Source organism: Ochotona princeps, chromosome 16, assembly GCF_030435755.1.
Source record: "Ochotona princeps isolate mOchPri1 chromosome 16, mOchPri1.hap1, whole genome shotgun sequence".
Taxonomy (NCBI): domain Eukaryota; kingdom Metazoa; phylum Chordata; class Mammalia; order Lagomorpha; family Ochotonidae; genus Ochotona; species Ochotona princeps.
This window is the reverse complement of record NC_080847.1, coordinates 51,983,081-52,255,119: the sequence shown is the minus strand read 5'-3', so window position 1 is coordinate 52,255,119 and position 272,039 is coordinate 51,983,081. Positions and strand designations below refer to the sequence as shown.

General features: G+C 56.5%; 19 protein-coding genes across 28 annotated transcripts; 12 read left to right on the top strand and 7 right to left on the bottom strand.

Moving 5' to 3' along the window:
• Positions 1-2,439: 2,439 nt before the first annotated feature.
• LYPD5 (LY6/PLAUR domain containing 5) lies at positions 2,440-5,409 on the top strand. The gene is made up of 5 exons (XM_004598048.2): positions 2,440-2,497; positions 3,844-3,972; positions 4,118-4,294; positions 4,410-4,556; positions 5,150-5,409. Exons 1-5 carry the CDS (start codon positions 2,440-2,442, stop codon positions 5,407-5,409), a joined length of 771 nt encoding a protein of 256 aa, XP_004598105.2.
• A 6,602-nt stretch (positions 5,410-12,011) lies between these two features.
• Positions 12,012-22,635, top strand: KCNN4 (potassium calcium-activated channel subfamily N member 4). Of its 2 annotated transcripts, XM_004597961.3 has the most exons (9): positions 12,025-12,424; positions 15,017-15,112; positions 16,192-16,619; positions 17,662-17,797; positions 20,259-20,369; positions 20,454-20,572; positions 20,833-20,902; positions 21,943-22,110; positions 22,276-22,635. In XM_004597961.3, exons 1-8 carry the CDS (start codon positions 12,266-12,268, stop codon positions 22,105-22,107), a joined length of 1,284 nt encoding a protein of 427 aa, XP_004598018.2. In that variant the 5' UTR covers positions 12,025-12,265; the 3' UTR covers positions 22,108-22,110; positions 22,276-22,635. The 2 variants fall into 2 exon arrangements, 1 of the variants encoding a protein (XP_004598018.2); XR_009246822.1 differs by lacking the exon at positions 22,276-22,635 and having other exon boundaries at positions 12,012-12,424; positions 20,454-20,607; positions 21,943-21,973.
• A 7,867-nt stretch (positions 22,636-30,502) lies between these two features.
• On the top strand, positions 30,503-42,988 carry SMG9 (SMG9 nonsense mediated mRNA decay factor). Of its 2 annotated transcripts, none has more exons than XM_058674523.1 (14): positions 30,503-30,746; positions 33,781-33,936; positions 35,444-35,518; positions 35,624-35,879; positions 35,969-36,066; positions 37,278-37,390; positions 38,641-38,752; positions 39,886-39,981; positions 40,091-40,176; positions 40,949-41,055; positions 41,408-41,515; positions 41,605-41,733; positions 41,899-42,043; positions 42,607-42,988. In XM_058674523.1, exons 2-14 carry the CDS (start codon positions 33,787-33,789, stop codon positions 42,683-42,685), a joined length of 1,554 nt encoding a protein of 517 aa, XP_058530506.1. In that variant the 5' UTR covers positions 30,503-30,746; positions 33,781-33,786; the 3' UTR covers positions 42,686-42,988. The 2 variants fall into 2 exon arrangements, with proteins under 2 accessions (XP_058530506.1, XP_004598019.2); XM_004597962.2 differs by having other exon boundaries at positions 35,615-35,879.
• Positions 42,989-47,988: 5,000 nt separating this feature from the next.
• Positions 47,989-51,627, bottom strand: IRGC (immunity related GTPase cinema). The gene is made up of 2 exons (XM_004597963.2): positions 51,489-51,627; positions 47,989-49,604 (listed from the first exon to the last, which is right to left on the bottom strand). The coding sequence occupies exon 2, from the start codon at positions 49,476-49,478 to the stop codon at positions 48,078-48,080; it is 1,401 nt and encodes a 466-aa protein (XP_004598020.1). The 5' UTR covers positions 49,479-49,604; positions 51,489-51,627; the 3' UTR covers positions 47,989-48,077.
• Positions 51,628-70,169: 18,542 nt separating this feature from the next.
• PLAUR (plasminogen activator, urokinase receptor) lies at positions 70,170-82,298 on the top strand. Its single transcript, XM_004598049.2, has 7 exons — positions 70,170-70,341; positions 71,309-71,419; positions 72,220-72,363; positions 78,907-79,059; positions 79,441-79,575; positions 80,565-80,711; positions 81,761-82,298. Exons 1-7 carry the CDS (start codon positions 70,284-70,286, stop codon positions 82,018-82,020), a joined length of 1,008 nt encoding a protein of 335 aa, XP_004598106.2. The 5' UTR covers positions 70,170-70,283; the 3' UTR covers positions 82,021-82,298.
• A 4,705-nt stretch (positions 82,299-87,003) lies between these two features.
• CADM4 (cell adhesion molecule 4) lies at positions 87,004-99,829 on the top strand. Its single transcript, XM_058675142.1, has 9 exons — positions 87,004-87,138; positions 95,623-95,769; positions 96,063-96,215; positions 96,383-96,517; positions 97,020-97,184; positions 97,282-97,372; positions 97,639-97,811; positions 98,188-98,316; positions 98,833-99,829. Exons 1-9 carry the CDS (start codon positions 87,075-87,077, stop codon positions 98,940-98,942), a joined length of 1,167 nt encoding a protein of 388 aa, XP_058531125.1. The 5' UTR covers positions 87,004-87,074; the 3' UTR covers positions 98,943-99,829.
• Positions 99,830-105,125: 5,296 nt separating this feature from the next.
• Positions 105,126-107,306, bottom strand: SRRM5 (serine/arginine repetitive matrix 5). Its single transcript, XM_058675140.1, has one exon. It carries the CDS (start codon positions 107,051-107,053, stop codon positions 105,347-105,349), a length of 1,707 nt encoding a protein of 568 aa, XP_058531123.1. The 5' UTR covers positions 107,054-107,306; the 3' UTR covers positions 105,126-105,346.
• ZNF428 (zinc finger protein 428) lies at positions 105,256-110,263 on the top strand. The gene is made up of 2 exons (XM_004597964.2): positions 105,256-105,387; positions 109,720-110,263. Exons 1-2 carry the CDS (start codon positions 105,312-105,314, stop codon positions 110,238-110,240), a joined length of 597 nt encoding a protein of 198 aa, XP_004598021.1. The 5' UTR covers positions 105,256-105,311; the 3' UTR covers positions 110,241-110,263.
• Positions 110,264-114,271: 4,008 nt separating this feature from the next.
• Positions 114,272-115,802, bottom strand: ZNF576 (zinc finger protein 576). Of its 2 annotated transcripts, XM_058675149.1 has the most exons (3): positions 115,580-115,802; positions 115,420-115,490; positions 114,272-114,903 (listed from the first exon to the last, which is right to left on the bottom strand). In XM_058675149.1, exons 2-3 carry the CDS (start codon positions 115,472-115,474, stop codon positions 114,491-114,493), a joined length of 468 nt encoding a protein of 155 aa, XP_058531132.1. In that variant the 5' UTR covers positions 115,475-115,490; positions 115,580-115,802; the 3' UTR covers positions 114,272-114,490. The 2 variants fall into 2 exon arrangements, with proteins under 2 accessions (XP_058531132.1, XP_058531131.1); XM_058675148.1 differs by having other exon boundaries at positions 115,420-115,801.
• Positions 115,803-116,047: 245 nt separating this feature from the next.
• On the top strand, positions 116,048-119,822 carry IRGQ (immunity related GTPase Q). The gene is made up of 3 exons (XM_004598052.2): positions 116,048-116,407; positions 116,537-117,080; positions 118,128-119,822. Exons 1-3 carry the CDS (start codon positions 116,116-116,118, stop codon positions 119,437-119,439), a joined length of 2,148 nt encoding a protein of 715 aa, XP_004598109.2. The 5' UTR covers positions 116,048-116,115; the 3' UTR covers positions 119,440-119,822.
• A 4,741-nt stretch (positions 119,823-124,563) lies between these two features.
• Positions 124,564-128,126, bottom strand: PINLYP (phospholipase A2 inhibitor and LY6/PLAUR domain containing). 3 transcript variants are annotated; one of them, XM_058675145.1, is made up of 6 exons: positions 127,723-128,126; positions 127,401-127,595; positions 126,371-126,487; positions 125,186-125,338; positions 124,917-125,060; positions 124,564-124,759 (listed from the first exon to the last, which is right to left on the bottom strand). In XM_058675145.1, the coding sequence occupies exons 2-6, from the start codon at positions 127,468-127,470 to the stop codon at positions 124,605-124,607; spliced, it is 639 nt and encodes a 212-aa protein (XP_058531128.1). In that variant the 5' UTR covers positions 127,471-127,595; positions 127,723-128,126; the 3' UTR covers positions 124,564-124,604. The 3 variants fall into 3 exon arrangements, with proteins under 3 accessions (XP_058531128.1, XP_058531129.1, XP_058531130.1); XM_058675146.1 differs by having other exon boundaries at positions 127,401-127,547; XM_058675147.1 differs by having other exon boundaries at positions 127,401-127,481.
• A 385-nt stretch (positions 128,127-128,511) lies between these two features.
• XRCC1 (X-ray repair cross complementing 1) lies at positions 128,512-144,082 on the top strand. Of its 2 annotated transcripts, none has more exons than XM_058675137.1 (17): positions 128,512-128,691; positions 129,102-129,194; positions 134,770-134,880; positions 136,509-136,667; positions 137,407-137,481; positions 137,559-137,670; positions 137,757-137,866; positions 137,937-138,048; positions 138,206-138,416; positions 138,674-138,790; positions 140,223-140,313; positions 140,409-140,541; positions 140,814-140,868; positions 140,959-141,098; positions 143,478-143,568; positions 143,792-143,867; positions 143,949-144,082. In XM_058675137.1, exons 1-17 carry the CDS (start codon positions 128,536-128,538, stop codon positions 144,060-144,062), a joined length of 1,956 nt encoding a protein of 651 aa, XP_058531120.1. In that variant the 5' UTR covers positions 128,512-128,535; the 3' UTR covers positions 144,063-144,082. The 2 variants fall into 2 exon arrangements, with proteins under 2 accessions (XP_058531120.1, XP_058531121.1); XM_058675138.1 differs by having other exon boundaries at positions 128,513-128,691; positions 140,817-140,868.
• A 3,225-nt stretch (positions 144,083-147,307) lies between these two features.
• Positions 147,308-148,337, bottom strand: ZNF575 (zinc finger protein 575). Its single transcript, XM_058673934.1, is given in 3 exon segments — positions 147,308-147,687; positions 147,690-147,896; positions 148,256-148,337. Coding segments are annotated over 3 exon segments (669 nt in total).
• A 6,340-nt stretch (positions 148,338-154,677) lies between these two features.
• ETHE1 (ETHE1 persulfide dioxygenase) lies at positions 154,678-168,527 on the top strand. Its single transcript, XM_058675144.1, has 7 exons — positions 154,678-154,836; positions 155,120-155,264; positions 156,025-156,173; positions 165,211-165,340; positions 166,469-166,558; positions 166,933-167,049; positions 168,318-168,527. The coding sequence occupies exons 1-7, from the start codon at positions 154,756-154,758 to the stop codon at positions 168,368-168,370; spliced, it is 765 nt and encodes a 254-aa protein (XP_058531127.1). The 5' UTR covers positions 154,678-154,755; the 3' UTR covers positions 168,371-168,527.
• Positions 168,528-169,489: 962 nt separating this feature from the next.
• On the top strand, positions 169,490-186,899 carry PHLDB3 (pleckstrin homology like domain family B member 3). The gene is made up of 16 exons (XM_058675139.1): positions 169,490-169,600; positions 169,789-170,141; positions 170,692-170,856; positions 170,991-171,137; positions 175,011-175,139; positions 175,221-175,382; positions 175,879-175,989; positions 176,190-176,273; positions 176,600-176,704; positions 179,136-179,235; positions 179,328-179,397; positions 179,481-179,568; positions 180,241-180,297; positions 185,217-185,436; positions 185,721-185,806; positions 186,731-186,899. The coding sequence occupies exons 2-16, from the start codon at positions 169,902-169,904 to the stop codon at positions 186,863-186,865; spliced, it is 1,899 nt and encodes a 632-aa protein (XP_058531122.1). The 5' UTR covers positions 169,490-169,600; positions 169,789-169,901; the 3' UTR covers positions 186,866-186,899.
• Positions 186,900-192,115: 5,216 nt separating this feature from the next.
• Positions 192,116-195,358, top strand: LYPD3 (LY6/PLAUR domain containing 3). Its single transcript, XM_058675143.1, has 5 exons — positions 192,116-192,670; positions 193,028-193,159; positions 193,781-193,951; positions 194,379-194,540; positions 194,795-195,358. The coding sequence occupies exons 1-5, from the start codon at positions 192,598-192,600 to the stop codon at positions 195,298-195,300; spliced, it is 1,044 nt and encodes a 347-aa protein (XP_058531126.1). The 5' UTR covers positions 192,116-192,597; the 3' UTR covers positions 195,301-195,358.
• A 17,091-nt stretch (positions 195,359-212,449) lies between these two features.
• On the top strand, positions 212,450-222,935 carry LOC131482160 (seminal plasma protein HSP-1-like). The gene is made up of 4 exons (XM_058673933.1): positions 212,450-212,530; positions 221,211-221,342; positions 221,527-221,673; positions 222,856-222,935. The coding sequence occupies exons 1-4, from the start codon at positions 212,452-212,454 to the stop codon at positions 222,933-222,935; spliced, it is 438 nt and encodes a 145-aa protein (XP_058529916.1). The 5' UTR covers positions 212,450-212,451.
• A 4,312-nt stretch (positions 222,936-227,247) lies between these two features.
• Positions 227,248-228,327, bottom strand: LOC131482159 (cell adhesion molecule 1-like). The gene has a single exon (XM_058673932.1). It carries the CDS (start codon positions 228,310-228,312, stop codon positions 227,248-227,250), a length of 1,065 nt encoding a protein of 354 aa, XP_058529915.1. The 5' UTR covers positions 228,313-228,327.
• Positions 228,328-229,794: 1,467 nt separating this feature from the next.
• Positions 229,795-265,106, bottom strand: LOC131482294 (seminal plasma protein HSP-1-like). 4 transcript variants are annotated; one of them, XR_009246872.1, is made up of 3 exons: positions 254,079-254,169; positions 230,116-230,247; positions 229,795-229,937 (listed from the first exon to the last, which is right to left on the bottom strand). XR_009246872.1 is itself a non-coding variant. In XM_058675152.1 (3 exons), exons 1-3 carry the CDS (start codon positions 265,102-265,104, stop codon positions 237,866-237,868), a joined length of 351 nt encoding a protein of 116 aa, XP_058531135.1. In that variant the 5' UTR covers positions 265,105-265,106; the 3' UTR covers positions 237,820-237,865. The 4 variants fall into 4 exon arrangements, 3 of the variants coding, with proteins under 3 accessions (XP_058531135.1, XP_058531133.1, XP_058531134.1); XM_058675152.1 differs by lacking the exons at positions 229,795-229,937; positions 230,116-230,247; positions 254,079-254,169 and adding exons at positions 237,820-238,005; positions 263,457-263,588; positions 265,026-265,106; XM_058675150.1 differs by lacking the exons at positions 229,795-229,937; positions 230,116-230,247 and adding exons at positions 237,820-238,005; positions 238,194-238,325 and having other exon boundaries at positions 254,079-254,162.
• Positions 265,107-272,039: the final 6,933 nt, after the last annotated feature.

Sequence of the window (272,039 nt, the reverse complement as noted above, 5' to 3'; positions counted from 1 at the left end):
CTCTCTGTAAATCTACCTTTCACATAAAGATAACTCTTCTTCATTCTAATCCCAATTATTCCACTTCCAGCATAGTCTCCCACGAAGGCACCTGGGAAAGCTATATATGATGGCCCAAGTGTTTGGGTCCCTGCCACTCAGGTGGGAGACCAGAGGGGGCTTGTCCCTGCCACTCAGGTGGGGACCCAGGTAGGGCTCTTGGCTCCTGCTTTTAGCGTGGCCTAGCACGGGCTGTTTGTAGACTTTTGGGCAATCAGTGGATGAAAGATATTTCTCTTTCTCCCTTTCTCTCTCTGTCACTCTGCCTTTCAAATAAATAAATCATTTTTATTCAATTTATTTTACTTATAATTTTTTTTTATTTTGGCTCATGATCTGGGGGTTCGCACCTGCCTCCCAGTTTGGCCTCTGGTGGTGGCTTTCTTCCTGGCAGAGCCCCGTGAGCAGACACAGGAGGTCCACGTGTCTACGAGTGTCCCCTATCTGTGTGTGTCACTTGGCACCACCAGGATTCCCACACAGGGTGCCACCATCATGACGCAATCCAACCTCATGGCTTCCCAAAAGCCCCACCCACCCCCCACCCCGAGCTCCCCGCACCAGAACCGGATCAGGTCTCCGCCCTCTGATTAGTATAGCTTTCAGGACTAAAGCATATGTCGTCAAGGTTTGGGCCAGGGGAACCGTCCAGTGCACGGAGTTATTCCGGAGTCAGAGCGCTTTTCTCGCTCTGACAATGAGCTTGTGTTTGCTTATTGTCCCTTATTGAAGTCAGGCTCCTGCCCTCCCCCAGGACCTGGAAAGAAGGTCCTCCCCTCTTCCCGCTCCTGCCACCCCAAGATTGCAGTTCTCAGAGAAGGCTCCAGCTCCTGGAGGCATTAGAGGGGAGTTGGATGGAGGGAGGCTGGGAGAAGGTTTAGCTACAGCTCAAAGCAGATGGAGAAATGAATTTGCAATGCTGAAATTCCTAAGGAAAGCGTTTGTCTCGGCTGGTGTCTGTAAGGGATACCACAGGGGGAGGGTCGGAAGAGGGGCGTGGTCATTTATAGAGACTGAGGTTTGTTGGTCTTGCGGGTCTGGGGGCTGGCAAGTTCCAGACCGGGGGACTCACCTCTGAGGGTCCCGACTGAGCTGCCCCATGACACAGACAGCACAGGGTGGGACAGAGTCCCGGGCCAGCTCAGGTCTCCCTTCCTCCTACAAAAGCCACTTAAGCCTCTGCTGAGGTGGGGGTCCCCACTGGCCCTCATCACCTCCCAAAGGGCCCCCAGCCTCCGAACGCCACTAGCACATGGGTTTGGGACCACGTTTCCTACAGGTAGGCTTTGGTGTGGAGCTAGGGCGGTGCCCGGTGGAGGGAGGAGGATGTCACTTTGAATCCACACCAGCAGTGCTCTGAGAAAACACGAGGAACCTGGTCACGTGCAGGCAAGTGGAGGGGACCGTGAAGACCCACCGCCACCACCGGGCCGGCTCAGCCCTGGCCTGCACGGGACCAGGAGCCCGGCTCTCTGCCTGGACCCGGCGCCCACCTGTATGCTGCAGGGGAGGGGAGCTGAACCCAGAATGCAGGAGGCAACTCATGCTGGGAACTGCAGCACTATCTGAGCAGCCTCGTGTGCTTGGTGTCTGTGTCCACATGGGTGTCCTGAGCCCTTGGGGGCTGGGATGCCCCCCTGGCTGCCCACTTTATCTCTGTGATTATTTACTTTGCATTCACTTGCTAAACACATAGGAAACGCCTTCTGGGGGTGTGCTGTTCCTCCAGGAGTCTGTCCTGCCCTCTACTTCTCACTGTGACCACATCAGACTATGTCTGTCCATATGGGTGACCACCTGTCTGTCTTCTCTTGGGTCCGCACTCCTGATGCCTGCTGGATCCTTTGGTCACTTCATCACTCCCCTAGAGGTTCCTGAGATGCCCACAGCCTGATGGAGGAGATACACACAGCTCTGCTTGGTCAGGGTGGGCGACAAGGGAGTGCTTGAGGCTGAGCAGGGGTGTGGGGGTCAGAGAGGGAAGGATGACACACGCGTGTGCGTGTTGTGTGTGTGTGTGTCCGTCTCTGGGGACTTGACCCAGGAGGGAAGCTACGTGTGTCTGAGTTGGATTTGGGGTGCAAGAAGACAAAAGAAAGTTGGAGGTTCCGCATCCCAACTTCAGCCAGGTCAGACTCAGGAGGAGGCCCCTCCCCCATGTGAAGAGCACAGACGTCAGACCCCAGAATCCAGGCGGACCAGGACGCACCCTGACCCCACTGTGGTTACTAGGAGGAGACCAGCTCAGCGAGGGTGGGCGGGGGTGGAGGAACGCTGGCCAGGCTGCAGAGCCGGAGCTGAAAGCTGGGCGCCTGGGGCTGGGCAAGGAGAACCTGCCAGGCAGCACACCAGAGCGGCGGGAGCTGTCCGAGGTGTCTCAGCTCAGCTACGTGGCTGGCCATGGGGGGACCCAGAACCACGCTGCTCTGCCTCTGTGGGGCAGTGCTCTTCTGGACAGGTACCCCCAACTGCTAAATCCGATAAGAGAAAGGCCTGGGGGCCTGGACCCCTGGGTGTGAGGAAAGGCTGGGGTTGGACCCCTGGTGAGAGGGAGGAGGGGCTGGGGTTGGACCCCTGGGTGTGAGGGAGGAGGGGCTGGGGCTGGACCCCTGGGTCTTGCTGTGTATCTTGGGTGTGATGCCCTGTGTGTGTGCTATTGCTGTCACTCTGGGGGGTTGCATGATTCCTGGTGCAGGCCAGGCTCTGTGCCTTGGTTTGGTGGTTTATATGGTCAGCTGCTGAGCTCTCATTCAAGCAGACCTTCCGCCCGTGCCTTGTGAGCGTGACCTGGGCCTGGGTTAGCCTTTACATCAGCGGCTACGTGTTTTATGCATGCATTGTGAGGGCTGACTGTGTGCATTATTGTTTGTTGATCTGTTTATTGATTCGAAAGGCGAAAAGAGGCAGAGATGTTCCACCCGTTGGTTCATTCGCTCAAGTGCCTACAACAGCCAGGCCTGGGCTAGTCCAAAGCCAGGATCCCAGAACTCCATCCTGGCCTCTCCTGTGGGCAGCAGGGGCCCAAGAACTTGGGCTGTTACCTGATGTTTCCTGACTTGGACCCCGGCAGGAAGACCCCTCCCTGATGTGGAGGCCCACACTGTGCCCTCTTCTCTCTCTTTTTCAAAGATTTATTTATTTTTATTAGAAAGGCAGATTTACAGAGAGAAGGAGAGACAGAAAAAAAAATCACCTGCCCACTGGTTCACTCTCCAAGTGGCTGCAGTGGCCAGAGCTGAGCCAGTCCAAAGCCAGGAGCTAACAGGAGCTCTTGTGTCTCTCCCACCTGGGTGCAGAGTCCCAAGGCTTTGGACCGTCCTTGACTGTTTTCCCAGGCTACAGGCAGGGAGCTGGATGAGAAGTGGGGCAGCCGGCATTAGAACTGGCACCCCTATGGGATGCCAGCACTTGTAGGTGGAGAATTAGCCCATTGAGCAATGGCATCTGAGCTACCTTGCCACACCCCCTGTCCTGGGTGTATTTGCCGCAGGGCACTGCCCACCCTGGAGTGTCTGTTTTTCATCGGCATTTTTATTGCTCCCTTGTACCCCGTGAATTTAGTGTGGTGAGGGACAGACGGACAGGCAGGGCAGGAGTGAGTCACTTCCTCCTTCCTCAGAGTGCTGCGTGGACCAGAGTGGAGATCTGGAACAACCCCGTGGGGAGAAAACAAAACAAAAAAGCTGGCCTGGCAGCATGGAGGGAAGACCTCTGCCTTCCACCCCTGCCAGGATCCCTAGAGGAGCCCTGGAGCCCCGGCCAGGCTCTGCCCAGTCCATGTGACCAGGCCACGCCATCCCCTAGGGTCGCACGCCCTGCACTGTCACAGCTTCCAGCACACCTTCTTCGGCCCCTTTGACCTCAGTAACGTGCAGTTCCCCAACCTGTCCTGCGCCTATGGGTGCTCCGAGGCCGTCCTGTCCCTGGACACTGGTGAGAGGCTGGGCGAGGCCAGTAAAAGTGGGGGACGAGGGAGGAGGGCAAGGGGTCCCGCAGGGGAGGGGGGAGGTGGGGAGACCCACCGAAGGAGGCTGCAGAAGGGAAGGCAGAGCCCCACGCGTCCTCCGCCCGCCCCCAGGCTACCGCTCGCCCGTGACCGTGGTGCACAAGGGCTGCTGGACCGGCCCCTATAGCGGGCAGACGTACTCTAAGCAAGACGCGCTGCCGCCCGACTACTCGGAGGTGCGCGGCTGCGCGACCGACTGGTGCAACAGCCACTTCCTGACCCACGAAGCCATCCCCAACCTGAGCCAAGGTGAGCAGGAGGGCGCGGCCGGGACTGGCAGGGGTCGGGGCCTGCGGGAGCCCTTCCTGCTGGGCGGGCAGAGAGCCAGGCCCCCCGCAACGGTGTCCTTGTCCTCCTCTGGCAGCGCCAAACCCGCCGACGCTCAGCGGCACCGAGTGCTACGCCTGCGCGGGGGTCCACCCGGAGGACTGCGCCCTCGACAAGGCCCGGCGCGTCCAGTGTCACCAGGACCAGAGCGTCTGCTTCCAGGGCAACGGCCGCATGACCGTCGGTGAGGGGCCGAGAGACCAGGATGGGAGCGGGGTGGACCGGTGGTGCAGGGCACAGGTCGGCAGGAGCAGCGCGCAGGGCTCGGGTCTGAGGAGGGGGCGTGGCTCAGCCCGCGGGGCGTGGCCCTGGGTCGGGGAGGCGTGGCTTTGGCTAAGTAAGAGGCGGGATTCTAACCTGAGAAGGCGTGCTCCAATTTGAGGGGCGTGGCTCTGGTCCAAGAAGGCGTGGCTCTGAGCTAAGTAAGAGGTGGGGTTCTAACCTAAGGAGGCGTGGCCCTGGGCTAAGGGGCGTGGCTCCAGCCTGAGCCTAGTCCAAGGAGGCGTGGCCGCGCGCGAAGAAAGGGGCGGGTCCCTACCTTGAGAGGCGTGGCCTTGGACTAAAAGGGCGTGGCTCTAACCTGAAGAGGTCCTTGTAAGGGGCGTGGCCCCAGTCTGAGGGGGCGTGGCCCTGGTCTGAGGTGATGACTTCAGCCTGGAAGAGCAGGCACGGCTTGACCAACGAGGGAGACCTGAAAAGTTAGTCTGAGGTGTGTGGCCCTAACCTCCAAGGTGCAGCTGCCCCTCGGTTCTGACCCCTCCCGCTGCCCGCCCCCAGGCAATTTCTCAGTCCCCGTGTACATCAGAACCTGCCACCGGCCGTCCTGCATCACCCAGGGTACCTCCAGTCCCTGGACAGCCATCGACCTGCAGGGGACCTGCTGCGAGGGCCAGCTCTGCAACGGAGACTCCGTGACCCAGACCTTCACCAGCGCGGCGGCTGCCGCTCGACCCCAAACACCCCATCATGGCGCCCTGCTCCTCGGGGTTTCCCTGTTCATTGGGGCCCTGGGAGGACCCCTGGGGCTCTATGCATAGACAACCCCTCTAGAGGCCTGGGTGCAGGAGTGGCTCAAGGACAGCGGCACCTTCCTGCCTCCCTGTGACTGGCCTAGAAAGACGCCAGAGCCGCTCCCCAGCAACCCAGGGTGGGGGGACCATACCCCTCTGCCCCTCGCTTTATTCGTGTTAACACTGGATACTCCCTGGGTGCCAGCCGCCACTGCACGATGGCCCCTCTGGCCACCTCTGCTCTGGATGGAAGCTGTGTTGTCATCTTGAGCAGCAGTGTCTCAACGGGGTCAGACTCTGGAGCAGGACTGCCTGGCCCCAATCCCAGCCTGCAAGCAGATGGGTGGGCAAGCTATTTCCGCTCTCTGTACCCGCCTCCACACCTGTAAGGTGTGCGTGGAAATAAAGCCTGTGGTGACGACAAGGCCGGCTTCACGGTGGTGATGGGGAAGCCGTGATGAGGTGGACACGCAGCACCTGGAACGTAGCAGATGGGCAGCGTAAGGGGCTGTGGCCGTGACCTCATGCCGCAGATACCATCACGGAGCAGGGGGAGAAAGGGGCTGTGCATGTGCACCTGGGGAGAGCCATGTGTGGACTCCTACACTGTGAAAACACGTTAGGGCTGGAATGCTTCCTGATTCTAGAACTAAACACCAAGCCAGGGGCAGGCGTTTGGCATGCCGGTTAAGGGTGCCTCTGGGGGCCACCACAGCCCACCTGGGAGGGTGCCTCTGGGGGCCACCACAGCCCACCTGGGAGGGTGCCTCTGGGGGCCACCACAGCCCACCTGGGAGGGCCCGATTCAACATCCCAGCTCCACTCCTTACTCCAGCTTCCTGCTGAAGCACACCTCGGAGGAAGCAGTAATGGCCCAAGTGTTACGTCTCTGTTACCCAAGTGGGGCCCATATGGAGCTCCTGGTGCCCAGCTTCAGCCTGGCGCACCCTGGCTGTGCAGGCATTTGGAGAATGAACCAGCAGAGGGTAGCGTCTCTCTCTCTCTCCTTCCCTTCCCTTCCCTTCTTGGTTGGCTGTTTGTCCTACACATGTTCTGCCATCCACTGCTCCCATCATCAAATGCCAGACCAGTGGGGACACCTGATCTTGGAAGTGGATGAAAGCTTTGCGGCCGTGCAGTTGACCAAAAATTAGTACTTGATGAGTGAATACATGGAGGGCTTTTGTTATTATTATTATTTATTTGAAAGGCAAAAAGAGAGAAATCTTCCATCCAGTGGTTCACTCTCCAAATGGCCGACACAGCCAAGGCTAGGCCAGGACCAGGGGCCAAGAGCTCCATCCAGGTTTCCCACATGGGTGGCAGAGATCCAAGCCCGTGGGCCATCTTCCTGAGCCTCCCAGGTGCATCAGCAGGGAAGCTGGATCAGAAGTGGAGCAGCTGGAACTCCAATATGGGATGCTAGCATGGTCAGTGGTGACTTTCATACTATACCGCAACACTGTGCCTTCCTCCCGCCAAAATGCTTGTTGATGCAATTTTGTTCAAGACTGTGTGCTTGAATGTTTACATGATGAATAAGCAAACACACATAGATGTAAGGCTTGCGTTCGTGTTCAGAACCAGAAATCCACACAGAATAAAGTTCGGCTTGAAATAAACTTTACTGGGAGCACTCCCGGACGAGGTTCACTGATCTGGCACAGACAGTGGGCCAGGGAAGTCATGCCCAGGGGACGTGAGGGGTCGTTTTTATTAGGGGGTTGCAAAGATGGGGTTTGGAGGACAAGGAATGAGCCTCATATGGTGCTGTAGAGTTCTGTGGATTCCTTTCGAGCTCGGTGAATCCATATGTCACTGTTTGGCGGAGGAGGGGGTTGCGTCCTGCAGGTACAGCCTTATCAGCCACCTGCCTCAGCCTTCTCGGGGGCTGCTCCTCCCCTGCCCTGTCTGGGCCTTACAATAAATGCCTAGGGAAAGTGTATTTGTATGTAAATTGGGCTAGAGAGAGACGAACAGAAGCCCAAATGCAGGAGGTCAGCACCAAGGACAGGGTATGGGAACACCAGACAGCACCTCCCGCTGAGGGGACGCCCTCGGAGAAGGGCCCTGCCCACCTCCAGGTCTGTGCGACACACAACGTTCCTTCCACAAAGTTACTGAGCAGCCCCAGGCGCCAGGCGCCCAGACCGGATGCCAGGACCTTCATGCTTAACAGACAATGAAGAAGGCAGGATCGTGGAGTTACAAAGCCACAAGGTCACGCTAAAGGCAAAGCAGGAAAATGGCAGCCAAGACGCTGGCCGGGTCAGGGAAGACACTGCACAGGGGACTGAAGGGAGCGAGGAAGACCCCGCGAGGAGATGAAAGGTGCACACATCCAGGCAGAGGGGGGCACAGAGTTCCCAAGACCCCAAGGGACAGAAGGGGGCTCGGCGGTCCCCCCAAGGCAGCAGAGCAGCGGGCAAGAATGGGAACTAGGGGTGAGGAGTTTGGGGAAGATGGGGTGGACACCCCAAGAGAGAGGCTAAGAACAAGAGAAGGGATGAGGTGAGAGGCAAACAAGACGAAAGCAAATGACGCGGCTGCCAAGTGCAGGGTGGCATTTCTGCTAGCTGTTCCACGATCTTGTTTATCTAGTCACATGGACATGCATGGGCAGGAGTGGGGACTCGAACCTAGGCTGTCTGACATGGAATGGGGCATCCCAAGTGGTATTTTTTTTTTTTTAAAGATTTATTCATTTTATTACAGCCAGATATATACAGAGGAGAGACAGAGAGGAAGATCTTCCGTCCGATGATTCACTCCCCAAGTGAGCCGCAACGGGCCGATGCGCGCCGATCCGAAGCCGGGAACCTGGAACCTCTTCCAGGTCTCCCACGCGGGTGCAGTGTCCCAATGCATTGGGCCGTCCTCAACTGCTTTCCCAGGCCACAAGCAGGGAGCTGGATGGGAAGTGGAGCTGCCGGGATTAGAACCGGCGCCCATATGGGATCCCGGGGCTTTCAAGGCGAGGACTTTAGCCGCTAGGCCACGCCGCCGGGCCCCCAAGTGGTATTTTTAAAGCTTTATTTATTTTTAATTTGCAAATGCAGATTTACAGAAAGGACATAGGTGAGAGGAAGAAAGATCTTCCATCTGCTAGTTCACTCCCCAAATGGCCACAAGGGCCAGAGCTGAGTCAATCCGATGCCAGGAAACAGGAGCTTCTTTCAGGTCTCCCAGAGGGTGCTGGGTCCCAAAGCTATGGGCCATCCTGTACTGCTTTCCCAGGCCATAAGTAGGGAGCCGGTCCCAGGCCATAAGTAGGGAGCTGGATGGGAAGCGGAGCAGACAGGACACGAACTGGCACCCATATGGGATCCCTGCAAGACAGAGGATTAGCCATTTGTGCCATCGCGCCAGCCTCACAAGTAATAGCTGAAGTGCAGCATCTTGGAGGTCCCACGGGGCACCCAGCCATGAAGTTAGCTAAACTTGAGCTTGGGTCTGTCTCTAAATCCGTTCTATTCACCAGCCCGGTATCTTAGACCGGCAGGACTGAGCCGGAAGAGCGCCTGCAGTTCTCGGAGCCACCACGCAGTGGCAGTAGCCCCACGTCCTGGCTCTCCCGCGCTCGGCCTAGCGGATAGCGGACGGCAGTGCCCGCACAAGTCTGTCCTTCTCCACCCGACTCCCCCAGGCCCAGTCCCGCCTTTCCCTGCCAGCCCCGGGCGACGAGTGACCTTTCCGCCTGAGACACCCGCTTCTTCACTTCCCTGCACCAGCCTGCCCAGTTAAACAATTCTTTGTCCTGGGCCCCTTCCGGCAGACGCCGGAGGCACCTGGGTCTTTTCCAGGCCCGGAGATGGGGCTGAGAGGAAGGTGCGGCAGTTGGGACCCAGCCAGGAAAAAGACCTGCCGACCCTGCCCTCTGCTCTCACTCTTCCTGCACCCAAAGTGTGGGCTCCGCCCATCCCTCACACCCAGGGGTCCAGCCCCAGCCCCTCCTCCCTCACACCCAGGGGTCCAGCCTCAACCCCTCCTCCCTCACACCCAGGGGTCCAGCCCCAGCCCCTCCTCCCTCACACCCAGGGGTCCAGCCTCAACCCCTCCTCCCTCACACCCAGGGGTCCAGCCCCAGCCCCTCCTCCCTCACACCCAGGGGTCCAGCCCAGCTCCTCCTCCCTCACACGCAGGGGTCCAGCCCCAACCCCTCCTCCCTCACACGCAGGGGTCCAGCCCCAGCCCCTCCTCCCTCACACCCAGGGGTCCAGCCCAGCTCCTCCTCCCTCACACGCAGGGGTCCAACCCCAGCGCCCTCCCTCACGCCCGGAGGTCCAGTCTAGCCCCTCCTCCCTTATTCTGAGAGATACAACTCCAGCCCCTCCTTCCTCACTGTGGTTTGGTCCAGGTCCCAGCACCTCCCTAAGCCCCTCCGTCTGGGCACCGGGGCCTCTGACATTTCCACATTTCCTCCCCTCCATTCACAGAGACCCCTCTCCGTGCCCTCTCTACAGGGCCGACCAAGGCTGAGTCACAGGAAGCTCTGGGGCCTGAGTCACCCCCGCCCCTCCCTGGGTTGCAGGAGCAGTTTCCCACCCGCTGCTCTCAGTAACCTGGACCTGGGCCTGGAAGCAGGTGCCAATCCTGCCCCCCACCCCTGGACCCCACCTGGCATCTGTGCTGGCCTCCACCTCCTGTCTCTGCTCTCACTGCACCTCACCTTGTCTGATTGGGAACGGTTCTCTGCGGGTCTCCCTCTGGCCGTCCTACTCCTGGGCCTCTGTGGGGAAGTGGGAGTGGGACCAGCAGAGGCAAGCCTGGCTGCAGAGGGAAATGGAGTTAGGGTCCAGCACGGAGAGGTCCGAGGGAGGCAGGGAGGCTGACAGGGATTCAACAGGAGACACAGCTGGGCACCCAGGGGCTGCAGTCAGGAGCAGATGCGGACAGGCAGCTGGGACTGGACAAGGTCATGGCCAGGCAGAGCCAAGAGAGACGACCACAAAGGAGTGGCTGGTGAGGGGAAGGCTGAGAGGCAGAGTGAAGGCAGAGCCTGACTAGGTAGGAGCCCCAAGAACCGCAGGGGCAGGGAGCGTCGCGGGGGGCCGGACGCAGCCATGAGGCAGGGCAGCCAGCGGGCAGGACCACCCCCAGCCACTGCAGGGCGCCTGTGGCAGCAATTTCCTGTTGCAGAAGTCATGTGTGGCGTCTGCATGCGCCTAGGTGTGTCTGCGTCCCGCTCCTGCCGCTGTCTCATCCAAGTGGATGTCAAGTGTGTGCCCTGGGGTGGGGCAGCCGCCCCATTCCCTGAGCATGCCTGTGTGTGCGTGCGTGTGTGTGTGTGTGTGTGGACTTTTCTGCTGTGCTGCAGGCAAGTCTGTCCCAGCTCGAGGCCAGCCTGCTATGGTCCCACATGGCCCACCAGCACAGGATGGGATCATGTCCCCCTTGGAGTGGCCACTAGCTGGGTAGTGCATGAGCTGAGTGCATGTGCCTGTGCCCGGTGTCCCGTGTCACCATGTCGGCGTGTACTCACGTGTGACCTGTCACTCTCTGTTTTGTGTGTTGCTCGCTCTGTATATAGGTTCGGTGTGTGTGGCAGGGCGTGTCTGTGAAATGATGTGCGTCTCACATTAGGTGTGTGTCCCCAAGAAGAACGACCTTCTTGTCCCCCAAGTTACAGCGTGGTGCCCCCGCTCAGGTGTGTCATGTTGGTGTGGCTCTGTGGCGTGCTGTCCCCTGTGGGTTGACACAGTGGCAAGCCCATGTCTTGCTGGTCACAGTGGTGGTTTGGGGGACATGTCATGTACAAGAGCGTGTGTGTGCGTCCTGGGGAATGACATGTTGTTACATGTGTGTGAATGAGCGTGTACGGCAGTGTCTGTGAGGCCCATGCCCGATGGGAGGTAACAGGTGACATAGCAGCTGCCTAGGGGGGCATAGATGGAAATTGGGAAGGGATTGGGGGCAGAGGAGACGGCACATGCCCCCCTCTGTCTAAGCCCATTCTCCTCCCCTTGGGGTACCACCATGGCCTAAAAATCCCTCCTCGGCACCCAACTCTGACTTTGGGTGGACACTCCCCAGGTGTCTCCACAAGCCACTGTACCCGGCAAGCTCCACCCACCCATGCTGATGGCCCATGTGGACCCCATCACATGTGCCCAGGCAGCAACGGGGTGTACTGCCAGTCATGCTCAGGGCGGCACCTGTGTGTGTGTGCCCCCTGTGGGTGACCAGGGCTGCCAGGGATGAGTGTATCCCCACAGACGTTCTGTGTGTGAGGTGGGTGTGTCACTGCACACACACGTGGTGGTGTGTCTGCGTGGCACTCCATCCATGGGTGTCTGTGCGGCCCTAGGAGTGTATCAGTGTGTGTGGTTAGGTTGGGGGTGAGGGGCCCTGAGAAAGTTGTGTGGTGACATCTGTGGTCTGGCTGAAGTGCAGCGTGTGGCATGCCGTGGTGGTGTGAGTCAGCCCCAGGCAGACTATGTTGTGTGCTCGGGCGGTGTGTGGTGCCGGGTGGTGTCCGGGTGTGGTGGCCGGAGGGCTCGAGTCACAGGCGCAGGTGGCGGGCCGTGTGTCCTTCTGTGTGTCTTTCCCCACGTGGATGGACGGATGCGTCTTCCCTGTCTAGCCCCAGAACACACCCCAGCCCCTCCTTAGTTCAGGAAGGAGGGGGGGCAGAGCTGGGGAGCCTCCCCTTACCCAGGGGCCTCCCCGCCCTCCCCGCCCTGCCCGGCCGTTACCACTCCCCAGCGGGCACAGGGCTGCCTGGCTGCGCCTCGGAGCACAGTCCCAGAGGCGCGGAGCCGAGGGCCCGGCGACCTGCCCGCGACCTGCCCCGCGCGCACCAGCCACGGTGGCTGCCCTTTGCGTGCTGCGGGGTAGGGGGCCCTGGGCAGGAAGCTGGCTGAGCCCCAAGACCCCGGGGGCCATGGGCGGGGAGCCGGTGCATGGCCTGGGGGCTCTACGGCGGCGAAAACGCTTGCTGGAGCAGGAGAAGTGGCTGGCGGGCTGGGCGCTGGCGCTGGCGGGAATTGGCATCGGACTCATGGTGCTGCACGCCGAGATGCTGTGGTTCGGGGGCTGCCCGGTGAGTGGAGCCCTTGGCCTTGGTGGGAGGAAGGAGGGGAGTGGGCTGAGATAGAGGTGGCACCAAGGGAGGAGGGGCTGGGACCCCTGAGTAACGGAGGCGGGGCTGCGGGGTGAGGTGACCTGTCTGGAAGAGTAAGCACTTGGGACCCCAGCATCTGTGTCCTTGTGGATATTACCATGAACTGGCTCACCAGCTGGCTAGCAGTCCAAGGGTCCCTGCAGGCAGGGCCAAGGCTAAGCTGGTAGCCCTAGGTTTGGTGAGGGGGGGAAGAGCGAGCCGGCGTGCTTCCAGTAGGCGGTGGCGCCTCACTGCTTATCTGACCTCCAACGTTTACCCAGTGCCCCAGCTGCACAGGGCTCAGCCCAGGAGAAAGCGGCTGGTTGGGGCGGGGGGAGGGAGCGGAAGACCCAGCCTCCAGCCCTCCCCCATGAAACCGCCACCGCTAAGAAGCTCAGTCCTCCCCCCTCACACACACTACCAACCACCACCAAATCCACCTGCTCTTTGCCTGGGAGTAGACACAGAGATTGTTTCATGATGCCCCTAACTCCTGGGTGCTGGAGGCAGGAGCGGCTGGGGGCCTGGAGTCTATGAGCCAAGGGAGCTTAGGAAGTCTGGGAGGGGAGGATGGGGGCTGGCTTTGAGCGCTGGCAGGGAGTCACAGGGGGCCCAGGTGGAGCCAGAACAAGTCCTGGCAGCTGCTGGCACATTCCAGTCAGGCTCCGGCAGCCATGGGGGCAGGTGGAGGACAAGGGTCAGTGGGTGGCTTGAGATGGGGAATGGGGAATGGCAGACAAAGACCTGTCTGGGGCAAGGGTTGCAGAACGGGGCTGGTGGCAGGAGTGGGGACAGAGATGGGGAGACTGGATCCTGAGGCAGTGTGGCTCCAAGATGGCCTTGTGGGGTGGGGGAGTGGGTAGCTCTGAAGGGACCAGGAGCCACACTGAAGGGTCAGGGCAGGCCAGCTTCCTCTGGCCAAGGCCAGGGCAGCGGCGCTGAGGGGGTGGGGCCGGCAGAAGCCCAAGCCAACAGGAAGCATGGCTGAACCCTACCCGCCCATCACCGCTCCCAAGCTTCAGCGCCGCACCCAGTAGGGGAGGGGGATACTGTGGCCTCGGTGCGTGGCAGGAGACGGAGTCCCACCTGCCCCCGCCCCTAGCCCTCCCCGTTCCCACCTCTCATCTCCTTCCTCCACCACTTACCAGGTCCCCCCTGCTTCCACCAGCAAGATCTCTGAGCTTTGGTTTGCTCATCTGTAAACTGGGGGTGAGGACTCCAAGGGTCCCCTCTGGTCCCACTGACTGCCTTGAAAACAGTCACCGTCCCTCCCACTATCATTTTGCCAGAATCTAGACACCTGCTGGAGGGAAGGGGGCTGGAGGAGATGCAGGTGCCTTGGGGAGTGCTGACATTGTCTGGGGTGGAGGGACGGGGAGAGGGATTGAGTGAGAGAGAGAGAGAGAGATGCACTCAGGTGCAGTATGCTAGAGAGATCCGTTGACAAAACCCCTGAGAGACAGAGAGACAGGAAGTGCAGAGATCCTACAAACACAAATGAATGGAGACGCCACAGGGAGATTCAGAGACCAGAGCACATGCACGGGGCCAGGATTCTGGGGTGGGGGGCCTGGAAGAGCAGAGAGCACAACAGTGTGGGGTTGGGGGTGCTGGGGGCACCAGGACAGTGGGGTCAGCACTGAGGCACCCAAGACAGAGGCCGGGAAGGATGAAGGGGGTGGGGAGGGCTGGGGACAAGAGTGCTATTGTTCAACCAAGGGGACGGGGAGGCCGCTCAGGGCCGGAAACTGGCCCTCTTCCCCCTACTGGGGGTGGGACCTGGCCCAGGGCGGGGAGCTGGCAGGCCTGGGGAGAAGCAGGTGCTTGGCCGGGGCTGGCAAGGTGGGAACCCATGCTGCCTCCTGCCCTCACGACATCCCAGGGAATCCAGGAGCACCAGTCCCCTCTAGACCCGTCCCTTCAGAATTATAGATGCTTCCAAAGCCTCAATACACACAGAGAAGAGGGGGGGTAAAGCTGCTGTTTTCTGGAGGCCCCACACTTCCGGCCAGATCAGCCCTGGGCTTACAGTCAGGAGAGCAGGAAGGGGGTGGGGGCAGGCGCAGGGGGTAGGCCGACGCCTACTGAGGGGGCTGAGATGGGCATCTCAGGGACCCAGCCCTCTGCCTGAAAGCTGGGTACAGGCTCACTGAGTCCTTGGCGAGTGAACGGCAGCTTCTAGGGTTTTCTGGAATTCTAGGGCAGAACCAGCAGGGTAGGAAGGGAAATGGGGGGGTGGGTATGTATTTTTCTAGATACACACACAACCAGGGAGCCATTTGCAATGGGGAAAGATGCAGGCAGATAAGAAGGAATGGGACTTCCAAGATTCCCCTTCAGAGGGTCAGCTGGAGGGCCAGAGTATTATCTCGTTGGGAAGCAGGAGTGTGCTCTCCTGGGGGACTCCTTGATGGCTTAGAGACTCCCCCAGCGTGAGACATGGGGGAGTTTTGTATTTCTGGGGGGCAGGAGACTGGGGGTCAGGCAGGGTCAGTAGGGGAGCCTGACCCCAACTTCTGCGTCCTCCCACAGTGGGCTCCCTATGTGTTCCTGGTTAAATGCATGATCAGCATCTCCACCTGCTTGCTCCTTTGCCTTATCGTGGCCTTTCACGCCAAAGAGGTCCAGGTAGGGAAGCACTGCTGTACCCTGGGAACCCCACCAAGCCCTGCCCACCTGCACAGCTCCCCCAACCCCTGCCACCAGCCCCAGATCCCCCACCAAGCCCTGCCCACCTGCACAGCTCCCCCACCCCCTGCCACCAGCCCCAGACCCCCCACCAGGCTCTGTCCACCTGCACAGCTCCCCCACCCCCTGCCACCAGCCCCAGACCCCCCACCAGGCTCTGTCCACCTGCACAGCTCCCCCACCCCCTGCCACCAGCCCCAGACCCCCCACCAGGCTCTGTCCACCTGCACAGCTCCCCCACCCCCTGCCACCAGCCCCAGACCCCCCACCAGGCTCTGTCCACCTGCACAGCTCCCACTTTCCTCTTCCTCCCACCCCGGAAGGAAGCTCTTGGTACCGACTGACACAGACTCACACCCAGAACAGCCAGAGCTTAATGGGATGCCCCAGTCTCCTCCCACCTGCCCATCTGCACCTGCTCCCTGCTGTGCCTCCCCCCACAGCCTCCAGCCTGGCCCTGCCTTGCCTCTGCGTGTCTATCTCGTCCAGTCCCTGGTCAGCACCCACTCCTAACTGCCCCACCCACCCACTCGGGAACCCTTCCCATCCATCCCTATCTCCGCTCCCTGCCCTCTCCTGGCTCCACCTCCTGCAGATTTGCCTATAAAATAGGGATTACAACAGCCTGGGCCCCTGGGCCTTTGCGGTGACACCCAGTGTAGTGGCCCAGGGAAAGAGACATTCAGTACAAAGCGCCCATTGTCACTGTGGCACAGCCAGTGGCTGGCTTTGTCACCAACGTGAGGGTCCCCACAACACGGGGTGGGTGGGAGAAGGTGTGGAAGTCACCTACTGGGAGCCGAGGGTGCACAAGTGATCAGACTTCTTCAAGTCCTTCGCCCTCCTCCTTCCCAGGGCCCTGGCCCCACGCCTGAGCTGCGCTATCTTCCTCCCTCCCTCCCTCCCTCCCTGTCTCCCGGACTGGACTGGGCGGGCGCCCATCTTATCTCGGGGTGCAGACGGGGTGGGCGGGCCGCTGCCTGACCCCTACCTACTCCCCACCCCTACTTTGCCGGCAGCTGTTCATGACGGACAACGGGCTCCGCGACTGGCGCGTGGCGCTCACCGGGCGGCAGGCAGCGCAGATCCTGTTGGAGCTGGCGGTGTGCGGGCTGCACCCGGCCCCGGTGCTGGGCCCTCTGTGCGCACTGAACTCCAGGGCGCAGGTGTCGGCCACGCAGTCCTGGCCAGCCTTCTTGGACCAAGGCGAGGCGCTGCTGTCGTTGGCCATGCTGCTGCGCCTGTACCTGGTGCCCCGCGCCGTGCTACTGCGCAGCGGCGTCCTGCTCAACGCCTCCTACCGCAGCATTGGTGCCCTCAACCAGGTCCGCTTCCGCCACTGGTTCGTGGCCAAGCTGTACATGAACACGCACCCCGGCCGCCTGCTGCTCTGCCTAACGTTGGGCCTCTGGCTCACCACCGCTTGGGTGCTGTCGGTGGCTGAGAGGTGAGCACCTGCGGGATACCTGGAGCGAGGGCCACTCTGCTGCGCGCTGCCCACATTTCTTCTTCTCCTAGCTGGAGAGTGGCCAACCAGCCTTTCTTCCACATGCAGCCTTCTGCCCGCCCCTCCCCGCCACACCCTTCCCAGCCTGTGCCTCAGTTTCCCAGGCACCTTACACCTGCCTTGGAACAAAAGCAGCAGGGGCAGGGCAGGTACTTGCTGTGACCTTGGGAAGCCACTCTGAGAAACGAGTCCCTGCCAGGGCCTGGGACCAGATTCCTGGCTGCAGGCTAGGAGCTGTGTCAGCCGAGGCCCCACCTCCTTCCTGGCGGGGGGTGGGGGAGGGAAAGGTGCGGGGCCCTTTGGGAGCCACAGTTATGAAAGAATTGCGTGAAACGTCAGGCACAGCGTGGCTCAGGGCTGGCAGTGGTACCTGGGAAGTCGCTGCAAATGCAGGTTCCCAGGCCCCCCTCTAGTCAGAATACATCCAAAGGTCTTGGTGCGGGGGCAGTCTGTTTTTGTAAGTTCTGCCTGTGACTGCAATGGTCACACAGTCTGAGAACCTCCAGCTTAGCTCAGCAGGTGTAGGATTCTTAAGACAGAAATTGAAACAGTCTGGCCGAGTCTCAGTTTTCTCACCTGTAGAATGGCTGTTTGATTCTTCCATTTCTGCAAAATAGAAAAAAGAGAGAGAAGAGAGTACTTCCGTCTTTGGCGGATGCACTCCCCGGATGCCTGTGGCAGTCCAGGCTAGCGTAGGCTGATGCTGGAAATGGCGAATGCCACCCCGCCCCCGTTGAGCTGTCCCCACCACCTCCCAGCTGATGGGAAGCTGCCACAAGGAGCAGGGCTGGGACCACAGGGACTCTGGGGCGGGGAGAGGGGGAGACCTAAAAGCACAGACTTGAGAATGGCCCCAGGGTATGCTGTCCGGAGTGGCTGAACATGATGCCCGGGTCCCACGGTGGGCAGGACATCAGGAGCCCAGAGCTGCCTGACCTACCGGGACTGTGGGTATGGACGCTGATCACCCTGCTGCCCGTAGGCAGGCAGTGAATGCCACCGGGCACCTGTCGGACACACTGTGGCTCATCCCCATCACGTTCCTGACCATCGGCTACGGGGACGTGGTGCCGGGCACCATGTGGGGCAAGATTGTGTGCCTCTGCACCGGCGTCATGGTGAGTGCCCCCAGCCCCCTTCACCTGTACTCACACAGCCTCACTCCCTCTTTAGGAACCTGATGCTCCACCCAACCTCCTTTCAGACCAGAGTCCTGCCCAAGCCCTCCCTCTATCCAGGCCAGCACCCAGGCCTTTGGCTGCCACATGCCCTGTTTGCCTCCAGACCCTGGCCCACCAGCCCCACCTGCTACCTCACCCCCTCCACCATGCAGGACCCAGGCCCCTCGAGCAGCCAAGGTCCACTCTCCTAACCTCTCTCCAGGGGTCTGTGGAGTACCTGCTCTCGGGGATGTTGGTGGGGAGGTTGGGTAAAGGAGGCACCTCCTAGCTGGGGTGCCTTAGCAAGCACCCTATCACCTCTGTGCCTGGAGCACCTCAGCCGTAACAGGAGGGGCCCACACTGTCACACCCGTGGAGAGCTGTCAGGGTGATAAAATGAGATCCCTCTGCTCAGCGGCTCCCCTTTGCTCAGGGGCTCCCCAGAATCCAGCACAGAGGAGGATGCCCTCAGAAAAGGAGGTTGCATCCGGCCACCCCCACCCCGGTCCTGTCACCTCAAGGATGAACCTCAGGCTCCTCAGCCTCCCTCACCTGTGTCCCAGCACCCTGTACCTCCCACCAGGCCCGCACACACAGGGCCCAGCACCCTGTGCCTCCCACCCAGGGCCCAGCACCCTGTACCTCCCCCCAGGACCACACACACAGGGCCCAGCACCCTGTACCTCCCACCCAGGGCCCAGCACCCTGTACCTCCCCCCAGGACCACACACACAGGGCCCAGCACCCTGTGCCTCCCACCCAGGGCCCAGCACCCTGTACCTCCCGCCCAGGGCCCAGCACCCTGTACCTCCCACCCAGGGCCCAGCACCCTGTACCTCCCGCTCAGGGCCCAGCACCCTGTACCTCTCCCCAGGACCACACACACAGGACCCAGCACCCTGTGCCTCCCACCCAGGGCCCAGCACCCTGTACCTCCCGCCCAGGGCCCAGCACCCTGTACCTCCCACCCAGGGCCCAGCATCCTATGCCTCCCACCAGGCCTGCCCACCCAGGGCCCAGCACCCTGTACCTCCCACCCAGGGCCCAGCATCCTATGCCTCCCACCCAGGCCTGCCCACCCAGGGCCCAGCACCCTGTACCTCCCACCCAGGGCCCAGCACCCTGTACCTCCCCCCAGGCCTGCCCACCCAGGGCCCAGCACCCTGTGCCTCCCACCCCGGGCCCAGTACCCTGTGCCTCCCACCCAGGGCCCAGCACCCTGTACCTCCCCCCAGGCCTGCCCACCCAGGGCCCAGCACCCTGTGCCTCCCCCCAGGCCTGCCCACCCAGGGCCCAGCACCCTGTGCCTCCCCCCAGGCCTGCCCACCCAGGGCCCAGTACCCTGTGCCTCCCCCCAGGCCTGCCCACCCAGGGCCCAGCACCCTGTGCCTCCTTCCAGGACCACCCATCCAGGGCCCAGTACCCTGTGCCTCCCCCAGGCCTCCCCACCCAGGGCCCAGCACCCTGTGCCTCCCCCCAGGCCTGCCCACCCAGGGCCCAGCACCCTGTGCCTCCCCCCAGGACCACCCATCCAGGGCCCAGCACCCTGTATCTCCCCCCAGGCCTGCGCACACACAGGGGGCCCAGCACCCTGTGCCTCCCTCCAGACCCGCCCACCCAGGGCCCAGCACCCTGTGCCTCCCTCCAGACCCGCCCACACAGGGCCCAGCATGCTGTGCCTTGGCCTTCCCCTCCTCACAGGTTGGGGTCCCCTCTGCCTCAGGGGTCTCACACCACCTGGTACTGCTCCAGGAAGGGCAGGCTGAACCTCTCACCCAGACTCTGAGTCTCCCCAGGGGACAGACAGGAGGGGCAGGGAGATATGACACCACCTGAACAGGTGTGGACAACGGGGCAGACAAGAAAACTCTGGAAAGGTCAAGGGCCCTCTGCGTAACTGAAGATGCTTGGACGGAGAGAGAGCCTGAGCACACAGCGGAGTCGGTCGCTGCTGGCTGGGGGGTCCCAGGCACGGGCCGAGGCGGGGTGTCAGTTCACACTTTCACTGTACGTAGTCTCTGCGCCTGATGCCTTCCCAGGCGTCCACTTAGGGTACCCACTGAGTGACAGTGTGTCAGCGTTACAGCTGAGAAAGAGACTTGAGGGGTCTGGCAGCTTGCTCAGAGCTGGGCTTGGAGCCACGCGGTGCTGTGTCCATCCTCCTGAATGATGGACAGGGCTGAGGGGGAGCTCTGGGGACCTTCAGGAGGAAGCAGAGCTCATGCATGCCTCGCGACTCCTGGCATCTGGGAGAAGGAAAGAAGGGGAGAGAACAGGAGGAGGCCGTCCTTGCTGCAAGGTTCCTGGGTGGGATGGAGGAAGGGAGGCCTGGGACTCACGCCTGGAGAGCCAGGGCTGTGGGAGCCATTGCGCTGCTCTGCCGCCCCTGAGTCCTGGGGGCGCTGGGTCTCCTTCCCAGGGGGTGTGCTGCACGGCGCTGCTGGTGGCGGTGGTGGCCAGGAAGCTGGAGTTCAACAAGGCTGAAAAACACGTGCACAACTTCATGATGGACATCCAGTACGCCAAGGAGGTGAGCGGCAGGGGCGGCGACTGGCACGGGCACGAGGGCAGCAGGGAGCGAGGGTCCCCTGCCAACCGGCCGCCGCTCCTGCAGATGAAAGAGTCGGCGGCTCGGGTACTGCAGGAGGCCTGGATGTACTACAAGCACACGCGCAGGAAGGACGCGGGGGCCACCCGCAGGCATCAGCGCAAGCTGCTGGCCGCCATCCACACGTGAGGGCCGCTCTGCGCCTGTCCCCACCCCCGGGGTGCGTGGGCGTGCTGGTCCCATAGACCTGCGGGATGGGCCACCTGGAGTGTGGCTGTGCGTGGTCTGGGAGGAGGGAGGGTTAACCAGGAGTTCTCCCCCAGGCTTGGGCTCCCCCGTGCCTGCAGCTGTTAGAAAATCATCCCTCCTTGTGGCCCCCTGGCCCCCCCCCCCAAGCCCTAGTTGGGGGCTCACAGGGAGAACCGGGCCATTTTCTCCCCGACAGATTCCGCCAGGTGCGGCTCAAACACCGGAAACTCCGGGAACAGGTGAACTCCATGGTGGACATCTCTAAGGTACCGGGCGTTGTTGGGGGGAGGGTGCTTGGAGGAAGGGAAGTTTGGGGCCACTGACTGGGGAGATGTGGCAGTACAGAAGGGGGGAGGACTGGCACACCGCGGTGCCCAGCAGAGGTTTACCCTTCAAGGAAAGCAGGAAGGGAAAGACAGAGTGGAATGAAGCCATCTAGAGCTTTCTGACACTTGCACAAAGGTGTCCAGGTCCCTGTTAAAGTAAGAGAAGGAGATTGTACAGAGAACCCGGTGTTTGGCTTCAAATTATCTTTATTGTCTGATTGCTTACATGCAGACGGATATAAAATTCTTTCCGACTGCGACTCTTATACAATAAAACCAAAGCAAATTGACAAAGCGAGTTCAAACAGAAAGGGCAAAGCCAGTAAGATTCAGATTTATGACACCCCCAGTTGAGGCTGTGCTGCTGCCTCTGTGATAGATGTGGGGGTGCCTCTGGCGGGTGGGGTAGGGTGTCTCCACCCCCCATCCTCCCTCTGTGACCTCAGCTGATTCCCTGCCCCCCGCAACAAGCTCAAGGTCGGCCGGTGGCATCAGTCACCACTCCCAGCCCGTTTGGCTAACAGTGCCTTTTGCACATCCGGTGGCCTTTGCAGTTTCTCATTAGCCCGCGACAGTTCAAACAGTGGTCCTTGGCACCCACGCCACAGTAAATACAGTCTCAGAAGCAAACTCAACGCAAACCCCGCCCCTGTGGAGGTGGTGGCCCGGAGGTGCCATGGTGGGAAGGTCTCCAGGGGCACAGCTCCCAGGAAGGATGGTCTGGGCTGTGCATCCAGGCTGCACCAGCTTCCCAGGCATTAACAAGCACCTGCTGCGTGCCAGGCCTGATCCCAGGTGCTGTGGGTGGCGAGTCACTGAGCTGTCCTATGCTTCAGTTTGTTCAGGCTATACGATGGGCCGGATAGCTGGGGCTCAGCCGGAGCCGGTACAAGGCAGCAGATATCCCTGACCGTGACCCCTCGGGTGCTGGCTGACACCTGGCTGCCCACCTCACCCGGCCCGCCCCTCTGCCCGCGCAGATGCACGTGATCCTAAGTGACCTGCAGCTGGGGCTCAGCACTTCGCACCGGGCTCTGGAGAAGAGGATGGATGTGCTGGCGGGGAAGCTGGACACCCTCACCGAGCTGCTGGGCACTGCCCTGGAGTCCCGGCAGCTGCCAGAGCCCGGCCAGGAGGCCACGTAGCGGGTGAGGGGGCTGCAATGGCTGGCACCTTGTCTCTGTCGCTGGGGGTGGGACCCTGTCCACTCTAAAGCTCTGTCCAAATGTCCACCTGCACCCTGGCTCCTATGTGCCCTCTGCTTCCTGGCTGGCCTGCCTGCCCCTGCATCAACCCCCATCCCCCCTCCTCAGGACCCACGCAGGCAGAATCGGGCTAGTAGCCGCAGGCCTGAGGCCAACGACGATGATGTCTCCTCTGCCACTCCTGACCCGGCACCATGAGGAAACCACGAGAACCCGAGGGGGTCCTGCCTAGGGGTGGGGCTGACTTGGTGATGGCTGCTGGAGGGCCCCCTGTCTGAAGTGGGGAGGGGGAGCCATGGCCCAGCCAAGTCCCCAAGTGGCCCAGCATCCTGCTGGACAGGATCTGGGCTTTCAGTTACAGGTGGAGCTGCCTGGGGTGGACAAGGGCACTGGGGGTTTTCCAAAGCCCAAGACTTAGGGCAGCTTCACTCTCCCACTGAATGGCAGAGCCAAAGGACTGGGTCTGAGGCCAGGGTCAGGCAAGAGGTGACACCCCCTGGTGGGACAGTGAGGAGGACACTGTATTTTGGAGCAGATCTGGTGGAGGAGGAAGAGGTGTACCCCACTCCCTCCTCTGCTTGTTCTGTTCTTTGTAATAAACGCGAATGAAAACCAGGAGAGGTCCCTGCTCCTTTCTGGGCGCTACGAACTGCTGGGTCACCCAGGGGTAAGGCCCCTGTGCTGCGTTTCCCAAAAACAGCGGTCTACCTGACAGGCACTGCTGGCTTGGGCAAGGGCTTGGCTTTCCTGGACCCCGGTCTAAATGCTGGTTCTGCTGTCTCCTCGCTGTGTGGCCTGGAGCAGCCGACTTCACCTCTGTTGGGAAGCAAACTCTGCAGTGAAGTTTAAAGCGAGGATTGACCCAGAGGACCAACGCTCGAGAATACACCAGTCGCCCACCCAGGACCACTGCTGTCCTCTCCGCCATCCCATATCCCAGCGGGACTTCTTCCAAAAGTTTGTGGAAATGTGCTTAATAAGAAAACGAGGCAAGGTTTTTGACACTTTTCTTCTGGGCCAGCGCAATGGCTCAAAGTCCTCATCTTGCAAGTGCTGGGATCCCATATGGATACCAGTTCATGTCCCAGCTGTACCATTTCCCATCCAGCTCCCTGCCTGTGGCTGGGAAAGCAGTCGAGGACAGCCCAAAGCCTTGGGACCCTGCACCTGTGTTGGAGACCTGGAGGAAGCTCTTGGCTTTGGATTGGCTCAGCTGGGCCATTGCGGCCATTTGTGGAATGAACCAGTGGATGTCTTGCCTTCTCTCCGTAAATCTTATCTGCCCTTCCAATAAAAACAAATAAATTTTTAAGAAGAAGAAATCAATTTTTTAATTCCATTTTTTTTCACGGCCTTTCTCATTCAGTCAAGCACTGGCTCAGGGTGGTGGGAGCAAGGCAGGTGCTGGCACCCGCAGGCCCTACTGTGCACCCTGCTGCCCGGCCCCACTGCTGGGAGCCAGCGGCTTAGGGTTTGGGGAGCTGGGCCTGGCCTGGCCCCAGCCACAGGGGCCCTCCCCGCTGAGTCAGGGGCGAGTGGCCCGCCCCAGGGGCTGGAACCCAGCCGGGTCCTGATTCATCCGTTTCCCTTGTTCGGAGGGGAAGCCCAGGCTGCGAGTCATCCCAGGCTGAGCTATCTTTGGATTTCCCTAAAGCCGGCCTGGGTCCACCCCCACCCACAGCCACGTGTCGCCTAAAGAGCGCCAAGAAGGTCCTCCCACCCAGCGGTGCCCTCTAGCCTCCTCCCAGCCCCCTTCCTCTGGGACTACTCTGTCCTGGCCAAGCCCCCTTCCTCTGGCATAGACCCTTCTGTGGGTCTGGGCTTGGATGTCCTCCTCCAGGAAGCCTTCTCTGAAGATCCTACAGCCCCAGACACCAGGGATGATCACAGAGGTGTCCTGCTGGCCTCTCCAAGGGAAGCAGAGTGTGCCCACTGCTGGCCCCTTTCACTGATGAGGAAACTGAGTCACGGAAAAGAAACCTGCGCAAAGCCCAGCTACGAGGTACAGTGGAGGCAGGCTAAGTGGCAGGCAGGCAGGTGGGCTCCAGGCCCCCACACCCCCAGCCCAAGCCAACACTTCTGAAGCCCTGAGGTGGAGCGGGAAAGCACTGGGGTGGGGGTGGGGAGACTGCAGGCCGGAGTCAGAAGACCCAGTGACAGGGCGCCCAGTGACAGGGCTCCCAGCGCGTGGTACCCTCTAGCTACTTCCTCTCCCCTGTGCTCCCTCCAGTCAGCAGGGAACTGGGTGAGGGGAAATGGGGTGCAGGAAGGAGGCGGGTGCTTGCCCAACATCCTACAGCCAGGCTCCACCTCTTCCCTATGCCACCCCCAGGACCTGCCTAACACCCTTGCCTAGCAGGGCCTGGCCCCCTTCTTTTTTTTTGGTCCTTACTGAGCACACACATTGTAGATGAAATCTCTGAGAGCTTCTACAAACCCACTCACCTAACAGCCCGCACTCGGCTCCAGCTAGACGCTCTCGGGCCTCTGAGGTCTGCACCCTTCTGTACTTGACCTCAATCAAGGGATACCTCCCCCTCAATAATGGGTAAGCGTTTCGCTGTGGGGTCCCATAGCACAGATGGGCTGTGGGGTGCATGCCGGCTTCCATGCAGACCCCACGCCCACCTCCAGATACTGCCCCATAGTGGTTCCCTCATACAGCTGTGCTTCCCAGGGCTCTGGACCGTGGCTCATGTCCCTGCTCCCACTTAGCCCCGCATCCATCCCTCCTCTCTGTGCCCCCTACTCCTTGGGGGAGACCCAGCTGTCCCCTCCAGGCATTGGGCAGTGTTCCTAGCAAATCCACAGCCTTCAATGTCACATGCCGGTGAGCGACTCCAGAACTCAGCCAACCTGCGTAGTTCTGAAAAACCGCGGCACACCTGTGACCGGCTTGGAACAAAATAAGGCACTTGTTCGTAGGAGGGGCACGGGGCAAGCAGAAGGTAACAGCTGCCAATTACTGGGCGGCGCCTGTGTGGGAGCTCTTTATCCCCTAATACCTCTGTGGACACTGAGTTCTACCATGAAAAGTCAGAAAAACACCCATGATGAGAGGGAGGCCCTTCACTAACGTGTCCTGGGAGAGACAGTAGGTGACGGCTTGAGTGGCTGAGCCCTTGCCACCCCTGTGGGAGGCCTGGGGCAAGTTCTGGATTCTCTGCTTTAGCCTGACCCAGCCCCAGAAACGACGGCGGGGCATTTGGGAAGATCTCTCTCTCGTCATACTCGTGGGGTCTGCTGGCAGTGTCCCAGGGGCCCCAGCGGGGATCCGCTGCCGCAGTGGCTGTTGCTGGATGGGTGGGTGGTTGAAACCCACAGCGGTTCCTCAGCATAGTGAGAGGCTGGCGGGAGAAACTGAAACCCGGTTCCCTCGCAGGCCCACGCCCACCTGTCTTTCACTTAGCCTCAGCATCTTGCTCAGATTCACCTCCTCCCCCTTTCAGGCCATCCCCTCAGTCTCTCCCGCTGCCCGTCACTCACACTTCCTTCATCCTCAGCATTTGTTTGAAAGGCAGCGTGACAGCCCTCATACCGAATCACTCCCCAAAATGCCTGCATGGCCAGTGCTGGGCCGGGCCAAGCCAAGGCCCCAGAGCCAGGAGCTGGAAAGTCGACCTGGGTCTGCCGCGCGGGTAGCAGGGACCTGCCTAGCTGAGCTCACACTTGCTGCCTCCCAGGGCACACATTAGCAGGAACTGGGCAGGAGAGCAGGGCCAGGACTCCTACCCAGGTACTCTGATATGGGACGCTGGTGTCCAAGACGCTGCTCCGCTGTGTCAAATCCCACCCTTAGTTTCTATTTTCTTTTTTTTCAGATTTGTTTATTTTTATTGCAAAGTCAGATATATACAGAGAGAAGGAGACAGAGAGGAAGATCTTCTGTCCAATGATTCACTCCCCAAGCAGCTGGAGCTTAGCCAATCCAAAGCCAGGAGCCAGGAGCCTCTTCTGGGTCTCCCATGTGGGTGCAGAGTCCCAAGACTTTGGGCTGTCCTCAACTGCTTTCCCCGACCACAAGCAGGGAGCTAGATGGGAAGCGGAGCTGGTGGGATTAGAACCGGCGCCCATATGGGATCTTGGTGTGTGCAAGATGAGGCTTTAGCCACTAGGCCACAGTGCCAGGCCCTATTTTTTCTTTTTAAAAGCCTGTACTTATTTGGGGCCACTATTATGGTATAGTGAGTAAAGCTGCCACCCACAGCACCAGCATCCCATATAGGTATTGTTGAGTCCTGGCTGCTCCACTTCTGATCCAGCACCCTGCTAAGTTGCCTGGGAAGAGCAGTAGAGGGTGGTATTTAGGCCCCTGCTATCCATGTGGGAGACTGAAGCTCTTGGCTTTGGCTCTGACCATTGTGGCCATACAGGGAATGAACCAGCAGACTTTAGATATCTCTCTGTCCTCTTTCTCTCAAATAAATAAAGTTTTTTTTTTAATTTGTTCACCTTTATTGGAAAGGCAGATTTATAGAGAAGGATAGAGAGAAAAGCTCAAAGTTTTTAAACACTTAAAAATGTACTTAACGGAGAGGTACAGAGGGGTCTTCCATATGCTGGTTCATTCTCCAAATGCCCACACCAGCTGGGGACGGCACGGGCCAAAGCCAGGAGCCGGGCCTCCACCTGTCTATCATTCGTTGCCTCCCAGACACATCAACAGGAATCTGAACCAGGAGGAGGAGGGACTTGACCCCAGCTGCAGTGTCTGTTTCCCAAGTGGTGGCTGAATGGACTGAGCCACAGCAACCATCACTCTCACCTTTTTACTTAAAAAAAAAAAAGTGGGTTATTTGAGAGGCAGAGCAATAGAGGAGACAAAGATATTTTCTTTCTTTTTTTAACATGTTAATAAAATTTAAAAGTTTTAATTCTATTTTATTTTTGATGCTGTTCACATATTTGACCAGGATGCATGCCCATGAAGGACCAATGCTCAGGGTGGGGAGGGTCGAGGCATGCGGGAAGATGGGGGGTACAAATGCTTCCAATTTCCCTTTTCTTCCCTTTTCTCCTGTATGGAGGGGGGGTGGGGAGCAGGAAGGGGTTGCTCCCAATTGCCAAGCTACATCAGTACCCGGGGATGGGAATGTCCACTTAATGTCATCTTAGAGACCCCGATGTGGAGAATGTTCTGAGGGTATCGCTTGAATGATCTTGAGAGTTCTGAGATGGTTTCACTGCTCCAAGGTTGAGAAAATCCTCCCAAGGTGACAGAGTCACCCCAGTGCATCCACTTTCCCAGACACTTGCTGCCAAAGCTTGGCCAGGACAGCTGTCCAACCTGTTCTGCTCTCCATCTTCTGACATGGCATGCGATTTCCTCTGCGGACCCAAGTGAGCTGGCTGTCATGCCCCACTTACGTACCTGGGCATGCCGTCCACTGCACAGGCATCGAGGCGGCCCAGTCCCGATACATGCATTCCAAGGTTGGACCACAAATACTATGATTCTCCCTGTGACTAGTTTTGAGTCCAGTGGTCCGTCCAATTGGGGAATCCCCCAAGAAACTTCTCCTGGGGTAGTCCCAAACCTGACTCTTGCATGTGCCAGCCAGTACAGCGCCCTGGTTCATTCACTCTACTATTTCTACCAGCCTGCACACACATTGGCGATTACAGCTGCTTGGTCAGTTCCATCCTCAGGCCCACGTCCCAGCAAACCGACATGCATGCTGTGGCCCAGCCCAACCCAGCATGCCGCAAACCTGGCCCTCATGCCGGGGTGCGGGGGAGCTATCCTCTATTTATTGGTCCACACCTTCCTCACCCCCTGGAAATAGCTCCAACAGCCAGGTCTGGGGCAAGACAGGCCAAAGCTAGGAGCCAGGAGTTCTATCGGGGCTCCCACGTAGATGCAGGGGCCCAAACACCTGGAACATTCGCCTGCTTTTCCAGGTGCCTCAGCAGGGAACTGGACTCGCAAGAGTAGCCAATTCTGAGCAGCCAGCACTCCCACATGGGATGTTGGTATCACAGGCTGCCACTCAACCACATCTGCCCTCCAGCGGAATGTTCTGATAAAAAAACATGATCGAAACGGCTCAACTGAGGTCCGTGGCCCATGCACTGAATCACATACTTGTGCGTCCATGTGATAGGCACACTTCAAATCTATGCTCAGCAATTTCCAAGTGACTGCTATGGATGGCTCCCTCCTAAGTTATTTCCCAGAATTCCCACGTTCCATCATTTCAGCCACATCTCCCTAGTCCCGCCCCTCCCCCATCTTCCTTTCCGTCTAAGTCTTGGAGCTACCCTGCGAGGACATTCCTGCAAGTGCTTTGTCCGGCTCATGGCAGCTCCCCAGCCCACAGCCCCTCCTCATGGATGACAGAACGGGATGAGCAGAGAATCCAGGGAGGAGAGGAACGCACCATGCCGGGCCGTGGCTCCTCACGTTGCTGACGCACAGCACACCTGCTATGACTCAGCAAGGCTGTTCCCACAGCACTGGCAGGTCTCCTGGCATCGCCACACACCTGCACCGGCTACTCTGGGATGTTAACCACCACCCATACCTCCACGAGCAGCCTGTTGCACGCACGTCAGTACAGATTTGACACAGGATCTGACCACGAGGCTCATGGCAGGGGTGGCGTCCCGGGCCTAACCGCTGACTCACTGCTGCCCAGGCTGCCTGGCAGGGAAATGTGGGCTTGTCCAGGGGCCAAATGGGCTTGGGTTTGAGAGAAGGCTGAGGTCCTATTCTCTCTCTGACTCAATTTGCTGCTTCTGTTACATGGGGGGCGGAGGGGTGGCTGCCGTGAATGCAGCTGCACAGTGGGCCTAAGGTCAACGTCAGGCCCACAGACCTCACTCCCACCCCTCCTCCTCCCTGCCCCTGGGGGTTGCCAACATTGCCCAGATGTGAAACTGACACCTGAGTGTGGTGGGCAATTGCGAAATTCAGATGACAGAAGCAGACAAGTGACACTGACAGACTTACGCTCACATGACTGGGTCAGTCACCCACAAGGTGACTTTAGACCCCATGGACAGCACTCGTGTCCATCTGTTTGTGCAACTGGTATGTTTCCCCTGGCCTGGGAAGCCGGCCTGGAGAAAGAGTTTCCCTCAGAAGCAGAGTCCCACTCCCATGTGCCCCTTTGGCCGCCTGAATTTTTTTTTTTCTGTTACAGACAGAAAAGTTTATTTGTGAAGGGACCAGGTGAGCAGGGAAGGCAGAGGGAAGGGAAGCACCTCCGGAGAGAAAGCCGGGAGGTGGGGTGCCTCTCGGGAGGGGAGGGAGAGAGAGACACCCGCCTGAATTGTTTTTTTTTAACTGGAAAGGCAGATATACAGAGAAGAGGATCTTCTGTCTGCTGATTCACTCCCCAAGTGGACAAATGGCTGTAGCTGAGCTGATCCAAAGCCAGGAGCCAGGAGCTTCCTCCGGGTCTCCCATGTGGGTACAAGGTCCCAAGGCTCTGGGCCGTCCTCCACTGCTTTCCCAGGCCACAAGCAGGGAGCTGGATGGGTAGTGGAAAGGCTGGGACATGAACCGGCGCCCATATGGGATTCCAGCACGTACAAGGCAAGGGCTTTAGCCACTAGGCTACCGCGCTGGGCCAGGCCGCCTGAATTTTGCCAACACAAACACATTTCCTGTTGAAACACAACTTTTAAAAGAACATTTAAGGTCCCAGTAGCTCAACTGGCTAATCCTCCATCTTGCAGCACTGGTATCCCATACGAATACCAGTTCATGTCCTGGGAAAGCAGCCGAGGACGGCCCAAAGCCCTGGGACCCTGCACCCGCATGGGAGACCTGGAAGACGCTCCTGGCTTTGAATAGGCTTAGCTCTTGCCACTGTGGTCATTTGGGAAATGAACCACTAGGATGTCCTGCGACTCCGCCCAGGTTCCTCTGGCACAAGCTTTTTGACCCTTAACGGGACCTCTTCCGCGCGGCGGGCCTGAAGATAATTAGAACGCCTCCAAGTCTACTCCGATCTTCAGCCTAAAGCGCGTGTCCGCTTGCAGGGCCCTCCCTTAAGAATGCTGATCCCCGCCACAGACCACACTCTTCCAGGGCGCACGCCAGGACTGATTCATCCCAAAGTCCAACAGCGCTGACTCCCTCAGTCAGGACACTGAAATGCCTTCTCGTGGCCCCACCCCTACCGAAGAGGCGGGACTCGAACCCGAAACCTCCGGGGCCGTCCGCCCGGTCCTGCCAGCGCCCCATCGGACGCCGACGCGCACGCGCGCTGAGTCACACCGTGCCGAAGCCGGAGGCACTCTTCATCCACGCATGCTCAGTCGGCTGCGTGCTCGCACCTCCGCACGCCTGTGCAGCCGCGGCGCATGCGCAGAACCGGCAGCCCGCGCGACCCGCTTTCCGCTTGGCCTCGCGATAGCTCCTTCTCTTCCTGCTTCGGGGCCTGCTGTGCCTAGGTGCCGCTTCCGGGACACAGAAGGCGGTTCCCGCGTGGCCGGTGTCTCCGCTGCCCGTCCTCCGCCTTTCTCGCACATTCCCCCAGACGCCATTGCCTGGCCAGTGGTTTGTGTGGCGCCCCCCGCTCCCACCCGGGAAAGCGCGCGCCGCGGGAGCCAATCAGCAACTGGGTGAGGTAAGGGGCCCGTGAGCAGGCGCGGGGTTCGCGCGTCACCGCGGGGGCGGGGACCGAGCACGCCCCGCCCCCAGCCCCGCCCAGTCCCCGGCGGTTAAATAGCGCGGCCGGGCGGGGTGCGGGCTGAGACCGAGGTCAGGACTGGGAGGTGTTGTCCTGCCCCACTCCCGGCACCGCTGTGGGCTGTGGGACGCTCCTGTAGGGACAGAAACCAGTCCTGGGCTACCCTGCTGAAGTGTGTACTCTCCCCATGAGTCCCTCCAGGAACATTCTGGAAATGGCCTCACGGAGGGCCCATCTATCCCTAATGTCAGAGAAATAATGTTCATGGAAACTTAAGTGGTGGGGCTCCCCGCAGGAGAACTGTAAACCCGCTCGTACATGGTTACGATGGGGGTGACGGGCCGCCAAGCAGAAGTCCCCAGTTCCAGGAAGAGCGGGGACGAAAGTGCACAGTTAGCAATTAAGCTTCCCATGTACACATTTTTTAAAGATTTATTTGAAAGGGGACTGGTCGTGATGCAGGTTAGTCCTCTGCCTCACAGCGCCAGCATCCCAGTTTGTGTCCCTGCAGCCCCGCTTCCCATTCAGTTCCCTGCTTGTGGCCTGGGAAAGCAGTCAAGGACAGCCCAGAGCCTTGGGACCTTGTACCCACATGGGAGACCAGAAGAAGCTCCTGGCTTTGTTTCGAATCGACTCAGCTTCAGCCGTTGTGTACACGTGCGGAGTGAACTAGCAAGCGGAAGAACTTTCTGTCCTCTCTGTAAATCTGCTTTCCAGTGAAAGAATGTGTGTGTGTGTGTTTGTGTGTGTGTGTATTGTAAAGGTTTATTTATTTTAATTGGAAAGCCAGCTATACAGAGAGGAAGAGAGAGAGGAAGATTTTCTGTCCAATGATTCTTTCCCCCTAACGCCCCCAGTGGCCAGAACTAAGCTGATCCAAAGCCAGGAGCTAAGAGCTTCCTCCGGGTCTCCCACGCAGGTGCAGGGTCCCAAGGCTTTGGGCTGTCCTGAACTACTTTCCCAGGCCACAAGCAGGGAGCTGGGTGGGAAGCGGGGCCACCAGGATTAGCACTGGCACCCATATGTGATCATGATGTGTGCAAGGCAAGGACTTTAGCTGCTAGGCTACTGCTCCAGCCCCTATATATATCTTACTTTAAGATCTGTTTGAAAATCAGGTACACAGAAAGGAGTGGGAAGAGACTGGGTGCTCCCATGTTCTTGGTCCCTCAAAAGAAGTACTCTGTCGGTCTCCCATGTGAGTGGCCAGGGTCCTGGAACTTGGGCCATCTTCCACTTTTCCAGGTCCTCCACAGGCCGGAGAACTGGAATTGAGCAAGTGGGACTCTGGACTGGGCCGTACCGCCATCACCAGCACCCACAGGCAGTTTGCTGGTGGACCTTAGGCCCTGGGAGGTCTCGCTAAGTGGGAAGTTCTGCTGAAGTTCTACCCATGCCACCCCCCCAAGTAATATGTGGGTAGCTAGTAAGGGGACCCTACACAGCCCAGCCAGCTAATTGTTGGTGGACTTCCTGAAGGAAATAGCCATGGGGAAGAAGAATTTCTCGAAATGCGTGTATGTGTGCTTTGCGGTTCTGGGGCGCTCCCCTAGGGATTCAGGCATACTGGGAAGAGCAGCCCTCCCCTCTGTGTGAACAGACACTCAGGGCCGGGGCAGACTCCCCACAGAGCCTTGGGCCCAGACACACAAGCCCTGAGGTGGAGAGCAATGTGCCAGCCGCTATCAGGGCGCGGGAGGAGGGACCCCAGGCCCTGGGGAGATCGCCGGCGCCATAACCCGTCATTTAGGTGCCAAATGCGGCCCTTGTCCTGGTGTCTGTAAACAGGCCTGGGCCTCCAGTCCAAGAAGGTGGCCCTCAGGTCAGCGAGTGGCCAGCGGGGCAGTCAGGAGCAATGAGAGGGGCTGGACAAGTCTCTGCCTGGCCAGTGGGATGACCCCTCATCTGGTAAACAACCGTGGGCCGAGTCTCGCCAGAGCCTGTTTATGTCTCCACGGCCGGAACTTGGGGCGGGGAGGGCCCAGGGAGCCTGACGTGGGTGCTCAGGGCTAAGTGACTGGTCTGGGCTTGGTGGGTCATGCCCTGTGCCTTGCCCTCACCCCTTTCGCCATACCACCTGAGCCTTGGCGCCCTTGGCCTGCTCCCAGGAAAGCGCAGCACTTCCAAACCAGCAGACAGGCCAGGGTGCAGCCAGCAGGCGCGTGCTCGTGGGCCCTCAGACGAGGGCTCGGGGGCCTGGATGCAGACCTCCAGGGTTCAGGGTGGGGGTGTACGGGGAGCCGGGCTGCACGTGCAGCGCCCACATCTCGGGACGGTTGAGCGCCGAATCTGCGAGAGCTGCAGCGTGAGGGCCGGCTGTGGAGCGGGGCAAAGGGGAAGCACGCGGAGGCGCCCTGGGCCCTGGTGCAGGCCAGCCTGTCTGCTGGGCGGGAAGAGCGTTCCATCCAAGCGTGAGCCCGCACCTGTGGCGTGTTTCTGTTGAAGCACTGCAGTGTGGGGGATGGTTTTGACTGAGTGAGTGCAGTGGGTTTCTGGCTGCCTGTAGAGGTAGGCAGTTCAAGGCTCATATGTGACCTCTCACACTCACACTTTTTCTGAACATGCCTTCCAGTTAGTTGCCTCACAGCCCAGGAAGATTGCTTCAGCTCCGGACTCCACATCCACATCCTCCCCCCAGGAGGAGGAAGGGGCAGAAGGCAGGTGGCTGTGTCTGGGAAGGGTTGTCTCCCGAAGCTGCTAAGCCACAGCTCGGGCAGTGCGCCTTTCTGCTCTGTGGAAGCCGCCACGTGGCTGCCCGTGTCGTTGCAGTCCAGGCTGAGGGGTGTTCTGGGTAGCCACACGCTCCACCTGGAACTGAGGGTTTCGCTCTTGTGGGGGCGATGTAAGGCCTGGAGGCCAGGAGCGGCTGCAGTCACGGGGCGCTCTCCAGAAGGCCGGGCCCTGGAGTGGGTGCAGCGGGCACAGGCAGGGCAGGGCGAGCCCTGGGCCCGACCTCCTCCGTTCCCCACAGGCAGCCATGTCTGAGTCTGGACACAGCCAGCCTGGGCTATACGGGATCGAGCGACGACGGCGCTGGAAGGAACCCAGCCCCGGGGGCCCCCAGAATCTCTCTGGGCCCGGGGGGCGGGAGAGGGAGTACGTTGCTCCGTGGGATCGTGAGAGACGGGTGAGTGACTGAATGTGAGGCCAGCCTTTGGAAATGGGGTCCCCCAGGGTGCCCACATGGGCAGTGCACCGGTGCTGGGGACATCCGTGGACAAGAGGCCACTGTTGCGGGGGATGAGTGTGCCGGCGCAGGAGCTGAGGTGCAGAAACCAGACGAGAGGAGGTGGCAGTCGGAGCTGAAGGGCATCCTAGACAGGACAGCAGCTTCACACCCTAAGGTGCCCGCATGTGCAGGTTCCGGGGGAAGCAGGAGCCAGGGCTGGTTGCTGTGAGCAACAGAGGAAGGAGGTGAAAGAGGGGCCTGTGGCTAGTGCCTGGGGCCCTTGGCGTGGAGGTTTGAGCTGCTGTGCAGGGGCTGGGTGGGGTGCTCCACCCCCTGAGGGAGAGCCCTGTGCATCCCCCGGAACAGGGCCTCAGCCCAAGGCACGGTCCCTGGGCGGTGGGCCCACATCCAGAGCAGGGCCAGTATGGAGCATGACAGCCTCGCCCTGTGCAGGCAGCCTGCCCTGCCACAGCCTGCACCCCAAGTTGTGTAGGTGGGGGCCATGGCTGAACCGTAACGCGGGTAGTCGTGAAGAGCAAGGGGTGTGGGAGGCTGTTGCTGGGTCGTGCTGCTGGTCCCAGTGCCCCACAGTCTCCCCACACATCCTCCTGGAGAGCATGCCGTCTCACGCACCTTCAGCATCTGTCCCTGAGCGGGCAACCCCAGATGGCATCCTGGCCTTAGCCTGTGCTGCCAAGCGTTGGCCTCCTGCCTCACCCTCCTCACATCCTCCAGGACCCCTGTGGACCCCACGTCTCCTACCTCCTGTGTCCTTCCGCATAGCAGCCATAGCCCCCGAGCTGCCTGCTGAGGACCCCGGGCTGGGCCTTCTACCCCCACCCCACCCCAGGGTGTCTGTCCATAATCCGCCATGGTCGGCAGCCTCCTGGGCCTCCTGGATGCCCATGGACACTGCACTTAGGGCTCGCCCGGGAAGCGTTCCTTCTCTGCGGAGCCACACTGGCACATGTCACTCTGCTTTCTCTGTAAGCTAGTTGAAGGAAGAGTCTTCATGGTGTAGGGGAGGCAGCCCAACTGTCTCAGCATTCTTAGCACCCTGACACCTCAATGCAGGCTTCCCCTGTGGAGGAAGTCAAGAGAGGCACTAGGAGGAGTCTCCCGGCAAGGCTGGGTGGCAGGTGCCGTGGGCAGGACCTATCTGGACGGTCTGTGCGGAGGGAATTCCTGCCCCCACTTGGCAGTGAGAGTGGCCTCGGCAGATCCCCTCTTCCCCCAGCAACAGCACACACCCTGCTCCTCTCCCCAGGGCAGCTCTCCGGGATGGTGACACTCCAGACCTGGGACTGGCTTGCCTGGGTCAAAGCCTGCCCCTTTGCCTCTGTGGGCAAGCCCCTTGCCTCTCCATGTGTTCCTGTGTAGCGTGCAGGTGATAACAGGCTGGGCTCACAGGATTCCCTCCAGTGCCCCAGGAGCCTGCCTGAGTCAGTACCCTTCCTCCCCACAGGATGGCAGTGAGGAGACGGGCGCCTCGGTCATGCAGAAAACCCCCATCATCCTCTCCAAGCCCCCCGCCGAGCGGGTGAGTGGGGGCAGAGGGGAAGAGCCTCCGGGAAGGGTGGGAAGGGAGCACTTGGGCAGGGATCTCCCCCCTTGACCGAGCCGGCCTGACCCACAGTCCAAACAGCCAGCACCGCAGCCGGCCCCCGCTGCCCCGCTGGCCCCCGCTCCCCTGGAGAAGCCGATCGTCCTCATGAAGCCGCGGGAGGAGGGCAAGGGGCCCACGGCTGTGCCCAGCGCGTCCACCCCGGAGGGCACCACGCCGCCGCCCCCTGCGGCCCCCACGCCGCCCAAGGGCGAGAAGGAGGGCCAGAGGCCAACGCAGCCCGTGTACCAGATCCAGAACCGGGGCATGGGCACCGCCGCCCCGGCAGCCATGGACCGTGAGTGAGGGCCGGGCAGGGGCCGCCCGCTGTCCACGCCTCTTGCGGATCCTGACCGTCCCCTCTGCCTGTCGCCTTCTTGTCCCCAGCTGTCGTGGGCCAGGCGAAACTGCTGCCCCCAGAGCGCATGAAGCACAGCATCAAGCTGGTGGACGACCAGATGAACTGGTGTGACAGCGCCATTGAGGTACGGCCACCCCGCAGCAGGACAGGAGCCCTGGTGTGCCCACTGCCCGCCACCCAGGGCCGAGCCACGGCTGTGCCCGCTGTGCTGCTCTCCCAGCCTCAGGGGTGCTTTGCTTCCATGGTGAAGAGGTGCCCTCCTGCACACCTCCCCCCCCCCCCGTCACAGCCCCAGGCCTGCCACTTTGGCCGGCAGCTGTTTCACCCGTGGTCACTGTCGGGCCTCGCCCCTGTGGTCGCTGTCGGGCCTGTCCCTGCTGCCGTCCCACACCCATTGCCCTGGGTCTGCCCTCGTGTCCCTGGGCTGGCCTCCCATCCCCTCCCTTGCCACCGTGCGGCTTCACCCCGCCCCGCCCCGCCCCGCCCCTGCAGCCCGTGCTCTCTGACACCTTAGCACCAGGCCCTGCTGCTTCCCTGTCCACGTGGATGCTGACATTGGCTGAGGAGCTCTGAAAACAAGAGCCAGCACCTGGGCCGTCCCTGCTTGTGCAGAACTCTGGTGCTGCCCGTGTCCCGTGTTTGCCTGCCCAGGCTGTTCAGCCCCTGACCTGTGGCTGGTGTGGGACTGAGGAGCAGAGCTGTTAATGCCAGGATCCGTGCCTGCCACGTCCCACAGAGATGCCCAGACTCTGCCTCAGTGGATGACAGCTCGCAGGACTGTGGTTGGGCCCACGCTTCACCTTTTATCTCCGACTTAAAGTCTGGCAGGGGCAGCATGGAGCCCGGCGCGCCCAGGCAGAGCTGCTTCCCTTGGGGAATGTCTCTTACGCCCCCCAGTGGCCAAAGTCAGTAGAGCTGGTGGCCCCAAGGGGATGGGCTCTCAAGTGGCACAGCCAAGAACACAGAGGCAGCACGCCTCCGAGCTGTGCCAGGGTCAGCACCAGTGACCCCCGTTTCCCCACTGCCGTCCTCCTGGGCCAGCCCCTCTCACCCTCCTCCCCATGGTCGCACTTCCTTCTCCTCAGGGTTTCCAGCCTTGCTGACTGTCTTGCGGCTTCTTGGCTGTGCTGAGTTGGCTCCCCGAGCGCTCTCACAGATGCTGCCCTTGTGCCCACAATGTTTCATGCAGCTTCAGCATGACATGCGATAGAACCAGGGGCCCCATGCCCCGGTCAGGGGGTTGGCACCACACAGTTTCCTCCCGAAGCTGCCAAGGCAGGTGGGCAAGTGGTCCCTGACGGTATGTGAAGGTCCCGTTCCCACATCTTCCCACAGTACCTGCTGGATCAGACCGACGTGCTGGTGGTTGGTGTCCTGGGCCTCCAGGGCACAGGCAAGTCCATGGTCATGTCCTTGTTGTCAGCTAACACTCCAGAGGAGGACCAGAGGTGAGACCTCAGGTGGGGTGAAGGGTGCCAGAGAGGAGGCGGGCACCTCCCTGGGGAAGGCGCAGGCAGCGTCGCCACCGGAGGACCCCAAGAAGATGCAGCCCTTCCCAGGCTTCACTCCCCCTTCAGGGATGACCGGAGCTCCAGGGCTGCCGGCCTCCCTGTCACCAGGAAGTGGGTGACACAGCCACAGGACCGGGTGGGCCACGCTGGGCCAGCCCTGCTGCTTGTCCGCTGGCTGCCCATGGCCATGTCTCCTCACCTCCGGGCTCCAGACTGAAGGACGAGAAAAGACTAAGGAGGCAGGAGCCACCCGCCCCTCACGCAGTGTAGATGCCCGCAGGCCGGGAGCTCCGTGCTGGCCTCAGTCCTGCCAGGTTCCCGTGGGAAAGTGGGAAATGGACGCGCAGGAGTTAGGGTGGGATTCTGCAGGCACAGGGTAGGGACACGGGAACAGATCAGAGGAGAGGCAGAGCAGGCAGGGAGAAGCGCAGGGAGTAGCACCGACCCCAGGGCACAGCCCTGCCCATCTTCACTGGCTCTGTTGTCGCCCGTGGAGCACTGCCTTCCTGCTTTGTGATGGCCATGGGTGGTGAGTCCCGTGATGGGCGAGCAGGAACGGAAGCTCCTTGTGGCGCCTGTGTCCTGGGGGGGACGCCTGTGCTGAGCAAGGCAGCTCCGGGGAGATGAGTGACCTCAGCAGTCGGTGTCGTCAGCCTGAGCTCACCCACTGAGGCAGGGGGAGTCACTGGGCAAGGCCCCCTGGCACCCAGCACAGGTAGGGACAGGGGAGACCTCCGTGACTGATGGGAAACAGCTGAGGCTGGGACCCTCGCCGTGGGAGCATTTAGAGCTGCCGTCGCGTGCCTGGCGTGTGGGCACCTGACGGGGCACCTGTCATAGCTGACAGGTGTGCTTCTCACATGCTGGTCCACAGTTTGGGTGCTGTTGCCATCCCTCATTTCATACATGATAAAGTTCAGGAACTGGCCCAGACGCACATGGCCAGGCTGAGACAGAGCCGAAGTTCAAAGTCCAGGCCCTTGCCTTGTTGGCGGAGCTGTGGCTGCGTCTGCTCGTAGGCGGGAGCGACCCTGTGGACGAAGCATGGCCTCGCGCATATGGGCCACAACGGCAGTCAGCCGGCTCCGTGGGCCAGCGGGGAGCAACAGTTTCCATGCTTGTTGCTCGGGAGGCGGCCCTGGCCATGACCCAGGACCTTCCTGAGTCCTGCCCCCTCGCTGCCACAGGGCTTACGTCTTCCGGGCCCAGAGCGCAGAGATGAAGGAACGCGGGGGCAACCAGACGAGCGGCATCGACTTCTTCATCACCCAAGAGCGGATCGTCTTCCTGGACACACAGGTGCCCGTCCCCTCATGCGTGCAGCCAGCCATGGCCGTCAGTTCTTTGTCAAGCACTGTGCGCCCCCTCTCGTGTTCTCGCCACGCAGCCTGAGGCGGCGTGGGGAACGTGGGCCTGGCACTGTGTGGGCTCACTGCAGGTTTTCACAGCCCAGCCTCGGCCTCAGCTGTCCTGACAGCAGGCAGGCGAGTCATTGTGGGCTTCCTGTGAGGTGTCCAGGCCCAGCTCAGCGTCTCTGGAACTGGCTGTGGCATGGCCCTCTGTTGCTGGCTTGGCTGCAGACAGAGTTCAGCTCCCGGGCCTGCCCTTCGGAGCCGGGCGGTCTGCCTCCGTCAGACTGCGGTCATCCGGCCCCACCACACTCGCCAGGGTCACCTCCTTGGGCTTGCCACATCCTGTTCTCTTTATGGTCACCCCGTGGGCTTCCCTTTTCTGAAGTGAGAGCTGCGCCTCGGGCTGGGTGAGGGCCCCATGAGGTGGCACTCAGAACCCGCTCGGCAGGTGAGGCGCCAGGCTCTCTGACCTGCCAGCCCTTCTCGGTTCCTTCGTCTGCCCTGTCACCTGTCTAGCCTCCCAGAGCCCCCTGGGGCAGCCCTCACCTCAGGGTGAGAAGTGGGAGGCCCGTCCCCCACAGCCGGAGGGTGGCTGAGCTCCCGTCACGTTCAGTTCCACATGCCTTGATGAAATGTTGGGGAGCTTCCCAGCCATTCTTCTACACTCCCTGGTGCTAGTTTTAGAACCTCGCCAATTTTCACGATAGTCTGTGTTCCTTTGACCTGAGTAATTGTCTTAGCCAAGTTTTTGAAGGCTAATGAAACAGCTGACAACAGGAGGAGTCTCTAAGGGATGTGACTCATGCACGCGTACGTGTTAAATTTGTCAGTGCTAGCGGCTTTCTCCCCGGAGAGCCGGTGATCTCAGAGGAGTGGGGGGAGGGCTCTGGAATGTTCCCCATGTGTGAGATTTAGCTTTTATGTGAGGGAGGGAGAAGCTGGGGTCTTCCATCCTCTGGTTTGCCACCCAGACTCACTCCCGACACGCGCCCACTGTGCTTGCCTGTGTGCCGGCCTGCACCGCCCAGCACGTGGGTAGTGGGGCCCGGCTGGACGCACCCCTTTTCTCTGCCACCGTAGCCCATCCTGAGCCCCTCCATCCTGGACCACCTCATCAACAATGATCGTAAGCTGCCGCCAGAGTACAGCCTGCCACACACCTACGTGGAGATGCAGGTGGGGGAGCCGGGCCGGCACAGGCGGCAGGCTGACTGTCAGCGCCTACCAGCCCCCCAACCCTGTACGCCTGTCACCCCTCAGCTCCACCCCCTCCCTGTTCCCTCAGTCTCTCCAGATTGCGGCCTTCCTCTTCACAGTCTGCCATGTGGTGATCGTGGTCCAGGACTGGTTCACAGACCTCAGCCTGTACAGGTGAGGAGTGGGCGGAGGAGGAGAGCGAGACGCTGAGCCCGGGCCCAGCAGCCGAGGGGTCCCAGCGCAGTGGCAGCGTGTCTTAGCATGCCCTGCATGGACTTCACCGCCACCAGTGTGGCTGGCCTTACAGCCCATCCCCCTGCAGCTCAGGGACCCCCCACTCTGTTCCTCTGCTAGAGACCCCTGACCAAGCGCGTCTCCCTGCTGGTGCTTCCTTGGCTGTGCGTCCCATTCCTGTGACCTGTACTCCTGTTACCTGGTCACAGGAGGATGGCTCAGTGCCTAGGCGAGGCAGATGTTTGACACAGGTGCTAGGGGAGTGGTGCACGGCCACCGGTCAGCCCCCGGAGACCTGCTCTCAGCCTCTGTGGGCAGCTGGGAAGTGTGGAGGGCACAGCAGTGGGGTCCTGAAACTCCCGCAGCCCAGACTGGCTCAGTTGCTCTTGGCCTAGGGAGAGGCTGGTCCTGGGCAAGCAGAGCTATGGGCACAATCGCAGCTCCAGCTCCAGGAGGCCCACCTGGGGAGGGAGCACGCAGGCCTGCCACATGTGCGAGCCCCGCCAGGTGTATCCAGCCCCACATGCCGGGCAGCGGGTGGACAGAGCTCTGTGCTTCCTGCCAGGTTGCACTGTGACTCTACAGTGGAGGCCTCTCTTGAAAGGCACTCAGGGTGACCATGTGGGGGCGCTGGCTGGAGCCTCAGTCCTGGGAGGAGAGTGGGCTGAGCCTCAGCACCTCAGGGTGTCCCAGCAGCCTGTCCTCCCCCCAGGTTCCTGCAGACCGCAGAGATGGTGAAGCCCTCCACACCATCGCCCAGCCATGAGTCCAGCAGCTCGTCGGGCTCTGAGGAGGGCACCGAGTACTACCCCCACCTGGGTGAGGCGGGGTTGTGCGGCAGGGGCAGCAGGAGTCAGGCTCTTCCTCTCAGGTTCCTGCTGCCTCAGCAGCCCTGAGGGTGGGACGTCGAAACCTGGACCTGGCTGGGCTCAAAACAGGACAGAACCATTGCTGGGTCCCTGCAGCTTCCTGTAGGGCAGTCGGCCCTGGCTCCCCTCCTCCCCTCCTCCCTCCTGGAGGGACTCCTTGCTGTTCTGCACCAGACAGGGTCCCCCTGAGAGCAGAGGGTGACTGTGATGTCTGCTCAGAGCCTGGGGCCCCCGAGATCTGAGCTGGGACATGGGCGGTGCCTGCAGCCACACCAAGCCTCACGGGCCACCCTCGGCCACAGTGTTCCTGCAGAACAAGGCCCGCCGGGAGGACTTCTGTCCCCGGAAGCTGCGGCAGATGCACCTGATGATCGACCAGCTCATGGCTCACTCGCACCTGCGCTACAAGGGTGAGGAGCACCCCCCAGGCGTCTGTGTACCCCAAGCCGGCTGGTGACCAGGGCCTACAGGCTGACATGTCTCCCCTCCTTCCCTGCAGGGACCCTGTCCATGCTGCAGTGCAACGTCTTCCCAGGGCTCCCGCCTGACTTCCTGGACTCAGAGGTCAACCTGTTCCTGGTGCCCTTCATGGACAGCGAGACAGAGAGTGAGACCCCGCCACGAGCAGGTGTGGCCCCCTGCACAGAGATGCCCCGGGCTCTGGGATCTGGGGTGAGGGACAGGGCTCACAAGAGGAAGGGGCCGGGACTGAGCCCTGCAGGCTTCTTGAGGCCCAGATGCAAGGGGACCCCGTCCCGAGGTTCTGTCCCTCACGGCATCTCCGGCACTGCAGGGCCCACTTCCAGCCCCCTCTTCTCCCTGCTGCCCGGGTACCGCGGCCACCCCAGCTTCCAGTCCTTGGTGAGCAAGCTCCGGAGCCAGGTGATGTCCATGGCCCGGCCCCAGCTCTCGCACACCATCCTCACTGAGAAGAACTGGTAAGGGCGCTTTATGGAAGCAGCCAGCCTGAGGCAGAAGGGGACACTCAGAGGAGCCATGGGACCCCTTGAACCCGCTCCTCCCTACCTCAAAGACCCCGTGAGCCCCCCACCCCCTCAGAGCAGGCTGCTCCCAGGAACCTCTCAGTGCTAGGCCATTCAGCCTTGACACTGAGAAGAAAGTGGCCTGGCTCAATGCAGCCTGCCTCATTTTGCTCCCCACCATTCCTGACGTCCTTCAGGGGCCCCTCAGTCTCAACTCTGCTCCCCTGCGGGTCTCCCGTGCACCTGGTGGGCGCAGGGAGGCTTGGGGAGCCAGGGCTAGCACCCCTACCATGGAGGCTGGCTCTGAGCAGGGGGATGAGGTCTGTTCCAAGCCCCAGCGCTGGCAGCCTCTGCCTGTGGTGAGGTGGGAGCGGTCCCGTCCCGGGAGTGCGGGCGCCTGCCTGTGTCCAAGTGAATGGCTCCAAGCTCAGCATCATGTCCTGTCATCCTTGGGCCTTGATTTTCCCATCTGCTCAGGCCCCATGGGGACAACCCTGACTGACACCCTTCTCCCACAGGTTCCACTATGCTGCCCGCATCTGGGATGGCGTGAAGAAGTCCTCGGCCCTGGCCGAGTACAGCCGCCTGCTGGCCTGAGGCCCAAGGAGCACTGTCACGCAGGGAGCCTCCTGGGTGCCCAGGGCACGGCAGGGGCACACACAGCCTTCCCCGGTGGCAGGGGAGAGCGGCAGCAGGCCTGGCAGATGGACGGGGGGCCGTGACTTCCCCATCTGGAGACGCGAAACATCTGGGGCTTGGCCCCCACCCTCCATTGGGGGCTGTTCAGGGGGTGACTCAGAGATTCCCCCCTACCCTGGGACGAGGCAGTCCATGCAGGGTCCCCCGACAGGGGCAGGCAGTGGGAGGAGTGCGGTGGGTTACCAGGAGGCCCCAGCTCCATGTGCAGGGAGAGGAGCAGGGGGTGCCTCCGGCTAGTGCCAACCCCTTCCCTGGGAGGTGAGGCAGGCAGAGCTGATGGTTCCAATAAACATGGTCACACGAGCTTGGTACCATGTCCTGCTATGTTGCTGCCACCCCCACCCAGTAGGCTGGCTCTGGCAGGGCATCCCTGGCTGCCCACTGAGGCCTGAGCAGATGTCTCCAGGGACACAGCCACAGTGCGTGGAGTTGAACAGGCATGTGGGACTGCCTGGGTGAGGAGGAAGCTGTGAGAAGGCTGGTGGTTCCTGGGGGTGTGGGGGATGGCCTCAGGCCTGCGTGTATGTTTGCCCCAGAAGCTGCTCTCCTGGGTTAAACACCGACTGCATGTGCAGTCTGACCCAGACGCACACCTGGTTAACGCCATGCCTGCCTCCGGTCTGGGAGGGAGGGAGCCTGTCCCTGCCTGTCCTTCCTTCAGCAGAGCCCTTGCGCCCACAGACAGGCTCCCTTCCCGTGCTCACATTCAGAATAGCCATCACTACCTTTAGTTCAGTCCAGAACCTTCCTTGGGCAGACGTACCTGTAGGCAGCTGAAGTACCCACCTGGTCTGCTCAGTTAAACACAGTGCACAGTTGCAGTGAAGTGTCCCGGGGTGAGTGTGGCCCCCCTCTTGAGCCCTCGCCTGTGGCCTCTGCTTGTGCTTCAGCCCGACCGGGGCTGTCCTGCCCCCAGAGCTCTTCCGTGTCATTGGCTGTCTGTCCTTAGTGGGGGTGTCCTGGGCCTTGGGGAAGGCTGCATGCCCAGGGGTGGCGGTGCTGAGGAAAGCCCTCTGGGCAGGGTGAGCTCCATGCAGGGCCTGACCTGCGGGGCTCCAGGCCCAGGCTGGCATGCTGTGGCACTCGCACCCCTGGCTGACCCCTCTCTGTGCAGGCGCCTCCGCCCTCCCACAGAGCTGCTTCCAGACCCGCCCACGGCTGCAGTCTGCCCAGGACCTGGACCTGCACTCCCCACTGCCTGCTTCCCTTCTCCGGCTTCCCATGGCTGCCCCTGCTGGTTGCCTTCGGGCTGGCCAGGCAGAAAGGTCTAGAAAACAGAGGTGCCCTGTCCAGGTGAGCTGGAGCTCAGCCTGGGACAGGCAGGTGTGCCCTCAGCCTTGCCCAGGGGCATCTGAATCCACCCATCTGGGTGCTGCATGCCGTGCTGAGTGAAGCAGGGCAGTGAATAGCGGGGACGTTCGTGGGTAGGCCCTGTGCTGCCCTCAGGGGCTCCACCAGCTGACACCAGCCTTGTTGGCAGCAAGGGGGGTGTGCAGGTTACACACGACCCCATTCTGGTGTGGACCCTAATGCCACAGGCCACCGTGCTGCCACACAGAGGCCTTGCTGGGAGGGGCTAGGTGTGGCCAGCAACTGCTCTCTGGACCTCTGGTTTGCCTCCATCCTTCCCCGACAGGCACCACACAGCCTGGTTCCACACCAGAGCAGATTGCATGAACTCCAGCATCTGCCATGAGCACCAGCACACACGTGAGCTAAGGATGGCACCCCTGGCATTGCCTGCCTGGCTCACACACCCTGTCCCTTGCTGCTACCGCCACTTATGTGGCCTACAACGATGTCCATCTCCTGGGGGTAGAGAGGGTCGGGCAAGGAAGACTGTGACAAGTGCTCCAGGCGTGACATGAAGGCCAGCCGCTGCCAAACACCCACTGGCGCGTAGCTCTCACACTCAGGAGCCAGGACGGACCTACACACAGGCGGGTGACCACGTGCTGTGGGGCCTCTCAGAGTGGCCTCTCAGTGTGTCCTCTCAGAGCCTCCACCTGAAGATGAGCTCCCCTGAGCCTCCAGCTGACAGCCTTCAGATCTGTCCAAGCACTCGAAGAAGGTGCCAGGGCGCCGCCCGTGCCTTAGCCTGCCATGAGCTCTGGCTCTGAAGTGCGGAAGGCCAAGTTGAGGTGCTTAGGCGGCTCCTGTGGTTGCCCCACGGGACCCCTTGTCACTCCTGCCATCCCCATGCAGCTGAGTTGAGGTCTTGATCTCCTAGCCCCTGTGGGGTGGTGGCAGAAGTCAGCTTGTTGAACCTGGCCCTGATATCCACAGGTCCTCCTGCAGGGGCAGGGTGGGCTTGTGGCATGCCGAGTGTCCTACTGCTGCCCACAGTGGATGGAATGCCAGATGTCCCCAAAGCCAGCCCATCTGCTAAAAGCCTGGTTCCCACAGTGGTGCTCCTTTGCAAGGGGTGCGGGGTCCCTCCAAGGTTAAGATGGGAGAAGAACCCAAGTTTGGGCACAACCATGACCTCCTGGCGCACACACCACCGGCCACGGTACCTTTGCCAGCAGCTCACCTCTTCCGTGGCCTGTCTTCCTGCCCGAGTGGTTTTGTCTCAAGTACTTCGCTCCACAGATTCTCCCCACCCCCGTGTGCCCACCCAAGGGCTCCCAATGCCCTGCCACCTCTGCATGCTGCAGTCCGGGGCCTGGAGGAAGATGGGCAGCGTCTGTGGCAGCTGTGCCCGCCCTTGCTTGCCTTGTGCCTTCTGAGTGCCCCTGTTGGCACAGTAGCCATAGCAGGCGCATGCCAGGGCAGGCCCCTTCCCACCTCGGCCTTGGTGTCTACAGGCCCGAGCAGGAGCACCTGGTCCCTGCTGCACCAGAGCTTGGCTAGGTGATACCAGGCCAGCATGGTCCCTGCTGCCATCTTTGCTGCCAGGGCGACAGGGCTCCATCTGTCGCCTGTGAGATGCACAGCCAGCTCTGCCTACCTCTGCTGTTTCATGGTCTTCCCAAAGTGGGCACAGGCAGAGGCCGGCTTGGGAAGGACATAGAACGGCAGGCTGGGCAGCTCCGTCTGAGGAGCCACAGGTGTGAGCAGGGCAGGGAGAAAAGACCAGCTGGGGTGGACTGGCCCTCACCCTGGGCGGTCTGATGCCCACCCCTTGGTGCACAGGGGACCTGTGGACCCACGGACCTGGATGGGCCTGTGGGGGACCTCCAGGGAGAGGGGCTCCGGTTCTGTTGTCGAGTCAGGGTAGCTCAGACCTCCTCCTTCCCCAGTGGCCTGAGATCTGCAGGGAGTAGATGTGAGCCCCCCAGGGGGGCCAAGACCAACTCTTTGTACACCAGTTCCCCTGTACCACCCACCCAGGACCTTCACGAACCTTGCAGGTTTCCCCCAAGATGGGACCCTACACCTTAGCCCTCCTCTTCAGCCCCACCGGAGACACACACCGAGATCAGCAGGAGGTGCCACTTTCCACTACACACACACACACACACACACACACACACACACACGAGACCCCAGCCAGGCAGCACAGGGGTCTCCAAAGGGAGGCCCGGGTCCAATGAGGTGAGCCCACTGTACCCTATTCTGGTCTCTGGCCATGAGTTCCCATCCGGCCAAGCTCTTGAGCCATGGGATCTGAACTCCTACCTCACCCTACCAACTTCCTGTTGCCCCAGAGCCCGGCTCTGAGAAGTCACCACTCTGTTTATTTTTAATTTATTTGAAAAGTGGAGTGATGGACACAGAAGATCTTCCATCTGCTGGTTCACTTCCCGGATCTGGAACTCTGTCCGGGTCTCCCGTGGGGGTGTCAGGCACCCAAGCACTGCTATTCCCACGTGCTAATGCAGAGAGCTGGATCCTCTGGAGTCAGGACTTGAACCAGTGCTCCAATAGGGAATGAAGATGTCCCAGGCAGCAGTTTAATCCACTGTGCCACAACTCCCTCACTCCACTTCTCTGTTTAATCCATCTGGCCCTCCGCCCAGTCTCTCAGGGTCAGCGATGCTTCAGCTCTAGGCTCGGCCTCCAGTAGCTCCAATACTCACCACATACACAGTGGGTGCCCTGGCTTCAACTGGGCACTCCGCACCTGCTTCCCCACAGCCCCCCACCATGCCCTTGAGCCAAGCCCCGGGGCAGCACTTGTCCGCCACACCCCCAGCCTGGAGAGTCTTAAATCTTCAAAACACCCTTGCCTCTACAGGTCAGAGTTTGGTTTGGCACAGGTGCAAGGGGCAGCCTCCTTCCTCCAGAGCCCGACACACAGCAAGCACTTGGGCAGTGCCGCAGAGGCCACTGTCCCCGGGACACTCAGGCTGGACACATCCCCTTGACCAGCGCATTGTCTGCCGCCTGTCACCCTTCCTGACTCGGTCACCCTCCCTCTTGGAACACACCCCCACCCCCAGCCGTCATCTTACAAGATCCCAGTACTCACACACATGCACCTGACCAGCCACACACACACACACACACACACACACACACGTACCTGACTAGCCACACATACATGCACACACAGAGATGTGCACCTGACCAGCCACACACATATACACATGCACCTGACCAGCCATACACACATACACACGTACATACGTGCATCTGACCAGCCACAGACTCAGCCCGCAGCTCCCAGCCTGAGAGCCGTGGCCACGGTCACAGGGCCCCCCAGGGTCTCACAGTTGTGTACACCCACCCCCAACACAGACTCTACTTGACGTCCTGTAGGGAACCTTGGGTCCTGGCCAGGGGTTAGGGGTGGTAACCAGCCCTTCCCTCCCCCCACGCCCGCCTGCCGTCTCATGCTGCCTGATGAGGCCATTTAGTCCCCTCAACTCACTCCCTGCCACCCCTGCCTGGCCCAGAAGCCTGCTGTCCCCACCCTTGTTAAACCGGGTGGTCAGGGTCCCAGCAGGCAGATCCCAGGCCCCAGCCGCCTCTCTGGAGGGTACTTCCAGGCTCTCACAAAGGGGTTTGAAACGCGAGAGTAAAACCCTGCCGTCACTCAACCACCCACAGGCTAGCTGGGGACTCCCGAGTGAGGTCCAGCCACCTTCTCTAGCCACACAACCGGCCCTAAGGACAAGGGACAGACACACACAACCTCCCCACGGAATGCTGGGCCTACCTCCACTCATATATCCAGAGTCCCTCTCCCCAAGGCCAAAGCCCCTTTCCCCTCCGACCTCGGCGACCCCACCCGGGCCCAGGAAGCGCACCTCGGGTCTGCACCACTGCCGCCTCTTTTTTTGTGTGTGCGTTTGCTCCCGGGAAGCCGCGGTTTATGGGCAGGGCAGGGGGCGGGGCCGCGCCTCTATTTCTCTTCCGTCAAGTCACGCTTCTTCCAGCTTTCCAGGACGTACTTGAGCAGGAGACCGAGCTTCCGGCGGGTGGACAGCGGGGCCTCATCGCAGCAGCCGCCACTCTCCACGGAGGTCCTCTTCTCCACGCCGCCGTCGCCCGCCGCCTCCAGGCTGACCTCGGCCTGCGGCTCGTCCTCCTCCAGGGCCTTGATGCGCACCCGCTGGGCGTCCTCAGCCAACTCGTTGAGGCAGCCCTGGAGCATGGTATAGACGGTGCCGAAGCTGATGCCACCCGCCACCAGCGTGCCGAACACGGGGATACCTTTCTCGAAGGCTCGGGCCACGCGCATGGCGCCGTCCGACGACTGCGCGTAGAGCCGCAGCACCGTCTCCGGGGAGACCTCGTTGGCCAGCGGGGAACGGATGACCGAGCGCAGGTCTCCGGCCTGCTTGCCCACCTGTTCGGCCAGCTTGGCCAGTGAATCGTCGTCCAGGCCGAAGCTGCGGTGGTAGCCACGCAGGGAGCGCACCAACAGTGCATCGTCGTAGGCAGCTGCCAGCCCAGGAACGGGCAGCGCCTGGATGACCCCGGACACTAAGGCGGTCTTGAGTACCTGCTCCTGCAACATGTCCTTCTTCTTCTGCAGGGCTTCCAGTGAAATGTCTGGCAGCGAAAGCAACCCTGCATGGCGCCGGTGGGCGGGCAGGTCATGCTCCCAGGTGGTAACGAGCAGCGGGAAGTCGTAGCGCGTGGGCGACAGGTTGGACACGAGGAAGATGCGGGGCTCGCCGACGCCCGAGGCGCGCAGGCGCTCGGCGCAATGCTCACGGATCTCCTGCAGCACAGCCACCTCGCTGAAGCCCGAGGGCCGCTGGGTGCGCGTGGCGGCCAGGTCCTCGTCCACCTTGGTGCGCACGAAGTAGAACTTCTTCCCTTGGCGCAGGATCTCGGCGGCCAGGCGCGTCTCCACCGCCCCGCAGCGACGGGGCGATACCAGCAGGAAGAAATCGTAGCGGCTGAAATCCACCTGCTTCAGGTACTTGTCGGCGGGACAGCCTGGGGAGCCGGCCCCAGGCAGGTCCCATAGGGTCACGTCTGGGAACTGCGGGTGCGGATACGGCGACGGCTGCAGCGTGGTCTCCACCACGCCCGTGAGCGCCGCGCCCGGGTCCTCGGCACCCACGCCGCGCAGGGCGTTGATGAGCGAAGACTTGCCCGCGCCGGACTCGCCCGTGACGCCCACCTCCAGGCGCGTGCTCTCCGAGGAGGCCAGCAGCTCGCGCAGGCGGGAGGCGGCCTGCGGGATGTCGCCCGACTCGAAGGCTGTCCTCAGGGCCTCCAGCTCTTCCTTGGCCATGAGGATGGTGGTCTCCTCTTCTCCAGGTACCGCTGGAGCCTTGGAGGTCGCCATGGTGATGGCCGGGTCAGAGCAGGGCAGGGCAGGGCCGGGGTGAGTGGGGGACGCGGGGGAGAGTCACGCACACGCGTGATTGTCAGCGGCGTCTGCGGAGAAGGGAGCGGTTCGTGCCTCCTGGGCCTTGGGGCGGGGTGGGGTAGAGGGAAGAGAGAGAGCGCACGCGAGCAGGTGTGAGCCAGGCTCTTGCTTCCCCCGCCGGCCCCCCAGAATAAGACCTCTCTGATGGTTTCAGAAATCTGGTGAGGAGCTGCCAGGGGGCGCTGTTGGAGTCTTTGGGGGTGACACAGAAACTGGGGCTCCCTAATGCCCACCCAGGCTGGAATTCCACGTCCTGCCTGAAACAGGGACCTGCCCAGTGACTTAGCCAGGACTGGGTGGGGGAGGGCGGGACTCCAGCATCTGACCCCCTCCTCCTCCACCGCTGTGTTAGTTTAGGAGGCAGAGGGCAGGGAGAGCGGAGAATAGGGACTTGGAGGAGGGATAGGCCTAGGTGAGGGTCACAGGCCTCCTCCCACAGTGCCCCAAATCACGCATCCCCTCCTTTCTCGCTGGCCTGGTCTCTACTACCAGGATAGTAACGCTGGGGTTTAAGCTATCACCTATGATGTTAGCATCCCATTTGGGCGCTGGTTCAAGTCCCGGCCGCTCCACTTCCCATCCAGCTTCCTGCTAATGGCGTGGGAAGGCAGAAGACGGCCCAAGTACTTGGATCAATGATGTTCCAGCCATGGCAGCCATTTGGGGAGTGAACCAGTGAATGGAAGCTCCCTTTCCCTCTCTCTCTCTCAACTTTGCCTTTCAAATAAATAAAGCCTTAGCCATTAAGCTTATCTTTTAGATTTATTTATTTTTATTGGAAAGGCAGATCAGATTAATGAAGAGAAGGAGAGACATAGAAGAAGATCTTCCATCCCCAAATTCACTCCCCCAGTGGCTGCAACAGCCAGAACCGAGCCAATCTGAAGCCAGGAACTAGAAGGTTCTGGATCTCCCACATGGGTGCAGGATCCCAAGGCTTTGGGCCATCCTCTGCTGCTTCCCCAGGCCACAAGCCTGGATGGGAAGTGGAGCAGCCGGGACATAAACTGGCACCCACATGGGATCCCTGCATTTACAAGGGAGAATTTAGCTATTGAACCATCATCCTGGGTCCTCAAATACATAAATCCTTAAAACAAAACAAAAAAGAACCTCTTGTAGCAGTGAACCACCTGCTGGTGGCTCCTTCTCCCAGAGAAGCAGTTGGCACAGTGGCCGGACTGAGCGGGCACTTGGTGGTTTTGGTGTCCTCCTCTGCATCTGAATAGCCAGAGCAGGATGACTCTGAGCTCAGCCCCGCCCTCTCTGAGCCCCAGCTGCCTCCTCCCACCTGGCGAGCAGGAGCCCCCCCCACCCAGTCTTTGGAACCCAAGACCAACTGGGAAGACCTAGTATGGGGAGTGCCGGAGCATGGGGTGGGGGTCCTGTGATGGCGAGCCGGGTGAGGCCACGGCCTGTCCCGCCCCCTCGCCTCAGTTTGCCCACCTGTCTTCTGGAGACCAGGGACCCCCTTCCCTCATGCCATGCCGAGCTGCCGGGGGGGAGGGGTCCTTCTTCCAGACATACTCTTCCTGCCCTTGCCTCTAAAATCCACTCTGGCCCCTCAGGAAGCCCTGGGGAATACCTGGGGTGGGGGCAGGCTTATACAAGAAAAGTGATGTGGCCTTGGGCACAATCAGGATTCCAACCTATGTCCCTGAGCCCCCTCACCCTGCTGCTGTGGTCGCATGTTCCTGCCGAGCCCTCGGTCTCCTCAGCCACGCCTCCTCCCTCCCTCTGCCGACCTGTACCTCCTTGCCTTGTCGTGACCAGCCCCCCTCCCTGCAGGGCCCTGTCCCCACCCACCAAAGCAGAATTAGGGCTGCCGCCTTAGAACAGGAAGACTTGGCCCTGCACACCCAGCTACCCAGCTCCCCAGCCCTGGGGGCCTGTAGGAGGGCCCTGCCCTTGGGTGGGGGCACTCACCTGCCCTGCAGGCTCCCCTCTCCCCTCAAACTCTCCCTGCTGGTGGGGGTCGCTTGTCCTGTTAGCCCAAGCTCAAAGTTTGTTGCTAGGGCCCATTATAACAGCAAGTAGCAGCCTATTGGTCAGTGGGGCCTGGCACAATAATGGGACAGTGATGTCAGGGGGTGGGGTCTCCAGGGGCAGGGACCTCACACATTTCCCCAGCAGCTACTGAAGCCAGTATTTGGTGACCTGGACCCCTGAGATCTCTCTAAAAAGAGCTCAAAACCTCCGTGACCTTCACCCCAGGACCAAGGCCCAGGTGCATGGCACAGCCTGGCATGCCTGCTAACCTACCCCCCTCCAAGGAACACTCGGTGCCAGGGCTTGAGGCTCCATGGTGGCCACCCCAGCCTGAATCTGCTCTGCGGACATCCTGAGCTCTGACCTCCTCCCTGCCCAGAGAGTGGCTGTGCCCAGACATCCCACCCTTCGTTAGGCAGTCGCAGTAGAGGATCTACCAGGGTTCCTGCGGCACACAAGACCTGGGTTATGCTCCAGGCTCCTGGCTCCGGCCCCAGCCCTGGCCGCTGCAGGCGATCAGAGAGCAAACCCAGACAATGAAAGATCTCTTTTGGTCTCTCAGTGTCTCTGTCGCAAATAAAAATAAAGAACTTAAACAGCAGCATCATGCATTCCAGGCCGCTAAACACAGCAGTAACAATAGACACCCAATAGTTCCCCAAGATTTGTACCCCCAGTCCGAGAGAGAGAGAGAGAGAGCAACCCAAAAGGATCCACAGCCTAGAGCCACTGACCACACAGATAGAACACACACACACACACACACACACACACGTACGCACATGTATATACAGGCACAGGTCTAGGCAGTTGCAGACCAGGAGGTGGAATAATTTACAGACAGCACACAGGAACCACACCACTAAAGCCGCCCACTGGGCCCCCGTTCATTCTGCTCCCCTGGGGCCTCCAGGCCTGAGGACAGAGGATCAAGGCAGAGCTGCAGGGCACCTGCTGAGGGCCCCCACCATCCCTAAGCGCACCCCAAGAGACAGGCTGCTCCTTCCTGCCCCTCTGCCTTCACCATGTCAGGCACTCAGCCTCCGCGAGCACCAAGGGCTGGATCCCGGGCTCCGCAGCAGTGGAACGGGACTCCTGGGTCCAGTCCATCTCAGCAGGTCATCTCAAGGTCAGCAGAGGGGCAAGGTAGTCTGGCACACAAGGAGCAAAGTGCAGGCTCAGGAAGCAGCACCCAGGCTCTTTCCTCAGATAGGGACGCGTGGGGGCGGAGTTGGGGTGGGGTGAGTGAATATTCGTAAGACATAGGGTTTACCGTGGGGCTTAAGTACAGCCCATTTCCTTGCCCTTTTACAGAAATCTTTTTATTAGAAGTAGTAGTAGTAATATTGGAAAGACAGATTTACAGGGAGGAGAAGATAGAAAGATCTTCCCTCCATTGGTACACTGCCCAAGTGGACACAACAGCCAGGAGCCAGGAGCCTCCTCCGAGTCTCCCGTATGGCAGGTGCAGGGTCCCAAGGCTTTGGGCCGTCCTCCACTGCTTTTCCAGGCCACAAGCAGGGAGCTGGATGGGAAGTGGAGCTGCCGGGACATGAATCGGCACCCACATGGGATGCTAGTGCTTGCAAGGTGAGGATTTAGCCACTGAGCCATCATGCTGGGCCACTTTCCATCCAGCTCCCTGCCTGTGGCCTGGGAAAGCAGCCGAAGATGGCCCAAAGCCTTGGGACCCTGCATCCATGTGGGAGACCCAGAGGAAGCTCAGCTCCTACTGTTGTGACCGTGACTGGAGTGAACCAGTGGGTGGAAGCTCTTTTTGTCTCTCCTTCTCTCTGTAAGATCACTCAAGCCATGCAGTCTCACTTTTGGGGGACCTTGGAACCCCAGTGGCTCCCTGCATCACTTTCTTCCTCCTCCCCTTCCTCCCCCAGGCCCTCATGGCAGCTCCACTGTCACTTCCAGACAGTGACAACTGGGTCGAAGCGGCTTCCTGGCTGATAGCGGTTGCCACCCATGACCATTACAACAATGGCCCTTTCTGCTCTTAGGATTGTTAAAATACGCGGGTGGGGTTGGGTGTGGAGAAAGATCAAGTGTGCCCAGACTCAGGGTGGATCCCCAGAGTGTCAGCGACCCAGATGGGGTCACAGCCAAGACCGTCAGCCCCCACCCCATGGACAGGAAGCTGATGCAACTGGCTGGCCTAGACAGCCAGGGCCTGCCCTGACTTGACTCTGCACCCTCAGGGTGGTGAGGATGGAGCTGCCCAGAGGGGAGTGGGAGGCAGCCGGGAGGCAGGAAAGCCTCGGAGAAAGTTGGCTCAGCCCGGGGAGCCCAGCCAAGCCACAGGCAGGCGTGTGAGAAAGCAGCCAGGAATGAGGCGGGATGAGCCTGTGTCCATCTGTCCGTCCAGTGAGACGGTGAGGTCAGTGGCGGCAGAACGGCCCTGGCTGGACAACACAGGAAAAAGAGAAATATGGTCATGTCAAACCTGAAACACCAACATTAATGCCAAAAAAGGCTCCATAATGCTATGATGAGCAACATATCCTAATTTTAAATAAAGGCCAGTGCACTGCCAAGTGTGTGGTATCTGCAGCGAAAGGAAAAATGCGCACCCTGCCTCTCGGAGAAACACACTCATCCATCTGATCCTGCTTTCAAAGCTGCCAGCCCAGGCCTTCCGGGGACATCCGCTGCGTGCCAGGCTCCCAGCTGGCTGAGGCTGGCCATGGGATGGTCCTCGGACTGCCCGCTCCTGGTCCATTTCCTTGCTCTGTGCCTCCCTGGGACCATTACACATTGCATCCTTGACGTTTCCCAGAACCCTGGCCTGGTTCCAAGCACTGCGTCAAACAAGCATTCACCTTTTAGGTGCCAGCCATGGTTGCCGACACTAAGAGTGGGACATGGCACACGTATGGACCAGCACCGGCTCCAGGGCTCAGCCAACTAATCCTCCACTTTGCAAACACCAGCATCCCATAAGGTACGTGACCCGCTTGCTTCACTTCCTGTCTAGCTCCTTGCTGGTGGCCTGGGAAAGCAGTCGAGGATGGCCCAAAGCCTTGGGACCCTGCACCTGCCGTGTGGGAGAGGTAGCTCCTGGCTCTTGGCTTCGGATCGGCTTAGCTCCAGCCATTGTGGCCACTTGGGGAGCAAACCAGCAGATGGAAGATTTTTCTTTCTATCTTCTTTGTAAACCTACCTTTTCAATAAAAATAAATGTCTTTTTTTTTTTTTAAGGCAGATTTACAGAGAGAAGGATAGACAGAGAGAAAGATCTTCCACCTGCTGGTTCACTCCCCAAGTTCCCCCAGTGGCGGGAATTGAGCTGAGCCTATCTGAAGCCAGGAGGTTCTTATGGATCTCCCACGTGGGTGCAGAGTCCCAAGACTTTAGGTTATCCCCCCTTGCTTTCCCAGGGCACAAGCAGGGAGTTGGATGGGAAGTAGAGCAGCCACAACACAAACCAGCACCTATAGGGAATGCTGGCACTTGAAAGTAGAAGAATAGCCTGTTGAGCCATCATCATCCAAGCTCCAAAGCCTTAATAGTCTAAGAAACAAAACATCAAAATTTTTCATAAAGACCAGTGCTTTGTCCAGCCTCATTAGCACCTGAAGACAAAAACAAACTCACTGATGAAATTTCCAAAATCTAACACTTGGCTTAGCTTGTTTCACTCTAAAGAATTCTCAGGCCCGGCGGCGTGACTTAGTGGCTGAAGTCCTCACCTTGCCTGCACCAGGATCCCATATGGGTGCCGGTTCTAATCCCGGCAGCACCACTTCCCATCCAGCTCCCTGCTTGTGGCCTGGGAAAGCAGTCGAGGACGGCACAAAGTCTTGGGACCCTGCACCTGCCATATGGGAGACCCGGAAGAAGTTCCTGGCTCCTGGCTTCGGATCGGCTCAGCTCTGGCTGCTGTGGTGACTTGGGGCGTGAATCATCAGTTGGAAGATCTTCCTCTCTGTCTCACCTCCTCTCTGTATATCTGACTTTGCAATAAAAATGAATAATTATTTTAAAAAAGAATTCTCATGTTTCGAGATTGCTCTTAACCAAGTAATGATCTTTAATGATACTTTTTTACTTAAGCTGATATATTTTACTCAAAACAATGTCTTTTAATACACCCACTTCACAAGTACTTCACATTTTGTCAACTAATGTTCTATATAAAAAAAAAGTTATTCAACAAACACATGGAGTGGGCCAACATTGTGGCTTAACCTGTTGTAGTTGGTTGAGCTGCCGTCTATAAGCAGCATCCCGTATAGGTACCAGTTCACATCCTGGCTGCTCCACGTCCAATCCAGGTTATTGTGTTTTGTTTTGTTTTGCTCTAAGACTTACTCATGTTCATTGGAAAGGCAGATCAGACTTACAGAGCAGATTGGAAAGGCAGATTAGAAAGGAGAGAAGATTCAGAAAGATTTTTCATCTGCTGGTTTACTCCCCAAGTGGTCACAGTGGTCGGAGCTGAGCTGATCTGAAGCCAGGATCCAGGAGCCAGGAGCTTCCTCCACGTCTCCCACGTGGGTGCAAGGTCCCAAGCACTTGGGCCACCCTCCACTGCTTTCCCAGGCCACAAGCAGGGAGCTGGATGGGAAATGGAGCAGCCAGGACAGAGATTATGGCCACATGAGGTACCAGCACTTGCAAGGGGAGGATTTAACCTTTGAGCCATCACACCAGGCCGCCGGTGTCTGCAAAAGCAGAGCAAGATACCTGGAAACCCAAAGGAAGATGCTAGAATGTGCAAGGGCCCAGTGCCCGCCACTGCAGCCCTTTGAGGAGTGAACCAGTGGATAGAAGCTAACCTCTCTTCCCTCTCTCTCTCACTCTGCCTTTCAGATAAATAAATCCTTTACAAAAGGAGATATGGGAATGTTGCTGTGATGCAGGGTGTTACGCTGCTGCCTGCAACACCAACATCCCACATGAACACTGGTTGGAATCCTGGCTGCTCCATTTCCTGTCCAGTTCCCTGCTGATGGACTTGCAAACGCAGCAGAAGATGACTCAAGTGCCTGGGTGCCTTCGATCCTGGTGGGAGAACTCGTCGGAGTTTGAGGCTCCCATCTCTGGCCATTGTGGTCATTAGGAGAGTGAATCATCAAACGGGATCTCTTTCTGCTTGTCGCTCCCTCTGTCACTCTGCTTTCCTTTTCTTTTGAATTGTTTCCATTGGAAAGGCAGATTCACAGAGAGAGGAGACATAGAGAAAAACTGTTAGTCTGCTGGTTCACTGTCAAGTGGCTGCAATGTCTGCAGCTGAGCCGATCCGAAACCAGGAGCCAGGAGCATCCTCTGGGTCTCCCACACAGGTGCAGGGACCCAAGGCCTAGACCCATCCTCACTGCCCTCCCAGGCCACAAGCAGGGAGCTAGAAGGGAAGTGGAGCAGCTAGAGAATGAACCAGCACCCATACAGATGCAAGGTGAGGACTTCAGCCACTAGGCTATTGTGCTGGGACCTGTCACTCTGCCTTCTAAATAAATCTAAACAAAGCGCATGAACACGTGTAATAGGTGCACAGCAATAGGAGGGTGCTTCCAAAAGTTACTGGAAAAGGCGTGAGGTGGGCCTGGCTCAGTAGCCTAGTGGTTAAAATCCTTGCCTTGCACACGCGGGGATTCCATATGGGTGCTGATTCGTGTCCCAGCTGGTCCATTTCCCATCCAACTCCTTGGCTGTGGTCTGGGAAAGCAGTAGAGAATGGCCCAAAGCCTTGGGACCTTGCACCCATATGGGAGACCTGGAAGAGGTTCCTGGCTCCTGGCTTCATATCAGCTTAACTCTGGCTGTTGCTGCCACTTGGGGAATGAACCAGCAGACAGAAGATCTTTCTCTGTCTCTCCTCTTCTCTGCATCTTTGCCTTTCAAAGTCAGAGATACAAAGAGGAGGAGAGACAGAGAGGAAACTTCAGTCCGATGATTCACTCCCTAAGTGACCGCAATGGCCAGTGCTGTGCTGATCTGAAGCCAGGAGCCAGGAACCTCCTCCAGGTCTCCCATGCGGGTTGCAGGGTTCCAAGGCTTTGGGCCGTCCTCGACTGCTCTACCAGGCCACAAGCAGGGAGCTGGATGGGAAGTGGTGCTGCCAGGATTAGAACCGATGCCGAAATGGGATCCTGGTGCATTCAAGGGAAGTATTTTAGCTGCTAGGCCATGGCGCCGGGTCCTAAATACATCTTTTTTAAAAGGCAAAGACATTAGGAAAAATGAATCCTAATTATGACAAATGACTAAAGCCACAGCTTTGTGTGATCCCTGTCATTCTGAAAAGTTTGACAAGATCCTGGGTCTGCGGCAGAACTGACGCAGGCCGACTTCTGAAGTCGCCGACTTCTGAAGTCACCGCTTCTAGTTTTCACTCCCCCTGCTTTTCCAAGCGGTTTCCTTGCCACATTGTAGAGTTTTCTTGATACATGTGACGGGGATGTGTCAGGATCAGAGAGGCAGGCTGGCAGCCACCAGCAGGGGTTGCTCCCTAAGGCTCTCAGTTGTTTCCTAGGCCACTCCTGCCTCGTTGTGGGAGAGCGAATACAGGAAGTCGTAAGTGCTCCCACATCCGTGCCTTAGCCGGGACACCTCACAGTGCGGCCGTTACAAGGCATGCAGCACGGAGGACCCCAAGAGGGACGTCAGAAGCAGGAAGCAGACCCCTGTGTCCTCTTACAGAGCGGCAAGAAACAAGCCAACCCTGGATTCCTACAAGCTTGTACCTGCTGTGTAAGCATCAGTATCAACACAACTCTTTCAAAGATTTATTTTTTTATTGGAAAGTCAGATATACAGAGAGAAGGAGAGACAGAGAGGAAGATCTTCCATCCGATGGTTCACTCCCCAAGCGGCTGCAACGGCTGGAGCTGAGCCAATCTGAAGCCAGGAGCTGGATGGGACATGAAGCAGCCAGGACTTGAATCTGTACCCATATGAGATGCCAGTGTTACAGGCAGCAGTCGGCCCCTATGTAAGATTGATTTTTTAAGATTTTATTTTTTGGGCCTGACGCAGCAGCCTAGAGGCTAAAGTCCTTGCCTTGCATGTGTTGGGATCCTATATGGGGGCTGGTTCTAATCCCAGTGGTCCCACTACCCTTCCAGCTCCCTCCTTGTGGCCTGGGAAAGCAGTTGAGGATGACCCAAAGCATTGAAATCCTGCACCCGTGTGGGAGACCTGGAGGAAGCTCCTGGCTCCTGGCTTTGGATCGGTGCAGCACCAGCTGATGCAGTCACTTGAGGAGTGAATCAGCAGATGGAAGATCTTCCTCTCTGTTTCTCCTCCTCTCTGTGTATGTGACTTTGCGAAATAAATAAATAAATAAATATTTTTATAAAAATAAATCTTTTTTAAGAAAGATTTTATTTTATTGGAAAGGCAGAGTTACAGAGAGAGATGAAAGCGATAGATTTTCCATAGGCTGAGGGGTAAGTGGAGGTCCAGCTACTCAGCCAGGACCCCAGGAGGGTCACTGGCCAGGCTGGCTCCCATCCCCATACTGGGACACCTGTCCCTGGCTCAGCCGCCCCTGTCCTCGGCTCTCCCTCCCAGCATCCTGTCTGCCCAATGACCAGAGGACGGGATTTCCTGTGGGGAGGCTGTCAGGAAGGATTGTCAGGACCCCACAGGGCCATTCTGAACCCTCAGAAAATGTGGGGTGCAGCTTGTCCAGGCCTCTCTCCTGGAAGGACACCCCCTATTTGTGGGTGAACCCTTTCAGGGTCCCTGGAAGAGAGCGAGGAAAGCTGAAGGCGGAGTGTTTAGCCTCCACAACGCCCCCAACTTGATGGGGGAGAGCAGCCCACTGTGAGGGGGAGACAGGCCTGCAGCTCGGGGCACAGGGTGGGTGGCCTTCCTCTGAGGGGGACGCCGCGCCCAGGGCTGATGGGGCCCCAGAGAAGCAGCGGGTGTGAGGAGGAGGCGCCCCAGGCCCCGGCCTCCTTCTGTCGCACACCCCGGGGAAGCCGGCGGGTTGGGGGGCAGCCACCGTCTAGCGCATGGCGAGGCAGTGCGTTGAGGCAGCATGGGGGGACCCCAGGAGAGACGCTGCCCCAACTGGGGGTGGGGGGTGCGGTGCCGGGTTTCAGATCCCTGCCCTGAGAGGCGGCCAAGGTGGCTCAGTGGGTCCCTGCCACCCCAGTGCGGATGGGGGCTGGGGGTGGGGGTGCGGCTGAGACTTGGCCTCAGGCTTTATTCTGAGCCAGGCCTGGCTGCTGGGAGCATTTGGACTGTGAAACTGGGGATAGCAGATTTCTCTCTCTCTCTCTCTCTTTGCCCCTCCCTCCCCTGCCTTTCATATAAATAATAACTAAATAAATGCATGTGAATACAGATTTCAAAGGCTAAGTAGGAAAAAAACAACATAAGAGCTCTTGCTTATAATTTCTTATGCTGATTAGAGTTCAAGTGATAACTACTGAATGTATTGGATGAAATAAAAGATTATGAAATACACCCACTACTTTTTACCTGTTTCATGAGGCTGTTAGCCAATTGGAAATTGCACATCAGGTGAAGCATCTGGCAGAGATGGAGTGGGCAGCTCTTCTGGGGGGCGGGCATCTTGGGGCTGGGGGAGGGCCTGGCTGCCCCTGCCTCCAGCCCAGGCGCCTCCCAGTCACCAGAGTTGAGGTAGGGCTGCTCAGTGCGCCCTGGGACAACGACCTCCTTGCCTCCCAAATACCCAGCATCGTTACCCATTGCCTCAATATATGCTCTTCCGGTGAGTAATCCTCTTCCACTGAAAGCAAAAACACAACCTGAACGTCTCTTGTGAAGCTCAAAGCAGGCTGTTGGCCAACGCAGCTTGTGTAAGCAAGGAAGTGAAGAAAAGGTAACCCCAGCTCAGGTCCCTGGGCTGCATCCTGGAGGCTGTACCGTGGCTGCCTGCACGTCAACGCAGGGGTGGGAGCGAGACGCTGGGTGCAGATGGGGAGCTGGGCTTCTGGGGAACACTGTGGGGAGGCATGGGGTGCCTCTCTCACCAGGGAGAGCAGTGGGGCGCCAAGGGCAGCGGGAAGGGGAGTGGGCATTCGGGAAGTTGGGGGGAGCGGAGCGCCAGGCTGGGAGGGAGGAGCCAGGGGCTGGCATTCAGGCTTGTCCTTGAGGTGAGAGCTGGGCCGGGGCAGGTGCAGGCCCTGAGCCCAGGCGCAGGCCTTGGAGCAACACGGGACTGCTTCCTGGAGGGGTAGAGGCTCAGCGCTCACTGCCCAAAAGGTTCTGTCTCTCTTGGCAGCCTCTCAGCAGTTCTAGGAGTCTAATTTTTTTCCTTTTTGAAAATGTATTTATGTTTATTGGCAAGACAGACCTACAGAGAGGAGAAAAAGATCTCCCATCCACTGGTTCACTGCCCAAGCAGTTGCAACAGTGGCATGACAAAGGGGAAGAATGTCCGTAGGGAGAGAGGACCACTCCATCCTGCAGCAAACACATATGGGTGTAGTGCACTTTAGAAATGATTAGAGGATCCAGCACAGCAGCCTAGTGGCTAAAGTCCTCACCTTGCATGCACCAGGATCTCATATGGGAGCCAGTTCTAATCCCAGCCGCTCCACTTTCCTTCAAGCTTCCTGTTTGTGGCCTGGGAAAGCAGTCAAGGAAAAAAAAAATTATTTCTGTTGGAAAGACTGATATACAGAGAGAAGGAGACACAGAATGATCTTCTGTCCATTGGTTCACTCCCCAAGTAGCTGCAACAGCCAAAGCTGAGCCAATCTGGAGCCAGAAACCAGAAGCCTTTCCCAGTCTCCCATATGCGCACAGGGTCCCAAGGCTTTGGGCCATCCTTGACTGCTTTCCTAGGCCACAAGGTGAGGACTTTAGCCAGTAGGCTACACCAAGCTCAAAACTAGTCTTTTTTTTTTTTTTTTTTTTTTTTAATGATGATTAGGGTCTGATGTGATGGCTCAGTGGCTAGATCCTCGCCTTGCAAGCACCAGGATCCCATCTGTGCGCCGGTTCATGTCCCAGTTTCTCTACTTCCCATCCAGCTCCCTGCTTGTAGCTTGGAAAAACAGTGAAGGATTGCCCAAAGCCTTGGGACCCTGCACCCAAAACTCCTTCCGCCTGGGAGACCTGATCAGCTCACCTCTGGCTGTAGTGGCCTCTTGGGGAGTGAATCAGTGGATGAAGGTCTCTCTCTCTGTAAATCTACCTCTCAGATAAAAATAAATACATCTTTTAAAATACATTAAAAAGGGTTGTTTATTTACTTATTTGAAAAACAGAGTAATAGACACAGAGAGAAGAAGCAAGATCTTGCATCCTCTGATTCACATCCAAGATGTGACAGGGCTGGGCTAAGCCAACGATAGAGCCTTGTACTCTATCTGGGCCTCCCATAGCGGGGCAGGAGCCCCAGCACAGAAGCCATCCTCCGCTGTTTCCCCATGCACGTTAGCAGGAAGTTGTATCAGAAGTGAAGGAGCCATAATCCGAACCAGTACTCTCTGATATTGGAACTGGAGTGCTCAGGACTTGAACCAGCACTTGCATGGGATGTGGCTTAAGTTGCTGTGCCACAGCCCAATCCAGCTCCCTGCTAACGCACCTGGGAAAGCAGCCGAAGGCGGCCCAAGCGCTCGGGTCCCTGCACTCATGTGGAAGATCTGTGTGGAGTTCCGGGCCCCTGACTTAAGCATGGCCCAGCCATGTCCATTGGAACTGTGAGGGGAGTGAACCGCAGGATGGAAGATCTCTGTCTCTCCTTTTCTCTCTGTAAACCTACCTTTGAAACAAATAAATAAATCTTGGGAGGAAAAAAAAAACGACTCCTCCTTCCAGGTTCTCCACTGTCTGATTAATGGTGAGAGTATTCTTAGAGATCTGGAACATTTAAGAGGAAGCCACTTAACTATATTTGCCTAAGTTAAACTCAGCCATGAATCATTTCCTTCTGAATTCACTTCAAAACTCCCAACAGGTGCTTCGCCTCATATCCCAATTGAGAGCCTGGGCCCCAGCTCCCTGCCCCCCATCCCCATGCACCTGGGAGGTGACAGTGACAGCTGGAGCTGTGGGGGTCCTGCCACTCACGTAGGGGGGCCTTGATGAAGCTCCTAGCTCCCAGCTTCATCCTCACTCACCCTGGCCATTGCAAGTGATTACGGAATGAACCAGTAGATGGGAGCACCATCTTTCTCTCTCTCTCTCTCTCTCTCTCTCTCTCTCTCTCTCTCTCTCTCTCTCTCTGTGTGTGTGTGTCTGTTTGTCTCCATGCCTCTTTTACATAAAAACTTTGAAACACATTTTCATTTAATACAACATATGATGTACATATAAAAGAACACTAAAGCGTTCCTGCCAAGCCACACTTTCTCCTGGCGTGCGGATGATTCCTCCAAGATGCGACCCGAGTGTGGACTCTCCAAAGAGACTCCAGATGTTTGGCACGAAAGAACAACAGATCTTTCTTGAGCAATTTGATGTTGACTTACATACATGTCGAAACAGTGATGTCTTAGATGCACTCCCTTAAATAAAACATGTTATTCCAAATCATGCTATCTGCTTCTTTTGGCTTTTTGGTCTGCTAGACAAGTTTTAACAATACCTAGGGCTTCTGCTTTATTTGTTGGGCAGTGCTGCAGTAAGCCCTGGACCAAATACCACGAACTAGAATTTAAATTTAATGTAGTTAAAATTATAACCAGCAGTTTAAAATTTATTTTTATTGGAAAGTCGAACTTACAGAATGAAGGAGAGAAAGAGAGAAAGATTTTCCATCTGCTGGTTCACTCCCCAAGCGGCCGCAACTGGCTCACTCTCCAAATGGCCACAAGACCACCAAAGCCAGGAGCCAGAACTTCTGAGTCTCCCATGTGAGTGCAGAATCCTAAGGCTTTTGGCCATCCTCGACTACTTTTTCAAGCCACAAGCAGGAAGCTGGATGGGATGTGGAACAGCTGAGACTAGAATTGGCACCCATATGGGATCCTGGCCTATGCAAGGTGAGGATTTAGCCACTAGGCTACCATACCAGGCCCAGACACTTTGGAAAGGTCTTACATTGTTTCTTTCCTTGAGAGGCAGAGGGAAACCACCCTTTCCCAGCTCTGGCTCCGAATGCCAGGAACGGGAGACTCACTCCAGGTCTCCCCTGGGATGTGGCAGGGATCCAGCTCTCTGAGCCATCTCTGCTATCTCTTACACTTAGAGTCAGGAGCCAGGGGCAGGCAGCACAGCCAGGGACTCTGGTTTAACAGCGGAACTCATCCAGACGCCCAGCTGGGGCTGGCACCTGCTACGCTGAGGCTGCATCACCTGTCAGCCCGCACTTACAGGTTCCGTGTTGTTGAAATAAAGAAGCCCTGCATGACGCTGCCATCCGACACCACTGTGCCAAGCCCGGTCCCTACTGGTGGCCTGGGGAAGCAACGGGAGATGACTGGAGTCCTTCCGGCCCTACATCCACCCTGGAGACCCAGAAAGTAGCTCCTGGCTTTGGATCAACTCTCAGGTCTAGTTCTTGTGACCATTTGGAGAGCAAACCAGTGGATGGAAGATCTTTCTCTCTGCCTTTCCTTCTGTAAGTCTGCCTTTCCCAGAAAAGTAAATCTTCACAAAAAAAGTTGAGAGAGATGGCTCTCACTCCCCTCCGATCTGACAGTAGGAACTCAGCGGCAGGGCGTCCCCTCGGCTCTGACCCAGGCCTGGGCACCTTGCAGCCTGGGTCTCACTCTCTTCCTGCCCAGAACGCTCTTCCTGCGGGCAGCTGAGCCCGGGTTCTCCTCCACCAGCCTGGGAATCCAGGGCAACAGAGCCCCCGGGCCAGCCCCAGCCACCAGCTGGGAGCCCAGACACATGAACAAGGCCATCTGTGTCCCACAGCTCCGGCGGCAACAAAATTCCACAAACAGAGCAGTTTCCAAACACAGGTTTACTCCGCGCGGAGCTGGCAGCTGGGATGCCAGCAGAGTCTGTGCTTGGCAAGGGGGCACTTGGGGCTTCATACCCAGTGTCGGCCGTCTCCCTGCTGAATCCTTACATGGCAGAAGGGGGTAGACGGAAGGAGGCTCTTAAGGGGCATCAATTTCAGCTTACGAGGGTCTTGCTCTGATGACCCAAAGGCCCACTTCTTCACCCTGGGGGGAAGATTCCAGCCCGTGGGCCAGTGATGTGGTACCGTACATGAAGCCACCTGCCCTTGCCCATGTCCTATATCAGAGCTTCTGTTGCAAGCCTGGCTGCTCCACTTCCCATCAAGCTCCATGCTTGAGGCCTGGGGAAGCAGTCCAGGATGGCCCAAAGCTTGGGACCCTGCACCCACGTGGGGGACCCCGAGGACGCTCCCGGCTCCAGAGGGGCCCAGGCAAGGTTATTGTGGTCATTGGGTGGTGAGGCAGCAGATGGAAGATCTCTCTCAGCCACTCTGCTTTTCAAACAAATAAGTAACTCAATTTTAAAAAGAAACGAGAGACCTAGCAACTCCTGTTAAAAGAGACTTCAACACCTGAACTGCAGAGAACAGAGGGGCCCAAGCCAGTGGGTCCCCTAGGACCCCCAAACCAGACAGCAGGGTCTGAAGCCTTCCATTTTAGCCACAAGTTTCTGAGTCACAGTAACAAAGCAGGAGTAATTGAAGTCAGGGCGTTCCAGGGCCTTGCTAATAAAAGCCATTTGTCCCGTCTTGTCCTTTGTGAATAGTTACATTCATTTTATTCCTAGAAGCTGTGTTGTTTTCCTACGGTGGTTGTGACCAAGAACTGCCAACCACAGGCTGGGTTAAGATGACAGGAAGTTTTCCCATAGCCTGGAGTCAGGTAGCGGAGATGGAGGTGTTGCCAGAGCCGGCCAGCCTGCTGACTGTCCACAGAAGCCTTCGGGGTCCAACCTGGCCTGCCCCTCTCCAGCTGGCAGGCTCTGGCACACCCGGTTGCCAACTGTGGGGCCAGCCTCCTCTGCCTTTGTCACTCCGGGCACCCTCCCAGACCCCTGTCTTCACTCGGCTACCTCCTAAATACATCCTTCTGTTGGTGGGGAGAGGGGGATCCCACCAGACACGAGGGTGACGTAGCAGGATTATATTAGTGACACTTTTATTTCCAAATATGGTCACGTTCCGAATGCTGGAGGCATGACTCCAACCTGCCTGAGGGGTTGCAAACACACTCCACCCCGTGGCAAGAACTCCTGTTTCCCAGGCGGCCAGTGAAGCGTCAGGCCAGGACAGAACAGCCCTTGAGCTTTCCTCTTTGCCCAAGCTTGGCTGCATGCTGAGGGTCCCCTCTGCTCCTCATGTGAAAGTCCAGCAGCAGGGAGCCAGGAGGATGGGAGAGGGCTGGAGCAGGACAGCGGCTCCCAGGCCCCACAGACCCTGGCCCTCAGTGCAGTGGTGAGGGGCTACGCAACAGAGCCCACGGCCTGGGGTTCTAATTCCAACTCCACAACGTCGTGGAGTAAGTGGGCAAGCAACATCCCCTTCAGCAACATCCCCTTCTGTGTTGGTTTCCTGTGTTGCTGTCACAAATCCTACAAGTGCAGTAGCTTTAAAAACCAGAATGGAGCTGGAGCTGCAGCACAGCAGGATTAAGCCACAGCCTGCTGTGCTGGCATCCTGCATGAGCGGTCCCACACTCACATATCCTAGCGTCTCTGACTCCCTCCCTCTCTGACACACCCATAGCTGTGCAACTCCCGCACACAGGCATGAAATCCTCCTCGCCTCAGGCCGGGGAAGCCCCCGAAACCAGGGCCTCACCTGTGACCCAGAAGGCCGTGAGTCACAGGGAGGCAGAGCGGACATTCCTCGCATTTTCCTGGATGGTGCTTGATGTCTGGCTTCCGCACATCCCCTCCCAGAGCGGGAAACTTCCAGGTGTGCGTCACTTACAAGAAAGAGGCAGAAAGAAACCAAAAGTGACAGGAAGAAGGTGATGAGTGTGGAGAAAGGGTCATGGCAGAGGCAAGAGTCAGAGACAGAGAGAGAGAGATGACAAAACAGAGAGAAGGAGAGAGAAAAACGCAAGGCTTCGGGAGACCACAGCAGTCCAAGACCTGACAGATGAAAACAGGAACCTGCACTGGACCCAGCGTGGTAGCCTAGTGGCTAAAGTGCTTGGCTTGCATGCATGAGATCCCACATGGGTGCTGGTTCATGCTCCCGGCTGCACCACTTCCCTTCTAGCTCCCTGCTTGTGGCCTGGGAAAGCAGCAGAGGACGGCCCAGAGCCTTGGGACCCTGCACCCACGTGGCAGACCTGGAAGAGGCTCTTGGTTTTGGATGGGGTCAGCTCCAGCTGTTGCGACCACTTGAAAGTGAATCAGCGGATAGAAGATCTTCCTCTCTGTATCTCCTTCTCTCTGTCTTTCTGTCTTTTTTTTCTTTTTTAAAAAAATATTTTATTTTTATTACAAAGTCAGATCTACACAGAGGAGGAGAGACAGAGAGGAAGATCTTCCATCTGATGATTCACTCCCCAAATGACCGCAATGGTTGGTGCTGCGCCGATCCGAAGCCAGGAACCAGGAACCTCTTCCAGATGGGAAGTGGAGCAGCTGGGACATGAACTGGAGCCCATATGGGATCCCAGCGCATACAAGGTGAGGACTTTAGCCAGTAGGCCACCACTCCGGGCCCTCTATCTGTCTTTCTAATGAAAAGAAATAAATCTTGGGCCCGGCACAATAGCCTGGTGGTTAAAGTCCTCACCTTGTTCCATATTGGTGCCAGTTCTAATCCTGGCAGCTCCACTTCCCATCCAGCTCCCTGCTTGTGGCCTGGGAAAGCAGTCGAGGACGGCCCAAAGCCTTGGGACCCAGTACCTGCGTGGGAGACCTGGAATAGGCTCCTAGCTTCGGACTGGCTCAGTTCTAGCCGTTGCAGTAACTTGGGAAGTGAACCATCAGAAGGAAGATCTTCCTCTCTGTCTCTCTTGCTCTCTGTATATCTTCCTTTCCAATAAAAAATAAATACGTCTTAAAAAAAAAAAAAAAAAAGGAACAGGCAGGCTACATCTTTCAGGCCACACCAGGAAATGGCCAGAGGACCACAGAGCTTCACGTGACCCTTGTCCTACCCCCAAGGCCCAGATTTCCTCTCCAGTGAGAGACGCCTCTCCCTCCCCTAGACCCACTTCGCAGGGCAGCAAGAAGCCAAGTGGCATCTCCCACCCACCCCTGTACATCTGCATCTCACTCAGGCTTGGTCAGCTGCCCCCCTTCCCTCTGCTTCCCAGAACTGAGGCTCTGACAGGAGGGTGGTGCTGGGCTGGAACACGCTTCTCCCTAAACTCCTCTCACTTGCTCCTCCTTTCAAAATGAAGGGAGAACAAATGACAGTGGCTGCTGCAATATGTCTTCATTGCTGGACTGTGTTCCAGGTCCTTGGGCAAGCATCTCAGGTGTCCCCTTTAAAGACACGAATTAGTGAATGTGAGAGGCAGACAGAGAGCTGCAGCCACTGCCTGCAGCAGCCAGGACGAACCACACCAAAGCGGAGTCAAGGACTCAAGCCGGGTCTTCCCAGGAAGGTGGCAGGGCTGCAATTGCAGGCACCCATGGTCTGCATTACAGGAAGCTGGAGCCACAGTCAGGTGTTAAATTGTGGGCATCTTGGGCCTGGTTCAGTAGCCTAGCGGCTAAAGTCCTCGCCTTGACTCTGCCGGGATCCCATATGGGCGCCAGTTCGTGTCCCAGCTGCTCCACTTCCCATCCAGCTTCCTGCTTGTGGCCTGGGAAAGCAACAGATGATGATCCAAAGCTTTGGGACCCTGCACCCATGTGGAAGACCCAGAAGAAGCTCCTGGCTCCTGGCTTTGGATCGGCTCAGCTCCAGCTATTTACAGCCACTTGGGGATTGGTACATCAATGGACAGAAGAGCTTCCTCTCTGTCTGTTCTTCTCTCTGTAAAAATCTGACTTTTCAATAAAAAATAAATAAATCCTGAAAAAACCCACCTGGGGCACCCTGATGTGGGCTGTGTATATCTTAGCAGTTGCCTTAACCACACACCGGGCTGCTCGCCTCTCTCTCCTGCACACCAGCCCACTTGCTGCCTCTGGTGTCCAGGTGAGGAGCCTATGTCCTCTCCCAGGCACAGCAAGGAGGCCACACCGCTGGGCAGCAGCTGCAAATCGAGCCCCACGGGCTGGGGTCTTAACCACTGGGTTACCCTTGGGAGAAGAGAATTTCTTTGGGACTTGCTGATTTAATCCCAGTGTGACTAGCTTAGAGTGCCAACGCATGAGTAGGGGAGTCCTTAGGAGACCAGTGGCTCCTACAACTTCCTGACCTCCCCCTACCCCAGCCACGCACGGCTCTGCCAGCCACACCCCAGGAAGCTCGCTCTCACCTCAGGCCCTTTGCACAGGCCACATCCACTCCCTGGAGAGATCCTGTGCCTGCCTCATGTCCTTCCTCACCCCTCAGGGAAGCTTCTGGCTCATTCTCTCTTTCATACGCACACACCTGCTAAAACCGCTCACAGCTCCTGCTGTATTGCACTCTTCATTGGGCTCATACATATCAGCTCCTCACCATCTGCGTGGGGGGGAGGAACTTGTGCTGTGTCCCCCTGTCCTAGCTGTGTCCAGCTCTCTGGCTAACGTCCAGCACAAAGTAGACAAATGCCAAGGGGGTCTGCCGGGCACTCTCTCCTGCCAGCAACCATTCTAGGCTTATCACCTGCCCCCAGCTTCTCCGACTGGGGCACATGCCCTCATCTAGTGTCTTTTGTATTCTTAGTTTTTTTTAATATTTATTTTTAAATACTTATATATTTTTATTAGAAAGGCAGATTTACAGAGAGAAATACCTTCTATCCACTGCACAAAAAGGCACAATGGCCAGAGCTGAGCTGATCCGAAGCCAGGAGCCAGGGACCTCCTCTGGGGTTTCCCAAGCAGGTGCAAGGATCCTAAGATCTTGGGCTATCCTCGACTGCTCTTCCTAGCCGCAAACGGGGAGCTGGGTGAGAAGTGAAGCAGCCGGGACACGAACCTAAGCCTATGGGATCCTGGTGCTTGCAAGAGGAGGATTAGCCGGTTGAGCCATCGTGCTGGGCCCTGTGCCTTTAATTTGACTCTGCTTCCTCACTCTGAACGCTGGCCAACAGGGGAAAGCAGGAAAAAGGACAGCCCTCCCCCCACGGGTCTGTTTTCTAGATATAATTCCTACAAATGCTTGGCCATTTTGGTTTTGATGTTCTCAGGAGTATCCTGTAGCAAGCACAGCCTCCGAGGACACTGGCCCCCAGAGATTTTGCGACGGCGGGTACCATTACCACCTTGCCACAACATCACGTCTGCAACAGTGATGTCCACAACACAGACGCTATGTCATGGCACACCCCAATATTCTAGCGTGCACCTCGAAACCACGCCGTGTCCCACACAACCACAGGACTCTGACCTCACCTAAGAAAACCTACAGAAATTCTAGCTTCTCCATCTAATAACAGCCGCGCCCCCTACACAGGTCCCGGCAGGCCAAGGCTTAAATGGCCACACCCCTGGCTGAGGTCCCCAGAGCAGCAGCAAGCACAGCGGGGCTCCTGCTACACCGGCCAGGAAGGACAGCGCAGTGACCAGGGACGGTGAGTCAGGGGCGGCCGCACCCGGGGAAGGAAAGTGGGGGAGGAGTGGGAGGCGCCCACACACGCTGGCTCCCTCGCTGCCCAAGCTGACAAGTCATTTCGCAAAACGCCGAGGGAGGAGTCTTTCCCGCCCCTGCCGCCCCAGGGCCACAAAACTGGGCTTCCTGGAGCCAGTCGGAGAGAAGAGAGGACCTGGGCGCACAGGCCGGGGAGCTGCCCTCCGGACATGGGCCGCCCGCTGCTGCTGCTGCCGCTGCTGCTGTGCCTCCAAACCTGCCTCCCAGGTGAGGTGCCGGGTCCCTGGACACCTGCTCCCTCGGGGGTCGGGGCCTGGCTGCGACCCCCACCCCCTAATCCTGCAGGACCCCCGGCCCGGAGTGAGCGGGCGCCAAACGCGTGCACCCCGCGCCCCGCTGGCTGGAGGGGCCCGGGACGCGTCGGGAGATGACCGGAGCTGATCGGAGCTGACCGGCCCGGCGGGTGGACACGCAGCGCGTCCTGCGAGGTCGGGACCCGCAGCGCTGACCCCTGGACACCCCTCCCGGGGGCTGGACCCCCCAGCTCCCTCTCACAAAGCTCACCGTCTCACCTGCTTCTCCCCCCGGAAAACTTGTGTGGGGGGCGGGTTTGAGAAGAAAGAGAGGAAAAAGCAGAAGGAACTGAGTCAGGACGGGGTGGGGGCCGGAGGTGCGGGGTGCGGTAATGAATAACCCGGAAAGCTCCAGAGAGAATGAGCAATGACGCACCGTTAGGGGCAGCGAGGGGACCCGGGGCAGCCCGGGGGCGTGGCCACGATGGTGGGGCGGGGCTGTGGGCGGGGCTAGATCCTGGGCGTGGTTAGATGGGCGGGGCTAGAAGCTGGGGCGAAGCCGTAGGCAGAGCTGGACTGGCTGAGCCCTGCAGGGGCGTGGCCAGAAATCGGGGCGGAGCTAAGGCATCGGGGAGCAGAACGAATGTTGAGGGTTGGATTTGGGGGCCGTGAAGGCGAGCCGAGGTGTAAAGATAGGATGGCTGGGGCGAGGCGAGCATAAAACGCCCCTAACAGAGTTTGCAACATGGGTGGGAGGGGGCAAGGGCAGAAAAAGAAAGTCCTGATGGACAGAGGGGGCCGGGCGGGACTTTGTGGCAGCTTTGGGTGAGGGCCCCTCCAGGCCTTGGAACCTGGAGCATGGGGGCTAGGGGTGAGGAGGACCCGGCGCGGGGGCCCTGACGCCCCCTCCTCACTCCCTGCCCACCCTCTCTGCCCCCCAGTCTCACAGGGCCTGCGGTGTCTGCAGTGCCAGCGCAACGGGCTCTGCCAAGTGAAGGAGTGCGAGCCAGGCCAAGACCTCTGCAGAACCACGGTGGTGCGGGACTGGGAAGGTGAGCTCATGCCCACTGTGCAGAACCAGCTGCCCGTTCCCAGCCGGAGGGAGGGGGTGAGGAGCTGCAGACTAGGTGCCCAGCACAGCCAGGGGGGGTTGGCCGCAGCCCAGCTGAAGGTCAGCGTGCAGGGACATGTGTGTCAGGCTGTTCCTAGCAAAATGTGATAGCAAAAATCAGATAAGGAAGTTCTGAGATGGGAAATGCTTGTGTGTTGTTTGCATATTCATCTGAGAGGCCTACAGACAGGGAGAGAGAGAGCGAGCAAGAGAGAGAGAAAGTACGTCCATCCTCTGGCTTACTCTCCAGCTGGGGCCAAACCAGGGCAGATGCCAGGAGCCAGGAATTCCTCCGGGGTCCCCCACATGAGTGGCAGAGTCCCAAGCACTTGGGCCATGTTCCACTGCCTTCCCTGGCACCGAAGCAGGGAGCTGGATGGGCAGTGGAGCTGCCAGGACGTGCCCGGTGCTCATATGGAATACTGGTGCTACAGGAGGTGGTTTAACCCCACTGCACCGCGACACCAGGCCTGGCTTCTCCCGTGACAAGTTCCTGGGGGAGGCAGGTCTCTGCTGACATCTCCAGGATCCAGAAAGTTCCAAGATCCTGATTTTACTCCGAGAGAGCAGATTCCCCATGGCAGAGGAGGGGGTCGCTCTAGAAAGGATGGAATTGAGCTCTGAAAATGGGAGAGGCCCGGCGGGGCCGGGGTCTGGGGTGGGTGACCGTTGAGACCTGGAGTGTTGGAGGTCGGCAGGGTGCAAAGGGGCTTGCGGCTAATGAAGCTCCATCGCTCACAGGTAGGGAGGAGCTGGAGGTGGTGGAGCGAGGCTGTGCCCACCCAGACAAGAGCAACAGGACCATGAGTTACCGCACAGGCCACAAAATCATCAGCCTCATGGAGACGGTGTGCGCCTCAGACCTGTGCAACCAGCCCAGACTCGGTGAGCAGAGCAGCCCAGGCCATGCAGTCTCTGCCTGGCCTGTGTGTGTGTGTGTGTGTGTGTGTGTGCAGCCAGCACAGCTAGGCCAGGCTCACTCACATGCTGGAGGGGAAGGTAGGGGATCTCTCTGTTTTCCCACTTTTTTTTAAAGATTTACTTATTTTAATTGCAAAGGCATATTTACAGAGAGAAGGAAAGACAGAGAAAGATCGTCCATCTGCTGCTTCACTCCCCAAATGGTCACAACAGCCAGAGCTGAGCTGATTCAAAGTCAAGAAGCAGGAACTTCCCTCGAGTCTCCCATGTGGGTACAGGGTCCCAAGGCTTTGGGCCATTGTTTTCTGTTTTCCCAGACTACAGACAGGGAGCTGGATGGGAAGTGGAACAGCTGGCCATAAACTGATGCCCACAAGGGATGCCAATGCTTGTAAGCAAAGGATCAGCCAGTTGAGCCATCGCACTGGGCCCATCTGTTTTCCCCGTCTAAGCCTGCTCCATGGGCATGGACGTGGTCCCAGCAGGGCTGCTGAGGGACCAAGAGGGGAGCAGAGACAGCAGTATTGAGGGAAGCCGGAGGGAGAGAGGCTGAGAGAGGAAGTGTCCCCTGAGCAAGGTGGTCCTGGAAGACATGTGAGGAAACTCCCGCAAGTCCTTGTGTGGAAAGGGAGGGGACTCTGATGCTCCCACAGCATAGGAAGGCAGGGGAAGGAGCGCCCTGGCCCTGGCAGGACAGGAAGGCGGCCAAGACCAGCCACACGTCAAAAGGCCCTGTGCCCAGGGCTTTCTCCACCCACCCTGATTCCTCCAAACCTACGTCCGTCCTGGCCACAAGCTGTCATCCACTGGCAGGGCTGCGGTTTAGCCAGGAAGTGCAAGACACCAGCTGCTGACTTCCTCATTGGATTCTACATACTTATTTTTTAACCTGAAAAACAGAGGGAGAGAAAGAGATTTTCCACCTGCTGGTTTACTCCCCAGATAGTCATAACACCCTGGGCTGGGCAAGGCAAAGCCAGGAACCAGGAACTCACCAGCATTTCCCATGTGGTGTCAGGGGGCCAAGCACTTGAGCCATCTTCTGGAATTGTCCCAGGCACATAAGCAGAGAGCAGGATCGGACGTAGAGCAGCCAGTGCCAGCATTGCAAGCTGAAGCTTAACCTGATATCCCATGATGCTTGCCCTGTGGTTACAAGTTTTGTTTGTTCTTTAAAGATTTGTTTATTTTTGTGGGGTGTCTCAGCCACAGACCACCCACCCAGGTAGCATGGTGCAGTGATAGCATTCTCAACAGAGAAGTGCTGGAGACAGTTATGGTGAACTTGTCTGTTTATTAGCAACCAAGTACAAGCTTATATAGGGAGCATCCAGGGAAACAAGCCTCGGGGTAGCAACAATATTTCTATTGGTAGAAGTATCTATTACAAATTATAAGCCTAGCCAACCCTCTAGCCAACCCTTACAACTGTCATGCACTTTGCAAGGTGGCACTGTGTAGCCCACCACATCTTATGTAACCCACGCTCATCCTGGAGTTGTTTATTACAAGACTATCACAAGCTTACCCAAGATGGGTATGGGTTGGGGTAGGCAGGGGTAGGCAGGGGTAGGAGGCAACCAAGTTACTGGAAAGTACCAAGCTACCAGAAGAGGTTGAGAGGGAGGGATATACCCAGAGGGCTTTGGGCTTTTTGCCAACTGCCTGGGTCTGTGGGGGTCTCAAGGTGCCATAGAGACAGAAGGATCTCAAGGCTTTCGCTGTACCAAGGTGGGGGTTCTCAAGTCTCTACACACGCACAGAAACCTTGTTCCCGCTGCCCCTCGCATAGGCTAAGTAAGACGAGACCCATCCTAGCACTTGCTTGCCCACATTTTTTATTAGAAAGTCAAATTTACAGAGACAAGGAGAGACAGAGAGGAAGATCTTCCATCTGCTGGTTCACTCCCCAAGTGGTCGAAACAGCCGGAGCTGAGCTCATCTGAAGCCAGGAGCCAGGAACTTCCTCCAGGTCTCCCACGCAGGTACAGGATCCCAAGGCTCTGGGCCGTCCTCGACTGCTCTCCCAGGCCACAAGCAGGGAGCTGGATGGGAAGTGGAGCTGCCAGGTTACGAACTGGCACCCATATGGAATACCAGCGCATACAAGGCGAGGATTTTAGCCACTAGGCTACCATGCCAGGTCCAAGCACAAGGTTTTTTTTTTTAAGATTTATTTATTTTTATTGGAAAGTCAGATACACAGAGAGGAGGAGAGACAGAGAGGAAGATCTTCCAACTGATGATTCACTCCCCAAGCGACCACAACGGCCAGAGCTGTGCTGATCCGAAGCCGGGAGTCAGGAGCTTCTTTTGGGTCTCCCACATGGGTTCAGGGTTCCAAGGCTTTGGACCACAAGGCAATGACTTTAGCCGCTAGGGCCTGATCACAAGTTTTTACCAGGTCCTTCTGATCCTAGAAGAGAAGACAGGAGAAAAGGCAGGAGACTTGGCAGAGGGGGAACTACGCTGGAGGTGGGTGAGCTTGTCCAGATGAAGGAGGATGCAGGGACGAATCAGGCAAGGAGTGGAAGGGAGAGCTGTGGACAGGTCTGAGCAGACACAGGCAGGCACGGGACAGAGAAAACAGACAGCTCTCTGAAGCCCCTGGAGAGCCACAAGCAGAGGGAGGAACTCGGGGTGCTTGGAGGAAGCGAAGGAGAAGGCCTGAGTTCCAGGAACTGCCTGACCGTTCTGAGGCTCCCGGGTGTGTGGTGGCGTGGGCGGGAGGGTGTCGGGGAATGGAGCCCACGCAGGCAGAGTCGCTGGACTCGAGCTAGGGTGGCTGGGGTGTCTGCGAGATGAGAAGTGAAACCCCAGGAAGGATATGGCCCTCCACAGGGACTCCCCCAATCTGCACAGCTGCATTGTCAGTCTGAAGCTCAAGGCCCTGGGCATGAGCCGGTGAGTTACAGGACCCTGAGGACCTCCAGAAAGCAGGAGCTGCCAGGCATACTGAGAGGGCCAAGCAAGAAAGGGCTTATGGACCACCCTCAGGCATTCCTCTGGGACCTCCTTCCCGCAGCAAAGGGGTAAACTGCGCTAGCTGAACCCCACAGAAGCCTGAGGTCAAATCCTGGACAGGAGGAAACCCCGGCCCTCTCCCGAAGCAGACAGTCCTTTGGACCCTTTGCAGCCTTTGCTTAGTGCTGTCTAGCATTGAATCGAAACTTACAAGGTATCCTTGGACCAAATGACCAGGAACAAAAAGCAAACTCAGCAGGGAAACACTCACAGTGGCTCAGTGCTGACTAGACAGGGAACTTTGCAGCAGCTAGAACCAGCATGTTCAAAAAAAATAGCGGGGGGAGGGGGCGGCGTGATAGTGTAGCAGTCAAAGTCCTCACCTTGAACGCGCCAGGATCCCATATGGGCGCCGGTTCTAATCCCAGCAGCCCCGCTTCCCATCCAGCTCCCTGCTTATGGCCTGGGAAGACAATTAAGGACGGCCAAAAGCCTTGGGACCCTGCACCCACATGGAAGACCCGGAAGAAGCTTCTGGCTCCTGGCTTCAGATTGGCTCAGCTCCAGCCATTGCGACCACTTGGGGAGTGAACCATCAGACGAAAGATCTTCCACTCTGTCTCTTCTCCTCTCTGTATATCTGCCTTTCCAATCAAAATACATAAATGTTAAAAAAAAAAAAAAGTAGGAGGGCTGGAGTGGTAGCACAATGGGTTAAGCCACAGTCTGAAGTGCCAGTATCCCATATGAATGCCATTTCAAGTCCCAGTTGCTCCACTCCTGAGCCAGGAGTTAACGCACCTGGCAAGGAAGCAGAAGCTGGGCCAAGTAGTTGGGTTCCTGACATACATGTGGGAGACCAGGATGGAGTTCCTGATGCCTTGTGGTTTTGGCCTGGCCTGACCCCTAAACACTGTGACCAACTGGGGTTTGCATCAGCAGATGTAAGAACTCCTCTCTCCTCCATCTGCTTCTGGAACTGTGTCTTTCAAATAAATAAGTCTTTGCAAATATATAGAGAGATATATTCAAAAGTAGAGGAGAGGGTACATTTTAGCACCTGAAATTCATGTTTGAAAGAATCAGATAGGAAATCTAGAACAATAAGGGAATGCAGAACTCAGTAGGTTTGCTCCATAGAGATTCTAAACAGAACAGCAGGAAGAGGTGTATGTGTGATGGGAGTTTGCTCTACCAGCTGCGTCTACAGCACACCACCCTGCACATGCCTAATCTCAGAAGCTAAGCAGGGTCAGGCCTGGTTAGTACTTGGATGGGAGATCTGCGAGCTAGGATGCTGCTTGAGGTGTTCCATCCCTACTGGAGTGCTTGGTTGGACACCTGCCTCCACGTTCCTTCTAATGGAGCCCCTGGCAGGCAGCAGGGCTGGGTCAAGTGGTTTGAGTCCTGCCACCTGTATGGAAGTGCTGGATGGAATTTCATCCTCCACCTAGCCCCGCCTGCCATGGGCATGTGGGGAGCAGACAAGCTAACAGGGATTCTCTCTCCCTCAAGGAATTTTTTTTTTTTTTTTTTGAAAGATGTACTATCTAGAGAACGGGACAATAGCTGGCTGCACAGATGCTGAGGGTGAGGGGATTGGGCTGTCTCTGCCCTGAGAATCTGGGTTGTTGCGATGTTGAGATGAGGCATCCTGGAGAAGGACCGAGCCGAGGGAGAAGTCAGAGTTTCGGTTCCAGCAGGTGGAAGCTCGGGGGTTTGAGCGGTAGCCAGGCACATCGGAGAAGAAGTTGGATGTGCAGCTCAGGAGCTCGAGGGAAATCTGGCTGGGAGAGAGACGGGTGAGCAACCGACAGCTGAGCAGACCAGAAGCCATGTCGGGAAACAGCACCCCGGGCTAGACAGAGGAGACCCCCCTGCCTTCAGAAGAGACCCCACAGACCCTGGTGGCAAGCCTTGCCGCAGCTCTTTTGGCACTGACGGCGAGGCAAGGGCCTGGGAGCTGTGTTTCTTTGAAGGAGATGATTTGGCCGGGAAAGGAGGTGATTCACCTAATTACACTCCTGCCAGCTGGATGCCTTGGCCCAGGCAGTCCCCGCGCTTCCTAAGGCTTGGCCGGGACTCAGGCCGGATGTCTGGGGTCAGGCAAGGAAGGCTAGGCCCCAGTGTGCGGCGCCAAGGCCTGGGCCAAGGAATGATGTCGCGTTTCCAAGGAAAGGACACTGATCCAGTTGGAAGCTTCCCACCAAAGTGGAAGTGGATCGCTGAGCGAGATTCCGCAACGCCCCAAGACAGCATGTAAGGGGACCACGAATGCACAGCAAATGCTCACTCTAGAAAAACTGCAAATGGTTCCCAAGCACTTTTTAAAAAAAGGCTTATTTATTTGAAAGACACACAGAGAAAGAGAATCTTCTATGTGCTGGTTTACTTCCCAAGTGGCCACAACAGCTCAGACCAGGCCAGGCTGAAGCCAGGAACCTGAAACTCCCTCCAGGTCTCTCATGCGTGAGCAGGGGCCCAAGCACTTGAGCCATCTTCTGCTGTCCCAGGCATATTAGCAGGGAACGGGATCAGAAGTGGAGCAGCCAGGACCTATATGGGATGCCAGCATTGCAAATGGCAGCTTTCCCCTGCTATGCCACAGCACCGGGTGCTCAGCCGGGTTCCTATGGTTCAGAATCTGTCAGGAGAGTGCATTCGGGACCATAGTGGGGGATCCCCAGGTGGCTTCACGCCTTGAAGCTTCTCTTCCATGGCTTCAGCCCAGACCTCCCCTGCTAGCTGCAGGGGCCTGTCCATGGTGCTACCGGAGGCTGTGTCCGTGCAACGTGGCAGCTGCCCTCCACCCCGGCAAGCTGGCGGAGCGTCGGCCAGGCAGAAGTCGCTGTGTCTCGCTTGCGTTCAGTATGCTGTCGGTCAGAGAGAGACAGACTAGACAACCCTCAACTGCTGGTTCATTCGCTCAATGCCCACAACAGCCATAGCAGCGTTAAAGCGTGGGACTGAGAACAGGAAACGCATCAGTCCCCCACCTGGGTACCAGGGACTCAGCTATTTGGGGGCGCCCCCTGCTGGCTGCCAGTGAGCACGCAGATGACCCGAGGCTGGATGAGGAGCAGAGCCAGGACTGGAATCTGAGCTCCCGCTTGATGTGGACATCTCCAAGGGCCTAAATTCCAAAGAGCAGGATCTTTGGGAGTCATGTTAGAGACACCCCTAGGCAGATTGGGGTGGAGACACGAGTGGTAATCAAGGAAGCCTGCCTGGAGGAGACCCAGGGAGCCTGTGGATGGGGCAGCAGGGAGAGCCAGGCCCAGCCCTAGATGAGTTTTGAGTGCTGCCTTGAGGATCTTGGCTTTTATTCTGAGGGCAGCAGGGAGCCATGGCAGTGTTTGGAGCAGAGGAGGGGCAGGGTCAGTGACGAGGGTTAGCGTCATCCTTCAGGGGCCGTCTGGATTCCAGAAAGATCCAGGAGGCACAAGGGGCGGGGCTTGGTGGGTTGAAGGGAAGGATGAGGGGGGGAGCTGGAGCCCCCTTCCTTATGGAGCTTCCCCCACCCCGCCCATCTGTTTTCACCAGACCCCGTTGCCACGTTTCCCAGGGGTCGATACCTGGAATGCATCTCCTGCGCCTCCTCAGACCTGAGTTGCGAGAGGAGCCGGGAACAGAGCCTGCAGTGCCGCCGCCCTGAGGAGCAGTGCCTGCAGGTGGTGAGCTACCGCAGCCTGGAAGGTGAGTCCTGGACCCCAGCCCGGGGTCCCAGGTCACAGGTGATTGCCAGTCCAGGGCCTCTAGGACAGTCCCAGTGTCCACAGGGACTGAGAGGCCTTCTCATGTCATCCATTCTCAAAGCCGCCTTGGCATCCATCATGGCTGCCAGCGCTCCAGCCCTCACAGTCACGGTCCAAGAATCCCATTTAAATGGTTCCTGTTGTATCACATGATGAGAGAATTTCATCCTGTGACTAGCGAGGCTGGGAAATGTAGTCTCCTAAAGAAAGTGAGGATCCTGCAAGGAGGACAGGGGCAAAAGGAACACCTGCTCTGTGGGCAAATTGAGCTGCGGTCCTTTACCTGTGATGTAACCTCTGACCTCTGCTCTTTGCTCCCTAGGCAGCCTAATGTACGAGCACCACACCTACGGCTGCGGTCAGCTTCCCGGCTGCCCAGGCCCCACAGGCTTCCACAACAACCATACCTTCCACTTCCTGAGCTGCTGCAACACCTCCTACTGCAACAGAGGCCCTGGTAAGGACCGGGGACTGGGGGGAGCCTGGGCGGAGGGCGGGGTCCCCCACAGTCATGCTTGGGCCATGCACCCTCTCCCTACTGATTTCCTTGGAGAAGGACATTGTGGGAACTCAGCGAAACTGGTGTCATCTGCCTGCTCCCCATCTCCTGAAGCTCCTCCCACTGCCAGTGTCAGCACAGTCGCCATCCCAGCCACAGCCTTGGTGACTTCCTGCCTGGCTCACCGCAGAATCCTCCTCTCCACTCTTCCTGCTTCTGCTCCTGCCAGCCCAAGGCTCAGGGCTTTTCCATGTTTTTCAGACTGTCACTCAGTATCACTGTGTTTTCCACAGCGCTTCAGCCTCTTCTCCATCCCCTTGGAGTAAAATCCAGGGGGGCCACTGATGGCTGCTGCTCAAAACCCCCACATCCTGTATGGTTCCTGTCCCGGCTGCTCCACTTCCGGAACAGCTCCCTGATCATGGCCTGGGAAAGCAGCGGAGGATGGCCCAAGAGTTTGGGCCCCTGGACCCACATGGGAGTCCTGGGTGGAGCTCTGGGCTCCTGCCTTTGGCCTGGCCTAGCCCTGACTACTGCAGCCATTTGCGGAGAGAACCAGTGGATGGAAGATCTCCCTCCCTCCATCTGTGATGCTCTGGCTTGTAAATAATTAAAATAGAAGAAAACGAAGAAAAACAGGAAGCCCTACTGTAGCCAAAGGAATTCCACATCTGTGCACCTCATGGTCTTCATTTAATTTCTTCAACTGCCAAACTCCACCTTGCCTGTGGCTTTTGAAATCCATGCACAATTTCTTCTTACAGTATGCATTTTCACGCACTTTCCATTTTTCTTAATTTTTAAAAAAATTTACGTAAGAGGCAGAGGACAGCCAGAGCTCCTCTTGGCTGCTTTGCCTCCCCACATGCTGCCATGGTGGGCCGAGGAGGCAGGAGCCCTGAGCCTGGTGGCTGACTTCTCGGCCTCTGCCTCTGTCCTCTCCACAGTCCTGGAACATCACCACCTGCCACCCAACGGCCTCCAGTGCTACAGCTGTGAGGGCAACAGCACCCACGGGTGTTCCGCGGAGGAGACGTCTCTCACTGACTGCAGGGGGCCCATGGATCGGTGTGTGGAAGCCACGGGCACTAATGGTGAGGCCCTGGGGAAGGCTGGGAGGGGCCGTTGTAAGGCGGAAGAGGTGGAACCTTCAGACATCTGCTGGGGAAATGTGGGCCTCTGTGGGGCGGGACCCCTGTGGACGCCTAAACTCCCCTCCTGACATCCTAGCAAGGTCTCTCTATCCCAGTGGTTCTCAAACATTGTGGCCTTTCTTCCCTTAAGATCTATTTGTTTGAATGATCTTCCATCTGCCGGTTTACTCCCCAAATGGCCACAAAGGCCGGAGGTGGGCCAGTCTAAAGCCAGGAGCCAGGACCTTCTTCTGGGTCTCCCACATGGCAGGTACGGGCTCCAAAGGCGTTGGGCCATCCTCAACTGCTTTCCCAGGCCACAAGCAGGGAGCTGGATGGGAAGCGGAACAGCTGGGATAAGAATCAGTGCCCATATGGGATCCTGGCGTGTGCAAGGCGAGGACTTCAGCCGCTAGGCTATCACACTGGGCCCCAGGCCACTTTCTTAAGACTGACTCTTTCAGGCTCTTAGAAAATCATCTGTGTGGACCCCCACTGTACCTGTACACCGCACCAAAAATCAAACCTGAGAAAAACGTTAGAGGTTTATTTATTGATTCATTAGTACAATTCAAGCTCTCATTATATATGGGAACATAAGTCACATTTTTCTTCTATGAACAATGTCTGTGTGTTCCCAAACAAAAGAACCGCGGCGAGAAGCCAGGCACCGGTGTGTGTATGTGAGTCGCACATGGCTTTCGTGTCTGGCTAGAGAGAAGCCAGCTGGAGCCTCACATATGCTCCACGTTCAGTCTGTGGCAATAGCCTGTGTCTCGGAGTTTCTGGAAAGCTCCAGAAAGCGGAAAAGCCAAAAGATGTCTCAGCATCCTTAGAAAACCAATGTTGGCTTTGCAGGTACCCCACATGGGTCTCAGGAACCTCCGCCCCAACCGGGGAGTTCTTGGGCCACACCGTGGGAATGCTGGTGTCCCCCAGAAGGAGGGACGTCCTCCCCACCTGAGAATTCCAGACTCTGAGAGGCTTACTTCATGCTTCTGTCTCTTCAGGGCTGGGGAACCCGAGTTACACGATCCGAGGCTGCGCCACCGTCTCCTGGTGCCACCGGCTGCACGTGGCTGAGGCTTTTGGCCTGACCCATGTCAACCTCACTATGTGCTGCACTGGCAGCGGCTGCAACAACGCAGCCTCAGATGCCCAGCCCCGCACAGCGCAGGCGCCCCGGCCAGGCCCTGCACACCTCAGCCTCCTGGTCACCTCAGCGCTCCTGACCTCCACCCTAGGGGGGATCACTCTCTTATGGAACTGAGCCGCAGCCCTACCCCCACCCCGGGCTGGCCCTGGGGCACCACCTTGTCCATCCCTCCACTCTAGCCCTGTTGACCCCCAGGTGCTGTGACCCCAGGCCCGTGTGCCAACCTCTCTGGGCCTGTGAGTTCCCAGCTGCCCACTGTGTATATGCCAGGGTTGCCCTGACATCTGGCCAAGGGCGGGTTCTTTGTCCTGACAATTGTTAGGGTGGCTCTGACTGTTTTTATTAATATTCATGTTATTTATTTTCTACAGAAATAAAGTTTTTATACCCTATCTGCCCTTCTCTGTTGTGTCTAAATTTGGGGACAGGGCTGGGGCACGGGTGCCAGTCTGGTTGGCAACTCCAGGCATGGCACGCCCATGCAGGGCCCCTCTGAACTGCCTCACTGGTGTCGGAGGATGGTGGTCTGCCCTAAGTTGCTGTACCCACGACCGGAACTCCACAGGCACTGCAGAGACCGGTGGCGGGGGACAGAGACTGAAGCCACGGGGCCAAGGGAAACCAAGAGAGGATGAAGGAAGAAAGGAGGGGAGGAATAACCCCATCTTCCACGGTGTCCTACAGCCCAAACATGCCAGACGACCACGAGGCCTTTGTGGAAAAAACATTATGAAAGAGCATACAAAGATTTTTTTAAAAAAGATTTGTTTTTATTGGAAAGGCAGATTTACAGAGAGAAGGAGATACAGAGAATGATCTATCCACTGGTTCACTACCCAAATGGCCACAATGGCCAGAGTTGAGCCAATCCAGAGCCAGGAGCCAGGAGCTTCCTCCAGGTCTCCCACACGGTTGCAGGGTCCCAAGGCTTTGGGTCATCCTCTACTGCTTTCCCAGGCCATAGGTAGGAAGCTGAATGGGAAGTGGTACCACTGGGATAAGAACCAGCACCCATATGGGATCCCAGAGTTTGCAAGTAAAGGATTAGCTAATCATTGCACCCACTGCACTGTCCTGCGAGGATTTTAAGTATACAAGGATTTTATAAAAGTCTGCAGCACAATGAACTTCAGAGCTTCAATTCCATTTTTCCCCACAAAATGCTTGGAGTGTCACTCCTGCAATGTTTGACTGTTAGGACAACATCACCTTGAAGAATCCACACCATCAAAACCCAGGTTAATGTGACCTTCCCCGGCGATTCCCCACAACGCGGTGCTGGGGACACCTCTCCCACGATGCCTTGCAGCAGAGCTGAAGCTAGAACTGCATCTCCCAGGAGGCCCTGGGGCAGAGCCTGGGGGTCAGGATGACATCCCCCATGATGCCTCACCATGGGGGGCAGGAAGTAGCTCCAGATAATTTCTCATCATGTCCTGTACCACAGCTCACAATCGGGACCTAATAGCTCCGGCGTTTTTGCTCGGAGATCTTGAGTTGTGAGAATAAAATCTGTTCCCGCTGACTTCAGCAAAACCAATGTTATTGGAAGTTTAAAATCCAAGCAAGAGTGAGGTCTCCAGGCCTCATGGGGGAACAGGAAATAGAATTGAAGGGCTGAGCTGTGTGGAAAATTGATTGTCTCCCCCTTGCAGAATCTCAATCGCTGCCTCTCCCTTTCTGATTTCTGTGTGTGTGTGCGTGTGTATGTGTGTCCTCCATTGCCCTGTTTCTCAGGCTGGCTTCTACTTCACACAGAGCGGGCAAAAGAGTCCTTCAAGATGTGTAGTTCCGGCTTGGTGGGGCTGGTTTTCTGTGACTCTCACAAGATCCCCGAGGCTACAAGTATACTTTATACACCTAAGAAGTTTCAGTAGCTCCAGGGGCTTAGGCGTGCGGAGCATGACGCTGCCCCTGCTTTGGTGTGGGCCTCTGGGCAGGTGGCATTGAATGCCAGGAACGTGTGCAACAGGTCACACCATGAGACAGGAAACAAGAGACTAGAAGAGCCAGCGTGGCTCCTTTTATCTTTTTCTAATAAGATTTATTCATTTGAAAGCCAGAATTACAGAGAGAGAGAGAGAGAGAGAAAGGTCTTCCATCTGTTGGTTCACTCCCCAGATGGCCACAACACAACAGCTAGGGCTGGGAGAGACCCACGTGCTGGCCCATGTGGGTGGCAGGGGACCATCTTTCACTGCCTTCCCAGGAGCATTTGCAGGAATCACAGGTGCAGCAGCCAGGAGGTGAACCATCAGTCCACATGGGATGCCAGCACTGCGGGTTGCGGCTTAGCATGCTGCTCCACAATGCCAGCCCCAGTCACTCCTCTTGTTAACACCCCCTCCTCCCTTGGACCCCACCCACCCTCTGAAACTAGCACTAGTCCTTCCAAGGGCGGGGCCCACAGTGACCTGAATACCTCTGTAACAGCTTTCTCCGGCTCAAGGCCCACACCCGGGAAATGAAGCTTCCTATAGCCTCTGCAGGAACAACCTGATCCAAACTGCCACACGTGCCAAACCGCACGTTCATTGCAGTTCTAGAATCTCATCCCAGAGACGCTGACCAGGTCCGGTTTGGGCTGGGGTCTGTCCACAGCCCGCCCTTCCTACGAAATGCACTTCAAAACGTCAGTGGAATATGGAATGAAAAGACACGTTTGGGGACCAGCACTGAGACGCAGCTGGTGACATCCCAACTGGCCAGAGTCTAATCCCTCTCCCTGCTAATGTGCCTGGGAAAGCAGCAGAGGACGGCCGAGCGCTTGGGCCTCTGCGCCCATGTAGGAGCGCCTGATTCCTGACTTCGGCCTAGCCCAACCCTGACCATTGTAGCCACTGGAGAATGAACTAGCAGATGGAAGACTCCCCCCTTTCTCTGTAACTCTGCCTTTCAAATACTAAATAAAATCTTTTTTTTAATAAGATTTATTCATTTTATTACAGCCAGATATGCACAGAGGAGGAGAGACAGAGAGGAAGATCTTCCGTCCCATGATTCACTCCCCAAGTGAGCCACAACGGGCCAGTGCGTGCAGATCCGAAGCCGGGAACCTGGAACCTCTTCCGGGTCTCCCATGCAGGTGCAGGGTCCCAATGCATTGAGCCGTCCTTGACTGCTTTCCCAGGCCACAAGCAGGGAGCTGGATGGGAAGTGGAGCTGCCAGGATTAGAACCGGCGCCCATATGGGATCCCGGGGCTTTCAAGGCGAGGACTTTAGCCACTAGGCCACGCCGCCGGGCCCTAAATAAAATCTTAAAACACACAATACAAGCTGTTCCTTACCACACTTCACTCTGCAAACAGAGCTGCCTCCATGAGCTCAGGGTGAATCCGTTGCCATACAATGGACAAAGCTGCTTTTTAACAAGATATCCAGTTCCCAAGAGCTGAAACAAAGGAAAACCGATTAGCCCAATAAGTAGAGTTGTGAGCTAGTTCTTGGTTGGCTCATACAAGGGTTCTACCACGTACAGGATCCATTCAGTCCTGCCCACCTCACAGCCTTAGGGTGGCGTCCTCCACTCCTGACATTACACCTAGAACCCACTCCCAAAGTTCCCATTGCATCAGCAGGCCTCGAAGGAAGGTTGGACAGCCACATCCAAGAAGTCTCTGCCCGGAAAGCAGCAAAGTGCACCCCAAGCCTGCACAAACTCACACACGGCCCACTCATGCCTGGGACCCACTCCCTCCTGAGCCCTTGGGCCAGCCTCTGCTTCCTCCCAAGTGAGCTAGCAGAGTCTCCCGGACTGAGGATCCCACGAGCTTCGACATGGGACACAGGTGTCCTCAAGCAACAACTTAACCCACAGCCCCACAACACTCACTACTCTTTTCTCGAGTTGGATTTGCTGTCACCTGTAACTAGACTTGCGATGGACAGAGGCCTTGGCAATAAAGGGCAGAGATGGGATTACCACTCTCATGGTGCCCGCAGAAACCCGCAGATAACAGATGAGAAGCAAGCCCACACCTCCCAGGGGGGCCCAGTGCAGGGAGGCCTGTGCACACCTGCCAGGAGTCCTGGGCAAGGATGCTGGACCACGCAGCTATGGACTGCCCAGGGTCTGAAGGCTCAGCACCTCTCACCCTGCCAGTCCAGGCCAGCCGGGCAGTGGTGGATCTGGGAGGGAGGATTTCAGCTCCTTCAGCTCAGCCACCTCTCTTCCCAGTCACCGCACATTGGGAGGCGGGGGGCTGAGAGCTGAGAAGGAAAAAGGGTGTTCAAGTTCTGGTCCTGGGGACCTAAGAGCCGACTGGAGCTTTAAGGATGTTGGGAGATGAAGTCCCTTGCGGAGCCCGGATGGAGAGTTTATTTTTTTTAGAGGTGATGAGAGAAAACGAATACGGACTTTCATCACTTTCATCACGGGCATCTCTGGGCCTCAGTTTACCTGATTGTGGAGGCCTCCTCCTTCACCCAGTCCTCCTGGGTCCTCCAGGTTGGTAAGGTGCACCAGGTCCATGGCAGCCAATGGAGAGGGCTCGGAGCAGTGCCCTCGCAGGATGGGGGAAATGACCAGTCCTATGGACTGGGAGGGAGAGGCAAGACCACCGAGAGGCCAGACCCTCCTGGGAGTCCCCAGGGGCTTCGGGCTCCTCTCCAGCTGGTTCACTGCCCCGAGAAGGAGGCGGCCACACAGGGTTTCCCAGCCAGGACTAGACTGGGAGGGAACCGACCCCACGAGGGGTCCCAGTCCAGGTCCCCCGGCCGGCCCTGACACCTTCACCTTCACACGCACCCGTGCCCAGAACGCCTCTCATGCTCACTGCGCCTCTCGCCCCCGCAGTCCCTTCCCCACAGCCGTCACGCACAGCTTGCACCCCGCACCCAGCCCGCAGCAACACCCTCGCACGCACCCCCTTTTCGCACCGCACACTCCAACGCCTCCGCACGGCGCTCTCACCTCCCCAGCGCCACCGCCCCCCGGCGACACCTGCCCTGGGCGCGCACCCCGCGCTGCCCTCGCCCCCCACCCCCATTGTCTCGGGGCTGTTCCACCACCGCCCCCTCCCCAGCCTGGCCCCGCCCCGGCCTCGGTGCCCCGCCTCTGGGCGGGCAGGGGGCGGGGATCGGGGGCGGGACCGGCGGCGCGGGCGGTGCAGGTGCCGGGCCGGGAGCGAGCGGCGGCGGCGGCGGCGGCGGCGGTGGCGGCACCACCATGGGCCGGGCCCGGCGCTTCCAGTGGCCGCTGCTGCTGCTGTGGGCGGCCGCGGCGGGGCCAGGTAGGGTCGGGGGCCGGGCTCGGCCGGTCGGGGTTCGGGCTGGGGGGGCGCGCCGCGATGACAGCCGAGCTACCGCGCGGGGCCGCAGAGGCCGAACAATGCGCGCGCGGGGCCGGGCTGGGCCCCCCTCCCCGGGACAAAGCGCAGCGCGGGGCCGACAGCTGGGAGCCGCGAGCTGGGGGAGGGGGCGCTGGCCCCGGCCGTCGTGCCGCAGCCCCCCCTCCCTCCTCACCCACAGGCCCGGATCCCGGCGGGGACAAAGGGCTCGAGACCCCCTCCTCCTTCCCTGTGCCCGCAACCAGCCCGCCTTCTCCCGGCCGGACCCACTGTCCTCCCCGGTGTCTCGATCCCTCTGTCGCCTCCCTGTCCCCCTACCCTTGTCCTCTGCGTCTGTCTCCAAGTCCCGTCCCTCCTGTCTGTCCGCCGCGTTCCTTATCTGTCTCTCTGTTCCTCATCCCTCTAGCCTCTCTTTGTGGCCCACCTCTGTCCTCCGGCCTCTGCCTTTTTCCTGGGTCACTCTGTCCCCTGTCCCTTCTCTCCATTTACTCTTCTCTGTCCCCTGCATTTCTGCCTCCTCTTCCTCTCATTGTCACCTCTTTCTCTATCCTGCCCCACCACCCATCTCCCTCTGTCCCAGGTCTCCCTGTACCCTCTCTCTCTGCCCCTGCAACCTTCACCCTGGGATCCTCCATGTCCTGTGTGCCTCTGTGCCCTGAGCCAGGCAGGGCGATGTGGCGAGCCCTGGGGAGGGGGAGAGATGTCCCTGTGTGCGCGGCTGAGGAAGGGTGAGGGGGGCTGGGGAGCCCTGACATGTGGGCACCCACGTGGGCTTAGCAGATGCATCCCCAAACCCTCACCATGGGTTCACACGCCCAGGCCAGGAGTCAGGGAACTGCTCCCCTGCAGGACATGCAGCCCCAATGGTCACACACTTGGAGAAGCTGGAGACCACCCCGCAAGGTGGGGTGACCCTGAGGCTGGGGACAAGGTCAGGAAATGTCACCCATACCGTGTGTGTGTGTGTGTGTGTGTGTGTGTGTGTGTGTGTAGCGTGCCATGGGTCGTCCCCTTGCTGAGGGGTCAAGCCCTGATAGGAGGAGCGGACAGCTGGGGAGGTCGCTGGGCAGAATGAGGAATGCAGGAACTTGGTGGGGGTGTGGGGGAGCAGCGGTGACCAGGTGACCCCGGGGCTGGGCAGGGGCACAGGGGTCAGGGAGGTGGATTTCCATTTTGCCTCTTGTGTTTGGCCCAGCAGGCCAAAGCAGACACCCCCTGTTCCGGGTTCAGTTTTCTCTCTGTAAAGTGAGGATGTTGAACTTGGTTACCCCAAAGGGAAGACTGGCTGGGGCTGCGCCGGGTTTGTAGCATACCCAGTATGGTGGCTTCTCCCCCACCTTAGGGTCAGGGCCTCCCGCCCCTGGGCAGGGTCAAGGTGGGAGGGGGCGGCTAAGCTTTGCTCACACTGCCTTCCCCCTGCTCCTCTTTCTACAGCCTTCTGGGGGTCTGGGGGTGAGGCAGACTCTGAGAACTTTCCATGTCACCTCTGCTCTTGCTTGTAGACCCACAATGGTTTCCCAGATGATCTCCTCGGCGCCTTAGCTGTGGGTCACATTTTCCTTTTTTTCCTTAAACCAGGTTCCTAGCTTGCAATGATCCCCGTCAGCAGAGGGTTTTTTAGACCTTCTGCGTCACTGGGATTCTAGAATCCTGAAGTCTTTAGCATCCTAACATCTTGCCGCATCTAGGACCCAGATGCCCTTAGCATCCTAGCAGCCCAGCGTCTTTCACATCCCCAAACCTCCCAGTCTCTTGACATTCCCAGATCCTGACGTTGTTACCATGTAGAATCTTTACAGCTTGGAGCCAGGGACACTCTGAACCTAGCATAGGGGGATGGCTCACCCTTGGGCTGTTGGGGCACACAGCTCTCTGGCCTGGTCCCTCCTCACCTCCTGGCATCTTAATCCTCTCAGCAAACTTTCCCTAAATTGAATGACATGGGTGTCGTGAGGAAGCGAGGCTTCCAGCAAGTGGAGGAGCTGGGCCCGGCCTTGGCTGGCCGTCTCCCGAGGCCCAGGCCTACCCGGCCTCTCCATGGGGCTCACTTTCCCTCTTCGCTGAGCTGCTGTCCACGGCCTGAGTGGCTGATGAGAGCTTCTTCACTGGCTACTTCTGAATGGCCTTGATCTCCATGGTTGCAGGCCAAGCCCGGTTCCATTTCCTCTCAATTGGCCGGCAGGAACAAGGGTGGGAGACAGGGGTCCGTGGAACTCAAAAAGGTCCTCCCCTCCCGAGCCAGGAGCCCTGGGAGTCCCAGCAGAGGATGCTGGGATCTAAGCTGGCCGAGGGGCTGAGGTGGGCCGGGATAGGACCACATGGAGCACAAGCAGAGGGCCACAGGCTAGACCCTGAGCGGAACGGAACAGGCAATAGACGGATAGACAGATGCAAAGATGGAAGGACAGGGGGAAGACAGGGCGGGGGGAAATGGGGGACTGGCCATGATGGTGGGTGGGTTATTCATTGAGATGAAGTCCCCGCCTCGTTCCATGACTCATTCCTACCCCCATGGAAGTTCTGAGCATTCGTGCTGCAAACAGTGGGGTGGTCCCATCCTTAGCCACCCCCAAGACTGGGTCTTAGAAGTATCTGTTGTTGACCCCTACCCACCCAGAGCCGGGGGTGGGGGTCAGGTTCTGCAACGGATTCCAAGACCTTAGCCACGGCAAGGCTGGGCCGAGGGGTGGGTTAAAGTCATGTGAGCCTGGCCTGTCCCCGTGTTGGGGGACACAAAGGCAGCTTTCTGCTTCTGGGAAGGGGAGAACGGGAGACAGACCCGCCAGCAGCCAAGGGCCTGTGGCACCAGGACCCAAGCACCCGCTGTTCACTGCTGGCCAACTGGCCGCACACACACACCCCCAGGCCCTGGCACCAGAACCCTGTGGGGGCAAGGGAGCAGGTCCAGGGCCAGACCCCCACCCCTGGGCAGGGCGTGACTGGAGGGCAGCAGGGATGGGGGCGAGGTAGACCATGGGGGCTCAATGACAGGGCCTAGGAATGAGGCCCCAGCCTACATTCAGGGACCGCCCCCTGGGGCGCCCCACCCCCTGGATGGGCCTGAGATCAGGCATCCCGGGAGTCCCGAATATCCCAGGAATGTCGGGGCCACAGGGAGGACTTTGTGTGTGAAGCTGCTGACTCACTCCCACACCCCCACGACCTGCTTCCTGGGCCCCCCAGCTAGGAGGGCGGCTGAGGGCTGAGCAAGGCTGGACCACAGACCTAGGTTAGAAGTTTCCAATAGGGATGGTGCTGGAGCCTGGACCTCTGGGTGTGAGACAGGAAGGGCGGGGGATGGACCCCTGGACCTGAGGGAGAGAGGAGGGGCTGGGACTGGACCCCTGGGCCTGAGAGAGGAGGGGCTGGACCTCTGGGTGTGAGGGAGGAGGGGCTGGGGCTGGACCCCTGAGCCCGCGGGAGGGAGGAGGGGACGGCCCCTGCCTGTGAGGGAGGGAGACTGGGAGTCTTGAGGAAAGGGTTGGGGTGCAGACTGCTAGGTCCTGAGGGAAGAAGGGATTGGGGAGGTTGATGTTGTCCAACTCCAGGTTTCCCAGAGGGGGCTGGGACCCTGCTGCCTAGGTCCCGCGAATACAGGCGCCTTCACAAGGCTGAGCTGGGGAAGAATCGAATCTTTGTGCAAGGATGTTCGGACTCCGCCATTGATGGGGGGCTGCGGGGGGGTTTCGGTCAAGATGCAGGGATGTACCACCTCCCAGGGGAGGAAGGGGGAAGAGAGGCAAGGTGCCAGGAGCCCCCTGGGGACCCAGCCCAGAGGGGGTGGCTGTGACCTTCCTGCAGCGTGACCTTGAGACTCCCTTGGGTATTCGCTGACTCAGGACCCAGGCAGTGCTCCCCCCAGCCCGCTTAATCACTGTGGAAACATCCACCAGCTGTGTGCTCCGGACCCCCAGCTCCCGGTTCCTCCGAGACTCAGTTGGGGGGGGAGGGACAGGAAGAGAAGCCTGGGAGGGCTCAGCTCAGATTCCTAGGTTTGCAGGAAGAGGAGGATGCTGAGCAGGCAGACCCCTGCAGCCCGCTGGAGGGAGGGGGCTGGCGGGGGTAGGGGGCAGGGGTCTGGGGTCCTGAAGCAGGGGTGGCTGGGAGGGGGGAAGGGATTCCTGGGTCTGTGGGCTCCTTGAGGAGCCTCACATCACCTGCCCACCCACTCTCCCGCAAACCCTACCCTGTCCCTTTCTCGGGGCACCATCCCAGTGCCTCAGTCCCTGGAGCTCAGCCCCTCTCGGACCAGAAAGTCCCGCCCCCACCACCCCCAAACTCCCGAAACAAAAGCTCCCAAGGCATTGATATTCTAGGCACAGGCACTGTTGGTTACTGACTCCTCTGGAGGGGGAGGGAGAGAGACAAAAGGCCCCCCCTCACCCCATGTGCACCTTCCGGCAGAGAGCAGGGGATACATTTAGGGGGGTCAGACCCAGATGGTTCCTGGGAGTCCATGACATTTGCCCATGACTTCTCTGGTACACCTTGGCTCCAACACTCCCGCCAGGCCTCATTCTCCACATCTATGAAATGGGGGATGAGGGCAGCGGCTCGCATTGAGCTGGCCCTGAGAGGAAGTGTCTCTGTCGATGAAGAAGCTGAGGCACAAGCCTGGGCTGCCAGGCATGAAGCAGGTGGAAGAAATAAGCTGGGGCTGTGTCACTAGGAGCCGTGGTAACCTCCCTCCATGGGACTGTGCCCGAGGTCGGGCAGGGGTCAGGCCTCAGCCTGGGTGAGCGGCCCTTGGCTGCTCCGTGTCATCAACAGCTCTTGGCAGGGTCAGCAGTTAAAAGAAGTGGCTTGATTCAATTTGCTTTTTTTTTTTTTTTTTTTTTGGAAATAAAACAACGTGTGGAGAAGGGCCTCATAGGAGGCAGGCATGGAGCAGCGAGACCCATGAGGGCTCTGAAGGGTGCCCAGGGACAGATGGTGTTGTGGGATGAGGGTGATGGCAGCAGAGGCGGCCACAGGGGAGTGGACGTGGGGTACAGTGGGCAGCACCTGCTGACGGAATGGATAATAGATGGAGTGGAAGGAGAGAGAGAAAACTCGGACGATGTCTCAAGTTTTGACGTGGTGAGCGGGTAGTTGTGACATTTTCTTTTTCTAATTTTTTTTTTTACTTGAAACGCAAAGAGAGACATGGAGAGATCTTTTCTTCATTGCTTTGTCCCTCAAATGCCCACAGCAGCTGGGGCCAAGGCAAGAGTAAGGAACCCAATCTGGGTCTCCCATAGAAGTCATCACCCAGCCTCTCAGGGTGCACGTAGCAGGAAGGTGGGATCCGGAGCAGATCTCAGCATCCCAAGAGGGTGACTTAACAGGCATGCCAAACCTCCAACGGTGACATGTGTGGAGCCTGAGAAAACGTAGGAGAGAGCATATTTGGGGCAGGGGTTGGCTACGTGGTGGTTGGTATTCCAGGAGGTGCTAGAGCCACCTCAGATAGTTCATGGAAGGTATACATTATGGGAAAAAAAACAAGCTGTGAGTATGAATTTCAATTGTTTGTGCCAGAATAAACCCATTTTCTCTAGAGATTTTTTTTTTTTTTAATTGAAAAGGCAGATTTGGGCCCAGTGTCCTCGCCTTGCACACACCGGGATCCCATATGGGTGCCGGTTCTAATCCTGGTGGCCCCGCTTCCCATCCAGCTCCCTGCTTGTGCCCTGGGAAAGCAGTCGAGGACGGCCCAAAGCCTGGGGACCCTGCATCTGCGTGGGATACCTGGAAGAGTTCCTGGCTCCTGGTTTCAGATTGGCTCAGCTCCAGCCATTGCGGCCGCTGAAAGGGAAGTGGAACAGAGCTAGGACACAAATCGGCACCCATATGGGAGCCTGGTGCATGAAGGCAAGGATTTAGCCACTGGGCCATCGTGCCATGTGTGTCTCTAGAGTTTTTGAAGTGTACTTGCGTATTTGTGTTTATCACTTCTCGGCCTTTTGGCTAAGATCAAGTGTAGCAGATTTCAGGGAGCAGCAGGGTGAGAGAGCTAGGGCTCTTGTAAGCAGCCATCCATCTGCATTAGAGATTCAAGCACCTTCCAGCTCTTTCTTTCACCATGTCCTCCTGATCCAAGGTGGCTGCTAGAGCGTCACACATCACATTGTCATTCCAAGTTGTGTTAAGATCACCTGGTAGAAAAATGACCTATCTCGGGCCCAGCAGCGTGGCCTAGCGGCTAAAGTCCTTGCCTTGAACGCACAGGGATCCCATATGGGCACCAGTTCTAATCCCAGCAGCTCCACTTCCCATCCAGCTCCCTGCTTGTGGCCTGGGAAAGCAGTCGAGGACGGCCCAAAGCCTGGGGACCCTGCAACCCGCATGGGAGACCCAGAAGAAGTTCCTGGATCCTGGCTTCGGATCGGCATAGCACCGGCCATTGCGGTCACTTGGGGAGTGAATCATTGGACGGAAGATCTTCCTCTCTGTCTCTCCTCCTCTCTGTACATCCGACTTTCCAATAAAAATAAAATAAATCTTAAAAAAAAAGAAAAAGAAAAATTACCTATGTCCTTTCTTTGGGTAATTCCGCCCCCCCCATGACCTCATGACAGTTTTGCTTCTGTTCCACTGGACAAAGCTGTAAAGACTGGGATAGGAGGCCTGCAGTTCCCCTAGAATTCATGGGGTCCCCCCTTAGCCTCTGTGATTGGAAACTCCTCTGAGCAGAGAAAGCGACCCATCTGAGGCACTACCTCCCTGTCAGTGGGAAAGGCTTTCTGGGATGGAGGCTTTCATCTTACTTGTCACTGGAAATAAGGTCAGGAAATAAGGGGATGAGTGAAACCTTCAGAACGTGGGAACCGCAGAAATTATGCAGGCGATGCTCTTGTCCCCGGGGCTCAAGCACAGCAAGTGCCTCATGGGACTCTTGAGCAAGCTGATGGTGGCTTAAGTCAGTGCCTGCAACATGGGCATCCTGTATCACCATGCCAGTTCCAACTCCATGCCGCTCTAATTCCTGTCCAGCTCCCTGCTAATGCGCCTGGGCAAGCAGCAGAGGACGCCAAGTGCTTGGTTCCTACAGCCGTGTGGGAGACCCGAGTGGAGTCTCTGAGCCCTGGTTTCAGTGTGCCCCACACCTGGTTTTTTGTTTTGTTGTTTCTGTTTTTGAAGATGTATTTATTTTTATTGGAAAGTCAGAGGAGGAGAGGTGGGAAGATTTTCTGTCCATTGATTCACTCCCCAAGTGGCCACAACAGCTGGAGCCTCTTCCAGGTCTCCCCGACACAGGTGCAGGGTCCCAAGGCTTTGGGCCGTCCTCGGCTGCTTTCCCAGGCCACAAGCAGGGAGCTGGATGGGAAGCGGAGCAGAGCTGGAACACAAACTGGTGTCCATATGGGATCCCGTCATGTGCAAATCTAGGACTTAAGCTACTAGGCTACCATGCTGCTCTCCAGACCTGGTTGTTATAGGCATTTGGGGGAGTGAACCAGAACATGAAAAGTGTGTAAGTGTGTGTGTCTGTCTGTCTGTCTGAAGGTCTGCCTTCATGGAAATGGTGGAATGAGAAGATAATTTTGTTGCAAAAACAACCTGAGTCCATGCTCCATTGTCTCATGCTGCAGGCTCCCGGAAGCCTGTATTGAGTAGCTGGTGAGCAGGGATGCCGCTGGCCACGGCCACTGCCACGCTGCCTCTCGGCTTGGCTCCCAGGGATTAACTGTGTGGATTCACTGCTCTGACCCACAGCCCTGAAGTCTCTGCCGCTGCACAGGAGAGTCATTTCTTCCCATATCCTAGTCCTACAAAGCCAGATGGGGGCAGTGAGACAGTCAGGGACCCCCACCCCACCCCTTCCTGTCTTTGATGCTGCCCTCCCCTCAGCTCCCGGGAGTCCTCTCCATTCTGCCAGGCAGCATGAAGGACTGAAGCTGGGGCTGGCGAGGGGCCAGGCTGTGCAACCCTTGTCCCTCTCGGTCACCTGGCACTGAAGAACTGCACATGCTGAAAAGTGTAGCCTGGCTGGGCACTGCATCAGTTAACTTTAGAGGGGCGGGGGGAAGACGGTGGAACGGATTGTCCCCCTTGCCTGCCATAATTCAGTGAGTTAAGACAAGAACCACTGATTTTGCTCGTGACCTGGGGGATCCTGGTGGGCAGGTGGTCTGGTTTCAGCTGGGCTCACTTGTGTCCAATGTCACATGGGTGACCTCGCTCATGCTCACTGCCCTTCTGCCCACTTTAAGGTCCAGGTTGGAAACTTCTCCCTAGACACTCCTGGAGCTCCTGTGTGCCTGTGCTGCGCACACACACACACACACCCCTGCCTCGTTACAGCTCCAGTCCTCAGCTGCTCTGGCCCCCAGGCCTCGCAGCATGGGCTACGCTAAGGAGAATGACAGACAGGAGACTAGGAGGCAGAGAGGATGGATGGGACGCTAGCTCTCCGTGACCCTCCAGTGCTGTCTGTCTGTGCAGGGACAGGGCAGGAAGTGCAGACTGAGAACGTGACCGTGGCCGAGGGAGGTGTGGCCGAGATCACCTGCCGCCTGCACCAGTATGACGGGTCCATCGTGGTCATCCAGAACCCTGTCCGGCAGACATTGTTCTTCAACGGCACCCGGGGTGAGCACTGGAGGCAGGGGGATGGGGCTGGGGGGCTTGGGGCTGGACCCCTGGGTGTGAGGGACGAGGGGCTGGGCTGGAACCCTGGGTGTGAGGGAGGAGGGGCTGGGGGCCTGGACCCCTGGGACTGCAGGCAATAGTTGCCAGAACATTCTGGGTTCCCCGGGATTCTTTCGTGGCCCACTTCCACCCTGAGGTGTGGCTGGAGGAAAGAAGCAGTGGCTGGCCTCTCAATTTGGAGAGGAAAGGTGGGGGCTTTGGACCCCCAAGCTCCTGCCTTCCTCCTACACCAGCCCTGAAGGACGAGCGCTTCCAGCTCGAGGAGTTCTCCCCGAGAAGGGTGCGGATCCGGCTGTCAGATGCCCGCCTGGAGGACGAGGGGGGCTACTTCTGCCAGCTGTACACGGAGGACACCCACCACCAGATCGCCACGCTCACCGTGCTAGGTACCAGCCTCCCCTCCGCCCATCCGCGTCCGCCTCTCTCTCCAGCAACTACAGCATCCCCATTCCCTCCATTCCCCCACCCTGTCTCTGCGTTGCACTGGGGCCCTGCAGCCTTGGGTGCTTGGAGCCTAAGGGTGCCTTTCTTGCCCCTTCTCCCTCTGCCACAGTGGCGCCCGAGAACCCAGTGGTGGAGGTGCGCGAGCAGGCGGTGGAGGGCGGCGAGGTGGAGCTCAGTTGCCTGGTGCCGCGTTCGCGCCCCGCAGCCGTTCTGCGTTGGTACCGCGATCGCAAGGAGCTCAAAGGTGCGGGAGGCGGGGCCTGAGCTGGGCGGGGCTTGCGCTGATGGGCGGGGCTTGTCCATCGCGCTTTAAGGTGTGAGGGGGGTGTGGTGACGTCGGAGGTGGGCGGGACTTGGCGCAGAGACCAGCCCCTCCGTGCGCGGAGGTGTGCAGGGGCGTGGCGATGACTGAATGGGCGGGCTGTGGGTGGGGCCTTAGCGGAGGCTGAGCTTGGGATGGGCGGGACTTGGCCACGTGTAGGGCGTGGCGATGCTAGAGGTGGGCGGGCCTTAACGGAGTAGGGGACCTGAATTGGGCGTGGCTTGGTGAAGAGACCAGCCCCTCGGTGCGCAGAGGTGTGAGGGGGCGTGGCGACGGCGGAGGGAGGCGGGGTTTGGTCGTCTGCAGGTAGAGGCGTGAGGGGCGTGGCGATGGCTGGGCGGGGCTTGGTTATCTGGGCAGGGGCGTGGCGATGGCTGGGGTGGGCAGCCCGCAGTGCAGGCCTGACCCCGTCCTCGCTGGGCAGGAGTGAGCAGTGGCCAGGAGAACGGCAAGGTGTGGAGCGTGGCAAGCACGGTACGCTTTCGCGTGGACCGCAAGGACGACGGCGGCATCGTCATCTGCGAGGCGCAGAACCAGGCGCTGCCCGCGGGCCACAGCAAGCAGACGCAGTACGTGCTGGACGTGCAGTGTAAGTGCCCGGCTGACCGGGTTGCAGGGCTGGGAGTGAGAGCTTGGCCCCGCGTGAAGGCCTGGAGATAGCCCGCCCTTGGCTCTTCCGCCCGCAGACTCCCCCACAGCCCGGATCCATGCCTCCCAGGCCGTGGTGAGGGAGGGAGACACGCTGGTGCTGACCTGCGCGGTCACGGGGAACCCCAGGTGAGCTGAGGGCCTGGACGCCTGAGTCCCAGGAGGGAAGGAAGATGGGGTGGGCGGCTGAAGGACTGCCAGGGTGGAAGGGCCCTGGAGGGTTTGGAGCCGCGGCAGATGGCTGGGAAGGAAAGGGTAGATCAGTCGCGGGGCCTCCCGCTTGGAGGTCCTGCAGGGTCAGCTGCAACTCCTCTGGTCACACCTGGGTGCCGGGACCTTGGCGTCCTGGCTGTCACACGTCTCCTTTCACCTCTCTGCCTCGGCCCCCTGCCCAGGCCCAACCAGATCCGCTGGAACCGCGGCAATGAGTCGTTGCCAGAGAGGGCGGAGGCGGTGGGGGAGACGCTCACCTTGCCGGGCCTGGTGTCAGCGGACAACGGCACCTACACCTGCGAGGCGTCCAACAAGCACGGTCACGCGAGGGCGCTCTACGTGCTGGTGGTCTACGGTGAGGGCAGGGCACAGGTGTGGGGGGCTGCGCTTGGGCAGGGCAGGGCAGGGCAGGTAACTCAAGGGTAGACAGCCAACTGGGCACCGGCCGACTTCGCATCTGACCCCGCTAGCCTCTCATCTGCGCCTTAGACTTCCCACCAGCAGGTGTGTTGGGAGGAGACCCCAGCTAAATGTGCAAAGGGGTGGCTGTACTCCCCTCCCCGGCACCTAACGAGCGTCATGCTGTGCACAAGGGGCAGGGATTATGCGAGTGGGCTGTGCCGTGACACCCCCAGAAGTCAATCCATGGAGCAGAATGGCTTCAGAGTTCCCAGCAGTTGGCTGGGGTTGAACTTGGGGTAACCTGGCCTTGCAACCGCGTCCCTCCGCAGACCCCGGTGCGGTGGTTGAGGCTCAGACGTCGGTTCCGTACGCCATCGTGGGGGGCATCCTGGCCCTCCTTGTGTTCCTCATCATATGTGTGCTAGTGGGTATGGTCTGGTGCTCTGTACGACAGAAAGGTGAGTGTGGTCAGGAATGGGCTGTGGCCTGGGGAAGCCCGGGGGCCCAGAGCCCAAAGCAGGAGGGTGGGGGAGCCAGGCAGTCAGGCCCTGAGGCAGTGGGGTGGGCTGTGGGGGGATTGGATTCCAGCTTCCTGTTAAAGCACCCCGGGTGGCTGCAGATGTTGGCTCCCACAAGGGAGACCTGGATGAAGTTCTGGCTTCTGCCTTCCACCTGGCCCAGTCCCCACCATGGCAGGCTCTCTGCCATTCAAACAATGAGTTTATGTTTTAAATAAATCCAGCGGGACCTGAGGCTGATTCCAAAGAAGGCAGGGCTTTAAATCTTGGATTCTAAAAGCGATGAGAAGCTGAATTAAGGGTGCAGATGGAAATAAGCAGTCTGGGAGCTGATGGGGACAAGGGGAAGGGGGAGGTGGCTTTCATCCCCTGATTGTCCCCTTCCTGACCCCTCCCTGTGTGTCCCCTCTCACCCTACTCCTGGGTCTGCCCTGGGGACTTCCTTGTCGCGCTCAGGCTCCTATCTGACCCATGAGGCCAGTGGCTTGGACGAGCAGGGAGAAGCCCGGGAAGCCTTCCTCAACGGCAGCGACGGACACAAGAGGAAAGAAGAATTCTTCATCTGATCCCACCCTCACCCCGGGCCTGGGCCTGGGCTGGGGTCCCCCCTCTACCCCCCGCCCCACTGCCAGCTGCAAGGAGCCAGCAAAGACATTTACCAGAGCCGGGGCTGGTGGGCTTCTCCCCCCACCACTAACATGTCGGATGCTTGGGCAGGGATGGGGCGGGGGGCTGGATGCCTGGATCCCCGCAGGGGCCAGGAGCGAGGACTCAGATGTTCGGTGCTCCAGAGGCCAAGGACCTAAGGTCCAGACACCCCCCCCCCAACACACACACACAAACACACACACCCCTGAGTCCAGGGAGGGCAGTAGGGATTGGGGATTGGGTAGGGGGCTGAGGATTGGGGGCAGGCCAGGGCCCCGGGGCAACCGAGCCAGGTCTTATGGGAGGGGGTCAGATTCTGGGGAAAGTGGGTGGGCAGGGAAGGGGAACGCAGGTTTCTTTGGGGGGTCTCAGACCCCATGCCAGCCATTGTGAGAGTTCGTAGAGCTCTGGGCACCTCTTTGCAAAGCCATGTTTGCACGGTCGGGAGAAGGGTGGGGGGGCGGGCGTGAAGCAGGGATTCCGTGTCTTCGTGTCATAGCTGATGGGGCAGTGGGGGAGAAACCCCCTCCCCAGGTTTCTGGGTCCCCCTTCCCTCTGCCTCCCCCATCATGTCTATCCCACCCCCATGTGTCTCTGTCTACCCACTCCTGGGGGGCCTTCCCCATCTCTCCTCCAGGCCCCCCGGGGAGGGGGAAAGGAGTTTGGGGGGAGGGGAATATGTGGTCTCTATGGTTTTATATATAATATATTAAAAAATCAAAAATCTGTATGAAAATATCAGATTGCACCCCCTCCCCCTATTCCTGGCTATGGCCCCCTTTTTCTTGTTAAAAAAAAATAAAAACCACAACATTTTGTACGGGGCAGGGAGGGGAACGGGGAGGGGGTTTGGCAATCCCACTAACCACCATTAAACTGAGGAGAGAACAAGCATTGGGTGGCTGGCTGTCTGTCCCTCGGCTTAAGGCTGTATGACTGGGAGGGATGGGAGGGGGAGGGGTGCTGGAGACAAGGGGGATGGTTTCCGGTGCACTGGCCTCACCAGGGCACTTCACCCACCCAAGGAACCTGACTTGTCCCCTGACACTTCTTTCACCAAACAGTCACCAAGCCTCCCATCTGAGTAATAACCAGGTGTGACCCTGCTTAGATTTTTTTTTTTAAGATTTAATTGTGGTGATGTTTAAATAGTTGACAAGGATGCATGCCCATGTGGACCACTGATTAGAGGTGGGAAGGGTTGAGGATTAGGGGAAAGGGGGTGAGACCCTTGTTTCCAATTTCCCTTTTCTTCCTCCTGTGTCTGGGGAAGGGGAGGTAAGGGGAGAAGCCACACCCAGCCTCCCAACCTCCTCAGTACCCCAAGATGGGGAACAAGGGCCTCCTGATAGCATCCCAGCATCCCAGCAGTGGAGCATGCCCCAAGGGTTCTGCTCAAGTGGTTTCCAACTTCCAAAATGCTGTTGATCTTGCTGATCCAAGAATGAGGAAATGGGGAGACCCAGTTCTGACACATGCACTCCATGGTCAGATCCTGCAATTTTTCTCATGGCTGGAGTCCTAATCCAGCAGTTCAGTGAGGTGGCCCAAGACCTGACTTGTGTGTGCTAGATGGTGTGGGGTCAGGCTCAGTCCGCCACCCACAGCAGCCTACACACACACTGGTGGTTGCAGCTGCTAGGTCAGTTCTGTCTGCAGCCCCATCTCTTAGGGAAACCAGTGGGTGCTGTGGCCCAGCCTCCCCATTCGCTGAAGACGGAGCAGTGGATGGCATGTCCAGATGCACATGGGGATATGGCAGTCCACTCGAGCCTGCAGAGGATGGAGGGCTGAACAACTTGAACAACTCTTCCAGCCAAGTGTTGACAGCAAATATCTGGGTGAATGGAGACTCTGAGATGGACTGTGTCAGCCAATGAACCTTGGAGGGATTTCCTCATTCTTGGATCAGCAAGATCAACAGCATTTTGGAAGTTGGAAACCACTTGAGCAGAACCCTCGGGGCATGCTCCACTGCTGGGATGCTGGGATGCTATCAGGTGGCCCTGGTTCCCCATCTTGGGGTACTGAGGAGGTTGGGAGGCTGGGTGTGGCTTCTCCCCTTACCTCCCCTTCCCCAGACACAGGAGGAAGAAAAGGGAAATTGGAAACAAGGGTCTCACCCCCTTTCCCCTAATCCTCAACCCTTCCCACCCTAATCAACTAACCATCATTAAGTATAATTTGCAAAAGAAGAGAGTGGGTGGGTGGGAGATGAATGGGTCAAGTCACAGACCCTGGAATGTTAAAAGAAAAGTAAGGAGACCTGCTTAGGGCGTGGTAGGTTACAAAGGGGACAACTTTTCCAGCACCAGGTACTTTTCACACTGACTGATGGAGAGTACTTTTTTTTTTTTTTTTTTTTTTTTTTTGCTTTTGCCCTTGCAGTTTCCTCTAAAGGCTCCCAGATTCTTTGGCTAAGAACAACATCAAGCATTAAAATCAGCAGCTCTTGAAAGCTCTTGCAGAACCTGGGTTTGGGGCATGTCGTAGCTTTTTGAGGTTCTCTGCTCCACGCAGGCTGCTTCTGACCCTTCGGGCCAGCGGCTGCCGAATTTGACCCTAAGGGAGTGTACCTGGGACACTGGCCACCGGGAGGGGAATCTGACAGTTGCAGACAAGCATCCCTCCCGGCCCAGGGTCATGGCTTTAGGATGCAAAGTGACCCCAGACCAAGGCCAGCAGCGGACAATCCCGCGCTAGTCTGCAGTCCCTGTGCGCCTGCGCCTCTTCACATTGCCCCCCCCTCCCCACCCCAGGCTCTATGCTAATCTCTGCGCTCGGGAGTCCTGCCTCTCCGGGGAACATGGAGATGCACAAATGGCCTGCCATTGTCCCCTGAGAGGACCATGCAGATGGGCGGGCCAGGGGGTCGGGCGCCCCGCGTCCTCCGCCCGGCTCACGCGCGCGCGCGTCCCGCAGGCCGCCGTTGGACTGTACCAAGTCCTGCAGGGCCGTGAGGGGCCGCGCACGCACGCACCCCCGCGCGGGGCCCGGTGGACCGCCCGGCGCGCAGAGCCCCCTTTCTCAGCCCCCCGCGCGCCGGGAGTGGTCGGGCTCGCCGCGCACGCGCCCTGCGCTCCGTCTCTGCCCTCCCGCCGGCGCAGGCGCGGAGTCCGGGCGCGTGCAGCCGCCGCCACCCACGGCCGGGCCCGACCGGGGGTCCGCGCGGCCACCGTGACCGTGAGTGTCCGCGGGTGGGAAGGGGCGCGCGGGGCATGCCGGGAAGCGGGCGCTACGGCGGCCCCGCGGCATGACGGGAGTTGACACCTCCTGTCACCGAGCGCGGGCCGGGCGGTGCGGGGTGGGCGACTCCGGGCTGCCGCCCTGACGGGGGTCGAGAGGGACCGGGCACTGCGCCTTCAGGCATGGAGGCCGGCCGGTCAGCCGGTCATTCCAGGCCTGGGTCGGAGTCTCCCTTTTGTCACCCAGCTTGGGCCGGGGGTGCCATGCGCCCTGGCGTGTGGTCGTTCCAGGCCCGAGGCCTCCTGTGAGGCATCGCTGCAGGGCATTGTGGGGACTCGGGGACTGAGGTCAGACGTGGTGCCCATTGTTCACGCAGGGCATCGTGGGGCTTTAGACTCGGCATTGGTGGCCTCCACACCAGCGCTTCTTTTTAAGATTTATTCTGGGCCAGGCGAGGTAGCCTAGTGGCTAAAGTCTTCACCTTGTATCTACCAGGATCCCATATGGGAGCTGGTTTGTGTCCTGGCTGCTCCACTTCCCGTCCAGCTCCTTGCTTGTGGTCTGGGAAAGCAGTCGAGGACAGTCCAAAGCTTTGTGACCCTGCACCCAGGTGGGAGACCTGGAAGAGGCTCCTGGCTTCGGATCAGCTCAGCTCCAGCTGTTGCGGGGTACTTGGGGAGTGAACCAATAGACAGATCTTCCTGTCTCTCCTTCTCTCTGTAAATCTGACTTTCCAGTTTTTTAAAAAAGTAGAAAGGCAGATGTATAGAGAAAAAGAGAGAATGATCTTCCATCCACTCGTTCGCTCCCCATGTGGCTGTAAATAGCCAGAGCTGAGCCAATCCAAAGCCAGGAGCCAGGAGCTTCTTGCAGGTCTCCCACATGGGTCCAGGGTCCCAAGGCTTGAAGTCATCCTCCACTGCTTCCCCAGTTTGCAACCAAGGCGCTGCAAAGGAAGTGGAGCAACTGGAACGTGAGCTGGCACCCATATGGGATGCCAGCGCTTGCAGGTGGAAAACAAATTGAGCCATCATGCAGGCCCCTGCATGGCTTTATTTATGGAAATTGCAGAGTGGACAGAGACATACATCTTGCATCCTGTGGTTCATTCTCTAACATGGCAGTGGCCACAGCCGGGTCTGGGTGGGGTGGAAGCTGAAAGTGACATCCACAAGGACCCAGAAAGTGAGGTGTGGTCACAGCTGCTTAGGGGCAGCAGCAGGGAGCTGGGTGGAAAGAGGAGAGGCCAGGGCTTGCAGTCTTCCTGGATTAGCTCCTGCTGTGAGCTAATGAAGCTGGCCCTCCTCCAGATAGGGAGGGGCCCTTTAGTTGTGACTTTGGGCAAGTTCAGGCAGGACCAGTTAACCTTAGAAGCCCCACTGCTTTTGGTTGTGTGGTGGCTGGATAAACTTAGAATGCCTAGGTTAAACGTGACTCTATAGGAAAGTGGGCAGTGGACTAAGCCACGGCCTGGACAAGCTGGATCCTGTGTTGGAGCCCAGTTTGAGTCCTGGCTACTCCTCTTCAGATCCAGCTCCCTGATAATGACTGGTGAGGCTATGGAAGGTGGCCAAGGACTCAAGCCCCTTGCTGGTCATGTGGCCAACCAGGATGGAGTGTCCAGCTCCTGATAGATGCCTGACCCTCATGGCCTTTTGGGGAGTGAACCAAGAGTTGGAAGACTTCTTTCTCTCTGGCTTTCCCTCTTTGTCACTCCATCTTTCAAATACAATTAACTTTTTTAAAAAGGAAAGTCGATGTGACATGGGGAGTAAAGCTGCCACCTGCAGTGCCAGTATCCCACGCGTGAGTTCCAGCTGCTCCATTTCCCATCCAGCTCCCTGCTGGTGGCCTGGGAAAGCAATAGAGGATGGCCCAAGGGCTTGGACCCCTACACCTACGTGGTAGACCCAGAGGAAGCTCCTGGCTCCTGGCTTTGGGCAGGCCCATCTCCAGTTGTTGCAGACATTTGGGGGCGGTGAACTAGTGGATGGAAGATACAGTGGTGAGGAAGTGCCTGAGCCCTCCCTGGCTTCCCTCCCAGTCCCTAGCTCAGAAAGGGCTGGGAAGAAAGATGGAGGTTCTTAGGGTCATGGGGGGCTTGGAAGAGTGAAAAGGGGGGTTCTCTGGGCACACGACGGGGGGAGGAGGAGGAGGCACGTGGCAGCAACAGGTGTTGGAAGACTACAGTGGTGAAAAGGCAGGACACCCGCCCGCAGAGAGGGAAGGAGTCTGGACAGGGGGAGGGTGTTCATGGAAGGAGGGGGATGGACGTGCTGCTCCCCCACCCCAAGCGGCTGAACCTGAGGGAGCCTGCTGACCCCAGGGATGTGAGCTGTGGTCACCCCGTGACCCTTGGAAACACCTGAGCCCAGAGGTCGTATTCTGAGATACAGAGGGCCTGGCTTCAAGCCCCACTTCAGGCAGCTACCTACCTGCTGGGGGACGTGTCCTAGAGCCACTTGTATGTCCCCTCTGCCCCCCAGTTTCCTCGTCTGTGTAGAGGTGTATAGGGAAAAGGAAAGAAAAGGCTAAAGCAGGGAAGAATCCAGACCCAGATCCCACGTCATCTGTGGACAGAGAAAAGCTGGAGCTGTCTCAGGGTGGGGGGGTGCTACGAGGCTGACCCTCAGAACCAAGAGCAGCTGTACTTCAGGAGGGAAAAGCTTTGAACTGCCGCCAAGTACACTCTGAACCCCTTGACTGCCCCTGCACTGAGGGCAGGGGTGGGGGGGCCCATGGTCCAGCAACTAAGGGGTTAAGGCCTGCTCACTCTCAGTTCTCTGGCCATCACCTGCCATTAAGTGTTTGGAATTTCACCTTCCCTGTGCACACCCCCACCATGGAGAAGACCCCCGAGGAAATGGAGTCCCACAGAGGAGTGGGGCGGCAGCTGGGCACAGAGTGGGGCCGCGTGCTATGTATAAATTTATTCAGCTATCACAGGCCTTTCTTTTCCCTTGTCCAGCGTCCCTCTCGACCCGCCAGCATCCCGCATTAGTGGAAGACTTTGCGGCCAGAGGTGTGGCTGTGGATAGCCGGCCGGGGAGGGACGCTGCCCAAGCTACTTCTCTTCTGTCTCCCGGCCCCCTACCCTGGCCATGACAGAGACCCGGGAACCAGCTGAGACTGGGGGCTACGCCAGCCTGGAAGAGGATGATGAAGACCTCTCGCCAGGTGAGGTGAATGCCAAGGGGCCAGTGTGGGCATGGACATCCGCCTGGCTTAGGGTTGGGGCTTCCTGGGGCCGTCTGGAGGGGGATCGGCTCCAGGTCCTGCCAAGAGAGCCAGAACCGCCCGTGAGGACCGTTGCCTGGCCGCGATCCTTCCTTGTGCTGGTGGTCCGGGATCGGCTGCTGAGCGTCTTCTTCCTGGAGGCCCGGGACCGGCTGCGGGCTCGGTCGGTGCTGGGCGTTCTCCATGGGCAGGCACGACCCTGCTTTGGGCCGGCAGCTCTGTCCCGGCTGCCCACCCGCTCACTGCTGGGGCTGCTCTCCCGGCTGGGCGTTCTCGACGGGCTGCGACCCCTCTTGCTGCTGGCCAGCCTGCGTCTCCGAGGACCTCTCTTCCTGCTGCAGGGCCGGGGCTGGCTGTGGTTCCTTTCCTCGCTTGGGGTGGTGGACCGCTGTTTCCTGCGAGCTCTGTGTTTGCTGCGGCTCCTGGACTGGCTGTGGGTTTTGTCGTCAGTGGGAGTTTGGGACCAGCTGTCACTTCTGTTCCCCCTGGGTCTTCCAGCTGGCTTCTGGCTGCTTGCCAGGCTGGGAGTGCCTCTGCGGGTGCGGCTTCTCGCCCGGCTATGGGTTCTGTGGTGGCGGAAACTTCTCACCCTCCTCGGGGTGCTGGACGCACTGGGGCTGCGAGTCCTGCTGGGGGTGCTGGACCGGCTGGGGCTTCGTGTCGTGCTGGAGGGACTGGCCTGGCTGGGACCCTTGGTCCCGCTGGACACAGCCGCCTGGCTCTGATCATGCTCGCCCTGGGAGGCAGCCATTTGTCCTTGACCCTGCACCTCATGTGACCCTGGCAGTGATGGCAGTGGTGGCGGTGGGGACTGGCTGTGTCCCTGCTGCCGAGAGGCTGTTGGAGACAGGCTACCACTCTTTGTCCTGCTGGCAGTCATGGCCAGTCCGGACCTGGTCCCCAGACCTGCACCTCCAGGTGGGCTAGGCCTCTGCTCCTGTGCCCTGCTCGTGTTTCCAGCCTGGCTGTTGCTCCTCTCCCTGTGGTTGGCCTGCGGCTGGCTGGAGCTCTTGGCCCCAGCCTGTTTCTGCTGGGGAGCAGGGGCCCCTGCCCCTTTGGCAGTGCTGGGCCTGCTGTTGCGAGTCCTCATCTTACTAGAGGTGCTTGTCCTACTAGGTGATCTCTTGAAATTGTGGGTCCCCCTGCGGCCCGGAGTTCTGCCCCGACTGCGTGGAACCCTCTTCTGCTGCTGCTGCTGTGGCCGCGTGCCACTGGCCTTGCTGGCCCTGGTGTCCATGCTGGCCCTGGTGTCCATGCTGGCCCTGGTGTCCGTGCTGGCCCGGCTTGACATTCTTGCCTTGTTGCGCATCCGGGACTTTCTGCTGGGTTTGCTGGGAGGGGCCTTCTTTGCATCAGTTGGTTTGGTGGACTTGGAACTGCTTGGGCTCATGGGCCTGCTGGGGGTCGTGGATGGCTTGGTGGGCTTGGAGGGGCTGCTGGGTGTTACCAATTTGGTGGACTTCAAGGAGGCAGGAGGTGTGGGAGCCATGGCAGGCACCGAGGGTCCGGTGGATGCTGGAGACATGCTGGGCTTAGAGGATCTCTTAGGTGGAGAAGACATGGTAGGCCTGAAAGGGCTGGTGGCCCTGGACGTCATGGGGGACATGAAAGACCTGGTGGCTGTGGACAGTGACCTGATCGCCAGTCACAGGCCACCTGCGTGAAGTCATAGTGGCCATTTTGAAGTCCTCGGGGTGGGTGGGGTGATACCGGGGGAGGGGCCCTGGGCTGAGGGGCTCCCCTCTTGGGTGGCCGTCCAGCTCCTGAGACTGCCTCAGGCTCAGCACTTACAGTGAGACCCAGGCCCCGTCTTCAAAGGGTCTCCCAGTGGCCACTGCCCAGGGTGATCCGGGTGTGATGGAGGGCATGCAGGAGCCAGGACAACCCAGAGGAGAGGGACACTGGCCATGTGGGAAGTCAGGGAGGGCTTCATGGAGGTGGTGACTGATAAGCCAGATCTGGCCGAGAAGCAGGAGCTTGTCAGTAGAGTGGAAAAGCACCCCCCAGTCCCCACCCAGGGGAGAAGAGCGTAGGGCGCCTGTTAGTCACTGACCCACAGGGCCTCTGCTGCCCAGGTTGAGACCCCAAGGTTAGAGCTGCCCTGGAGGAGTCCCTGGGGAATGGGGCATAGCGGGGAAACCTCTGACGGGGGGCCACAGCACAGAGTGGAGGCTTTGCAGAGGACAGACAGAGCTCACGTTGGGTCCCAAAGGGGTCAGAAGCTCCCCAGCAGACAGGGTGGGGGACAGCCTCCCAGGCACAGGGGCCTGTCCCTCACCAAGGCCTCCAGAGACCTTGGGTCAGTGGCAGGGGAGGACAGAGTGGCGCAGGGAGGGACACTCAGCCCGCTCCTCCAGGCGTCTGGGGATGGAGCTGTGAGTCAGAGCGGGCCAGCCCCTGGTCCAGGCACAGCCAACCACAGCTCAGAGCTGGGACAGCAGAGGGCAGTAGGCAAAGGGACTGAATACCTGGGGTGGGTCCTTCTGGAAAATACTCAGGCAGGGCATGTGCAGTGGAGGACTCCAGAAAGATACATTAGGTTGAATGCCAAGATATCCAGCTTGCAACGGGAACAGGAGACGCACACGCACAGGGACATGTATGCAGTGGGGCAGACGATGAGAAGACGGGCTGAGGAAGGGCTGGCCAGTGGGGCGCTGGGACAGTGGGGTTTCCGAGGAGTGGTCCCATGGCTGGCAGGGACAGGAGGTGAGATCAGGGGCACCAACAAGCCTTGTGCCACTGCGATGTCACGAGGGAGAGAGTGCCAGGCTGTTGTGACTGGCACCGTGGTCACAGGACCACTGTGGAGAGAGGACCAGGGCAGGCCAAGGCGAGGTGGCCGTCGGTATTGGGAGGCCAGCCAGCATCTCCACCTCCGTGGGACTCCCCTCCTGCTGCTCTGTGTGTACAGCCTCTGTCAGGACCACTGATGTCAGCTCTACCTGGCCTCAACAGCCAGGAGCCAGGAACTCCGTCCTCGTCTCCCACCACAGGTGCCAGGCCAACCACTTGGGCCATCGTCTGCTGCCTTCCCAGAAGTTCAAGCAAGAAACTGGCTGGGAAGTGGAACAGCCAGTGCTCCGATGTGGAATTTTTTTTTTTGAAAGATTTATTTTTTTATTACTAAGTCAGATTTACAGAGAGAAGGAGAGACAGGAAGATCTGTCTATTGGTTCACTCCCCAAGTACCCGTAACAGCGGAGCTGAGCTGACCCGAAGCCAGGAGCCTTTTCCAGGTCTCCCACATGGGTGCAGTGTCCCAATGCATTGGGCTGTCCTCGACTGCTTTCCCAGGCCACAAGCAGGGAGCTGGATGGGAAGTGGAGCTGCCGGGATTAGAACCGGTGCCCATATGGGATCCCGGGGCTTTCAAGGTGAGGACTTTAGCTAGGCCACGCCCCCGATGTGGAATGTTGAGATGGCAACAGCAGCTTAACATGCTGCACTGCAACACTGGCCCCCGTTTCTGTTTTTCTTAATTCTAAACTTGTCTGTCCCCGGCGTTTCCTTTGTACACATGAAATCCCAGGAATATATCTACGCTTTAAAAAAAAAAAGCTTTATTATTTATTTTTAAAGCTTTATTATTTTTATTGGAAAGGCAGATTTACAGAGAAGAGAGACAGAAAGATAATCCATCCACTGGTTCCCTCTTCAACTTCAGATCAGGGCTGAGCTGATCAGGAGCCAGGAGCTCTTTCTGGGTCTCCCACGCGGGTGCAGAATCCCACGGCTTTGGGCCGTCCCCTGCTGCTTTCCCAGGTCACAAGCAGGGAGCTGGATGGGAAGTACAGGAACTGGGACTCAAACCAGTGCTCATATGGGATCCCAGCAGTGCACGGAGAGGCTTAATATACAGTATCATGGCAACAGCCCCAAGCCTACCCCGCACCATGTATGGAACTACTTCTGTACATGTACACATGTTTACTTGCTTAAATGCCTGTCTGTGTGGACCAGCACCCCAATAGGGCTGGCTGTGTATGGGTGCAGGCCTATGAGCCGTCTTCCCTACCCGGGGCCTCCATCTCCCTGTCGCACACTGGGGAAGCTCACAGAGACGCCCATTGCTGCTGTGTGTCCACCCACCCTGGCTCCAGCATCACTGACCAGTCCCCCATCCCACAGGTGGGTCTGGCAAGCCACCCCTCGGCCTGACAGGCTTACGGGGGCGGCTCCTGCTGGTAGCGGTGGCCAATCTGGGCGGGACTTGGCCATGCCCAGCCACTCTCTGACGCTGCTGCCCCTCCTCCGTGTGTCCCCCCACAGGCCCTGAGCATTCCTCCGACTCGGAGTACACTCTCTCCGAGCCGGACTCCGAGGAAGAGGAGGAGGAGGAGGAGGAGGAAGAGGAGACCACTGATGATCCAGAATATGACCCCGGCTACAAGGTGAAGCAGCGCCTGGGGGGCGGCCGGGGCGGCCCCTCCCGTCGGGCCCCACGGGCAGCCCAGCCGCCGGGCCCCCTGGCACAGCCCTGCCAGCTCTGTGGCCGCTCTCCCCTGGCCGAGGCCCCACCGGGCACCCCACCTTGCCGCCTCTGCTGCCCTGCTTCAGCCCCCCAGGAGGTCCCCACGCCTGCGGGCAGGGCTCTTGGGGAGGGAGATGAGGAGCCCCCTCAGGCTGGGGAGGGCCGCCCCACCGGGCGGGGGGAGGAAGAAGAGGAGGAGGAGGAGGAGGAAGAGGAGGAAGAGGAGGGCACCTACCACTGCACGGAGTGCGAGGACTCCTTCGCCACGCTGGGCGAGCTGCATGCGCACTTCATGCTGCACGCACGCGGGGAGGTGTAGGCACGGGGCGGGCAGGGCGGGAGGAGGGGCAGAGGAGAGGGGCAGGTCATGTGGTCAGGCCCTGGGCATAGCTCATGTGTGTCGTCTTAGCTGTAGACGTGTGAAGGCCAGAATAAAAGCCAATTGTGTGTACGTGTGATGTGTATGTGTGTTACACCTGCACACAGCTCCTCTTTCCTCACCTCACCAAGGAAACAAATATACACTAGGCTTGGGGGGCTGCCAGACGTAGCCATAGTAAGGCTCCGACAAAAGTTTGGTTTTCACTGAGCAGATGACTCGGGGGAGTGGGCCTCCCTTTAGTCTGTCATCAGGCTCAGTGCCTGCCACCTGCATCCTGCTGGTTGAGGGCAGGAGCCTGGAGAGATGGCTGTGTTCTCTCCCCAGCGTGGCCTGCTGGGGAATGTGTGCTGCTCCTGCGTGTGACTTAGCTGGATGTGAGTCCCATGGCCACAGCTGACTGCAAAGGAGTCTGGGAAAGGCAGTGTGCTTGACCAAGCCACCCAAGAAGTCCCACTTTAATTGTGCTGTACTGCCCAGGCCCTTCCTGGTCCAAGAGCTGGGAGGGAGGGTGTATGTGTGTACTCAGGTGTGTGTCTAAGAGCGTGCGGAGCAGAGCCTCAGCCTGGAGCACGGCTGCAGATCTGCCACACTTTATTTGCATGAGACCTCTGGTTCTTAGAATAACTCAGAGAGGATCCAGGAATTTGCCTGGCATATGTTCCTGTGTACCTGCCACCCACTGCCACAGCCTAGCAAAAACCCCAGGGAGCAAAGCAAAATCTCCCAAAACCCACACAGGGGTGAACAGGGTGCCGCTGGCAGACAGGCAGCAGACAAGGGGCCAGCAGCACGAGCCCAGTGGGTGACACGGGTGACAGGTGCCATGCGGGACCGGAGGACAGAACTGTGCCTGCAGGCAGCTGCCATCTGAAATAGCACAGTTCTCGGAAGGAGGGAGGCGGGGAAGTATATGCGCTTCTGGGGAAGAATGTTCCAGTCGGGGGACGGGGATCCCGGCTGGTGTGTCAGGGTGGCCAGAGCATGGGGAAAGAGGGTTGAGAAGAAAGAGGACCTGTGGCAGCTTGGGCTTCCACCCTCGAGACGGGCAGTGCCAGCTCACAAAGGCTGGGTACCAAGGCTGCCTTAGCATTTGCTTCCTTAAGCATTGACCACATGCCGGGCCGGGCCCATGGTGCATCACGCATGTTGGCTCATCCAGGCCCACACCCAGAAACCTTCAGGAATAGAATTTGAATGACCATCATGACCACTCAATGAGGCAGCCATGCTCACAGCAGGCTAGGCCTGGGCTCGGCGCTGTGTATGGGCCATCAAGTTGGTTGGTCACCACCGCAGTAGGGACCGGTGGCTGCTCTGGGCATTTGTCCACCATCAGTGATCTGGGCACCCGTAGGCATCCGCTGTCACCATGGCCATGCCTCGTGGCTTTCAGTCACAGGAGCAGAACCTGACAGTCATGAGGAATGGACGCTCATTGCTCATGGTCAGGGAGGCGGGGGAGGCTGGGATCAAGGTGCTGGCAGGTTCCGGGTCAGCTGACGGCTGCCGTTGGCCTCCCAGCTGCTGCTCACCCCATGGAGAGGGCAGAGAGTGGGAGGTGGGAGAAAGTGAAAGGCCCCCTTTCCTCCAGATCTTGGGGTGCTGAGCCTCCAGCCTTGGTCACGTGGAGTCTCAGCTTCCCAACGTGGGGATCCTGGGGTTGCCAGCCCTTCAGACCGTAGCACATTACTCAGTGAGGAAACAACACTCCTGCCCTGGAGACCCCCATCCTGCCATCAGACAAGGAGTTCCCATCCCAGAGAATTCCCTGACCCTCAGCCAGGGCCAGGGGACGTGGGCTGCTGCCCTCCTGCCTGTGGAAGGCAGGCAAGCTTGGCATCTGCAGAGGGGCCTGGGTTACCGCATGGCATTGGGTGGGAAACCAAGTGAAGTGAGTGTGTGAAGATCCTCCCTGCATCCTGGCTGTCCCTGTCACGGGTGAAAATGAAAAGCGCTGAGTGCGCTGGCAAGAAAAACTAGGGCAAAGGCTTGGCCAGGCAGCTTGAGGAAGACCTGAGGAGGGGGCAGGTGCTGAGACCTGGGGAAGTGGGCGGGGGGTGGAGAGGGGTCACTCCTGGGAGAATAGCAGGTGCAGAGGCACTGAGGCTGAGCCCACCCCAGGGAAGTAGAGGACACCCCCACCCCCCGCCTGGGTATATGGAGGGAGAGAGGAGGGCAGCCAGGAGACAGAGCTGCAACTGGGGCTGGAGGCTGCTGTGGAACACACCGAGGCTCTCCAGGGGACAGCCAGTGGACCCAGAGCACAGCCTGCCATCGCCTTGGCTGGGGAGCGTGGAGGCACTACATGGGGCAGGTGGGGCCACAGGAAGCATGTGACCCAGTTTATCTTTGGAGTCTTCTGGTGGCTTTTTTTCCCCCCAGGATTTATTTATTTGAAAGGCAGAGATAAAGAGAGAGGAGGGGAGGGAGAGGTCTTCCATCCTCCAGGTCCCTCCCCAAATGTTTCGGCTGGTGTTGGACAAGACTGGAGCCAGGAACTTGGAACTCCAGCTGGGTCTCCCACATGGGTGCAGAGGCCCAAGCACTTGGGCCATTCTCCACTGCTTTCCCAGGCGTATTAGCAGGAGCTGGAATGGAAGTGGAGCAGTCAGGACTCGAACCAGCATCCACAGGTGGCTTAGCTATGGCCACAGCACTGGCCTCAGCTGTGGTAAAGTTGACATCTTGGAAAAATCCAATGGCCAGCTGATCCCATCCCATTCCCAGCAAGGATCTAGGCCGGCCATGCCCCAAGTGCTCCCCAATACACACACACACCCCTCTTCCTGCCAGGCATGGCATTGCCCAGACCAGAGGTCACGTGTGCCTGTGAGTTAGACCTGGGCCCAGCGGACTTGCGCTGCAGGGAGGGACTAGATGACTATTCCTCATGTTTCAGCAGAAGCCAGGAAGTCTCCTGGAAGCTCTCAGATCTGTTCCAGGCAGAAGCCGCCATAAACAATACAAAACCATGAGACTGTTCCAATAAAACTTTATTTGCACAATCTGGCTAGATGTGACTAGTCTGCAGACCTGTCTCAGGCTGTAGGTGACAGAACAGCAGAGTACCGAGCAGCGGCTTAACGTCTGCATGTCTCCTCTTACACAGCCCACACTGCTTCTGCCCCACAAGTGGACCTGTGCCCCACACCCGCACTGCCTTGTTGCTCTGCCATCTCACATGCTGGTCTTGTCCTCAGGGTCCAGGATGGTTGGATACCATGTCCATAGTTCTGATTAGGAAAGCCAAACCCCTTCCCCAAACTAGGGAGATTGTCCCCAGGACTTTTGCTTGAACTGGGTCCCATGGCCACATGTTGCTCCAAGGGACTCTGGGAAATGTAGTCTTTAACCAAGTCTCTGCCAGGATGAGGCAGGCTTTAAAAAAAAAAAAAAAATGTCACATCACCCAGAACCCAGAGCTCCACAGGCAACATATGGGAGCCTGGCTCAGTGGGCGCCCCCAGAGGTAGAGGATCATGCGCCATGGGCCACTTCGGCTGGTGGCCTTGGCCCTGTCTCACCCCTGCCCACACGGTCAGGCCTGGCCTGGGCCTTTCAGGAGAGCTGCAAATAGGATCGTAGCGGGGAGTCTCCCGAGGCCAGCCAAGGAGCGCACAGGACAGATGGCATCTCTGCTGGACTCCGAGCCAGTCGTCCTCCAGCGCTCGGCCAGCTCTGCACCATTTCAACCCCAATGCCCCCACCTCCTTTGGATGGAAAGACTGGTGAGGGGTAGGTGGGCAGAGACCAGGACCCGGCTGCCAACACCACCCCCTGCTTCCCCGACCAGTGCATGTGGTTCCAGCGCTTTCGCTGCCCCCTCCCCAGGACCGCGTGCGCCATGCCCGGTGGGGTCACAGCACCGGCGGTGCCTCACTCCTGTGCCCATCCAGGCCCTGATCCAGGCACTTGGCTCCCGGCAGCCGGCAGCATCCATCTGGGAAGAATGAAAGGTGATTGCGTAATCTGCAGCTAGCTGTTTAATTGGGAATGAGGGAGATAAAAATAAACTCTATTTCACTCCCAGAAAAGCTCACTCGATGGACAGTCTGGTTGCACACTTTTCCCGTGTCCTCCAGGGCTCTGGAAGAGAATCTTCTGGGCCCTGTCCATCAGGAGCTCTTGTCCCCTCTCCCTCCCGCCTTGGGGAGGGGCAGCAATCCTCCTGCTGGGCCTGCAGCCCCTCAGAGTTCCCCCCGAGCGTGCCTGATGTAGTGCCGGTGCAGCCCGGCCTCCTGCGCAAAGCCCTGGCCGCACTCGGTGCAGGTGAAGGTGCCGCCGGGCGCGGGGGCCTCGTGCACCTGCCGGTGGCGCCGCAGAGAAGCCGCCTGCCCGAAGGCCTTGCCGCAGTCAGGACACGGGAAAGGGGGCTGAGCCGCGAGGCCGGCTGGGCCGGCCGGGGTGTGGCCGCGCTGGTGGGCCATCAGGGCCTTGGAGGACAGGAAGGAGCGGTCGCAGGTGAAGCAGACGAAGAGCGCCCCCCGCAGCTTCTGGGCCACGAAGTCGGCCGGGTGCTCCCGCTTCATGTGCCGCTCCTGGAACTTGGAATCCGCGAAGTTGATGAGGCAGCGGCTGCACTGCGGGGCCCCCGGGTGGGCTGAAGGATGTGGACAGAGGTTGGGGAAGGCCCCGAGGACCTCTCCCCAGCCCCAGAACCGGGCTGCCCAAACCGGGCTCCAAGCTGTTGTGGCCTACGGGGGGGCGGGCTGTCAGTGGACTTCAGAGGGTCAGCTCAAAGTAGACAGACCGTGGAGTGTGGGGCCAGGACGGGGACCCTGGGAGCGGCCATCCCACAGAGCAGCAGGGCAGGGAGGACACTGCCCTCGGAGCCACGCCAACTTGGGGTGGACCCTTGGCAGACACGAGGGGAACGGGGTGATAACAGCCTGGAGGAGGGGCTAGCCCCTAAGAAGTGCTCAGAGCAGCAGGACTGTCCACCTTGCCGGCCGTGGGTCGGGAGCTGCCCTGCTCTGTCACCTGAAAACGGGGTCTCATCAGGACTGAAGGAGCTCGCGGGGCGATGGGGGTGGGTGTGAGCTGAGGGGCCGGCACAGTCCCTTCCCAAAAGGAAGCGAGGAACCCGGGGTGCGGGAGGCGACCCCGCTGTACTCACAGACGCCGCCTCGGGGGCTGCCGGCCGATTCCTGCTGCTCCGCGGACTCCTCCATGATGCCCGAGACCCCTCTGCTCAAGAGGGCAGCGCGAGTGAGGGGGTGCCGCTCGGCCGGCACCAGGCCCCTAAAAACCTAGTGACCTCGGCCCGCGACGCCCACCTGTGACCGGCACGGGACCACCTCGGTCTTTCCGAAGCAGCTGCCACTAAGAGGACCGTCCAAACGATCGGCACCTCCCCGGGTTCGAGACCCCCTAGAGCCTGCTCACGGTGTGACCTGTGACCGCTGCCCTCGGAGCGTCATCGCGCTCTTGAACCTGTCGGGTCATCCACCCTGCCTCTTCCCGGACATTGTGCTTTGCCATCCCCGTGTTCCGCTCGCGCGGTCAGCCCCAGTGCCCGGTTACCCGCCAGCACTGCCAGTGGGGCGCTGCCTGCTCCCGGGAGCGAGGGTACCTCGACCCTCCTCCGTACAGCAAAGGCTGCCTCGCGCGGCGCCTGTCACAGGCGCGCCTCAGCGCCACCACCCGCAGGGGAGTGAAGTAGGGCCCATTGAATTTCAAGATTCCTGGGGCTTCAAAGCCTGAGGCACTTTCAAAACCGAGCCCGTCATCGCCATCCCGCATCAAGTAGTACATTCGCGAACGCGCACCTCGGGGCGGGAGCGAGAGGAGAGGGGTCCTTCCCTGCTCTGTGATGCGTGGTGATGACGTTGCAGCCGCCGTGCCGTACAAGTCCCCAGCGGGTCGCGCGGAGTGCGCAGGCGCCGAGGGCCGGCTCATTGTTCCCAGGCGAGAGGCGGCCGGAGCTGAGGGGCGTGCTCCGCGCGGCCATAGTGCGCAGGCGCGGCGAGGCGTCCGAGCCTGTCCGGGGGCGGGGGTGAGTGACGTCAGGGCAGAAGCTCTAGAACGCGTCCCGGCGTCCCGAGCTCGGTTCCCCCCGCGAGTCCGGGGCGAGGCTTTTGCACGAGCGAGCGTGCTGCTTCCCGGTGAGTGCTTGGGAGGCGAGGGCGGAGGGGGAGCCTTTCCGACGGCCGCGAGGGGAGAAGCCCGCGCCCCTGGGGCTGGGAGACGCGGCCGCCCCGTGACCCCGGCAACCCCGCGCCCTTGCTTTGCAGCCATGCCTCCGCCCCGGGGAGACGTGACCGCCTTGTGCCTGGGACCCCCGGGCTCCGGGAAGTCGGCGCTGATCCAAGCGCTGTGCGCCGAGGATGCAGACCCGGTGGAGCTGCCCGAGGCGATCCCCGAAGGACGGCCCGACTCCGGGGTGCCCCGCCTGCGAGCTGCGGGCCCGGGACTCTTCCTGGGCGAGCTGAGCTGCCCACCCGCAGCGCCCGGGCCCTGGGCGGCTGAGGCCGACGTGCTGGTTCTGGTGCTGCCCGGACCGGAGGGGGCTGCGGAGCCCTTGGCCCCGGAGCTGGGCGAGGCAGCACGGGCCGCCCTGGCTCGAGGAGCCCCGCTGCTGGCCGTGCGGATCCTCCCTGGCGACGAGTCGCCGAAGGACGCGCAGGCCCGCGAGCAGACCACCGCCCTGCTGGCGGCCGCCGGGCTGGGAGCTGCGCCCCTGTTCATGCTGCCTGCGGACCGGGCCAGCAGCGATGGCCTCGGGGAGCTGGAGCGTCTGCGGTCGGCGCTGAGGAGTCGGGCAGAGGCACTGCAGAGGTGAGCCCCGGATTTCCAGCTGGGCTGGGTTGGGGGGCCTTAGGCTAGACCCACACCCCACTAAAATGCCCCGTAGCCACTCAGGGACAAGGCTTATCCACTCTGTGTGTGGGACCTTTTGCTGGCATTTAGCTCCACTTCACCCACCTGGAGGTACTGACCTGTTGTCAGGGTCCTTGGGGGGACCTCTGGGCAGGTGGGACCCACATGCTACCCGCAGACCTGCTCCGTCCAGCAGGTTTGTGATCCCTGCAGGCCCTGGCGTCTCACCTTGTAGCAGCTTGGTTCTCAGGCACCCTTAGTCACTCAAAAGCTACAACGGCAACTGAGCTTTAGGATTTTTAAAATGCATGTGGGTGTTTGAAAGACAGAGTCCCAAAGAGAAAGCCAGAGAGAGAGAGAGAGAGAGGAAGAGAATGCCTACATCTGCCGGTTCACTCCCCAGATGGCAACAGCAACCAAAGCTGGGCAGGCTGTACCCAAAAGCTCCATCCAGGCCTCCCGTGGGGGTGGTAGACAGCTTTGGCCATCCTTTGCTGCCTTCCCTGGCCCGTGAGCAGGGAACTGGATTAAAAGCAGAGCACTGGTGTGGCAATATAGGATGCCTGGAAGTAGAAATAGTCTGGGGAACGGTGGAGGGAGTGGGCAGGCAGAGCCCTTAGCTTCACCTGCCGTCCCCTTAACCACGCCTCCTTGGCCAGAACAGGTACCTGAGCAATCCCCGCTCTCCCGGCTGCAGGAAGGGCACCCTGGCCCCTTGGACTGCCCCCTGTGAAACGCTCAATGTCCACAACAGTGGGGGTTCCACTTGCGAGTATTGCAGAAGGCTTCCCATCTCAGGCTTCTGTTTGAACCCTGACATTGGGGCTGCCCACCATCCTGCCCAGAACTGCTTCAAGGCCCACCGGCCTTTGTTGGCTAGTCCTGTCTGTTTATTTCTTCTCTCTGTTTGCCATGCCCTGCCTTATTCTCTCAGCACCGCTCTTTGGTCCCTTCACCTGGAGTCCCTCCTTCAAGCCTTTCTGCCTTCTCTCCCTGCCCCTGCAGGCTCCTACCAGCGGCCCAGGATGGCTTCGAGGTACTGGGTGCAGCCGAGCTGGAGGCTGTGCGCGAGGCTTTCGAGACGGGAGGCCTGGAGGCAGCTCTGTCGTGGGTACGCGCTGGCCTGGAGCGCCTAGGCAGCGCGCGGCTGGACGTAGCAGTGGCTGGTACTGCGGACACGAGCCGTGTGCTGGGCGTGCTGCTTGGCTTGGACCCTGACGACGCATGTGCAGTGCCTGCCTCTGCACCCACCCCTTTTCCAGCCCCCGAACGCCCCAATGTCGTGTTCTGGATTGTGCCGTTGGGTCCTACTGCCGCCTCAGCTGCCAGCACCCCTCACGCGACCCACTACGATGCCCTCATCCTAGTCACCTCTGGGGCACCGATGGAGAAGGATTTGGTGCAGGTGCGAGCCTTGGTGCCCCCGGATGCAGCGCTGGTCTGCGTGCGAACCGATGGCGAGGGCGAGGATCCGGAGGCTCTGGGTGAAGCTGGAAAGGTGGAGAAGGCTGGCAGGCAGAGCCTAGGGAAGGCAGGTGTGGGCGGGTTGGAGCCTGCACCCGCTGAGGGGAGGGAGAAGCAGGGTGCAGGCGGGGAAGGCCAGGAGAAGGCTGGCAGCGAGTGTTCACAGGAGGGCAATGGTGAGAAGACGGCAGGCAGCGCAGATGCCCAGTGCTCATCCGTGTTGAGTCCGGAGGACGAGACGTGGGAGGTGCTGGAAGAGACGCGGCCGCCCGTGTTCCCCCTGCGGCCCACTGGACTCCCGGGGCTGTGTGAGTGGCTGCGCTGTGCGCTCCCCCCGCCCCAGGCTGGGGCGCTGCTGCTGGCGCTGCCTCCTGCATCTCCTGCCGCAGCCCGGAGGAAGGTGGCTGCGCTGCGGGCAGGGGCCTGGCGGCCTGCCCTGCTGGCTAGCCTTGCAGCGGCAGCAGCTCCAGTACCAGGACTAGGCTGGGCCTGCGATGTGGCGCTCCTGCGGGGTCAGCTGGCAGAGTGGAGGCGGGCGCTGGGGCTCGAACCTGCGTCATTGGCGCGTCGTGAGCGTGCCCTGGGTCTGACCCCTGGAGAGCTGGCAGCGCGTACTCACTTCCCGGGCCCGGTAACACGGGCCGAGGTGGAAGCCAGGCTGGGAGCCTGGGCTGGCGAGGGCACTGCGGGGTCCGCGGCACTAGGCGCACTTTCTTTCCTATGGCCCGCGGGGGGTGCAGCGGCCACTGGCGGCCTGGGCTACCGCGCGGCACACGGTGTCCTGCTGCAGGCGCTGGACGAGATGCAGGCAGACGCCGAGGCTGTGTTGGCACCTCCTGAGCCCACCCTGTGAGGGTTGAGGTGTGCCTCGCGTTCTGGTTGCCAGCTCCTGAGGGCATGAGGATCGAAGTCCTGTTGGGGGAGGGGCTGCGGGAGTGCTGAGGGTAACGGAGTCGGGGTGTCCTTGGGTATTCTGGGTGCTTGTAGGGGATTGGGTCGCCTGGATTCCTGGGTCAGAGGTGGGGTTGGTAGGGAGTCTTGCCTCCTACAGGGAGTAGGACCCTGGACTCCCACAAGGGGGCGGGTCTTGGTCTCCAGGGAAGAAGAAACAAGGGTTACTGGATCTGTAGGTTCTTGAGGCCCTGGGCTGGTTACCGCGGGGAAGAGAAACCTGAGGGTCCGGGGTCCTTTCAGTCCTCAGGGGTCTGGGGTCTGCAGGAGCCCAGAAACCTGGGACCTTGGGTGGGGGGAGGTGTGTGTGACACTTGTCACTGGGTCTGGGGTGGGCATGGTTGGTCTCACAGAAGTGGGAGTGGGCAGCCATCTGCACGTGGTGGGCGCCAAGGGTCGTGGGAGATCAGGAACAAGGCTGTCTGGAGGTGGGAGGGCTGGAACCCACGTGATGGCGATCCCCTCCAGGTGGGCTTGCTACAGGAGGATTCCTGCTGTGTGCCCTTCGGTGTAGGTGCTGAGCGAGAATGCCTCCTGTCTCTCCCACTTGGGGGGTTTGTTTGTTTTTGTCTTGGTTTCTTCGATTGTTAAACCTGAACGTGTGCTGACCTTGGTGCTTTGTGCACCTGCCTTTCTGGACAGGCCGCTGCTTCTCTCCAACACGTGTGGGGCTGTCCAGGGGCTCCCCAAGACACCCTGTGCCTAGAGGGTGCTGCAGTGAGCAGGGGTGCCCAAACCCCAGGGATGTATGGGGACAGACACCACAATGCCTGGAAGGTTCTAGGTGGCCAGAGCTGTGTGTCTTGGAGAAGCCACAGGCTCCCAAATGCTTCAGCATTATGACCACAAGAGGGGGACCTGAGGGGCCGTCACAGAGAACCAAGTACAGGCATAGCTGGCTGGAGACCCCAGCGCACACGGCGAGGCTCCTGTGTGCTTTGGTCCTGCCGTCTGCTCCCCACCCAGCCTGCCAGGCCTCCCTGCCTATGTCTGAATAGACCCTAGGCCCTTGGCACAGCTGTCCTGTCTCCCAGACTGCTCAGATACCAGCCCTGCCCTTGCCTGTTGCTCACCTGCCCTCCTAACCCCCACACCACCATTGTTGGTCTCTGCCAGCCGATCCAGTTCCGTTGACAGTGATCTTGGGTGTTGGCCTTCATAGTGGGTGCTGATGCTTTGCCTGTCTTGTCCTCTGGCACCCCGCCGGCCCCCAGAACTCAACCGCCACACAGCAAATACATCAGTCGTTAATGAGTGAGAGGGCGAGGACCGGAATTGGGATAGTTGGCCCCTTGCCACAGGAAGGAAAAAGGAGCGAGTCTAACGGGAGAGAAGTCCCATCTGAGGTGGGGGAGCACAGAGCTGCCACGTTACCTCACCGAGATCACTGCCTTATCCTCCCATCGGCGAGCCGGAAAGGCTGGACCACAACCACAAGTACCCCCGCGGACTCCATTCCGTGCATGGCTGTAGACAAGGGTGAGGGACAACACCTCACGTCCAGCCTGCGCCCCCATCCCATCAGAAACTGACAGACGCAGAAGCTTCCAGCCATGCAAATGGTGTCCTCGTCTTCAGTGCCCTTGGCCCCCTGGGAATGCTGCTGGGCCATATCAGTGACCCCCCCCAACGCATGTCTGCATCTGTGCCTTCTCCGTCCAGCTTGCAGTGCTCCCCTGCCTCAATGGAGACGATGGAGAAAGGTGCAGCGTGCCACTGTCCAGCGGTGAGACACCAAGAGCCACACGTGTGATGTCAGACTGCCTAGTGGCCACATTGCTGGAGTGAACGAAGGCTCGGGGCTCATCGGAATCCATCGTGACCCAGCGTGCCCGTCACTGTCATCTCGGTGTGCAGTCGGTCTCAAGCGCTACTCGGTTCCTTTTTCTGCTGCGTTCCTGGAGTGTGGGCATTAGCACTGACCACATCTCCAGCAGATAATAAGCAGAAATACCTTGCCCCTATTTATTTATTTAGTTATTTGTTAGTGCATGCGCTCCCATCTGCTAGTTCATTGTCCAACTACCTGCAGTAGCCAGGTCTGCGACTTAGAGCCTGGAATCCCACCCAGGTCCCTGTATGGATGGCAGGACCCCAGGCATGGAAGGCCTCACCACAGGAGCCAGTTGAGAATGAAGCACAGGTGCTACCCCCCCACACACACACACAGACTGTAGGCCTCCACCCCTGCCCGTGGCCTCCGCAGATTCTGTCAGCCACAGTGCGAGAACCCGTTTTATGCACCGGATGCTACTTGGCAGTCTTTCAACAGCAGCTGTGGGTATGAATCTTTGAAATAAAATGTAAAATTTAGCTGCCTAGTCACATTTGGGTGGTCACATGGGGTTGGGAGTGATTGGACAGAGCATCTCCATTACACAGGGGGTCATGGCTGCAGAGGCTGCTCCAGGATCTTGACTTTGGGATAACCTTGGGAGAATGCGCGTGGCATCTACTCACAAAGCTGTTGTGAGAAGCCGATGTGTGTAGGTTCCTGTGTGCACACACAGCAGCCTGCAGCCCTTTCTGCACATGCTGACTCGCCAGGCCCTGAGCCCTGGGCACCTCTCTGCCCCTCTGATACCATCTTGGAGCTGGTCCAACATTGCTTCTCTGCCCTCGTCAGAGCCCAGGCCTGAAAGGGCAGGACAGCTGGGCCTGTGTGCATTGTCGGTGTTCCCTGATGCATGTGGATTGGCATGGCTATGGCTCGGCACCCTAAGATCTCACAGCTTTGAGCCTTGGGTCTGTGGACACACAGTGAGGTGTCGTCTCAGGCAGCAGCTGGAGAGTCCCTGTGGATGTCTTGGCTGCCCTCGAAGGCAGATTCCTAGAGATGTGTGTTGATGAGTAAATATGGGTAGAAGTTGTGCTTTGTGTCTGTTCTTTATTTTGAAGAGATCTTCCCATCATTGGTCCCTTCCCCAAATGCCTACAACAGAAGCCAGGAATGGAACTTCATCTGGTCTTAGGTGAGTGGCAGGGACCCAACATCTGGAGCATGTAGCAGCTGGAAGCTGGACTCAGAAGTGGTAGAGCCAGGACTTGAACCCAACACTTGGGTGTGGCTGTCCTGTGGTGTCTTAAGTATTGCACCAAGGCCTGCCCAGGTGTCTGTTCTTTTGGGGTTTGTAGGGGAGGAAGGAAGATGCTTGGGATCTCAGGCTGGAATCCTGGATCCTGTGGGAGGATCATGGGGAATAGGAGCACCAGCAGGAAGCTGAGCAGCTGAGACTTGAACCAGTGCTCCTATGGCATGCCAATGACCTAGGCGGTCACTAAGCTCACCATGCTGCTGGTCCAGCCTGAGGACCACCAGTCTTGTTGCTCTGGGGACCCTGCACATCAGGAAGCCTAGGCTGCATGGCCCAGCTACCTGGGACTTCCCACCCCTGGTCCACAGCCAGCCCTCTGGGATGGAGCTGTCCAGCTGATCGACAGCTGAACCCAGTGACGTCAGCAGAGGAGCACCCACCTGGGGGCTGCTCCCGGGGTGCAGCGGATTAAACCACCTGGTTGAAGTGCTTGCACGCTTGCACCCACTGAGGCATCCAGAGAGGCTCCTGGCTTTGGCTTGACCCAGCCCTGCTGTTGTGGTCATTTGGGGAGTGAACCAGCAGATGCGAGGTCTCTTCCCTCTCTAATTCTTCCAAATTAATTTAGAAACACACGCCCAGCTGGTCCCGTGACCAAGTTGTTGACTCATTGACTCATGAGCTAAGTAAAGAGAATTGTTCCAGGTCACACCATTTTGTGATGTTTTGTTACGGAGCCAAACAGTAACCCATACCGACTCATTCATTCTGTTTCCCTGCTGTGGCCACAACCCAGTGACTGGCTTTATTACCTCCCTCATGATATCCGTTCTCTCAATCCCAGATTCGTCTCCTGGCAACAATGAGAGTGACTGTGCCATCACACACAGCTATCAACAAGGTGAAATAAGAGACGGTCTTTACCCAGAGGCTACCTGGTGTTTGTGAAACCTGCCTGGTTCTCTGACTTCCCACACGAGGCGGGACTGCCTTTCGGCTGCCACGTGGTTGGGTGGGGCTGTGGGAGTAGACTCATGAGCTGTAAACGTTGGGTCATTTCTGCGTCCCTCTCCCAGCTGCTTTCTGGGAGCCAAGGAGCTGACTGTGTTCAAGGGGGTGGCTGCACTTGACAGAGGTGGGCAGAAGCACAGAGTGAGGGAAAAACCCACTGTGCTTTGTGACGTGCCTTCACTCCTCTGCCCTACACTGGAGGAGAAAATACCCTCCCAGTCCTATTCGTGTTGGGTCTGGATGCAGGATTGGTTGACTCAGTGAAAAGTTGGCAGGCTCAATCTTAGCCATGGCCTTGGAGACACTTTGGGCTCCTAGGGTCTGATAGGAGAACCTTTACCAGAAAGCTGCTGGTCCTAAATGCTGGTGGAAACCCTTGGAGAACACTGGGACCCTCTTCCCAAGCCAGAACCAGTCCAGTGAGGCCCTCAGCTAAGTGCCTGGAATCAGTTTGGGCATGGCTCTTCACCTGGCATTGTTGCAGCACCAGCTGACTCCTGGATCTCCATTGTTTTCAACCCCCGAGCTAAGAGACTTGTTACTGTAGTACAATCTGGTTAGTCTTGACCGATGGCTATGTGCATGGAGCACCTGCCAGTCCCGTGGCTCTCCATAAGTGGCAGCTGCTAGCATGATTGCTGTTTGCCTAGCCATGTCGCCTCCAGGGCTGACGCTGGCTCCTGGGTGCCAGACCCTGCACTGGATGCTTCTCAAATGTCCTTTCATTTGACATTGATGGCAACCCTATGAAGTGATAGAACTACTAACTCTCACGTATTGCAGTCATGAGACCCAGTCATTGTTGGCCTGTCTGTCCACCTGTAAAATGGACATAGTCACAGCACCTTCATAGTTGTGATCATGAACAGAGCAGCATGGACCACACACAGTACCTGGAAGACAGAGGGAGCCTTCCTGTTTTCTGAACCCCGTTTTCCCCCACCAAGTGCATCACAGCACAGACACAGGCCTGTTCTATGTAACTATTTACTTTTACAGGATAGATGGAGAGCTGGGATCTTCACTCAGCCCTGCCTGGGGGCCAGGGGGCCGGCAGACAGTCAGCTCGCCTCAGGAAGTAGAGGTAGGAGGCCGAGGGCACCTCGGCACCAGCCTTGGTGTAACAGGCACTCTCAGTAGCACAGCCCCGTGTGGCAAATTTGGTGTTGAAGATACCTGGCGGGGGGAGGGGAATTGCAGAAGTTCAGATCAAAAGTCAGGGCATCACCTCCTCACCTTTCACCCGGGGGTTGGGGGCGAGGGGAAGAGAGGTCAGGGCCTGCAGTCCCGGGCTCATGTCCCCTCCCTCCAGAGAGCCAGCTGTGCCCCTCACCAGCCTGCACGTTGCCTGCAAAGTAGATGCAGTGGGTTTCCTGGCCCACGCAGCGGGCTGCCTGAGTCCCCGGGCACGTCTCCTGGAAGGGCGCGATGCAAGACGGGCACATCAGGCCATTCTCCGTCCGGTTGTTCTGGGGGACTGAGCACCAAGGACACAGCGTAAGGTCAGTCAGGGGCATTGGAGTTGCCCTGCCCCCTCCCGGCAACCCCTGGGGACACCACAGGCCCATGGTCAGGGGGCGCGAGCGCTGAGCCGGCACTCACGGGGTACCGTGCCACGGTTGCAGCCGTCGCTCTGACAGCAGCGGGTGTTGGTGACCATGTAGTCGTCACGGCTCATGGTGGTGGACACAAAGCCCGAGTAGCAGTCGCTGAGTTTCATGCAGTTCTTGTAGATGCTCACGGATTTGTGGCCCTCTGTGGGGTAGTGGGGGTGGAGGGAGGGGAGTAAGGAGGGATGGGTGGTGGCCCCCACTCTCATCCTGCACCCCCCATCTTGCTCCCTCACAACCCCCTAGGGTCATACCCTTGCCCCGACTGGCGTGGGGTATCATTAGTAACCCCCTTCGGGGACTCTTCATGGTCATCTCTTGGGGGTTCCCATTGCCAGCCCCAAGTGCTTGCCTGGTGCGGCCCCTTCCACCCCACTGCTGTCCATGGTGATCTTTTCCAGGACATCCACACCCTTGAAGTGCTCTCTCCCAGTCTGCCACCCCCACCCTGGGACCCCCTTGGTCCTGGTCGCTGACCCTGCCCCTTGCCTCTCTCCAGCTCCAGCCAGAAGCCACCACAGCCTCTCCCCATTTCCTCCTTGCAGTGGTCGCTCAGCCCCCTGGGAGGATTCTCAGAATCACTGAGGGGCGGCTTCCCCAGTGCCCTCGGCTTGCTGCTCCCCCATCCTGGGGCCCAGTTCCCCGCAGGATGCCACATCTCTCACCTTTCAGGACTTGCTGTGCCCTCTGGCCCTGCCTTCCTCACCAGGCTGTGGTGGTGCCCCTCCTCCTGGAACCCTGGTCTTCTCCCTGTCCTCCCTCAGGTCCGCCCCAGTGCCCCTCCTCGCTTCTGCATTTCACTCCTCAGCCTCCTCTACTTCTCTGCGTGGATCTGCCTCTTACCGCGTGGTCGTTCTCCCTCTCCTGGCTGCAATGACCCCTGTCTGCTTCGCGCCACACCCCAACATCAGGGTCTGTCCCCTGCCTCCCGCTCCGGCCCACCCAGCTTCTTCCTTCTCTCTCCCTCCGTTCTGTGCCCCCCCAGATGTCTTTCCTCCTTCCACTCCCTGTTTCTCGTCATGTTCAGAATCCGCGACAACAACAATGGCCCCAGTTCTCTTCCTCCCACTCTGGGTTTTCTTCCCAGATTCCAGAGAGGCAGGACGCTCCCCACCCCCTCGGCGAGGTGGCATAGCCACCCACTGCCTGCCCAGGCTCCGACGTCACACCCGCCTACTTGTGCTGGACTCGCCCACCAGGACCACGCAGGTATCCTTGCCAGCTTCACAGGTCTTCATCTTCCCGGTGCATGTGGGCCCGTATCCCTTACACACCTCACAGCTTAGAGGGCGTCCTGCAGGGTAGAGGGCGGGGCTGCAGCCATGGACCGCCACTTGGATTTGGGGATTGGGGTGGCAAGGGAAAGGAGGCACCTGCGTGCCCTGGTTTTTCTCGTGGGTGGGGGTGTGGCTGTGGCCTAAGGGAACTGTGCAGAGACTGAGCGGGCAGCCCTGGTGATGCCAGCAAAAAGCCGCTTGTAGGGGCGGGAAGCGACTCTCCTAGGGCCTGTGTACTAATTAGAAGGCTGGGGACCTGGGACGCGGGGAGGGGGGGTTTGTCCATAAAGCTCTGGGGCAGGGAGGGGTCGTGGTGGCCGGGGATTCCAGGGAGTTTGGTGATGCTTCAGGTCCAGCTGGTTCTTGGGTGTGGGACTTCCTTGCAGCAGAGGCGGGAAGACAATAGGAACTCAAACCGCAGCAGGATGAGGGTCGGACTTGTAAGTCACCAGGGAGAGGGAAGGGCAGGCTGAGAGAGGAGGCTGGCTGGCTGGGGCAGAGGGGCAGCAGGGCAGTGGGGCAGCGGGGCAGCAGGAAAATGAGGTTTCCTGTGCTGAAAGGAGGAGGGAGCACCCGAGAAAGGAACTTTCCAGCTGTGACGGTTGAGGCTTTTTGGAGAGTGAACCTGTGGTCTCTCCTCTGTAAATCTGCCTTTCCATTAAAAATAAATCTTGATTTCCTAGATAGAATTCAACTGTCGGATTTAGGGCCCTGTCTGGGAGATAGGTTGGTGCACCCCGCTGCCCCAGTTCCCCTGCCTTGGGATCCAGGCTGCTCCTTCTCTCTGCACGGGCCCCAGTTCCCAGTTCCTTTAGCCTGTTCCAAGCACTCCCAGGATCCCCCCCCCAGCAGAGCTCCTTGCTAAATGCCACCCAGGCCTTTCTCCTGAGGTCTCAGGAAGGCGTTGAGCCTCCCCGGTCAGTTGCTTACCTAGACCCAGGAGGGCGCAGAGCAGCAGAGTGGCCAGCAGGAAGCTCCCGGGTCTCGTGGGTGGCCTCATGGTGTGTGAACCTGCAGTCCCAGGTCCCCTGTCCTTATAGGAAGCCGGGGAGGGGCGGATCCAGACCCACCTTCAGCCTGGGGTGAGGTCAGAACCCAGGGTCATTGCTCCTTGCAGCCTCGGGGCTGGGGAGGCGGGACCAGAATCAGAGCGAGCTCTGGACATCTGCTGCCCAGCCGCTTGCCCCACGGGGAACCCAAAAGTCCAGGCTTGCAGCCCCCCTTCGTGTGCAACAGGGCCCTATATTCTCACCTTCACCCCGTCCATGTGTTTGGTCACTTAATGCCCGACGAGAGCAGAGCGGCTACGGACACTGGGATGTCCTTCTTTTCCCAAGGAGGCGTCCAGCGTGGGTGGGGCCCGGCCCGGGAGTGCCCAGCATGCCCAGGCTCGTCCTGCGGGGGCCAGGCGCCTTCTCTCCCTTCCCTTCTTCACAAGCCGGTCCCACACTGGCTCTTGTGTGTCTCCAGCCCTGACCCCGCCCAGGGTTGCACTCCTGCATCTTGAGGGGGACCAAACAGAGAGGTGCCTGTCAGCGCCGAGAGGCGGGTGTGGTCGCAGATGGCCACGGGCCACGTATTGGGAATCGGAGACACTTTGTGTGCGTGTGGTGATTTATTTAGGCTCCTGAGAATCAATCTCTCTCTCTCTCTCTCTCTCTCTCTCTCTCTCTCTCTCGGCCTCAAGCACAAGGCTGGCACTGTGTGTGCGCGGCGAGTGTGGTGCCCGCAGGAACCCAGTGGAGGAGATGCCCTGGCTTGCGGATCCAGATTCCCTGCCAAAAACACTGAGTTCTAAGCTTCAGTTTGGGCGCTGATTGCATCCGATATCCAATGCAAATCGCCGGGGCCTTGCAGCCACCAATCACAGAGGCCGCTCCTGTTGCTAGGCGCTCAGAAAGCCGAGCGATCACGACATCAGGAGGCGGAGCTACAGCGGGACCTGAGGCGTGGCTCGTTGCTAGGGAACGCGGCGCCGCGCGCTGCGGAAAGGCTCGACTGGGCCTGCGCGGTGTCGACGCGAGCGCCGGCGCGCCGCGGTTTGAAAGGCCCGAGCGCCGCGCGCATGCGCACTGAAGGCTGCGTGCGCGGATCACCTTCTTCACGCCCCTCCAAACACTGTAAACTCCCACCCCGCTTCTCTCCTTTTCGGGAAGCCCCGGCCCTTGACATGCCGGAGATCCGCCTCCGTCATGTCGTGTCCTGCAGCAGCCAGGACTCGGTGAGGGGCTGGCGCGGTGGGACGCTGGAAAGGAAGCTAATGGAGAGGGGGAGGGGACAGCGTGAGAACTTTTGGGGTGCATGAGGGAACTTCATGGAAATCTAAAGCCGATCAGGAGGTGGGGGTTCTTCCAGGAGGCTCAAGGTGAATTGAGGGAGAGAGGTGAGATTAAGGAATTTACGGAGAGGGAGAGAGGTGAGATTAAGGAGTTTACGGAGAGGAAAGGAATGTGTGTGTGTGGAGGGGGGGCGCATTCTTGGAGAGCAATGTGGGGGACACTCCAAGGCGGAATGGGGATGTTAGCGAGGACACTGAGCCCTGGGGGGATCTTGGTGGTCTTGGGTTTGGTCTGAGGCCCAGGGCCTCGCGCCCCCACCTCTTCCCCAACCCTGCTTTCCTGCCTTCCACAGACCCACTGCGCCGAAAACCTTCTCAAAGCTGACACCTACCGAAAATGGCGGGCAGCCAAGGCCGGCGAGAAGACCATCTCGGTGGTCTTACAGGTGAGCTGCCCCTTCCCCCGCCGCCTCCTTCGGAGTGGATGCTGCCGGTGTGAGCTGTGTGAACCCGGTTGTCCTTGGGGGACTGCTGGAAAACAGGCAGCCCCAGGACAAGATGGGGCGACTTAGGGGGCGTCTACTCTCCCAGCCTCAGTCTCCCCGGAAGGAACAGGATCAGCGCCGTGTGAGGCCCCCTGAAACCAGCGGGCATGGAACCCTCAGGGAGGGGACCCGCAGGCGCCCGTCGGAGGTGGCACGTCCACATCGCAGCCCCGAGAGCTTGCAAGGGGCCCGCGGGAGAGGGAGGTTGGACCCAAGGGGTGATGGAGTTCCAGAGGGTGCTGGGTGTGTTGGAGGTTCTGTGGTCTGCCAGCTGGTGGCCCAGATGTCCCACCTGGGAGGTATGGGGCAGGGACGCCAGGCAGGGTCAGGACTTGGCAGGTGCAGCCGAGTGTGGAGTCTTGGGCCATGTTGTATTGCTGCTTCGTGTTTACACACTGACTTTCTTGGTCCTGAATGCAGTTGGGTTTGGGGATGGATCTTGTGGTGAGGGACAAGGCTTATGCGATTGTGTTTGATCCCGAGTGTGTTCTTGGTTTCAGTTATTCAGGGGCAAAAAAAAGGCTTGGACCAGAAATTTTTCTTCTTTTTTTTTTTCTTTAATCTCTCTCTCTTTTTTTTAAGATTTACTTTGCAAGGCGAGGAGTTTAGTTGCTAGGGCACTGCGCCAGGCCCCATGGGCTCTGGTTCTAATCCCAGCAGCCCCGCTTCCCATCCAGCTTCCTGCTTGTCATCTGGGAAAGCAGTCAAGGACGGCCCAAAGATTTGGGACCCTGCACCCACGTGGGAGACCCAAAAGAGGCTGTGGGCTCCTGGTTTCAGATCGGCACAGTTCTGGCCATTGCAGCCACTTGGGGAGTGAATCATTGGACAGAAGATCTTCCTCTCTGTCTCTCCTCCTATTTGTATATCTGCCTTTCCAATTAAAACAAAAAGAAACTGGCACCCATATGGGATCTCAGCACATGCAAGGTGAGGACTTTAGCCACTAGGCTACTGTGCCTGGCCTGGGTCAGGAATTTTTAATTTTTATTGGAAAGGCAGATTTACAGGGAGGAGGAGAGACAGAAAGATCTTCAATCTGCTGGTTCACTCCCCAAATGGCCAGAGCTGAGCTGATCCAGAGCCAGGAGCTTCTTCTGGGTGTCCCGTGTAAGCGAAGCGTTCCAAGGTTTGGAGCCGTTTTCTGCTGCTTTTCAAGCCGTAAGAAGAGAGCTGGATGGGAAGTAGAGCAGCTGGTGTATAAACCGGTGCCCGTATGGGATCCCTGCGCTTGAAGGGGGAGGATTAGCCGCTGAGCCATGGTGCGAAGGCCAGAAAATCTTGGAAACTGAAGAGAAGCTGAGAATTCTCTTCCCGGGGAGAAAATGAACATGCTTACAAGGTTTTCTGACTGGTTTCAGAAGTTCAGACGTTCCCCAGGTTGCTCCCTTCATCGTGAGAGCTAACATCATTGCGTATTGCAACCTGCCAGTTCCTGTTCTGTACCCATGGTGAGGATATACTCCTTGAATCCTCATTTAAAAAGCAACAACAACAACAACAAAACAAAAAACAGGACCCAGAGTCTGCTATTGTTCCCATTTCACAGGTGAGGGTACTGAGGCCCGGAGAGCCCGTCTTTTACACCGTGGGAGATGCTGCGGGTTGCTGACGGTTTCAGTGGAGGGTCTGGCTTCATTTCAGCAGCTGCCCTGTTACTCACTCTGTGGCCTCGGGCACATTTTTTCCTTTCTCTCGGAGCCTGTTTTCTCAACTGTGCGTCGGAGACTAGCGCCGTGCCCGCCTGGGATTGTTGGGACAGTCCGGTGACATAGCGTCTGCACAGCTGCTGTCAGCACGTGGGTGTTTGTGGAAGGGGAGGGCGTCCTTTGGGTGCTGTTGGGCCGTCAGCCGCTTTCACATGGGACACCCTGCGGAAGAGCTGGTCGCCTCTGATGTTTGCCAGCGTTGGGGGTGACTCTGGGTTCGCCCAGTGCTAACTTGGATTCTGCTGGGATGCCTGACAAGGTGGCAGACTCGGGGAGACAGGGACAGCAGGGGCCGCTGGGAGTTTCCCTTCTCTCCCCCCAGCTTTGCTCCCGCAAACACTGTTGTGCAACATCTGGATGGAGCAATGTGGGGCACAGCCCTCTGCCCGTGACAGCCCCACACACCTTCTCTTGTTTGTGGCGGCCGCAGGGCGGGGACACCACCTCTGGCCACCACTCCTGGCCCCTGGGCCCCATCCGGAGCCGAGTCTCCAGTACTGGACGAGTGCTGTGGAGAAGGCTTGTTCACGGTGAGGGGGCACGCGGCTCCTTGCTAAGGCTTGGGCTGGTGCAGGCCTGCATTTCGCCACTGTGTCTTTGGGGCTGATGTTTGTTCCTGGCGTAGGCAGGAGGCGAGAGCGCCTGTATGTGCTGCCCAGTGGATCATCCAGTCTGTAGCCTCTTGTACTTCACCCCGGACCAAGGGTACCGTCTGCCCGGCCCCCACAGCCCCTTACCTGCCCTCCCGTCCCTCGCCCGACAGCAGTAAACACTGTCCTGATTTTGTACCGAAAAAGATAGTTGCACTTGGCTTTGAATTTTCTTGTTCTTTTATTTGCAAGGCAGTAGGATGAAGAGGTCTTCCATCTGCTGGCTCATTCCCCGAATGGCTACCGTGACTGGGGCCGGGCCAGGCAGAAGCCAGGGTCAGCCAGGAACCAGGAGCTTCCTCCAGGTCTCCCACTTGGCCCAAGCATTTGGAACATCTTCTGCTGCTTTCCCAGGAGCATTAGCAGGGAGCTGGATCGGCAGCAGAGCAGCCGGGATGCAAGTGGCATCCCACATGGGTGTCAGCTGGTGGTGGCTTAGCCCTCCACACCATCACACCGGCCTTCGGTTTTGAATTTCGTGCTGGTGGAATTCTGTAGCGTATTTCCTTTCGTGTCGAGTTTCTGCTCCCCACACTGTGTGCTCGTGTCCCCCCTGCTGTCGGGCGTAGTGGGCAATGGCTCGTCATTTCCCTGTGCTGTTCCATCGTGTGCTGCGAGCACAGCAGGCCCACTCACTTTCCTGTTTAAATGGCTCCTCTGCTCACGTGATGCGAAGTCCCGGAAGAGGCTGTGTGTTGGTCCAGGAGGCCCCTGCTGCTGCCCCGCTCTCCCCACCCCTGCTCCCGTTGTAGGTTCTTGTATGAGCTTCCTGGGTCACTCTGTACACAAACTTTTTTTTTTTTTTTTTTTTAATTGGAAAGGCAGAGTTAGAGGGAGAAACTGGAGATGTTTTCCATCCCGGGTTCTCTTCCTTCCACACCTCCCAGTTAAAAAAAGAGATTATTTTTATTAGGAAGTCAGATATACTGAGAGGAGGAGAGACAGAGAGGAAGATTTTCCATCTGCTGAGTCACTCCCCAAGTGAGCTGATCCAAAGTCAGGAGCCAGGAGCTTCTTCCAGGTCTCCCATGCAGATGTAGGGTCCCAGGGCTCTGGGGCGTCTTTTCCAGGCCACAAGCAGGGAGCTGGAAGGGAAGTGGAACAGCCAGGACATGAACTGGTATCCATATGGGATCCTGGTGCATGCAAGGCCAGGAGTTTAGCTGCTAGGCTACTGCGCTGGGCTCACCCCCTTTTTTTTGTTTTAACAGCATCGTGTTCACGTGTTTACTGGCAGTACGTGGGAAGGCCCTTGGTCCCTCCTTAGAATCCTGCCCTTGTTTTTAGGTGGTACGTGGCAGGGCGAGTTGTTCAAAGGGGGTTTCTTAGGCACCTTGCCAACCCTCTGTGTTGCTGTCATGTGTCTTCCTGACACAGGGCGACGTGCCCACAGCAGCCCACTGGTGACTGTCGTCTTACCCAAGTCCTTATCCTGACCACTGACTTGGATCTCAAGAGGCTACCATTGTGGCCACTTCAAGCGTGTGACCCAGTGTCTTCTAGGGGATTCACAATGTTCTGGAACTGTTTCTTCTCTAATTCTGAATAACTTCATCTCCCCAGAAAGAAACCACACAACTATTAAGTCCTCACTTCCTGTCGCCCTGGGCACCCAATGATCTATTTTCTGTCTCTGAATTTGCCTGTGCTGAGCGTTTCCTGCCTGCATATGTCAGCCTTGGCCCTGGCTTCTCAGCACCGCCTTCCGGGTCCCTCTGCGCTCGGATGTGAGCCTCACTCCCTTCCTTGGAAGGGTTCACCCTGCGGTGTTTATCGTTAGCCAGAACACGGACATGTGGGTTGTCCCCAAAGAGAAACATGTGCGGTGTGCTTGAAAGGGGTTGTGTTGGAGAGACTCACGGAGAGCTCAGTGCAGAGCGAGGCTGGCGGTGGGAGCTGGGAACTCCATCCGAGGCTCCCATGTGGATGGCAGGACTCCAGTCCGTGGGCCATCCCTGCTGCCTCACGGTGTCTGGGTATTAGCATGTGAGCAGGGCTCTGGAACCGGGAGCCAGAGCTGGGCGCTAGAGCTGGCATCGAGTTCAGCCAGGAAGGCTGTCCTGGCCAGCGTCCTCACTGACCACTGTCCTCTTTGCCGGGCCAGTTGTGTGCCCCATGCACACACATTAGTGTTTATGTTCATTTCATTTGGAAGGCAGAGACAGAACTCACAGTAGCCGGGACTGAAGCCAGGAGCCTGGCACTCAGCCTGGCACTCAGCCTGGGTTGAGCCATTGCCTGCGCCATCTCAGGGTGCCAGGGGCAGGAAGGGTGACTCAAACCAGGCCCCATTACCAGGGACATGGGGGTCCCATATGGCAGCCTCCCTGCTGTGCCAAAAGCCTGCCCTGCTGCATGTTTTTATCAGAAATTTTTTTCTGCTTATCAAGAAGACAAAATGCCAAGGATCACAAATATAGAAGGAGTTACAGATGTAATAAAAGCCACTCATCTGAAATGCAGAGGTCTGCATGCTCCCCGCTCTGGGGCCTGTACCCTGTGCTGTGGGAGAGGTGAGAATGTCGGGGTTCTACCCCGGGGACGGAGGGAGGAGTGGGCTGGCAGAGCAGGTCATGGGTGTGGGAAGCACAGAGGTGTTGGTGACTGGACTGGGTGCAGCCGCCTCCTCCATGAGGCGCCGGCAGCCGACCCCTTGCCAGGCAGAGCCGTGAGCGCTCCTGGAGGCCCGGCTCAGGAAGAGTCACTACCACGTGGTCCACCCAGCCCTTCATGCCCAGCACCTCCGACTATCAGCAGAGTCCTGTGCGTGTGATGAGGAGGGAGCTGGGGCTCTGAGAGCTTGACTGGAAGGCCAAGCATCAGGGCATAGCCGAGCTGGGACTCAAACCTGGGTACCAGTGGAGAGCGAAAGCTCACACAACACGCCCTGCCTGTGGAGTCCCACGTGACCACAGGTACAGGCGACACATGACACCACGTGGCAAGTTCCAACTGCCAGAGGCTGCCTTGGCAGTCTGGGAGGTGGGGAGACAGGTGTGCAAGGTTGGGGGTGTGTGGATTGGTTTGCTGTTGCCAACTCCTGCTCTGTGACATGCCCTGGCTGAATGCAGCAGGTGCCATGGTGCCAGGGGACTTCCCGCATCTCTCCATCTACAGTTTGAGAAGGAGGAGCAGATACACAGTGTGGACATCGGGAACGATGGCTCAGCCTTTGTGGAGGTGCTGGTGGGCAGCTCGGCTGCAGGGACCGGCGAGCAGGACTACGAGGTAAGCAGGTCTGGCAGGCCTCTCCTCACCCTCTCCAGACAAGGAGGGTCTCGCCTGATCCCTGCACCCCAGACCCTCGGGACAGACACCTGCCTGGGAGCAAAACTGCTTTTCCTGGCTCCTGGCTCCTGGGGACAAGCTGAGACTTCATGTTGCGGGGGAACCCTGCAACATCACTTTTCCAAGGAAAATGTTTGCAAGAACGACAGTGACTGTTTCTCTGCCTTTGTTGGTCTGTCTCTTTCAAGGTGGAGGCGAGGTGAGGAATTCCTCCTTCCAGGGTCAGAAAACACCCTGTGCCTACAGCCTCTCATTCTGTCAGGATGCTCAACTCAAAGTCTGTTGGCGTCTCAGGTTCTTGTCCCAACTTGTAGCTGAGACCCCGGCTCCCAGGACTCGCAGGGCTGGAGACACCAAGAGGAAGGGCCAAGAACAGGGGGAGAGTGGGGGGGTGTTGCTGACGCCCCCTGAACACCCAGCCTGAGGCAGCCACAAACAGGGTAGGAAATAGAACTGCGAAACTGCCCCCACTCCGACTTCTGCAAAGGAGACCTAGCTGGTGTGCGCACGGAGCAGCTCCAGCTGGGGCTTGCCAGTGCAGGGTTAGCACAAGTGTGTCCTGCAGACCCTGGGGTTCCAGGGCTGTGTCAGGAATTCCCAGGGAGGGCGTCTCCTCCCTCCGCCCCCCATCCTGGGCCGCAGCACCTGCGTGGGGTGGGGGTCCCAAGATGCCATCCCAGGCCGGAGACCCAGCCTGCATTCACTTACTTTTATTAATTAATTTGGTTTTTGAAAATCAGAGTTAGAACGGAAGAGACAGAGATAGATTGGAACCATTGAAGTGAATCTTCGAAGATTCCCCCAAAGTTCACACATGCTTTTTTTCTGAAGAGAGGAAGCCACAGGGAGGCTGCTCCTGGATTCCTCCCCATTTTAGCAGAATTTCCTGTCAGGGCTGTCTGAGGGGGTGTGACTGGAAGACCCAGGAGTGAGGAAGAAGGGGGAGCAGGGGCACTCCTCGGGTTAGAGGTGCAGAGATGGGAGTCACCGGACATCTCGAGAATTAGACCTGGGAGTGGGGCTGGGGGAGGGAACTTGGGGAGGGGCTGCTGCTCATCCTTGCCCTGAGGCCTGCTCCCCCACCCCCGCCCCCTGCTCGGGGAGTGGGGCGCATCCCCTGCTGGGAAGCTGGGGTGGTGCCACAGGATCGCCCTAGGTGCTGCCGGCCTCGCGGGCTCCCCCTGTGGGCAGAGCTGGGGAGGCGCAGTGGGCCTGCAGGTCCCTGTGCGGTTCCGGCGTACAGCACAGCCCCGGGTCTGTGTGGAGAGACATCACTTAGTATGGGGTGCCACTCCTCTCCCGCTCCTGGGCTTCTCTGCGCATTCAGCCCCAAGTTTCCCAAAGGTATTTGCCTTGTGGGCTGCTGGAGCTCCCTGCACTGGGGCAGGTTGGAGACAGGTCCAGCATTCAGATCCTGAGGAAGGCAGGAGGTCTCGTTCAGCCCCTGGCAGGGCTGGCGTGTGTCAGACTTGGGTTCGTGCTGGAGCTTCTTGCCCAGCCCCAGCGACGCGTCACCTCCGCAAAACAGCCATCCCTGGCTCTCATTCACTGTGCCTTCTCCCTCGCAGGTCCTGCTGGTCACATCATCTTTCATGTCCCCTTCTGAGAGCCGCAGCGGCTCAAACCCCAACCGTGTCCGCATGTTTGGGCCTGACAAGTTGGTCCGGGCAGCAGCTGAGAAGCGCTGGGACCGCGTCCGGGTTGTCTGCAGCCAGCCCTACAGCAAGGTGCCCGGGGTGGGGCCTTGGGGACTGAGGCTCTGGGAGGGCTGGCCCACTGGTGTCCCTGTGGGATTATGGGGAGGCTGAGCCCCTGTGCTCCTGAAATGGGTTAGGGGTGCTCTGCACCACGGGAAGCTTCGTTCCTGGAGGGAGCATAGGAGCTGTGACCACAGCGTCTGGGAGGGGAGGGGAGGGGTGCCTGGAGTGTCAGGGAGCAGCGGGTCTGGAGGTGTTCACTGCCCCACTTTCAGCTGTGCCGTCTCGGCAGGTACGTTGCCTCTCTGGGCCTTGCTCTCCTGACCTTCACTAGGCTGCTCTCAGTGGTTGTGTGTGTTGGCACCACCCAGTGGAGGAAGTGAGGGGGGGCTCCACCTTCCGGCTCTGCCCCGGGGGGGGGGTGTTGGTCCAGTGCTGCGGCTGCCCCAGTGGAGGAAGTGACAGGAGGGGGGGCTCCACCTTCCGGCTCTGCCCCGGGGGGTGGGGTGTGCAGTGCTGCGGCTGCCCCAGTGGCCGGTGGGCCGGGCAGTCACTGTGGGAGCTGCAGGGCTCCAGTCACAGCTCCTTGCTGCTGCTGCGCTCATGTCTGCCGGGTGGCCCCTGGAATGAGAGAGCTGCTGGGACTGTCCCCCTCACACACTGTCCCTGACTTGGGGGCTCCTTCTGTCCCCCTCACACACCGTCCCTGACTTGGGGGCTCCTTCTGTCCCCCCACACACCGTCCCTGACTTGGGGGCTCCTTCCCCAGGACGCTCCCTACGGCCTGAGCTTCGTGCGCTTCCACAGCCCCCCAGACAAAGACGAGGCAGAGGCGCCCGCACAGGTAAGCCTCACCCCTTCCAGAGCTCTGCCCGTGCCCTGCCCTGCCCCTGCTCAGGCTCTGACCTCATGGCATCTCAGAAGGGAACAGTGACCAAGCTGGGCCAGTTCCGCGTGAAGGAGGAAGATGAGGGTGCCAGCGCCCTAAAACCTGGGGCACTCTTCTTCAACCGCATCAACAAGACATCCCCCAGTGAGTGCTCAGCCCGAGCAGAGGGGGAGGCCCCCAGGCGAGGGGAGCCTCAGGCCTACCCCAATGCCCCTCTTGTCCCTTTGCAGCCACGTCCAGGGACCCAGCAGGCCCCAGCTATGCAGCCGCCACCCTCCAGGCCTCCAGCGCCGCCACCCCCACCTCTCCGGTCTCCAGGGCTGTGGTCAGCGCCTCCAAGGTGAGCGCCTGAGACCCCGGGTGAGGGGCAGTTGGGAGGCAGAGAGCTAAGACCTCAGTCTGCCCCTCAGCCTCAGGAGTCACCCAAAGGGAAGAGGAAGTTGGATTTGAACCAGGAGGATAAGAAGGCCCCCAGCAAACAACCAGCCCAGCTTGCAGGGCCTGCTGCCAAGAGACCCAAACGTGAGCAGGCTGATCCTTGACCCCCCCGGCCTGGGCTGCAGGAGGAAGGGCTGAGGGAGGGAGGAGGCCTGGGCCTGGCAGTGCTAACTGTCTACTCTGGCTTCCCCAATGTCAGTCCCCAGTCGTACCCCAGCCGCGGCCCCTGTCCCTGCCCCAGCTCAGGGGGCAGCACCGGGGAAGCCACGGGGAGAAGGCCCCGAGCCCAGGGCAGCCCGAGCCGGCCCCCAGGAGCTGGGGCAGATCCTTCAAGGGGTGGTGGTGGTGCTGAGCGGCTTCCAGAACCCCTTCCGTTCGGAGCTCCGGGACAAGGCGCTGGAACTGGGGGCCAAGTACCGGCCCGACTGGACCCCGGACAGCACCCACCTCATGTAGGCCTGGCCTCTGTGCCCGCTCTCTTCCTCCACCCTGCGCATGCTGTCTGTCTGTGTCTCCCATTCCTGTGTCTCTCCCTTGGTGGCCAATCTCTGTTTTCCCCCTGTTTCTCTCTTGGTCTCTTTCCCCGTAAGCTTGTCTCCTGCCTCCCCAACAGCTCAGGTTTTTTTTTTTTTTTGTATTTAATTACATTGTATTATGTGACACAACAGCTCACACTTAACTGAGACCTCTCTACTCTGTCCCCCCACAGCTGTGCCTTTGCCAACACGCCCAAGTACAGCCAGGTACTAGGCCTTGGAGGCCGCATCGTGCGCAAAGAGTGGGTGCTGGACTGTCATCGCCTGCGGCGGCGGCTGCCCTCCCGGAGGTGAGTCCCTGTGTGTGCACACACACATATCACACACACACACAACCAGCAGTGCTGGGCCCCCAAGGGGAATCAGACTGGAATCATGGTGGTCTCAGTGGACGTCGGAGTGGAGGGCTGCACCTGCTCCTGTGGGGGGACAGGTACCAGGGCCTGCGGTTTTCCCCAGTGTGCGTGCATATTTGAAAAGCAGGTGAAGATGGAGCTGAAACTCCCTTCCCATGGCTCTTTTTGTAAACGCCCACGGGGGCCTGTGGCTGCCCTGCAACAGGCCAAAGCCCAGAGCAGCAACTCCACCCAGGTGTCCCATGTGGGCGGCAGGGACCCAAGTGCCAGGTCCGTTGCCTGCTGCCCCCTGAGCCCGCATTAGGAGGAAGCTGGGATCTGAAGCAGGGCTGGAATCCCAACCCACGTCCTCTGAAACTGGGCACAGACATCCCACCTCGTGTCATAACCTCTGCAAAACAACACCCTGCCTCTTCACATGTCAGTCAGCTCCCCTGTCCTCATCAGCTGAGTGTTTGAAACCCTGTGAGGAACTAGCATCTGATGTCGGGGTTCGCTGCTGCTTGGGATGCCCATGCCCCAGACTGGGGTGCTGGGGTCCCACTGACATCCTGTCCAGCTTCCTGCTGACGCATCCCGGGAAGCAGCAGGTGGTGGCTCTGTGGCACATGAGATGGAGTTCCAGATTTCTGGCTTTGGGGCTGGCCCAACCCTGGCTGGCCCCCCTGGCTGGCCCCCCTGGCTGGCCCAACCCTGGCTGTCATGGGTAATTGAGGAGCAAACCAACAGATGGGAGATCTTTCTCTCTATTTCTCTCCATTAAAATAAAGCAGCATGAAGGAAAGGGTCTAGTGGCCTTACTGATGACTCCCAATCAGTGGGGCATCCCTCCTCGATGGTCACCAGCTTGGGAATGGCCTAGGCCCATGCAGGGCTCTCAGCACGGGTCCCAGAACCACAAACATCTCTGGTCTTCCGCCACCTGCCTTGCCCTGGGCTGGGGACCAGTTCATCTCTCAGTGCCATTTCCTCCCTTGTAAAATGAGCTTCAACAACAATGTGTCCATCACATACTCAGCCCAGGTATGGGGTGCTGGCAGGTGGGAGCCCCTGTACTCTTCACGGAGCAAGGAGTACAGCATTGGGGTCACTCGAGGGCCCGCTTCCAGCACCTTCCTGGAACTGGTGGGAGTTCTCCTAAGGAGGAGCTGCCTTGGGCTCCCAGCAGGGAGAGAGTGATTTCTGACTCATCTTTCCTTCCTACAGTGGGTTGCTACACCCTGAAGAGGAGATGGTGCTTAGCTCCTGGGCAGCTGGGCTGATGGGGGTTTGTGGAGCAGAGCAGGTGGGTGGGGCCAGGAGCACTGCCCCAAGCGTCTGCTGGTTCCTGGCTGGCTGAGGCCTGGGTTCCCCCTCTTCCTCCCAGGTACCTCATGGCAGGACCCAGCTCCAGCAGTGAAGACGAGGACGGCTCTGCCAGCAGCAGCGCGGATGAAGCCCCCCGGCCTGCCCGGAAGGTTCGATGGCCCTGTGGTGGGGAGGGGATGTGGAGCTACTGTGGTTGCCCCAACTCCCTACTCCCCACTCACCCATACTGTCTCTCCCTCTTCAGCGTCCCCAAACCAAAGCCAGGCCCCCTCAGGCAGCTGGACCTAGCTCACAGCAGAAGCCCCCAAGCCCCAAAGAAACCAAAGCGACCTCACCAACACCCCAGGATGATACTGATGCTGAGGGGGAGCAGTCAGGTCAGAGTGTGAGGGAGGAGGGCTGGGGCTGGACCCCTGGGTGTGAAGGAGGAGGGGCTGGACCCCTGGGTGTGAGAGAAGAGGCAGGAGGGGCTGGACCCCTGGGTGTGAGAGAAGAGGCAGGAGGGGCTGGACCCCTGGGTGTGAGGGAGGAGGGCCAGGGGTGAATGGTACATAATCAGATCCTAGGGCAGTTGAGGCTGGGAGAGAAGGTTCTAGTCTTCTCAGGAGACCAGGTACCACCTGGCGCTGACTGATCTTCTACTTACCAGAAGGAGAGGACAACGGGGCTGAGGATTCTGGGGACACCGAGGACGAGCTGAGGAGGTAGGCTGAGCGGAGTCAGGGCTGGGCTTCGGGGATCCCGGGACATGTGTTGCGCATGCCCACTCAGCAGCCCCTTCATCCCATTCCCAGGGTGGTGGAGCAGAGAGACCAACGACAGCTGCCCAGCCAGGGAGAGAACGGTGAGGACCCGTATGCGGGCTCCACCGATGAGAACACGGACAACGAAGAGCAGCCAGAGTCACCCGACCTGCCGGTCCCCGAGCTCCCAGGTGGGTCTCCTGCCCTTTGTCCCTCCTGCCACGGGACTGTCAGTCCTTAGCTTGACTTGACTCAGCCAGCCCTGGGACCAGTGCCAGCCCCGTCTTCCTCCACCACCATCCGGGCTGCCCCGGCTTCTCCAAGGCCCCTTCCCCATCCCTTCAGCTCCCTCCCTGTGCTGCCCCGCTTTGTCCACCTGGTCTGCCTCCTGGCCCCAAAGCCCAGTGCCAGGGGTGACCCCTTGGACGTGCCCCTCCAAGGTGAGAGCAGCCAGTCCCTCAGCAGGTACACTGCTGTTGGACCAGTGCAGGGGCGGGGGACCTGGGCACATCACAGGGCCAGAGCAGTGCTGTCTGCTGGGACCCGGGCACATCACGGGGCCAGAGCAGTGCTGTCTGCTGGGACCTGGGCACATCACAGGGCCAGAGCAGTGCTGTCTGCTGGGACCTGGGCACATCACAGAGCCAGAGCAGTGCTGTCTGCTGGGACCTGGGCACATCACAGGGCCAGAGCAGTGCTGTCTGCTGGGACCCGGGCTGTGCACACATGTGTTCATTTAAAAAAAAAAAAAAGATTTATTTATTTTTATTGGAAAGGCAGATATACAGAGAGGACAGACAGAGAGGAAGATCTTCTGTCCTCTGATTCACTCCCCAAGCGGCCACAGTGGCTGGAGCTGAGCCAGTCTGAAGTCAGGAGCCAAGAGCTTCTTCCAGGTCTTCCATGCAGGTGCAGGGTCCCAAAGCTTTGGGCCGTCCTTAACTGCTTTCCCAGGCCACAACCAGGGAGCTGGATGGGAAGTGGGGTTGCCGGGATTAGAACCGGTGCCCATATGGGATCTCGGCACGTTCAAGGCGAGGACTTTAACCGCTACGGTATTGCACCAGGCCTATTTTGTTCAATTAAAAAAACATATATATGTCTTTTGGGCCCAGCGCAGTAGCCTAGTACTTAAGGTCCTCACCTTGCACGTGCCGGGATCCCATAAGGGTGTCAGTTCTAAGCCCGGCGGCCCTGTTTCCTATCCAGCTCCCTGCTTGTGGCCTGGGAAAGCAATTGAGGACAACCTAAAGTCTTGGGATCCTGCACCTTATGTGGGATACCCAAAAGAGGCTCCTGTCTCCAGGTTCCTGGCTTCCAATAGGCTCAACTCCAGCCGTGGCGGTCGCTTGGGGCGTGAATCAGCAGGTGGAAGACCTTTCTCTGTCTCTCCTCTCTGTAAATCTGCGTTTCTAATAAAAATAAATAAATGTTATTAATTTTTTTTTGGAAAGGCAGATTTACAGAGAGGAGAGATAGAAAGATATTCCATGCACTGGTTCACTCCCCAAAGTGACCGCAATGACCGGAGCTAAGCTGTTCTGAAGCCAGGAGCCAGAAGCTTCTTCCTGGTCTTTCATTTGAGTGCAGGGTCCCAAGGCTTTGAGCCATCCTCGACTGCTTTCCCAGGCCACAGTCAAGGAGCTGGATGAGAAGTGGAGCAGCCAGGATTAGAACCGGCGCCCGTATGGGATCCTGGCACATGCAAGGCAAGGGGTTTAGTCACTAGGCTGTTGCACCGGGCTCACACATGTTCACTTTAACATCAGTCATCAGCCTGAACACTGGCCATGTGCAGGGGTTGGGGACCCCTGGGGACAGCACATCCTCAGGTCCAGAATGGAGGGAGAAGGCAGGCAGGTTTGCGCCACTGCGCAAACTCTCACAGCCTGGTCTTTGTGGATGACGAGCGGGACATTACCCAGAACCACCAGAGAGGCATCAGCCAGTGGTCAGGAAAGGCGTGCTAAGTGGGAGGGGGGAGTGGAGAAGGCAGGCACCTGGGGCCAGTGAGAGAGTGCTACCTGGGAATGGGGGCTGGGGGTCACCCAAGGTGGGCTCGCCAGCCTTGCCCCATGTGAGAAATGTTGGAGCGCACTGGGTCCCTCTCCTACCCACTGAGCCCCCTCCCACCCGCTGGACCCCTCTCCGCCCACTGAGCCCCCTCCCACCCGCTGGACCCCTCTCCCGCCCACTGAGCCCCCTCCCACCCGCTGGACCCCTCTCCGCCCACTGAGCCCCCTCCCACCCGCTGGACCCCCCTCCCGCCCACTGAGCCCCCTCCCACCCGCTGGACCCCTCTCCCGCCCACTGAGCCCCCTCCCACCCGCTGGACTCCTCTCCCGCCCACTGAGCCCCCTCCCACCCGCTGGACCCCTCTCCGCCCACTGAGCCCCCTCCCACCCGCTGGACCCCTCTCCCGCCCACTGAGCCCCCTCCCACCTGCCGGACCCCTCTCCTTCCTGCCGGACCCCTCTCCCACCTCCTTGTCTTGGCTCCCAGTTCCTGGGTCCCTGGGCAGGCCATCCAGTGCCTCCCACTGCCTCCTGCTGCATCCCATTCTCCTACAGATTTCTTCCAGGGCAAACACTTCTTCCTGTATGGGGAGTTCCCCGGGGACGAGCGACGGAAGCTCATCCGCTACGTCACAGCCTTCAACGGGTCAGTGTCCTGAGGGTGGGCGGAAGGCGCAGGGGAGGGGGAGACGGGGGGGCTGGGCCGCAGAGCACGCCCTGCCCGCTGGGCTTCCCCGCTGTCTGAAGGGCCGCCAGGAGTGCGCGTTGCTGTGTGAGCGCTGTCACCGTGGCTGTGGTTGGCCGAGCAGTGCAGCAGGCAGGGTGGCTCTGGTCCCTGAGGTTCCAGCGGCCTCCTCTTCCCCTGCCAGGGAGCTCGAGGATTACATGAGCGATCGGGTGCAGTTTGTGATCACCGCCCAGGAGTGGGACCCCAGCTTCGAGGAGGTGGGTCCTAGGGAGAGAGGGGAACGCCTTGGTCCCCTTTGATTCCACCTTTGCATGTTGAATCCTCACCCTGACCTGCAGGCCCTGATGGACAACCCTTCCCTGGCCTTCGTGCGCCCCCGCTGGATCTACAGCTGCAACGAGAAGCAGAGGCTCCTCCCCCACCAGCTCTATGGGGTGGTGCCCCAGGCCTGAGCCATAGGTACACGCACACACACACATACACACGCACACATACACACATGCACACAGGTGCACATACACACACGCATGCGCACACACAGGAGGTGGGCTTAATAAAGACAGGTTTTGCAACACCTGCCCCTTTTCACTCTGAAGTCTTCCAGACTGTGGCTCAGCGTCTGCCTCCCCTCTTCAGGCCACGAGTCTGCCCCTGTCCTGGGGGCCAGGAGGCAGGACAGCCCCTTCCCCACACCACCCCCTAATCAGGACTCTGCTTCTTCTCTTCTGGCCCCAAACTGCTTGTGGTGGGAGCAAGGAGTGGCTGACAGTGTCACTCCGAGGCCATGGCGCTGGGAGCCAGCCTTGCCACACAGTCCGCTCTGTGGGCCATAGGCTGGGGCAGCTGGGTATCTGTGGGCGTGGCCTGTCCTTCAGGGTTGCCAAAAGTTTCTGAGAGGTGGTACCAGCATGGTTTTGCCTCATGGTTTAGCAGGCAAGGGAGGGGACAGTCCAGTCCCCCAGATCCTGGGCCCTCTCTGAAGCTCCACCCTCTACTACAGGAGCTGAGGGTCACAAGCTGCAAGCAAGACTCTGCCCGGGCGGAAGCCAGGAAGTGGGGAGCATCCCAAGGTAGCCGGCCAAGTGCTATGCCTGCAGAGGTGGCATGGCACACAGCAGCCACAGGCCTGGGGCACAGGCTGGCTGGTGGGTCAGTCAGAGAAGTGGGTGGGCAGAAAGAGCCCCATCTGCTGGCTCACTGCCCAGGTGCCCACAGTGGCCAGAGCTGGGCAGGGAAGCCAGGAGCAGGGAGAATCCTCCCAGAGCCATCGCTGCTGCCAGCCAGGCTGTGCATTAGCAGGAAGCACGCCTGGGACCCGGGTGGGCCTGTGGGGTACACTGAACACCACATGGGTGTTTTTTGAATTTAAAGGAACTCACACAAGCTGGAGCTCTGTGTCTTGGGTCGTGCTGGCAACATGTTGGGTTTGGCATGCTCGGCGGTTCCTCTGTCCCTGCAGGCTGTCTGTGGACACCAGGCCAGAAGCAGGGCTTCGCCCTGGGGGCTGGGAGTCCACCCTTGGGTCACCTGTCTCAGGCTGTCCAGCCCTTCCACAGCTGCATCTCAGCAGCAGCGCCCCTGCTTTGGAGCGTGCCATCCATGCTGTTCACTGATGCACACCAGACGGGTCCCTCATGCCGCATGATCACAGCCTCCGTGGTCCAGAACAACACATGTGGGGCATGCTCCCATCCAGGGCTCTCGGCATGGGCTGGGCAGCCATCCCTGTGGAGGCCCAGTGGCGCACTGCTTTCATCCAGCTCTAGAGGTCGCTGCATTCCAGCCCAACTCATGTTCACTAAAGCACAGCCCATGGAACCTCACCTGGTCTCCCCAAGCATGACTCATTCCTCCACGCATAAAGTTCCCTGTGCCACACCAGACGCCCCCATACCGGATCTTGGATTATCAGCTCAAGCAGCCTGGGAGTGTGATAGAATGGTGGGGCGGGGCAGGGTGCACCAGAGGGAGTGCTGGGGAAGGCTTGGCAGTGTCCTGCTCCTCTGCAGGGACCTGGTGGAGATGAGGCCCTGAGGCACGGCTGGCGGGCTGTGTCCCAGGAGCCGTCAGGAGACTTAGGACCCCTGCTCGGCTGCTGGCCCGTTGTCAGGTGTGGCCACGGAGTACCCGGGGGTGGGGGGCACATCATTGTCTCCCAGGTCCCGAGCAGGTTGCTGCGCAGCAGCCAGTGGCCTGCTCACTCCCATGGGCCAGCTCAGTTCCCCCTCATGAGCGGAATGTTCTGTGGAGTGTCTCCCTCTGACTCCGCAGCACTCAGGTCGCAGCCGGGCATGCTCTGCCCAGAGGGCCTCTCCTGGCTGCCCTTTGTGCGGCCACACTGGCGCAGGTTCCCCAGCACCGTCTGTCTGCCCCAGTTCTGCACTGGCTTCTGGCCTCATTCACTTGCCTGTCTGGTTTATACTTTATCTCTTTGGAGACTTCCTCCACTTCTGTGCTTACTGAATTAAGTCCCCTTTCTTTATGACTTTTGCTCTTCCAATTTAGACTGCAAATACCAGAATCTTGTGGAGCATTTGGGGCGAGGGAAGGGTCTGTGTGCAGTCACTGTTGCAGCGTAACAGCCTTCAACAAAGCACATTTATTTTCTTCCGGTGAGGGAGGAAGCCCAGACCCCGCCTGGGTGGGCTGAGCTAGTTTTGCAGCCTCAGCGGGTCTGGGATCCTTCTGGAAGCCTGAGACAGAGTCCCTTTCTCTGCTGCTCAGCCTCCGCAGGCTGTCCACAGCCTTGACTCCTCTCTGTCATGCTTGTTCCCACAGCAGGACTGTTGGTGATCGTGCTGGACACTGCCACAGCCCCTGGCCACGTGTAAACTACGGCAGATGGTTGGGGCATCATTTCCTGCCTGCCATGGGCTCCCATTTCATTTTGTTTCCTACGCCTCTCAGCCTCCTTTTGTTTTGGTGCCTCCTGGCCCCCATCCCACAGCAGGGGTCAGTAAGCAGCGCCCACCTTGGAAAACCAGCCCCTGCTGGCCTTGTGGAGCTTCACTGCTCACGGCTGCGCTCCCTGATGCACCTGCCACCAGGTGCGAGGCGGGTCATCGCAGTGACCCTGCACCACCTAGGAGCATGAGCCGCCTGGCCTTGCATCTGCCCACACGTGGCTCCCATCCACTGTGCTCGTGGTGGGGGAGGAAGGGAGGACGGGGCACTGATCCGCTATGTGCTGGCTTTTTCCCCACCTAGACCACACCCATCTGCATTGTGTGCTACCAGTGTTGTGTGCACAGCACACCTGTGGGACACACAGTAGCCCTGTGGCTGGCACTTTGCCCATCCCTGTGTCACTGGAAGACATGGACTCCAGGAGAGCTGCCTTGGCCCAGGACGCTGCTTGCCCCTTTCAGATACCCCCATGCCAGAGAAGGGACCGAACTTGGCCAGGGCTCCCCAATTTGCACAAAGTGACCGGCAGTCAGGCTTGTGCTCTGCCTGTCTGTGCTGTCCCTGCCTGGCCCGCTCGGCTGTCTCCACGTCCACACACAGCCCTGACTGCTGTCACTCAGCAGCTGGCCTCTGCCAACGGCCACTGCACTGCTGACAGTCCTGAGCCAGACCATGAGGCTCTAGCAAGCACCTTTCTCATATGCTTAAAAGTTTCAAATCCCAACTTAAAGTTGGGCAAACAAGGACAATTGCACAGTCATCGGCAAAGGTTTAACCCCGGGGTAAACCTTTAAGTTGAGGGAGCCTGTTGGTATTTCTCACCAACCCAAGGCCGGCGTTGGCCAACAGCCTCGCCCTGGCCCTCGGCCTGGTGGTGGCCGCGCTGGTGGAGGAGCAGCAGGCGTCTCTGGCCGAAAGCCTGGTCACAGCTGGAGCACCGATGGCGGCCTGAGGCCTGGCCGCCCGGCGCCGCAGGATGGTCGTGGCAAAGGCGGTGGGCGGCCAGCTTGGAGGGAAAGGAGAAGGCTTTGGGACAGTGCGGGCAGGGGTAGGGGCGGGCGTCTGTGGCGTGGTGCATGTGGCGGTGGGCTGCCAGCTTGGAGGGGTAACAGAAGGACTTGGAGCAGTCGGGGCACGGGTAGGGACGTGAGGGGGCGTGGGTCCAGAGGTCGCAGCCAGCTTGGAGCGGTGGCGGAAGGCCTTGGGGCAGTGTGAGCAGGGGTGCGGGTGGGCACCGCCATGCGCCAACTGGTGCGTGGCCAGCTTGGAGGGGTAGGAGAAGGCCTTGTCACAGTCGGGGCAGTGGTGCTGGCGCTGGGGCAGCGGCCGCCGGCGGGGCCGGGAAGGTGCGACCCCCGACGCGGTGGGCTTCGGCGGAGCTGAGGAACAGCAGGGCTGGTGGGCGCCAGGAAGCAGCCCGTGGCTGCAGTTCAGCATTGAAGGAGCCCCCCTCCAGTGCACACGGATTCCACCAAGGGCGTATCCCTGCCCTCCATTCCTCTCTGGACCCCCAAAGCTACCGCCCTCCCCCCTGGAATTCCCCAAGCTCCGGCAAATGATTACTAAGGGTCCCCCCAAAGACGAACGGACGAGGACTCCCAGACCGCTGCATCTTACGGGATCCTGGTGCTTGCCTGGCCCCTCGGCCTCCTGCTCTGAGACCCCCAAAGCCTGATTCCCTTGGTCTCCGCATCCCCCTCCCCCCCGAACGTACCCATCCCTGCGGGGCCGTGCTCACCTCCTCCTTGGGTCGCCGGGTCCTGGGCGGTGGAACCGGGATCGGCGGCCCCGGCAGCAGGCTCCGTGCCTCCCTCCGGCATCCTGCGGGATGCGGGGACCTAGGGTGGGCGTGGGGCGACACTGACGCGGGTGGGAGGGTGGGTGTGGCTATGCAAATATGCATAGGTGCCGTTTTGCACCTGAGCCTTTGAACCCAAACTGGTGGGGACTCTAGAACCCAAACTCAACGGCAGAAACCCACATTGGAGTGGGCGGGACCGCAGGGGCGGGGCCTGGGTTGCAGTGAGCGGGACCCAGGGCAGGGTGGGCGGGGCTGCAGGAGCAAGAATGAAGACAGGTCTGAGACCCAGGATTGGGGCCCAGGGACGGACAGAGCATGGCTGCAGGGGCGGGGCCCCGGTGGAGCCAATGGCAGGAGGGCGGGACCTGGGGCCGGCTTGGGCGGGGCCTAGTGGGGTGGGCGGGGCCTGGTCTCAGTCCCCGGGGAGGTTCCCGGCGTGCAGCGGGAGGGGCCTGTGGCTGCGTGGGCGGGTCCGGGTGGAGCCAATGGCAGGAGGGCGGGGCCTGTGGCGGCGTGGGCAGGGCCTGGGTCTCCGTCCCCAGGGAGGCGCCCGGCTGCAGCGGGCGGGACTGGGGCGGCGTGGGCGGGGCCCGGGTGGAGCCAATGACAGGAGGGCGTGGCCTGTGGCTGCGTGGGCGGGGCCTGGGCCTCTGTCCCCGTGGAGGCGCCCGGCGTGCAGCGGGCTGGCCTCACGGCCGACGTGCAGCTTTACCTGGCTTTGGCTTAGTCTCAGTCCATGGGCACGACGTCAAGCACGTCCTCCCCGCCGCTAAATTTCATTCCTGGCTCGGAGCTGGGGCCATGGAGGGCGGAGGGGGAGTCCTGGAGGACGACACGGAAGGGACGTGGCGTGTGTCGCGAACCCAGGATGCCCGAGTGGACTTGTCCCCTGGAGGGTTCCAGGAGTCCGGGGTTCAATGCCCGGCCTTCACATGGTCGTCCTGGAGCACCGAGAAAGCACAGCTCGGCCGGAGCCCCACCTCACCCCGGTACCGCTCGCACGGCCGCCCTCCCTCGGGCCGGGGCTCCGGGCCCCTGCCGCTGCCCCTCGGCGCTGCCCGAGGACCCGCGGAGACGCACGGCCCGGCCAGGGGAGCGCAGGTCGCCCGCGGCGACCGCCACACCGGCCTCATCTTCCTCGCCGGGCCCGAGGGGCGCGCTGCGCATGCGCGTCCGCGGCGGCTGCGGGGAGGCCAGGGGGCAGTACGGCGGCTGGCCGGAGCCAAGCGCGGGCAGGACTGACCGGCACCGGCCGCCCCGAGCTCGCGCTGCCGAGGCGGCGTCCAGCACCGGAGGCCCGTGTCCACCCCTCAGGCCCTGGCCTCAGCAGGGGGCGGGGCCCGCAGACGCGGAGCGAGCCTGCTGCCGATGAAAGGCGCGGAATTTGCATAAACGCTCGGGCCTTCGCTCGTCATTGGGTGATGGCGGCCCAGGTCCCGCCCCTTCCCGGTCCCCTCGGTGCCCGGTCCTACTGGCACCTCCCCCTGCTCCGTGTTTTGGAATCTGGGATTCCCGACACTTCCAGGGTCTCCGTTTCCTCATCTAGAACCTGAAGGGTCGTTAGGATTAACTGTCATGACTGAGGAGAGGTGTGTAGAAGAGAATGTGCCCAGAGGACTGGACAAGTAATACCAAACGTTGTGTTTTTTCTTAAAATTTATTTATTTGTATTGGAAACGAAAATATACACAGAAAAGCAGAGACAAAGATCTTCCGTCCGATGGTTCACTCCCCAAATGGTCACAATGGCCGGAACTGAGACGATCTAAAGCCAGGAGCCGGGGGCTTGGTCCGGGTCTCCCACGCGGGTGCAGGGTCCCAAGGCTTTGGGTCGTCCTCTTCTGCTTTCCCAGGCTGCAAGCAGGGAGCTTCAAGGGAAGTGGAGCATCTGGGGCATGAACCCATGCCCATATGGGATCCTGGCACATCAAGGTGAGGAGGACTTTAGCCTCCAGGCTACCACACCAGGCGCTATGCTTTGTTTTATAAGATGTATCCAGTGAGGAGGGTGGGAGTGTGGGGAACTGGAGACAATGCAAGAGCAAGGTGTGTGCTGTGTGTGTGCTGTGTGTGCTGGGGAAGAGGGGCACATGCTGTGTGCACGGGCCTGCCTTCCAGCTCTTACAAGTGCTATGGTCCATCCACCTCAGGGCTCATTTCTCTGACCCAGGGTCCAGAACAGAGTTCAACACGTAGCCAGTGCCCTCTGAATCGGTGCTGAATAGAACCCTGCAAGAATAAAGAGCCAGAGGCCCCCGGAGGTGGAGCCACAACCTGTGGTGATGGAACTTGGGAAGGGAGAAGGAATCAGCGAAGGACTGTAACATGTTCGTTTTGTTTGAGCTTTATTTATTTATTTTTAAAGATTTATTATTTTGGGGTGGGGGGTGGCCAGCGTGATAGCATAGAGGCTAAAGTCCTGGCCTTGAATGCACCAGGATCCCATATGGGCATTGGTGAGTATCCTGGTGACCCTGCTTCCCATCCAGCTCCCTGCTTGTGGCCTGGGGAAGCAGTGAAGGACGGCCCAAAGCCTTGGGACCCTGCACTCGCGTGGGAGACCTGTGGAGCAGCCAGAATAAAACTGATGCCCGTATTGATGGCAGAATTGCAGGTGGAGGATTAGCCAGTCCAACTGAGCCATCACACCTCATCCATCTTAGCACACACCCCACAGTGCTGCTTTGTCCTCTTTGCAAGCCCTTTGCTTTACTTTATTCCAAAGTTGCAGAAAGATAAAAGAATAGCAGTATTCTCTGAGTCAGCATAGAACAGGCCAGCCTCAGCAGTCAACCACTGGCGGCCCTGCTCCTCCTGCCCCGCCCTGCCCTGCCCTGCTCCTCCCAGACAATTCTGAAGCTCCAAGCCAGACCTCACAGCCGTGAGTGCCTTTTTATTACATGTTGTTCAACACAATCTCAACAAGCCCAACTCCTTGTTTTTGTTCACTGTGATCTTTAGTCTCTTTGCAGTGACATTTTTTGAAAGATTATTTTTATTGGGAAGGCTACTTTATAGAGAGAAGTAGATACAGAGAAAGATACTCCATTTGCTGGCTCACCACCCCCCGCCCAAGTGGCTGCAATGGCTGGAGCTGAACCAATCTTAAGCCAGGAGCAAGAAACCTCTGCAGGGTCTCCCACATGAGTGCAGGGTCCTAAGGCCATTTTATTGGAAAGTCAGATTTACATAGAGAAAGAGACAGAGAGGAAGATCTTCCATTCACTGGTTCGCTCCCCAAATAGCCGCAATGGCCGGTGCTGTGCTGATCCAAAGCCAGGAGCCTGCAGCCTCTTCCAGGTCTTCCACACAGGTGCAGGGTCCCAAGGCTTTGGGCCTCGCCTTGCACACGCTGGGATCCCATATGGGCACCAGTTTTAATCCCGGCGGCCGCTCTTCCCACCCAGCTCCCTGCTTGTAACCTGCAAAGGCAGTGGAGGACGGCCCACAGCAGGGTCCCAGCCAGGAAGTAGCTAGGGCAGGATGGAATCCTGGCCCTAAAAAGTGCCATCCCAGCCAGGAAGCAGTCCCTGCCTTCTTGACTGGGGCAGAGGGCAAGACAGCAGACAGGTGCTGGTTTGCAGAGGTTAAGAGAGCAGACTTGGAATGACTGACTTGGGTGGGAGTGGTCATGGGAGGAAGGGCCCAGGATGGTGTGACAGGGTCACCAACACTCCCCCCCAGCCTCCACCCCACTCATGTGGAGAAGCCGGCCTGCTCAGTGGGCCTTGTTCAGACCTTTCAAGAGGAAGTCTTCCCACACCACTAGGAAATTAAAGCCCAACAGAATTTTTAACTGGGGTCACAGGGCTGAGAGGTATGTGATTGGCAGAAAGGCTCAGGGCAGGGTGTGCCTTCAGGGCACAGGTGAAAGCTCTGAAAATGGCAAGGAAGCAATAAGATGGCCCCAGGATGAGGATGACTCAGGTGGCACTCCCAGGAAAAGGTGCTCCAGGGTCAGTGTCTCCCTAGCCCCTCCAGTCCCTGCACCTCACTTGTCCCAATCCTTCCTTCCCCTTGGCTCTCCCTACCAACCAGACTGGGGTCCCCAGCTTTGACTAGATTGGGGCCCAGCATGTAGGGTCCCCCCTTGTCTGCCATCAATGATCTCTTCTTGGCCTGTGTCCGCCACCCTGACCATCCCCCTCTCTCTCCAGATCACTCCCTCCTTTAATTGCCCAGCCCCCTCTCTCCGGGGGGCCGGAGGCAGTTAGGGATTAACTGGGGAAGCTGAGAAAGGCAGAGTTCTCCTTCTCCAACTCTGGCTCCCTCGCCCTTGAGGCCAGAGCCAGAGAAGGACTCCTTGAAGTTGAGAAAACGTGGCAAGTTAAAAAAGAAAAAAATTGCACTCTCCCTTTCCCACTCCCCCCCTCCAACTGCAAGTTGGAAACATTCACTTAGAAGCTGTTTACAGAGGATATGAGCCAGGTGGCCTCTGGGACAGGTGGAGAACTACGCTAAGGCCCCCACCAGCCCCTGCGTCCAACACCAACTCATACAAAATCATAGCCCTGTTGGGCCTGGAATCCCAGCCTCCATCCCAGCTTTACTTCCTGGCCCACTTCTGCTTTCTCTCTCTCTTCCTGTAAGGATTTATTTACTTGAAAGGCAGAATTACAGAGAGAGGGAAAGAGAGAGGTGCTAACTGGTCTTCCATCTGCTGGTGCATTTCCCAAATGACCCCTAGTAGCTGGGGCTGTGCCAGGATGAGGCCAGGAGCCAGGACTCCAGTCAGGTCTCCCACATGGGTTCAGGGACCTCAGCACTTGGGCCGTCCTCTGTTGCTTCCCCTGGCGATAAGCAGGAAGCTGGAGCACAAGCAGAGCAGTTGGGACATGAACTGGAGCCGTAAGGGATGCTGGAACCACAGGTGGTGGCTTGACCCGGCTTACCACAGCACTGGTCCACCTCCCCGCTCTTAAGTGGACTTTCTGTATAATAAACTATTGTTGTTTGAACTTCTGTCTGTGTGAACTTCATCCAAGTCCCTCAGGCTCAAAAGTGGACCTGCTCTTTGTCTGTCAACTCTCCACCAGGGTCTCACACAATCTTCTTACAACGTGGATCAACACAGAACCTTCCATTGCAACCCTGATCCCCCATGGAGTAGGCAGGCACCATTGTCTGCTCAGACCTTGGGAGGGAAAGCAAGGATTCCGGGACAGGTGGCCCTGACAGGAATAGCTCAGGAAGGCAGATTGCAGGCTCCAGGGTGGGCAGGCCTTGCCACCAGGGCCTGGGCAGCATCTGAGATGAAGCTCCCTCACAGGCCCCATGCTATGGACACTCCAGAGACACCTGGAAAGGCAGAGTGGCAGACGGACACACACAGACAGACCTACCCCCGCCAAATAACCACAGCAGCCTGAGAGCTAAAAGTCAGGACACCAGAACTCCACTTGGGTCCTCTATGCATGTGGCAGGAGCCCAAACCCTTGGGCCATCATCATGTGCTGCCAGCCAGGCGCATGTGCGGGGAGCTGGATCAGAAGCCTGGAGAAGCTGGGGCTTGAACCAGACCCTCTGCATGTGGGATGGAGATTAGGGATCTGGCAGGTGTCCCAGGCAGTGGTTTAACCTGCAGAGCCACAACGGCCACCCCTGGATCCAATCTAAGGAGACCAAGTGGTGTTCTCGTAAGTAGGTACACAGTCCTGGGGCACAGCAGTGAGCTTCAGCTAAACATTTTTTTTTTCTTGGACATTTGTTTATTTTTATTTTAAATGCAGTTACAGAGGAAACCGGATCGGAACTGAAGCCGCTGGAACTCAAACCTGTGCCTTTATGAGGGTACCAGCACTGTAGGCAGAGGCTTAGTCTACCCGAGACACTGGCCCCAAACATCTTTTTATTTCTTGTAAATTTTGTTTCACACAGTTCTCTGCTTCACTCCTTAAAATGAGTTACAACAACCCTTCCCCCTGGGGGCACTGGGAGAATTCAGGGCAGGTCTCCCATGGGGGTGACTGAGACCCGAGGGTTTGAGCCATCATCAGCTGCGTCCCAGGGTCTGCACTGGCAGGAGGTTGGAATGCCGCGCCAGAGCCAGGGACTGAACACAGGGGCTTCGTGCACGCCAAGCTGCAGGGGTCTTAACCTCCAGCCAAACACCTGCCTAGCATTTTTTCTCACCCTTACCGCCTGCTTTTCCCAGGAGGCCTGTGCGTCTGGGAACCTCAGATTTCTGTTACTCTTCCAGTCTCTTCCTACCACCCCTCCCTCGCTCTCTAGGCGTTGCTCTTGTCTCTGCTTCTCTGGGTCTCCAGAGTGTCCCCAGCGGGCAGGCTGTCCTTGTCGCTGGGCTCCGCCCGAGGCGCCCGAGGCCCTTTAAGCCCGGCCCCGCCCTCGGCCCGCCCCTGGTCCGCCCTGGGGTTGGTGCGCTGTGCCCCGAGTGGCGCGCGGAGCTTCCTCCCGGTCCGGACCCAGCGGTGGACACGATGGCTGGCGCCGTGCTGAGGGTCGCCAGGCGGCAGCTGAGCCAGCGCAGCGGGGCTGGAGCCCCCGTGCTCCTGCGGCAGGTGAGGGGTGACCAGACGGGGGGAGAGAGCAGGCTTCCTGGGCTCCAGGCTGCGGGAGAGGGGCTCCCGGGCCGGGGTCGAGGGTCTGGGGGCCCAACGAGCGCGGGTGCTGAGGGTCTCTGTCTGGGGTGTGAGGAAGTTGGCACCTCCCGGTTCTGGAGGTGGTAGATGGTGGCTGCGCTTTGGCCGCTGGGAGGGAGGAGCGCTCCTGGCCGCCGGGCGTGTGGGCGCCGGGCTCCACGCCCTCACTTGTGTCCCGCGCCCCCCACGCCGCCCATCCCAGCTGTTTGAGCCCAACAGTTGCACCTACACGTACCTGCTGGGGGACAGAGAGTCTCGAGAGGCAGTCCTGATCGACCCGGTTCTGGAAACGGCTTCTCGGGATGCCCAGTTGGTCAAGGAGCTGGGGCTGCGGCTGCTGTATGCAGGTCAGTCCACACACAGGGTGCAGAGAGGGTGCACCGGAAGCTGGTGCCTAAGACCCCAAGGTCTGGGGGAGGAGGGGCTGGGGCTGGACCCCTGTGTGTGAGGGAGGAGGGGCTGGGGCTGGACCCCTGGGTGTGAGGGAGGAGGGGCTGGACCCCTGGGTGTGAGGGAGGAGGGGCTGGGGCTGGACCCCTGGGTGTGAGGGAGGAGGGGCTGGAGCCCTGGGTGTGAGGGAGGAGGGGCTGGGGCTGGGCCCCTGGGTGTGAGGGAGGAGGGGCTGGGGCTGGAGCCCTGGGTGTGAGGGAGGAGGGGCTGGGCTGGACCCCTGGGTGTGAGGGAGGAGTGGCTGGGGCTGGACCCCTGGGTATGAGGGAGGAGGGGCTGGGGCTGGACCCCTGGGTGTGAGGGAGGAGGGGCTGGGCTGGACCCCTGGGTGTGAGGGAGGAGGGGCTGGACCCTGGGTGTGAGGGAGGAGGGTCTGGGCTGGACCCCTGGGTGTGAGGGAGGAGTGGCTGGGGCTGGACCCCTGTGTGTGAGGGAGGAGGGGCTGGGGCTGGACCCCTGGGTGTGAGGGAGGAGGGGCTGGACCCCTGGGTGTGAGGGAGGAGGGGCTGGAGCCCTGGGTGTGAGGGAGGAGGGGCTGGAGCCCTGGGTGTGAGGGAGGAGGGGCTGGGGCTGGACCCCTGGGTGTGAGGGAGGAGGAGCTGGGCTGGAGCCCTGGGTGCGTGTGTGCCCTCCTGGACCTACACCCCTCTCTCACAGTGAATACGCACTGCCATGCTGACCACATCACCGGCTCAGGGCTGCTGCGGACCCTGCTTCCTGGCTGCCAGTCCGTCATCTCCCGCCTCAGTGGGGCCCAGGCCGACCTGCACATTGAGGACGGGGACTCCATCCGCTTTGGACGCTTCGTGAGTGAATGACAAATTCCCCAGAGGGTGGTGACCTGGACTCCTTAAGGGAGGAGGCCCTGGGCTCCTGACCCTTGAGCTTGGGCGTCTCTGGGAGGTAGGCCCAGGGGCAGGCGTCATGTCTGGCCAGGCCCCTTAAGTCAACAGGGTTGACCAAGGCTTTGGGGCAGCTCCTTGGGCCTGGCATCTCTGTGAGTTTCCTGGGGCACCTGGGCCCTGTCTTCTGAGAGCCACACACTGAGGAAGTGCATCCTGTGTCCAGGAGCCGGACAGGCACTTAAGGAGGCGCTGGCTTCCAGGGGCCAGTGCTTGGAGGGGTGGCGCCTCAAGGGGCCACTTCCTTAAAAGTTGCACCCAGAGCCTCTTCCCAGCCCTAACCCTGCACTTGCCTCACCCTGCCCGGCTCTGAGGGTTCCTGACCACAGGGCTTACAACAAGTTTCAGGCCAGGATTGCCACCCAGGGCACTGGGTATCTTGTAGGAGTTGCTGGGAGTACAGCGGGGGACACCGAGCATTTTGTGGGAGTTGGAGTTGCCAGGGCTACACCTGGCAGGGCTGCCTTTCCAGCTCAGAGCTGCTAAGCAGGGAAGTTTGGCTAACTCTGGGCACAGGAAGTGTCAGGTGACCCCGTGAGGTCTCGGCCCGTAGGTTAGCCTGGTGGAGACATTCTGTTTGGGTCAGGCTGTTTAGCAGGCCTGAGGGCTGTGTGTGAGGCCAGGGGGTGAGGAGTGGGGTTGGGAGGGCATTTGGCTGCGTTTTCTCCAGTGGTCCCGGGCGCTGTGACAGAAGGCATGCTCACGTGTTGGGCATGATTGTCAGGTGTGAGCAGGCACGTCGCGGGTTTGAGAGGAGCTTTAGCGGGATTAAGATGGTGAAGGAGTTCATGTCAAGATGAACTCTTTGTTTCACTGAAGGGTTTTTGATGCGTAAACGTGGGAGGGCTGAGCTGTGGTGTATTTGCCTCCAGCGCGTTTATTTTAATAGCTTTGTTGGTAGCTATGCACCGTGATGTTTGCCTCTTTAAAATACACAGTCCAAGGACTTTTAGTATATTCCGAGTGGTGCTACCACTACAGCTATTTATTTATGTTAAAAGATTTATTTAGGGGCTGGCATTTTAGCCTAGTTGCTAAAGTCCTAAAAAATCTGTAAAAAAAAAAAAAAGATTTATTTATTTTTAATGGAAAGGCAGATTTAGAGAGAGACAGTGAGGGAAAGATCCCCCCTCCGCTGGTTCACTCCCCAAATGGCTGCAGTAGCTGGAGTTGAGCTGGTCCAAAGCTAGGACCCAAGAGCTCCTTTCAGGTCTCCCACGTGAGTGAAGGCTTCCAAGGCTTTGGGTCATCTCCTGCTGCTTTCCCAGGCCACAGGCAGGGAGCTGGATGGGAAGTGGAGCTCCTGGGATTAGAACCGGCGCCTGTATGGGATCCCGGGGCGTTCAAGGTGAGGACTTTAGCCGCTAGGCCACGCCGCCGGGCCCAAGATGGATTTCTTGTGAACAGATGGAAGCAATGAGTGAGAACTGGATGTGGGGTCCTTGTCGGGGACACCGCGGAGAAAGTGTAGCCTCCTGTTGGTTCTGCTGATGCAGAGGGGTCCCCCTTTTCCCCAGGGTGGGGCGGATTCCCTGGCCTTCCCCTCTGGAGACCCCCAGAGTCCACGGCTGCACACAGTGGCCGGTATGTTTCAGCAGCTCCCTGGTATCCCTTGGGTGACCCACCCGGAGCCTGTTTCCTCCTGTCTGACATGAGATATCTGAATTATGGAGCCTGTCTCAGTCTGCCCCCCCCCCAGCATTTTGCTATGAAAAGTTATGAGTACGTAGAACAGTTGGAGACTGTTACAGTGTACAGCTCTGTCACTCACCACTTCTTTTTTTTCTGTGAGGGTTTAGTTAGTTACATGAAGGGCAGTTGCAGAGATCGGCTGATGCACTCTGCAGATGAACACAATGGCTGGGGCTGAGCCAAGCGGAGGCCAGAAGACCACATCTCCCATCCGGGTCTCCCACACGGGTGGCACAGGCCCAAGCACTTGGGCTGTCTTCTACTGCTTCCCAAGCAGGGAGCTGGAGCAGACATGGGGCAGCTGGGACTTGAACCGGCACTCACCGAGCCACAAGGCCGGCCTCACATCCTCTTTTTGGTACACCTGTCGCTCACACCTATCCCTTACGCACAATTTTGCTTTTCTTTTCTCTACAAAGCAAAGGAAGATAATTTAGCTGATGAAAGGTCAGGATATTTAGCCACAAGGGAAAGTGGAGTTTTGGATTTTGAAGTTCAGAGGACTTAGGCACGGGGCACATTTCCATCTTGATTAAGTACTTCAGGGGAATGAAATGCAAGGTGCTGCAGGCCTGTTGGCCACCAGGGGGCAGTGTAGACTGGGAGCCGCAGGCTCCTCATTGGCGAGCTGGCTCTCTGCTTCCCTTATCAGTCGAGGTAGTTGGGGCAGGCAACAAACAGGTGGGAGAACAGTAGTGCAGAGCCGCCGATTGGCCTGATGGGTAATGCACCACTTGAGATGTTTTGTATTAGAATGCCTGGGTTTGAATCCTGGCCCCACTTCTGATTCCAGCTCCCAGCCAATGGGCACCCTGGGAGGCAGAGCCCTGCCAACCTGGCTGGAGCTCCAGGCTCCTGGCGATGGCCCAGCCCTGGCTTGCTGCAGACATTTGGGGGCATGAATCAGCAGGTAGGAGAGCTGTCTCTCTCAAAATTCTAAAGAAGTAAAATAACGAAGGGAGAATAGGCACACAGGAGCATTGTGTGACTGACATAGGATGAGGGTGACTGGGTGAGGAGGACGAGGGGTCCCGGGGCGGGGTGGGTACCACCACTTCCCACCTCTCTGTAGCGGTGCCAGAAGCAGCTGCAATTGTGTTACATGCTGCCCCTTGCAAGTTTTTTGTTGTTTTGTTTTTACTGGAAAGTCAGGTATACAGAGGAGGAGAGACAGAGAGGAAGATCTTCCATCCACTGGCTCATTCCCCAAGTGGCCTCAATGACCAGAACTGAGCTAATCTGAAGCCAGGAGCTTCTTCGCATCTCCCAGGCGGGTGCAGGGTTTCAAGGCTTTGGACCATCCTTCGCTGCTTTCCCAGGCCATAAGCAGGGAGCTGGATGGGAAGCGGGGCTTCCAAGATTAAAACCAGTGCCCATATGGGACCTTGGCATGTGCAAGGTGAAGACTTTAGCCGCTTGGCTACTGCTCCAGGCCCCTCTGCAAATTTTTAGTTTTTGTGTTGTGCTGGCTTTATAGTGAATTGGAATAGAGCTGGCCTCGCAGCACTGCAGAATGGGTGACCACCTGGGGCGAGGGAGCCCTTGGAAGGCAACCCCATCACTGCCAGGACCCTGCGTGCTGCCGTCAGGAGGACGTGTGACTCAGAGTCTCCTAACCCGCAGGGGTAAGGCCTGGGGCTGCCGCAGCAGCACACACCGTCCCTCGGCTGCTGGCTGAGCCTCCTGGACACAGTCCCGGCCCCCAGCATTCCTGTCCAGCCACCGCGCTCTTGGGAGAGGCCAGAGGGCTTTTGGAATCTGTTGAGAACATTGTGTTTCTTCAGCAGTTCCTCAGGGTGCCCTCAGCTCAGTCAGAAGAACTCTTCTCTTATAAAACCCTTGTCCCCAGCCAGGGAACAGGTGATACCTTTGTTTCTTCTGTAAATAGGGAGCCCAGGTTCAATGCCCCCACCCCTCCCACCCGCCCCCATGAGGTTCTCGGGTCGTGCTGAGCGCCAGTTCAGCTTGCGCTGATATTTGTGCTGGCGCTGATATTTGTGCTGACGCTGGAGGTTGCCAGCCCTGCCTGGGAGAATCCCCGGTGTGCTGTGTACCACGTGGTGCCTTCCACCTGCTGCCAGTGAACCTGGAATTTCTCTTTGCTACAGATTGAAGTGGACTGTGGATACTTATGTGTCTGTTGAGAATAGTAATTGGATAACAGGTGTGTGTGCTTTTTGCCTGAAACTATTCTAAGTGAATTTTCCTAGCTTTTTTTCCCCCCTTGGAGCACCCAGGGTTGGCCCAGGCTGAAACCAGGAGCCTGGAACTCCATCTGGGTCTCCCACATGGATGACAGGGATACAGGCATTTGAGCCGTCTTGTCTTGCTTTCCCAGGCACATTAGCAGGGAGCTGGATAGGAAGCAGAGCAGCCAGGACTGGAACCAGCACTCATGTGGGATGCTGGCACAGCAAGTGGTGTCTTTATCTACTTTGCTGGCCCCTCAAAATATTCTTTTTATCACACACACTTACCACTTGGGCTGTGTATATTCCCAAGTGTTTCCTTTTTGTACTGATTCTTTTTTTAAAATAAGATTTGTTTATTTTTATTGGAAAGGCAGATATACAGAGAAGGGGAGACACAGAGAGAAAGACCTTCCGTCCACTGGTACACTCCCCAAGCGGCTGCAATGTCTGGAGCTGTGCCGATCCAAAGCCAGGAGCCAGGAGCTTCTTCCGGGCCTCCTAGGTGGGTGCAGGGTCCCAAGTCTTTGGCCTGTCTTCGACTGCTTTCCCAGGCCACAGGCAGGGAGCTGGATGGGAAGCGGGGCTGCCAGGATTAGAACTGGCACCGTATGGGATCCTGGCACGTTCAAGGCAAGGACTTTAGCCGCTACGCTATCTTGCTGGGCCCTGTACTGATTCTTATGGCAGATCTCTGAGCTGGGCACAGCTGTGAGTCCACTTTACGAATGGACACAGGTCCAGAGAGGGGAGACGGCATGTCCACACAGCTGCCTCTCAGCAGAGCCCAGGGTAGGAATCCCCGCCATCCAGCCCCAGAGCGCCTGCTGTTGGTTTTGTCATCTCACTGATTCTGTTTACAGAAAGTCTGGAACATGCGAATTGTATCAGCAGAAAGCAGGTCAGGGGCTGTCTGAGCCATGGCTAGAGGAAGCAGGGACCACAGCCCAGGTGTGGCCCCGCCCCAATCTAAGGAAAAAGGGCTCCAGGCTATTGAAACCTTTGGGTGCACTGAGGGAAACCAGGGTCACTCTGATGGTGACGGGGCTTTTAGCTGTCGGTCACGGTCACCACCCTGCAGCTGACTTAGTGTCAGGTTTGTTCTTTGGCTTTGGTCTTCTGACGTTGGTCACCATGTGCCTTCAGATGGTCTCATATCTGGATTCCAGACGGAATCCTCAGCTTTCCAACCACACTGAGTCGGCCTGGACTTCTCCGCTCCCTCCTTCCCTCCCATCCTAGGCCGTGTGAAGCCCACGTCATCCCCTTGTCCTTCTGTCTGTGAGCTGCCTCTGTGGTGTCGTGCCCATTCTGCATCGCACTGGGCGGCTGGGTTGCACACTGTTGTCATCTGTAGGTGCTTGTGCCCCAAGGCTCTTCAGGTGGTGACATTAAGAGGCAGCGGGACATTTTTTTAAAAAGGTTTGTTTATTTCTGTTGGAAAGGCAGATTTATAGAGAGGAGAGAAAGAGAGGAAGATCTTCTGTTCTCTGATTCACTCCCCAAGTGGCCACAATAGCTGGAGCTGAACCAATCTGGAACCAGGAGCTTCTTCCGGGTCTCCCACGCAGGTGCAGGGTCCCAGGGCTTTGGGCCATCCTCGACTGCTTTCCCAGGTCACAAGCAGGAGCTGGATGGGAAGCGGGGTCTCTGGAATTAGAACAGGCACCCATATGGGATCCTGGCATGTGCAAGGCGGGGCCACACGCGGGCCTGGTGAGCTCCCCCACCTCTCTTCCTCTGCACCTGTATTCAGGCACTGCCACCAGACACGCCCCTACTCCCATCACCATCCTCCTCGTGGTCCCTGCTTCCTCCAGCCATGGCTTCAGACTAGGCTACTGTGCCAGGCCCGGGAGGACCTTTAATGAGTGAGACCTGCTGGGCAGTCACTGGGGTCATTGCCCTGAAGGGAATTAATGTAGCTGCAAGGGACTGGTACTTAAAAAGCCTTGGTTAAACAGCTTATTAGGACCTTGGCATCCCATATGGGCGCTGGTTCGGGTCCCAGTTGCTGTTCTTTTTAAAAGACCTATTTATTTGTTTGAAAGAATTACAGAGAGAAGAGAGGGACAGAGATCCTCCCTCCACTGGTTTACTCTCTAAATGACCACAACAGCTAGGGCTGAGCCACACTAAACCACAGGGAGCTTGGTTAAGTCCTCGTCTTGCACATGTCAGGATCCCATATGGGCATCGGTTCTAATCCTGGCGGCCCTGCTTCCCATCCAGCTCTCTGCTTGGGGCCTGGGGAAGCAGTCGAGGACGGCCCAAAGCCTTGGGACCCTGCACCTGCATGGGAGAACCAGAAGAAACTCCTGGCTCCTGGCTTCGGATCAGCTCAGCTCCAGCTGTTATTACCACTGGGGAAGTGAATCAGCGGACAGAAGATCTTCCTCCCTGTCTCTCTGTTTGTATATCTGGTTGTCCAATTAAAAAAATAATAAATCTTAACAAAAAGAAAGCAGAGAGATAGACAGGCAGGCAGACACAGATAGTAAGAGATCTCCTATCTGCTGGTTCACTCTCCAAATGCCCTCCACGGCCAGGGCTGGGCCAGGCCAAGGCCAGGGGCAGGGAGCTCCGTCTGGGCCTCCCATGTGGGTGGCAGTGGCCTGGACACCTGAGCCGTCAGCTGCTGCCCCCGGGATGTGCGTTGTGGGCCGGGAGCCGGAATGCAGGGTGGGCCAGGATGCAGGTACTCCTGTGTGGGGTGGGGGCATTCCAAGCCACACCAAACACTCTCAGAAATTTTTGCACCGAAGTAAGCATATTTTGTTTCCCGTTTTTGTAAGCTTTTTGAAATTCTCATGTATACTATGTGACCTACTGCAGATCACAAAGCCATTTTAGGTTTTCCTCTAGAAAAGCTTTACATCTGATTTTTCATGTCTAGGTCTGTGGTCTGTTCAGAATTTTATTATTGTGTATAATGTAAGGTAAAGATCAGGATAATTTTTTTTCCTCAAAAAGACTTAATTATCCTGGAGATATAAGAAGATTGTCATCTCCCTCCCCTCCCCATTGCAATGTCATTTTCTTTTTCTTTTCTTTCTTTCTTTCTTTACAGATTTATTCACTTTTTTTTTTTGAAAGGCATTTATAGAGAAAATGAGAAACACAGAAAGAGAGATCTTCCCTGTGCTGGTACACTCTCAAAGTGTTCACAGAGCTGAGCCGATCAGACGCCAGGAACTTCTTCCAAACACGTGTTTGCAGAGTCCCAAGGCTTTGGGCCGTCCTCAGCTGCTTTCCCAGGCCACAAGCAGGGAGCTGGATGGGAAGTGGAGTGACTGGGACTTGAACCGGTTCCCAAATGGGATGATGACAGTGTAGGCTGAAGTTTAACCTACAGTGCCATGGCGCTGGCCCCATCATTTCCGTCTGCTTGGATGAAACAGTGCTTGATTAAAAAGGATGATCACACAGGGGATGGGTCAGGGTGCTTTGCTCAGCCCTCCTGTGGCTTCATTCTCCCCGTTGTCTGAGCCCTACTAATGTCTTCCTGGCGTCATTTCTGTCACTCGCTTTCTAGAAAGTGACTGGATGGGAAGTGGAGCAGCTGGGACATGAACTGGCGCCCATATGGGACGCCAGTGTTGCAGGAGACAGCTTAACAGGCTCTGCCACAGGACTGGCTCCTGTCAGCTGGCTTTTTGTTGTTGTTAGAGACAGATTTTACTTATTGGAAAGGCAGAGTGATAGGGAGAGAGAGAGATTTCATCTACCAATTCACTCCCCAGATGGCCAACAGCCAGGGCTGGGGCAGGCCGAAGCCAGGAGCCTGGAGCTCCATGGCGGTCTCCCTGTGCAGGTGCAGGGGCCTAGGCACGTGGGCCATCCTCCCCTGTCCTCCCAGATGCGTTAGCAGGGAGCTGGATTGGAGGCAGAGCCGTCAGGACCTGAACTGGACATGGGCTGCCGGAAAGGCCAGTGCCGTAAGCCCTGTCTGTGGCTTTTTCCCTGTAATAGTTCCCCCCTCGGGCCCGGCGGCATGGCCTAGCGGCTAAAGTCTTCGCCTTGAACGCGCCAGGATCCCATATGGACGCCGGTTCTAATCCCGGCAGCTCCACTTCCCATCCAGCTCCCTGCTTGTGGCCTGGGAAAGCAGTGGAGGACGGCCCAAAGCTTTGGGACCCTGCACCCGCGTGGGAGACCCAGAAGAGGTTCCTGGTTCCTGGCATCGGATCGGTGCAGCACCGGCCCGTTGCGGCTCACTTGGGGAGTGAAACATCGGATGGAAAATCTTCCTCTCTGTATATCCGGCTTTCCAATAATAATAAAAAATCTTTTAAAAAAAAATAGTTCCCCCTTGCCTGAGATTTGACTCCCTGCAGTTTCAGTTACCTACAGTCAACTATAGTCCAAAGATGTTCCCTGGAAATTTCCAGGCCCAGAGGGTGGGACATATCCCTTGTGGATAAGGAGGAGCCTGCTGTGTTTCCTCCCGCTTCCCTGAGCTGCCTGTTCTTTGGGGAGTTCTGATGGTAGGAGCTGTTTATATTTTAAGGCCATTTACGTGTTTCGTTGCTTGGTTATGCATCTTGCTCATATTGTCTCTGAGGTTTTTGTTTCTTGACTATTATTTTTAAAAATATTGTAAAGTGAGGGGCTGGTGCAGTGCCATTAGCACTCTAATCCTCGCCTGCAGAGCTGGAATCTCATACGGATGCTGGTTCATGTCCCGGCTGCTCCACTTCCCATCCAGCTCCATGCTTGTGGCCTGGGAAAGCAGTCTAGGATGGCCCAAAGCCTTGGGACCCTGCACTTGTATGGGAGACCCAGAGGAAGCTCCTGGATCCTGGTTTCAGGCTGGCTCAACTCCAGCCATTGTAGCCATTTGAGGAGTGAAACCAGCCAGAGAAAAATCTTTCGCTTTCTTGTTTCTCCTCTCTGATATGCTTCTCCAATAAAAATAAATAAATCTTAAAAATAAGTCTTTAATCCAGTTGGAACTTACCCTGTTGAGGTTTGAGTTGGTCCATGTGTGACCCTGCGATGGGGTGGGGCTCCCGTGGGCAGTCGCCTACCTATCTTTGTGCTCCTTCCTCCCCCACCAGGCGTTGGAGACTCGGGCCAGCCCCGGCCACACCCCAGGCTGTGTCACCTTCGTCCTGGATGACCACAGCATGGCCTTCACAGGAGACGCCCTGTTGATTCGCGGCTGTGGACGGACGGACTTCCAGCAAGGTGAGCGCCCCCCTGCCTCTTGTTCCCTGAGATCTTAGCCTCGTTTTGTGCACACATGGTGCTAAGTCTCTGTTACAAATGAGGGTTGGGTCTTTAAGGTGTTTCACTGCTGCACGTGGGGAGAGTTAGATGCAGGGCCAAGCAGCTGTCAGAACTACGGTGAGAACGGCCAGCGTGCAGAGGGTGCCCTGGCCACATGGCTCGCCCACAGGGCTGGTGGTGACTGCTCCTGCCGCTCGGGGCTGTGTCGTCCTCTTAGACGGATCGCCTGAGTGCCTGACGGGTGAGCTTCCTCAGGAGTGGTCAGACAGAAAGGGACAGCGAGACAGAGAGAGAGGGAGAGAGGGGGAGAGAGAGAGAGGGGAGAGATGCGGAGGAGAGAGAGGGAAGGAGAAAGGCCTTCGAAGCCACCGTATGTCCCTTTTGCAGCAGCATCCTGCTTGTCGCACACACATCACCTCGTCCGGGGAGTCAGGAAGCAAGTGACCTGTGTCAGAGAGGCCCCGGGTCAGGGTCCCTAGGCTTGCACAGCCCAGGGTGGGTGCTGTGGGCTGCTGGAGGTGATCTGAGACAGTGGTTACATTTGGGGCTTGGCGGCTGGGCAGGGGGGCGCATTGGATCCGGGGGTTCCAGGTGGGTTCTGCATCTCAGTGTCTGGCTGCCCTGATGCCCAGTTAGGAGGTTCAGCAGTGGGAGAGAGCGCAGACAGGCACACTGGGAACCCAGGCCCCTTGCTACCACTCACCCCTCACTCTTGGACTCGGATTCCCGGCCTCCCATTTGTGCATTCCCAGCACAGCCAGGGAGGGAAGGATTCCGAGTGACACTTGTGACATGTCTGCCCTGCCCCAGCCTGTGACTCAGGGCTCACCTGCTGCTGGCACCGGGGTTCCCGCCCTCACAGTCTCCTGGTCTAGACCCTTTTCTGGGGGAGACACGGCTCCTGGGGGTTGGCTGGATTTCACACTGTTCCTCCTAGCTGTTCCACCTCCTCAGCACGCTGTTCCCTCCCCAGCTGGACATAGACAAAGGGGTGTCAGCAGGAGCTGAGGGAGAGGGTTTGGCTCAGCTGAGTTGACCCAGCCCCCCCTTCTGTTGACCCACTGACCTCTGACCTTTCCTCCCCAGGCTGTGCTAAGACCTTGTACCACTCAGTCCATGAGAAGATCTTCACACTGCCAGGGCACTGTCTGATCTACCCTGCTCACGATTACCATGGTGAGGGCTTCCTGGAGAAGCTGTGGGGCATCTGGAACTTTGGAGAGGGGACTGCAAGCTGTTGTCAGGCCCAAGCATGGGGGCTGCAGATCCCAGACACTCCTCTACCTGCGGCTCAGAGTCTGTGTGCTCCTCCATGCTGCAAGAGTGCTGGGCTTCCACACTGGGGATCCTTCCGAAGACTGCAGAACTAGGGAACTACATTTCCCAGGATGCTGATGGAGGAGGAAAAGCAATGGTAGATGCATTCTTAGGGGAGCCTGTAGTCCCCAGCTTCAGAGCCTCCTGGGAGATGTAGTTCTGAGAGCCCTCCCACCCATCTCCCTGGGGTCTGGACCTGTTGACTCTCCTTTCTCCCCTCCCTTGTCCACTAGGGCTCACGGTGTCCACTGTGGAGGAGGAGCGCACTCTGAACCCACGACTCACCCTCAGCTGTGAGGAATTTGTGAAGGTCATGGACAACCTCAACCTGCCCAAACCTAAGCAGATAGGTAAAACATGGGTACAGAACTCCTAGTCTGAGGGAGGAGGGGCTGGGCTGGAGCCCTGGGTGTGAGGGAGGAGGGGCTGGGCTGGACCCCTGGGTGTGAGGGAGGAGGGGCTGGGGCTGGAGCCCTGGGTGTGAGGGAGGAGGGGCTGGGCTGGACCCCTGGGTGTGAGGGAGGAGGGGCTGGGGCTGGAGCCCTGGGTGTGAGGGAGGAGGGGCTGCACCCCTGGGTGTGAGGGAGGAGGGGCTGGGCTGGACCCCTAGGTGTGAGGGAGGAGGGGCTGCACCCCTGGGTGTGAAGGAGGAGGAGCTGGGCTGGACCCCTGGGTGTGAGGGAGGAGGGGCTGGACCCCTGGGTGTGAGGGAGGAGGGGCTGCACCCCTGGGTGTGAAGGAGGAGGGGCTGGACCCCTGGGTGTGAGGGAGGAGGGGCTGGGCTGGACCCCTGGGTGTGAGGGAGTAGGTCTGGGCTGGACCCCTGGGTGTGAGGGAGGAGGGGCTGGGCTGGACCCTGGGTGTGAGGGAGGAGGGGCTGCACCCCTGGGTGTGAAGGAGGAGGGGCTGGACCCCTGGGTGTGAGGGAGGAGGGGCTGCACCCCTGGGTGTGAAGGAGGAGGGGCTGGGCTGGAGCCCTGGGTGTGAGGGAAGAGGGGCTGGACTCCTGGGTGTGAGGGAGGAGGGGCTGGGCTGGACTCCTGGGTGTGAGGGAGGAGGGGCTGGGCTGGACCCCTGGGTGTGAGGGAGGAGGGGCTGGGCTGGACCCCTGGGTGTGAGGGAGGAGGGGCTGGGCTGGACCCCTGGGTGTGAGGGAGGAGGGGCTGGACCCCTGGGTGTGAAGGAGGAGGGGCTGCACCCCTGGGTGTGAAGGAGGAGGGGCTGGGCTGGACCCCTGGGTGTGAGGGAAGAGGGGCTGGACTCCTGGGTGTGAGGGAGGAGGGGCTGGGCTGGACTCCTGGGTGTGAGGGAGGAGGGGCTGGGCTGGACCCCTGGGTGTGAGGGAGGAGGGGCTGGGCTGGACCCCTGGGTGTGAGGGAGGAGGGGCTGGGCTGGACCCCTGGGTGTGAGGGAGGAGGGGCTGGACCCCTGGGTGTGAAGGAGGAGGGGCTGGAGCCGTGGGTGTGAGGGAGGAGGGGCTGGGCTGGAGCCCTGGGTGTGAGGGAGAAGTCACTGAGGTCAGGCACCCTGAGGATGCAGGCTTGGACTGTGTGGGTCCCCAACATCACATGGGGCCTGCCTGGCTGCTCTAGGTTGACTATGGGTTTCTCATCTGCAGACTTTGCCGTGCCAGCCAACATGCGCTGTGGGGTACAGAGCCCCCCGTCCTGACAACATGCGCTGTGAGGTCCCTGTATCCGTTATGAATGTACTTGATGAGAGGGGGGAGGGTGATGGGGAAGAGCTGCCCCCCAGCCTCCCCTTCTCCCCCTCCTCACTCTCCCATGAGCCCTTAGGGCTTCTCAAATAAAGCCTCTTTTGGGTTTTGGCCGTATCTGACTTCTGCTGGGTATGTGGCCTGAGAGCCTCGGAGTGAATGCTGGGGCCCTGGCAGGGGGCTCTGACACAATCTTCGCTCAGGGACTCATCTTCCAATGTTGGTGTGAGATGCTTCACCGTCCGTGGCCTCAGTCTTCTCATGTGTGGGATGGGTGGGCGCTGTGATGATAAGATGATGAGTTACAGCCTCTGCTGGCCTGACATGCTCCCCGCCCTCGTCCATTGTTATCACCTGCTATCCTGGGGGGGTGATCTCTCAGGCACTTCCGGGCCCTGTCAGATATGTCATGGGTACCAGCATGGGCTTCCAGCATGGGCGTCTCGCTCCCCCCTGGGCGGCGGCTGACTCCCACAACAGCTGTGAGGTGACTTTCAGCTGAGCCCTCCGCCTGCCTCCAGGGGATTTTCCTGTTTTTGCACACAGAGGAAAGGGTCTGGCTGACACCTCTGCCCTCCACCCCAGCACACGTTGACCTTGGTCTCTTTCTGGGCGGGTGTCTGACTCAGCTCAGGGCACCCCCTTCCCTTGGCCAGCTCCCCGAACCGGTCGGAGCCCTTCCAAGGGGCTTATTAGAGGGGAGAGGCCCCCATCTCCCTTCCCATCTCTACGATGTAGGACTTCCGGATTGGGGCATCACCTGGCCCTGCTGGGCGACAGGAATGTGGACGCCGGAGGCCCAGGGGGAAGTGGTGATGCTGGGTTCTGCGGGGTGGGGCGGGCTGGCTGGTGGCACCCTCCTCCCTCGGAGCTGTTGGACCTGTTGTCCCCCCTCCCTCCACTTCCGGGCTGCTGGGGAGGGGGACGGGGCGGCCTCTCGCTCTTCCCCAACCACCTGTCGGGACGGCCTAGTAGGCAGTGCGGGGAGGAGCCCCGAGCGCAGTGCAGTGCGTGCGGTGGGAGCTTGCGAGGGAGAGAGGGGTCGCGACTGCGGGGCGGAGGCGGCCGCAGCCCCCAGGGAGACCGGAGTGCTTGCAGCGCATTCCCCGGAGGGAAGGCGGGCTCTCCAGACTCGTGCGAGAGCGTGAGATTGTGATCCGACTGTGGGATCCCTGCGGGAGGAGGTACGGGCGGGGGTGGGAGCCAGAGGGAGGCGGGCTCGGGGGTCGCTCCCGGGCTGTCCCAGCTGTGGGGGCGCTGCAGTGGGGGCCGAATGAGGGACCCCAGACTCAAAGTCGGGTCCCGCGTTCCAGGGACAGGGAGGAAGGGGCGTGTCCATCGAACTGGGTTCCCACCGGCTTCCCCGCCCCAGGGAACTTGGGGCCACGCCCTCGGAGGGTTCAGTCCAGCCTTTGAACTGCCAGGCCCGGCCCCTCGGAACGCCGGGCACCGCCCACCCCCGCCACCCCGGAGCCCGCAGCAGCCATGGGCACCCCGAGCAGCCCGGACGAGGGCACCTCGCCGCAGCCTCCAGTCCCGGAATGCGACGCCGAGCTCCCGCCCCAAGGGGCTGCCCAGCCCCAGGGACAGCCCCCCGAGGAGCCTCGCAAGCCGGCGGCTCCCGAGGCCCTGGCCGAGCTTCCGCGCGTCCAAGGCACCTCGCAGCAGGCGGAGGAAGAGGAGGAAGTGTGCGAGGGGAGCAGCACGGAGAGCAGCCGGGACGAGGTGAGCCTGGGGAGAGGACGGAAAGCCAGGGGGAGAGGCCCGGTGGGCTTGGGGTGAACCCCAAGTGGGTGACGGATGTAGGGAGGGCCCGGGCTGGAGGAGCGAGCGTGCAGATGGGAGAGACTGGGGAGACACAGGCCGGGACGGGGAGGCGGAGAGACCCTGAAAAGTGGAGACCGAGCCCAGAGACAGACGTGGGAGAGAACACTGGGACCCCGCGGGGCTGGAAACTTGGGCAGGCTTTGCAGGGTGGAGGGGAGGAATGCCCCGAGGCAGAGGATTAATGGGTTGGGGTGAGGGACGCCTGGACCCGTCTCTCCTGATGGCGAGCCCCTGGGGCTGGTGGTCTGCGCACCCGCCCCCTCCCACCTGAAACAAAAGAGCCTGCGCCTGGCAAAGGGCCAAGTGTGATGTGGTTGAGACAAGCAGACCGAGACCCCCCACCCCCACCCCCACCCCCAGCTCCTCTCCCCAACAGGAGTGTACAGGGTGGACTGGGTAGGGGGCACTTGCTGAACGAGGCCTGTCCCCTTGGTCACCCCGCCTCTAGCTCCAGCCCGAGGCCAGGTCCCCCACCTCCACCCCTCCTGGGGAAGCAGCGCGAGGCGCAGCGCGGCGGCTGCGGGCACAGCAGCTGGAGGCCTTGACTCGCGTGGCCCTGATGGAGCAGCGCGTGAAGGAGCTCCAGCGCCAGAAGAAGGAGCTGAGAATTGAGGTGAGGCTGCGCCCGCCCGGGGTCGCCTGACCTCAGCTGTCCCTGGGGAAAGCGCTTGTCTGGGCACCTGTCTTCCCTGGGGTCCCCACGGTCGCTTCCCCCCTCGGACCCCAGCCCTTGCCTTCTCTCGGCAGATGGAGGTGGAGGTGGCCCTGCTGCGGGGAGAGCTGGCCGGGGAGCGAGTGGCTGCTCGGCGGGAAGAGGAGCAGCTCCGGGAGCTGCTGGGGCAGCAGGTGGCCAGGGAGCAGCACAGCCGCGGCCGGGAGCTGCAGCGGGAAGAGGTTCGTGGCTTCCTGGCCTCTGGGTGTTCCTGGTGGTGTCCCCGGGGACCTGAGCCACCAGGCAGGGGAAGCGAGGTCTCCAGGGAGCTGGGAGCAGATACCTCCTCCCTCCCCGGTGGAATGTGGGGGACTTCAGAGTTCCTCAGCTCTCTGGCCCCTTTCTCAGCTCTCTGGCTGCGTCTTGAATGTCATGACATGCAAACTTGAAACCCACAAAACTCGAATTGTCTTAAGTGCTGTAAGCCCCTAAGCGGCCATGGGTTTCCCAGTGGGCTTCCACATCACTGGTTTGATTATTTGTGTTATAAAAATGCACGCTTGCTCCCCAGATGCCCATAACCACCAGCGCTGGGCCAGGCTGAACGTGGCAGGGGCCTGCAGGTCACACTGGGTCTCCCGCATGGGCAGCAAGGAGGGACGTCGGGCCATCACTGGTTGCCTTGGAAGAAGCACAAGTGCAGGGAGCTGTACTTGGGTCACTGCTGGGAGAGGTGGGCGCCCCGGGTGATGACAACTGCTCTGCCCAACAGCCACCTCCTCCTCGCTCGCTAGTCCTCAGAGTCCACAGGAGGGGCTGGCACAGCAGGTTAAGCTGCATCCTATCTGGGCACTGGGTTCAAGTCCCAGCTGCTTGCTGATGAACCTGGGAAAGCAGTGGAATTCCAGGCCTCTGGCTTCAGCCAGCCACTGTGGCAATGTGAAGAATGGACCAGCAGGTGAAAGATCTCCCTCTCTCAGCAACTCTGCCTTTAAAATGAATTTTTAAAAAATATGTTATTTATCTTTATGTATGTATTTAAATCTTTACATTTATTTTAATTGGAAAGTCAGATTTACATAGAGAAGAAGAGAGACGGAAAGAAAGATCTTCCATCTGCTGGTTCACTCCAAGTGGCCACAATGGCAGGAGCAGAGCCCATCTGAAGCCAGAAGCCAGGAGCTTCTTCCCATCCTCCCATGCAGATGCAGGGTGTCAGGATTGACTGAACAGACAAAAAGAAGGTGCTTAAGGGAGAGATGATTTTTTTTTTAAAGATTTATTCATTTTATTACAGCCAGATATACACAGAGGAGGAGAGACAGAGAGGAAGATCTTCCGTCCGATGATTCACTCCCCAAGTGAGCCGCAACGGGCCGATGCGCGCCGATCCGAAGCCGGGAACCTGGAACCTCTTCCGGGTCTCCCACGTGGGTGCAGTGTCCCAAAGCTTTGGGCCGTCCTCAACTGCTTTCCCAGGCCACAAGCGGGGAGCTGGATGGGAAGTGGAGCTGCCGGGATTAGAACCGGCGCCCATATGGGATCCCGGGGCTTTCCAGGCGAGGACTTTAGCCGCTAGGCCATGCCGCCGGGCCCAGGGAGAGATGATTTTATTAAACTAAGCCATCACCCATGCTTTTAGAATGAGACACATTGTCTAAGAACATCCAGATTTTTAAAAAAGGTTTATTTTTAATGGAAAGGCAGGTATACAGAGAGGAGGACAGAGAGAAAGGAAGATCTTCCGGTCTGATGTTTCACTCCCCAAGTGAGCCGCAATGGCTGGAGCTGAGCTGATCTGAAGCCAGGAACCAGAGTTTCTTCCAGATCTCCCACATGGGTGCAGGGTGCCAGGGCTTTGAGCCATCCTCGACTGCTTTCCCAGGCCACAAGCAGGGAGCTAGATGGGAAGTGGAGCTGCTGGGATTAGAACTGGTGCCAATATGGGATCCCGGCGCATTCAAGGCAAGGACTTTAGCCGTTAGGCTATCGCGCCAGGCCAAACATCCAGATTTTTATATCCCAGAAAGTCAGGGTGAGAAAGCTTTTGTTGCCATGGCTGGGATATGCAAGCTTTTGTTAACCACTATCTTGGAGGAGACTTACAGTCTGTAGGGTTGGTTTTTTAATGTTAACTAAAGAAATTCAAAAAGAAATAGCAATTTAGCCAATGAACAAAAGGAGAGGGGAGGAGATAGCCTTGGGACTGGGGGGGGGTCTTCTTCTGTAATTTTCCTACCCAATGAGACATCTAGGAGAGGTAGCACTGGGATTTGGTTGCTTCAAGATACCAGGTGTTTTTGGCTTGTGATTAGCCTGTAGTTCATATCACACTCGGCTCCTTCAGCTGGGTCCCAAGGCTTTGGGCCATCCTCTCCTGCTTTCCCAGACCTCAAGCAGGGAGCTGGAAGGAGCAAACGGGATATGAACCAGCGCCCGTATGGGATCCCAGCAGAAACAAGGTGAGGATTTAGCCACTAGGCTACCACGCTAGGCCCATAAAACATTTTTTTAAGCCCCTGGCAGACCTTCTGTGCCTACGTGTGGGCATGTGTCATTTGCAGATAAGAGCCACATCACCTTGTCGTTATCTCCCTTTGAGGTTCACAAGTCCTCAGAGTCAGCTCACCTCTGCTCCCCTTCCGTGTTGCCTTAATTGTCTGGAAAACCAGACAATCAGCACATTCAGCAGGTGCCTTGCTTGAAGCAGGTCCCCCGGAAGGCCCCTGTGGTGGCTGCAGCTGACTGGGAAACGACGTGTCAGCAACAAAGGATGCTTGCATGCTCTCGGTTGGAGAAGCTATGTCTGGTGTGGCATGGGCAGGATGGGGCCGGGGTTGCACCTGCAGGCCCTGCTGGTTCTTCTGTGCCTGTGGCAGGTGTGGGAGTGCAGTTGAGGACGGCCCAAAGCCTTGGGACCCTGCACCTGCATGAGACCCTGAGAAATCTCTGGTTCCTGGCTCAGATCAGTACAGCTCCGGCCATTGTGGCTGCTTGGGGAGTGAATCAATGGATGGAGGATCTTCCTCTCTGTCTCTCCTTGTCTGTATATCTGACTTTCCAATAAAAATAAAATAAATCTAAAAAAATATATTTGATTACCTGAAAGACACAATAAAGGAGCAAGGGAGAGAGACCCAGAGAGTGAGAGACATCTTCCATCCACAGGTTCAATTCCCAAGTGGCTGCCATGGCCGGGGCTGGGCCAGGAGCCTGGAACTCCATCTGGGTCTGTGTGGGTGGCAGGGGCCCAAGCACTTCCTCTGTCTTTCCAGGTGCATTAGCAGGGAGCTAGGTGGGAAGTGGAGCAGCTGGGGCTTGAACAGGTGCTCTCACAGGATGCCAGTGTTGCGGGTGACTGCTTAAACTGCTGTGCCACAGCACCACCTCTCTGCAAATATCTTGAATGTGGGGGTTGCCTGCAGGCTGCATGCTAGACTCTCACCCAGTCCCCGAGAGCCCATTCTCCCCTCCACCCTGCCAAGTTTTCAGGCTTCCAGCTCTTGGAGGTTCCTTCTGAGTCGCCCCAACACTTGGGCTGTCTTCTATGACTGTTCCCAGGTTGCTAGCGGGGAATTGGATTGGAAATGGAGCAGCCGGGTCTTGAACCAGCACCCACATGGGATGCTGGCATTGTAGGCAGCAGCTTTACCAGCTATGCTGCAGCACTGGCCCCAGTTCTTTTTCCTTGGACACCCCTTCCCCGGCTCATGTAGCTGTGTCATGCTGTTCCCTTGGCCCCAAATGCCCTTCCAGTTTCCTGTGTCTACCCAGGTCCAAATATGCCCTGGTGTTTGCCACACGCCTTCTGGTCCCACAGCCACGAAGCTAAGGCATCCCTCAGCAGCAGCCCCCTCCCCTGACAGAGTCCACACCTCTGTGTGTCATGGCTCTCCTTGTCCCAGCTGCCCCCATGAGTCCCCACTGGGTCCCACTCACCCCCAGGTCCACACACAGCTTCCCTAGAGGTTTGCATTTATTTGTTCCTTAAGCAGCTGTTTACTGAGCACCTGCAGCAAGGTGGGTCAGATGGATGGGGTCCCTGACCTGGCGGGCACCTGGGTCCTTGTCTACTCTGAAGCAGAGGCTGACAACTCACCCACGTGTTCGTTCAGGAGCAGAGGCGGCTAAGCCAGGAGCGGGACCGCGTGGAGGGGCTCCGCCAGAGACTCCGAGAGGCCCAGGGCCAGCTGGACTCCCAGCCTGAGGGCCAGCGCCAGCAGCTTCTGCAGGGGGTGCAGGAGGTAAGGACTGCAGGGTACCCGGAGACTGGGCCTTGGGGGGCAGGCTACACCCCAGAAGTCCTACAGTGTGCTTGTCCACAGGCGCAGGAGCAGCTGGACACAGCGCAGCGGGCCTATGAGGACCTGGAGTTCCAGCAGCTGGAGCGCGAGAGCCGGAGGGAGGAGGAGGACCGGGATAGCCCTGGGGCCCGGGTGCCTGTTGCCAGGGTCCCTGAGCTCCAGGCTAGCGTGGTACAGCACAAGGTGGGGCTCAGCACACCAGCTCCGTCCCGTGTCCCCTGCCCTGCCTGCCCCACCCTCGCTCACCGTCACCCTGTTCTTTGGAGCATTTAGTAGATGATCCCTGTGTGTGTGTGTGTGTGTGTAGCAGTGAAGTCGCTGAAGACCATGGTCCTCCCAAGGGCACCTTTTCCAAGGTCACAGCGGTGCTGGGAAGGGCGGGATCTAGGGCTGACCCCATGAAGGGGGACTTGAGTATTCTTGCTTCAGTTCCCAGCCTGTGTGTTCCATCATCCTCTGTCCCCTCCAAGCCTCCCCAGCGCTCTAGCAGGGAAGTGGGGCACCAGGGAGCTGAACTCCTGGCACTCTGCTTCCTGGTCCCCTTCCCTGTTCAGATCCCAGGGCCCCACCCCGCTGGGGAGGGGGTGGAGCCAACCCCAGGCCTATCCTGGCAGGACCTGGCTGTGGGAGAGGGCAGCCCTGGGACAGCTGAGTCACCAGGGCCGGGGGTGCCCTACAGCGCCGGATCCAGGTCCTGGAGGAGCAGCTCAAGTCGCTGGGGGAACAGATGGCAGTGGAGAGCCGGGGGCTGAGCCAGAAGAAGGAGGAGGCCCTGCAGGCCCTGGCTCAGGTGGGCATCCTAGGCCGGGCCACCCTGCCCCCTCACACCCTCCCTCCTTCACCATCCCCCATTCCCCACCCCCATCCTTACTGTCCCCACCAGGGCAGTCCCCCATCTCCCTGCTCCCAGGAGACACCTGCCTGCTGGGCCTCCTCTGTGTGGCCCATTCTGACATGGATGTCTGGTATGTCCTGGTGTTTCTCCCACAGGAACAGAACCGGCTCCTGGAGATCAACCAACTTCAGGGATCACCCGGTGGGGACGTCTCTGAGCATAGCCATGCTCTTACAAAGGTATGGGGCTGCAGTGCTTGTCAGGGTCCCTTAGACCCAGGAGTCCAGGACCACCCCCTCCTCCCTCACACCCGGGGTTACAGCCTCCAGCCCAGCCCCTCCTCCGTCCCACCCAGGGTCCAGCCCCCAGCCCCTCCTCCTCCTGTCCTCCCCCGGGGTCTGTACTCACAGCCCTTCATGATGCTGGGGGACAGGTCACTGAGACCCATCTCCCAGCTCTCCTGCTTGATTTTCGTGTAAGCAGTAGGCTGTCTCTGGAAGCAGGGTCAGAGGCTGATGGTTCACTGTGAGCCCGCAGCTTCCCTTCACCTCCGCTCCTCTGGCAGCTGCTGTTCACACAGAAGACCGACCGGCAGCTGCTGGTACTGCAGGACCCCGCTGCCCTCGCGGCCTCCTCCTCCTGCCTCTTCTCCGTCCACAGTTCCCTACAGGTGCGGCTCTGCTGCTTCTGGGGTTCCCCAGGCTTTAGTACATCCCCTGGGGCTCTCCTTCCTGCAGGTGGGGTGGGGGGGTGGCAAAGGTTTACCTCTGTTGTCAGCTTTATTATTCTTTTTCCCTTTTCCTACCTCACACTCCACCTGGTCAAAGCCCTCAGGCACCTGCTGAGAGTCCCTCCCACCCCAGCAGGCCTCTACCCAGAGGTGCTGCGGCCACTTGTGGGTTTGTTTTGTTTTCTTAAGATTTATTTATTTTACTCAAAGAATTACTGAAAGAGAGACAGAGTTGAAAGATCATTCGTCAAGTGGCCGCCTTTGCCAGAGCTGGACTAGTCTGAAGCCAGCAGCCAGGAGCCAGGAGCTTCTTTCCGGTCTCCCACGTAGGTGCAGGGTCCCAAGGCTTTGGGCCATCCTCCACTGCCTTCCCAGGCCACAGGCAGGGAGCTGGAAGTAGAGCAGCTAGGACACTGGCTAGCTCCATATGGGATGCCAGCATTGGTGTTTTGGCATTGTCATGCTGTGCCACACACGTGTGCCACCTCAGGGTGGTTTTTGAGACAGCTTCACTGATGTGATGGCTCGCTCAGTTCCAACCACCACGGGCACCTAGGGCATCGTGGGCACCTAGGGCATCGTGGGCCCCTCGGGCACCAGGCAGGCAGAGCTTAGGTCTGACCTTGCCCTCCTGCTTGCTCAGAGCTGGGAAGTGCTGGGCACCCTGGATGAAGGTGGGGTGTCACCTCCGCACAGTGTGGTATGGGCTTGCGTGTGTGTGTGTGTGTGTGTGTGTGCGCGCGTGCGTGTCTTCGACGCCCCCCTCACTTGTAGGACTCCGTCCCATTTCTCCCTCCTTTGCTGATTTGGGATGAGCAGATTTTTCTGCTCTGTAGAATTTTCCCGGTCAAGGTTTGCTGACCGTGTTCTTGGGGTCAGGGTCCGCCACCTTAGCACCTGCACGGTTGCAGGAGTGGCTGTGGAGGCCTGCGCTGCGGCAGGGTCAGTTTTCGGCAGGTTTCCCCAGCGGCCATGTGATTTCATTTTTCCTTTTTAAAAGAATGTTATTTGGGGGCTGGCACAGTGGTTCAATTGGCAAATTTTCCACTTGCATGTGCCAGGATCCCAGCATGTCCCAGCTGCTCCACTTCCTGTCCTGTCCCTGCTTATGACCTGGGAAAGCAGTGAAGGATGGCCCAAAGCTTTAGGCCCGTGCACCCACATGGAAGACCCGGAAGAAGCTCCTGGCTTCTGGTTTCAGATCAGCTTAGCTCCTGCTTGTTGCGACCACTTGGGGAGCGAGCCAGTGGACGAAAGATTTCTCTGTTTCTCCTTCTCTGAAAATCTGCCTTTCAGATAAAAATAAAATTTTAACAAAACTTATTTGGAAGGTAGAGAGACAGAAAAAAAGCTTCTGTATATTGGTTCACTCTCCCAGATGCCTGCAGTAGCCAGGCCAGGGCCAGGCCCGGGCAGGGCCTGTTGTGGGGAGCTGGGGACTCCATCCAGTCTCGCTTGTCTTGGCTGAAGTCCTTGAGCCATGCCTGCTGCCTCCCAGGGTGCAATAGCAGGAAGCTGGACGGGAAGTGGAAGAGCCAGTCTGAAACGAGGCAGCTCTGTAGGTGGGGCATCCCCAGAGGGCACCTAACCACCTCCCATGCACCAGAATCACAACCTTGCAGTTTCATTCATTGCAAGTTATAAATGGTGATATTTCCGCTCTGCTCCTCCTTCCTGCTTGGCTTACTGAAGTACAGAGGGAGGCTTGCCCCTGTGGGGGAGCGGTGCGGCTTTCCTCGGCACACAGGGAGAGTGCTCAGGGCTTCATCTTTAAACAAAGCCCGGGCTCACTGGATAACTGCTTCAATTTCCGATGACCATTATTTATCATTAACCCATGGATTCAGTGTATTAGTTGGGTTATGATCTGGGGCAGCAGAGTATTATTGATGCTCCAATTATCCACCTGATTTGTTTTATTGTTTTTCATCATTTATCTAGGCAGAGCTATCTGGGAGGGTTTTTTTTTTTCTTTAAAAATGATTTCCGTTTTATTTCTTTCTTGCCCTCCAATTGATGTTTGCTTATCATCTGTTCTGAACGTACATACACACACACAATTTATATTCCTTTTTAAGATTTATTCACTTAAAAGGCAGAATTATAGAGACTTCCAACTTCTGGTTCATATCCCAAATAACTAGAACTGCTGGGGCTGGGCCAGGTCACAGCTAAGAGCCTGGGACTCCATCCGGATCTCCCATGTGCGTGGCAGGGCTCCAAGCGATGAGGTATCTCCCACTGCTTTCCCAGGCACATTAGCAGAGAGCTGGATTAGAAAGTGGAGCAGCTGGGAATCGAACCTGTGTTTCTAGGCGATGCTAGCTACTTGGGAGGTGGCCGAACCCAGCTCAGGCCTGTGTCTTTCCAGGGCTCCATTGACCTCCAGAGAACTGGAAGCCTGCCCCGGAGGAGAGGCGAGCGAGCAGGCCAGAAGGGAGCCCCCCGGCCGCTGTCCCTCCATTGCACAGGTGAGCAGCCAGCTGGGTGGGGGCCTCTGGCAGGGAAGCCCAGGGCAGGGAGCCCAGCATCCCAGGCACCTCACGCTTTCACTCTCCCCCAGACACCTCAGCTGCTGCAAACGCCAGCAGACACCCTCTCTACCAGCTGCTGAACTGTGGCCACGGGCATAGGTGAGACACGGTGGGCTGCAGGGAGCCGGGCAGGAAAGGTCTGAAGCCGCTGGGACCCTGCTCATCCTGTTTCCTGTGCCCAGCTGTGCGGTATTCCACCCGGACATCGCTCACATGGAAAGGCTGCTGCAGCAGGCTGTGGCAGAGAGAGAGCGACTGCTCAAGGCCAGGGTGAGGCCCAGAACCTTGTCTGTGGGATATGAGACGCAGCCAGGTGCCCCCCTCCTTCGCACCCAGGGCTCCATCCCAGCCCCTCCTCCCTCGCACCCAGGGCTCCAGCCCAGGCCCTGCTCCCTCACACCCAGGGGTCCAGCTCCTCCTCCCTCACACCCACGGCTCCAGCCCAGCCCCTCCTCCCTCACACCCAGGGGTCCAGCCCAGCCCCTCCTCCCTCACACCCAGGGGTCCAGCCCCAGCCCCTCCTCCCTCACACCCAGGGGTACAGCCCCTCCTCCCTCACACCCACGGCTCCAGCCCAGCCCCTCCTCCCTCACACCCAGGGGTCCAGCCCCAGCCCCTCCTCCCTCACACCCAGGGGTCCAGCCACTCCTCCCTCACACCCAGGGGTCCAGCCCCTCCTCTCTCACACCCAGGGGTCCAGCCCCTCCTCCCTCACACCCAGGGGTGCAGCCCCTCCTCCCTCACACCCAGGGGTCCAGCCCCTCCTCCCTCACACCCAGGGGTCCAGCCCCTCCTCCCTCACACCCAGGGGTCCAGCCCAGCCCCTCCTCCCTCACACCCAGGGGTCCAGCCCCTCCTCCCTCACACCCAGGGGTCGGGTAGAACCCCTGCCCCTGCCTTTTGAGTTCATGTCCGCCCTGACTCCTGCCTCCCGTTCCTCAGGAAGGGACGAGAAGGGGCGCAGACGGATCCCCAGGCCGTGCGGTGGCGGCCATCACGGTCAGTGCAGTCCCCCCCTTCCCAGCCTCCCCTGCTGTGCTGAGTCACTGCATCTTTTGTGTGTGTGCAACCCCGCTTTCTCCTCCCGTACCTGACAGAACTGGACATGGGCCGGGCACGGGAGCGGAGCGCGTGTGACTGGCCTCGGCTCTCTGGCTCTTTTCTGCGGAACTTGTCTGGCCTCTGTGTGCCTCAGTGTCCCTTCTGTGAGTTGGTGACAGTGTCTGATGCTACTACAGACTAGGGACAAGGTGCACTAGACTTTTTAAAGGTTTATTTTTATGTGAGAGGCAGATTTTACAGAAAGAGAGGTCATCCGTCTGCTGGTGCACTCCCCAAACGGCCACAATGTCCAGAGCTGAGCTGATCCAAAACCAGGAGCCAGAGGCTCCTTTGGGTCTCCCATATGGGTGCAGGGTCCCAAGGCTTTGGGCCGTCCTCTACTGCTTTCCCAGGCCACAAGCAGGGAGCTGGGTGGGAAGTGGAGCAGCTGGGACATGAACCAGCACCCACATGGGATCCTGGCATTATAGGTGGAGGCTTAACCTACGGGGCCACAATACCAGCCCTTGCCCCAGAATATTTGTAAACCAAATTCCAGATATTGTCTCTTTTCATCTATACCTCACTATGCACCTTTAATAGTTTTTATTAGCATAACATTTTTATTGTTCTACCTTACCAGATTCCTAATTATTTTGTTGTTTTCTTTTTTAAAGACATATTCATTTTTTGTTGGAAAGGCAGATTTGCAGAGAAAAGGAAAAACAGAAAGACCTTCCATCTGCTGGTTCACTTCTCAAATGGCCAAATTGGCCTGAGCCAATTTGAAACCAGGAGCTTCTTCCTGGCCTCTCATGTGGGTGCAGGGTCCCAAGGCTTTGGGTTATTCTTTGCTTTTTTCCCAGGCCATAAGCAGGGAGCTGGATCAAAGTGGAGCAACCGGGACACAAACCGGCACCCCTATGGGATTCTGCTGCTGCAAGGCAGGCGATTAGCCAGTTGAGCTATCCCACTGGCCCCAGTAATATTGTGATATAAAGTACATATTCATTTTCCTCTGTCTCTAAGAGGAATATTCATTTAAAAAATGAATATATATTAGAAAGGCAGATCAGATTTTTGGAGAGAAGGAGAGACAGAGATAAAGATCTTCCATCCGCCGCTTCACTCCCCAAATGGCTGCAATGGCCCGAGTTGAACTGATCTGCAGCCAGGAGCCAGGAACCATTTCTGGGTCTCCGACGTGGGTGCAGGGTCCTAAGGCTTTGGGCCATCCTCCACTGTTTTCCTAGAGCATAAGCATGGAATTGGATGGGAAATAGAACAGCCAGGACACAAACCAGTGCCCTTATGGGATCCATGCAAGGTGAGGATTTAACCTTTGAATCATTGCGCCTGATGAACCCCAAAATTATTTTTTTAATAGTTATTCTACTTGATTTTTGGTTAAAATGATTCTGAAATCTCTTTTGATCTCTGTAAGTCCTTATTTTATTTCCCTTTAATATTTATTTGAGAGAGAGAGAAACAAACAAACTGCCATCTATTGGTTCACTTCCCTAAATGACTTCAGTGACTAGACCAAGGCCAGGAGAAGCCAGGAGCCAGGGACTCATCCAGGTCTCCCACACGGGTGGCAGGAAGACACCGGCGTGGGTCATTAACCTCAATCTGCCAGGTTAGGTAGGAAACTGGAGTCAGGAGCAGAGGCCAGGACCACAGCTGACACTGTGACATGGATGCTCCCGGCCAGGGTCTTAAACACCTGCCTCCCCTGTTTGCCTCCGAGTTGCAGTGGCGGGGATGAGGATGGGGTGGGAAACAAGTCATTTATCCCATCTGTTTTTTCACACTCTTAGTATCTGTCTTGTTAAAATGGCCTTTTTGCTTATGTTAATTGCATAAACACATCTTCTGCTAAAAGGAATGATCCAGAAAAAAAAAAAAAAAGAAGGAAAAAGATCCAGCATCATTCCCTTCCTGTCCTCCTTCCTAAACTCACCTCCATGCAGGTGTTTTCTTTTTTTTTTTTTTTTTTTTTTTTTTTTTTTATCCATTTTATTGTATTGTTGTTGACAATCTTTACATAGTTAACTATAGTTGAAGGAAAATCAAGAAAGAGAAGGAAAAAAAAAAAAAAAAAAAAGGTTCAGGGGGATAGGGAGGTGGGCAATGCTATTATGTCCATATTGTTTCCATCATGTATCTGAGGTAAAAGGGGGTATTGAGGGAGAAGCCCCACCCGGTTTCCCGCCCACCCCAAGTCCCATATGTGGGGCATGCTCTGAGATATGTGCTCAAGTGGAGTTAATAGTTCTCCAGTTATGAGTCACTGCCAGTTTTGCTCGATGAGGTGGTCCACTGATTGATATGGTCCATCATGAAGTCTCCATTTGTCCCATATTTCGCTGCCAACATGTAGCTGAGATGAATGATTGTCCTATTCTGTCTTCTGTCTTTTCTTGGTTAGAATTCTGAGTCCAGCAGTTCAAGTGGGGAGATCTCCAAAGATACTTTGAGGTATTCCCAGACCAGATTCTTGTATGTTCTAGCAAGCACAGGGCCCGGCACAGTCCATCACCCTGATCAGCTGGTGGTTGCAATTGCTGTGTTGGTTCTGTTTTCAGTCCCGAGTTGCACTGGAACCAATGGGTGTTGCAGTCCAGTCTGGTTCGGCCCTTACATCAACCAGTGGGAGCTGCAGCCTAGTCGGGGCGACCCACAATAACCCCCACCAAGCCTGCCCCCTCCCCTGGTTTGCCAATTTGTGTAGCAGAAGACCAGTCTGTCCCCCATCCCATTTGGCTCTGGTACTTGTCAATGGGTATTAAAGCTTAGTTCTATCTAATCGACTCAACCATCCAGCCCTCACAGATGTTGTTGAGTGCCTCTGTCTAGCCATCCCAGCCCCCGTCCTAGTTTTCATGCCCTCCCACGGGAATAGTGACCCAAGAAGGGGGAACCCACTTTTTCCCTCCCAGGTCTCTCTGTCCCGGTTTATGCACTCTTTAGGTGGTCCTGTGATTTGACTCGACAGAATTAGTCCCCAGTGCCAGCTTCTGCCAGCTGATGCTGTGGCCCTGATCTTGTCCACATGCAGCGCACAGGTGTTGTAGCCTTGCTTAGTCGTGTCTGTCTCTATCCCAGCCAACACTCTCCAGTGGGAGTGGTTGTCCAGCGAGGGGACCAGCCCCTTAACCCCCCCGCCAGCTCTGCCCCTCCCTTCCTGGATCTCACGTGTGCTGGATGGGTGTTGCATTCATATCCAGTACAGGCAACCACACCCTGGCGTTCCAGAATGTGTACTGGTTTTGTCGCAACCAAACCCGGCCCATTCCACACTCTGTTCTGGTGATCGGATTTGCCAGAGGATGACATGAACTGATTCAGCCTGGCCTGCTCCTGACCCATGCCGAATGCATGCCAGTGGGAAACTTTCCATGGCCTATTCTGGGCTGTTTCCAATCATGCTTCTCGCGCTTACCTGCAGGGACTGTGTCCTGCCAGAGGAGTTGCCCAGGCTCCTCCATGCAGGTGTTTTCTTAAAAAGGCTTTAGATCACTTTTTTTTAACCTGGTAATTTTCCTACATTGATAAAACCATCTTTTGTGACTAAAGAGTACCCCCAAAAGTTCATAGAATTAAAAGATGTGGGACTAAAATTTTTTGAAGCCCACTCACAGCTTTTCCTAACCTGCATTTTCCATGGCTTGTGTGAAGATTGGTCGTTTGTCCCCTAAGTCCCAGAGAGGCTGATGTCTAGTAGGGGACAGTGACCATGAGTGACGTAGGAAAGGAACATGAACGACACACGGCAGCAGGTGCTGGCAAGCGCCAGGGAGTGAAGTCGCCAGAAGCAAGTGGAGGCTTCTGGAAGCTTGGACCTGAGGCTGGCTTCATAAAAAATGAAGCACCCTTGCTTGTCCCTCCTTTGTGGCCTCATCATTTATTCAAGGGGTACATGGGGGGTGCATGTGCCACCCCTCATGCCCCCTGGGCTGGAACACCTGCCAGCTGCTGGCACAATCAGCTATGGAGCACAGGGTGGCTCCCAGACAGTGTCCTCCTGGATTGGGGTCCTCTGGATCCACCCTTCACAACTGGGTCACCCTGCTGAGCCACCTCCCCTTGAGGGCTTATCTGGCCCACTGCCTTGCTGTCACCTGGTAGATTTGCCCAGCTCCTTGTAAGCCGGGCCTTGCCCTCTGCTGTGGTCCCCCCATGTCCCACATCATGTCCCTTCCTCTTTACTGGCCATACTGTTGCCAGTGTGTTTCTCACCCCTCCCTGTCTTAGCCCTCCGTACTCAACGTGGGGTCCCCATACCACACCATAAGCATCTCCAGGAGGGAGGGGGGCTTGTCTGACCACCAGACCCCACGGTCTGCGTGTGTCCAGACCCCTGGTGCCCTCTAGCAGTGTGCCACGTGCTGCCCGCCTCAGCCTGACTTGGGGAGCCTGTACCCCTCACGGGCAGGGCCCCCCAAAATGCAGATGCTTCAAGTACCTTTCCCTGGGGCCTTTCTTTATTCCTGTCTGAGATGGCTGTGGGGCCTGGCCAGGCCTGGCTGTGCCACTGAGCCTTGCGGATCCCGGCTTTGACGCATGTAAAGTGGGGGGAGGAAGGAGCTTACCCCGAGGCGGGCTTGAGGGTCAGCGCCCTCTTACTGGACACTTCTTCATTGCTCATGGCCCCTCTCCTCCTCAACCCCTCAGCTGTGCCCCTGAGTTTCAGCTTACCTGGGTTCATCTGCTAGAAGCTCCGTGTGGGCCCAGGTCATTATTTCATCCCTGTACCCTGTTGGCACATCTGTAAAATGGGGTTCATGTCGATACCCCCCAGGCTGTGGCAGGTCCCCCTCCCCAGGCTCCAGGCTGCAGAAGCCGTGGCTCACGCTGACATCATTGCTCCCCAGGCCCCACCCACGCCCCCTTCCCGCCCTCCTGGACCCCGAGTCTTGGACCTCCGGCAGCACCTGGAGCAATGGGGCCACAACCCAGAGACTTGTGCGCACGTGCGGGTGTCCGGGGCCTGCTGCCGCGGGCCCCTGGTGAAGATGGGTGGCCGGATCAAGACTTGGAGGAAGCGGTGGTTCTGTTTCGACCGTCAGGCCCGTCGCCTGGCCTACTACGCGGGTAATCTTAGCCAGGCCACCTTGGGGATACCCCCCTACAGCCCCACTGCACCCCACAGCCTGGAACTCTGGCCCTGCATCCTCCATGTCCCCACTTGTCCAGTCTTCTCCAAGCCCCCATCCAGCATCTTCTCCCTCACTTCCCAATCACAGTGTGACTCCCGGACCTCCCGCCCCATCCCCATCGCTTAGGACAGGGACCCAGCCCTCCCGACCCTAAATCCCACCCTCATACGCAAACCATCACGGCTTACGGGCCCCTCTCTCCTTCACTGCCTCCACTAGACAAAGAAGAGACCAAGCTCAAAGGCGTCATCTACTTCCAGGCCATTGAGGAAGTCTACTACGACCACCTACGCTGTGCCTTCAAGGTGAGTCAGCCTTGGACGGACCACCGCCTCCCCCACTTCCCAGGCAGAGAGCAGCGGCCCCCAGAGATGAGCAGCTCAGTAGGCCCTGGCTCTCAGCTGCGCACAACTTCTCAAGGTATCAGAGCAGAGATTAGTGTGATGCCAAGCTGGAAGCAGAGAAGGAAGGCGGCAGCCTGGGGCTTGGGTGTCTGCCTGGATCTGCCAAGTGGTCCCTGTCCCCAGCCTTGGTCTATTCATCTGTGAAACGGGCACATTTTAACCTGTTCTCTCGGAGTTGTCCAGGGGGATATACACAACTCAACATGAATGGGCTCTGGCTGCTAACTTTCCCTAGGGATACAATAGGGGGCTGAGAGGCAGGGGAGGGAGAGAAGGTAAGGAAAGGTGGGTGGGGTGGGGAAGAATTAAAAAAAAAAAGATTTATTTTTCTTATTGGGCAGGCAGAGTTACAAAGAGGAGAGCGAGCGAGAGTAGCTTCCATCCACTGATTCACTCCCCAAACGGTTGTAACAGATGGAGCTGGGCTGGTCCAAAACCAGGAGCCTGGAGCTTCTTCCGAGTCTCCCACATGGGTGCAGGGGCCTGCCAGGCACTTGGGCCATCCTCCACTGCTTTCCCAGGCCATTAGCTAGGAGCTGGATCAGAAATGGAGCAGCTGGGATTCGAACAGGCATCTATATGGAATGCTTGCGTACTAGGTGGAGACTTAATTTGCTAAACCACAATGCGGGGCCCCCAGGTCCTCTTTTTCATTTTGCTCCTGGTAATAACGCCATATGTAAACTGATCTTCAGTACTTTCTTGTGTTAATTTACGTGATCCTCAAAGCCCATGTGGTAACAAGGCTGGGATTTGAACCCCGGGCTGTACCCAGTGTCTGTGATCTTAACTACCCTCGCACCCTCTCTCCTTGGCTTATTCCAGAGCCCAAACCCTCGCCTGACTTTCTGCGTCAAGACCTACGAGCGCCTTTTCTACATGGTGGCCCCGAACCCTGAAGCCATGCGTATTTGGATGGATGTCATCGTGACTGCGGCAGATGAGAACCACGCCCCCTGAGGAGCCACGCCCAGGTGGGCGTGTCCGGAGGGGCCCCGCCCGCCCCTTCTGCCGGGCACCGCCCGGGGCAGGACGGCGATGGCGGGGGCGAGAAAGGAACTATTTATTGGTGCTCCTGTGATGCTGGATTAAACGTGGAGGAAAAACAGGGGCTGTGGCTTTGGTTTCCCGCCCAGTTAGGCGCCTGAGGCCCCTCAGCCCCACGGGTTGGGGTGTGTGGGGCTGTTTTTCTGTGTGTGTCTTGTAGGGTGTTCCCCACCCCCACATCTTAGTTTAGATGCTGCCTCCTCTGGGAAGCCCTAAGGCACCCCCCATGCTGGGTCAGGCCCCCCCAGCTTCTGTGCTTCCTTCAAGCTGTCTCTGACCCCCCAGGCAGGGCAGGTCCCTGTCCTGGGTCCCCACAGTTCCAGGCCCCTCCCAACCTGAGCACCCCAAGCTGTAACTGGAGACAGTTCTGCACCTCCCTGCCAATCCCCCTTCAGTGGAGAGATTCCACAGTGGGGAGGGCAAGACCCCCCCCAGGTTCCCCCCCTAGAGCCCTACGTCCTCGACACAAGACACCCCAGCCCCCCGCAACCTGGGACCCAGGCCCTGGTACTGTGGCCTCACACCTAGATTCTTGGAGCAGACCCCTCCTGCGGGCCCCCTGCAGACAGAGCTCCCTGCACTTGCAGGCCCCCTCCCCAGCGGCTGCTTCTCCCACCGTGGCCAGTGTGGACCCCAGGGCCCTTGCTCTGCTCAGCACCAGGAAATTCTCACCTCTTCACATCTTGGAATGGGCTTTTCCTTTCTTTTTTCATATGATGTTTACATAATTATCAGGGTGAGAAGGATCTTATTTGGGAGAAGTGGGTGTGATCATTGCTTCCAAGTTTTCTATGTCTTCTTCCTATTTCTGGGGAGGGGGGGAGATAAGGGGATAGGCCATCCCAGCCCCCCAACCATCCCAGTACCCGGGGATGGGGAAAGGCCACCCGATATCATGCCTGAGTCACAATGGCACATGTTCCAAAGGATCAACGAATGGGCATTTTTGAAGTGAAGTCTGCGTCACGGGGTTTGCACCTGTGGCTTTCTGGTGGTCTCACGGGGGCAGGGTTCCTGCTTTCCTGCTCCTATCCCACCCTGTGACCACCGTCACCCTCTGCCTGGCAGCAGCCCCAGAGCAGGTGCAGGGAGATCGGGTCAGGCCAGGGGCTGTGGCCTGTGTGAGGGTTGGCGCTGGCCCCATAAGCACCCCAAGCACACCAGGCACCAAACAGCCTGGCGGTGGACAGGGGACAGCTGTTGCTATTTTAGCATTGGTGACTGGCCCCCTTTCCTGCCTGTCCCCACTTTTTCATTCTGTCCCCGGACCCACAGTGTGACCCAGCTGGCCAGGTGCACATATCTTCTCAGATGGGTATCCTGGGGGTGAATCTGCCTGCCCCTCCAGGGGACAGGAAACCCACAGAAGCCGAAGGCCTTGACTCCAGCCCTGCCTGAGGCCCCAGGATGACCTCCCGGCCTGTGGCCTGCCCCTTTAGCTGTCTGCTTGAGGAAGCAGAATCTGGAAGCTTCACGGTGAAGGCTGAGGAAGTGGAACTGGGAAGAGCAGCCCATCCGATAGCAGGTGGACAGGGGAAGCCACACTCCAAGGGCCCCTGTGTCCCCCTCCCATCCTGCTTCCCCCCACTGCTCCACGGGGGGCTGGGCCAGGGGGTGATCAGTGCCCAGGCAGGCCTGAGCACGAGGAGGCTCCCCGCCCTGGTCCCACTCCCTCTTAGGATGCTGGTTCTGCCGGCTGTGCCAGTTGGGGCTCCTCCCTGAAACTCTCCCACGCTCAGGGATGCTGGCGGGGCCTGCGGGGCCTCCTGGCTGATCACAGATCACGCAGCCCTGCCCGTGCCTGTGCTGCCTTTGACCAAGCTGCTTCCACTCCATGACAGACAGCCCCCTCCAGAGGGAGCGGGTGTGGCTTGAGGCCCCCAACTCCTCCCAGACCCCAGAGAGGACGTGGCTTGAGTTCTCCCAGCAAGAGAAATCTGTGGCAGAAGAAATGTTCTGTCACTCCAACTCCAGAGCTGGGGGCTGTCCGTTAGCTGCTGCACCACCCTTCCCCTCTTCCTCTGTTGGGACAGGGTGGGGACTTTCAGGGGCCTGGGCTGGGTGACCTCAGCCAAAGTCATTCACTTTCCCTCGGAATGCTGAGCCATAGGGATGGGGGTGGGACTGAGTGACTGAGGAGCTCGTCATGGCCGGGCTGGGGGCGGGTTGCAGGTTGCTGTGTGTACTCGGCTGCTGTGTCTCCTGCCCACCCAAGCAGGTGAGAGGGACCTGAGTCCTGACCCTATTGCTTTGCCTGCTGTGTGAGCTTGAACACGTTTCCTCTTTTGTGGACTCAGTTAGCTCCTCTGAGAAATGGGGTGCTCTCCCTTGGGGACTGGAGAAGAGGATTTTGTGACAGGCCAAGTGCCCCATGGGGTGGTGTATGGCGGGAGTTCAGTGCGTGGGTGCTGGTAGCATCTGTGTGGTAGTGGGCATAGGAGATCATGCTTCATCCCGTAGCATTTCGTCCATCGTTTCTGCTGAGCAGAACTGCAGCCATCAGTGTCACAGCCACCGGCCTCAGGTCGCCCGGCTCTCAGGACTCAAACCCAAGTGCGTCTGATCCCTGAGTGGACAGTCCTGGGCTACAGCACCCTCTCGGACCCCACAAGCAGCCGCAGGTGGATTCTGACCCAGGTGGACCAGCTTCCAAGCCTTTCCCATCCCAGCTCAATTTTCTCACCTGTGAAGTGGGGGCTCAATCTGCCCTTTGCAGAGAGGGTTCCCAGCCCAGAGTGGGGGTTCCAGAAATAACCGCAGCAATGCAGAGAAAAATCACACCTATCCGTCGCTATCAGACCCCCATGCTCAGCCTTCATCATCATCATTATTATTAAAGATTTATTTATTTTCATTGGAAAGACAGATTTACAAAGAAAAGGAGAGACAGAGAGAAGGTCTTCCATTTGCTGGTTCACTCCCCAAGCGGCTGCGAACCAGGAGCTGCTTCTGGGTCTCCCACTTGGGTACAGGGTCCCAAGGCCTTGAACCATCTTCTGTTGCTTTCCCGGGCCACAGGCAGGGAGCAGGATGGGAGGTGGAGCAGCCAGGACATGAAACAGTGCCCACATGGGATGCTAGTGCTACAGGCAGAGGATTAGCGTGCTACAGCATCGTGCTGGCTGCACCACCATTATTATTTCTTAAGTGGTCATTGTTGCTGTCAAGGTGTGGTTTCCTGGTAGGAACTGTGGGTGTCCAGCTGGGACACCTCCCTGTGCCTGTATGCCCATTTGACCCATCAGCAATCCCCACTGTCCCTCCTCCTAAAAGAGTTTGGGTCTCTTTTGTTTCTGTAGTTTCTGCCACCATGCACCTGTGGGGGAACCAGAGGTGCCTCTCCCAGCACGGGGATCCCCTAGCTGCTTCTCCCATCGTGGGGATCTCCGGGCTGCCTCAGGAGCAGGGATTCTGAGAAGACCTCTGTTAGGCTTTGAGCTTGAGTGTCTTTTAATTTGGGGGTTGGTTCCAGGATTGGGGTGGGAATGGGCTGTATGGGGGATGGGATGCTGTCTCGCAGTCGGGCACTTTGCTGCATCTCATTCAGAAGGCGGAAGAAGCCAAATGAGGTTACACCTGAACCTCACAGCACAGTCACAGTCACTCAGCTTTGCCGAGAAATTCTGAGTCACCTCGTGGTGTCCACAGGGCACTGGGCTGATTCTGGGCATAGTTGGCCTTGATTTTGTCTTGGAGCCTCACGGTCACTATGTTGCCTGGGGTAAGGTTGGTGTTCTGTGAGGTGACTTGGGTACAAAAGAAAACTCCATGGACAGGGGTCCAGCATAGCAGCGTAGCTAGTTAAGTCAGCACCTGTGATGCCAGCATCCCATGTCGTCCCCGCTATTCTACCTCCGATCCAGCTCCATGCTGGTGCGCTGGGGAAGCAGCGAATGTCAGCTCCCCTGCTAAGGCCCTTGCCCACCCACATGGCGAGCCAGCTGGAGCTCCTGGCTTTGGCCCAGCCCCAGCCATTTCAGCCACCCGAGCGATGAACCAACAGACGAAAGATCTGTCTCCGCCTCTCTCTTTGTAACCGCCTGTCCACTAAAGAACATGAATCTTGAAAAACAATATTTTTTAATTGAGGATAATACACATTATTGGAGACAATGTATCACATTTATGTGTGTCCCGTGATTAGCTTTTTATTTTTTATTTTTTGTAAGATTTATTATTATTGGAAAGCTGGATATACAGAGAGGAGGAGAGACAGAGAGGAAGATCTTCCAACTGATGATTCACGCCCCAAGTGAACCGCAACGGGTCGGTGCGCGCCGATCCAATGCTGGGAACCAGGAGCCTCCTCCAGGTCTCCCACGCTGGTGCAGGTTCCCAAGGCTTTGGGCCATCCTCGACAGCTTTCCCAGGCCACAAGCAGGGAGCTGGATGGGAAGTGGAGCTGCCGGGGTTAGAACCAGCTCCAATATGGGATCCCGGTGCGTTCAAGGCGAGGACTTTAGCCGCTAGGCCACGCCGCCGGGCCCATGATTACCTTTTTAAAGATTTACTTATCTGAAAGGCAGTTAGAGAGGAAGGCAGAGGGAGAGAACTTCCACCCACCAGTTCATTCCACAAGTGGCCACAATACCCAGTAGCCAAGAGATTCTTCTAGTGCAGGTGCAGGGACCCAAGCACTCAGGCCATCCCCTGCTGGGTTCCCAGGTGCGTTAGCAGGGAGTTGCTTTGGAAGTGGAGTAGTGGGCACGTGAACCAGTATTCATACAGGATGCGGGATTGCAGGAGGCAGCTTGGTCTCGCTGCATGACCATGCCAGGCCCTTTGCGTGTCTGTACATCTGTGCGGAATGAAGTTTGCAGGGAGCAGAGTCCTTCCCTCTTCTGTTCTTTGATCCCACCAGCAAATGCAAGACTGTCTTGGCCCTTCTCACCGCGCATGCTCTATTCTGCTGGTGGCCTTCTTGGCTGGGAACGAGCCCTAGGCCACAGAAGCTGGCGCAGGAAGGCTGAGTGGCATTCTGCTGGCCATGAACCGCTGCCCTCCCACCCACCTCCTGATGAGCGCTGGCAGGGCTTCCCAGACTGCCCAGTGCTGAGAGCTGCCTGCTCAGCCCAGCGTTGGGCCTGACCTCTCCAAACCACTCAGTCCTGCCTCTGTTTCCACCCAGCTCCTCTCAGAACCGCCAGAACTGCCTCCCACCTCTCTCTCCTCTTGCCCGGGCTTGTAATGTCTCCCCCCATCTTTCACCTGGCCTCATGGCAGTAACCAGACGCCCACTGCCAGCCTGCATCCCTCCTTGGAGCTCCTTATCCCTCTTCCTGCCCTGTGCCGGGAACAACGGGAAGTATGATTTAATTAACCTCTGCGCCACCCCTTGCGCCCATGGCCTGCCAGCGCTGCTCACCGCACCCTCCAGCCCCCCACACTTGACCACTTCCTCCCCTCAGCGTGCGCCCACGACCTGGGATTCCCTTTCCCTCCTTGGCAGGTGCCCAGGACAGGGGCCATTCTCCCAATGGGTGGCGCACCTGGGGCGGGCCCGCCCCGCCGCGGACGCTGAGTCGGCCCGGTTGGGCAAGGCGAGGGTTGCCCCGGGGTAGGTTACTCATCCCGGCTCAGGTAAGAGGGCTCGGGATTGGGAGGTGGCACATCCAGGGGGGACGCTGAGGGAGCAGGACGGAGCCATGGACGCCGCCAGGAAAGCAGGTGCCCGGGCAGCCGTGTGGACTGCAGGCTGCTTGCTGCTGCTTCTCCGAGGTGCGCTGCGGCCAGAGGCGACCCTCTTCCCCGAGTCCTCCAGCGAGGGGAGGCGCAGGGACGGGTAACCTTACAATGGGGACATGGGGGCAGTTCTCCCATCCCAGCCTCCTCTTCTGGGACGAGGGTCTCCGCGGGCAGCGGGCAGCTGTTGGGGAGAAGGCTCCCACTCAGGCACTGGTGCGGGAAGCTGAAGGGTGCCGCGTGCGCGCATCCACGGGAGGGTTTCCCTTTAGGGCCACCGGAGGAGGCCGTGCAAGGGGGTGGCCGCATGGGGGGTCGCGGGAAGCTGCGTCCCCCGAGGCAGGCGCGACTTTGAGCACGGCTCGCTGCGTTCTTCCGACCCCGACCTCGCAGGCGCGCAGGCCCTGGAGTGCTACAGCTGCGTGCAGCGGGCGGACGACGGCTGCGCCCCGCACAGGATGAAGACCGTGACGTGCGGGCCGGGCGTGGACGTCTGCACCGAGGCCGTGGGCGCCGTGGAGACCAGTGAGTGCGACCCCGGCCCCGTTGTCCGCTCCCTGGCCGGTCGGGGTGCCCAGGCGGGGGGCACCGCGGGAGAGGCCGGGTCTGGGGCCTGGGCACAGCCCTCCGTCCCAGCGGGCAGCCTCGCTCCTCGACCCTGCCTCCTCCAAGAGACACCCCGCTTCCGTCTCGACCTTCGGGGATCCCGAGGCCCCGCAGGGCTCAGGGCTGTGTGAAATGGCGAGAAGCTGGTCTTCTCAGTGGAATTCTGTCGCATCACAGTCGGCCAGGATGTCTCCCTTCCCCGAGGTCACGACCCCCAGGAGACCCCAGTGGTTTCTGGTGCTGCGCCCCCTGCGGCTACGCCCCTTCTTAGCCTGACCCCTCGATTTGACCTCGCGTCTGTCACTCTGTCCACTAGGACTCCGTCCCTTTTGTGGTCCCGCTCCTCTGAGACGCTGTCCCCTCGCGGCTCCGCTCCTTGCTGCCCCACGGCCCCGCCCCCGGTGGCCCCGCCCCTGCCTGCCTCTCCCCCGCCCTCCGATCGCTTCTACGTTGACCCTCGCCCCGCAAACCGGCCTGACAAAGACCCCTCGCCGGCCTGTCCGAGGTCCCGCCCCTCTGATCCTGCCTCCTTCCCCGCAGTCCACGGGCAATTCTCGGTGGCGGTGCGGGGCTGCGGTTCGGGACTCCCCGGCAAAAACGACCGCGGCCTGGACCTGCACGGGCTGTTGGCCTTCATCCAGCTGCATCAGTGCGCTCAGGACCGCTGCAACACCAAGCTCAACCTCACCTCGCGAGCGCTTGACCCGGCAGGTGCGCGGGGCGGGGCTGAGAGCAGGTGGGCGGGGTGATCAGGGCTGTGGGCGGGGCTGAGAGCAGGTGGGCGGGGCGAGCACGCCCTGGGGCGGGTCTGAGAGCAGATGGGCTGGGCCCCGACTGGGGGCGGGGCTGAGAGCCGGTGAGCGAGACCACAACGTAGGCGGGGCTGAGAGCAGCCGGGCGTGGCCACATTGTGGGCGGGGCTAAATCAGGCAGTTTGGTCCCGGCATGGGCGGGGCGAGCAGGGGTTGTGGGCGGGGCTGAGAGCAGGTAGGCAGGGCGAGCACGCCCTGGGGCGTGTCTGCGAGCGGGTGGGCGGGGCCGTAGTTAAGGGCGGGCCCAAGCCCCTCCCGAGCCCCTCCCAGGCCCCCCAGCCCCTCCCGAGCCCCACCCGAGCCCTTTCCTCCCGCGCCCCTTTCAGGCAATGAGAGCGCGTACGAGCCCAACGGCGTCCAGTGCTACAGCTGCGTGGGGCTGAGCCGTGAGGCGTGCCAGGGCTCGGCGCCACCCGTCGTGAGTTGCTACAATGCCAGCAATCGCGTCTTCAAGGGCTGTTTCGATGGCAACGTCACCTTGACGGCAGGTGAGAGCCCCGAAGCTGGCTACCTGCACGAGTGGGCATCCTGGATGGTCGGGGACGGGGTGCCCACTTCCAATGCATTCTGGGAGTTGTAGTCCCACGTGCTTGTCTTGTAGCACCTCAAGGGAAATGCATCCCCAGTCGTGTGGCCCAAGCCAGGCCGGGGAGTCCATGCATACGAGGCTTTTGGGGCCCGTTCTGTTGCCTCCTGGAAGCATCCTCCTCTTGTCTGACCCCCTCGTGTCTCCCTCCCACAGCTAACGTGACCGTGTCCCTGCCCGTGCGGGGCTGTGTCCAGGACGAATCCTGCACCCGGGATGCAGCCACAGGCCCTGGGTTCATCCTGAGTGGCTCCTGCTGCCAGGGCTCCCGCTGTAACTCTGACCTCCGCAACAAGACGTACTTCTCCCCTCGCATCCCACCGCTTGTCCTGCTGCCCCCTCCCACGACAGCCGCCCCGACCACTCGGGCCAACACCAGCTCCGCCCCTTCCACCCCAGCCTCCACTGCCCGCACCTCTGCCACCAAACCCACCCCGGCGCCCACCACCAGCCAGACCCCTCGTACGGAAGCAGAGCTTGCCACGTTCAGCAGAGAGGAGAGCAGGTTGGCTGGCGGTGCCGCTGGCCACCAGGACCGCAGTAACGTGCAGCGGTACCCTGCCAAAGGGGAGGCCCATTACCCCTCCAACAAAGGCATGGCTGCTCCCACCACAGGGCTGGCAGCCCTAATGTTGGCTGCGGCTGTTGGAGCTCTATTGTGAATTGCCCCATCTGGAAAGTTCTCTCTTGCCCTATTTCCCTGGCTTCAGGCATGCGCCTTGGCCTATGACTCCCATTTCCCGTCCTTGGACTGGGCTAGCCCAGGGTCCCCCAGCTTCTGCTGCACTGGTTTGTGGCTTTGGGAAGTCACCGTTGTGTGTGTGTCCTGCCTGCCTGCTGGGTGTCCCAGCTTTGGGAGGTAGCAAAAAGTGCACCCCTCATTGTGGTCTCTGCTGTGTCCCCCGGCGGAGACAGAGTGGGAGCCGTCGGCCTTCCCTGGGGTTGGGAAGAGGGGGTAGAGGAGGCTGCCGGCTCGCCCTCTTAGAGCCTGGGCAGGGGGCTCGTCCCCTCGGCCCGCGTCTTTTGTGGGCACCGTGTTCTTCTCTATTTTTCATTCCAGACTGTGAGCCCCTTCAGGGCAAGGCCTCGCATGGTCATTGCTGGCCCAGGAAGGCCTCAATAAACACATCAGGACTTGGTACAATGCTTCCCACGAGTCGCTTGTACCTCCTCTGCTTTTCCAAGCTGAGCTGTGGTGGAGGAACCTGGGCCCTTCGCCAGCAGAGGAGCAGAGAGCAGGAGTTGCAGTGTGTGTGTGTGCAGGGCGCCCCTTCATCTCCCAGGGTCTTAGCCGGGAGAGCCCTGGGCACAGCCATAGGTGGCAGGAAGGGGTGCAGGGGCGTCCAGCCCCCACCTGTTGTGCATCCTGTTGGTTGGGAATCACTCAGGGCCTGAGCTGCATGTCTGGCTGCCTTGCTACCAGACAAGGGCCAGGTCTGCTTGGGAAGTGTAGGCCCTCGATGGCCAGTGTTAACTGCGTATCCCAGAGGAACGGTGTGAGGTCATCCAAGCAACAAGATACCAGTGGATAATAGTGACGGCAACACAGTGGAGAGTAATAACCACACCTGCCCACCGTGTGGTTCTGCATGGAGGACACACAGCTCGCTAACAGGGGCATCGGTGACCATCCCCTTCCTGTCCTCGGGTGTTGCCTCATCCAGCTTCCCACCTTGCTACTGGGGAAACAGGTTCTGAAAGTGGTGGATGAGCCCCCAGCAGGCCTTGCGTGTGCAAAGTGCAGGGTCTGTCTGTGTGCAGTCCTCAGATTCTACCGTCTTCACAGCCTCCCAGGTGGTGGGTGTGTGAATCAGCTGCCTTTTACAAGGTGAGGAAAGCAGAGAGGCTGAGAAACTTGACCTAGGTCACCCAGCTCATGAACAGTGGCACCTGCACTTGAACCCAGACAGACTGGCTGCCAGCACACCTCCCACGAGCAAACTTTAGACAGGCTTTTTCCCAGCTCTGGCCCCCCACCTCGCCCTGACCTGGCCTTGGAAGTCCAGAGCGATCTCTTCCCCCCCAGCCCCCGCCCCAGATGTCTCCTTTGCGAAGAATCTCTTTGTGTCTCTTGGAGATGTGTGGAAGTCTCTGTTGGAGTTTCCCGCCTTGTCTGTGACCGGGAGCCCTTTCTTTGAAAAGGTGACATCAAAGGGGTGGGGCAATCCTCTGCCACTGCCCCAGGTGCCCGAGGAGAGAGGAGCCCCACATGGCAGGGTGTTTTGCTGCCAACTGGGAAGCTACTTCCTGTCCTCTATGTGTCCCTGTTCCGGGGGCGGGAGTCCATCAGCAGACCTGGATGGCCGGCCATCGGCCTCTCCCTCCAGCTCGAACACACCCTGGTGCCCCACGTATGGGAGAGTTGAGTTCAGGCTGAGTTCTGGTCTCTCTCCCCCACTGAAGGGAGGAAGAGGAGAGAGAGGGAGAGAGGAGAAAGAGAGAGAGATCCCATTCATTGGTTCACTCCCCAAATGCCTGCACAGCCCCAAGCTGTCACCATCTTTCACCTGGGGGGCAGGAGCCCCATCACTTGAACCAGCCACACCATTGTCCCCCAGGATGTGTGTTGGCAGGAAGCTGGAGCCAGAGCAGAGGTCAGGAGCAGGCGCCGTCCTGTGTGATATGGGCCTGCTGATTGCACCTTCAACTGCCAGGCTGAACTCCCCCCGTGATCACCTGGGCCCAGACACACCAGCCTGATTACAGCGGCTGCGGCACGCTTTGCTTTGGGAGAGCGAACTGACGGCCGGCAGTGCGTGCAGGTTCCTGCCAGCCCTTGGTCACGTGTACGGCACAGCTCAGAGGACGCAGGGATTCCCGAGAGTTGAGGAGTTGGGAGGCAGGTCGCTCCTCTCGTGCCTCTCTTCCAGGTGTCTTGGTTTCAGGGAGATGATGGGGTCTCCGCTGTAATGACATGCAGGCGACTGCAAGTTTACCTTGCGGGTTCCTGGGGAGGAGATGCGACCTGAAGAAATGGGGGGACAGTGCTGTTTTGGCAACTGACAAAGTTTATTTCCAGGGTCTCAGTTTTTATGCATTTCATGAAACAATGATTCAGACATAACTCAGAATTAGATCATCCCTAAGAACACAGAGACAGCAAAGAAGCTAACAAGGCGACCTAGTCAAAAGGTCATTGTAACAGGGAATAGATAATACTGTCCGTCCTTGATTGACTAGACAGAGCACAGACGTCCGCCTGTCTTCAGGGAGAGCACGAAAGCACATCCAAGGACTCACTGGGGCAAGAGCGTACTGTGGGGGAGAGGCCTTCCGCCTTCTCCTTCCTGGAGCCTCTTCTCAACAGGGTCCCACAGGCCTCCGCTGTCCCAGCTTTCCTATGGGCTGTATCCCGACAGCGACATTGAGATCTCCAGTAATATATGGGTACCTCCCCTTCCAGCTTTTTTTTTTTAAGATTTATTTATTTTTATTGCAAATTCAGATATACAGAGAAGAAGAGAGATAGAAAGGAAGATCTTCCATCTGCAGGTTAACTCCCCCAAGTTAACTCCCCCAAGTTAACTCCCCAAGTGGCTGTAACGGCCAGAGCTGAGCCGATCCGAAGCCAGGAGCCAGGGCTTACTTCCAGGTCTCCCACATGGGTACAGGGTCTCACTGCTTTCCCAGACCATAAACGGAGAGCTGGAAGGTTGGTAGAGCAGCCGGGATATGAACAAGCATCCCTATGGAATCGCAGCATGTACAAGGTGAACACTTAACCACTAGGCTTTAGTGCCAGGCCCCCAGTATGTTTTGAGTACTCCATCCTGAAGAGGCGTGCTTTGAGGGAGACCATGGCTTGGAGCAGCAGCAGCAGGCACTGAAAGGGAGACTTACAGAGAGAAAGAGAGACAGAGACAAAAATCTTCCATCTGCTGGTTCATTCCCCAGATGGTTGTAATGTCTGGAACTGAGCCAATCTGCAGCCAGAAGCCAGGAGTCTCTTCTGGATCTTGCACATAGGCTTTGGGGTATCTTCTGTTGCTTTCCCAGGCCACAAACAAGGAGCTGGATGGGAAGTGGTCATGAACTGGCGATACAGGTGGAGGATTAGCCAGTTGAGCCATTGCACCAGGCTCCAGGCAAAACATTCAGTGCCCTCCTCCCTCTGGTCAAGGTTGGTTTATGTATTTGAAGGTCAGAGCAACACATAGGGCGTGGGAGGGGATGGGGGCGAGCACGTCTATCTGCTGCTTCACTCCCCAAAAGGTTCCAACAACCAGGGCTGGGCCAGGTCAAAGTCAGGAGCCCAGGGCTCCATCCGGGTCTCCCACGCGGGTTCAGGGGCCCAAGCCAGGAGACAGGACAGAAGCAGAGCAGCTGGGACTTGAACCTGTGCTCCTGTGCTGGTGACACAAGTGGCAGCTGAGCCGCCTTGCACCACATGGGCCCTTGGCAAGCTGGCATCTTCTCAGCTTTGCTGTTGTAGTTCCGGACCAGGAGGCGTGCACGCGTGGTGACGTCACGGTTGACAGTTTCTCAGCTTTGATTCCAAGTTCTCACCCCCACAGAGAGATAGGTTCAAAGCTGATGGCTTCATACCGTGCACGCGTGAGAACAGGGTGGATGAGAGAGAGAGAGCCCACACACAGAACCTGGACCATGAGGAAAGAGCGGGGAGGAGGCCAGGAGGACCCAGAAGGGAAGAGTCAAAGCTGGCATTCCTTCAGGGCGTGGGAGATGGTGCCCTACCTGAACCTGCACCCTGGGTCGAGTCTGGTATGCGTGAGGCCTGCTGGGAGCCTCACAGAGCGTCCACACAGAGCCATCCTGGCCCCACCTTCCTGGTCCTGGATGAGACACACACGCATTACGGGAAAGTGAGCGTGCTGGATTGACAGGTCAGCGAGTGCTACAATGCGGTGCTGTCAATCCTTGGGCGGGAACAGTGACTCAACAGGCTGATCCTCTATCTGCAATGCCAGCATCTCACATGGGCACTGATGCTTGTCCTGGCCACTCCATTTTCAATCCAGCTCCCTGTTTATGGCCTGGAAAAGCAGTGAAATTTGGGTAGATTATGCAGCCTGCCTGCACCCCACTTTCTTCATCTTTCAAACAGTGATGATCTGGAGAGTAAGGTATAAGCTTATGGCCCAAAGCCTTGGGACCCTGCAGCCACGTGGAAAACCTGGAAGAAGCTCATGTCTCCTGACTTTGGGTTGGCTCAGCTCTGGCCATTGTGGCCGCTGGAGGGTGAACCAGCGGATAGAGGTTATCTCTATTTCTATGTCTGTAAATCTGCTTTCAAATAAAAATAAGACAGAATTTTACAATTCTCCCAGTTTTATTTATTCTCATCTAACTTCTCACCTTCTTCCCCCGTATCAGCAGTTGCCCAGACATCTGGGCCATAATCTGCTGCTTTGCCAAGTGCATCATCAAGGGGCTGGATGGGCACAGAGCAGGTTCCGACATGGTCTGGTGTTTATCTTGCCACACTGCAACACCAGCCCCGGTGTGGTCTGCTCTGTATTATGCTTCGAAATGGCCCCAGACTGGAGAAACTGGCCAGTGCATGGATGTGCACAGAGTGGCAGGCCTGCGCCCTGGGGTGAGCCGAGGCAGGTGCAGGGCGAGTCGCCCCGGGTTCAGAGTGGCTGCGGTGGGAACCTGAAGGGGAGACTCAGCTTCTGGGTGGTGTTGCATCCACTCGGCCGCTGAAACAGAATGTCATGTACACCAGCGACAGTCACAACAAAGTTTTATTATAAATGAGAGGCAAGGCAACCGACTGACTGATTGGCCAGCTGACCAGCCAGCTGGGACCAACACCCCTTACCGGAGTGTGGCCCCGAACCGCACAAGCAAGGGGTTTTTATAGGGGCAGTCCACAATAGCTTGAAAAGGGGTAATCCACAACAGCCCACAAGGTGAGGCGGGAAATACCACACATTCCCTACCTATCTCAGCTGGACAGCCCAGGTCTGGCTCTGCTCTGGTCCAGCAATTAAGGCAACCATCCACCTCATTACTTGGAGCCACCTGTGAGATAACCAGACTTGGGTCTTGATCCATGAGAACTGGAGCCCATCAGTGTTAAAGGTTACATAGCTCATTTGGCCTGCAAGCTCACAGTTTCTTAGTAACAATGAGCCATATTTTCACTCCATTCTGTTTCCAATTCTACAGTGGGAGGCGGAGGCAGCATGACGGCCGGGATCTCCAGGCAGGGCTGGAGTGGAGGGGCCGTGAACGTGCCCCGTGGGGAGCCCTCTGTACCGTGTGGACATCAGGCAGCTGTGATCCGGCAGGTTGAAGCCACACGCTCCCCGCCCCCTCTCCCATGGGAGGAGCCGTGCCCAAACCCGTTTCTGGTGGAATGATGGCTTATTCCTCCAACAGCGTCTTGTGCTCCAGCTGGCCTGGAACCCGGGTCAGCTGTGGCCACACCTGCTGTGTGTTACACACACACACACACACACACACGGCCTAGCAGTGCTCACTGCCTACCCCCATCCTGCCCCAAGGGATGCTGGGGAGAGATGAGATCCATTCACCTGCTGCAGGTCACCCATCGGTCCGTGGGTGCGGGTGTGGTGGTGCCCCCCAGTTCCCTGTATTGGCTTCCAAAAGAGCGGCTTGGAGCCATGTGCACACACATCTTGGTCCTGCTGCTGTCATCACTGAAACTCGGGCAGGTTATGCAGCCTGCCTGTGCCCCACGGTGACCCACTCCAGGAATGATGGAGGCATGGCCAGGGACACAGGAGGACATGTGGAGGAGGTTCCCCAGGACCACCTGTGGGACAAATGAAGGATCAAACTAAGTCACAAGATAAAAGATTATAACCTGCTGAAAAAGCAAGAATCCACACCACTAGTAATTTAAAAAAAAGGGGGGCTGTGTAGTAGTATGTTGGGCTAATCCTCCACCTTCAAGTGCCAGCATCCCATATGGGCTGCCCCGGAGGTCCCCCAGGGTCTGCGCGGGCAGGAAGCTGGGGTCAGGACTGCCCAAACTGGGACTGAACTCATTCTGATGCAGGAGCCATCTAGATCAATGTCTTAACCACTAGACCAAGTGCCCTCTAGAGGGCACCCCGTCCCCAAACCACAGCTTCCCTGCTGGGAACCACAGATGGTAAGACCCTGCCTTGGCTGCCTGCCAATCACCACCACCCAAGTTTCAGCTCATGAAGAGACAAACAGGATTCACTTCCTGCTCTCCCCCGGCCCCTCCGCTTGCCACCCTGCAAGCGGCAGCATGGACAACAGCCAGGTGGCTGGAGGAGTGTGGGAGCGGAAATTTCCATTTGCCCTGCCCTGGGAGGGGGTGGCAGGTGCAGGCATCTCCACTGGTCCTGCCAGCTGGACCACCTCTCCCTTTGCTCTCCTGTCCTTTGTTGCTTTAAACTTTTCCATTGACCTCGTGGCCCGCGGATCTGTGCAGACTCTGCCCTATCCCGACCCATCTATCATTAGGTTAAATTCTGTTCTTAGTGGATCCTCACACTGATGGCCTTGAGGAAATGCCACCATCAGCTTTCTGACAGGCTGAGTCAGAGCAGTTCTTAATGTTTTATTTGCTTTAGAGGCTGGGAGAAAGTGAAGGAGAGAGAGAGCTCCCCAAACGCCCACAGTGGCTAGGAGTGCACCAGGCTGCAGCTGGGAGCTCAGATCTCCCGGGGATGGCAGGGACCCAGCTCCTCCCAGGGTGTGCATTAGCAGGAAGCCGAAAGTCACCAGTCACCGAGGGGAATCCAAGCGGGCACTCAGGTGTGAGCATCGTGGCTGTCTTACCCTGGGACCAGGGTGTCTATGCTTACCACAGGGTGAGCCATGGGAGGCAGTTGGAGGTGAGATTTGGGATGGGCTTAGGTCCAAGTTCATATTCTGGGTTTATTACTGGAGTGCCTAACACTCATCCGCGCCCCACACCAGCTCTCTCGGGTCTCAGGCAGGGATGACGGGGCATCCGTCAGAGCAGGGCGCTTGGGAATCCACCTGGTGCTGGTGTGGTTTGCAGGTGCTGGGGCAGTTCCAGGAGCAGGATTCGCGCTGTGGGGTGTCAAGACCATGAACTGAAACTCAGGCTAGGGTCCCTGGGTCAACAGGGATTTTTTTCCTGCCTGGTGAGTCACACAGACCCTCTGGGGAGGCCGATTCAAAGGCAGAAAACACACAGCTATGTGTGGGCATGAATACCAACCAATGCCAACCTCGAGAGTGACTTGGCTTTGCTGTTTTATTGAAAACATTCCCGGAATGCTCCCGCCCTTTTGGATTTGGGGTCATTGTAAAGCCATCGGATTTCAGCATTGACTGCTAAGGTATCCCAGAGCCCCTGGGAAGGGGGAGATGCTGAGATCTGTTGCAACCATTTGGGGAGTGAACCTGTAGAGACGGAAGATCTCTCTCTCCTCTCTGGAACTCCACCTTGCAAATAAAAATCAAGTTAAGGTTTACTTATCTCTGTTTATGCTCAGCCTTGTTCCAGAGAGGGTCAAAGTAAGCTTCCCCGGGTCAGTCAAGGGTCAGCACTGTGATGTGGTAGGTCACGCTGCTGCCTGGGATGCTGGGATCCCATAGGGGTGCCAGTTCATGTCCCAGCGGCTTCACTTCCCATCCAACTCCCTGCTAAAGCAGCAGAGGCTGGCCCAATTCCTTGGGTCCCTACACCCATGTGGAGACCTAGAAGAAACTCCTGGCTCCCTGCTTCAGCCTAGCATAGCCCTGGCCATTATGGTCCTTTGGGGAGTGAAGCACTGGATGGAAGTTCTCTCTGTGCCTCTTGAAAAACAAACCTCTTAAAAAAAATAGAGCTAGGGCACAGGATGCCATGGCTGTCATTTTTAATGGGCAGACTGCGCCACAGCTACCCGGAAACTGGGAAAGCAATTACCCTGGGAGTTTGGGGGATGAAGTGACACACTGGGTAACCTCCAGCCTCAGCTCCCAGCGTCACGAGGCGCCAGCGGGGATTCATCTTAGCACCGCACCTTGGGGAGTTTAACCAGCACTCAGAAGGCTTCAGAGAACCAGGGGACACCCCCACAGCTGCACGTCCGCCCACGTGTGGGTGCTTCGCTCTCTCCTGGAGGGTCCTCCACGCTCCCAGAAGCACGCGGGCTACAAATCCTTCACACCGCTCTGAACGCTTTTCCCTCCTTTTTTAGCTTTTTCGCTTAAGATTTATCTTACTTATTTGAGAGGCAGAATGATAGAGCAAGAAGAGAGGGAAGGTTGGAGAGAGGCAGACACTGATCTGCTTGCGTTCTTCCCAAATGGCTGTGATGGCTGGGGACGCGGGAGCCTGGGACTCCCTCCTGATCTCCCAGATGGGTGGGTAGGGCCAAGCACGTGGGCCATCCTCTGCTGCTTTCCTGGGCATATTAGCAGCGAGCTGGACTGGCGTCTGACAGCGGATGCCAGCATTGCACCAGCAGGCAGCACCGCCCCTGGCTTCTTGTTTCTCCCTCTCTTCCTGCCTTTAGAACCCCCTTTTATTTCCATCTGGTCCCTGTCTCCCAGCAAAGTGCTTGCATGTGGTGAGAGGTGGCCTCCAAGTGGGGAGGGTGTGGTAGGGGATGGGGGCGGGCAGAAGAACCTTCCTCAAGCCCCGCGCCCCTGCTCCCCAAGCTGCTGATTCCAGAAGCTCTTGGCCCTGCAGCAATGAAAGTGCTCGCCCAGGTGTGGGTCAACCAGCCCGGGGGAGCTGGGGCGGGTGGCCATTGAGCTTCTCCTCCCACAGAGGCGGGTCAGCGGCGGCAGGACTCAGCAGGTCTGGGTCAGGTCCTCCTGCAGGGCCGGGGCGACCTTGGCTGCGTGCAGACTGCTGCGTGGCCTCCCTGCTGGGCGCGGCGGCCTGTGAGGGTTGCAGCACCTGTTTTCACATGGAGACCCTTGGAGCCCTGGAGCTTCCCAGGAGGCTCGCCGAGGAAGCAGCCCACGCCCTCAGCGCTGGTAACAGAAGCCTGGGGAGAAGTGGGCGCTGCGCGGCAGACCCGGGTTGCATTGCGGGCGGCCGCGGGTGCTCCCGAAGGGTCTGCAGAGGCAGCTGCACACGGCCTGTGCTGAGGGTACCCTGAGCGGGGGGGTGGAGAGACACTTGCCTGTTAGTTCTTTTTTCTGCCCTGGGGCCCATCTTCCTGTTACACCAGCAGTTTACATAACCATGATAGGCTCAGAGGCAAGAGCATGTTTGTTTCGTTTTGTTTTGAAGATTTATTTATTTTTGTTGGAAAGACAGACCAGATTTAAGGATAGGAGAGGCAGAAAGATCTTCCATCTACTGGTTCACTCCTTGAGTGGCTGAAAGAGCAGGAGCTGAGCCAATCTGAAGCCAGGAGCCAGGAGCTTTTTCCGGGTCTCCCACGCAGGTGCAGGGTCCCAAAGCTTTGGACCATCCTCGACTGCTTTCCCAGGCTACAAGCAGGGAGCTGGGTGGGAAGTGGAGCAGCTAGGATACGAGCCAGCACTCGTATGGGATCTTAGCGTTTGCAAGGCAAGGATTTAGCCACTAAGTTATTACACCAGGTCCAGAAAGAGAGATCTTCCATCTGCTGGGTCACTCCTAAGTGGCCACATCAGCCATAGCTAAGCTGATGTGAAGCCAGGAGCCAGGAGCTTCTTCTGGGTTTCCCATTTGAGTGTGGGGACCCAAGGACTTGGGACATCCTTCTGCCTTCCAGGTGCATTAGGAAGGAGCTGGATTGGAAGTGGAGCAGCCAGGAATCGAACCAGCTGTCCTATGGGATGTTGACCTTGTAAGTATCAGCTTAACCCACTGTTACACAATGCTGGCTCATGTTAAAAATTTCAAAGCGCCTCTCTAGGTTTTCAAATTGGAGCCATCTCCAAATTATAGAAAAGTTGCAAGTCCAATAGAAGGAAATTGTTTTTTTCTCCTAAAGCCTGGAAGTTGCCAACATGGCACCCTATCACAGCTCCCCTATAAAGAAGGAACAGAGCCAAGGGATAATCTTAATCATAAAATTGTGTGCTGAGCCAGGCAGTGGGCCTCTTGGTTAGGATGCTCACCTCCCACATGGGAGTTCCTGGGTTTGATACCCGGCTCCTGCTCTGAATCCAGCTTCCTGCTAAGGCAGGCCCTGGAAGACACAGGGTTCCACGTGAGAAAACTTAGATGGAGTTCCTGGTACCTGACCTCAGCTTAGAGATATTGTGGGTGTTTGAGGAGTGAATTGGAATATTAGTAAGAATTAGAGAAAGAAAGAAATAGATCTTGTATCTACTGGGTCACTCCCCAGCTGCAATGGCGAGCGTTGGACCAGGCCAAAGCCAGGAGCCTGAAATCCCGTCAGGCTCCAACATGGGTGCAGGGCCCAAGCCCTTGAGCCATCTTCTGCTGGTCTCCCAGGTATAGTAGCAGGGAGCTGGATCTGGAATGGAGCAGCTGGGACTCAAGCCGGCGCGTCCATAGGGGATGCCGGTGTCTTAAGCAGCAGGTTAACCCGCCGCACCCCACCAGCCTATGTCAGGCTTCTGGCCATCTGCTCCTGAAAGGCACTGAGCCAGGGCTGGCACAACATGAGGCAAGAAGCCAAGGAGCAGAAAAAATGATGGTAACAGCAGGTCAAAGGACAAGAGAGAATTTGAATGCAGTGGACCGCTGACCTGTCCAATCCCAGGAATGTGTGTGTGTGTGTGTGTGTGTGTGCGCGTGTCCCTGTTGGTGTCTTGCAAGCGCCCTCTAGTGACTCGTAGGACCATTGTATGCTAAGGGTTGGTATCCAGCCCTGTGCAGCACACACCAACATCCACCAAACCCTGTGGCACAGTCCCTGACAATGGATGTCTTACTGGAGGAGGAGACATGGCCCAGGGACTTGAAGGACATGTAGTACATGACAAGGCTTGTTCCAGGTGGGGTGTAGCTTTGTGTGGGAGGGAGGCAGGGAGGCCAGGAGCCTAGGGAATGGGATACTGGTCCGTTTGGAACCGAACTTCAATGCTGGGACTTGGCTCATCAGCCCATTCGCAACTTGGGCATTGCCAAATTTCAAATTCCGAATAGGCAGTTAGGCATTGGGGCTGTCCATATTCTGTTCTGTCATGCTTCTCCCAAACCCAGCTGTGCACTAGCGGGTGTTCTGTCATTGGTGGTGTCTGTTCCCCAACGCGCCATGGAGCTCTCAGAACCCGGAGGCACGGAGAGCCCCAATAAAAGGGAAGGACGGGGAAGACAGGAACTGCCCCCAGGTCTGCCACTTGGGTGCCAGGGACCCAGTTACTGAGCTGTCACCTGCTGCCTCCCAGGGTGCACAGGAGCAGGAAGCTAGAATGGGGAGCAGAGCTGGGATTTGAACCCAGACACTCACAGTAGCCTTATGGTGTCTTGACTGCTAGGCCAAATGCCTGCCTGCAAACTGATCTTTCAATTCTATTTTTGGGGCCAGTGTTGTGGCATAGTGTGTCCTAGGAAGGTAACCGTCTATACAGGCTGGTTTAAAGGCCCGAGCCAGCCCAGTCACTCCCGTGGCTTCCTGGGTGGTGCTGTTCAGCACCCTTGGGAGAGGCCCATCCAGTCAAAGACTTGACCTTCCCAAACTACAAGCTGACCACATCTTCTCTCTTGATAAAGTTACCTTTTGGGTGTTGGTATAGTGGAGCAGCGAGCCATGTGCCACCTGCAATGCCAGTGTCCCATCCTGGAGGGCCAGTTCAAGTCCTGGCTGCTCTGCTTCTGATCCAACTCCCTGCTGACAGGCCTGGAAGAGCAACGGAAGATGGCTCAAGTGCTTGGGTCCCTGCCACCCACGTGGGGGACCCAGAGGGAGTTCTGGACTCCTGGCTTGGTCTGAAACAACCCCAAACATTGTGGCTATTTGTGGAGTGAACCAGTGAGTGGATGATCTCTCTCTCTCTCTCTCTCTCTCTCTCTCTCTCTCTGTCACTGACCTCTTCAAGCACATCTTTTTAGCTATATGCATTTTTATTGGAAAGCTAGATTTACAGAAAGAAAAATCTTACATCCGCTGGTTTGCTTGCTCTCCAAGTGGCCGCAATGTTCAAAGCTGAGATGATACGAAGCCAGGAGCCAGGAGCTTCCTCTAGATCATTCATGTGGATTCAGGATCGCAAGGGCTTGGGTCATCGTCTCCTGCTTTCCCAGGTCACAAGCAGGGAGCTGAATGGGAAGTGGAGCAACCTGCTTTCAAACTGGGATATGGGCACCGGTTGGTTCTAATCCCAGTGGCCCCAAGTCCCATCCAGCTCCCTGCTTGTGGCCTGGCAAAGCAGTGGAGGACAGCCTAAAGCCTTGAGACCCTGCACCTGTGTGGGAGACCTGGAGAAAGTTCCTGGCTCCTGGCTGTGGATAGGCGCAGCATGGGCTGTTGCAGTCACTTGGGGGTTGGGGCGAGGACTTTAGCTGCTAGGCCACGCCGCCGGCCCGTCTCCCTAGTTTTTAAAAATAGTTCTCCTAGATGTTTTGTTGTGATAACACAAAGCTGAGTAATGCAATGGAGAAGAAAAGGAGCGAGGGATTCATCTTTGCACAAGGGAGGTGAGGTTATTATGAGTAACGGCTATTACTAATAGCGACTTTACTAAGAACGGCTGACTGCAAACACACGTAGCGGCTCCTCTTTCTCCTCTAAGGGAACGGCTGTGCCCCGACCCTGACCTCCAAGGCCCATCTTCAGTTGTTGCAGGCGTGTGGGGAGTGAGACAGTGAATGGAAGATATTTTATCTCTCTTTTCCCCCCACTGTCTCCCTCTCTGCCCACTGGTAAAATATGCTTTTAAAAAGAAGAGATTCTGGGCCCGGTGTGATGGGTCAGAGACCAAATTCTCACCTTGCATGCGCTGGGATCCCATTGGGTGCTGGTTTGTATCCCAGCTGCTCCTGTTTCTGGCCAACTCCCTGCTTGAGGCCTGGGAAAATAGGAGAGGATGGCCCAAAGCCTTGGGCCCCTGAATCCACATGAAGGATCTAGAGGAAGCCCCTGGCTCCTGGCTTTGGATTGGCTCAGCTCTGTTGCGGCCACCTGGGGAGTGAACCAGCAGATGGTTCACTCTGTACACCTGCCTTTCCAATAAAAATACATACACCTTTTAAAAGATACATTTTTAACAAGAAAAGATTCTGCTTTTGAGGAAGTGGCCACAAACACTACCCCGAGTGACAGGACCATCCAGTAGGTGGAGGAGAGGCCACACGAGGACAGAAAGGGCTGAGGATGTGGTTGGCATGGACGAGCACCAGAGAGACAGCCAGCAAGCCGTGGCGCCAGGAGAGTGGCAGAAGGTGAGTCGGGGAGGGCCGGTCCCTGGCTGGGTTGTCAGGAGTAGGTGGCCTGGGTTTCACGGTCATGATGAATGAGGGAGTTTGGCCACGGGAAGCCCTTGGGCCCTGTGCCCACATGGAGGACTCAGACCAAGCTCCTGGCTCCTGGATTCCGCCCAATCTGACCCAGGCACTGCAGCCATCTGGGGGAACCAGAGACAGGAGGTCTCCCTCTCCTTCTGTAACTCTGCATTTCAGTCAATGCAAATAAATCTTTATTAAAAATTTGTGGAAAGTTAAATTAAAAAGTTCCTTTTGGTACATACAGATTTTTGAATCCTTTTGTCTTATTTACAGTGCACTATTTTCTCTCTTTGGTGGATTTTGTGACGACACCCCCATCCCCCACAGTGAGTCCACTTTGGCTTTTGCATCTCTTAGTAACAGCAGTGCCTTGGAACAAGGCCACCCAGCACCCTGCCACGGTCAGTTAGCTCAGGAGTCCGTGGACGGGCCCTGGAGCCTGGCTCAGCTGGGTGGCTCCTCTGGGCTGATCAGCCCTGGCTGTGCTCCACGTGGCTCCCTCCTTCCCACAGCCAGCCTGGGCTTGCTCGCAGGGCCTGCAAGGTTCCAGGGCAGATGCTTGAGGCCCCTCAGCGGAGGCTCAGGATTGGCTTGTTCCTGTGGGTGAAGGCAAGCCACACAGTCCAGAGTCATGGAGCTGCTTGCCACCAGGCAGAGGACAGGGACAGGGAGAAGTGAAGAGCTGGGACCAGAGCCCTGGGCGCTGAAGATTACTGGGTTCTGGAGGCCCAGCAGCTCAGTGCAGTGCAGTGGCTCACCAGGCTAATGCACCACCTTTAAGCACCAACATCCTATATGGGCGAATTCATGGCCCAGCTGCTCCACTTTTCAATCAATTCCCTTCTGTGGCCTAGAAAAGCAGTGGAGGGTGACCCAAAGCCTTGGGACCCTGAATTCACATGTGGGGGACCCAGAAAAAGCTCCTGAGTCCTAGCTCCTGGCTTCAGATTGGCTCAGCTCTGGCTATGGCAGCCACTTGGGGATAAACCAGTGGATAGAAGATCGCTCTCTGTTCTCCTCTCTCTGTAAATCAGCCTTTCCAATAAAGGCTCCTGGCTCCTGGCTGCCTGCTTATGATGAGCGGGGTCAGGAGCCTGCAGCTCAGACTTCCCGGACTCTCCTGGCTCTGCTTCTGATCTGGCTTCCTGCTCACGTGGACCCTGGAGGCAACGGTGAGAACTCAGTACTTGGGTCCCTGCCATCCGTGTGGGGGACCCGGATGGAGCTCCAGGCTCCTGGCTTCAGCCTGACCTAGTCCTGGCTATGTGGGCATTTGGGGGCGTGAACCTTTGGAGAAGAGATCTAATAGATATCAGTCTCCACCTGTCACTAAAAACGAAGCAATAATACATTTTTAAAGAAAGAAAGAAAATGAAGATGTGAAGCTACAGCCTCCAGCAGGTTGCGTGGGCTCCAGCTGGTGCTGTGAGAAGTCAGCATTCCCTCAGAGCTCACATAGCGTCCTTCAGAGGTCACACGGTGTCCCCTGTGGCTTGCAGGCCAAAAGGTCAGAGTTCCAAAGTGGGTCTTGCAGGCCTGAGTGCCAAGGCTGCCTTCTGCTGGGGACGCCAGTGGAGAATCTACTCGCGCCTCCTGCAGCTCCCAGAGGCCAGCAGGTTCCCTGGCTCCCAGTCGGGTCACCCTGATGCCCGCCTCCGTTGTCACCTCTCCCTTCTCTCTGACTCTCATCAGGACCCTCCTCCCTTGCATGCGCTCTCTCCCCATCTCAGGAGTCTTCATTTCATCACAGTGCAAGGTCCCCTTTGCCCCGAGCAGCCACAGGCCTGGGGATTAGGATGCACACCCTGCACCTGCTACTGTGTTCCTGAGCCTCCTTTGGCAGCCAGAGACCATGGCTGTAGACTTGAGGGAGGGCAGAGCGCCACCTTGTGCCGAAAGAGGGAACGCCATCTGCTTCTGCCCTGGTATTCTTGGCAGGGTGGATGTTCCAATACTTGGTATCATTTATATGCTGTTATGTCTAGTCTTTGTTCTACCACATTTATTTCTAGTATTTATTCCACTTCACTTAAAAATTTACACTTTGACTTCCTCCAGCTGAGGTGTAAGTTAATGCGCAGGTCCAGAGTGTACAGGTCCTGGAATGGATATACGATTCATGCACAACTTCGTGAAACCATCAACTAAAGCATACCATGAGCGTTCCCGTTGTTCAGGAGTGGCTCTCTGTGCCTGCGTGCAGCCAGCACCACCAGAGGGGCCTGCACTGGCTTCAGTGGCACAAGGAAAGGAACCCTGCAGTGATGTGCCCTTTTGTGGGTGGTTCTTTTTTTAATTTGACCTTATGCCATGGCATGCGATTAGGCTGCATGTGAGAAAACTGCCATTTGAAAGTTTCTGTGTGGTGTTCCACTTCATGAATACACTGCATTTAAAAAATGTTTATTGGAAAGTCAGATATATAGACAGGAGGAGAGACAGAGAGGAAGATCTTCCGTCCGATGATTCATTCTGCTAGTGGCCGCAATGGCCGATCAGAAGCCAGGAGCCCAGAGTGTCATCCGGGTCTCCTACACCGGTGCATGGTCCCAAGGCTTTGGGCCACCCTCGACTGCTTTCCCAGGCCACAAGCAGGGAGCTGGATGGGAAGTGGGGCTGCCGGGATTAGAACCGGTGCCCATATGGGATCCCGGCACTTGCAAGGCAAGGACTTTAGCCCCTAGGCTATCGTGCTGGGCCTGTATTTATTTGAAAGATGAAGCAACAGAGAATGACAGAGAAGAAAGAGAGAGAGAGAGAGAAATTTCTACAGCTTGTTCACTCTCCATATGGTTGCAATGGGCAGTGCTGAGCCAAGAAGAAGCCAGGAGCCAGGAGCTTCCTCTGGGTCTCCCAGGTCGGGTCAGGAATGCAAATCCTCAGCTGCTTTCCTAAGTGCCTGAACAGAGAGCTGGATTGGAAATGAAGCAGCTAAGATGAAAACGGTGCCCACACATGATGCCAGCACAGTCAGCAGCTTAACGTGATGTAATGCAGCCCCAGTGAGATTCAATTTACTGAAACAGTCTTGTTACATGATATTTTTATGGTTCTAAGATTGTAGATGAAATTTTTGATTTAGAACATTTCAAACTCACACCCGTCTTCTTCAATGAGGACTGGGCAGCTGTTTGCTGGGTTTGTTCCGAGGTCTTTACAAAGAATGTGGGAGTCAGGAAAGAAAATGAATGCTCCTGGGCTTCCTGCATAGAAGCTGGTCTTCCTCCTCTGTCCCTCAGGCCTCTTTACCTGGTTCAGGACCTGGAGACAAACAGAGTTTTGCCTCCCTTGCTCACCTCCTCTTATCTACATCTGCAAAGGTGGAGGTTCAGGCACATCCAGATGCTGGCCAATGTGCTGTGCAGTCTACCTAGGGGCTGAACTTGGACTTCATGTTCCGGGGTTTTAGGAACACACAGCACTGTCCATGGGAGGCTGATGTTTATCCTGCTGGAGGGCCATGGTGTGAGGGAGGGTAGGTCATAAAAGCAGGCAGCACCAGCGGAAGTGTCATCCCCGAAGAGCAGCCACCATGTCCCCACGACGATGGGCTGTCACTCTGATCTGGGTGTGTACCTGTGCCATTCTCCAGCTGCACTGTGTGACTGCAGGTGAGGCCAGGGGTCTGGAGTGGGCTGGGAAGGACCTGCACTAGACCCAGCGGAGAGCTCTTAGAGCAACACCGAGTAGGATAGGAGTCTCTGGGATGCGAGCTCTATTTGCTGTTCACATGATGAATCCCATAAAGCCAAAGCTCTCACCTCCCCACACATCCACCTGAGCGGTAGAAGCAGCAGAAGCCAGTAAGACACTGACATCCCAAACCCAGAACCAGCTGCTTCAGGGTCTGTCATGCACTCCTAACGCCCAGGACACCTCCTCCAACCATTGGAAGCGAAGGAGCTTAGGCCAGTTCCCCTGAGGGCAGGAGCTGTGTCACACTGACCTGGACATCGTTGGGACTTGGCAGAGGGCTCTGGACCCTGAGAGGATCATGGAACGACGTGAAAAGCTTTTCTGTGATACTGACAGGACCCTGTGGCCCTGTGGAGAGCAATGTCTGACTTTTTTCAGAGGAGAGATGTGTTTTCCCATTCAAATATGGAAACAAACAGTATTCTGATTGCTTACCGGAACATTCCGGCATCCAGTGGTGTTCTCTCACGAAAGAGTTCACAGGCAAGTGGAAGATCTGTACTGATAATGGTGAGTGGACGGCTTTTCCTCTTAGGGTACCTGGCTCCCCAATGGGAAGGGGACCCTACATGAGAAGCCTGAGGTGGCTTTATGTCTTTTTTTTTTTTACATGGGTTGCACATATATCTCAAGATAAGGATTCCCCTTATGTTGAGAAAACTATTGAATAAAATCTCTGCCCCCTCAATTCTCACTCATTGCTTGTACTTTTCAGATCGCCCCCGATGTTTGTTTCCCTTTGTCTACAACGGCCGACTCTTTGTTAACTGTACCCGAAAGGGGAGTTTTCGTAGAAAATTGTGGTGCTCTCTGACTCGAAACTATGACCTGGATAGAGCTTGGAAGTATTGCTAGATGTGAGGTAAGTCAGTCCTGAGCAGGGTGAGACAACGAGGGCTGAGAAGGGAGTAGGAAGAACTGGAGGAAGGCAGAGCCAGGCGGCATGGACACATGTGCTGGAGAGAGGGTGCAGGGGAAGCCGGGATGAGGCAGAAAGGAGGCTGGTGAGAGAGAGAGAGAGAGAGAGCGAGCTAGAAGGGGAGAGAAGTGACAGAGAAGGAGAGAGAGAGAGAGAGAGAGAGAGAAAGCAACAAAGGTGGAGGGAGGAGGTTAGAATATTAGAATATAAGAGGGATCAGAGTATACAGAGTCAAAACAAAAGTGAGAGCAGTTGCGAGGGGGAGGATTTGAGGTCAGGAGAAGTGAGGTCAGACAGGAAACAGAGTGACACACAGCAGTCAGACCACGTGTGGGAGAGCAGGATTTAGGGATGAGAGGCCTGGGAGGCAGGGAGGAGAGGAGAGACAAACCATTGTGTTCCAGGTGACTCCTGGGGAACATGGGTGGAAGCCATCAATGTCAACCTGGGACTGTGTTTCACCCTGCATGGCACACCTGCCATGGCCATGGTGGGGTCAGTTATTTAACCTGCCCCCCGTGTGGGTAATCCAGCACCTCCAGCGTGGGGGTGAGGTCCTCTCCCTCAGCTCCTCCGTGTTCCCGCTGTGCCTCAGGCTGGTCAATAAAGTGTACTCTCTCTGTCTCTCTCTCTCTCTCTCTCTCTCACTCACTCTCTCTCTCTCTCTCTGCAGTCAGTGCTCTTGTTTTGTGTCCACAGGGTAACCTGTGTCCATCGTGGGGCTGTGTCAGTGTGCCCGCTCATGAACTGTCCGTCACCATGCAGGCAGCAGGGTCATCTTTGGCCTCCATGAGCATGACGGGAGTAATCGATTGATTGATACTACTAGAAAAAGTTAGAGACACCATCCATCCACTAGTGCCCTCCCCAACAGGTTTGTTGCCAAAACAGAGGCGATCTGAAGATGAAATTCCATTTTTTCTGAGGCTCCCACCAGGGGCTGTGCACCAAGCCCGTAGGCTGTCCTCCACTGCTTTCTGAGGCCACAAGCAGGGAGCCGGATGGGAAGTGGAGCAGCCAGGACTTGAACTGGTGACCGTATGGTATACAGGAGCTTGAAATGCAGAGTTGAACATTCAACCAGTTGAACCATCACGCTGGCCCTAACTTAGGTGATTCTAAAGAAAGCGTCAGAAGACACAAGAGGAAACATACCAGGGCTGGTGCTGTGCAACTGGGCACAACTTGCTACACCAGCACCCATTCTGTATCAGAGTCCCCGTTTGGGTCCTGGCTCCTCTGTTTCTGACCCAGCTCCCTGCTGACATCCCTGGAGGCAGCAGCTGATGAGTCAACGTGCTTGGGTTCCTGCTACCCATGTGGAGACCAGGATGGAGAGCCCAGCCACTGGCTTTGTTCTGACTGTTGTGGCCATCTGGGGAGTGAACCAGGGGATGGAAGGTCTCTCTCTGTCTCTCCCTCTTTCTGTCACTATGATTTTTAAATATATATAAACAAGTCTATTCATAGAGTCATCCTATGCCCCTCTTCTCGACCATTATCCTCACCATTCCTGTGGAGCGGTGTTACCATCTGGAACATTTTCTTACCCTAACACAGTCTTGCCCCAGTTGGCTCTACTTCCATTGTCAAAATTATTACCCTTGTATGTGTTACAGCATAACTAGGCGTTTGGCCTCAGGGTTAAGCCCCCAGTATGCTAGTATCCCATGTCAGAGTGACAAGGATCAATTCCCAGCCCCAGTTCCCAGTTCTAGCTTCCTGTTGATGGAAACAGCGGGAGGCAGTGGCCAAGGCCCATGGAGTTGGTTCCTGTTACTCACATGGTAGAGCTAGGATTCCAGGAGCCTGTTTCTGACCAAGCCCCGTCCCAGCTGTGGCATTATGGGTGTGAGGAAGTATATGAGGGTCATATTTTTCTCATACTTTGTAACATAATATCTTCTTATTTTGAATGATGTTTCCCTAATTGAGGGTGATGCGTGCCCATGCGGACCACCAATTCAGGTGGGAAGTGTCAAGGATGGGGGAAAGTGGATGAAATACCTGATGCTAATCTCCTTTTTTCTTCCTGTGTCTGGGGAAAGTGGAGAGAGAAGGTGGAGGGCTGCTGCCAGCAACTCAACCACATCAGTTCGCAGGGATGGAGGACAGGCCACCTGATGTCATCCTAGTGTCCCCGATGTGGCACATGTTCCAAGGATACTGCTTAAGTGGTTTTGATAGTTCTGAGATACTGTGAATTGTGTTGCTCCAAGCTTGAAGAAATCCTTCCAAGGATGGTTGGTTAACATAGTTCACTTAGAGTCTTGATTCGTCCAAATACTTATCGCGGGAGCTATTCAATTTGCTCTGTGCTCCCTGGCACACTAGATATCCTTTGCAGGACTCAATGGACTGCTTGTCTTGTACCCCATAGGCATTTTCACATGCCGTCTGCCTCGCAGGCCTGAGCATCTGTGGAGACCCCATTCTGATAAATGCCTCCGCGGTCAGACCACACAGATCCAGAGATTTTTACTATGGTTGGAGTTCTGTGTCCACTGACCCAGTTGGTGGCAGGGATCCCAAAAGAAATCTCACAAGAGGAGACCTAGACCTGATCCTGTGTGTGCCATCCAGTGTGTGGTCTAGCTCAGTCCATCACCTCCCTCAGCCTACACACACACACTGGTGGTTGCAGTCACCTGATCTGTTCTGTCTCTAGCCCCATCTCATACTCAATCCAATGGATGCTTGGCCCAGCCCACATTGCACACCACACACTTGCCCTCACGCACACCAGCAGGAGCTGCTACCTAGTTGGAGCAACCTTCAATAACCCCCACAGGGCCTGCTGCAAGCCCTGATTCCTGCACATGCTGTTACGTGCAGCAGACTGGTCCAGTCTATCCCGCATCCCATTCAGCTCTCATACACATCAGTGGGCACTGGAGTCTCCCAACCGACCCTAGTATCCAGTGCATACATGCCAGCGGCTGCTACCACTTGTCCAGCCAGGCAGACAACCCAGTCCTGTCTCTCATTTTCACCAGAGTGAGCTGCAGTCCATCAGAGAGGTGCCCGCAATTCCCCTGCTAGGCCATCTTTCAGCTCCAGATCTGGCATTTTCCAGGTGATTCTACAGTCTGTCCTGATAGAACTTGCCCCCAGTCCCAGCACTTGCTTGCTGATGCTGCAGGAAGACCAACCAGTCTTACTCTGGCTTTGCATACAGCAGTGAACATGCTAAGACCAACCTAGATCTCGTACTAATCCAGCTCACATGCAGACCAACGAGTTTTATAGCCCTTCACAGCCTGGTCTTCACGGTCTTCACCCAGTTCAACCTGTCATGCTCACCAGCAGGAACAGTGACCCCCACCCCAGGTCTTACATTTGTTGATAGTAGTAGGACATAGATTAGCATGGTTTCCCTCACCTCAGTACCCACCAGTGGGTGCTGCAGCCTGAATCAGTCCAGCCATCCCCTAGACCCCCTCCCCCGCAACACCCAGTCCTATCCCTATTGTGATCTGCCTGGCGTTGTGACCCAACCCAGCCTTCCCTGCAACCCATTCTTGTGCTCATATCTGCCAGTGAGTGCTATGAAATGTCCCACCCAGGCCTGTCCCCAGACCTGACCCACTTATACTAGTGTGTGCTGTAATCTGGTTTTCTCTGAGCTTCTCCCAGCATTGGTACTTGTGCTCACCAGCAGGGACTGTGTCCTGACCGAGGAGTTTCCCAAGCTCCTCTAACAGGTCACCTCCCAGTGGAAGATCTCCTGCACACCGGCGGGTGCTTGGTCCAGCCTGACATAGCACCAGCAGAAAGAAGAAGCAGCTGGCAGAGTTGGGAATGGGACTTGGACCTCCCATGCAGCATTCCAAGAGCTAAGCTGAGTGTTTACCCCTAAGATCTTGCCAACCATGTGGAATGCCAGCCACCAACTGTCCTGATTCTTATCTGAATTTTATTTCTCTTATCTTTATTTCTGAAGGCTACACTTTGTGGTTCAATATATTCTGTATAAAGTTTTTGATTCAGAGCATTTAAAACTCACACCCCTGTCTTCTTCAAATGAGGACTGGGCAGCTCTTTGCTGAATTTGCTCAGAGGTACCTGTGAGGATTGTGGGAGTCAGGAAAGAAAATGAATGCTCCTGCGCTTCCTGCATAGAAGCTGGTCTTCCTCCTCTGTCCCTCAGGCCTCTTTACCTGGTTCAGGACCTGGAGACAAACAGAGTTTTGCCTCCCTTGCTCACCTCCTCTTATCTACATCTGCAAAGGTGGAGGTTCAGGCACATCCAGATGCTGGCCAATGTGCTGTGCAGTCTACCTAGGGGCTGAACTTGGACTTCATGTTCCGGGGCTTTAGGAACACACAGCACTGTCCATGGGAGGCTGATGCTTATCCTGCTGGAGGGCCATGGTGTGAGGGAGGGTAGGTCATAAAAGCAGGCAGCACCAGCGGAAGTGTCATCCCCGAAGAGCAGCCACCATGTCCCCACGACGATGGGCTGTCACTCTGATCTGGGTGTGTACCTGTGTCATTCTCCAGCTGCACTGTGTGACTGCAGGTGAGGCCAGGGGTCTGGAGTGGGCTGGGAAGGACCCTCACCAGACTCAGCAGAGAGCTCTTAGAGCAACACCGAGTAGGATAGCTGCATCTCTTCTGATGGCCTGCCATCTGGCATTGAAGACGTCATAGTTTACATACTTTGATGACCCAATATCGCTGAGCTCCAAAATCATGGTGTTAATGTTGAACAGCTCTCATGAATGCCATCCCAGTTCTAGATGTAAAGCCACTGACTCAGTGTGTGCTCATCAACTAGCAATGGCTGAATTACATTGTTCACTTTAGGAGTTTCAAGTGAGAGTGTGTTTGGTTGTTTGTGTTCCTGGGAAGGACAGTTTCATGCACCTTCCCAGGTGGGTGTGTCATAGTTAACCCCTATGTCACCGACTCACCCCTGTGTCTGTGTGACAGCACTGACGAAGGGCAAGGGCTGGTTACGCTCTGGTCTCCTGTACACCAAGTGTTCTTACTCACAACTCACATGGACTCTGCTTTGATCTGTGACCCTGGGTTGTTTTGTGTTGTGTTGGTTGGATTTCTGCAGGGAATTTATAAATAGCAGTATACTTTTTCTTTAAATTAATTAATTTTTTTAAAATGATCTTACTTAGTTGATTAGAGTACAAAGGGGCAAGGGCTACAGGAAAGTGGGTAATACCGCTGTTCCCATGCTAATATTATTTTTTTTCCCTGTATCTGGGGTCAGGGGAGAAACAAAGGGAAAAGTCCCACCCAGCTTCCCACCCATCCCAGGTCCCAATGTGAGGCACACTCGGAGGGTCCTGCTTAAGCAGTTTTGATAGTTCAACAGGTCTGAATTGCTGCCAATCTCGCTGTTCTAATCATGATGAAACCTATTCAGAGTCCACTGGCTGCAATAGTCTCTCCATGGTTGGGATTCTGAGATCAGCAGTTTAGTTGGAGGGATCTCCAAACAAACTTTCTGAGATGATCCCAACCCTGGTTCTTGTGTGAATTTGCCAGTACAGGGTCTGGCACAGTCCGTCACCCCAATCAGCTTATGCACATGCTGGTCGTTGCAATTGCTGGGTCAGTTCTGTTTCCAGCCCTGTCATCCACTTGAACCAATGGGTGTTGTAGTCCAGCTTGATCCTACTCACTCCATACTCAGTCCTCACGCAAACCAGTGGGATCTGCAGCCTAGTTGGGGTGGACTCCCCATAACCCCCACCAGGCCTGCCCCCTACCCTGGTTCCCATGCATGCCAGCATGTACCACAGGCTTGTTCAGTCTGTCCCACATCCCATTTAGCTCTGGTACTTGTCAATGGGCATTGAAGCCTAGTTTAATCCAACCAACCTACTATCCAGCCCACACACATACTGGCAGGTGCCTTTCTGTCTAGCCACCCTGCTCCTGTCCTGGTGTCCTTGCTCTCCAATGGGAGTGGTTACCCAAGAGGGAGGTGCCCACTATCTTCCTCCTAGGCCACTCCAACTTCTGGATTATGCACTCTCAGGGGGTTCTGGCATTTAACTTAACGGAATTGGCCCCCAGTGCCAGCCTCTGCCATCTGATGATGTGGCAAAGCCCAACCAACCCTTACCCACTCTAATTTTTGCTTGTACCAGTCGGAACAGTCAGCCCAATTTGGCCCTTCCCCAATCTAGCTCACATGAGGCCCACAGGTGTTGTAGCCCTGCCTGGTCTGGTCTGCCCCCATCCCAACTCCTGCTCTCCAGTGGGAGTGGTTGTCCAGCAGGGGAGCCCACATTCCCCTGCCGGCTTTGCCACCTCCCCCCACCCCCCCTCCCCGGTTCTCATGCGTGCTGTTTGGGCGCTGCAACCACATCTGGTATGGCTCACCTCGCCTTGGCATTCCTTAATGTGCATTGCTATGTGTTGCGACCGAAACTGGCCTGAGCCACACTATGCTGGCGCTCAGATTTGCCAGTAATTGATGTGAATGGGTTGAGTCTGGTCTGCCCCCCATCCATGCCATATTTATGATGGTGGGTTTCTTCCTCCTGCCTGGTCTGGGTTGCTCCATATTGTGGTTCTTGTGCTCACCTGTAGAGGCTGTGTTCCGACAGAGGAGTTTCCCAAGCTCCTCCTTCGGAACCTCTTGCACGTACTGGTGGTTCCATGGGCCAGCCCTCATTGCTGGCCTTCAATCCATTCCAGCTCTTGATGTTGACTGTTTCAGCCCAGCCAAGGCTTGTCCATACCCAGACACTGAATAGCAGTATACTTCTAAGAGCCCCAGTGAATCAGTGTCAGAGAGATCATGGAAATGGAAGAGAGATTTTTGAAGCAGGAGCTAATCGATCCCTGTCAATGTGAGAGGGAAGCAGGTGTGCACACGGCTCTGGATGAGGTGAAGTCCAAGGAGGGTCCCATAGAGAGAGGACTTCTGGAGGCCCAGCAGTGAGAAAACCCGAGGGCTCTTGTCTGAACCCAGGACCAGGGAGCCTGAGCTGGTCAGAGGCTGAAGGGGCCTCATCTCCACAGGCTAGTAGGAAGGTGGCACTGGAGCAGCACGGGGCATCCCAAGATGCAGAGATGTGATATTCGTGTCTAGAAAACCCATCAGCGAAGCTGGGGGGATGTGTGTAAGTCAAGGATAATATGTCGTGGCCGGTACCAGTTCACAAGCCCATGCAGTTGTCATCTTTCTCTCAGTCCAACGCAAGGCCATAGCAGGTGGAATCTGTCCTTGACGCCTTGAGAATAGGACAGTTGGGCTTCCCGATGGCATGAAATCTAGTCTCCAGGTTAAGAACAAGGAACCTCTGGGGTGTGGTCTGAGCTCTATTTGTTCTTCAGGTGACGAATCCCATAAAGCCAAAGCTCTCACCTCCCCCACCCAGCCCACCTTAGCGGTAGAAGCAGCAGCAGAAACCAGTAAGACACTGACATCACAATTTAAGAACCAGCTGCTTCAGGGTCTATCATGTGGCCCTAACGCCCAGGACACCTCCTCCCCCTGACAGGAAGTGAAGGAACTTTCCCCAGTTCCCCTGAGAGCAGGAGTCATTTCACACACACCTGGACATGCTTGGGGCTTAGCAGACGGCTCTGTGCCCCTCAAGCTGCTCGAACATGATGGAATAATATGAACAGAATCTTTTTTGCGGTTACTGATGGGACCCTGTGGCCATGTGGAGAATGATGTCTTTGACTTTTTTCAGAGGACAAATGTGTTTTCCCATTCCAATATGGAGGCAAGCTGTATTTTGATTGCATACCGGAATATTCTGTGACCAAGTGGTGTTCTCTCACTGAAGTTTATGACAACAAGTGGAAGTACTGTACTGAAGATGGTGAGTGGGCAGCTTCTCCTCTTGGGGTGCCTGGCTCCCCAGTGGAAGGGGATCCTACATGAGAAGCCTGAGGTGGCTTCGTGTCTTTTTATCTATGGTTTCCATGTATATTTCCCTTATCTTGAGAAAACTATTGAATAAAATCTCTGCCCCCTAGTTCTCACTCATTCCTTGTACTTTTCAGATCGTGCCAAATGTGTGTTTCCCTTTGTCTACAAAGGCAAGATTTTCTCTCATTGCATCAACTGGGCCAGTAAATATGACCTATTCTGGTGCTCACTGACTCCAGACTATGACCAGGATAAAGCATGGAAGTATTGCGATGCTTGGGGTAAGAAATTCCAGAGAAGGGTGTGACATCAAGGGCTGAGAAGGGAGTAGAAAGAACTGGAGGAAGGCAGAGCAACGTGGCATGGAGCAGTGTGCTGGAAAGAGTTTGCAAGTGGAAGCTGGGACGAGGTGGAAAGGGAGTCTGTAAAACAGACGAAGAGAACCAGAAGAGGAGAGAGGTGACAGAGAAGAAACGGCAGAGAGAAAGGGGGAAGAGGGAGAGAGAGGGAGAGGGAGAGAGAGGGAGAGGGAGAAAGAGGGAGAGAGAGAAAGAGGGAGGGAGAGGGAGAGGGAGGGGAGAGAGAGACAATGCCAAAGTGGCCAAAGGTGGAGAGGGGGAGTTAGAACTTAAGAAAGAACAGAGAACGCAAAGTGAAAACAGAAATGAGATCAATTGGCAGGGGCAGGGTTTAGGTCAGGAGAAGTGAGGTCAGCGAGGAAAGAGAGTGACATACAGTGGTTAGAACATCTGTGGGAGGGCAGGAGTTGGGGTGAGAGGAGTGGGAGGCAGGAATGGGAAGAGAGACAACCCATTGTGTTCCAGGTGAGCCCCATTGACCATCGGTGGAAGTCACCAACACTGATACAGGACCATGTTGCATCCCTACATGGCACACCCGCCCGGCCAAGGTTGAAGTCAGTCATTTGATATACACACCGTGTGGGATGTACAGCACCTCCAGTGTTGGGGTGAAGTCCTGTCCCTGCAGCTCCACCGTGTTCCCACTGTGCATCGGGCTGGTCAATAAAGCGCTCTCCCTCTCTCTCTCTCTCTCTCTCTCTCTCTCTCTGTCTCTCTCTCCAGGTCAGGTGGTTTTCTTTTGTGTCCATAGGGTAATCCATGTCTATTATGGGGCTGTGTCATTGTGCCCACTCGTAAACAGGGTCATCTTTGGCTTCCATGAGCATGATGAGAGTAGTTGCAACTCAGTGTAAGCAGGTCCTATAAAATTCAGTGATGCTAAAGGAGCTACACATAAGGAACAACAGCAGGGTTTTTTGTTTTGTTTTGTTTTGTTTTGTTTTGTTTTGTTTTGTTTTGTTTTGTTTTGTTTTAGCTCTCCTGAGGAGAAAGTCTTTTCCCAAAACATCCACATACTTGAACCTGGCATTGAATTTCCATTCGTGACTGAGGAGGGCCACATCCACATGTGAACCCTCTAACTGCTGCCTGAATTCACAGGCACCTTCATGGCTGGTGGAGGAATGCAAGAGTCTCACAGTTTGGCAATGAAGGCCAAAATCCATATGCAGGCTACATAGCCAGTCAGCACACCTGTGCCTTAGCCTTGTCCTGATGCTGTTCAGAACTCAGGTGTGCTGACTGGCTACAGGCCAGGAGAGCTCCATGTTTATTTCTCCTAGAATTTCTTCTCTTTTTTTTGTAATTTAAATTTAGCAGTTTATAGTATTCCAGGAATATTTTACAGAACTTAGTGCATTTTAGGGTAATCAAAACAGTTTGATAACTCTAACAAGCCACCCTAGAATTTCTTTTCCTCGTAGCTTTGTAGAGGCATAAATACAATCTGTTTAAAGTATATGAGCTGACAGGACAGGACACCTCCTGCAAAGCCATCATGATCTTCAGGATAAAGTTTTTCATATCCTCCTTGGAAAGGTTCTTCATGTCCCTTTTCCATCTTTCCCTGGGCTTACCCTCCTCACGTGTCTGTTTTGTTTATTTACTTTAAAATTTATTTTATAGGGCCCGGCGGCGTGGGCTAGCGGCTAAAGTCCTCACCTTGAACGCACTGGGATCCCATATGGGCGCCGGTTCTAATCCCGGCAGCTCCACTTCCCATCCAGCTCCCTGCTTGTGGCCTGGGAAAGCAGTGGAGGACGGCCCAATGCATTGGGACACTGCACCCGCGTGGGAGACCTGGAAGAGGTTCCTGGTTCCTGGCTTCGGATTGGCGAGCACTGGCCCATTGCGGCTCACTTGGGGAGTGAATCATCGGACGGAAGATCTTCCTCTCTGTCTCTCCTCCTCTCTGTATATCTGACTTTGTAATGAAAATAAATAAATCTTTTTTAAAAATTTATTTTATATATTTATCTTAACTATGCTTGAAAGAGAGAGAGATTTTCCATCAGCTGGTGCCCTCTCCAACTAACTGCAATGGCCAAAGGTGAATCGATCTGAAGCTGGGAGCCAGGAGTTTCTATTGGGTCTCCCGGTGGATGCCAGTCCCAAGGCTTTGGGCCATCCTTCACTGCTTTCCCAGACCACAAGCAGGGAGCTTTATGGGAAGTGGAGTAGCTAGGGCTGAAACAGGGCCCATACAGGACGCAGACGCTTGTAATTTGGAGTTGAATCCTCATCCAGTTGAGCCATTACACCGGCCCTTGTGGGCAGTCTTGGCTGTGGACCACCCACCCAGGCAGCATTGTGCAGCGATGGCATTCTCAATATAGAAGTGCTGGAGACAGTTATGGTGAACTTGACTGTTTATTAGCAACCAAGCACAAGCTTATATAGGAAGGGTTCAAGCAAACAAGCCTCAAGGTAGTAACAATGTTTCTATTGGTATAAGCATCTATTACATATAACAAGCCTTGCCAACTCATACAACTGTCATGTACTTTGAGAGGTGGCACTGTGTGGCCCACCACACCTTATGTAACCCACCCTCATCCTAGAGTAGTTTATTATAAGACTATTACAAGTTTACCACAAGATGGGTATGGTCCATTGTAGGCACAGCGAGGAAGCAGCTGAGTTAATGGAAAGTACGCAAATTACCAGAAGAGGTTGGGGGGAGGGAAATACCTGGAGGGCTTCAAGCTTCTTGCAAACTGCGTGGGTCGGCAGGGGTCTCAATGTGCCTGGCCCTCCTGCCTCCAGTTTCAGCTCATGCTGGTGGGGACTACAGCCTAGCCAGCCCAGGAAACCCCCAGTCTCGGCCCTAATGTGAACTGGGTGGTATTGTGGCCTGACCTGGCATGACCCACACACCATTCTGGCTCTCGGATTCGCCAGTGGGTGATATGAACTGGCCCAGCCTGGCTTGCCCCATCTGAGCCAAAGGTAAGGCCATGGGCACCGTAACCTGGCCTGATTTGGGTTGCTCCCTTTCTTGGTTCTTGTGCTCACCAGCAAGATGAAGTGGCCATGGACATGCACCCTGAGGATAGGAGAATCCAGAAGGGGGAGGGGAGGTCACACAAGGACAGAGAAAGCTGAGCATGTCCTTGGTGTGGACACGTGACTGTGGCTGGGGGTACCCAGGCCAGCCCAGGCTTCCTGCTGGCGATCTCTCCTCCCCCACCCAACTGCCAAATCAAATCTCACCACTTCTGCTCTCTCCCATTTCGGGGCACTGATGTTGTTGGATTGCTGGCAGAGGCCCTCTCCCCTTCTCTTTTCACTTTCCCCAGATACTAGAAGAAAAAAGGAGTTGGAAGAAGTTATCTCAATCACTTCCTCCATTCCTTGATCCTCTCCATCCTAATTGGTGGTCCACATGGGTAGGTATCCCTCTCAACCAGTGAACATAAAAAAAATTTATTATTTAAAAAAGAAAGAAAAAAATCTGAGTATTTGTCTACTGCCTCACTACCAAAAAGCTATAGTTGGGACTGGACTGGTTCAGAACCAGGGCCAGGAACCCTAGAACTCCCATGTGAGGCAGGAACCAACCCTGTGAGTCTTTGCCACTACCTCCTACTGTTTCCATCAGCAGGAAGCTAGGATTGCAGGCTGGGGCTGGGACTTGAGCCCAGGCTCTCTGGCATAGGATGCTGACACGCTGTCAACTTAACCCTGAGGCCAGATGTCTATTTGTGCTTTAACACACAGCAGAATAATAATTTTGACAATGGAAGTAGAGCCAACTGGGGCAAGACTGTGTTAGAGGAAGGAAATGTTCCAGATGGTAGCTCAATCCACAGGAATGGTGAGGATAATGGTCAAGAAGAGGGGCCTACGATCATTCAATGAGTAGACATTTATTCTTTCTTTTCTTTAATAAAAATTATTACTGGTTTAAATGGCATTATGACAGAAAGAGGGAGAGACAGAGAGAGAGAACTTCCATCCCCTGGTTCACTCCCCAGATGGCCACAACAGTCAGATGTGGACCAGAACAAAGCCAGTGGCTGGGCTCTCCATCCTGGTCTCCGCATGGGTAGCAGGAACCCAAATACATGAGTCGTCAGCTGCTGCCTCCCAGGGGTGTTAGCAGGGAGCTGGATCAGAAGCAGAGGAGCCAGGACCCAAACAGGGACTCTGATACAGAATGGGCGCTGGTGTGGCAAGCTGCATAGCACCAGCCGTGGTATGTTTCCTCCTGTTTCTTCTGACCCTTTCTTTGGCATCACCTAAGTTAGGGCCAGCATGATGTTGCTCAACTCTGCCTTTCAACTGCCCACACCCAATGCGGTCACTGGTTCCAGTCATGGCTACTTCACTTCACATCAAGCTCCCTGCTTGTGGCCTCAGAAAGCAGTGGAAGATGGTCCAAAGCCTTGGGACTCTGCACTGACATGGGAAACCTTGAGGAAGCTCCTGTCTCCCTGCTTAAAATCAGATTAGTTTTGTCCATTGCAGCTACTTGGGGAGCGCACCAGTAGATGGAAGATCTCTCTCTCTCTCTCTCTCTCTCTAACTCTTACAAGTAAAAGTTTGGTTTTTTTTTTTTTTTTTGTAGTGGCACTTCAAATAGGCTTTATTTTCCTTGGATAATTTGTATAAAATGAAAGAGGAGCAGGGGTAGGGAGTGGAGTGAAACCTAAGAATTAGAGCCTTCAAAAGTAGAATATGTGCATTAATCAATGACCCCAATTTACTGTCTTCCTACATCACAAACATTATGTCAGCTTCATGATGACATTAAATCAAGTGAAGCCAAGCGTCAGTTCATTGGTGGGTTCTAGAAAACAAACGAAGGAAAGGTCCTAGTGCATCCTGCTTCCCCGTCTGAGGAAGGGAAATCCATCAATTGCACTGGAAAGTAGGGGGAAAAGGATGGTGGAGAAGGAACAAACATATTTTGAAACAGCTAAAAGCAAACACATGTTCAAGTCAAACAACACGGTTACTGTAGCTGGCAATGGCAAAACCGCGATCAGCAATGGAGTGTGCGAATACAGGCTGGCTACAGCTTTTGGTCTGTCACCGAGGCCTATCTGGGGAGCTGCTGACTCTATTTCTGTAAGACCATCTGCTATGCAACCTGAACAGAGGCTAGTACAAGCAAAGAATTAAGAGAGAATTCTTTAGAAATGACTCGGTGCTCTCCACAGGAGAGCGCTAAGACAGTCTCTAATTCTCTTTCATAATTGCATTATGACTTCATGCAGAAACCAGGCACCCTAGCTCGGAAGTGAGTGCATCTCTGTGAAGTGGGATATATTAGGGTATCTTCATCCAAAGCTTCGGGAAATGCGCAAGCCATCCCTGTGAATCAACTTGTGGGATAACTATTGTTTGATGACATTCTGAATGTCTAAGCACACGGTAAATTTCCTCTGTAAGTTATAAATGCTGTCGTTGGCTTGAAAAATGAGAGTGACCAATTACCTAACAAAGTTTTTTTTAAAATCTCAAATGATCAGATTCTTTAAAAAGTCATCATTGAGTTAGGCCTGTGATGATGGTAAGGATGGTGGTGGTGGTGGTGGTGGTGGTTGTGGGAGGAGGGATAGTTGTGGGGGGATCGTATACATACAGCATATAATCCGAATGAGCCTTCCCCACTGTGTTGGAGGCTTCACAGCGGTAGGTATCATTGTCTGTTTTGTTGAGGTTATTGATGAACAGGTTGGGTCCAGACAGTACGGCATGTTGAGGCATTTCATCATCAACTCTCACCCAGGTTACCATGACAGGCTGGGGCTTCCCGATGGCTTCACATGTTAGCTCAAGCGCGTCCCCTTCCCGGGTTAGGCCTTGTAGAGGATAAGTCATCTGAATATGCACTTGAGGCTTATACTGAACTTCTAGATATCGCTGGGTCTGCAAGTTTCCAGTGACTGAGGGGTGCTCCACCTGGCAGATCACCGGCACCCCATCGTCCTCCTTGTGCACCTTCAGCATCAGCTGGCTGGTCACGGTATACATGTCTGACCACTCTTCCACCTCTGATTTGCCTTTCAGCTCCTTGTTCCCTTTGAACCACCTGATAGTTGTGGCTGGTTTGCTGGCCATGGCAGTGCAGTTGACTTCAATCTCCTCACCTTCCACCGCAGTGTCCTTCTGGATATCAATCATCAGATTGCGTGGTGGCACCAGAACTGTGATGGTGGTGTAACTTTCCTGTGGGGGGTCGGTGTAGAGCTGGCAGAAGTATCTCCCTTCATCAGAAATTGAGACGTTTGTCAACGACACTTTGAGTTCACTGCTAGAAAAATTCAGCAACTGAAACCTGCTGTCCTTCAGAGGCCTGAAGTCCCTGAAATAAATGGTCTGCCTGTTGGGATTCAGTAGTTGAATCACGGAGTCGTCACTCTTATTGACTTGGCAGCTGATGGTTGCAACTTCTCCCTCAATCACCGTCACGTCTTTCGTAAACAAATTCTGTCCATTACCTGTGGGGACCAGTGCCGCGGCGCAGAGGAGCAACAGCAGAACCCGGAGCCGGAGCCCGGGAGGCGCCGCCGCACTCCGGGACCCGCTTGGCAGCACAGCACTCGCCATGTCGGGCACCTGCCTCAGACTCAAGTAAAAGTTTTTAAAAAGCAGTTGACTGAGGAGGATGAGCCCAATTTGGGGCACTAGGGAAAGATTGAAAAGGGACGTAAAGAAACTTTCCAAGGAAGATATGAAGCCTCACTATCTTGAACATGGCGGTGGCTTTGCAGGAGGTGCCCTGTCCTGTCCTGACACTTTAAACAGATCCTATTTATGCCACCACAAAGCTGCCATGGAAAAGAAATTCTAAGAGAAAAACACATGGAGGTCACCTGGGTCTGTGTGTTAGTGTCCGTGGTGGCAGTGTGTGTGGTCTCTCACAGGTCAGTGCCTTAGCCTGGTCCTGATGCTCTTCAGAACACAGGTGAGCTGACTGGCTGTGTCTCTTGTGTATGGATTTTGATCTATTTATGCCCAGCTCTGAGACTCTTCTGCATTCCTCCACCAGCCAGGAAGGTGCCTGCAGACACGTGCAGCCGGTGGGGGTTTATGTGTGTGTGTGGTTGTCCCCTCTCTCACCAGTGGAAATTCAATGCCAGGTTTAAGTATGTGGATGCTTTGGGAGATGACTTTCTTGTCAGGAGAGCTGAAAAGGCAAAGCTGTTTGCTGTTCCTTATGTGTAGCTCCCTTAATGTTCCAGAATTTTACATGTCCTGCTTACACCGAGTGTCAGCCACTCCCATCATGCTCATGGAGGCCAAAGATGACCCTGCTGCCTGCATGGTGACGGACAGTTCATGAGCGGGCACACTGACACAGCCCCACAACGGACACAGGTACTATGCAGACAAAAACAAGACCACCTGAGATGCAGGGAGAGATAAAGAGATAGGGAGAGCACACTTTATTGATCAGGCCGATGCACAGTGGGCACACAGAGGAGCTATCGTTAGAGGACAGCACCTCATGTTGGAGGCGCTGGATTTTTTGCATCGGATGCACATCAAACGACTGACCCCACCCATGGCCGTGGCAGGTGTGCCATGTAGGGATGCAACATAGTCCCTTGTCGGTGTTGGTGCCATCCACTGATGTTTCCTGGAAATCACCTGAAACACAACGTGTTATCGTCCTGCTCCAGGATTCTAACCCCAACTCCTGCTCTCACTTGTGGTCTAAACGCCGTGTGCCACTCTCCTTCCCATCTGACCTTCCTTCTCTTCACCTCAAATCCTTCCCCTGCCAACTGCTCTCACTTCCATTTTTATTTTGCATTTTTTGTTCCTTCTTATGTTCTAACTCCCTCTCTCCACCTTTGGCCTCTTTGGCACTGTCTCGCGCTCTCTGCCATTTCTTCTGTCACTTCTCTCCCCTTCTGACTCTCTTTCTCTCTCTTTCACAGACCCCCTTTCTGCCTCATCCCAGCTTCCACCTGCATCCTCTCTCCAGCACACATCTCCATGCCACCTTGCTCTGCCTCCCTCCAGTTCTTTCTACTCCCTTCTTAGCCCTTGTTGTCTCACCCTCATCTGGATGCTCTTACCTTAATTCTTGCAATACCTCCACACTTTATCTACGTCATAGTTTCGAGTCAGAGAGCACCACAATCTTTTGTAAAAACTCCCCTTTCGGGTGCAAGTACCAAAAATTTGGCCGTTGTAGACAAAAGGAAACATACATGGGGCGCGATCTGAGAAGTACAAGGAATGAGTGAGAACTGAGGGGGCAGAGATTTTTTGCAATAGTTTTCTCAAGATAAGGGAAATATACCTGGAACCCATAGGGGAAATAGTCATGAAGTTAACTCACGTTTCTCAACCTCCCACTGGGGACCTAGGTACCCCAAAGAGGATAAGCTGCCCACTCACCCTCTTCAGTACAGATCTTCCACGCTCCCGAGTATTCTTCAGTGACAGAACACCACTTGTACAGGTAATCACTCTGTATGCATTCATAATACTTTTTGTTTTCATATTTGAATGGGAAAGCACATTTTTCCCCTGAAAAAAATTCAAAGACATTGCTCTCCACAGGGCCACAGGTCAATTAGTAATCACAGCAAAGATTTGTTCATGTTGTTCCATCATGCTTGAGTAGTTTGCAGAGCCCAGGTCCTCTGTTAAGCCCCAAGGATGTCCAGGTCAGTGTGACATGGCTCCTGCCCTCAGGGGAACTGGAGAAAGTTTCTTCATTTTCTGTCAGGGGGAGGAAGTGTCCTGGGCGTTAGGGGCACATGACAGACCCTGAAGCAGATGGTTCTTAAATTGTGATGTCAGTGTCTTACTGGCTGCTGCTGCTGCTTCTACCACTACGATGGGCTGGATGGTGAAGTGAGAGCTTTGGCTTTAATGGGATTCATCACCTGAAGAGCAAATATATCTCAGATAACACCACAGAGGTTCCTTGTCCTTGGTCTGGACATTAGATATCATGCCATCGGGAAATCCAGCTGCCATCTTGCCCTATTCCCAAGGTATCAAGAACAGAATCCACCTACTCTGGCCTCATGTTGGAAAACAGCAGGGGTTTTTGTGGTGAATGCAATGTGTCCACACCATAGAATCCTCGAGACACATGAGTTTCCATAGCATCATCTTAGGGCTTCTGGACACAAATATCACCTCTCTGCATCTCGGGATGCCCTGTGCTATCTCAGTGCCTCCTTCCTAGTATCCTGTGGAAAAGGGGCTCCTTCTGCCTCTGAGGGCAGCACTAACTCAGGCACCGTGGCCCTGGCTTCAGATATCATCCCAGGACTCCCCAGGAGCCCTGGATTTTTGAGTACCTCCTTGGTCTTCACATTGGCAGAACCTCAGATGCACCTGCTTCCTACTTGCACTGACAGGGAGAGATTGCTCCTGCTTGGAGAATCTGCCTTCCATTTCCATTATTTCTCTGACACTGATTCACTGGATGTCTTATAAATATACTGCTACTTATAACTTCCCTAAAGAACTTTAAACAACACAACACAAAATAAAACACCCATGATCACAGGATCAGAAGGAGAGTTCACGTTGGCTGTAAGGACACTTGGTGAACAGGAGGCCAGAGCATAACCAGCCCTGGCCCTTTGTCAGTGCTGTCACACAGATACACAGGGGTGAGTCGGTGACATAGAGTAGACTATGACACCTCGCCAGGACAGGTGCATAAGACCATCCTCCCCACTAACTCACACAACCAAACATGCTCGCATTTGAAACTCCTGAAATAAATAAAATATAATTCACCCATTGCTAGTTGATGAGCACACACTGAGTCAGTGGCTTTGATACCTAGACTTGGAGCAGCAGTCATGAGAGCTGTTCAACATTAACACCATGATTTTGGAGCTCAGAGATACTGGGCCATCAAAATACAGAAATTATGAAGCTCTTCAATGCCAGATGGCAGGCCATCAGAAGAGATGTAGCTATCCTACTTGGTGTTGCTCTAAGAGCTCTCTGCTGAGTCTGGTGTGGGTCCCTCCCAGCCCACTCCAGACCCCTGGCCTCACCTGCACAGTGAAGCTGGAGAATGGCACAGGTACACACCCAGATCAGAGTGATGGCCCATCGTCGTGGGGACATGGTGGCTGCTCTTCGGGGATGACACTTCCGCTGGTGCTGCCTGCTTTTATGACCTACCCTCCCTCACACCATGGCCCTCCAGCAGGATAAGCATCAGCCTCCCATGGACAGTGCTGTGTGTTCCTAAAGCCCCGGAACATGAAGTCCAAGTTCAGCCCCTAGGTAGACTGCACAGCACATTGGCCAGCATCTGGATGTGCCTGAACCTCCACCTTTGCAGATGTAGATAAGAGGAGGTGAGCAAGGGAGGCAAAACTCTGTTTGTCTCCAGGTCCTGAACCAGGTAAAGAGGCCTGAGGGACAGAGGAGAAAGACCAGCTTCTATGCAGGAAGCCCAGGAGCATTCATTTTCTTTCCTGACTCCCACATTCCTCACAGGAGCCTTGGAAGAAACCCAGGATATACCTCGCTCTAGCATCCAGTTAAAGAAGACAGGGGTGTGAGCTTTAAATGCTCTGAATCAAAAACTTCATCTACAATCTTCGAACATAAAAATATCATGTAACAAGACTGTTTCAGTAAATTGAATCTCACTGGGGCTGCATTACATCACGTTAAGCCGCTGATTGTACTAGCATCATGTGTGGGCACCGTTTTCATCCTAGCTGCCCCATTTCCCATCCAGCTCTCTGTTAAAGCACTTGGGAAAGCAGTTGAGAATGGTCCAAGCACTTGCATTCCTGTACTCACCTGGGAGATCCAGAGGAGCTCCTGGCTCCTGGCTTTATCCTGGCTCAGCACTGCCCATTGCAGCCATTTGAAGAGTGAACCAGAGGAAGAGCTCTCTCTCTCCTACTCCATCTTTCAAATAAATTAATACAGACATTTTTAAAAAATGAATCACTTCCATTACATAATTAAAAATGTACCTATTATGTGTACACCTCACCCTCAGATGAGAACTGCCTCACAGGACACACTCTAAGGGACTCGAGGACCACCCGCCAGGCCCACAGCGGTGGCAGGTGCCCACACTGCCAGCTGTGCAGAGAGAGGCAGGAGCTGGAGCCAGGAATCAAACCCATGGTAACAATATGGAAAGCAGGGGACAGTGTGATGGCTCAACTGGCTGATCCTCTGCCTTGTAAGTGCTGGAATCCCATATGGGCGCTGGTTCATGTCCTGGCTGCTACGCTTCCCATCCAGCTCCCTACTTCTGCCCTAGGAAATCAGCGGGGGATGGCCTAAAGCCTCGGCACCCTGCACCCATGTAGGAGGTCTGGATGGAGTTTTAGGCTTCGATTTGGTTCTGCTCAGCTCTGGCCATTGTGGCCTTTTAGGGAGTGAATCAATGGATTGAATCTTTCTCTCTCTGTAAATCTGCTTTTCAAATAAAAAGGAAAGAAATCTTTAAAAACAAATGCCTGTGTTCTGCATCAGAGTCCCCTGCTGTACCATTCATTTCACCTTCTGCTGAGGCAAGTGGGCTGGGATGCCCATGTGGGATCTTGGCCCTCGTAGGCAGAGGATTGGCTGGCTGAGCCACTGTGCTGTCCAAGACATGGGCATCTTAATCAGCACCCACCCTGTGAAACAATTTTAAAATAACCCGCAAGGTCTTGGGATGCACAGATCTCTTATCTGCACCTTGATTAGTGTCAGGAATTAAAAAAAAAAAAAAGACAGATAGGCTTGTCTCTAAGAAAGAGGGAAAGAAGATGGCAGGAAGGAAAATTAAGGTAGTGTTGTGACAAAGATCAATTCCTGTGAAACCACTGGTGCTTAGTAGCTCTCTGATGGACAGCTTCCCACTTCCTTTGGCAACCACACCCAGATGAGAAATGCAGATGGCACAGCTTCTGAGCTCAGCCTTACCCCACACAAGCCTGTCCATCCTGAACCTGGGCGTGCTCATGGAAGAAACCACAGCCCGGGGACTCCCAGCGGCCAGTCATCTCTGCAATGACCATTGAAACTGGCACATGAAAGTAGAACCCAGTACTCTTTTTTTTAAAAAAAAAGAATTTTAATTTAATTTTTATTGGGAAGGTAGAATTATAGAGATAGAAGGAGAGACAGATCTTCCATCCACAGGTTCATTCCGCAAGTGGATGCCACAGCCAGAACTGTGACAATCTGGAGCCAGGACCCAGGAGCTTCTTCTGAGTCTCCCATGTGAATTCAGGGTCCCAAGGCTTTGGGTCATCCTCCACTGCTTTCCCAGGCCACAGCAGGGAACTGAATGGAAAATGGAGCAGATGGACCATGAACTCGCCCACATACAGGATTACATGTTGGTGCTTAATCTGTCACCCACTGCACTGCAACAGCATAATAATTTTGACAATGGAAGTAGAGCCAACAGGGACAAGAGTGTGTTGAAATAAGGGAATGTTCCAGATGGTAACACCAATCCACAGGACCAGTGAGGATAAGAGTCAAGAAGAGGGACAAAGGATGACTCAACAAGTGGACTTTTTTTTTAAGATTTATTTATTTTCATTACAAAGTCAGATATACAGAGGAGGAGAGACAGAGAGGGAGATCTTCTGTCCGGTGATTCACTCCCCAAGCGACTGCAACGGCCGGTGCTGCGCAGATCCGAAGCCAGGAACCAGGAACCTCTTCCAGGTCTCTCACGCTGGTGCAGGGTTCCAAGGCTTTGGGCCATCCTCGACTGCTTTCCCAGGCCACAAGCAGGGAGCTGGATGGGAAGTGGAGCTGCCGGGATTAGAACCGGCTTCCATGTGGGATCCCAGCGCATTCAAGGTGAGGACTTTAGCCACTAGGTCACGCCGCTGGGCCCAGACTTTTCTTTTTTTATAAAAAAGGTATTATTGAGTTAAAAAGTCATAGTGACAGAAAGAGGGAGAGACAGAGACCTTCCATCCCCTGGTTCACTCCCCAGATGGCCACAACAGTCAGATGTGGAGCAGAACAAAGCCAGTGGCTGGGCTCTCCATCCTGGTCTCCACATGGGTAGCAGGAACCCAAGTACGTGAGTCGTCAGCTGCTGCCTCCCAGGGGTGTTAGCAGGGAGCTGGGTCAGAAGCAGAGGAGCCAGGACCCAAACTGAGACCCTGTATGGAATCAGTGTCCATGTGGCAAACTGCACAGTGCCAGCCCTGATGTATTTCCCCTTGCTTCTTCTGACATTTTCATTTTTTTTTTTTTATCATGACACGATTGACCAGAGTGGGAAGGATTGAGGGTTAGGGAAAATTGGGTGAAATGATTGTTTCCAAATTCTCTATTTCTTCTTGTCTCTTGGGGAAGGGGTAAGATAAACGGGGAAGTTATACCAAGCCTCCCAAATTTCCCGGTACCCAGGAATGGGGAACCACCGCCCAAGAGCAATCCAGTGTCCCACTCTAGTGCATGTTCTGATCAAGTGCTTTGGATAGTTCTGAAATACTGTTGATTTCATTGATCCAAGGGTGAGCCAACCCTCCCAATGCCCACTGACTGGCATAGTTGATCTCAAGTCTCTGTTCACCCAGATTTTTGCTGTCGTTGTTTGCTGGGGTAGTTGTCCACTGTGCTCTGTTCTCTTTCCTGTGTGACGGTGCTACATGGGCGGCCTTATTCTTCATGTGCATCAGGGTCTGTGACTACTGCTCTGCCTTTTTCACTTGTGGCAGGTTGAAGGACAAGAGCCGGGCTACCTGGGCCCCGCCAGACTCCTCTGCCCTGGGTTCACTGAACCCAACACTCACCTCGCATGTGGGCCTCAGGTCCCATGCCATGCTGGATCCCTTGCCCTGAAAGGCTCATGAACACAGCACCCACCGCTCAGGCTGGCCAAGGGACCAAGACCAGGTGACCTGAGCCCAGCCAGAGCCGCTGCTCCTGGGGCTCACGATCCCGGTCCCCGCTGACCCCAGATTGGCATGGCTTGCTTCACCTTAGAATCCACTATCACGGTGTGCAACCTGGCACAGTTCAGCTCCTACTGGTGAATGCTAAAGCGTAGCCCAGTACAGCTAGAACGCTGTCCCAGCACCAGTATGAACTGGCTGGCATTGCGGTCTGATCTGGCCTTTCCTGCACCCTGTTACGATTCTCAGATCTGCCAGGGGATGTTATGAACTGCCCCAGTCTGACTGTCCCCAGACCTGGCCCACATGCATACCAGCTGGTACTGTAACCTGGCATGATCAGGGTTGCTCCTTGACTTGGTTCTTGCACTCACCTGCATGGGCTGCATCCCTACAAAGGAGTTTCCCAAGCTCTTTGTTGAGTCTCCTCCAAGTGGCAGATCTCATGCACAACAGTGGGTCCTTGGCCCAGGTTGACATCGTCCACCTCTTGTCTTGCACAACCAGGCCACACCTATTCTGGTTCTTACTGTTGGGTGTTGCAGCCCAGCCACACTTGGTCCATGCCCAGACACAGCTTTCCTGTGGTTCTGTGGAAGTCAAGACCTAGCCCAGCCTGTTCTACACCAAAGCTTGCTCTCATGAGTACCAGTGGGTGCTGGGAGAGCAGTGGAGGATGGTCAAAAACTCAGATCCTGGGATCTCAAACCCAGAGAATATGCTCCTGGCTCTCAGCTTCAAATCAGCTCAATTTTAGCCATTATAGAGAGTTGGGTAGTGCACCAATTACACCTTCAAGTATAATTAAAAAGTTAAAAAGCAGATGAGCGAGGAGGGTGAGCCCAGTGTTGGGCACTAGGGAAAGATTGAAAAGGGGCAAGTAAAAGCATTGAGGGAGCATATGAGAGCTCTTGATCTTGAACATGCCAGTGGCTTTTCAGGTGTTGTACTCCTGGCAGGCCACATACTATAAACAGATCCTATTGATGCCACCACAAAGCTGCCATGAAAAAGAAATTCTAGAGGAAAAAGCATTGATCTTCCCTGTGTCTGTACATTGTCAGTGTCCGTGGTGGCAGTGTGTGTGGTCTCTCACAGGTCAGTGCCTTAGCCTGGTCCTGATGCTCTTCAGAACACAGGTGTGCTGACTGGCTGTGTCTCTTGTGTATGGATTTTGATCTATTTATGCCCAGCTCTGAGACTCTTCTGCATTCCTCCACCAGCCAGGAAGGTGCCTGCAGACACGTGCAGCTGGGTCGGGGGTGCACATGAGGGTGTGGTTGTCCCCTCTCTCACCAGTGGAAATTCAATGCCAGGTTTAAGTATGTGGATGCTTTGGGAGATGACTTTCTCCTCAGGAGAGCTGAAAAGGCAAACCTGTTTGCTGTTCCTTATGTGTAGCTCCCTTAATGTTCCAGAATTTTACATGTCCTGCTTACACTGAGTGTCAGCTACTCCCGTCATGCTCATGGAGGCCAAAGATGACCCTGCTGCCTGCGTGGTGACGGACAGTTCATGAGCGGGCACACTGACACAGCCCCATGACAGACATAGGTTACCCTGTGGACACAAAACAAGATCACTGACTGCAGAGAGAGAGAGAGAGAGAGAGAGAGAGAATGCACTTTATTGACCAGCCTGAGGCACAGCAGGAACACGGAGGAGCTGAGGGAGAGGACCTCATCCCCACACTGGAGGTGCTGGATTACCCACACGGGGGGGCAGGTCAGACTGCCGACTTCAACCATGGCCGTGGCAGGTGTGCCATGTAGGGATGAAACATGGCCCAATGTCGGCATTGATGACTTCCACCTGTGTTCCCCGGAAGTTACCTGGAACACAACGTTTTGTCTCTCTTCTCCTTCCTGCCTCCCAGGCCTCTCATCACCAACCCTTCTCTCTCACTCGTGGTCTAATTCTGTGTGTCCTTCTCTTTCCTCTCTGACCTCCTTCTCTTGACTTCAGATCCTTCCCCTGCCAACTGCTCTCACTTCTGTTTTTACTCTGCATTCTCTGTTCCTTCTTGTGTTGTAACTCCGCTCTGTCTACCTTTGTTCATTTTGCTTTTGTGGCTTACTCTCTCTGCTGTTTCTTCTCTGTCACTTCTCTCACCTTTTGGCTCTGTTCCTCTTTCTTTCACTGATCTCCTTTCCACCTCATTCCAGCTTCCCCTGCACCCTCTCTCCAACACACATCTCCCTGCCACCTTGCTCTGCCTTCCTCCAGTTCTTTCTACTCCCTTCTCAGCCCTCATTGTCTCACCTCTTCTGCACTGTGTTTCCTCAAGTCTAGCAATATTTCCAAGCTTTATCCCGGTCATAGTTTCGTGTCAGAGAGCACCAAAGTTTCTTATGAAAACTGCCCTTGCTTGTGCACTTATGGAAAACTTGGCCGTCGTAGATGAAGGGAAACACACATGAGCCGCGATCTGAAAAGCCAAAGAAATGAGTGAGAAAACTAAGGCAGCAGATATTTTTTCAATAGTTTCCTCAAAATAAGGGGTATAAACGTGGAACCCATAAGAAACAAGGTACCAAGCCTTCTGAGGTTTCTCATGTAGGGTCCTCCTCCCACCTAGGGAGCTAGGTGCCCTAAGAGGAAAACTTGTCCACTCACCCTCATTCGTACAGTACTTCCACGCTCCCGAGTATTCGTCAGTGAGAGAACACCACTTGTACAGAGAGTTTTGCGTTGTGCAATCAAAATACTGCTTGCCTCTATATTTGAATGGGAAAACACATTTGTCCTCTGAAAAAAAAAGTTGAAGACATTACTCTCTACAGGGGCACAGGGTCTCAACTGCAGCCAAAGCAAAAATTCTATTCGAGTAGTTCCATCATGTTCGAGCAGTTTGAGGGGCACAGAGCCGTCTGCTAAGCCCCAAGGATGTCCAGGTCTGTGTGAAATGACTCCTGCCCTCAGGGGAACTGGGGAAAGTTCCTTCACTTCCAGTGAGGGGGAGGAGGTGTGCTGGGCATTAGGGGCACGTGACAGACCCTGAAGCAGCTGGTTCTTAAATTGTGATGTCAGTGTCTTACTGGTTTCTGCTGCTGCTTCTACCGCTAAGGTGGGTGGGTGGGGAGGTGAGAGCACTGGCTTTGCCAGATCATCACCTGAATACCAAACACTCAGACCACACCCCTGAGGTTCCTTATTCTTGGCCTGGACATTAGGCTTCAAGCCATATGGAAACCAAGCTGAAATCTTACTATAGTCCCAAAACCATCAAACACAGCTTCCACCTGCGTTGGTATGAGAAGATGACAACTGCATGGGCTTGTGCAGCAGAACCATTATGGTAGAGCATCTTCAACCTGCACAAATTCCTTCAGCTTCCACATTAGGTTTTCTGAACACAAATGTCACCTCTCTGCACCTCAGGATGCCCCATCCTATCCCAGTGCCACCTTGCTACTATCCTGTGCAGACGGGGCCCCTTCAGCCTCTGAGGGCAGCACCAGCTCAGGCTCCAAGTGTCTTGGAATAAGATAAGAGCCATGGGGATTCCAGGGTGCTGGGCCTCTAGGAGGCCTCAGCTCTGTGGGTGCCTCCTTGGACTTCACCTCAGCTAGATCTGAGTGCACACCTGCCTCATATATGAATTGATAGGGAGAGATTAGCTCCTGCTTGCAAAATCTGTCATGTTATTTCTGACACTGATTTACTGGATTTCTTAGACATATACTGCTTTTGATAAATTCCCTGCAGAACTCCAAACAACACAACACAAAACAAAACAACCCAGGATCACAGGGTCAGAGGCAGACTCCATGCTGACTGTGAGTAAGGACACTTGGTAAGCTGGAGGACCCCAGCCCATAACCAGCCCTGGCCCTTCCTCAGTGCTGTCACACAGACACACAAGGATGAACCAGGATACCACGGCTAACTATGGCACCCCTCCAGGGCAAGTACATAAGACCATCCTTCCCAGTAACTCACACAACCAAACATGCTCGCATTTGAAACTCCTGAAATGAACAATGTAATTCACTCCATTGCTTGGTTAATGAACACGCACTGAGTCAGTGGCTTTGATACCTAGATCTGGGACAGCAGTCATGAGAGCTGTTCAACATTAACACCATGATTTTGGAGCTCAGAGATATTGGGCCATCAAAATACAAAAACTATGAAGCTCTTCAACGCCTGCGGCAGACACAGGGAAGAGACTCCTATCCTACTCGGTGTTGCTCTAAGAGCTCTCCGCTGGGTCTAGTGCAGGTCCTTCCCAGCCCACTCCAGACCCCTGGCCTCACCTGCAGTCACACAGTGCAGCTGGAGAATGACACAGGTACACACCCAGATCAGAGTGACAGCCCATCGTCGTGGGGACATGGTGGCTGCTCTTCGGGGATGACACTTCAGCTGGTGCTGCCTGCTTTTATGACCTACCCTCCCTCACACCATGTCCCTCCAGCAGGATAAACATCAGCCTCCCATGGACAGTGCTGTGTGTTCCTAAAGCCCCGGAACATGAAGTCCAAGTTCAGCCCCTAGGTAGACTGCACAGCACATTGGCCAGCATCTGGATGTGCCTGAACCTCCACCTTTGCAGATGTAGATAAGAGGAGGTGAGCAAGGGAGGCAAAACTCTGTTTGTCTCCAGGTCCTGAACCAGGTAAAGAGGCCTGAGGGACAGAGGAGAAAGACCAGCTTCTATGCAGGAAGCCCAGGAGCATTCGTTTTCTTTCCTGACTCCCACATTCCTCACAGGTGTCTCTGAGCAAACCCAGCAAACAGCTGCACAAGTGCCCCATTGTAGAACACAGGGGTGTGTATTTTAAATGCTCTAAATAAAAAACTTCATACATAATATTAAAACTACAAATTATAGCCTTCAGAAATAAAGATAAGAGAAATATATTCCCAGGTAAGAATGAGGACATTTGATGAATGGTGGTCCATATGATTGGAAAGATCTTAGGGACGATCGCGTGGATTAGCTCTTGAAATTGTGTTCGGGGGGGGGGGGGTCTTAGTAACGTCTCCTGCTCTGCCTGAGGCTTCTACTTCCTGCTTTTGCAGACCTTGGGAGGCAGTAGTGATGGTTAAGCACATGGGTTCCTGACACTGCAGAGAGGACCTGGGTTGCATTCCTGGCTCATGGCTTTGGCAGAGTATGTGGGGAGTGAATCAGCCTAAGAGGGAACTGTCTCTTTGTCTCTCTAAAAGTTAAAAACTAAGAAAACTAGAGTACTCCTGGTGGACAGCAGATGATCTCTGTGAGCGTTCCAATCCCTTTGAACAACGAAGGGCAGAGGTGCAGGGAGTTATGCCCTTCACAGTCAGCATGGTTGTGGATTTCTCCTTCTAGCTTGACAGCAAGTATATGCAAGAGTGTGCATATGTTCAGCATTTTGTGAGGGGCAGAGAATTTCTGAGGCCTCAGCCTTGATGGGGTGTGGGTCATGCTGAGCTAGGCTTGTCTATCACATCTACTGGTTTGCATGAAAGCCAGGATAGCAGGGTTAGGCTGCAGCATGCCCCAGTGTGTGTTGGGCCAGGGGTTGGGGACATGTCAGGTCAGGCTGAAGCGTCTAATGGCAAAAGTCAAGCTGGAAGATGGGTTATACTAGGCTGGGTCAGATCAACTGCTGTCATAAGATCTGTGTCTGGGAGTGAGTTCTGTCGTGGATCTAAGGGGATACCTGGGCTGGGCTGTGATTCCCACTAGTGAGTGTGAGAGCTGGAATGCAAGTGGCTAACTCTGTTGGATATGGCTACAGGATCTCTTGGCCTAGGTGTGGACTGGGTCAAGGGTGTGCCATAGTGTGCTATGCTCCAAAACCTACTCACAAGAGCCAGGGTAAGTGTAGGACAAACTGGGCTAGGTCTCTGCACTCACTGATCCATGCAAGAACTTTGTTCAGGTGTGGACCAGGTATATTTGGGATGTTGCACCCAATAGGAAGAGCCTACAGGGGTGTGGGTTAGTTATCAAGGCTGCTGTTCCTGCAAGGACATGAAGTAGGCTAAGTCAGGTTGAGCCAAGGACCCACCAGTGTGTGTGAGATCTGCCACTGGGAGGTGACCTGAAGGAGGAGCTTGGGGAACTCCTCAGTCAGGACACAAGTGAGTGCAAATGTCAATGCTGGGAGCAGCACAGAGCAAGCCAGGTTGCTGTACCTGCAAGTATATATGTGGCTCAGGTTTGTGGTCAGGCCATGCTGTGCCAGTTCATAGTACCCAGTGGCAGATGTGAGAACCAGGATGGGGTATGGGCCAGGCCAGGTCAAGCCACAATGCCAGGCAGTTCACATTATGGCCGGGACTGGGGCCTTGCTAGGCTGGGCTAGGCTTAAACACCCACCAGTATGAGCCGGAACCGGGATTGGCTGGCCTGAACCAGGCTGCAGTTCCTACTGGTGGATGTCAAGGTAAGGCAAACCATGCCAATCATGGCCACAGCTCCCAGCAGCACACGTAACACCTTGGATCGGGGTGAGCTCAGTAGGGGAGCTGTGGTGGCTCCCCTGCAGGGCCGTGAACTCCTGCTTGGAAGAGTGAGAACTGGGATTCAGTGCAGTCCTGGCTGGACATGGCTCCAAAATCCGTTGGCCTGCATGTGATCTGGGTTAGAGGGAGAGCCAGGCTGGGCCAAGCAAGCATATTCACTGGTGTATGCATAAGTTAGAGTATGTACGGGATGGATGGGTTTTGCAACAGCATGAGCTGGCAAGTGTTGGGACTGGGGCAACTGCTGTCATGCTAGGCTATGGAAGTACATGGAAAATACAAGATCTGGGGCTGGAAGCGGGCCTAGTAGGAGAATTGTGGGCACCAGTCTGTTGGACTGCAGCTCACTCTGCTGAGTATGATAGCCAAGACTGGGTTACTGGCCTGGTTGGACAATCGGTGGCAACCATCGGCATGAGTGTGGGCTGCATATTGGGGTCAGTTGTGTTGAGCTAGTCTCCAGTGCTTATTGATGTGTATGAGAGCTGAATGGGATGTTGGGCAAACTAGACCAGTTGCTGAACATATTAGTATGCACAGGAACCAGGGCTTGGAAACAGCCGAGGGGGGATTATTAGGGATGCTCTGACTATACTGTAACTCCTGCTCATGTTAGTGTGTGGTGAGCAGGTTTGGGCTGGGCTTTAGCATCTTTTTTTTTTTTTTTTTTTGCATTTGAGATGGGGCTAAAGACTGAAATGACCAGGTGACTGCAGCTACCATAGTGTGCTTAGGCTAACGTAGGTGATGGAGTGAGCCAGTCACCACATGGGCTTGCACACACAGTAGTCAGGTCTGGGATCACCTCTGGAGAGGTTTCTTTAGGTACCAACTACTGGATCACTGGACACAGTGAAATCACTGCATCTGTGATCTGCCCATGGAGTGCATGTGTCAGAACTGGCTGCTGAGGCTGCTGCGGTGGACGACATGCCCAGATACTCATGGGAGGCATGACAACCAGTACAATTGAGCTCTGCAGAGGACATCCAGTGGCAAAGAGGGCAGAACAAATTGGACAGCTCCCGCAATAAGTATGTGGGTGAATCGAGACTCTAAGGTGGACTATTTCAGCCAATGGACATGGAAGGAGTTCCTTTTCCTTGGCACAATAAAACCCACCACTCCTCAGAACTATCTAAACCACTGCAGCAGTATCCTTGGAACATACTCCACAGTGGGGACCCCGAGATGACATCAGGTGGGCTCTGTCTCACCCCTGGACACTGAGGCTTTTGGGTTGCTGGCAGCGGCCGTCTCCCCTTCTCTCCTCATTTTCCCCAGATACAGGAAGAAAAAAAGGAGATCGGAAGCATTTGTCTCATCTACTTCCCCCCAATTCCTGATCCTGACCATTCTAATTGGTGATCCGCATGGTCATACATACCTCTCAACGGCTGAAACATCATAAAAAATAAATCCATTTATTATTGTTCTTATTTTTTGTTTCCCTGTGAACATATGTTTCAAAATAGCTTATTGTACTTTTTAAAAAAATTTAGATGATGTTAACATGGTTGATCAGAGTGGGATGGCTCAAGAGTTAGGGAAAAGTGGGTGTGACCATTGTTTCCAAATTTTCTGTTTCTTCTTCCTGCTTTGGGGTTGGGTGGGAGGCATAATAGGAGAAGTCATACCAAGCCTCCCTGCTGCTCTAGTACCCAGGGTTGGAGAAGGACCACTCGATATCAAGCCAGGATCCCAAAGTGGTGCATACTTTGAGTGTTCTCTCTAGGTAGTTTAGATAGTTCTGAAATGTCGTTGATCTTGCCAATCCAAGGATAAGAGAACCCTTTCAATGTCATTTGGCTGAGATGGTGGACCTCAGAGTCTCCATTTTCCCAGATATTTGCTGTCATCGTTTGACTTGGGTAGCTACCCAGTATGTTGTGTCTCCCTTCCTCTGGGATGGTTCAGGGCTCAATGGACTGCCATATCCTCCATGTGGATCTGGGCCAGCTGTCCACTACTCCGTCTTTTTCGCTGAGGAGGACTAGTTCCTTTTTAAAATTGCATTTCATTTTATGACATCGTTTCATAGGCTCTGAGGTTCCCCCAACCCCTCCCTGTGCCCTCCCCCCATGGTGGACCACCTTGGTGCAGTATTACAGTTCAAATCCAATCATGCTTCTTTTGTTGCAAGCATGTACATGCATAGAGTCCAGCATCTTATTGTCCAGATCAATTCAACAGTTTCTTGGGGAGAGCATCTCTGTTCTAAAAACAGAGCTGGCAGAACATCGTCCCGACCAATTAAAAGCCATAACAAAACATCAACAACAGTTTACAACATTATGAAGTAAATTGACATGGTATTGAGTGATTGATATGTTAGAAAATGCAAGTTCTTAACCACATCCTATGACTACTTCATTGACATTTCAATTTTAGTTTATATACAACCGGCTTCTATCCACCTTAAAATGGCTATAGGATACTATCCAGCTGTCTCGTGTCTATTTTCATTTTTGTATTTAGCAGTTTATTGTATTGAGGCATAATTTTTACTGAACTTCGCAGGTTTTAGGATAGTTCAAACTGGCTTATAACTTTAACAAGGCATATGTCAACAGTTGAGGCACAGAACAGTTTTAGGAGGGGTGTGCAGAGAAATCTTCAATACCCCAGTGAGGAGTAACTTATTCTCATGTCCTACCTATTAAAGTATATGTGAGTCCCCGCTGACCATTTCCTGTCTGGTTCTAAGCTTTCCTTGTTGTTCTTTGTTTTATTTTGTTGTTGTTGTTGTTGTTGTTGTTGTTTTGTTTTGTTTTGTTTTGTTTTGTTTTGTTTTGTTTTGTTTTGTTTTGTTTTGTTTTTGGGGGGTGGGGGCTCCGGGGTGACCCTGATGGTCATTGCAGGAGAGGGTGGGGATCCAAAGTTGGAACTAAGTAAGGACCAGAGAAAGCTCCTCTCCCTAGTCCTGAAGGGAGTTTACTGTTCTGTTTCTGCAGACCGCTCAGGGCTCCTGGCTGTTGTTTCGATGACATTGGATCCTGCGAGGAAGGATTTGGGCTTCTTCCATGCCATGTGGGAGATTCAAATGGGAGTGGATGACCTCAGAATTCTTGGCCTCCGAAGGCACTCCAATTCCCCGTGGTAGGAGGATTAGTTCTTGCAGGTGGGTCAACGACCCTAACCAGGTGATCCAGGCCCCACTGGACCCGTCGCCCCTGAGGCTCACAGACATGGCATTCACCCACAGGCGGACTAACCACCCAGGCCAGGGCACCACTGGATCCCCCACCCTGGGGCGTTAATGGACACAGCAGCCACTGTGCAGGTGGGCCAATGACCCAGGCCAGGCGACCTAGGCCCCGCTGGGCCACCAGACCCCAGGGCTTGTGGACTTAACCTCCATCGTGCAGGCAGGCCAAGAACCTGGGTTAGGCTACTCAGGCCCCTCTGGACCCCTAGCCCCTGGTGTTCCTGGACCCAGGCCACACTGCACAGGCAGGCAAAGGACTCAGGCTAGGCAACCTGGGTGGCCCTGTATCCCCTGCCACTGGGGCCATTGACCTGGCTCCCCCCACACAGGCTGGCCAAGGACCCAGACCAGACAACCCGGTTTGTGCCAGAACCCCCACCGCTGAGGCTCATGGACCTAACCGTTACCACACAGGTGGGACATGGACCTGGGTCAGGTGACCCAGGTCCTGCCAGACCCCATGTCCCTGGAGCTCACGGATCCGGTGCCCATCTCACATGTGGGCCAAGGATCTGAGCCAGGCAACCTGGGTCCTACTGGACCTCCCAAGCCCAGGGATCATGGACTCAACACCTAACTCTCCTGACTGTCATGACTTGCCTCACCTTGGCATCCGCCAGCAGGTGCTGCAGCCTGGCTCAGTCCAGCCTGTCCCCAGTTCCAGCTCGTGCTGGTGGATTCTGCAGCCCATCCAGGCCCAGCCAACCCCCGGTTCCTGCCCTGATGTGAGCTGGCTGGTGTTGCAGCCTAATCAGCCCTTTCTGTATCCCATTTTAGTTCTCAGATCTGTCAGTGGCTGGCCCACTCCCAAACCTGAGCCACATGTATGCCGGAGGGTATTATAACCTGGCCTAGTCTGGGCTGCTCCTTGCCTTGGTACTTGCACTCATCTGCAAGAACTGTGTCCTGTCAAGAAGTTTCCCAAGCTCCTCCCTCAGGTCTCCTCTCCACACGCTGGTGGGTCTTTGACCCTGGTAGACTTTGCCACCTCTTGACCTGGCAGGTACAGTGGAGTTGTTCACAACCATTCCAGTTCTTTCTCACTGTTGGGTGTTACAGCCCAGCCATACCTGGTCCACACCCAGACACAGACTCATGTGGTTCAGCAGGAGCTGAGACCTAGCCCAGCTCATTCTATACCCATGCTGGCTCTCATGTGTACCAGTGGATTCTGGAGTTCAGCCCAGTCTGGTGCTCCCCAGACCCGGTTCACATCTATGCTGATGGAGACGGCAGCCATGTCCAGCCTAGACCATCACCCCCCTTCTGACTCTCGTGTTCACCAGTGAGAACCCCAACCCAGTTGGGGCATCTCCTTAGTGCCCCAACAGGCCCCAGCCACAATTCTTGCACATACCAATAGAGATTGTTGTTCCACAGGAGTGAGAACCCATACACCCTTACAAATTCAGCCACCAGTCCTGATTCACTCACATGATATTCAGTGTCATATTCACATATTACCCCTTCATTGCTCAGACTCCTATTGGTTGGTGGGCACCTTGATCTAGCTGTCCCAGGAGGGTGGCCATCCCAGCCTCAGTATGTGCCTTGAGTGGTATTCTGTAATGGTCTATGCTAACTGTTTCAGCTCAGACCTTCTAGGTGAACTGGTACTTCGGTCTAACCCTTAAAGGTACTCCCATTACCAGCTCAGCACCCTTGCTTACCTGCTAGAACAGTGGCAAAACCCATGGAAGTCCCTCAGAGGTCATTTGTCACCTGGGCATGAACTCTTGGTTTCCTGCATGCCCCCACCTGTGCCAATTACAAAGTCCCTTGTAGGTCCACACCCCCTAGTCCCTAAAGTTCATTGCCTGACCCAAAATAGTGCCAGACGCATTTAATCAGCTGGCTGGGTGACATTCCCAGGTCAGAAGCCTAGGCTGCTCCCTCTCACCAGCCAAAACTATGTATAGCTGGGGGCGGGGGCGGTGTGAAACCTCCCATTCAACCATGAATTTATTGTTTATTTTAACATTTTTTCTTGTTAAATTTTTATCTTGAATTTTTGGATTTTATGGTACAATTGTGTATAGACTGGCATACCCCTAAACTCCTACCTCCAGATAGATTTTTCCCCATGTTGCTACAATAGTATAGTCCTTCTATAAGGAGTCATAATTCCATCAGCCTGTTATTTAAGTGTGCACTGACATTGTTGGTACAGACAATGTCAGACAGTCCTACATCCCATTGTCTATACATTTCCAACAATTTAATTGGGAGTCCATCTTTGTGAATTTATTATTTTAAAAAAAAACCCTGGAAACCATAATGCTAAGGGAAATGAGCCAATCCCAAAAGGTTAAAAACCACATGTTTGCCTTAATTTAAGATGATATGATGTTATGTATAACATGTTATGATAGGTTTGTTATATGTTGTGTATAAACTAAAATTGAAATGTCAATGAGATGGTCACAGAAGGTGGTTAAGAACTCGCATTTACTTTTACCATATTGGTTACTCATTACTATGTCAATTAATTCCATAATGATGTAAATTTTTGCTGATGGTATGTCGGAGCTTTCAATTGACTGGGATGATACTCTGCTGGCTCTGTCTTCAGACCAGAGAGGGTATACCTAAGAAGCCGTTGAACTTGACGGGACAATAAGATACTGGACTCTATGTTTGGTATACGCTTGCAATGGGCAAATCTCAACTGAACTTGAGCTGTGGTTATGCAGCAAGGTGGAGGAATCCACCATGGTGGGAGGGTTTGGGGAGGGGTGGGGAGAACCTAAGTATCTATGTAACTGTGTCACATAATACAATGTAATTACTGAAGTTAAATAATAAATAATTAAAAAAAAAAACCCTGGAAACCATAATGCTAAGGGAAATGAGCCAATCCCAAAAGGTTAAAAACCACATGTTTGCCTTAATTTAAGATGATATGATGTTATGTATAACATGTTATGATAGGTTTGTTATATGTTGTGTATAAACTAAAATTGAAATGTCAATGAGATGGTCACAGAAGGTGGTTAAGAACTCGCATTTACTTTTAACATATTGGTAACTCATTACTATGTCAATTAAATTCCATAATGATGTAAATTTTTGCTGATGGTATGTTGGAGCTTTTACTTGATCGGGATGATACTCTGCTGGCTCTGTCTTCAGACCAGAGAGGGTATATCTAAGAAGCCGTTGAACTTGACTGGACAATAAGATGATGGACTCTATGTTTGATATATGCTTGCAATGGGGGGATCTCAACTGAACTTGAACTGTGGTTATGCAATAAGGTGGAGGAATCCACCATGGTGGGAGGGTTTGGGGAGGGGTGGGGAGAATCCAAGTACCTATGAAACTGTGTCACATAATACAATGTAATTAATGAATTAAAAATAATAAATAAATTAAAAAAAAAAACAAAACAAAACCCTGAGCCTTCATCTGCAGGGTCACTCCCCAGACACTATAGGTGGGGATGGGCTGGTTGGGAACCAGAAGCCAGGAACCCTAGATCTCCCACGCGAGTGGCAGGAACCAACTCCATGAGTCTTGGCCACTGCCTCCAGCTGCTTCCATCAGCAGCAAGCTAGAACTGGGAACTGGGGCTACGAATTGATCCTTGTCACGCTGACATAGGATGCTGGCACACTGATGGCTTATCCTAGGCCAAATGCCTATTTGTGCTTTAACACACAGCAGGATAATAATTTTGGCAATGGAAGTAGAGCCAACTGGGGCAGGACTGTGTTGGAATAAGGAAATGTTCCAGATGGTAACACCGCTCCACAGGAATGGTGAGGATAATGGTCAAGAGGAGCAGGCAAAGGATGATTTGATGAGTAGACATTTATTCTTTTTTATAGAAAAAAGATATTATTGATTTAAAAATCATAGTGACAGAAAGAGGGAGAGACAAAGAGAGACTTTCCATCCCCTGGCTCACTCCCCAGATGGCCACAACAGTCACATGTGGACCAAGCCAAAGCCAGTGGCTGGGCTCTCCATCCTGGTCTCCACATGGGTAGCAGGAACCCAAGCACGTTGAGTCATCAGCTGTTGTCTCCAGGGGTGTCAGCAGGGAGCTGGGTCAGAAGCAGAGGAGCCAGGACCCAAACGGGGACTCTGATACAGAACGGAGACTGCTGTGGCAAGCTGTATAATCCCAACCCTAATATGTTTCTTCTTTTGTCATCTGACCCTTTCTTTTGCATAGCCCAAGTTAGGGCCAGCATGTGACTCAACCAACTAAGTTATTAAACTCTGCCTTCCAAGCTCCTACATCCCATGTGGGCACCGGTTGGAGTCCTGACTGCTCCATTCCCCAAAAGCTTCCTGCTTGTGGCTTGGGAAAGCAGCGGAGGATGGCCCAAAGCCTTGGAACCCTGTAGCTGCATGGAAGCTGCAGAAAAAAAACTCCTGGCTCCAAAATTCAGATCAGTTCTATTTTGTCCATTGCAGCTAGTTGGGAAGTGCACCAGTGATGTAAGATCTCTCTCTCTCTCTGTCTCTCTCTTTCTTAAAAGTAAAATTAACCAAACAAAAGCAAAGTGAGGCAGGTGAGCCAAGAGTTGGGCCTAGGGAAAGACTGAAGAGACCTGAAGAAGCTTTCAGAGGAGGATATGAAAGATCTTGATCTTGAATATCGTGATAGGTTTGCAGGAGGTGTTGTACATCCTGTCAGGTCATACACTTTAAACAGGTTTTATTTATGCCTCCACAGAGCTTCAGTGGAAAAAAATTGTAGGAGAAACAACATTGATCTTCCCTGCGTCTGTACATTGTCTGTGTCCGTGGTGGCAGTGTGTGTGGTCTCTCACAGGTCAGTGCCTTAGCCTGGTCCTGATGCTCTTCAGAACACAGGTGTACTGACTGGCTGTGTCTCTTATGCATGGATTTTGATCTATTTATGCCCAGCTCTGAGACTCTTCTGCATTCCTCCACCAGCCATGAAGATGCCTGCAGACACGTGCAGCTGGGTCGGGGGTGCACATGAGGGTGTGGTCGTCCCCTCTCTCACCAGTGGAAATTCAGTTGCTAAGGTCAAGTATGTGGATGCTTTGGGAAAACCCTTTCTCCTCAGGAGAGCTGAAAAGGCAAACTTGTTTGCTGTTCCTTATGTGTAGCTTCCTTAATGTTCCAGAATTTTACATGTCCTGCTTACACTGAATGTCAGCTACTCCCGTCATGCTCATGGAGGCCAAAGATGACCCTGCTGCCTGCATGGTGACGGACAGTTCATGAGCGGGCACACTGACACAGCCCCACGATGGACACAGGTTACCCTGTGGACACAAAACAAGATCACTGACTGCAGAGAGAGAGAGAGAGTGAGAGAGTAAGAGAGACAGAGAGTGCACTTTATTGACCAGCCTGAGGCACAGCAGGAACACAGTGGAGCTGAGGGAGAGGACCTCACCCCCCACGCTGGAGGTGCTGGATTACCCACACGGGGGGCAGGTCAGACTGCCGACTTCAACCATGGCCGTGGCAGGTGTGCCATGTAGGGATGAAACATGGTCCAATGTCGGCATTGATGACTTCCACCTGTGTTCCCCGGAAGTTACCTGGAACACAACGTTTTGTCTCTCTTCTCCTTCCTGCCTCCCAGGCCTTCTCTCTCACTCGTGGTCAACTCTGTGTGTCCTTCTCTTTCCTCTCTGACCTCCTTCTCTTGACTTCAAATCCTTCCCCTGCCAACTGCTCTCACTTCTGTTTTTACTCTGCATTCTCTGTTCCTTCTTGTGTTGTAACTCTCCTCTGCCCACCTTTGTTCATTTTGCTTTGTCACTTACTTTCTCTCTATTCTTCTCTGTCACTTCTCTCACCTTCTGGCTCTGTTCCTCTCTCTTTCACCAACCCTCATTCCACTTCATCCCAGCTTCCACCTCATCCCAGCTTCCACCTCATCCCAGCTTCCACCTCATCCCAACTTCCACCTCATCCCAGCTTCCACCTCATCCCACCTTCCACCTCATCCCAGCTTCCACCTCATCCCACCTTCCACCTCATCCCAGCTTCCACCTCATCCCACCTTCCACCTCATCCCACCTTCCACCTCATCCCAGCTTCCACCTCATCCCACCTTCCACCTCATCCCACCTTCCACTTCATCCCACCTTCCACTTCATCCCAGCTTCCACCTCATCCCAGCTTCCACTTCATCCCAGCTTCCACCTCATCCCAGCTTCCACCTCATCCCACCTTCCACCTCATCCCAGCTTCCACCTCATCCCACCTTCCACCTCATCCCAGCTTCCACCTCATCCCAGCTTCCACCTCATCCCAGCTTCCACCTCATCCCACCTTCCACCTCATCCCACCTTCCACCTCATCCCAGCTTCCACCTCATCCCACCTTCCACTTCATCCCACCTTCCACTTCATCCCACCTTCCACCTCATCCCAGCTTCCACCTCATCCCAGCTTCCACCTCATCCCACCTTCCACTTCATCCCAGCTTCCACTTCATCCCAGCTTCCACCTCATCCCACCTTCCACCTCATCCCAGCTTCCACCTCATCCCACCTTCCACCTCATCCCACCTTCCACCTCATCCCACCTTCCACCTCATCCCACCTTCCACCTCATCCCAGCTTCCACCCCATCCCAGCTTCCACCTCATCCCAGCTTCCACCTCATCCCACCTTCCACCTCATCCCACCTTCCACCTCATCCCAGCTTCCACCTCATCCCACCTTCCACTTCATCCCAGCTTCCACCTCATCCCAGCTTCCACCTCATCCCAGCTTCCACTTCATCCCAGCTTCCACCTCATCCCAGCTTCCACCTCATTCCGCTTGCACCCTCTCTCCAGCACACTTCTCCATGCCATCCTGCTCTGTCTTTTTCCAGTTCTTTCCATTTCCTTCTCAGCCCTTTCTCATTTCACACTCCTCTGGACTTTTTTTTTTACCTCATTTATAGCAATATTTCCATTCTTGATCCTCATCATAGTTTCGAGTCAGAGAGCACCAATATCTTTTGGAAAAACTGTCCTTGGTGGTGCATTGAAGGTAAACTTGGCTGTGGTAGATAAAGGGAAACACACATTTGGCACGATCTGAAAAGTATAAGGAATGTGTAAGAACGGAAAAGGCAGAACGTTTTTTAAATGGTTTTCTCAAGATCGGGGAAACATACATGGAGCCTTTGCTAAAAGGGTACCAAGCCACCTCAAGTTTCTCATGTGGGCCCCTCCCACTGGGAGCCCAGATGCCCCGAAGAGGAGAAGCTGCCCACTTACCATCAATGGTACAGTACTTCCACTTGCCGTAGTAATCTTTAGTGAGAGAACACCACTTGTACAGGGAGTTTCGTGCAGTGCAATCAAAATACTGCTTGCCTCTATATTTGAATGGGAAAGCACATTTGTCCCCTGAAAAAGGTCAAAGACATTGCTCTCCACAGGGCCACATTAGAAAAACAGCAAAGATTTGTTCATGTTGTTCCATCACCATTTAGGGGATTGCAAGGCCCAGAGCCTTCTGCTAAGCCCCAAGGATGTCCAGGTCAGTGTGACATGGCTCCTGCCCTCAGGGGAACTGGAGAAAGTTTCTTCCCTTCCTGTGAGGGGGAGGAGGTGTCCTGGGCATTAGGGGCACATGACAGACCCTAAAGCAGCTGGTTCTGGGTTTCGGATGTCAGTGTCTTACTGGCTTCTGCTGCTTCTACCACTAAGATGGGTAGGTGGTGTGGGGAGAGCATTGGTTTTATGGGATTCATCACCTGAATTCCAAAACTCAGACCACACCACAGAGGTTCCTTGTTCTTGGCCTAGACATTAGGCTTCAAGCCATAGGGAAGCCCAGCTGCCATCTTGCACTATTCCCAAGGCGTCAGGACAGCTTCCACCTGCTATGGCCTCGCATTGGCCTGAAGAGAAGATGAGGGGCTGCAGGGGCTTATCGTAAAAATGGAACATGCTATGCTAGAGCATCCTCAACCTGCACAATTTCTTCAGCTTTGTCAACGGATTTTCTGAACACAAATGTCACCTCTCTGCATCTTGGGATGCCCCATCCTATCCCAGTGCCACCTTGCTACTATCCTGTAGAGATGGGACCCCTTCAGCCTCAGAGGGCAGCACCAGCTCAGGCTCCTGGTCTCTTGGCTTCAGACAAGAGCCCTGGGGTCTCCGGGTTTTGGGTCTCCAGGAGGCCCCAGCTCTGTGGGTGCCTCCTTGACCTCAAAATGGCAGAGACAATGACATACCTACCTCCTACACACATTGACATGGAGAGATTAGGTTGTACTTGGAAAATCTGTTCTCCCTTTGTGTTCTCTGTTACTGATTTATTAGGACAATTATAAATATACTGCTACTTAGAAATTACTTGAAAAACTGCAAACAACACAACAAAAAAACACTCAAGCATCATATGGCTATGAGTAAGAACACTTGGTGAAAGCAGGAAGTCAGACTGTTAACAACCTTGGTCGTTACTCAGTCCTGTCACATAGATACACAGGGATGAGCCTGGGACATCAGGGATAACTATGGCAGCCCCACTGGCAGGGGGTTGCATAAGACCATTCTTTCAGTAACTCAAAAAACATTACAGGCTTTCATTTGAAGCTCCTAAAGTGAACAATGTAATTCACTCCATTGCTTAGTTAATCAGTCCACCCTGAACCAGTGGAGTCGATACCTAGACCTGGGACAGCAGTCATGAGAGCTGTTCAACATTAACACCATGATTTTGGAGCTCAGAGACATTGGGCCATCAAAATACAGAAATTATGAAGCTCTTCAACGCCTGCGGCAGACACAGGGAAGAGACCCAGCTGTCCTACTCGATGTTGCTCTAAGAGCTCTCCGCTGGGTCTAGTGCAGGTCCTTCCCAGCCCACTCCAGACCCCTGGCCTCACCTGCAGTCACACAGTGCAGCTGGAGAATGACACAGGCACACACCCAGATCAGAGTGACAGCCCATCGTCGTGGGGACATGGTGGCTGCTCTTCGGGGATGACACTTCCGCTGGTGCTGCCTGCTTTTATGACCTACCCTCCCTCACACCATGGCCCTCCAGCAGGATAAGCATCAGCCTCCCATGGACAGTGCTGTGTGTTCCTAAAGCCCCGGAACATGAAGTCCAAGTTCAGCCCCTAGGTAGACTGCACAGCACATTGGCCAGCATCTGGATGTGCCTGAACCTCCACCTTTGCAGATGTAGATAAGAGGAGGTGAGCAAGGGAGGCAAAACGCTGTTTGTCTCCGGGTCCTGAACCAGGTAAAGAGGCCTGAGGGACCGAGGAGGAAGACCAGCTTCTATGCAGGAAGCCCAGGAGCATCCATTTTCTCTCCTGACTCCCACATTCCTTCCAGTGTCCTCAGAAACAACCCTGCAAACAGCTGCACTAGTGCCCCGTTGTAGAACACAGGGGTGTATATTTTAAATGCTCTAAATCAAAACTTCATACAGGGCCTGGTGCGATAGTGTAGCGGTTAAAGTCCTCACCTTGAATGCGCCGGATTCCCATATGGGTGCCGGTTCTAGTCCCTGGGGTGCCTGGGAAAGCAGTCGAGGACTGGCCAAAGCTTTGTGATCCTGCACCCATGTTGAAGACCCGGAAGAAGCTCCTGGCTCCTGACTTCAGATTGGCTCAGTTTCAGCCGTTGCAGCTACTTGGGGAGGGAACCATCATACGGAAAATCTTCCTCTCTGTCCTCCTCTCTCTAAAAAACAAACAAAAAAAGTCATACAGAATATTAGAGCCATAAATTATAGCCTTGAGAAACAATGGTATATGAAATGTATTCCCAGTTAAGAACGAGGACATTGGTGGATGGTAGCACCATATGATTAGAGAGATCTTACGGGAATTCTCGTAGTTTAGCTCTTAAAGTGCTGACAGGATTAGAGGGCATGTGGTTTCAGGAACGGGTGAGAGGCTATGGGAAGTTCATATCACAAGCAGTCCGGTAGAGGTCTGGAGGCTCGGATCCTGAGTGCGGAGAGCAAATGAGAGGTCTTGAGACAAAGGGGGTTGATAGAGAGAAGAGAAAGACGGAAGATGGCAGACAGGGTCTCAGCGTGTGGGACACAGGCAGAACAAAGAGTGGATTTAGATTGGACAGAGAAGAAAGCCTGGACACAGGGAACCTCCTTTCATTTTTTCTGGGTGCCAGTCATAGTTGTGCAGATCTTTGAGTAAGTCTGGGTCCAGATAACCTTGAAGAAGCCACTTGGAGGAATTATCTAAGGAATACTGAGGCCAATTTACATGGCAGGGACGTATGAGAATGTCTTGGTTTAGGTAAGAATCGAGTGGAAGTGTTTTTTTTTTTTTTAAAGATTTATTCATTTTATTACAAAGTCAGATATACAGAGGAGGAGAGACAGAGAGAAGATCTTCTGTCCAATGATTCACTCCCCAGGTGAGCCGCAACGGACCGATACGCGCCGATCCGAAGCCAGGAACCAGGAACCTCTTCCAGGTCTCCCACGCGGGTACAGGGTCCCAAAGCTTTGGGCCGTCCTCGACTGCTTTCCCAGGCCACAAGCAGGGAGTTGGATGGGAAGTGGAGCCGCCGGGATTAGAACCGGGATTTTTGAGCCAGAGGATGAAATGTACTGAACTTCAGAAACAGAGAGTAGAATTAACGTGACCGATCTAGGGGGTTTGACCATACCAAGCCCTCCTGAGGCTCCAGGGTTGAGTGGGGAGACTCACCGGCCGTGTGTTGGGTGCAGGGACGGCACTTGGGAAGGTGGAAGGAGAAGCCATGGGGTGGAATGGAATCCCAAGGCAGCTCAGATCCTCCAGAGGGCAGAGCAGCACCAATATTTACTTTTATTGTCACAAACCTGAAAATCCAGATGCAGTAAGTTACACAGGAGGTCTTTATTTCAGCAAGGGAGGTGGCTGTGGAGAGAAGAGGCAGTGGAGAGACAGCTGGTGGGGAAAGACAGCAGCAGAGGAAGAGAGAGAGGGACAGTCAGTCTGATGGAGGCTCCCTATTGGGAGACAGCTTGGGGCCAGTTCCATATGGCAGGATGACCCACATGGGGGAGATGGCTGCCCAGGGCATACAGCACTGGGCTTTTTTACACTTTAGGCGTAGGGGATGGAGAAAGGTGGCAGCTTCTCGGTTTGTACATGCATGTGACTGAGATGTATCATGGTGGGGACTGAATATTACAGATGATAATGCCAATCTACAGGAACAGTGAGGAGAAACGTTCAAGAAAAGGGGTGTAGGATGGACTCCACTGTGCTGAGGTAATAGAGTCCCAGACTGGGTGGTTTTAGGCCACCCAGGTTAACCTCTTGCTGTGCGACCTCTGAGGACTGTGTCCCACGTCATCCTCACTCCAGGCTGACACAAGCTCCGTCCTGTGGGGACTGGCCTATGGCCCAGCCCTTGGGGTCTGTGGGGTTAAGATGCCCATGGGTCCAGGTTGCAGGGCATGACCGTGGTCCAGGGCTCTGCCTCATGTCTCTGGCTGTCGCACATCTGAGGGCTCCAGCTCTGGGCTTCCCGCCACTCACATGGGAGACCCACACTAAGTTCCTGCTTGCTGACTTTGCCTTAAGCCAAAATGTGGGCATCTGGGGAGTGGCCCAAGAAATAGGAGCATGTGTGTGTATGTGTGACTCTGTGTGTGAATATTCCAGATAATAGAAAGTATGAGAAGAGACACCTACTGGATGGCTGAAGGTGGCTGATGGCAGAACAGGTGCAGCTGGATCACAAACTTCTGCAGATTCTTCGTCCAGGTCTGCAAGCCTCAATCACAAAGCCTTCGCCATGTGGGCACCAATGAGGGCAGCGACTTCTCTCCTCACACACCTGCCGAATAAAATCTTACCACTTCTGCTCTCAGTTAACTGTCTTGGGGTATTTCCCACCAGCAAGCCCTGAGGCCACTGAGGAGTGATGCAATTGTGTTATTCAGCTGCAAGAATCTCTGGACGATTTGGTGGGGGATCACCGTTTATTGTGTACAAATGACAAGCTTATAGAGGCTAGGGAAGGGGAGAGCTGGAGGGCATCTCCCGACAGCCCACCCACCCAACAATGACATTAGGTTGGTTAGAAGGCAAATCTATTGCCCTAGACACTTCAGTCATGTGATAGGCTAATTTCTACGGACAGGGTTGAAAACTGTACTTCAGGTTATGGGCAGATAAGCTGTGAGCCATGCCCACTAGGAATCTGGCAGAGACCCAGGGGCAATCTACCAATCACTGGCCAGCAAACCACAGGCCTTTTGTTTCTTTTATTCTGTCTGGTATATTGCTGATGGATAGATAATGTTCTGCTTCTTTGTTTACCCATGAACTTGAAAGACAGACTAAAAGAGACCTGCCATTTCATCCACTGGTTCAATCCTCAAGTGCCCCACAACAGGTGGGAATGGGTCAAGCCAAAGCTGAGAGCCAGGAACTCCATCTGGGTCTCTCATGTGAGTACAAGGTTCCCAGCAGTTGGACCACTCTCTGCTGCTTCCCCTGCTTTCCAGCAGGGAGCTGGATAAGAAGTGGAGCAGCCAAGATTTGATCCAGTGTCCTATGGATACTGGTCTCCCACAGGCAGAGGAGTAGCTAGTTATGCCGCTGCACAGGCCCTGACTCATTTGGTTTAGAGATTTACTTAACTCGCTGGAATGTGAGTGGCAAACTGGGCCAGATAAGGCTACAGCATCCCTTGGCATGGGTGTGGCTGTGTTTGGTGGATGTCAGACTGGGCTAGGCCCCGGAACCTACTGGTACTCGCAAGGAGCAGGGTAGGTATAGGACAGGTTGGGCTGGGTCTCTGCACCCACCGAATGATGAGAGAGCTGGCTTCAGATGTGGACCAGGCATGGCTGTGCTGTAGCATCAACAGTAAGAGCTGAGAGAGGTACGGGCTAGTTGGCAAGGCTGTTGTTCTTGTCAGAACAGGAGGTGGGTTGTCAGACTGACCAATGTACATGAGATCTGCCACTGGGAGATGACCTGATAGAGGAGCTTTGGGAACTACTTTGTCAGGACACAGTCCCTGCAGGTGAGTGGCAAGAATCAAGGGTGGGAGAAGCCCAGACCAAGCCAGTTTACAGTACCTACCAGCAGGGAGTTGGGGCTGGTGCCAGTACATGGCACCTACTGGAGATATGAGAAGCAGAACAAGGTGCAGGATGGGCTGCATTGGTCTGGGTTAGGCCACAACACCAGGCAGCTCACACTAGGGCCAGGACTGGAGGCTGGCTACACTCTGCTAGGCTGCAGCACTTGAAGGTGATGCTGAGATGCGACAGGTCATACTAATCTGGGTCTCAGCTCACAGCAGCACATGTAAGACCCTGGATGAAGGGCCAGCACAGCATGGAATCCTCAGGCACTCCCCTGCTGAGCCACTGCCCCTGTGGGTGAGCATGAGACCTTGGGCTGGAGGAAGACCAGGCTGGACAAGGCTACAAAACCCATTGGCCTGCATGCAAGGCAGGTTCAGGGCAGAGGCATGTTGGGTTAAATGATAATACCCACTGGTATATGCATCAACTGGGTAGGTGCAGGCTGATTGGTCTTGCTGTAGCATCAACTGGCAAGTGCTGGGGCTGGGGACAAGTCCTTTCAGGCTAGACCGTAGAACCACCTGTTAAGCGCAAGATCTGGGGCTGAGAGTGGGCCTGGTGGGGGAATTGCAGGCACCTCTGAGATGGGCTGCAGCTCACTCTGGTGAATCTGAGAGCCAGAGCTCCATTGCATGCCTGAATGGACAACTAATGGCAGCTGATGGCATGAGTGTGTGCTGGATGGTGGGGTCTGCTTGGTTGAGCTAGGCTCCAGTGCCCATTGATGTGTATGAGAGCTGAATGGGATGTGAGACAGACTGGACCAGTCTGCTGCTCATACTGGCATGCATAGGAACCAGAGCTGTGGCTGGGCCTAACGGGAGTTCCTGAGAGATGCTCTGACTAGGCAGCAGCTTACACTGGTGTAAGTGTAAGGTGGAAAGTGTTGGGTTGGGGCAAAGCACCCATTAGTTTGCATATGAGATGGAGCTAGAGACAGGTGACTGCAACTACCAGTGTGTATAGGCATGTAGGTGATGGACTGAGCTAGTCACCACACTGGCTGACACACACAGGTTCAGGTCTGGGGGCCATCTCTGGGTAGGGTGATTGGAGGATCCCCCTCAACTGGATTGTTAGGCTCAGAACTCCAACCACGTTGAAAATCACTGGATCTGTGTTCTGATTGTGGAGTCATATGTCAAAACTGGGTTACAATGGTTGCTGAGGCCTGCACAGTGGATGTGTGCCCAAGTGCTCATGGACAAGCAGTTTTTGAGGTCTGTGGAGGACATCTAGTGCCATAGAGGGCAGAACACATTGGACAGTTCCCACGATAAGTATCTGGGCAATCGAGGCTAAGGTGGACGACATGAACCGATGAAGCTTGCAAGGGTTTCCTCAAGCTTGGAGTCACAAAATCAGTAGATTTTCAGAACTGCCAAAAGCACCTAATCAGTATCCTTGGAACACGCTCCACATTGGAGACCCTGTGATAGCATCGGTGACCTGGCCAAAATCCCCAGATACTAGTGTAGTTAGGTTGCTGGCTGCCACCCTCTCGCCTTTTCTCTCACTTTCCCTAGGTACAGAAAGAAAAAGGGAGATTGGAAGCAGTTGTCTCATCCACTTTTCCCCATTCCATGATGTGCCCCACCTGCACTGGTGGTCCACACGGCATGCATCCTCTCAACTAGGGAAACATCAACAATAAAATTAATTCATTATTGAAAACAAGAAAAAGGCCCAGCGCGGTGGCCTAGCGGCTAAAGTCCTCACCTTGAACTTGCCAGAATCCCATATGGTTGCCAGTTTTAATCCCGGCAGCCCTGCTTCCCATCCAGCTCCCTGCTTGTGGTCTGGGAAAGCAGTGGAGGACGGCCCAAAGCCTTGGGATCCTGCACCCACATAGGAGGCCAGAAAGAGCTCCTGGGTCCCGGCTTCAGATCGGCGCAGTACCGGCAGTTGCGGTCGCTTGGGGAATGAATCATCGGACAGAAGATCTTGCTCTCTGTCTCTCCTCCTCTCTGACTTTGCAATGAAAATAAATAAATCTTGTAAATAAATTTAAAAAAAAGAAAAAATTCTGTGTCGTTGTCTGTTGGTTCACACTACTAACACTACAGTTGGGACTTCGCTGTGTCATATCCGTGAGCCAGGAATCCTTGGTCTCCCATGTGAGTGGCAGGAACCAAGCCATCACCACTGCCTCCCACTGTGTCTGTCAGCAGCAAGCTAGAATTGAGGGCTGGGGCTGCGATTTGAACCCAGGCCCTCTGACATAGGATGCTGGCATGCTGGCAGTGTAACCCTGAGGCCAAATGCCTAGTTGTGTTTTAACACACAACAGGATAATAATTTTGACAACGGAAGTAGAGCCAACTGGGGCAAGACTGTGTTGGAGGAAGGAAATGTTCCAGATGGTAACACCAATCCACAGGAAAGGTGAGGATAATGGCCAAGAAGAGGGGCATAGGATGACTTTTATTTTTAAAAAATGTATTATTGATTTAAAACTCATAGTGACAGAGGGAGAAACACAGTGAGGCCTTCCATGCCCTGATTCACTTCCCAGATGGATGCAATGGTTAGTTGTGGACCAGTCCAAAGCCAGTGGCCAGAAATTCCAGCCTGCCGTTGTACATGGGCAGCAGCAACCCAAGTCATGAGTCATCAGCTGATGTCGTACAGGGTGTTAGCAGGGAGCCGGATCAGCAGCAGAGGAGCCCAAACTGAAACCAGAACTATGGTACGGAATGCGTGCCCAGGTGGCAAGTTGCACAGCGCCAGCCCTGATACATTTCCTCTGGTATCCTTTGATCCTTTCTTTAGAATCACCTAAGTTAGTGCTGGTGTGACGTCTCACCTGGCTTAGGGTTCAACTACAAATTGTATCACCCACATCCCATATGGGCACTGGTTCGAGTCCTGGTTGCTCAACTTCCCATCCAGCTTCTTTCATGTAGCCTGGGGAGGGGTCGAGGATAGCTCAGAACTTGGAAATCTGCACACACGGTAAACCTGGCAGAAACTCCTGGGTTTCACCTTCAGATCAGTGCAGCTTTGATCACTACAGAGAGTTAGGAGTATACCAGTGATGGAGGGTCTCTCTCTCGATCTCTCTCTCCAAATTTTTCAAGTAAAATAAATAAATAAACAAGCAAACAAAACAGTGAGAAGGGTGTGCCCAGAGTTGGACACGAGGGAAAGATTGAAAATTTGTACTCCCTGTCAGGTCATACACTTTATTAGATCCTACTTATGCCTACAGAAAGCCGCCATGCAAAATTCTAGGAGAAAAAGCCAGCCTGGGTCTGTACATTGTCAGTGTCCGTGGTGGCAGTGTGTGTGGTCTCTCACAGGTCAGTGCCTTAGCCTTGTCCTGATGCTCCTCAGAACACAGGTGTGCTGACTGGCTGTGTCTCTTATGCATGGATTTTGATCTATTTATGCCCAACTGTGAGACTCTTCAGCATTCCTCCACCAGCCAGGAAGGTGCCTGCAGACACTTGCAGCCGGTGGGGGTTTATGTGTGGGTGTGGTTGTCCCCTCTCTCACCAGTGGAAATTCAATGCCAGGTTTAAGTATGTGGATGCTTTGGGAAAAGCCTTTCTCCTCAGGAGAGCTGAAAAGGCAAACTTGTTTGCTGTTCCTTATGTGTAGCTTCCTTAATGTTCCAGAATTTTACATGCCCTGCTTACACTGAGTGTCAGCTACTCCCGTCATGCTCATGGAGGCCAAAGATGACCCTGCTGCCTGCGTGGTGACGGACAGTTCATGAGCGGGCACACTGACACAGCCCCACGATGGACACAGGTTACCCTGTGGACACAAAACAAGATCACTGACTGCAGAAAGAGAGAGACAGAGAGAGAGAGAGTGCACTTTATTGACCAGCCCGATGCACAGCAGGAACACGGAGGAGCTGAGGGAGAGGACCTCACCCCCACGCTGGAGGTGCTGGATTACCCACACGGGGGGCAGGTTAAATAACTGACCCCACCATGGCCGTGGCAGGTGTGCCATGCAGGGATGAAACATGCTCCCATGTCGCCTTGATGGCTTCCACGGATGTTCCTCAGGAGTCACTGGAACACAATGGTTTGTCTCTCCTCTCCTCCCTGCCTCCCAGGCCTCTCATCCCTAACTCCTGCTCTCTCACTCGTGGTCTAACTGCTGTGTGTCCCTCCCTTTCCTCTCTGACCTCCTTTTTCCTGACCACTCAGAGGCCCCCCACTTCCTTTTTTACCCTGGGTGCTCTTTTCCTGCTTATGTTCCCACTCCTGTGTCTTCACCTTTGATCACTTTTCCTTTAGTTTCTCTCTCTCTCTCTCTGCCGTCTCTTCCCGGTCACATCTCTCCCTTTCCAGCTCTGTCGCTCTCCATTTGTTACCAACATCCTTTCCACCTCATCCCAGCATCCCCTGCTGCTCTCTCTAGCTCACTTCTCCATGCGACCTTACTCTGTCTTTCTCCAGTTCTTTCTATGCCCATCTCAGTCCATTCTTTCTTCACGATGCTATGGACTTCCTTACCTCAATAAAAGCAATATTTCCAAGCTTTATCCAGGTCATAGCGTTGAGTCAGCGAGCACCAAAACAGGCCATTAGAACTGTCCCTCCTGGTGCACCCATGGAAAACCTCGCCTTTGTAGATGAAGGGAAACACACATTGGGGGCGGTCTGAAAAGTATAAGGAATGAGTAAAAACAAAGCAAAACAAAACAAAAAAACTGAGGCGGCAGGGTTTTTTTTTTTAAATACTTTTCTTAAGATAAGGCAGCTGTGGGCCCGGCGGCGTGGCCTAGCGGCTAAAGTCCTCACCTTGAAAGCCCCGGGATCCCATATGGGCACCGGTTCTAATCCCAGCGGCTCCACTTCCCATCCAGCTCCCTGCTTGTGGCCTGGGAAAGCAGGAGAGGACGGCCCAATGCATTGGGACCCTGCACCCGCGTAGGAGACCTGGAAGAGGTTCCTGGTTCCTGGCATCGGATCGGCGAGCACCGGCCCGTTGCGACTCACTTGGGGAGTGAATCATTGGATGGAAGTTCTTCCTCTCTGTCTCTCCTCCTCTCTGTATATCTGACTTTGTAATAAAAGAAATAATTCTTTAAAAAAAAAAAAAAAGATAAGGGAGCTGTATGTAGAACCCAAGAGAAAAAAGATACAAAACCAACTCAGGCTTCTCATGTAGGGTCCCCCTCCTATGGGGAGCCAGGTGCCCCTAAGAGGAAACGCCGTCCACTCACCATCATCCGTACAGTACTTCCACGCTCCCGAGTATTCTTCAGTGAGAGAACACCACGTGATTCCATTAATATCAAATGGGCAATCAAAATACTCTTTGTTTTTATATTTGAATGGGAAAACACATCTGTTCTCTGAAAAAAAGTAAAGACATTACTCTCCAGAGTGACAGGGTCCTGTCAGTAGCCACAGAAAAGATTCTGTGCACATTTGTCCATCGCCTTGCAGGTGATGCTGGGACTCAGAGCCCTCTGCCAAGTCCCAAGGATGTCCAGGTCAGTGTGACATGGTTCCTGCCCTCAGGGGAACTGAGGAAAGTTCCTTAACTTCCTGTGAGAGGGAGGAGGTGTCCTGGGCATTAGGGGCACATGACAGACCCTGAAGCAGCTGGTTCTAGGTTTGGGATGTCAGTGTCTTACTGGCTTCTGCTGCTTCTACCGCTAAGGTGGGTGTGTGGGGAGGATGAGAGCCTTGGGTTTACGGGATTCATCATGTGAACAGCAAATAGAGCTCAGACCACACCACAGAGGTTCCTTGTTCTTGGCCTGGACATTAGGCTTTATGACATCCGGAAGCCCAGCTGCCATCTGATGATATTCCCAATCCATCCAGGACGGCTTCCACCTGCTAATGGCCTTGGTTTGGACTGGGTGCAGGATGACAACTGCAGGCCTTTGTGGTGAACCGGACCCAGCCATGGCAAAACATCCTTGACCCGCATGAATTCCCTCAGTCTCGTCATTGCATTTTCTGGACACAAATGTCACCTCTCTGTATCACATGATACAATGTCCTGTCTCAGTGCCACTTTCCTACTATTCTGTGAAAATGGGAACCCTTCTGCCTCTGAGGGTGGCACCAGCTTGGACGGCCTGGTCTTGGCTTCAGATGTCAACCCTGAAGTCATCAGGATGTTGGGCCTCGAGGAGCCCAAATCTCTGGTTGCCTCCTTGGGCTAAACCTGGGCTATAAATGCCGGTGCACCTGCATCCTAATTGCATTGACACAGAGAGATTAGCTCCTTCCTGGAAAATCCAGTCGTCCACTTCTCTGACACTGATTCATGGGGGCAGAGTTCATGTTGTTTGTGAGTAAGGACACTTGGTGAGCTGGAGGACCCCAGCCCATAACCAGCCCTGGCCCTTCCTCAGTTCTGTCACACAGATACACAGGAATGAGCCAGGAACATCAGGGATAACTATGGTAGCCCCTCTGGGGCAAATGCGTAAGACCACCCTTCCCAGTAACTCACACAACCAAATGTGTTCTCACTTGAAACTCCTAATATGACTAAAATATAATTCACCCCATTGTTAGTTAATCAGCCCACCTTGTGCCAATGGAGTCGATACCTAGACCTGGGACAGCAGTCATGAGAGCTGTTCAACATTAACACCATGATTTTGGAGCTCAGTGGTATTGGGTCATCAAAGTACGTAAACTATGTCGTCTTCAACATCTGCCACAGACACAGGGAAGAGACGCAGCTGTCCTACTCGATGTTGCTCTAAGAGCTCTCTGCTGGGTCTAGTGCAGGTCCTTCCCAGCCCACTCCAGACCCCTGGCCTCACCTGCAGTCACACAGTGCAGCTGGAGAATGACACAGATACACACCCAGATCAGAGTGACAGCCCATCGTCGTGGGGACATGGTGGCTGCTCTTCGGGGATGACACTTCCGCTGGTGCTGCCTGCTTTTATGACCTACCCTCCCTCACACCATGGCCCTCCAGCAGGATAAGCATCAGCCTCCCATGGACAGTGCTGTGTGTTCTTAAAAGCCCGGAACATGAAGTCCAAGTTCAGCCCCTAGGTAGACTGCACAGCACATTGGCCAGCATCTGGATGTGCCTGAACCTCCACCTTTGCAGATGTAGATAAGAGGAGGTGAGCAAGGAAGGCAAAACGCTGTTTGTCTCCGGGTCCTGAACCAGGTAAAGAGGCCTGAGGGACCGAGGAGGAAGACCAGCTTCTATGCAGGAAGCCCAGGAGCATCCATTTTCTCTCCTGACTCCCACATTCCTTCCAGTGTCCTCAGAAACAACCCTGCAAATAGCTGCCTTGTGTAATCTTCTGGAGTTGCTTTGGTTCAGGACTGCATAAGTTTGCTAACCTGCCTTTTATGCTTCTGTTAAAAAATGCCTTGCCAATTGTTTGCTTTTTGGTCCAGATCGCAAGGAGTAACATGTCCCACCAATAATCAATACTGTATGATTTATTCACCCGTTGTTCCTATAACTGCCCCTGTGGCTGCCTAAGTCCACCCAGTGTCCCCACGACAGCCTCCTGTGCCTGCCCAACTCACCTGCTTCCCATTGGCTATGTAACTCACTGTTATCTCACTCTTTCTGTAAAAACCCATCTAGCCCTCACCTCAGGGTCACTCTCTGTAGGAAAGTAGAACTGGCCCCCGCCGGTTGGTCAGTTTACCTTCCTCCTCAAATAACTTCGCTACTTAACAGTTATCTGGGCTGCCCTTCTTGGGGAGAGGCTCAGGTTGGATGCAACAGCCTGTGTGTCCAATTGAAGAAGACGGGAGGCATGCATTTTAACTGCTCTGAATCAAAAAAATTATTTACAATCTTAGAGCCATAAAAAATAGCTTCCAGTAACAAAGGTAAGAGAAATAATCCCAGATAAGAACCAGGACAGTTGATGGTTGGGTGTGCCACGTGATTGGAAAGAACTTAGGTAGCAAAAACATGGTTTAGCTCTCAGAATGCTGGTTGGGAGGTCTAGGCCCTGTCTCCAGCTTTTCCTGCTGCTTCCTATTTGTAGACCTTGGGAGGCAGTGATGGTTCAAAGACATGGGTTCCTGACACTGCCGAGAGGACCTGGGTTGCATTGCTGGTTCGTGGCTTTTTTGTTTTATTTTGTTTTTTTGGTCTTGGCTTTGGCAGGGCATGTGGGGAGTGAGCCAGCAGAAGAGAGCTGTCTTTCTTCTCTCTCTCTCTCCAAATTAAAAATAAAGAAAATTAAAGTGCTCCTAACTGAGAGCAAGTGATCCCTGTGATAATTCCAATCCCCTTGAACAACGAAGGGCACAGGTGCAGGGAGTCATGAAGTCCACAGCATGGTTGTGGATTTCTCCTCCTAGGCTGACAGCAAGTGTAGGAAACAATCTGCATTTGTTCACTATTTTTCAGAGAAAAATCTGAGCCCTTAGCCTTGATGGAGTGTGGGCCATGCTGAGTGAGGCTATTCTATCATACCTACCAGTTTGCTTGAAAGAGAGGAATTGGGGCAGGCCGGGCAGGGCAGGCCGGGCAGGGCAGGCTGTAGCACTCATCAGCGAAAGTTGGGACAGGGAGTGGCCAAGCCAGGCCAGGCCAGGCTGCAGCATCAGATGGCAAAGGCCTAACTGGGAGGTGTGTTCTGCTGGGCTGTGTCAGAGCACCACTGGCGCACACAAGGTCTGTGGCTGAGAGTGAGCTTGCTCGTGGACATAAGATGTCCTGGCTGGGCTGTGGTATCCACAAGTGAGCATGAAAGCTGAAATGGAGGCAGCTAAGTGGGCTGGCCATGGCAGAAGCATTCCTTGGCATGGGTGTGGACTGAGTCTGAGTTTAGTGAGCTTGTACTATGCTCCAGTGCCCACTTGTACTCACAAGAGCCAGGGTGGGTGCAGGACAAACTGGTCTACGTCTGCATCTACTGAACCATGTGAGAACTGGGTCTGGGGGTGGGCGAGGCACGCCTGGACTGTAGCACCCAACAGTAGGAGCTGGTGTGGACTTCACAGGAGAGGCCATTATTTCTGTGAGGATAGGAGGCAGACTATGTCAGGCTTGGCCAAGAACCCACCAGTTTGCACGCGATCTCCCAATGGGAGATGACTTTATAGAACACCTAGGGGAACCAAGACTGGGTGCAGCCCAGCTTAGAGTACCCACCAGCATATGTGTGTGTCAGCTCAGGGGACAGGTCAGGCTGGGGCAGTTCATTGCACCCAGTGTCAGATGTAAGAATCAGGATGCGGTGAAGGACAAGTACAGACCCAGAAGGCGAGAGAGGTGCCAGGGAAGAAATAGCACAGACGGAGTAAGCAACAAAAGAAAAAAAGACTTAGGATGGAAAGAGGGGAGTAAGAACATAACAAGGAAGATAATGCAGGGTAAAAAAAAAAGAAGTGAGCGGTTGAGGGGGAGGATTTGAGATCCAGAGATGGGCGGTCAGAGAGGACAGGGAGGGACACACAGCAGTTAGAACACATGTGGGAGGGCAGGAGTTGGGGATGAGAGGACCGGCAGCAGGAAGGAGAGGAGAGACAAACCATTGTGTTCTGGGCCCGGTGTGTTAGCCTAGTGGCTAAACCCTCACCTTGCACATGTCTGGATTCCATATGGGTCCAGTTCATGTCCTGGTGGCCCTATTTCCCTTGCAGCTTCCTGCTTGTGTCCTGGGAGGGCAACAGAAGAAGGCCCAAGGCCTTGGGACCCTGCACCAGCGCGAGAGACCTGGAGGAAGCTCCTGGCTCTTGGCTTCGGATCGTTGCAGCTACAGCTGTTGTTGCTATGGGGGAGTGAATCAGCACATGGAAGATCTTCCTTTCTACTCTCTGCATATCTGACTTTCCAATTAAAATTAAATAAATGTTTAAAAAAAGAAGGAAAAAAAACCATTGTGTTTCATCTGTAGAAGTCATCATTGCCAACATAGGACCATATTGCATCCCTACCTGGCACACCTGCCATGGCCATGGGCGAGGTCAGCAGTTTCATCTGCCCCCCGTGTGGGAGATCCAGCACCTCCAGCGTGGGGGTAAGTCCTCTCCCTCAGGCCACAGTGTTTCCGCTGTACCTCAGGCTGGTCAATAAAGTGCACGCTCTCTCTCTCTTTCTGCAGTCAGTGATCTTGCTTTGTGTCCACAGGGTAACCTGTGTCCATCGTGGGGCTGTGTCAGTGTGCCCGCTCATGAACTGTCCGTCACCACGCAGGCAGCAGGGTCATCTTTGGCCTCCATGAGCATGACGGGAGTAGCTGACACTCAGTGTAAGCAGGGCATGTAAAATTCTGGAACATTAAGGGAGCTACACATAAGGAACAGCAAACAAGTTTGCCTTTTCAGCTCTGCTGAGGAGAAAGGCTTTTCCCAAAGCATCCACATACTTAAACCTGGCATTGAATTTCCACTGGTGAGAGAGGGGACGACCACACCCACACATAAACCCCCACCGGCTGCACGTGTCTGCAGGCACCTTCCTGGCTGGTGGAGGAATGCAGAAGAGTCTCACAGTTGGGCATAAATAGATCAAAATCCATACACAAGAGACACAGCCAGTCAGCACACCTGTGTTCTGAGGAGCATCAGGACAAGGCTAAGGCACTGACCTGTGAGAGACCACACACACTGCCACCATGGACACTAACACATAGACCCAGGCGAGCTCAATGTTTTTTTCTCCTACAATTTGTTTTCCTTGGCAGCTTTGTGGTGGCATCAATAGGATCTGTTTAAAGGTCCACTTCCCCCAACCCCCCATGGTTGCTCTCACCACTGGGAAGTTGTCATTTTCTGCCACTGGAATCTGGCCCTCCCGGCAACAGGAACGGGACTGTTTACCCCACCCAACAAAATCAGGAGTGTTGAATGAATGGCAGATGGGGTAGATGGTGGCTTCCTCTAGAATTGTGGCTTAACTGTTAGCCCTGCTGTCACCCAGGAGCCAGCTGCAAGGTTGGGGCGGGGGACAGCAAGGTGGTTCTGCATGGTGTGGAAAGTCCCAGAGAAATTCACCTGCTCTTGGCTGTCTTGAGCAACCCGTACAAAGCTCTTGGCTGACTCAGCCCCATACCCAATTTTCATTTTTGAAAGGCAGAAAGAGAGATCTCATCCACAGGTTTATTCCCAAAAACGCACACCATGACCTCAGGCTGGACCTGCTCAAACTTCATGAGCTAAGAGCTCAGTCTGAGTCCCTCACGTGGATGGACGGCAGGTGGCAGCTACTTCAGCCAACACTGCTACCTCCCATCACGCTCAATAGCAGGAGATGGGAGTGGGACAGGAGCCCAAACAATCTACAATACACACAAGATCTGGGGACAGGACTGAATGGAGAACTATAGGGATCCTCATCCTGGGTTGCTGTTTCTACCAGTGAGCATGAGAGCTGGAATGCAGGCAGCGGGCTGGGCTGGACTTGGCTGCAGTCTCCCTTACATGCATGTGGAATGGGTCTGGGGAGTGCCAAACTGGCCCGGACTCCAACATCCACTGATAATTGTGAGAACCAGCATGGGTGTCAAATGGGCTGGGCTAGGTCTCAGCCCTCGTTGAACAATGCGAGAGCTGTGTCTGGGCATGGACCTGGTGTGGCTGGGCTGTAACACCCAACAGTAAGAGCCAGAAATGGTCTCGGCTGGTTGGGCAAGGCTACTGTTCCTGTCAGGGCAAGAGGTGAACAAATTCAACCCGGGCCAAGGACCCGCTAGTGTGTATAACATCTGCCACTGGGAGGAGACCCGATAGCAGAGCTTGGGGAATTCCTGTCAGGACACAGTCCCTGAAGGTAAGCCCAAGAATCAAGGCAAGAAGCAACCCAGACCACACTAGGTTATAGTACCTTCCGACATACATGTGGGTTGGTTGTGGGGATGGGCCAGGTTAGACCAGTTCATAATATCCACTAGCAGTTTTGAGAACCAGAATGGGGTACAGGAGAGGCCAGGTCAGGCCACAACTTCCACCAGTCCCTATTAGGGCCAGGACAGGGGTTAGCTGAACGGCACTAGGCTGCATCACCACCAGCAGGAGCTGGAACATGGAGTAGGCTGGATAGAGCCAGGTTGAAGCACCTGCTGGGGGATGCTGAGGTGAGGCAAGCCATACCAATCTGTGTGTGGTGTGTGCTGGGTCTGTGAGCCCTGGTAGAAGGGGGTCTGGTGGGGCCCGGGTAACCTGCCCCAGGTCCTTGGTCCCACCTGCGTGGGGGTAGCCTGGTTTGTGAGTCCCAAGGTTTGAGGATCCTTAGACTTGTCTGCATGGTAGATGCTGGTTCCATGAGCCCTGGGGGTGGGTGTCCAGCCGGGCCTGGGTCTCCTGGCCTGGGTGCTTGAGCCTGCCTACACTGTGGGTGCTAGATCCATGAACCCTGGGGTTGGAGTGCAGCCAGGCCTAGATCACCTGGCCTGGGTCATTGGGTCTGCCTGTGAGGGGTTGACCTCCTCAGTGGAGGAGATGGAGAGGTGGACGAAAGGCCGAGAAACACATGGAAGATATGGCAGTCCATTGGAGTCTACAGAGGGCATCTGGTGCCATGGCAAATGCAGGAAAACAGAGCAAATTGGACATCTATCCCGGCCAAACGATGAAAGCAAAAAGTGGGGCAAATGGTGATTCTAAGGTCTACCGTGTTAGCCAATGGAAGGGTTCCCTCAGCCTTTGATCAGGGAGATTGACAGCGTTTCAGAACTACTGCATCCGCTTGGGCAGAACTCTCAGAGCATGCACTGTATTGGGGCCCTGGGTAGATACTGGGTGGCTGCTCCCCTTCCCTGGGTATTGGGACAGTTGGAAGACTGAGTATGGCTTCTCCCATTGTCTCTCCCCTTCCCTGACATACAGGAAGAAGAAATGGAAAAAGTGGAAACCATGATCACACCTACTTTCCCCTAATCCTCGCTCCTTCCCACGTTGATCAATGATAAAAACATCATTAAAAAACAAAATCAAAAAAGACACCCAAGTCAGGTAGCATGGGTGGCTCTCCAGGCTAATCCTCTGCCTACCAGTGCCAGCATCCCGTATGGGCTCCGGTTCATGTCCTGGCTCCTCCATCACCCATCCAGCTCCCTGTTTATGGCCTGGGAAAGCCACAGATGATGATCCAAAGCATTGGGACCGTGCACCCACATGGGAGACCTACATGGAGCTCTAGGCTCTTGCCTTTGGATCAGTTCAGCTCTGGCCATTGTGGTCATTTTGAGAGTAAATCAATGGAGGGAGGACCTCTCTCTTTGTGAATCTTTCAAATACAAAGAAAAAGATCTGAAAGAAAAAATGCCTGTGTTCTGCATCAGACCTTACAAACCTGAATTGCTTCTTGGCTCCTGGCTGCCTGCTTCAGCTGTGCAGGGTCCGGAGCCAGGGCTGTCATTAGCTCTGTTTGTAGGACTTGGGTTGCTTGTAAAAGTAACTTGACGCTCTGCAGCCCGGGTTCTTATGGCTGCAAATCAGCACTCACCCATAGCCTTGGACTCCATTTATTTCTCAGCATTTAACTCATCACAGCTCTGTCACCCTACACTCGGTCCCTGGGCAGTAGGAGGAGCTGATGTTCTTGGGACTTCAGGGGGATCCTTCTGGGCCGAGCAGTGGCCCTGGAGCAAGTGCGGGGCACTTCCTGTAAGAAGGGTCCCCTGGCTCTGCCCAGGCAGGCTCTGCAGGGGCTCCCAGTGTGGACCTAGCATGCAACTGGTAAGCCCAATCCCAAATCCCACATTCCAGCATGGCGCTCTGAGTCTTGAGGGAAGGATACACTCACGCAGGGGCAGCCCAGGGCTGGAAGCACGTCCCAGCCCTGGCGGTGGGGTGGGGCCCCAAGGTCAGGGTTCCAAAGTGGGTCTTGTAGGCCTGAGTGCCAA

Excerpts from the sequence above, each read along its gene's own strand:
- LYPD5 (XM_004598048.2), top strand. The coding sequence starts at position 2,440 with ATGGGGGGACCCAGAACCACGCTGCTCTGCCTCTGTGGGGCAGTGCTC. Across the intron at positions 2,498-3,843 it reads GGCAGTGCTCTTCTGGACAG|GGTCGCACGCCCTGCACTGT; the intron begins GTACCCCCAACT and ends GCCATCCCCTAG. Across the intron at positions 4,557-5,149 it reads CAACGGCCGCATGACCGTCG|GCAATTTCTCAGTCCCCGTG; the intron begins GTGAGGGGCCGA and ends GCCCGCCCCCAG.
- KCNN4 (XM_004597961.3), top strand. The coding sequence starts at position 12,266 with ATGGGCGGGGAGCCGGTGCATGGCCTGGGGGCTCTACGGCGGCGAAAA. Across the intron at positions 17,798-20,258 it reads GCCTCTGCACCGGCGTCATG|GGGGTGTGCTGCACGGCGCT; the intron begins GTGAGTGCCCCC and ends TCTCCTTCCCAG. Across the intron at positions 20,573-20,832 it reads CTGCTGGCCGCCATCCACAC|ATTCCGCCAGGTGCGGCTCA; the intron begins GTGAGGGCCGCT and ends TCTCCCCGACAG.
- SMG9 (XM_004597962.2), top strand. The coding sequence starts at position 33,787 with ATGTCTGAGTCTGGACACAGCCAGCCTGGGCTATACGGGATCGAGCGA. Across the intron at positions 35,880-35,968 it reads CGCCCCGGCAGCCATGGACC|CTGTCGTGGGCCAGGCGAAA; the intron begins GTGAGTGAGGGC and ends TCTTGTCCCCAG. Across the intron at positions 37,391-38,640 it reads ACTCCAGAGGAGGACCAGAG|GGCTTACGTCTTCCGGGCCC; the intron begins GTGAGACCTCAG and ends TCGCTGCCACAG.
- IRGC (XM_004597963.2), bottom strand. The coding sequence starts at position 49,478 with ATGGCGACCTCCAAGGCTCCAGCGGTACCTGGAGAAGAGGAGACCACC.
- PLAUR (XM_004598049.2), top strand. The coding sequence starts at position 70,284 with ATGGGCCGCCCGCTGCTGCTGCTGCCGCTGCTGCTGTGCCTCCAAACC. Across the intron at positions 71,420-72,219 it reads GGTGGTGCGGGACTGGGAAG|GTAGGGAGGAGCTGGAGGTG; the intron begins GTGAGCTCATGC and ends CATCGCTCACAG. Across the intron at positions 79,576-80,564 it reads CTACTGCAACAGAGGCCCTG|TCCTGGAACATCACCACCTG; the intron begins GTAAGGACCGGG and ends TCCTCTCCACAG.
- CADM4 (XM_058675142.1), top strand. The coding sequence starts at position 87,075 with ATGGGCCGGGCCCGGCGCTTCCAGTGGCCGCTGCTGCTGCTGTGGGCG. Across the intron at positions 96,216-96,382 it reads CGCCACGCTCACCGTGCTAG|TGGCGCCCGAGAACCCAGTG; the intron begins GTACCAGCCTCC and ends CCTCTGCCACAG. Across the intron at positions 97,185-97,281 it reads GTACGTGCTGGACGTGCAGT|ACTCCCCCACAGCCCGGATC; the intron begins GTAAGTGCCCGG and ends TTCCGCCCGCAG.
- ZNF428 (XM_004597964.2), top strand. The coding sequence starts at position 105,312 with ATGACAGAGACCCGGGAACCAGCTGAGACTGGGGGCTACGCCAGCCTG. Across the intron at positions 105,388-109,719 it reads TGATGAAGACCTCTCGCCAG|GCCCTGAGCATTCCTCCGAC; the intron begins GTGAGGTGAATG and ends GTCCCCCCACAG.
- SRRM5 (XM_058675140.1), bottom strand. The coding sequence starts at position 107,053 with ATGTCCCCCATGACGTCCAGGGCCACCAGCCCTTTCAGGCCTACCATG.
- ZNF576 (XM_058675149.1), bottom strand. The coding sequence starts at position 115,474 with ATGGAGGAGTCCGCGGAGCAGCAGGAATCGGCCGGCAGCCCCCGAGGC. Across the intron at positions 114,904-115,419 it reads CAGCCCCCGAGGCGGCGTCT|CCCACCCGGGGGCCCCGCAG; the intron begins GTGAGTACAGCG and ends CACATCCTTCAG.
- IRGQ (XM_004598052.2), top strand. The coding sequence starts at position 116,116 with ATGCGTGGTGATGACGTTGCAGCCGCCGTGCCGTACAAGTCCCCAGCG. Across the intron at positions 116,408-116,536 it reads AGCGAGCGTGCTGCTTCCCG|CCATGCCTCCGCCCCGGGGA; the intron begins GTGAGTGCTTGG and ends CTTGCTTTGCAG. Across the intron at positions 117,081-118,127 it reads CGGGCAGAGGCACTGCAGAG|GCTCCTACCAGCGGCCCAGG; the intron begins GTGAGCCCCGGA and ends CTGCCCCTGCAG.
- PINLYP (XM_058675145.1), bottom strand. The coding sequence starts at position 127,470 with ATGAGGCCACCCACGAGACCCGGGAGCTTCCTGCTGGCCACTCTGCTG. Across the intron at positions 125,339-126,370 it reads GGTGGGCGAGTCCAGCACAA|AGGGCCACAAATCCGTGAGC; the intron begins GTAGGCGGGTGT and ends ACTACCCCACAG. Across the intron at positions 125,061-125,185 it reads CAACCGTGGCACGGTACCCC|TCCCCCAGAACAACCGGACG; the intron begins GTGAGTGCCGGC and ends CTTGGTGCTCAG.
- XRCC1 (XM_058675137.1), top strand. The coding sequence starts at position 128,536 with ATGCGCACTGAAGGCTGCGTGCGCGGATCACCTTCTTCACGCCCCTCC. Across the intron at positions 137,867-137,936 it reads CTGTGGTCAGCGCCTCCAAG|CCTCAGGAGTCACCCAAAGG; the intron begins GTGAGCGCCTGA and ends TCTGCCCCTCAG. Across the intron at positions 140,314-140,408 it reads CCCCCCGGCCTGCCCGGAAG|CGTCCCCAAACCAAAGCCAG; the intron begins GTTCGATGGCCC and ends CTCCCTCTTCAG.
- ETHE1 (XM_058675144.1), top strand. The coding sequence starts at position 154,756 with ATGGCTGGCGCCGTGCTGAGGGTCGCCAGGCGGCAGCTGAGCCAGCGC. Across the intron at positions 154,837-155,119 it reads CCCCCGTGCTCCTGCGGCAG|CTGTTTGAGCCCAACAGTTG; the intron begins GTGAGGGGTGAC and ends CGCCCATCCCAG. Across the intron at positions 166,559-166,932 it reads CCCTGCTCACGATTACCATG|GGCTCACGGTGTCCACTGTG; the intron begins GTGAGGGCTTCC and ends CTTGTCCACTAG.
- PHLDB3 (XM_058675139.1), top strand. The coding sequence starts at position 169,902 with ATGGGCACCCCGAGCAGCCCGGACGAGGGCACCTCGCCGCAGCCTCCA. Across the intron at positions 171,138-175,010 it reads GGGAGCTGCAGCGGGAAGAG|GAGCAGAGGCGGCTAAGCCA; the intron begins GTTCGTGGCTTC and ends GTGTTCGTTCAG. Across the intron at positions 175,990-176,189 it reads CCCTGCAGGCCCTGGCTCAG|GAACAGAACCGGCTCCTGGA; the intron begins GTGGGCATCCTA and ends TTTCTCCCACAG.
- LYPD3 (XM_058675143.1), top strand. The coding sequence starts at position 192,598 with ATGGACGCCGCCAGGAAAGCAGGTGCCCGGGCAGCCGTGTGGACTGCA. Across the intron at positions 192,671-193,027 it reads CTTGCTGCTGCTTCTCCGAG|GCGCGCAGGCCCTGGAGTGC; the intron begins GTGCGCTGCGGC and ends CCGACCTCGCAG. Across the intron at positions 193,160-193,780 it reads CGTGGGCGCCGTGGAGACCA|TCCACGGGCAATTCTCGGTG; the intron begins GTGAGTGCGACC and ends CCTTCCCCGCAG.
- LOC131482160 (XM_058673933.1), top strand. The coding sequence starts at position 212,452 with ATGTCCCCACGACGATGGGCTGTCACTCTGATCTGGGTGTGTACCTGT. Across the intron at positions 212,531-221,210 it reads GCTGCACTGTGTGACTGCAG|AGGACAAATGTGTTTTCCCA; the intron begins GTGAGGCCAGGG and ends GACTTTTTTCAG. Across the intron at positions 221,343-221,526 it reads GAAGTACTGTACTGAAGATG|ATCGTGCCAAATGTGTGTTT; the intron begins GTGAGTGGGCAG and ends TGTACTTTTCAG.
- LOC131482159 (XM_058673932.1), bottom strand. The coding sequence starts at position 228,312 with ATGGCGAGTGCTGTGCTGCCAAGCGGGTCCCGGAGTGCGGCGGCGCCT.
- LOC131482294 (XM_058675152.1), bottom strand. The coding sequence starts at position 265,104 with ATGTCCCCACGACGATGGGCTGTCACTCTGATCTGGGTGTGTATCTGT. Across the intron at positions 263,589-265,025 it reads GCTGCACTGTGTGACTGCAG|AGAACAGATGTGTTTTCCCA; the intron begins GTGAGGCCAGGG and ends ACTTTTTTTCAG. Across the intron at positions 238,006-263,456 it reads GAAGTACTGTACGGATGATG|ATCGCGGCTCATGTGTGTTT; the intron begins GTGAGTGGACGG and ends TTGGCTTTTCAG.